At 31.5% G+C, this 288,358-nt stretch overlaps 1 protein-coding gene across 1 annotated transcript; it reads right to left on the reverse strand.

Moving 5' to 3' along the window:
* Positions 1-7,669: 7,669 nt before the first annotated feature.
* On the reverse strand, positions 7,670-168,634 carry LOC142317819 (uncharacterized). The gene is made up of 15 exons (XM_075354368.1): positions 168,484-168,634; positions 73,257-73,358; positions 68,309-68,437; positions 66,872-67,022; positions 54,807-54,988; positions 52,298-52,506; positions 51,138-51,285; positions 43,889-43,985; positions 34,025-34,241; positions 26,863-26,999; positions 25,466-25,604; positions 18,462-20,130; positions 11,698-11,845; positions 9,893-9,983; positions 7,670-7,756 (listed from the first exon to the last, which is right to left on the reverse strand). Exons 1-15 carry the CDS (start codon positions 168,632-168,634, stop codon positions 7,670-7,672), a joined length of 3,657 nt encoding a protein of 1,218 aa, XP_075210483.1.
* Positions 168,635-288,358: the final 119,724 nt, after the last annotated feature.

Below are 288,358 nucleotides of genomic sequence, written 5' to 3' on the forward strand. Positions count from 1 at the left end.
GAGGTTTGTTGATACAAGCTTGTTTTTGTTAAGGAATTGAATAAGAGATGAAATAAGGAGAATTGTTGGATAGATGAAGAGAATAGAACATGTTTATTAGAAGTGATAGGCTACTGAGTTTACTAAAAATTGTATTGAACCGAAAATGAATCAGATATTTACTTAAGGAGTAAAGTAAGAGTTGAAAAGAGAAGAACTGAAGACATTTAGTAGGTATGCATCAATTGTGTTGAACAGGAGTATGAAGAGAGATGAACCGCTAAACATGGATGAAGAAGAGAAAGAGAGCATGCACATTAGAGTTTACGGTACTGGTAGTAGTGGCAAGGAAAAGAATCATTGAAACAGACGAATGATTCTATCTTATGAATCCTTTGTGAGGATTGAATCAAAAGAATCGATTCCTGAAAAAGAACTGTTTATCCCACCACTAAACCACAGGTGAGATAAGTACCAGATGAATAAGAAGAAATGGTTAATAGAAAAACTAAACCTAATGAGAAAAATATCCCTATTACCATGATCAATAAGATACTTATTGTAATATCAATATGAATCTTGCTGCTATAACAGGATATAAATAGAAGTACAATATTATATTTGATATTTATTTGATACAATATTGATATTTTAATAGAATTAAATGTTTTAAAATAAGCAAAAATGTCATTAACAACTTTGTGATATGTTAAATCTAATTTAGATGATGAATATTCTAAATAAATGATTCATCACTCTAGGAATGTTTTTATAATAAACTGTGGGAGTAAAATTTGAATTAAAACACTTAAAAAAAATTATAAGTTAATAATTTTATTAAAACACGAGGCGAAAATGGTCAGCTAACAGCTGTTTTATTGACATTGTACCCAATGCATTTTTACCAAAATTTTTCACGATCACAAAAGAAGTAAAGGGAAGGAAGTATTGTGATTGTGAAAAATTTTGGTTTTCAGATTTCAACGGAAATATCCAATTTGACCATTCCTGAATCCACTTTGACTAGTTTCAGTGTCATGTCTGTACGCATGTGTGTATGTATCTCCCATAACTCAAAAACAATTAGCTGTAGGATGTTGAAATTTTGGATTTAGGACTGTTGCAAGTTAACATCAGTTAACTTGTGAATCTCCCCTTTTGATTGCGATCAACTGAACCAAAAGTGTTCAAAAAAGCCCAAAATCCCAAAAAATTTGGATTTCTTTAACTGCAGTAATAAGCCTACATTGAGAGCTTTTTAATGATATATTATAAGTGTACTTATTTTCATTGGTTCCAGAGTTATAGTCAAATAAAATTTTAATTACTGAAATATTTGGATTGTACAAGGGGAATTATAATAAAATAATTAATTTGAATTCGACTTCATTTACTATTTTTTTTTTTTTTAATTTAGATATATTGATTTCTTAATAATTGTTAACCTCTGATTGTAAAAAAAGTCTATATGTAATTTAATAGGCATACAAGGAAGTCAAGTGACATCCACATCAGATTTTTTCAATTTATTTTGACTTACCTACACTGTTACATGAATGGCTTTATAGGTTAATTGATCTGTTATAAAAATAGCATAAAATACAGTGAATCTACTCAGTATTGAAAGTTTAAATCTTACAAGAATTCCCTTGATTAATTATTATGCAAGCTATTTCCATAAATAAATTTACTTCAAAGAATGGATAACAAAAATTGGTTTAAATGGGTAAACAATTTTCAAAATGAATTATCACTCCATCTCACCAAAACTTAAAAATTGCTTTCGTTCATAAAAAAACAAAACAAAATGTATAATGTATAATGTATAATTATACATATAATTACACAAGTTAGGATCTTACTAAAGTAAAATGGTGAAAAATACATATAAAATAATCACGAAAAAAAAATTATAAAATGGAAAGTTTTTATATAACTTCAACATAAAATGATGTATTTAAAATGTATCATCCCTGTTTTATTCAGTAAATGCTTTTGTAAAATGTGGTTACCAAATGAGAAAAACAATACATTTTTGTCTGGACTAGGAAAAACTAGTAAATTAGGAAAAATATTTTATTTAATTTGTTAGTTTTACCATTAATTAATTTACACGTAATTTCACTGAATAGACTTTAATAAAATTAATTCCTCACTAAATTCAACTCATTTATGTATAAGTTTGTCCTATTTTCTCCTTTATAGACATAATTATACAATTATTTGATAAAATAAATATTCCAGATTTCATTCAACCATTTAATTGTAAAATTTACTGATATAATACATAAAGTTTGATTCCATGAAATAAAACGTGTTAACAGAATATTATTTTTGTTACTAAATAAGAGACATATGTAATTTCATAATATCTATTTCAATCACCACATAAAAGATTTGGTAACCACTGACTGGACTGTTTGCATAAGGCATATATTTTTTCATAAAATTATACCTAAGACTGCATTAACTTCTACACAAATTAGCATTATCACAGTCTCTAAAAGAATCATTGTAACTATTATCACAGATTATTATTTGCAATGACTATTGAAATTAAGCTCAGGTATTACTTATAACTACAAAATGCATGATTATTTCCTATGAGACTGTGAATCAGCAGAAAGGCAGGTTACATATTCATTACCTTTTTGTCTGAATAAGTAAAACTGACCTGGAAGAAAAAAACATCATTAATAAGATAATGGAAACATCTTATAGATAAAACATCTTATAGAATAATGTTAGAAAAAAAGTAAGAGGAAGGTATAAAAGTAAGTTAATTTAATTTCAGTTGAACCACAAACTGATTTATAAAATTCTTAACAAGAAACTATACATGATTCTTATAAACTATAAGATACATGATACTTATCATGTATAGTTTATACATGATAAGAATCATTATAAACTATACATGATTCTTAATCATGAAACTTACATGATTTCCTTTTATTCGCTTAATCTTCTTTAACATTTTTTACTTACTTTTAATATTAATTATTTGATTTTTAATAAATAATTTTTGAAACAGCAAGTGGAGGAAATCTCTACCATGTCACAAATATTAAATGCATGATGGTGTAGCACAAATAATTTTTTACACACTTATTAATTCAGCTAAGAGTCTGCTGATATAATACAAGTCATTTTGCAAAGTTGTATGTCTGGGATATTTGGATAAACCCCTTTCTGAAATGTTGGAAATATATGAATAAATATTTTTTTGAAAATCATAAATGTTTGATAATAAAAAATGTAAGTTACAACAAAAAAGCAACAGGGTAAAGCAAAGGCTAAAAGCCATCATCAGTCTATAATTTTATTCAGTATAAAATCTTTGTTAACGAGCAGATTTTATAAAATCACCACTACTCAGTAACCATGGTAACCAATGGTATTGCATACCATTGTTTCATAATATGTATCATTGAGTAGTTCAATATCAAACTCAGCAATCTCCACTTTTTTAAAATTTAACACCACAATAAAAATCTTTAACATTATTTCCCCACAGAGTAAGAACAAAAGTAATTCTTCCAAAAATTGCCTTCATGCATCAGAAACACATTTTTAAAATTGCAAGTCCATATATACTAATTAAATAATGCTATTTACATTTAAAATTTACAGATTGTTCAAAGTAAGGAGATTGTTTACTTTTTTCATGTGACTCTAGCACTGGAGAGAACATGTGAACTTAATATTACAGAATTTCATTTACCTTCATACAACTTTGTTTTTCTATTCCCCCGTTGTTTCTCACACAGAGAGACAACCAATATGGCAAAGTTTTCTGTAATGCAATGAATTCTTGTGCTTAAAATATGAGAAATGTTTTTTGAGGCAATGGTATCATTTCATTGTTGCTTCAACTCATGAAATATTTTGTTGTAAAAACTTTGTATATTTTTCATTTATAGACCTTATTTAGTTTAGGCCTTTCTTTGTGCAACTTTAGCTTTATTTGTATAAAATTGTTTAGGGACAATCATTTAAACATTCATTCTAAGTTTTAAATGTTGGAATGCCTTCACATTGTGATTATAAGTGGGATATTCTGGTAGAGCTTTGGCTAAGTACCTGAAAAAATATTAACAATTCAGTGCCTGAATTTGGAATGAAACAAGGCACATTTTCCCTAGAGGATGAATTATCAATATAATTTTATAGAATTTAGCAAAAATTAACTGAGTATTTTATGTGTTTTATCCTTTTTACCCATTAACTGATCAATTAGTTTCCACTGTTCCCTAGTATTACCAATGCTGTTAATAAAGAAGTTTGTAAAATATAATTATTTAGCCTTCCTTATGTCATAGATAAGTCTATGCCTGTACCTACTGTAATATCTTTTTAAATCTAAATTATATGGTTGATTTTTAACTTTTTTTTACAATAAATTTTTTCTTTTAATTCTATTTCAAATTATCCGATATTATTTTTAATTATCCGATAGCCAGGGCTAATTTTGATGACATTTTTAGTTTTTGTTTTAAACTATTTGCATTTTTCACAGCACACTTTTAAAAGTTCATAAAATAGCTCAAAAGCTCTGTCTCCTTTTTTTTGATTAAATACTTTATTCCAATCGGTATTTAAGATCTCATGTTTAAGCCTAACTAAATTAATAACACTATATTGATATAGAATGTTACATTCTGAGTTTACATTATATATAAGCTTTTCAATATCATTTCAGACAAGTAAATGGGAATGGTCTGTGATGCACCATGTGCGACATCAGCAAAAAAATTTAAAGACATTTCTTTGAATTGTTTACATTTAATGAAAAAATTATCTATACAAGATGGGTGTTTGTATCCAACCTCGTAGAAGTGTTGACCAGAGACTCTATACCATTTGAATAAAGCAAAAATTGATATCTATTAATCTCCTACAAGCATCGTTTTAGGGCTACTATTGTAGATATCTAAGAAGTTACATTATTCATTAATAAATACCTTCGCTATTGACCAATGATATCCATTTTCAATTCTCTTGCCATTGAAAACACTTTCATATGATCAGCTGAAAGATTTTCATTCATATATACTGGTTTATCGTTTGGCAATCCCAGGTTCTTCATTGAGAAATCCCTCTGACATACCTTTTATTTAGGAGGTTTATGGATCTTCTGGTGAAGCTAGTTAATCATAGGTGGTCTTTTGGAGTTAAGTTGTCTCGTTTCTTCCACTCTTTCGTGACATAATATTTATCCCTAGCTCAGCTGTCCCATTCGCAAAGAAAACACATGTACTTAGTATAGCCTAACTGCATGCCTAAAAAAATAGTTCTATACCTTTCAAATCACCACATATGTTCCAGCTATGTTTTTTATAATTTAATTTTTCAAGAACGTCTTTCATCACATTGTATGTGCAACATAAGCTCATCAGTATTTGTGCAATAAAACACATTATTTTCATCAATAAAGTACTGAGAAAGTTCTTTTTGTAGATTTCGAAAGCATGAAATTTTTGTATTTTTTTTAAGTAAATTCTAATCTTGCAGTCTTGATATTAACAGTTCAGCTTAATTTTTTGATAAATTTAAATCCCTAACCAAGTCATCTAATTCATCTTGTGATATAAGATGTGATTTATTGGAATATAATTCAAAATCAAAATCATTGTTGTCTTCTTCAGCACTGCCTGATTCTTCATTGTTGCTATCGAAACATACATTCATAGGTTGCTCATGAACTGGAATAATTTCACTGTGAGGCACAAGCCTGATTGTAGATTGCAATGAAGGATATTTTACAGTATGTTTAGATTTTTTAGAAATTCCAGACACACTTGTTAAACAAAAGAAACAACTGGTTACATGATCCTTTGGTTCACACTAAACCATAGGTACATATGTTATAATATGTGACTAGGATATGATTTAATTCTTTGTCAGTATTGTTTGTTTATAGCTTACAAATTATGTTAACAAAGTTAAACAATAAAAAATGAGCTAAAAAAATACAGTATAGGATCTTAAAATGCTAATTATATATTGAAAAATGAAAAAAACATCCTTTAATTAAAATTAAAAAATTTCTAAAATGGTGGGTGACAGAAATATTCTGAGTTCATATTTGTTTCAGCATCAAAAAACAGATTAAAATCATTATCACATGTTAGGAAACAAAAATTATGTTTATCAGTGATATCTTATGGTTATATTATTTAAATGACAAATATATGCATGTAATATTGAACACGGTTTAAATATTCTAACCACAATATAAATATTCTAACTACAGTTTAAGTATTCTAAGTCACAATTGCCCAGGCACAACCTCACTGTTTGAGCACTCAATCATAACTGATCATTAAATGATTTCCAAAGTCTAAATGATTTCAAATGATTTAGACATTTTAAAATCGTAAAAATTGTTTCAATTTATCTATGCTTGAATAAATAAAAATTTAGTTGATTTAAACAAATATTAAATAAAATCTCATAAATAAATTTTTTATGATTTTTTTAATATTGATTTTGCAGTGATTATGCATTTATTGGTAAATCAATTATATTCCTAAATCGTATATATTGAAAAAATGTGATGTATTACACAAATTTTGATAACAGTTTTGAATTCAGCACCCCAAATTTAGTTAAAATCACTATGTATGATTCCAGATAAAGAAAAATTTTTTTTTATTGATTAGTGTTATTTAACAAACTAGCAGCACTAACTCAATGTTATTTATTTTTCATTTCTGAAGTAAAGTCCCTCTCTGAGATAAAGTGCTGTACTGGCTTGAAGCTTGAAGAACCATTTGCATATAATACAAACATATTCACACAGAGAAATATAAATTTGTGTGCATTAACTGTTAGTAAGTCAGTCTTTTCAGTCAGGTATGTTTTTGGATGTAACTTTTGTGGTGGTTACAATGCAGCTAGGGATCCTCTATTGTTTCATTCTCAGTCATGTTATTTATAATCCATATTAAAACAAAACATGAATATTAATTACAGTTTATTTAATATACAAATTTTATAATACATATGATCTAATAGGTCAGTGTTCTCAGTCTCGTACACCTATCTTTTTTTATTATTCATAATGTATACTTTGCAATTTGTTCAATTAGTGAACAATAAGCAACCCCCATCTATGGCCCAATCACATAAGGATGAAATGCATGGTGAAAATGAGGTGTAATCTTATACACCTTATGGTCGGCTCAGGCTGACCATTCCTGAGATGTATGGTTAATTGAACCCCAACCACCAAAATACACCAGTATCTACTGTCTAGTATGCAAATCCTTAAAAAAGCAACTAATTTTGCTAGGATTTGAACCTCAGAACACTAGACCAGTCCAGTGTTTTACCTTCTATCTTAAAATTTATTTTTTCTTGAAAATTTCATTTTTATCAAATAGAGGCAACTAAAAGTATTATAAATGGAAAGATACTGAAATTTACTACATTGTAAATACTTGTAATTGGTTATTTATGTTTTTGGTGATTAATTCAACATTTTGCTCAAAGTTTGAGTATGTAAATATGGAAATTTTTATAATATAAGAAAAAAGAGTTCTACTATACTAATTAACTTTGATATGATTTTCATTTAGCTTTTTTCTTTTTATAAAAATATAGTAGCTCAATAATGTCTTAATTACCTAAATATAAACTGATCTTTGTTTTTATACTTTTAATAATAATAAAACTTATACAAACCTCAACGATCTGAAGCTCCACTAGAACAGCCTTGAGGTATAGTTTCTGACTTTTCTGGTACGGTGGTAATCCCTCCAAACTGTGGTTTCTGTTTACATATAATAATTATATTATTAGTTTATAAAATATCATACTGTAAATTCATATATCTAAGGAGAGAATGAAAAATTGAAAATTGTATAAATAGATTAATAAAAGTGCAGGTTAACTGGATTACTTTTTGTTATTAAGATTTCAAAATTGGAGATGAAGTAAGGTAAGGGCTAGGAAATGTGATTAATGTAGAACTAAGAATATATGAAAAATCTCATTTCTTGTAGAAATGTGATTTAATATAGATAGCTAATTTCACACACAGTTATTGTGCTGTTACTTAAATTTTTGCTAAATTGAAATCAAACGCTTCATGGAGAAATTCATTGCACTTCTCCAGCTAGTGATAAGGAAAGGAGTGTAGGAATAATTAAATGCGCATGATTATTATATATCTGGAAATCATATTTTGGTTGAGATAAAAAGTAGTATTTTAATTGATAATGTGGGAAACTTATTGATACCCTCAAAAATAATTGGTGTTGATTGGAAGGAAAAGAGGTTATATAGTTTTTAACAGACTTCTTTTATATATATATTCTATTATAAGGACATATATATATATTCATATATATTCTTTTATTTATATTCTATTGTAATTTGGGAGAAATAGCTAGAAAAGAAAGTAATTGACCCAGGAATATGCATTAGGCAGTAGTGTAAGGCATGGCTCATGGTAATATGGATCTTATGTAAATAAATAACTGTTCCATTTAATAGATATTATTTTTAATTTATTTTTTAAAAAAATAAAAGATCATGATTTACAGAATCAGTATTATTCTCTTGAATTGTTTTTAAATAATACCAATTAAAAAATTGAGTTTGAAGATGAAAGTGATACATAGCAGCTGTAAAAGGCTGCTATGAATACAGAATGGGACCATTGTTAAGAAAACATCTTTTCTTTATTTTTGGTAATTTCTGGGCTCAAGTTACATTCTTGTACTAATTCAATAATTCTATTATATTACTGTGTTTTATTCTGGTTATATATATAGGCAATTTATTCAGGAATGGGGGATAATAAGCTTACATTTTTTTAACAATTCTTGACATCCTCAGATAGGATTAAATAATTTTTATAAAATTTTGTACAATGATTTCTGAATATAGATCACTGATACCATTTAATTTTGATTACAGTTGGTCAAGGTGGTGAGGGACACAAACAACATGAATCCCTTAACTCTAAATTTTACTTAAAGAGTAAAATAATATTTTTGCATAATTCTTTACTTTCTACTTAAATACTTCAACGCTCAACTTAATTTATTTCTTAGGCAGTAGTCTGATGCGGACAAAGCACTCATTAGCCAGAGTTGTATAACTTTTCTGGATTTGCCGGAAAGTTATACAATTTTTTCCAGCTTTTTTTTTGCTTTAACATTACTGATTGACTACTTGTTGAAACTGTTTTTGTCTGAGAGGAATCCAAAGCCAGCTTATGTTTGTCTAGCTACTGCATTATGATATATATAAAGTTGACCTTTAGTCTTTTTCTGAATAATAGTATTAACATTATACATATCCCAAACATGAAAACAAAAAAGTAATAAGACTACAAATTCAAGACATTAATACTCTCCTATAATAAGGAATCTGAAATGAGGATCAATCTACTGGTACTGTGGTGACAAATGAATAATATTTATTCTACAGTTACCAGAATGAATTAGAATAATAAAATACTTTTTTGACAAAATAAATAAAAGTAATAATATAATACTTTGTATTATATTATTACCTTTATTATATGTATGCAAATAAAATTACAAGTTCAGAAGACTAAACAGATTTTGTAAATCAAAAACTATCGCTAAGTAGATAAAATCAAATTATGCAAAACACAAACAAAAATTTTTAAAGCATTCTATATAGAAGAATGAATAGATGAGTGGAAGGAGATACTGAAAACAAAAGAAATAAACAATATTATCTATGTTATCTGTTACAAACAATATTCACTGTAAATTTTTAATCATAAAACTTCTGCATGATATAATTTTAAAGGTAAATATTTCTGTTTAAAATAATGTTATGTTTTGAACTTTTATTTGGTGTTTTAAAAATGAAATGAAATTCGTTCAATGAATAAAAATTAATAACAAAGAATAATGGAATTAATTACCTTAATATCTCCTTCAAGAATGTATCTGTCAATCTTATGGTATTCTTTCCCTGACCTTGGTCTTAAAGTTGTAGTAGCTGGGCGCCCAAGTCTGTAAAGCAATTATATGCCAATAATCATTAAAAAGATTTTGTACATTTTGAAATAAGAGCATGTAAAATAAATCAAATAGTTATATCAAAGACAATTTTATCTTCTTATAAATATTTTATCATACTATAAAAACATAAACAAACAAATAATATAAATATTTTACTACATCCTAACTTAATTTCATTGACTGTGTAATCAAAATGAAAATTTATTGGATTTGACAAAGTTTCAGTAGTTTAAAATATGAGTCAACTATTCCTAGTTAAGTGATATTGGTAAAAAATATTGACACCTGAAAAATTGTCATGAGAAAATCCCTTTCATGATGAATGATAAATTCTCATGTTCAAGTCTTGTTACTTTAATAATCATAGCAGTCACCTATGGCAGCTTTACATTGAGAATTTTACACTATGAATAGTTTATGCTTATCCCTGTATAATATAATTTTTATGACAGCATAAAGGGCATACTGACAGTCTTTTTTGATTATCAAAGGCATGGTTCATCATGAGTATGCTTCTTAAGGGCAAACTGACAATAAAGAGTACTATATTATTGTTCTTTGTTGACTAAGTAATGCTTTTTGATGGAAGAAATTGTAGCTTGTGAAAAAAATGGCAATTGGAATATATGACAAAGCTCCATGCCATGTATTACAAATTATTCAGAGATTTTTGGTAAAACATGAGGTCAAACAACGTCAGCAGCTCCTTACTCACTAGACATGGCTTCCTGCAATTTTTGGCTTTTTCCTGAGCTTAAACCTCTTAAAGGAAAGGAATTTGAAGACAGAAAAGGATAAAATAAATGAGACAAGAGGTGCTAAAAAAAATGACTGAAAAATGCTTCTAACATGGAAACATTACTGGGATAAATGTGTTACATCAGAAGGGACCTACTTTGAAGGAGCAAGTCATTGAACTAAACAGATTAAGTATTTTTGTTTTTATGAACCAAGATCAGATACTTTTTGATCACACCTCTTATAGACCAAATCTTTAAAACAATAATTATATGCTTTGGTTATTTAAAATTTTTTTTACGATTCTGAATAATTCACAAAATGTAATGTAACATAAAGAAAATTAAGAGTTCACCCTAGTTAAAAAATAAGTTAATACTCTAATAGAATGAAATATTATAAAAATAAAATTCAGTGTAAAATAATGAAAGTAATAAATATAAATTCCTAATATGATTTTAAATTGTGTGAGGATTTGTTCAAATAAGCTATCACAACTAACTATATTAGCAAATTACTGAGATAATTCTATGCAACTTTACTGTGTTGATAAGCATATAAGGGGAAACTTGATAGTCAGCAGCAATGGGAGTCAATCTAAGTAAAGGCAACTACAACTCAGAATTGAAATGATATTAGGTAACAGGGATGACAATCTCAGTGCAAAGGGTTGCAAAAGTTACAGCATGTGCTGCTGGTCAGCGCAATCATACTAGCTTTTAAATTACATGTTAATAGGTTTTAATTCAGGTATAGGAACTGATGCTGGTTTTTTTACCAATGTTTTTAATATTTTTTACCAATCATTTCAACACTCACTTTCTTCATTTAAATATGAGTGTAAATAGGATGAATTTAGAAATAGACAACCATTTAACATTTTATTTTATATAAATAAAATTTTAGTAGGCTGAAAATTAAACTTAGAAAAGTTTTAAATTTAAAAGAAACTGAAAAATAAACTCACCTTAGGCTATCAGGTGTGTCTGATGAACTATACGATGAGAGTGAAAGCGTTTCAAAATAATCTGACATATCTGATGTCCCACTGCTTGTACTTCTTGAGTCAAGGTAAGTAGAAGCAATAACTCCATCTCCTGCAGGACTTAAACAACCTACAAAATAAAAACATTAATAACGGAGTCAACTAGTTGTAAATTTTAATTTTAATGATCTGAATGAAAACAAACTTTTTTGATTTCTGCAAAATTCCCAAATTTAAATTGAAAACTTCCCTAAAAAAACAAGAATGTGACAAAAGAGAATGAAATACTGGCATTACTTAATGAGTGGTGTGTAAAGGGTAAGTGGGGTAACAATTTACTTTGTTGTTTATAACTTTGTACGTACAGTAATTCTGTTATTTAAATCAATCCATAATTGTTTTACTGTGAGAAGTTAGATCATAAGACAAAGCATTCAACTTAACTTTTTCCTTAACTTTCAACATGAGAATAAATGTGGCGGACTGAAACCTCTTATCAGTTTATAAAATTCAGCGGCAGGTAAAACACAGCTGTTAAATTAATGCTTGAATTTTTTTATAAACTTTTTATTCAAAATTTACTTCATACTCTGTTTGAATGGTATATAGTTACTTTCTAAATTCTATCAATAGATATGCCACTTATTGGACTAAGTGCAAGTACTAGCAGCATACTAATATTAATCAGTGAAGTCATTTATTTCTAATTTTAAGTAAAATTTTTATTCTGATTTTTCCTGGTCACAAACTTTATCTTGAGAACAGGGCCATTCCTGGTGTGTGTACAAGCTGTATATGCATGGGGTGCTGAGTGAAGGGGGAACGAAAATAAAGGCCGAATAATGCCTTGCCCTGTTTGTTATATTAACAAAATGTAATCAAACTTCGACATTGTTTTCAAAGTTGGCCTCATTTAATATTGTGGAATTTATTTTAGTTTATAGAACAGAAAGCACACTATCAAATTCTGTGAATAAACAAACCATACTAACCTATACATATATACATGTCTGAGTCTTCTACAGACTCAGGCTGACCATTCACAAGCAAGATTAAACATTCAAATTTCCTGTTGATAACAATAACCGATCATTTAGTACATAATATACAGTTTTGCAAAATGTAGAGAAAATTCAAAGAAATTGGCTTGTTTGTTCAATTAAAATAATAGCAGTCTACTGTTTTTGCTGTAAAATATTTGACTTAAAAGAAATAAAACTTATAATCTAGCAGGTTATTTAGACTGAAAACACTTAGTCACAAATCTATCCAAACATGAAGTTTAATTGCATCACATGGTGAATTCAGAAGAATACTTTGAACTTAAAACTAGCTTGAAGCAAAATTTCACGATTGATGATATTGAACAAAAAGAAATGCTGGAGAGCAATAATAGAACGCATTATTACTACAATTCAATTTTTAATTTTTATCAGCACAGTGGTTGACATTTCATGGTGCAAAGTTAAGTTGTATGAAAGCAACAATTGTTTGCCAAATTTGATTCCATAATTTAAGAACACATCAAAAAATGTTAAAAAAATTCAATATTCTCATTTTCCTCATTATTTAGGAGTTCATTTCCAAAATGAAATCATATTCTCAGTTAGGAAATCACTTGAAATCAAACACTGTCAAAGATTTTTATGAGCTAAGTATTTTTCTGTTATTAAGGACTCTACTCCTGACATACATCATGTAGAGCAAATTACATTTATTATTCACTTTGTAAATTGTGATGTAGAAAGAATCTGCATTTGTGAGCATTTTCTTGAAATCTATCCAGCATATGATACTAGCGGCTAAGGTTTACTCTTCTACCTTCAAAACTTACTAGAAAAACATAATATCTAAGAGGATTTAAGAGACAAGGCTACAATAATGGATCCAATATGCGTGGAAAACAGCGGATTGCAACAAAAGTTATAAAAGATCAACCTCATGCATTCTATGTACATTGTGCAGTGCATATCATAAACTTTGTGATTATTGATGCTCCAAAAGTTAACTTTGAAACAATCTCTTTCTTCAGTTTAGTCCCAGAGCTTTATATTTTTTTCTGTCTACTGGGGGATGCGATATTTAAAATAGAAAACACTTAATCAGGCTGACACTGAAACCTGTAAGTGACACCTGATGGGAAGCAAAGATTAAGTACATTAAACCTTTAAAACTTCAATTAAAGGAACTTTCCTAAATTAAATAGTAAACTAACAAAGAAAATAGCACATGCAGCTAATTCATTGTTAAATAAAATAAGTCATTTTAAATTTTAATGAAATATTTTAATGAAAATTTACATGTCTAGCAAACCTCTTCAAAATTCACAATTAAATTTTAATAAATGCTTATCCAGCTTTGCAGAATTTAATAACATATTTTAAAATTAAAAGATAATTTCTTCCTAATTTTGAAAAAAATGTTGAATGATGAATTGAAAAAATTCATCATTATTGTTTAAACTTAAATTTGTCCTTATAAATAATTGAAAGTTGTATGTTTTAAGCGATATCAATGGAAATGAATTTTTTGAGGAAAAAATGTTTTTAAACCAATACAAAATTTAACATTAACCCCTTTAAAAATACTGGAATATTTAGTTAACAATAATCTACAATCGTCATTTCCAAATTTGTTGTACTGCAGTTATTTTTGACATTGCTTGCTACTGTTGTTAGTGGAGAATGGAGTTTTTCTAAATTAAAATTAATAAAAAATTTAATTGTGATCAGTGATGAGTCAGGAGAGACTATTATATTTGGCAATAATAAGCATTGAGGAAGATTTGTGAAATAAACTAGAATTATCATATACTGTTGATAGGTTTGTTGAAAAGAAAGCCAAAAGAATTTAAATTAAATTTTTTTCATTTGGAAACTGTACAAGATTTTTACTTGTGGCCCTTAAAAAAGTAATGTTATTTATTTTTTAAAAAACTGACTAAAAATCTAGTCCAATTAAAACAAGTCTCGCTCCCAACGCCCTTGTTTTTCTCTTTCCTTTTCTATCACAGGAAAAATGCATGCTCTGAACGTACTTTCAGGTGGATCAGTTTGACAGTTTTTTATTCTGCTCAGAATGGCCCGCAGATATGTAATCAAGCATTGACAGACCTTAAGTGATTTTCCTGCAAGTAATAGCCTTGGAAAATTCCTCAACTGAGTAATAAATGAGAATTTCTCAGAGGAGACTCAAGTTTGGAGTGATTATTGTAGAGTGATCACTTAAGTGTGATTATTTTAGAAAAGGGTGTCTGAGATGGTTCAGCTCAGAGGCAGCTAAGTACTCAGGAATGGTCCAGCTTGAGAACATTTTCCTACAGCTGGCTTTTCAAATAATATTTTAGAATTTTGTGCAGGGGACCAATATTTTTCAAATGTAGGAGACCTTTTTGAGTTTCAATATTATTAAAAAAACTTTTGTAGAAATTTGTAATTGTAAGAATATTTATTATATGGTTATCTTCTTCCTTAAATTTTTGTTCCTTTGGAAGGTATATTTCTGACTGGATAAAGATTCACACTGACTTTGTTTTTTTTTTATTGAGATAAGTTTTATCTATCCAGCCTATAAAAGAGATCCATTAAGTTTTGGTGACAATTTGAATTGGATGTTTAAGCAATTTAGAAGCATTAGAAGCATTACTGATTATTAGGGAGACTGGACAAAAAGTGTAAATCAACAAATCCTCTCTTTCTGTATGTCTGTCAAGAAACAATATGTTACATACCTACAATACATTTACTGTTTCTACATAATAGGGAAAGTGTAAATGCTGCATGGTCATTAGTTTGAAGTACGTGTGTTTCATTACTAGATATTTGTTTTATTTTTAAAATGTTTATAAGGGTAACAAAATGATGTAGAAGGTAGTTTTGGAAAGATATTTAATTTCACTAATATTTTTATTATATTCATTACAGATGTGTTTCTTGGATAATAAAATATATGTGAAAAATCTCCATGAATTTAGTGAGTTGGATTAATTACATTGATAAACACAATGTTTGTTTTTTAACATTTGATAGAAGAAACCAATCTGGTTTGTAATGTTGAAAAAGAATCTGAAGTCTTTTGATAACCCTATGTTTTTGAAAAATTTCAGAATTTAAATTTGGAAGATTGTTAATAACTGATGCTTGATTGTACATGTATGCTTTTTTATTTTTTATGATTACTTTATATTTATGTACTCAGTGTACATTTTTAACTTTATTACTCAGTGTTTAACCATGGAAAAATTACTTAAATTATAGCAAACATTTCATATCATGACATCATTCCTCTCTATTGAGGCATACATGTACAAGATTCATCATGTCTTTAAATTCAAAACAATATAAAGCCTGTTAGGTTTATTAGTGTACTGCTCTTAATAATATAATCTCTTCAGTCAGCCTGATAACTGTTTTAGTGAGAGAACAGTGAAGTCTGACAGTGCCTCATAAGTTGTAAATGATCAGTCAGTTTTTATTATGTTTGTGCTCAGTTCACCACTATATAATCACATAAGAAAAAATATTACACCTTTAATTAAAAAAGCATACAAAATGGTCTTTGTAAAATCAGTGATCAGGCTCCTTATGTAATAAATAGTAACTGTGCAGTCAACTTACAGTATGGGTAAAAGGCACATTAAAGGCCTTTCCACTTGGTGTCCCTATGGTTTGGTATGAACCAAAAGATCTCTAAATTGATTGTTATCACTGTTTAAATAATGTTTTTTGAATTTAAAAAAAGCTTAAACACACTGTATTCTATCCTTCATTGCCATCTGTACATAGACCTGTACCTCACAGTGAATCCATTTCAGTTCTCAAGGTTCCTGAAAACTGGTTTCATGAAAATAGTGATGAAAAAAAGTGGGCATTATAAAAGAAGATAAGGGATTCAAATTTTGAATTACAATTCAATAAGCTAAAATCTTATATCACAAGGCTAAATGAATCTGTAAGAAATTAGCACTTATCAAAAAATCAAGCTGAACTTTTTGCCTCAAATTTGCAAGGTTGAAATTTACTTAAAAAAAGTATAAAGTCTTGGGCTGTCAAAGCCAGCAGAAAGATTTTTTTCAATAATATGCTGAAGAAAATTACTTAGTTTGTGTCCAAATTTTGATGAGCTTATGTTACAATTAGGGTGAGTTTATGAACCTGAGGAGCGGTGCTTTTTCATTGATTCTTACAATTATAGCTTCAAAAGATTATCTGTTTCACAATAGTAGTAAATATCCTTCATATAAATCTATTATGGAATAAATATGAAAGAAACATATGTTATGAAAACTCAGACTTATTGAAAAAATAAATTAGAAAAAACATAATTAAAACATATGTGAAGATTTACAACTAATAGCTCTTTTGTTAGACTTGCAATTAGAGTATATAAAATATTGTCATTTTATTCATGTCCTGAGCTAAGGATGATTATTATGTAGTAAAACAGTGGAAGAAACATGAGAACTTCACTCCTGGTGAAAAACATTATTCATGATCCTTTAGTTAATCTGGAAGGAATATTTTTAGTGCCCCTTCATATTAACTGGGATTAATGAAAAATTTTATAAAAGCTATGAAGGACAGTCAAGGATTCTTGAACATAAGGCACAAGTTTCCAAAAGTAAGTGAAGTAAAGATTAAAGAAGGAATTTTTGTTGGCTCACAAATAAGGGAACTGATCAGAGATGAAATATTTAACTCTGTATTGACTGATGAACTCACTGCTTGGACAGTGTTTAAAAACACTTGTACAAATTTTCCTGCAATCACACCTGGATTTCTTCTCTCCAAACCTTGGGGCAGTAAGTGATGAACAAGGTGAACATTTCCATCAAGATATTTCAATGTTAGAAAACCATTACAATGACAAATTGAGTGTTAATAAGCTAGCTGGTTGCTGTTGGACTTTTATTTAAAATGTATCTGAGCCTACCTATAAAAGGAGCACATCTGCAAAGAGGTTTGGCAATGCAAATATATGACATCCAATAATATTAGTTATATTAACTTTTATTAATGTTTAATGTGCTATTTCTATTAAACTTAAGGGTGATATAAAGAGCATTGTTTTTTGCGTAGATCTGTAATCTACGCAAAAAAAAATGCAGAGAAAGTTACCACACTTAGAGAAGCATTAAAGTTTTATTTTGTATATTAGTGGTATTAGTCTGAATATCTAATAACATAATAATGTATTATAACAATACTTAATTAAGAACAAATTACTATGTAGTCTCTAACTCAGTAAGCAGAAGATACCATCAACATAATAGTGATTGAGGGTAATGGGTTTGTTTTAAGAAATGAGTGAGGTAAAGAACTGTTTTATGAGAGACCATTCTGTTACGTGCTCATGGAACAGTTTTGCAAACAGTACTGAATTAGGAAATACATAGATGTTTTGTTGGGGCTTACTTTCATTTGTGACTCTATTCGTGAGACCCATCATGTTTAAGTAATATTAAACATTTTATAAAATGTTAAAAAATATTCAAAAAATAATCCAAAAAATATTTAATATTTTTTGGATCTTTTAATAAACGGCGAAAACTTCACTGCTGAATTTGTTTTTTTGAATCATAATGCAAATTTCGCTTTCTTATTAAAAAATTTATGATAATTATAAATAATTATTGGTTATTGATTTTAAAGTGATGTAAGGTAATAACTAAATTTAAAAAGTAAAATATTCTCCATCACTGTACTAGTATTAATTTTTACAATGATATTTTTTTTAATAAAAATTACCTCTCAGTGCATCCCTTTTAGTTGAATAGACAGGTACTTCTGCTTCAGCAGATGAAGATTTTGCTGGAATTGGAATTTTTTGGAACTGGAAAGTAAGTTCTTGCAGAGGGTCAGAAGATTTTGATCTTCTCGGTAGAGAAGCATGAAGGCAGTTACCATGATTACTAAAATACAGACGCTGAGTTATTGCTGCATGATGTCTTCTAGCAGATTTTGAAGTTGTTAATGGAAGTTCAAATTCTGCAAAATCAGCACCTCGATGTTTTAAAGATGCTATTGAAACACCAGAGTCATTAGAACTTGATGAATCACGATTATGTCCTGACTTACATGGTATACTGGATGATCTTCTTATGTGTACTGGAGTTGAAGGCCCCTGCTGGTAACATTCTTGCATTAAAGTCCGTAAAGAATCACTTTTCATGCTATCACTATCATTACCCACTAATTCCTCCTTAACACTGGCTTCACTTTCCCTGACTTCACTTTCTACTACACCAGAATTACAAGCACTATTTTCATTATCATTACAACTATCTTCTACCCTTTTAAGACTAATTGTCTGACTAGACAATGAATCAATGGATGTATTTTTACTATTATCAGAGTGGTTAATTTGTGTTGAAGAAGAAGAAGAAACTGTTCTTTCAGTAATAGATTCTAAATTGTCTATATATCTTGTTGAGTCAGCAGAACTTGATCGTTTCCTAGTATAAGAATTACACGATCTAGTGTCATCTTTGGAATCTGTGGAGCAATTTATTAAGTGTCTTCTAAGATAAGGACTGGCTGCTGTTGATAATGGCTGATTAACACCTAACATAGCAGATCCTGGAACACGAATAAATTCAGAATCAGAGCGTTTTCGAGAGCGATTTAATGAAGAGACTACTAAGCTTGGCACACTAGCTGCTTTTTCTACGAGGAGTCCTACTTCTTGATTGAAATGATGTTTTATTAAATCTTGTTTTACAACAGTTTGTACTGTGCTGCCTACAGGTATAGGGGACATGGGTAAATAACCAGGAAAATTAATACCTCTACCAGATGCAGATGAACTGCAAAATGAATTTTGCTCTGAACATTTTTCAGAAGATCTCACTTTTGCAGGTTCCATCATAAGATAATCATCTTGGACAGCTGGTTTTTTATCAGTCTCATTGTCTGGCAAGTTACTGAGGTCATCTAATAGCTTACAAGGGTGACCACATTTATTACAGTACTTAATTCCACTTTTATCAACAGAAAATTGTTCATTGTGTTTATTATCCCCTGTAAGACTAGGGATACTACTGATTTGTTTGATTCCAGCTCTACTTACAAGGTCTCTGGCATTTTCATAATATTCTAAAGATTGAGCAAAATCCATATTTGCATAATTTATGGCAATAGAATTTTCAGAAATGCTTTGTACTGAAATATTTTGATCTTGATCTGATATTTCACTAGATTCAACATTAACATAATTTGAAGCTCCTTCAATAATTTCCTCTGTTCTTTTTTGTGCAATTTGAGATACATTAACAGGAGTATGATTGGGGTTTGAGTTTATCATTCCTAATCTTTCTTCCTTGTCACGAGCTTTCTTTAATTTGTCAACTGTAGCATAAATTGCTATCTCACCACTTGAATTCACGACTGGCATTTTTCCTTCACCATCCAGTTTTACCTGAAAAATTATAACATACACAATTTGTGTACAATAAATAAAATTATTCACTGTAATATTAACTTAATAGAAATTTTTTCGCTTTTAATGCTTGGAGATACATTAAAATTCTTATTTTAATTAGATTTTTGGAAGGTATATTTTAAAAAAATAAGATAAAATCATTGTATGGGTGCTACCATTTTTCACTACCATTTTTTAATGCAGTTATTAACACCTCTTTACAGCTTTTAAATACAATTCAATTCATATCTGTCACAAACTCTAACATGTTTATAATTATTGCTAAGTTTTGTTGGTGTATTATAACTGGTGTTTTAAAAAGGACACAGCCCTAAGATTAAGAAGGTAGAATTCATGCATAGGTAAATTTTATTTCTTCCTACATTTCAGTTGGCAACACTGTAGTCAAGGTTAGCAGATTGTAACAGTTGAAATGCCCTTCTTATGCACCAGCATAAATTCATCTTTATTATATTAACTGTGTCATTTTCCAGACATGAATGTGTGTTCATTATTGACACTTATTGCGTGTATAAATCTTACGAATGAGTGAAAGACAAGTTTTGGATAAAATTTCCCAATTCTCCAATTCCTAATAAGTTGACAATATCGCGTTAGATTAATAAATTTTGTGAGAGTGGGAGTGTACATGATCGGAAATACTCAGGTCGACCCTCACTGTTAACAATAGAATTTCTGGAGGATGTGAAAGAACGTTTGACTTTCACACAGAAAATCGCTCAGAAAGTTATCTTCACAGGCTGGACTTTCACTATATACAGCTTTCAGGGCTACTAAAAAATTATAACTGCATGCTTATCGCATCGGTGTTGTTCAAGAGCTGAGAAGTAGACCATGGAAAACGTTTACAGCATTGTTGTTGGTTTTGCTCTCTTGTTGACAACAGTATTGAAATTTTGGATCGTGTTTATTTCAGTGACGAGGCATGGTTCACTTGGATGGCTACATTAAGAGCTAGAACTGCTGAATATGAAGGACTGAAAATCTTCACGCGTTTCATGAATGACCATTACACACATGTAAAATTGGTGTTTGGTGTGCGATCTCCCAGCGTCATGTAATATGACCTTTATTTTTTGACAAATCTGTAGATGGTGTGGTTTATCGCAACTTAATCGAATAGTTTATTGCCTTGTTAGATTTACACAAATGAGAATGTTGATTCCAGCAGGATAATGCAACATATATACTGCTAATGAAACACTGGATATGTTATGAGAATTTTCTGGCCATCGTTTGATATCAAAAGGGTTGTGACCTCCAAGATCCCCAGATCTTATACCAGCACTTTTTCTCTTGAGGGTATTTAAAAAGTGTAGTTTTTAAAAACAATCCTCATACACTTGACGAATTGAAGGCTAACATTGAAAGTGAGATTTCAAACATTATTGAGCGAAACATTGCGAAAAGTGGCTGCAAATGTAATGTAATGCAGTTAATATTATTGTAATAAATTCATGTTGTCAAACAAAGGGGTTACATCCTTTTTAAAACTCCCATTATCTGTATCTCAGCTGGATCCTATTAATTTATGCAACCATAAGTAATTGATAAGTTTATAACTGTCATTTAATCATACTATTAAACATTATGAAATATTAGCATTAACTACTTGTATAGAATGTTTTGTTTGATGTGGTCCACAGTAAACAATGAATATTCAAAAAGTTTGAAAAACTAAATTCATTTTAGATATTGTGGATAAGTATTATTATGAAATATAGTACTATTAAACAATAAGAACGCTAACTTTTATGTTATGAATTGAACTACTATGAGTGTATTGTTACTAATAAAATGTTATTGCTTTAATTATCAAGTGGTCACCAAAGAAAAGGTTTACAACACATTTACCAAAAAATGGTTTACAACTGCTTTTCTTACACTTGTTTTTGTATAATTTTTTTTTGTTTATTTATTAAGAGGATCGAATATAATAAATGTTGATATGAAATGAAAACAAAATGTTTTTACACAAGAGAACTACTAGTCATTTCTGACTATACTTGAGAGGATAATAAATAATGCAATAAAAAGTATACATAACAGTAATGCTTGAACAAAAGCTGACAACACAGTTGTGGGACTTTCCTGTCGTGCGACTAAAGCCGCGTTTCAGGAAAGTCCTACAACTGTGGGTTGTTTCCTTTGCACAACACACACACACACACAAGTTAATTTTAATATTTATCATTTTATTTAAATATAATATTTTTTCGTTTATTTCATTCAATGGTTCTAACTAAAGCGTATGCGCATACCGTATTTAATTTGTGCAGGTGTGGTGTTACTAGCAGTGATGGTTGATGTTAACTAAACTAATGTAATTTTACAAATTACATAGAACAAATTTTTCTTGTGTAGTAGGCAGATTGGTAGCCGCAAGGCTTAACGTTCCAGGTACTGAGTAAACCCGGTGATCAAGTTTGACACCCAACCAGACCGACTTACTTTTTTACACTTTAAATATTATTTACTTATTTAATTCTACACTCACCTGTGTCGTCAAAACATAGCAGTATATTAGAGAATTTTTTTGGGTAGAGGTGCGATTTTGCAATTTTTTTTACACATAATATTATTTTTTAATTGCTAATAAATGTTTCTTAGAAAAATATTACCTTAATTAGGCAAAATCTCAAGACACTGAGGGTGACTTTGCTCTACAGCTGCACCCACTGACCTTTTTTAAGTTGAAAATTTAATGACATCAATGTCCCATATATAGAAGTAATTTGAAAAAGTTTGGTCAAAATTTGTCCTGTAGTTCTGGAAATATAAGTTGATTTAGAGACCAACACCAAACACACGTAAATATGAACATTAACATCTGGAAAATTTCCATCTGGTTTTTTGGGTTCCTTAGCTGTTAAAATGTCAGGATCTGGTGAAAACTGCATATGCCCAAATTGGACCAATTACAACACTTTTCCTTCGAGCTATAGCTCTGCTAGAGCGCTGTCTAGAAGGGAAAGTAAAAAGTGTTAAATTAATATAGAGTATGAGTATAAATTAATCTGGTTGACTCTCAAAATTGATGCAATAATTTTTATTTAAATTAGATAGCACCAAAATAAAAAAAATTCATTTGTTGAAATTTAGTCTTGAATAAGAGAAGGCATTTTATAAATTGTTAGAGTTTTCAGTTTCTGGGTAGGATTGAACAAAACAGTGCAATTTAAAAACTTTGTCTGGTGTGTAACTGATCAACAATTTGAATAAATTATATATATTTTTTTCTATTAGTGATATAGGTGAGATGATCTACCCTAAAGGTGACCTTCTTCCTTCCTTCCTTCAATGCATGCATCAACACATTTTCTTACATTGTATGCGACCTTTTTCAGTATAGCAGCATTGATACTTGATATACAGTTCTCAATATTTTGTTTAGGTTCATCAAGTGTATGTGGGTTGTTTGAGTACACATTATCTTTCAAAAAGCTGCACAAATTAAAAACAGAAGGACTTAGATCTGGTGAACAAGGAGGCCATAGACCATGAGAAATTAGCTGATCATCGAAGAAACTGAATACTACTGATCATCATGTGTGCATTTTCTCCATCTTGTTGTAGCCAGCAATCACATCATTAGCATGTAGCAAAGCTATATACTGCATGATTATTTCTTGATACCGTTCAGTTGTGATGGGCTCCGAAAAAAAGATAGGCCCAACAATTCTCTGACGAGATACTTCACATCACACCCTAATTTTTTGTGAGTGTAATGGCAGTTCATGAAGCACATGTGGGTTTTCTTAAGACCATATTCTGCAATTTTGACTGTTAACATATCTGCTAAGATGAAACCAAGTTCCAGTGCTGAAAAAAACCTTGTCTAGAACAGATATATAATTTTGAATGAAACTTCTAAACCACTAACAATACTGCATTCCTTATCTGGTTCATGGAGCTGATGACTTACGTTAATCTGGCATGGATGTCATTTTAAACTTGAACACTTCCATAAGATAGCCCAATCTGGCTGGAAAGTTTTTGAAGAGATTTTTTTGGAGAATGAAGGAGTGTTTCATTTATCATCTGCAGATTGTCGTCAATTAAATTACATGGAAGGCCAGTACGCTTATGGTCATGCACCCTACTTGTGTCCTGAAAACGACTTAACAAATAACATATAATGTATTTGTTTGGCACATTATCATCTGGAAAAGCATTCAAAAAATCTTGACACTTTGCGTATGATTTCAATTCACAGTAACTCACAATAATAATGACAGCTGTTCTTGCATAATAGTCACATTGCTGCTCAGTCTAAATAAAGTGCTTGGTGCCACACCCACTGTTGCCTGGAGGCGTGATCTTTCTTTCTTTCTTTCTTTTTCCTGTTTAGCCTCCAGCAATTAACTTTCAGATAATACTTCAGAGGATGAATAAGGATGATATGTATGAGTGTAAATAAAGTGTAGTCTTGTACAATCTCAATTCGACCATTCCTGAGATGTGTGGTTAATTGAAACCCAACCCCCAAAGAACATCGGTATCCACAATCTAGCATTCAAATCCATGTAAAAATAACTGATTTTACTACGACTTGAATGCTGGAACTCTCGAGTTCCAAATCAGCTAATTTGGGAGGACGCCAAACCACTAGACCAACCCGGTGGTTTATGAAACATGATCTCGCAGTACTGGTATACACTATTCAGTCATACAAAAAAATTACCATAATAAAAATATCTTACAAATTTAACTGTCATTCCTACAAAGCAGAAAAATTTTGGTTGTGCGACTTTATGATCATTCTGTATTAATTATAAAAAAATTAAAATTATGAACTTAACATTATATTTAAGTTAAAGTTTGTTACAGTTCAAAATTTAAGAGGTTTAATTCTCAATTCTAAACTGGCAAGTAAGTTTTTAAATTAAAATTTATAATTCATGAATTCAAATTACAAGAAATATTATTTATAGTGAATAGCATTGCTATGAAAAAATTACCATTATCATTAGGAATTTATGTTTTTAATAGTTTTGCCTCAAGTTAAATAATTTCATCTTCTGTTGTGTTGAATTTCAGGTGTTTCATTAATAAAAATAATTTCATATGTAATAAGACTTTTCTTTTAATAATACAACATTAATGATGATAAATGATTCCTATTTCTCTGTGAAGATTATAGAATAATTGAGAATAGAATGTGCAATTTTCTTTGAATTTAAAAGATAAACCAGATAGCCGAAGATAAACATAAGTCAAGTAGAAAATTAATTTAAGGGTTATTGAGAAAACATCACTGATTGGTTAAACAACAATTATAATATTTCTTTACTCAATAAAAAGCTTTTACCTTATGGAATGAAAGAGAAGTATTTTCAATGCCATTGCCACGTCTGCAATATGGTAAAATCATCCAGTTTTCAGCCCAACCAAACATTCTTTGACATGGACAAACCACTGGTCTCCACTCCTCAGATTCAACAGCATTTCTGAAATGAAGGTATTGTGAGTAATATAAACATACTACATTATTCTTTAATCTGAAGAATGTACTGATAAGTAAAAAATATGACCTATATCCTTTTCAATGAAAGATGAAGTCTGGCTTTAGAATCACACAGCTCAGCAGTATGACTTCATATAAGTTTGATGCAAACTTAATTTTAAAGCTAGTTTTTTTAATAAAAATGTTTATTTTTATATATAAAAAAAATATTTTGGAACTTCAGCTAATAATAAAAGTACCAAATTTTACGATATCTTATTTTTTGAATAGGCTGTTCTAAACACTGCACACATCTACAATTTCCAACATATTTTGGGTATATTAGTAAAGGTTCAGTTATTTTTTTTGCATAAGGGATTTAGGACTTAAAACAATTTAACAAACATCATTATTTATATTTCTGTGACAACTGGTAAAATAGTTTTAGCAATTATCATATTAATAAGATGCTCATAAAACCTGATGATCAAAAACATTTAATTTACGACCTAATAAAGTCTGAAACCTTCAGACAAAATTTTAAGTGGTTATAATCTCTAAACTCTGCGAAAATTTTATTCAGTGTTTTTCATAAATTTTAAGTAAAACATTTGTCAAACATTTCCAATTCTTACCTTTACTTTGTGATTCAGATAAAGATAATTTATAAATCTTCTTTCCTTCTAAGCTGCATAAACTTGACGCAGTGATGTTCACAATTTAACTTCTGAGTTACAAGGTTTCCAATAACAAATAAAAAAAAAAAAAATAATGTAACATTAGCAGAAAAAGAAAACCTGATCTGTTATATTATGTTTTTGGTTTAAATCTATGCAAATAATGATTATACTTGAAAGTCATTCAAATTTTTGAATTTATTGGAATCAAACAATGTAAGTTATTTCTACTATTATTATAAATTATTTAAGTTATGTTTATTTTTTAAATGAATAGTCATAAAATCACAAACAAATTAATGTGAGAAAACAAATTGTTTTGTTTTGTGATGAGATTATATAGATTGTTAAATCAAATACAGAAATTATGGAATTAGAAGATTGCAAATAGAAAATGGTTCCATGATTTTTTCTCAACTGTGATGATTCCAATCTGTCATATGCTGTTAAGGTACTGCTTTCAGTAATGAGCCTTAGACTGATAAGTTGGACAGTTCACGTGCTGAGTAGCAGTTATTGTTTTATTTATATTTTACCTGAAATTTTCAATTATCCTAGTTAAGATATTAATTTTGGAAGACTAACCTGGTGTGTATTGAAGGTGTATGTACTGGTACAGTAGCTGAAGGAAGAATGTCGTAGTTACTGTAACAGTCTGTTGTTCCAAGATTTTCTTTAATATTTTTAGGAGTATCATAGTACTCTTCAGATTCATATTCATCCTTTAACATAAAATTAATTAATAAGAAATTAGAAATATACAAAGCCAACTGTGTATAGAAAATGACAACGGTGAATATATGTGTAAAATTCATAAAAATGTAACAATATGATATACATCATACACCCAATCAGAACTAAGCTAACAATACTAATTAAATATAAAATGAAAAATTATGCATCGTTAATAATAAATTTACAACAACCATAAAGATCAGTTTATTATATTGGAGCATTTTCCTTTCATTGCTGGATCTTCTATGATCTCAGTTTATACAATACAAAACAGCTATGAAGCCTCAGGATGAAAAATTATTGATTTTTGTTGGTGTGCTGATTTATCATTTATAGATTTTCCTATAATAACAATTTTGCTGATGAGTAAGATAAAAATTAAGGGAAGAATAAACAAAAAAGTAAGATAGTTTTATGTTACAAGCAAACCCCATAAAAAAGGTAAATTAAGATCTACTCAAATGTTAGAAAAATATTCTTGAAAATTGGTATATTTCCATTTATTTTGGGCATACTTCATAAGATATTAATAAGTACTTATTCTATTTATTTCTATTTCCATACTATTTCATCTGATTTTTCATTGTCCTCATTATAAATAAATATCTGAGTACTAATTAAATCAGTTACATTTTATAGATCATAGCAGGAACGGATAGGTGTGAATATGCTGCAACAAAAGTAAAGGCTTCAGTATTTGTATGGAAGAATCTGGGAAAACCATGATTCTGAATAAGAACTAGATTAATGTAAATATTAATTACAACTGGCAATGCAGTACGTGGAATAGTAAAATACACAACAATTATAAAAAAAATAAAAAACTATTATAAAAAGTTAAAAAAAAATAAACAATTACAGAATCAGCGATCAATTACTGAATCAGGATTTCAGTGTATGCTTAATGAGAATGTATAACAATTAGAAACAAAGCTTGGTAGCTTTATTTAGTTCATTCTGCTAATGAACTTTGTTAGTTCAGTTGATAATGACTGATATTATCTATACTAGTACAAGGCTGACCCATTAATGGCTAACCAGTTGGGAGCTTGCAAAAACTCTGGGCATCAATATTAGTCAACTGGGCTCTGAAATTATACACCTGTTGCATTAATTGCTTAAAAAAAATGCTTGTACTAGTGGCTCAGCTCAGTTAATATTACTAACTTGTAAATGTAGTTTTTATGAAATGGAAGTTTAAAGTACATATTACTGATGATTTACGGAACTACAAATGCTTATACCACACAATTATATCAATTTACTTAAGTATAATGGTGTACCATCAATTGAAAGAGAATCAATTAGTTGTGTGAATATTATAAGTTTTTAATAAATGAAGGAGGGAAAAGGTCTTTACTAAATTTATAACAATAATCTTATAAAAAAATTGATGATTATGACCACTGAATACAATTAATTAGTTTTGCAGATAAAATCCATGTTCATAAAGAAATCTAATTGAACTCTATACTTATAGAAAACACAAGAACATTTTAAAGCATATCAATTTGGCATTTAAAACTTCTTTTTGTTAAATTTTTAGGAATTAACATGTATTTCATAAATTGAATAAAAAAAATTAAACAATACAGTAAAATTATTAGTCATAAGATTAAGAAATTTAAACAGACACCAAAAATATACTTTACTGGAAGTGTTTCTAAAACACAATAAAAAATTATTTCACAAATTATCCACCAATGATGAGATGAAGTATTAAGATTTGAAGTTTGAATTTTACAAATAAATCTTTTATTCTGATGGTACTTAATAATGAATTACATAAATCAATGGTAATGCTCGAATTTTTGCTGGATCTTGGAACCAATATTAAACATACTGATGAAACAGAAAAATTATTTCTTCATTATCAGTTTTTAATTTATAATTTTTTTTGTACTTTTTTATAATTATGTAGTGATTATATGATTAACTATAAAATGATCATCTAGATTTAAATTTGAGTAACCTTTTGTTAGTAGTCTTTGTATGGTTTTATATTTTTCCCCTTTTCATCAACACAATGTCTAGATTCTTTATTGGAAAACCAGAATCAATAAACGTATTAATTTTGAGAATCAGATGTAAGTATTGCTACCTGTTAGTCCTGCAGCACTTTAGTAGCATTGTGTAATGTATCTAGACTTATAGTAAATAATGAAAATTAAATAGTTTATTTAATGTTAATAATTTCTAATTATATGGTGTAAAATTCTTCCATAATATCTAAGCTGATTCTAGCTTCATTAAACAGATTCAAAGGAAGAGTTCGAATCTGACAAAATTATTTTTCCAGATTGCATAACTTTGTTTTAAGAATCAATTGTTGAAAACAGTTTTAAGTAAATGAGTTGTTATTTCACTCACAATAAAATATAATGCTATTAGACTGGCAATTAGAGAAGTAATAGCAATATAACATTTAATAAGGCCAGCATTTTGGTTTTTAAAATGTGAAATCACCAAAATAGGTAGTTTTTCATTAAAATGTATTTTAGGAGCAGAATAATTTGATAAATAAACTGAGGTTGCTTCACAATGTTGAGTATTGTTTTATACTTTTTGTCAAAGCAATAATATTTTATACGCTATAACATGTTTAGTAACAATGCTAATAACTTTTTATTAATGTAGATATAAAAAAATATATTATTATATTATTATAATATTGATTATTCTAAAGTCAATATTTGTAAGACCCATATTCCTCTACACCAATATATTGTATTTTTATAATCAAAGACCAACTTGAACAACACAAGTACAGAATTAATTGAATAATAGGTCTTTTAAAACTAGTAGTAGTAGTTTTCAGACAGTATATGAAAATGACACTCTTATAAAAGGGGCAACAGATGGCAGCACATTTTTAGATAAAAGTAGATATAATCATAATGTATATAAATTCAAATCCACTCAGTAATGTAACACTGGCTGGCCAGGTTACATAGTATAAATTTTCTATTTATTTTATTTTTATATTTAATTTTTTTTTTTTTTTGTCTTCAGTCATTTGACTGGTTTGATGCAACTCTCCAAGATTCCCTATCTAGTGCTAGTCGTTTCATTTCAGTATACCCTCTACATCCTACATCTCTAACAATTTGTTTTACATATTCCAAACGTGGCCTGTCTACACAATTTTTTCCTTCTACCTGTCCTTCCAATATTAAAGCGACTATTCCAGGATGCCTTAGAATGTGGACTATAAGTCTGTCTCTTCTTTTAACTATATTTTTCCAAATGCTTCTTTCTTCATCTATTTGCCGCAATACCTCTTCGTTTGTCACTTTATCCACCCATCTGATTTTTAACATTCTCCTATTGCACCACATTTCAAAAGCTTCTAATCTTTTCTTCTCAGATACTCCGATCGTTCAAGTTTCACTTCCATATAAAGCGACACTCCAAACACATACTTTCAAAAATTTTTTCCTGAAATTTAAATTAATTTTTGATGTAAACAAATTACATTTCTGACTGAAGGCTCATTTCGCTTGTGCTATTCGGCATTTTATATCGCTCCTGCTTCATCCATCTTTAGTAATTCTACTTCACAAATAACAAAATTCTTCTACCTCCATAATATTTTCTCCTCCTATTTTCACATTCAGTGGTCCATCTTTGTTATTTCTACTACATTTCATTACTTTTGTTTTGTTCTTGTTTATTTTCATGCAATAGTTCTTGCGTAGGACTTCATCTATGCCATTCATTGTTTCTTCTAAATCCTTTTTACTCTCGGCTAGAACTACTATATCATCAGCAAATCGTAGCATCTTTATCTTTTCACCTTGTACTGTTACTCCGAATCTAAATTGTTCTTTAACATCATTAACCGCTAGTTCCATGTAAAGATTAAAAAGTAACGGAGATAGGGAACGTCCTTGTCGGACTCCCTTTCTTATTACGGCTTCTTTCTTATGTTCTTCGATTATTACTGTTGCTGTTTGGTTCCTGTACATGTTAGCAATTGTTCTTCTATCTCTATATTTGAACCCTAATTTTTCTAAAATGCTGAACATTTTATTCCAGTCAACGTTATCGAATGCCTTTTCTAAGTCTATAAACACCAAGTATATTGGTTTGTTTTTCTTTAATCTTCCTTCTACTATTAATCTGAGGCCTAAAATTGCTTCTCTTGTCCCTATACTTTTCCTGAAACCAAATTGGTCTTCTCCTAACACTTCTTCCACTCTCCTCTCAATTCTTCTGTATAGAATTCTAGTTAAGATTTTTGATGCATGACTAATTAAACTAATTGTTCTATATTCTTCACATTTATCTGTCCCTGCTTTCTTTAATATCATGACTATAACACTTTTTTTGAAGTCTGACGGAACTTCCCCTTTTTCATAAATATTACACACCAGTTTGTATAATCTATCAATCGCTTCCTCACCTGCACTGCGCAGTAATTCTACAGGTATTCCGTCTATTCCAGGAGCCTTTCTGCCATTTAAATCTTTTAATGCTCTCTTAAATTCAGATCTCAGTATTGTTTCTCCCATTTCATCCTCCTCAACTTCCTCTTCTTCCTCTATAACACCATTTTCTATTCATTTCCTCCGTATAACTCTTCAATATATTCCACCCGTCTATCGACTTTACCTTTCATATTATATATTGGTGTACCATCTTTGTTTAACACATTATTAGATTTTAATTTATGTACCCCAAAATTTTCCTTAACTTTCCTGTATGCTCTGTCTATTTTACCAATGTTCATTTCTCTTTCCACTTCTGAACACTTTTCTTTAATCCACTCTTCTTTCGCTAGTTTGCACTTCCTGTTTATAGCATTTCTTAATTGTCGATAGTTCCTTTTACTTTCTTCATCACTAGCATTCTTATATTTTCTATGTTCATCCATCAGCTGCAATATATCGTCTGAAACCCAAGGTTTATTACCAGTTCTCTTTATTCCGCCTAAGTTCGCTTCTGCTGATTTAAGAATTTCCTTTTTAACATTCTCCCATTCTTCTTCTACATTTTCTACCTTATCTTTTTTACTCAGACCTCTTGCTATGTCCTCCTCAAAAATCTTTTTTACCTCCTCTTCCTCAAGCTTCTCTAAATTCCACAGATTCATCTGACACCTTTTCTTCAGGTTTTTAAACCCCAATCTACATTTCATTATCACCAAATTATGGTCGCTATCAATGTCTGCTCCAGGGTAAGTTTTGCAGTCAATGAGTTGATTTCTAAATCTTTGCTTAACCATGATATAATCTATCTGATACCTTGCAGTATCGCCTGGCTTTTTCCAAGTGTATATTCTTCTATTATGATTTTTAAATTGGGTGTTAGCAATTACTAAATTATACTTCGTGCAAAACTCTATAAGTAGGTCCCCTCTTTCATTCCTTTTGCCCAGCCCGTATTCACCCACTATATTTCCTTCCTTGCCTTTTCCAATGCTTGCATTCCAATCTCCAACTATTATTAAATTTTCATCTCCTTTTATGTTTAATTGCTTCATCAATCTCTTCGTATACACACTCTACCTCATAATCATCATGGGTGCTTGTAGGCATATAGACGTTAACAATCGTTGTCGGTTTAGGTTTTGATTTTATCCTTATTACAATGATTCTATCGCTATGCGTTTTGAAATACTCTACTCTCTTCCCTATCTTCTTGTTCATTATGAAACCTACTCCTGCCTGCCCATTATTTGAAGCTGAGTTAATTATTCTAAAATCACCTGACCAAAAGTCGCCTTCCTCTTCTCACCAAACCTCACTAATTCCTACTACATCCACATTTATCCTATCCATTTCCCTTTTTAAATTTTCTAGCCTACCAACCTTTTTTAAACTTCTAACATTCCACGCTCCGACTCGTAGAATGTTATTTTTTAATTTTCTGGTGACCCCTTCCTTAGTAGTCCCCACCCGGAGATCCGAACGGGGGACTAGTTTACCTCCGAAATATTTTACCAAGGAAGGCGCCTCCATCATTGCTATATGAAAATGCAGGGAGCCACATTTTCTTGGAAAAAAAGCAGCTGTAGTTTTCCATTGCTTTCAGCTGCTCAGTACTCAGAGGACTGGGTGATGTTGATATGGCTGTTTAAGTCATCCTGACTCACGCCCCTAACAACTACTGAAAGAGCTGCTGCCCTCGTTCAGGAATCATTCATTAGTCTGGCTCTCAACAGATACCTCTCCGATATGGTTGCACCTTCGGTCCAGCTACTCTGTATCACTGAGCACTCAAACCCCCTCACCAATGGCAAGGTCTCATGATTCATAGAAATTTAATTTTTATTTTAAATAATTTTTTAATTATTACGTCATATATATATATATATATATATATATATATATATATATATATATGTAGCTATTTTATTTAATTGACTTCATAGGTTTTTGTATATATGATTGTAATTTTAATTTTAATAAAAAAATTTTTATGTTTGATAGGTAATTTTAAATAAATATATCTTATATACAACTGATGATGTGGGATCTCGTGAAAGTGCTTTTGGAATAAAAAATAAGGTAAGTGTCATTTTATTTATTTTGTAATTCTATAGCTGGGTTGCTCAAGTTGGTTTTTGTTTATAAAAATATTGTAATGTTATATAATTGTAATAGGTATTATATTACTATATGATATATAAAATTTAAAATTAAAAAAACCATGAATAACTGATATTACTGTAGAAGAAGTAATAGTGTACCAATGAGTGTAGTGTAATTCAATGAAAAATAAAAATATAGTTAGCATTATAAGGTACATTTTTAATTTATTTATCAAATTCATAATTCTTATTCATTTGCTAGAGAATCCTGGTGTAAACATACACACTAAATAAATTGTATTAATGTCAGTCATGAATGTATTTTTTTCTTAAATTGAACTTTTTTCTTATAATACAGCATAGAACATTCTATCAAAACATTTAACTACTTTTTTCATAAATCCAAGATAAAACATAAAATAAAAAGTTTAAAAAGAATAAATAACTTACTCTCAAAGATGTAATATTTTTTGGCACATCATAATTGTCATAAGGATTAACATTTTGTAAAGGAGAAGCTCTATGTGAACAAGAACACGTGGGAGGTTGCTGAGGAGTAGGTAAAGGCATTGGAGGTTTCTTGGATTTTTTCTTTAAAGGAGATGAATTTTGATTGGGAATAAGTTGTAGAGGCTTTGGAGGTCTTGTTGGTGGGCAGAAATGGCACCTTTCAAATGCGTTTCCAAATGAAGACCTAAAAATTAACAAACAGAGATTTTTATTACCATGCAGTAACAGTGATATGTTAACATTATATAATTTAATGTATAAAAAAAAATTATTATTTTACTATACTGAACTTTATTACCAGAGATTGGGTGATACTATACCTCACATAAAAACAGTTAATAACTGAAAACCTAATATTTGAATTAAATTGTGATGTCTAAATATTAGACATTAGATTAAAGATACATTAACATTAGACTAAAGATACTTAGTACATGTTCATAATTACACTACTGACAGAGTGAAATCTAAATGAAGCCAAACAATATAATATGTATAAGAAAAATTGTAATTATTCAGGAAAATAATTATATTAATAAACACTTTTATTGTTCTTTTTTGGTCCACAAAACTTTTTTCTAAGTTTATTTTTCTTTATGTTTGGCATGAACAGACTGAGAATTAATAATTTGTAGAGAATTTAATTTTTACTTAATTGATACAAATAATTAAGTCAACAAAAATAAATAAGATGAAAAAAATTGTGCTTTTATTAAAAGTTAGAGATTAAATTTTAAATGAAGATTAAAATTACACAAAATCATAAATCTCATTTAAATAAATAAAAACTATTTTACTTTATTGACATAAGCTTTGTTTATATCTGTGATGAAAGTAATAAAATTTTAAACTTCTTTTGTAAAAACTAAATATATAAGTGTGGTAGTAAATCAGGTGAATTGGCTACACTAGATTCAATCTATACTATTGATGAGTGTCATTGATGCATTGTGAATCATGCTTTTCAAGATTTCCAGTACAACCCACATGAGACACAGATTTTACTTATTGACAAAATAAGTAAACTTTTTATTTTTGGTCAATTATAATTTCTCAAAGATTACACAATAAGGTGCTTCAGTGTCAAAATGATGTCTGGTAAAGTTCATCATTTAGAATTATAGAAGTGTATTTCTTTGAACAAGATGTTGGGCATGCAGTTACAGTAAATCTACAATACCATGTTAGCATACTAAAAAATCTTTTCCTTTAGTCTGAATTACCGCATTGTACTCATAATCAAAAAACATTATTTCTATTAGTTAGTGCTGTGAGCCACTCTTCAAGGGCTTCCTTGACAGTTGTAAGGAAATTGTTTACTAATCATGTCACCTAGAAGAGTGGGATATTCTGTGACTCACAAGATCATCAAATTTGTCTGCATGTAATTTTTCCCTTTGCAGGTTCTTGAAATCACATATTTTCCAAACATTGCTTACCTCTACTCAACCTCCAGGACCTAAAAGAACATAACTTATGGTCAGTATAGGATGGTGAAGGAGGTGACAAGGTTCACTCATATTTTAGAAGTATAAGACTCAGTAACCCTCCTCACCTTAGTATTCATCCTGATTCCTAATAATACTTCTATTACAACTTTTATTTCAATTCCTCAAGAGTTCACACATTCGCAAAGACTTTCCACACCTTAGCAAAGTTTTATACATTGTTAATACTTATGAAATTTTGTTACAGAATCTCATGTTAACAGTTGTGGGCTTATTTTCTACAATGGTTTGGATTTTGAGACAGGTACACTATTTACTATTGTAATTTATCTTGTTTTTATTTGCAACTGTTATTAGTAGGAAAAAATTAATTCTATCCAAAATATTTTAAATACAAATCCTCAGGTCAAGTTGAAATTGAAAGAGCTGAGCCAACAAAACTAAACCACAAAATAAACGATTACAGAAAGAATATTAAAACAAAACTAATTTTAGTAGAAACTTCAGTCAGAATATAATGCAGCCTGTTGGTTATACAAAGGCAGAATTAAAAACATGTTTTTTGAGTTTAGTTGAGAAACCAAATAGCTGTTTAAGGATTGTAATCAATGTTATAGAATTAAAAAATTCCAATTTCCAAGAAAAAACCCAAGTTAAACAAGATGCATTTAACAAATTAGTATTAAATTTACTATATTAGGGAAGATAGCAACTGGCATTTATTATTGTTAAGTGCCAGTTGGAAAGTTTTTTCAGGTTAAAGAAAAAAGAGTTTAGTTAAAATATGCCTAAAAATTGCTAAATTATGGGTGTAGCAACAAAATTAAATTATGAATGCAAGGAAAGATGCAGTGGAATTGTTATGTAACCTTGGTTCTTAACAATTGGCCATAATAATGTTGGATGGGTAATTTCAGTAAATATGTAGTAATCATTGCCTACTGAGACGACAGTGAATTGTAAATGTGAGTTATCATGCATACAGCACAAAAGAATGCATATTCATTCTAGGTCAGTGTTTCTCAACCTGGGGTCACAGTGATATGAAAGGGGGATTGTGAAATTAGCCTACAACTTTATATGTAAACATTTCATGAGAAAAAAATTTTACTTACATTTATCTTTACACATGTAAAGATAATAGATTAATGAGATAGTTGTGATTGTTTTTCACTTTAAGTTTCTCCTAATGTGGAACTATCCAAAAGCAAATTGTTTTTAAGTGATAAAAGACAATTCCTACATTTAGTTTTTGGTGCAACCATAGATGAAAAATCTTTTTTTCAGAGGTATGATGTGGTGAAAGGGATTAATATTTTCAATACTTCTGTGACTAAGATTCAATATTCACTTTGATAAGCAAGCCAAAACATATCTAAATCTTCAGATGTGAAATGTTGTTGTAATGTTTTTACTGGCAGACATTTCAATGAGCTGGTTGTGAATCTCAATCAGTAACTTAGCAGCTGCAACAACATTTTCACTAAATGGATTCAATACCAATCCCTTTCAAAAGAAGAGATTTTTCTGTTTGCCATTTCATTGCATAGTTTAGCAAACAGCCTATTCTGTAATTGTCAATATTTATTAAAATTAACCATTTTTACAGATTTCCAAAGAATTTGTTTAAGATTCTCCAGCATACTTTTTGTAGCAAGAGCCACAAGCTGCTTTCTTCACAAACACTTTTTGTAGCCACAAAAAGTGTCTGAAAGAATGCTTTCAGAATGCAGTGGATGCATTCCATTGGTATAACACAATTTTTTAATTTTTTCAGAAATCCACTGTTGTTTCCTGTTATCGCCTTTATATCATCACTACATACTGCAATATATTTTGTCCAATCTGTGTTACAGTTTTTAGTAGCTTCATTAAAAATACCAAAAACAGATTGTCTTGTTGCATCACCAGGCACTGGCTTGAAAAACAACATATTTTTTTTGACTGATCTCTGCTTATTTCATTCAAGCTTAACATAAGAACTGAGTAATGTTTGCCACATCTGTTGATTCATGAAACTGCTTAATAAAAATTTCACTTGAACTCTCTAGCTGAATTATCTGATCATGAAGATCAGCAGCCATGTCATTGATTTGCCTTCATATTGTGTCGTTAAAAAGTGGAATTTTTCATTCAATTTTTTTGCTTCTTTCGTGCCTAATGAAACACTGATCATATCAACTGCACCAGGCAATATAAGGTTTTCTGCGATTGTACAGGGTTTGGACATCTAGTTACTCTTAATGCTACAAGATAAGATTTACAATAGAAGCTTGTTGATTTCTCAAAGTATGTCATTTTCTTTTGAAAAATTCCAAGGGTTTGGACATCTAGTTACTCTTAATGCTACAAGATAAGATTTACAATAGAAGCTTGTTGATTTCTCAAAGTATGTCATTTTCTTTTGAAAAATTCCAAGGGTTTGCTGTTATGATTCGGATGTTTATTTTTCAAGTGTTGAATTAATTCTGATCGCTTCATGTTTTCATAGGAGAGTACTTAAAAGCAAACAATGTACTATGGCTTACCACCCAATGAGGTAAAACTGTAATTTAAATAACTCTCTTTGTACAATCTTATCTTTTTACCAATGAATTCATTGGAAGTAGATGGCTCACTTCATTTTTTCATAAATTTATACATTTTGCATAAGAATCTAATTGAAAAAAAAAACAATTACAACATTTGAACACACACTAGTAAACCAAAACCTCGATTATTATTTTCACTGAAACTATGCTTTTAAGTACTTAATAAAGATGCATGCTTCGCATTCAAAATTAAACTGATATTCTGCAATCCCTTACTCATCTTTTATACTGCTGACAGCATGATGTGTTAAAAAATATCATATGGATGTTCAAACATGATGCTCTCACGGTAAACATTATGCAAGCAGATCAAATTACAAGGAGTATGTACACATCAAGCAGGAACCTGTAAATTGCTCATGTTTAAACACTTCATTCATGCATGTTCATACTGTCGCTATCAATGCAGCTAAATAGTTTTAACTAGCTTTCATTGGGTTAGGGTTGGGAGGTCGCGAAATATTCATTATATTATTTTTTACTTTTTGGGGGTTGTGGAGCTAAAAAGGTTGAGAATCATTGTTTTGCTTTATTGTCATATATGGTCATTCAAGAATGATTTGCAACTGAATTTCCTGGCTCTCCACTATCTGATAAGAGAGCTGTTAAATGAATTTTGAGAATTCTACATCATTAAGAAAGAATAAATATAAGCCACCAAAACTCTATAAACAGCAGCATAAAAGAGTGTTTGAAATTCATAATACTAAATTGTCTACTGGTATCATTCTGAAAAATGGAGTTACATGTCTACTTCAAACCTGGAAATGTGCAATGTGACTTAATACATTCCAATTGTGCCTCTACCACATAACATTGGGCCAGGCATTGTTTTTGGCATTGTCAGCAAGCACTGACTTGTCAAAGTATCTTTCTTGTAAGTGGTTGGCTGATTTTGTTCAAGATGGAGTTGGTATTCCAGATAACGCTTTAGAATATCCAAGACCATAATGAGAAACTTTCCTACAACTGTTAAAGTAGGGTGCACTTTAAAAAAATTGTGGTCTACCTTTTTTTGACAGGGGTATTCCATTTTAATTCAACAAATGATCAGTGCATCACTATTTTTGATTTTAATGATATTTGGTGTAGGAAGACTGATTTTATGCGTCTGGAAAATGTTTCATTGAGAAATAGATATTATCATTACTCAACTTTAATGTGAATTTTTGTAGACCACTTTACAGTACAGAAGGTAAGAAGGACTGACTTCATTTATGATCAGATAAATGCCATGCCTGTTTACCTAAATTATTTATATTATTAAATAATAAATTATTTAAAACTCCCCTAGCTTTGAAACCATGAGCAAAAGATCCTTCAAAAGAAATCTTATTTTTGTAATGAATTAAATTTAGTGATCTGGTCTCTGGGAATTGCAGTAATCCTGAAGAAAATGATGGTAGCAATTAAATTATGACTTTTCATGGTTTTAGTTACCACAAGCAATAGTCTTTAAATTTTAAAGGAAAAAGAATAACATAAATTAATAAAGAACACAAGATTTGAAGTAACAAGTTTTAAAAATGTTTTATAATGGATTGAGCAAAGTTGTAACTCTCAAATGACTGCTTGCATTTCATTGTGTTAATGTAAAAAATCTGCTTAATACTACTTTAAAATGTAAAATCACTGATTAATATTCGAGGTACAGGAATTTATCAAAGAATAATTTTTTTTTCTGGGTACACAATGAGATACATTATCAGTGCCCAGACATAAAATTGCCAAAGTAAATTATCAAAAATTCTAATTTACTTAAAATTTAAAATAGTTGAAAATGCCTGTATAGAATGCTAGGTTTGAAATCAAACCAAAATAAAAACAATATTAAAAATCTAGCATGAAAAATAAGACAGAAACAAGAAAGTTTTAATCAAATGTTTGAATACCACATGCACGGCTTAAGAAATGGTAACACATTAGACAATATCTTTAGTTGGCAGTCACAGTGAACACCAATGAGTGCATCAGTCTGAGTAATCAGAATCCATGAGTGAGCCTTGTCAAACCAAAATAAAAACAATATTAAAAATCTAGCATGAAAAATAAGACAGAAACAAGAAAGTTTTAATCAAATGTTTGAATACCACATGCACGGCTTAAGAAATGGTAACACATTAGACAATATCTTTAGTTGGCAGTCACAGTGAACACCAATGAGTGCATCAGTCTGAGTAATCAGAATCCATGAGTGAGCCTTGTGTGCCCTATATGCAAATGGCAATTAATAATCTCATCACAACAGTTATTCCTTCTTGAGGTCCACATGCTATTCTTAACTGGATGAAGTTTATTGTTGATGGGAGTATTCCATTCACTTTGCCACTAATTATGAACCACCCTCTTCAGAAAACAGGCAAGATTGTTAGAAACAATATGATTAGTGAAAGGGGGTTGCAAATAGGCTTCTTTTGCTGAACGATCAGCATGCTCATTGACTAAAATTCCATTATGACTAAGAATCCAGCAGAAGCTCATGGTTGTGTTATGCTAAGGCATTTCAGAGATAACTGACTATATGTCACACACAGTAAGGTGTCTGGAATATACGTTACTAATCGCCTGTAAGGCACTCATGAAATTTGAGCAGTCAAGTAGGTGTCAAAGTGTTAGGCTAATTATATTTTTAAGACCTTAATAACAGCACACAGCTTTACAACAATAATGCTGATAATGCTGAGAAGGCCAAATATGTACTTTCTATTGCCAACCACAAAAGCAGAATAAAAAAAAAATAATGTTTTTAGAGCTGTCTGTGTAAAGTATAACATCAAAGAATGAAATAATTTTGAATTAAATATATTTTAAGAATATTTTTGAGATAAATCTTTGTAATATATCCAAAAATGTTCTTATGATTTTTTATGAGTGAAGAAAATTTATTATATAATAAACATGTACTGTTTATCTTACAAACTAACTGTCAGTAACTGAATGCATGATCTAACTTACACAAATAACACTGATAAATATAATTTTTGTTTCCTAACATGCAATACATGAATTTAATCTGTTTTTTGATGCTGAAAACAAATATGAACTCAGAATATTTCTATCACCCACCATTCTTGAAAATATTTAAATTTTTATTAAAGGATTTTTCATTTTTCAACATATTATTATTTAACTTTGTTAACATAATTTGTAAGCTGTAAATAAACAATATACAAAGAATTAAATCATGTCATAGTCACATGTTATGACATCAAATCTAATACTGATGAGTGAGCCTTCATGGTCAAGATTAATCATATCTGTGCAGATCAAACAAGAAGCTGAAAACACAGTTGTGTTGTTTGTATTAAGCACTGGATTTAGAAATGAATTAATTTTGTTGTCATATTGCTGTCTTAAGTTGTTAACAGTGCAGTGTTATAATGTCTCAAAATTGTGTAAATGATGTGGATGCCTTTTATTATGTATGTTGTGAGTTTACTGTAAAATCAAATAGAAAATACATTACACCATCAATTAAAAAAGCATATCATTTGTACTTTCAGTGTAACATTGGTGATCAGGATAAGACGTTGGCTCCTCATATAGTATGCACTAATTGTTCTGTGTATTTAAGAGATGGCTGAAAGGTACATGAAAGGTTTTGCTATTTTGTGTAACTATGGTTTGGTGTGAACCAAAGGATCATGTAACAAATTGTTAATTTTGTTTAAAAAGTGTGTCTGGAATTTCTAAAAAATCTAAACACACTGTAAAATAAACCTTCATTGCAATTTGCAGTCAGGCCTGTACCTCAAAGTGAAATTATTCCAGTTCCTGAGCCACCTGTGAATGTATGTTTCGAAAGCAGCGATGAAGAATCAGGCAGTCAGTACTGAAGAAGATAACAATGATTTTGATTTTGAATTATCTTCCAATAAGCCACATCTTATAACACAAGGTGAATTAAATGAGTTGGTTAAGGAATTAAATTTATCAAAAAAATCAGCTGAACTATTAGGATCAAGACAGCAAGGTTGGAATTTAGTTTTAAAAAAATACAAAAATTTCGGGCTTTCGAATTCGACAGAAAGAACTTTCTCCGTACTTTATTGAAGAGAATAATTTGGTTTATTGCACAAATATTGATGAGCTTATATTGCACTTGGACAAATTCATAAACCTGAGGACTGGCGCCTTTTCATAGATTCGGCCAAGTATAGTTTAAAAGTGGTTCTACTAAACAACTGTAACAAATATCCTTAGATACCAATCGCTTATGGTAATTATTTTAAAGAGACATATGATGGGATGAAAGACGTTCTTGAAAGAATAAATTATAAAAAATATAGCTAGAACATATGTGGTGATTTGAAAGTTAAAACTATTTTGTTAGGCATGTGGTTAGGCCAAGTACATGTTGTTTTCTTTGCAAATGGGACAGCCGAGCTAGGGATAAACATTATGTCACCAAAGAGTGGAAGAAACGAGAACTCCAAACGGGAAAAATATTATTTATGAGCCTTAGTTGAACCCTAAAATATATTTGTACCCCCTCTCCATATCAAGCTAGGACTAATGAAAAATTTTGTAAAAACAATGAAGAAGGATAATCCCGGATTTTTGTTCATCAGGCAGAAATTTCCGATTGTAAGTGAAGGAAAAATTAAAGAAGGAATATTTGTTGGTCTTCTAATAAGAGAGTTAGTCAAAGATGATGTATTTAAGTTAATGTTAAATAATATAGAAAGGGCAGCTTGGGCTTCATTTAAAGTCAAAACAAAAATCCGACAATTACCACGATATTTTTAATCAACTCCTTATTAAATACAGATCTATGGGATGTAATATGTCTTTGAAAATACATTGCCTCCACTCACATTTGGATTTTTCCCGGACAACCTGGGAGACGTAAGTGACGAACGCGGTGAACAGTTCTCGAAGATATTTCGGTGATAGAAAGCGCTATAAAGGGAAAGGAATACTAACATGATAGCCGATTATTGTTGGACATTAATTTGGGATGTGCCTGGGGCTACTTATAAAAGAAAAGCATCAGTGAAATCATTCTAACATAGGTATGGCCATGCAAAATTAAAAATTTTACAGATTTTAACTATATTTTCCCTTAATTTTTTTTTTTAAGCATAATTATGTAAATCTAAGGGTGATAGAATAGAAAAATTGTATTTACAGATCTGTAATGTACGTAAAAAAGAAATTCAAGAAATGGTATCACACTTAGAGAAATATTAAAAAACTTCCTTTTGTCTATAAGTGTAATTAATGGTTTCTTTGAACCTAGTATAATACTAACTGATGATTGTTGCTTGTCGAACCCATACTTTTAATATAATTAATTATCTTTCTGGAAAGTATCTTATATTTTTCTAAAGTTAAAACTGTTAATAGCATCCACCAAAGATTTGAATACTTTGTGGGTTGAGTCTATGTTAAAAAGGTAGTTTTATAAGAGTACTGCCACGTATATTGTACTACCAGTGTTATAAATAATACAGGTTTTTTAATAACATTAGGTTAGTTTTATTATGTCACACAAAGAGATTATGTTTTTCATATCTCAATACTGAAATACCTCATGCTTATTATAAAACATTATATTAGTATAAAAATTTAACACAAGTGAGGAGGGATCATGCATTAAATAAGTACTATTGTAGTAATTAATTTTTTTTGCTGCTAGAGCACAATTTAATTGACAGTGAATAGTTGTAACTGATACTAGTATCATGAATTACAAATTTGAAGAAGTAAATAATTTAATATTTCACACTGGCATACAAGAATATGATAAATTCCAGTATAGTGGATAAAATAAACATTTTAGCACTTACCGTGTCTCTTGAGGATTATATCGAGGAGTAGCATATTCAGCATTACAGTTTTGATTTGACCCATTGCAGGAATCTGCTTGGTTAAGTTGACAGGATACTGTTAAATTAAGAAAAAAAAATAATATAAGAGAAATTATAATTTTAATATGATTTTAACAAAAGAGATATTTACTAATTATCCATTATTTACTAATAATAAGTATAACAGTACATATATAGATTTCCACAGTTTAGAAGTTCTTACCACTTAATTTTTTTTTAAAATTTTGTTCTTACAACATCGAGTGTATGACTTAAAATGCATTTCAGTTTTAATTTTGTTCTCCAATAGTTATCTACTTATTGGAACCAAAATCCATAAACCAAATTATTTATTTTTATTGGTTTATTGTATGGGACAAATTTCTTTCATTGTATAAATATTTCTGTAATGAGGTCAACATTTATTTCTACTTTGTTATTCTACAAACTGTGTATTATAAAACAACTGTCCTTACAAATTAGTTTGGTTAAGTTTTCACATGTAAAAAGTTTATTAATCTACTGTTTCTTATTTCATCTGGTATAACATTATTCCATTCAGTAGCCCACATTAGGCCCCTGAAGACCATGAAATCAACTAAAAACGTTTCTATTGCATTTAGCCTTCGTGAGTTAAATTTGTTCAGCTTAGAAATATGTCTTACATATTAATATAAATTCATTTTAAAGTTAAATATATACATTGATTTAATATGTAATCTGTCTCCTCGCTTCCAGGTCCTTTTCTGGATAACTCCTACTACGTATCTTGGAATGGTGTTAAACTGATTTCGTTCTTCAGAATTTTAGCAATGATATTTTCCACGTTCATCTGACCTACCAGCCTTTCACACTCTTGCCGCTTATTGTCCCATCTTGGACATTCAAAAATTACATGATCCAGAGCATCCACCTCTCCACAGTATGGACAACCCTTGCTTTCAGTCCATCTCCTCATATAACGATGTGCTTGAATTGCCCTGTGGCCAGTCAGAAACTGGACAAGCCAATAACTCAACTAACCAAATCTCCTCCTGTATCACAGTGCAACACTTGGGATGAGGGTCATTTGGCTTTGCTGAAAGCATCCCACTGGGACTGCCATTCCTCTACCAACACCTCGCACGAGTTGTGCCGATCCACACCCTCGTACAACCGCCTTTTATGATCTGCTGTCATTTGCTTCAGTGGTACTAGCTCAGCCACAACCATCACCGCATCCACCGTCACCGAACTATACGCAGTGGCCACACGCAAAACTATGCGACGCTGCATATCATTCAGTAAGTGGCAATTCTGTCCTATCTGCAATGCCCTGTGTGAAGATGGTACAATAGAATCGATTCCAACACGTGGGCATACAGTCTATGCTTAAAAGTTTTCGGCCCTGTCACACTCCCCATTAGCTTACTTAACTGTTTTTCTGCTAGCAAACACACCTCTCTTGTGTGCTTTGTAAGTGATCTCCGGGTTTCCATCTATATTCCTAAGTATTTAATTGAAATTGCCCTGAGTTACCACTTGATGCTCTCTCACCTGAAGATCAATCTGGGAGAGTCTCTTTTCCAATGTTCCTGTTTTTTCTGGGCACAGTCTGTCCCTTCTCCACCATCCATTCTAGCACCTTCCCAATGGCAATTCTTACAATCTCGGTCACTTCATCCTCTGACCTTGCCGTAACCAACATCGCGAGGTCATCCGTAAAAGCAACCATAGTGACTCCCGGCAGGGAGATCCACACGAGTACCCCATGTATACATCGATGTTCCACACGATGGAACCCAGCATTGAACCCTGTGGAACACCACACATCACCTCAAAATGCATTCTCCTATCTCTTATAGTATAGGTCAAGGATTTATCCTCATGATAAACCTCCTCAACGATCGTTACACACTGCGGCTACACACTCGGATTTCAACCTGCTGCCGAAACGCTCTGTTACCACTTTATAGCACTTTCCCTAAGGGTCGCTATCGACTGCCGCCTCGAGTTTCTTCCACGCTCTTCTTTTCTTTTATTTTTGTATCTATTTCTGACCTCTACAAATTCCCTTTGGGCCTCAATCCTGTCCTCATCAACTCCTCTTACCCCTGATTTGTGATACCGACTGCGAGCCGCCCATGTAAGCTGACAGAGGATCGCCAGGTCAGCCAACCGCCAGTAAGTATGTTTCTTCTCAGGCGAGATACTATCATCCCAGATCTGCCGCACTCATCTCTAACCATCGCAATAAACTCCTCCGGCGTAACCTCATCGAGTGGTAGCTGTGAGATTGTCCTTGCAAATCTTACGCAACCAGCTACCGACATCACCTTTTTCTTGTGGGGTTTTCTATTCACTCTGCTGCTGAATTCAAAAATAATGATCCGATCATCTGACAGGCTTTCTTCATTCAGTATCTGCCACCCTTGATATGAACCCGCATGCTTCCCGTTCACGAATGCCAGTTCAAACACCGATCATGCTCGCCGTTGCTCGAATGCATCCCCTTCTCCATTTATATATTACATCCTGCAAGCAGCTACACGTTCCGCTAAGTAACCTCCGAACACTTCTTACTTACTTCCCCCCCACTGCGGCTACTTAGTGTTAGTCGCCGGCAATCAGGATGAAAAAAAAAAAAAAAAAAACATTAACATTAACATTCTCTACACTGCTGCACCACCTCTTTCAGTTGGTCCAGAAACCATACAAATTTCTCCGCTGTGGTATTTGGGGACTGGTCGTAGGACACCACTACCACATCCACCAAATCCTCCCATACATAACCGTTACCGGACCCATTTCTAACGACAGGGATCAATAGGGAAACCGATGGCTGCCACCTTCTCCCTGTCCACCAACCATTCAGGTCTATTAACTGATCTCTCATTCGGTTCCGATAATAATATAAGCGCCACATCGTTCTGGAGGGCCACCTCCCAACTTACATTGACCGAGTGTCTACTCCTGTTCGTGTTAAGTTGTATTATCTTCATTTTCTGGTCCCACGTCGACGGTTTTGTGACCCTTGGAATCACATATTGCGCACACCCTCGGGTATTCGCAATCAGCCCTCTGGTGTTCGTTTCTGCCGTAAATGAAGCATTGGTGGGGTCTATCCATACCCTTGCATCCCACCGACACATGGCCCTTTTCGCAGCACCTGTAGCAGCGGTCCTCATCCTTCCTGATGGTGGCACGGCATCGCACCCATCTAATACGTATCCTTTCCATTGTGATTTTCTTGGCTGCCCTACTAGATATGATCAGCTTGGCTGTTTGTGTTGATCCGAAGGCGGGCGCAGAGTCGTCACCCTAAACTCCTCCTTCCGACCCAGAACCACTGCCACATTGTCCGTAACAGTGCCTGCATCTGTAGTGGCGTCAATATCACTTACGTGGTGGGCAACCGTTCTACGGTCGGCCCTCGATCTAATGTTTACTTGCAAGTTTTCCGCTTTTGTTTGGAGGATGGTTCTAATCGTCTCTCTCGCCTTAACATTTTTTATCCTGATTTATAGTTCTTGTTGCCACGAAGCAATGACAAGACACCCGTGGCATCATCAGTAGAAACGCGTTCGTTCATAGACTTAAGAAATTATGCGTAGAATTTGCCTGATGCCCTAACCACCAGTGTCTTCGTTTCATTATTCTTCTGACTAACGGTAGTCGTCTTTCTTCCGGAAGCCGAACTGTCCCGTCTCATCTGAGTAATTCTTATTGGCTTATTCCTGCCCCTACCCAGATATGCTAATATTCGCCTTGCCGTGTTTCCTGTTTTATCCCCGAAGAGACTAAATACCGGGTCCTCCTACTCGCCAAGAATAATCCTAAATACCCTAAGGTAATCAGTCAAAACGACCCCTTCGCCCTCTTCGGGGTAAAACGCTGTATATGTCGCTCCTCCTACTCTTGACGATTCCTCCCCGCACAGAATGAATCCCTACATTCTTTCTCTTACTACCTGACCGCGTTTAGCTCTACCCTCTTTGATCAAAGAGGAGGCTAGAAACGAGAGTTTATCCAGTATGGCCTAACTAGTTCTGTCCGTTAAATCTATAAGGCTTACCATCTCATTCGACATCACTGGGGTACCTTTATTATCTCCGTCGAGGCCATAACTTCTGCAGGCCAACGTCGGGCCACTAAAAGTAGAAGTTCTTATCCAAAAACATAAAACAGAAATAAACACAACCAAGAAAAACTCGCCAAACTGTGTCAATCGTTCGAATCCAATAAAAACCGAAAAAACCTAATGAAAAACACCAAAAATCACAGAACTGAAAGAACATACATCTGAATAGTATGAGCTTACTAACTCGATTCCTGACAACACAGCTGTAGAGTTTTCCTGTCACGCGGCTTTTTTCTGATGCACGGCTTACACTAACATACACACGCAATTTAAAATATTTATCATTTTATTTAAATATAATATTTTCTACAACAGCTGTACGTCAGTGTTACACTAGAGCTCCTTATGGTGACTGGGTATACTATTGACGCGGTATACTACTTAGCCACTATTTTAAAGCATTTTTTGGGGTGGGGGTGCGATTTTGAATAAATTTCTTTTTGCAAATATTATTATTTTTTAATTAACAAATGTGGCTAGGAAAAATACGATCTTAATTAGGCGAAATCTCAAGATATTGAGGTGCCTCATCCCCTTGACCTTTTAAGTTGAAAATTTAATGGCATCAATGTCCCATATACAGATGGATTAATCTGACCAAGTTTGGTCAAAATCTGTCCAGTCCTTCTGGAGATATAAGGTGTGGGACACCGAACACACGTACGAACATCCGGAAAATGAACATGTGGTTTTTTGGTGTTTTGGGTTCCTTAGATGTCAAAACGTTGAGATCCAGTGTTAACCGCATATGCCCAAATTGGACCGATTACAATACTTTCCCTTCTACAGCTATAGCGTTAGACGGGAAAGTAAAATTAATATTTTATTTTTTCAGCTGATGAATATTAGAGAACTGTTTAAATAGGCCATTCTATTTTTTCAAATAGAATGGCCTATTTTTGACCCTATTTTTGACAAATGAAAAGAGCAGAAAATTTACATTTGAATATGTGGTCACACATATGACCTTGGATCTGCTTTTGAAGGTCATACGGCTAACCATCAGAGATAGTGTTATTCAATAGTGTAAAGTCAGCTATTTCGCATAGTTTGTGATATTAATGGACTGGAATATAAATATTCCAAGAATATTTTATGACGTTTAAAAACATATAACACTATCTTTGATGGATAGCCATATACCTTAAAAAAAGGTCCAAGGTAATATGTGTGACTATATATTCCAATGTAAAATCTTATATGCTCTTTTCACTGGTGGGTCAAAAATAGGTCATTACATTTAGAAATATTGTTTTAATCTTGAAATAAGGTCAAGATAATGTTCAAGATTAATGTTAAAGGTCACCATGAGGTGTTCCCCTCCAATCTGAGTAACATTTGTTTATGTAATTTTTTTTGTATTGTGCATAGTTTATGAGAAAATCGCCTGGTGCAATTAAAATGCAACATTTGAGAGTTTTACAACATTTTATTGGAAAGGGTTTGTGGGATTTAAATGTTTTTAACAAGTCTTTTTTGAAATGTTTTTAGTGTATAAGTTTTTAAGTGATTTTAAATGACAAGAACTCTTTATACCCTTGTCATTATGTGTTTCTTTTGGTCTATTTTTTTGCTGATCTTTTATTACAAGACTAGTCTACTGATTATGTCACTGGTGTTTTTAACAAGAAGGGAAAGAAATATTCTCTTTTTTCTTTTATTTTGATATGAAAAGGGGTTAATGATTGTGGCAATCGATTCCCCTAAACCTTCAAAAAAAAAAAAAATTAATCATGAAAGTACAAAAATATATTTTAAAATAATAAACCAATTTTATAAGTAGTAGGAAATTACAAATAAAAATTAAAAACAAATTCTATACTGCTTATTTCAACAATAATAAAAATCAACAATCTACAATTTTAGAGATAAAATATATTTTAGAAAGGTAAAAAAAATCATTTAAATAATCATTATTCTACTTACAATATAATTGAATTAATTTTACATTAAACTCTATGCCATATAATGATGACATTAATAATAATCCCAAACATTGTTGTATTTGATAAGTGATCACCATATCATTTTAACAATTCTTTAAAAAATGTTTTAAAGTTATTTATTTTTTCAACACTTAATTTACCTCCTTTCGTTATAGAACACACATGGAAAGATCTGTTGCAAACAATAGGTTCTAAAAATTGAAAATTGTAATAAATTCTTTGGTGACCTAGTTTAGCTTCAGTGCAAATCCTTAATGTTTTTATAATTTTCAAGTAATTAATTTGGATTCTTTATTAATTGCAAGGCCAGGACAACAACAAAATGATCTCTTCATTCATTCACTTTTAACTATTGATCAGTAATACTATATTAAGTAGCAATTACAAGGTAATTATAAATAAATCGTATACAGGCAGTCTAAGCCCTTTGTAGTGCTAAAATTTGAACTACTTCTACAACTACTGTCATAGACTTAGCTGATGTACTATTCTTAATTAAATAAACAAAAGCTTTGAACCAAAATTTGCTTCATTTACTACTTAATATAGTTATTTATATAATTTACATTTAGTGTATTTATTGCACAATTTGCAATTTTAAAATTTAAAAACATTTTCTTGAAAATACCATTTACCAGTTTAGAGAGAATACTTCTCTGGAAAACAAGATCTTAATCACAGGAAAGTACATAATGGCACAAATGTGCTGTCCCATAATCTTGTAATATATCAAAATGGGAACTTTCTGGTAAAAATTTTTAACATCAGTGTAAGTTAATTTATTGAGTAATGCGCAAAAAACTATTTACTGGGTGTCCAGTAGAGAATTCCGCAGTTTTAAATTAAATTTACTTTAATTACATTTAAAATTGCAAATTTACATGTTTTATTATATGAAATTACAAAGTTTAAAGGTTTTTATACCTCTTAATGTAAACAGTTACGCATAAAAAACTATTGGATGCTGCAAAATAAAAACTGTGTTCATTCTTGAATTCCCAGAATTCTTCTTCAGAACCCCTGATACTGCATCTAAATTTAAGTAAAATTCTGGAGAATATTAATGAATTTATATTATTCACAGAAATTCATTTAGAAATTAACTTTATATTAGATCCTAAATATTAAAAGAAATAGATAAATTAATTTTTCAAGTACATACAACTGGAACTGGGTTCCATGGTCCAAGCAGGGCTGAAGCCTGTTCCAGGTGTATTAGCTGCAGTTGATGATCGAGACATTGCTCCTAATTTGCTGATACAGCTCATACAACGTTCTAAAGTGTGTTCATTGGTCCATACTCTCCCATCCTGTAGAAAGTTTTTTGTATTCATTAAATTTTCAATCATATAAACACAAATTTTATAAAACGAGTGAATGTGTACAATTAAACATTCTTTTGTTTCAATGGTTAAAATAAAGAAAAAGGAAAAAAAAATATTTATCTACAAATAACTGATGCTTTTATTTTATTATGTGATCTACCTTTTCTGGTTTAAAAATATAAATCTGCTCTATTTATTTTTAGTTAAGATTCAAGAACGTAATTGTATTATCTGAGTGGTGAACTGTAACTATTAATTTCATTTAAACATATTACCATTTTCGGATCATTTCTTAAAAAGAAGTTTGTAAAAGTAAAATAGATTCATAATATACATATTCTGAATGTTTTATCATTCCTGCACTGTGATCTGAATTTACATCAATTTTTGCAAACCAAAAGATTTTGAAAAAAGTAGAATAAACAGAACTGGTAGCCAGTTCTCAGGTAATACTTAAGTCACTCTTTTCTTTCCAAACATAGTAGATAGATAGCAGCATGACAATGTTATTTTATTTTCAATCCACCATAACTTTAAGTCAGAAAAAAGTTGAAGCTATATTTTTAAAGTTTAAATTTTACATTAATCTATTCATAGTTTTTCTAAAACAGAAGTTTCAGATTGTTATAAATTTTTATAAACTTTAAAATTAAAAAAAAGTGCTTTACACTGCAAACATATTTTCTTGATTTTCCATTATTGCCACATAACATAGCTACAACTTATGTAATGCAAAGGTTATGTTTAAGTTGTTCTTAGGCTAAGTTGTATTAAGACAGAAAGTTTATCTACTTGTTATTTATTTATTTTCTTTAGAAACAATCAGTTGATGCTCAGTTACAATTTTATAATAATAGATAAATTTTGTAGCAAATAAAAAGTAGCAGGACTGATCAGGATTTGAAACTAGAACCTTCCCGATGAAAGGCAGAGATGATACTACTCTGCCATGGAGATTGACAATTAAAATACATTTAGAAGTATAAATATACATTACCTGATTATGTGAGTCAGTAGTATATTCTGCAACAGATGTAGTATCACCATAATCACATGTATCTGGTCTTGTTTCTGTAGATGGCCAGAGATTGTCATCATTGTTGTGACAGGATGGACAACCACAACAAAGTGCATTTTCTTGATTAGAATCTGTAGAACTTAATTCTGTAAACCTCATTTCACTTCTCATTTTCCTTGGGCTATCTGCTGTAAATTTCAACATACAACTTTATTTACAACTTGTAAGTTAACTAGAGGTTAGTTACAAAATGAGCCCTTGCCACTCACAAAATTTTTGTTGTCAAGGAACAGAAGAAACAATATTTTCTTGAAATGGAGTAAAACTTTTGAGTACTTCTAAGTAATTTTTGCATATATCTTTCTGGTGAAGGAATTTTTATATGATTCTGAAAAGTTGCAGTATCTGTACTGTATCTGCTACTAAAGCTACCATCTTAGTAGTGGAGAGCCCCAGATTAAGAAATTTTTCTAAAATGCAAATACCTTTCAGGAATTATCAAGGAAACAAATTTATTATATGTTTGATAAGGGTTCAAGAAGAAATTAGAAGTGTAAGAATATAAATAAGAAGTGTAATAAGAATATAAATATAAATAAGAAGAGTATTAAGAAAAAATAAGAAAGGTAGTGTAATATTAGCACTAAACACAACTGGAAGTTATACAATAATTGAAGAAAGGCAGGAGAGTCTAAATTTAGATGAAGCAGTAATCAATAGGATATGGAGGAAAACTGGGCACAATTATTAGTAAGGAAATTACAGGATAATTGATAGAAAAACAGATAATGAAAACACAGGAACAGAAATAAAGATAAATAAAGAAAAGAAATTTAACAGAAAGTGTAGCATAAAACTAGAAACAGAGTTATGTTAGTCATTACAGAATAAATATCCCAGAGCCTATCCCTAGATATCATGAAACCTTGTACTAAGTGAGGAAGCTTGCAAGTTTCTTAAGAAGCACGTAGCCGCACTATAGTTACTCCAATAACAATTAGGTGACATATCTCTGGGTGCTAATAAAGAATAGGTCATTAGAGACTATTATGACATTTTTCTTGTCAACAAATAGAATATTAATTAGAGCAATATTACCTCAAATTTTTAAAATGGAATTATAATAATATGAATGATGGTTATGGTATGCTATAAACAGTGTAAAGACATTTTTTTTTTTTTAATAACTTCAATCTCTAACTCAACTAAAATATTACAGATTTTCCAGCCTCCCTTAGCCTTTTTTATTAGGAGCTAAACAAGATTTACAAAAAAAAAAATTGTTCAATTGTAAAGTAATTAATATTAGGCACAATAAAATTTACGAGATGAATGGAAATCTAATTATTGGGAACTGAAATACTGGAATAGAAGAAGAGAAAGGAAGGAGAAAATAGAAAAATGTATGATTGGTTGGAGAAATAAAAAAGATTTAGGCTTTCAGAAATCAGTGAAAAATGAAAGTAGAAATACGAACATCCTTTTTAAAAACAATTAAGAAAATACATTTCAGCAAGGTCAGGATGTTGGTTGTCATTTATATTAATTAATGATATCAGAAGATTCTGAAGTCAGTCAGATGAAACAGAAATTGTTAATTATTTCCAATCACAGACATGATTGGAAGTCAGTGGCATGATATCACATAGACATGATCAGAGGTTTGAAATGATATTTGCGTTAAATGTTTCATGTAGAAAGTCTGAAACAACATTAGCTGTGTGCGATCTGGCTCCATCCTGTGTGAATTATTCATTTTCTAACTGAAACTGAGTTATGATATATTCTAGTTATGATTTAATATAGGATATTAGGAAATTAAAAAAAAATATATATATTGAAAGGAATGGAAATAACTTAAAACTTTGGACACTGACTGGTATTTTCAGTGGCTTGGTCAGAGATCACTGACACTAAACACGGGAATTGTCTAAATATCACCAAAATACATTATTAAGATTAAGTTTTTAAATGACTTTATTGAGTCTTTCATTGTGTTTATGTGATTCATTTTTGATTGGAACTACAGCAGAACTAATACATAGTAATAAACACAATATTTCTCTGTTTTTAAAAGTATTCTATAAATAAAATGATAATAAGGTGAAATAAACGAAATGGTTTAACCTTTCTTAATAAGGTAACAGTTTAATAACCAAACTACAATAAACAACTTTAGAAATGATAGTATTATTGGAGTTAAGTCCATATAATGATTTTATAACACTTAATGCACTATACAGCTTTTCACATAAAATAGTGTAAGCATCTTCGTTACATATACAGACAATGTAATATTTTCATGTAAAGCAAAATAAAACTGGCAACATCAAAGAACATAATATTATGTCAGAGGCCCTTTTTATCATTATTATTAGGGTTGTAACATTATATTAGCATCTGAAAACAGATTTCATATGATTAATGACTCCTAAAAAAATCAAAATTTTTTAGATAGGATAAATCCAAGTTTTTTTTTAAGATATACCTGATATGTTTCTGGAAGATGAGCGAATACCTCTTCGAGTGGTAAGTTTTCCTTCAGCGGCAAGAGTTAATGACTGACAAATTTCTTCACCCTGATCAGTCATTAAAACATAAACACCTTCTCCCCTACCACATCGAGATCCTCCCTCAAAACAAAAACGATTTTCTACTACTCCATATCTCCTGCAAAAACAGAACCAAAAGTTTGTATATATCTTATTATTTTTTAAAAACAAATTATTGCCTAAAAAAAACACATGCATTGCCTTACAATTTTTCTGAGAGGATAGTATAAATGGGTAATGATAGATTTTGGCTTTTAGTTCTACAATAGTAATTTTAAAATCTTTTTAGTAATGTTAATAGGTAAAATAAGTTGGACAGAAATAACTGAATAACTTTAAAACTAATTGTTTTTATTAAATATTTACTTTCATGGATTTATAGAAGTTTAAATTGCTAATGTTGTCAAAATATCAGTAACATTTTCCACTTGTATCCTAGAAGCTATTCTAATAGTCTCTAAGAAGCAAAACCTAGAAAAAGTGTGTCTAGCTCAGACAAATTTAAGGCTTTGTAACAGATTTTATTACCTTTTCCAATATCTAACTGGAAAAAATGATTTTATGATAAGTTCAATTCACTAAAAGTTTTTGTGTTATACTAAATCAGTATGTTAAAACTGGCAGAATCAATTGGAGAGTAAAGAGAAAAGAGTCCAGTCCTAGGTAAATTTTACCTTATATATTAATGATGTGAAAAAATTATTTAAGCTAAAAAAAAACTTACTTGTATATCAAAGATCTTCATCTGTACCAGCTCTTTTAACATAACTGATCTACTGACATCACACCAAAAGCTACTTTATGTCCATCTTAAATCTAGTGTCAAGGTAATATGTAACATTCATACAAAATACAATGTAAAAATCAGGACCCAGAAGGTGTTCATATATTTCTAATACAATTCAAACAAACCATCTATAAAATCCTCTAACCCTTTTCTTAGTAGAATAAGATTCTCAGTGATTACATCTACTTTACTTTGATTAATTAGCTGTTGGAGAGAATACACTAGGTTGATAATATTTGAATAATTTATGCCATCGATAAGACCATGCATCGCTTTATAAATGAAAATAACCTTCGGTACATTTCTCCCAGATTCTAACAAAGCAATGCTCAAGAGATTACATTCAGCTTCATGAGATGTTGGCTCTAGAGATGATGGCCTCTATGGCATAACTTTCAAAAGAATTTTCTTTGCCCAGCTTCAATCTTCAAACTAGTAATCTCTCTGTCATAATTCCAAATCACAGAACAGAACTTAAAGATTAATCTTTAAATGAGAGGGTGAGTACTTTGGCCACCCTACACGCAGTAGCGGGTTGCTCCATCGAAGCTGGTATCATCTGATGCCAACACCAGGAGATCCTCTGTGATTTACTGCGAAGGATCAGAAGAACTCATCTCTGAGGCCTTTGATACCTGGGAGTTCAACATCGAGGCCTTAGGAAGATGGAAAAAAGAAAGAAGAAGGATTGGTCTAAGGGTAAACCTAGGTGACAAAATTTAAGAAGAAATTAGCTTATTTGTACTTATAGCTTGGTAAATATTATGTGAATTTATTTTGATTGTTTTTGACAACATTTCTTTAGATATGGTAAAGTGTTTTAACATATTTTGAAGTGTTTTTTAGTGTGTTAGTTCTAAGTGGCAAGGACCTCTTTACACCCTTATCATTCTGTGTTTATTTGAGGTTTTAATATCACTAGACAAGTCTATTTTTGGATGATCTGTCATGAGAAAAATAGTCTTTACACTCTATCGGTAGTGATTTTATCAGAGAGAGAAAGCAATTTTTCTATTTATTGATGTGGAAAGGGGCTAATGACCACAGCAGTCAATGCCCCTAAATCTTAAAAAAAAAGATAAAAAAATTATAATAAACAGTACTGAAGTACACCTAAAAAAGTATTATGGTAGGAACACAATACATAAGTATACAGATAATATCTAATTATAACTCCCTCTATGAATCATGAGACCTTGCGGATGGTGAGGGGGGCTTGAGTGCTCAGTATTACAGAGTGCCAGGTGAAAAGATAAAGATGCTATGATTTGCTGGTGATATAGTAATTTTAGCTGAGAATAAAAAACATTCATTGTTTCAAGCCATTCATCGTTTCTTTAGAAAAAACAATGAATGGCTTGGAAGTAGTTCTAAGCAAGAATTACCGCATTAAAATAAACAAGAACAAAATGAAAGTAATGAAATATAGTAGAAATAAAGTAGATGGACCGCTGAATATAGAAATAGGTCAAGGAAAAGACTATGGAGGTAGAAGAATTTTGTTGTTTGGGAAGTACAATTACTAAAGACGAAGCAGGAGCTATATAAAATGCTGATTAGCACAGGTGAAATGAGCTTTCAGTCAGAATTATAACTTGCTTACATCAAAAATTAATTTAAACGACAGGAAAACATTTTTGAAAGTATATGTTTGGAGTGTAGCTTGTAAACTTGGACAATTGAAGTACCTGAGAAGAAACGATTAGAAGCTTTCAAAATGTGGTGCTATAGGAGAATGTTAAATATCAGATGGGTGGATAAAGTGACAAATAAAGAGTATTGCGGCAAATTGATGAAAAATCAGATGGGTGGATAAAGTGACAAATAAAGAGTATTGCGGCAAATTGATGAAGAAAGAAGCATTTGGAAAAATATAGTTAAAAGAAGATACAGACTTATAGGCCACACATTAAGGCATTCTGGAATAGTTGCTTTAACATTGGAGGAACATGTAGATGGGAAAAATTGTGTAGGCAGGATACGTTTGAAATATGTAAAACAAATTGATAGGGATGTAAGATGTAGGAGGTATAACAAAATGAAACGACTGCCACTAGATAGGGAATCTTGGAGAGCTGCATCAAACCAGTCAAATGATTGAAGACAAAAAAAAACTCAGTCATCAATAAACAAAAATGTCTTTCAATAATTTGTTTTGTTTCATTAAGGTAAAACAAATTGATAGGGATGTAAGATGTAGGAGGTATAACAAAATGAAACGACTGCCACTAGATAGGGAATCTTGGAGAGCTGCATCAAACCAGTCAAATGATTGAAGACAAAAAAAAACTCAGTCATCAATATACAAAAATGTCTTTCAATAATTTGTTTTGTTTCATTAATTGTACCAAAGTACTTGTATTCATTAAGTTGATAGAGAAAAATTGTACCTAAATATCCATAAAAAAGACAAAATATTTTTTTCAGCGATTATTTAACATATGGTAACTAACTCTTCTTTTAGTAAACAGAAAAAAATATTATACATAACTAAATGAACAACAAAATAAGAAACAAAGCCTATTCAATAATTGAATTAATCTTTCACTAATTAAGTGTAAATTTCTACTAGGTACACAGAGAAAATGAGATTACAAATAACTGAGCAATAAAATAACATAAAATGATCATTTCAATTTCTGTATGAGAATTTCCATTAAATAAGATCTGTGTAAACATTCTGACCTGAAGGCATCCCAACCCTATAGGGGAAGACCAGAATCGCCACCTTGTGGCGATTCTGGTTGCCACACTACCCCTCTGTTTCTAGCCCTGAAGGACTTTATTAGAGATCATGTTCAGACCCTCTAACTATTATCTATCACAGTCACCAGCCAGGCCTCAGTCGGGATTGCACCTATACAAATGCCTCTGTAGGCATTTACATCAGTAAAAACCAATAACTCAGCCAACGCCTTTGCTTTAGGCTTCCTTCAGACATCTTCACTTCTCCTATCCTACAGCATCACCCTCTGAACTAGCTAACTGAGTTAGCGAACTACAAACCCCTTTCCTAGCCCAATTACAATATAAACGTTTGTGACTGTAAATGCCTCAAACACCAGTTAAATAATGAGTCAAATGAAATGCCAAACTTGCACCACTCAAAAATTTGTTTTATGTATCAATGAAATTCAAATCTACATTCATCACCCACTACAAAATACAGAAATTAACTGATTAAAGTAAAATGCATTCTAATCTGGTCCACAAGGGAGTCGAGGACAGACCTCTTACTCCCACCCAGCTTCATCTCAGAGTCCTGCCTGACATGTACTTTGTCACACTCGAAGACTGCTCCTGGCAAGACAGTGTCACACCTCAAGGCCACATGGACTACCATGTCCTCGGTAGCATGGTCCCCCCCTCCTCCACTGACAGTGGCTCCACCACTCGACTTTAACAGTTATTGTTCTACCCAAACTATCCAAGGCTTGCTGCCAATATGCATACCTCCGACAAATCAATGTCCCAGTTAAAACCTTAGTCACCCGGGAACTTACTCTGTTTAAACACCTGCAGCTGACCTATGTAATAAACCAGGCCGCTATTTAACTGAAAGAAAACGAAGGAAACCAGCCACTATCTACCACCCTCCATGGACCTTCCAGTTAACTCATAGATCCAGAAAGGAGTTCACTCTCTCATGTTCTGTATGGTACGTTCAGGCTCATACCAAGGACAGACATAGAGGACATGGTCCACTGTTTTATCAACCCCACAATCGTAGCATAGGCCTGAATCTATTAAACGAAACCTAGCCAAACTTCTGAAGGCACTATGCCCAGAAAGGAATTATGTAATATATCGATTGGGGGAAATCCACCTAACTGCACACAAATCAGTCACAGTTGGGAATATACCGTGCATGTAAAGACCAGTAGGAGAGTCATCCCACCTGGCTGCCAAGATGCAGAACCTTGGTCCTCAATCTCCTGCATACATACTGGAGTAAGAAGATCATCCTTCTTGGAAATATAACATTCCTTACGACAAGAACATCTATATAACGTTCCTTATGCTCAGTGGCAAGAATATCTATTGGCTTAATGCCTGCAACAACACAGACTGTGACCTGAAGGCATCCCAACATTACAAGTTTTTATTTGATAAATGCATGTGACAAAAACTAGGCTAAGCTTGCACACTGGATCACTTTGGGGACAAAAACAATCAGTATTGTTTGTGTCCAGAAGAGTGATCTATATTTGCATTCTGTTTTTTTCCAGCAATTGTTTGATTTGCCGGATATTTAATCTATATTTAGCGTTTTGTTTGCCGGTGAAATCGTTTGATACGCGCTTGCCAACAACAATATCAGAGGTCGAGGCTTGCATCACATCTAGTCATGTGATTTTATAGTCTTCTGCAATTAAATTGTCGACGTCGAGCTTTGACCGATAACCGAAAGCGTTTGTGATGTCGGTGGACATTTTAAAAAACGATACGTCACTCAAACATTGGCCCTGAAGTCGGCCGTATGTTTGATTACTGTACAACAGATCGAAGCTATATTCAATTTCTCTTTCCGTATCTATTTTCCAAATACATACGGACGATTGAATATACGCCTCGTTCATATCGTTTATGTATGAATTGTTAGGCAGTACGCCAACATGCATGTTAGGCGGTAATAAACCGCCGTTGTATTCGTACAGGCCGTGGGACATAAATCCGGCCTGTTCTACGTACGATTCGTACGGAACGTCCATGTTGGCGGCGTGCGTTGGACGCACGCTATGCAGTTTGATACCGGTCTTAACGCTGGCGTCAAACTGCACTTCTGAAATACAAACATTTTTAATACCGTACCCCAGCTTAGTGTTATACAACTTGAGCGGGGGATACGATCGTAAAGGTTTTAAAACACAAACCTGCGGCCTATATTCATACAATAAAGGTTGGAAACGTAGGCGAACAGCGCGGTGACGTAGCCGATGTTCATCCAGGTGGCCGGTACGGCCGGCTTCTTGTCCTCGGCCGGGATGTGCGCCGTCCACAGCGTCCTGCCGGTTAGGAATTTGAACTGGTAGCCGCAGGACCACATAAGGCGGTGGTGGTTGAATTTCAGCCGGCCGGTTTTAAAATTGGAGACGGGGCGGTGTACGAAGTCAGTCGCCCCGGCCGCTTGGTTGTGCGCAGTCTTTCCCGTCTACTTTGGCTAGCTTGGCGGGAGGTTCGTCTGCAACCACTTCCATATCTGATGTCCGGCTTTCCGACATGCTTGGATATAGTACTTCAGTAACTGTTTCCACTCCGTATTTGACGGCAAGGCCTGCGGCGCCCACAGTGCTGTGCCAATTCCCATTCCTAAGGAAATCCCCAGCAAAATCGCCGATGGTGCGTCGATCAGCCGCACGTATATGACTATGTTCTGCGACCGATTCGTTGCGTAGGTCGTGCTCAAGCGTGATCTGATCATCTATGTCGACCGGAGGCCCGTATTCTATCGGGTTTCCGGGTCCCAGATAATTATGTCCGGGAAAGTTTATACGAAACTGAAGCGGCGTCGGCGGCGGTGCGGCTTTTATACGCTTTCACACGGCTACCGTCCCCACCGCTCCGGTCCTAGCGAACTGGTCACTTGTTCGGATCTTTAACCCGAAGGGGAAAAGATCCAGCCTCGCGCCGAACGACCGAACCACATGGCCGCTAATGTATCGGAAGTAACGAAGCGAACGGGCAAAGCTTTTTTGCCGAGGAGACTGACGGGTTATAATATCTCGGTGTATTTTTTTCTCATCGGTATTTTTATCAGTTCCATCCTTACAAACACCTCCTCCATTTTCAATTAAAAATTCCTTCCTGTCCACCATGAATCTGTTTTGTCTCATTTTAACAATATCCTTGAGTTTTGAAGCAGTTTTCAGATTCATTCAGGGCCTTCCACTTTTCTTCACATCATGATCATGTGGAACAAACATTTTACTACTGTTATGTTTTGCACAATTATATATAATTGCTGATTTCTTCATTCAGATACCAGATAAAATAAAAGGTCACATTTTGTTGGAAACTTTGCCCAGTTTTTGACATAATTAATATCAATTTCTTTTAAATCAATAGATAGGAGTTAAATAGATCCATTATTTTGTTCATTCTTTTTTTTTATCTTCAGGGATACTACAAAGATCACATTATTTTTTCCTCTGGATGACATCAATTGCTTTCTTTTGCTTTAACAAGTCTTTCACTTCATTATTTTCTTTGCACCAATCATCTATCTTTTTGCTTTGCTCTTCCAATAATGGCATGCTATTTAAGGTAATAATCTATGATATGATCATACGATCTATCTAGTCATATGATCTGCTACAAGTATGAATTATTTTCATTTTTTAGTTTACCTAATATTCATGACAAAATTTTTTAATTTACCAACATGATTTATAGCAATACAAGTTGTAATTTAACTATCTGAAATGTACATCACATATTTAGCAACTATTAGTCAAAATATTTGATAAAAGGTTGTCTTATAAAAATTAATTTATTGATTAATAATAATAAATTATGTAATCACGTAGTCACTTCATGTCTACACTTATTACTATATGCATTGAATGATTCACAAACTGGTTCTATCTGGTGCAGGTCACTGTACAGCACTACAACAAATTCTAACTCTGTCTTTTCAGTAAAATATAAATTTTTTTCTAATGAAAATATATTACTATAACAGACTTATCTGTTTGCTTTTCAAAGAAATATCAAATATAACAACCTTCATATTATTATTTACTGCCAAATAAATGGAGTTTACTGGAATAAAACAAATGTATCTGTCATTTACAAAGTCACTAACTCCACTTTCTTTGCAACAAAATACTTTATTCATAAATTTATTTTATTTCTAAAACTATATGCATTGAATGCATTGAATGCATATATATGCATTGAATGATTCACAAACTGGTTCTATCTGGTGCAGGTCACTGTACAGCACTACAACAAATTCTAACTCTGTCTTTTCAGTAAAATATAAATTTTTTTCTAATGAAAATATATTACTATAACAGACTTATCTGTTTGCTTTTCAAAGAAATATCAAATATAACAACCTTCATATTATTATTTACTGCCAAATAAATGGAGTTTACTGGAATAAAACAAATGTATCTGTCATTTACAAAGTCACTAACTCCACTTTCTTTGCAACAAAATACTTTATTCATAAATTTATTTTATTTCTAAAACTAGTGAAAAAAACATAATTAGATTCCCTCCTGCTCATTAGACCAGATGTAAGGAAAAATTATTAATAATGAATTACTTCATGTTACTGCATACAAACTGTGGAATTTTATATAACACACATTAAAAGTCACCACTGAATGCTTCTATTTTGGTAAAACATTTGCTAATAAAGGATATAAATTGGTATTTCTGTTAAGTATGAGGTGGAGTGAAAGAAGTTTGAATAAAGCAGAGGGACATAATTGAATTATTTATTTTAAGCAGTGTATTCAGAAGGTAGTATTGGATTAAAAAAAAAATCTATTTGATTTTATTTTACCGGCCACACTTTAAACATTTTTCTACAAACCTTTAACATTATTCAGGAACTTATCATGACAGGGTCCTAAATTCTTATTCTCTCATAAAACAAACTGCTAGCAAAAACAACCAATTTTTTACTATTCTTCTCAATGAAACGTTGGCTGGATAGGATTTTTTCCAGATGAAGATATGTGTGAAAAGTACTTGGTTTAGATTTGGGCTGTGTGATGGGTGATAATCTATTTGTTTCCAGCCAGATGATTTGATGAGTTGTTAGGTTTGAACAACAGTGGCAACTGAGCACTTTTGTGAAGCTTAACTGAGCACCTTTCATCTTTAAACTGACCAGTATATTATTTAACTTTCCTGTCAAGATAGTGCTATAGTTATTGAAGGGAAAGCATCGTAATTGGTCTAATTTGGGCATATGCAGTTTTCAATGGATCTTGACATTTTGATACCTACAGAACCCAAAAAACCAGATGGAAATTTTCCAGATGTTAATGTTTGTATGAACGTGTCTGTGTTCAGTGTTCTGCCTCTAAATCACCTTATATTTCCAGAACTATAGGACCAATTTTGGCCAAACTTGGTCAGAGTTTAACTTAAAAGGTCAGGGGGGGTGAAGCTGTAGAGCAAGGTCACCCTCAGTATCTCGAGATTTCACTTAATTAAAGCTAGAAAAATAAGGCACATTTGTTAACAATTAAAAAATAACAATATTTGTAAAAACTTTTTTTGTAAAATCACACCGCCACCCCAAAAAATGCTCTAAACTGCTATGTTGTGACGTCACAGGTCAGCAGTAGAATGAAATAAATGAATAATATTTAAAGTGTAATAAAGTAACTTGGTCTGGCTGGGTCTCGAACTCGATCGCCTGGTTCACTCAGTAGCTGGTGGGTTAAGCTTCATGGCTACACCAATCTTCCGATCGTAAATGTGAAATGTGTTCTATGCAGGTTGTAAAATTACATTAGTCTAGTTAGTCCCAACTGTCGCCGTTAATACCGCCACACCCATGCGAATTAAATATGGTATTGGCACGTGCTTTAGTTAGAATCGTTGAATTGAATAAACAAAAAAATATAATGTTTAAATAAAATGATAAATATTTTAAATTGTGTATGTAAGCTGTGCATCAGAAACAACCAACAGTTGTAGTCTTACAACTGTGTTGTCAGTCTTTTTCTATTTCTTCTTTTGTTAATTTCTTCATTAAGAGAATGAAGTTCAACTTTGAGTTCATTTCATAATTTAAAGAAACTGTAACAGCCACCCTCACTAACTTCAATATTTTAAATACGCAGTTTAATACATCGACATAATACAGTTTTTATAATGGCATCAGCAGTTTACTGAACCATTGAAGTGTGGGTTTAGGTTAATTGAAGCACTGAAGAAATTAGCTGCTATGTGTAAAGTGACTCCAGAACTTTTGAAGAGATGCTTATAAACAGTAAATCGTTTCAGAATATACCTGGTAAATTATTATTATTATATTCATGCATTATTTATTTTTAATTAATTATATTTTCTAATATTTATTCTTTTATTATATTGTACACAAAAAAGTATAATTTTTCTCTTCTATCTACTGTTTTATTTATAATTTAATTCTCACTTATTCTATAACTTTCATTATAATTTTACATTAACAGAATTAGAGGAGAAATTAAGATGGATGATATATTAAATGGACAGAAGGAAGTAAGGAAAGTTAGGTTCAAACTGAGATATCAGGAAGAGAGAGCAAGTGAATAAAGGTAGAAGATAGAAAATCAAAATACAGTCATGGAGGGTATTTATTAAATGTCAATCAATTTGGTGAAAATTATAAACTGAGACAATAAACTGTAAGACATCTATAATGAATACAGAACTAAATAATGTGTATTTTTGCAAAATAAGTTATGTTATTTTTACACAAGCAACTGGTTAAAGAATTATCAGACAAAATCTTTGAAATTCAAATTTTTTCCAAACCTTGTGTGTTGGTTTATTTATTAACATATACAAAACTCTGCCTGAGGAAAAGGTTTTACATTAACTTTAAGTTTTCTACTAACAAATATAGTCATTTTTGTTGATTGCAAATGATAATGGTCTACTAAAAAAAATTAGATTAAAATTTATCACTAATTATAGTGATGTTGTTTTATGAAATAAGATATGGATTCTACATATTTCTTATGGGAGATTAGTGGCTGAAAATTTTCTCTTTTATGTTAAAAAACAAAAGATTTGTATATGTAATGTTTCTGAAAATTAAATTCATAATCCATGTGGTGTCAGGTAAGTTTACCAGGTTTGATAGGAAGTGAGAACAACACATTATGCTACAACTGCACACTTTCCAAAAGGTGTTTTCTTGTAACTAAATAACACTAAAAAATAAGTATTTTATTAAAGTAATGACATACTGGAAAAAATGTAACCTTTTTATTTTTGAAACTGACTTTTGCTTTTCCACTTTTTATATTTATTCACTCATTTCAAAATTACTTGTAATTCAATCAATCTTGTTTCTAATTGTTTATTTCAAAATTTCTATAAAAAAGTATTTACATCTAAAGTTATATGTATTTTATAAACTGTAGCTGTTTCCCTTTTGCTATTTTTTGATTATATTTTATAGTTAATTAATTTTTACTTAGAATATATTTTTATTTTATGGTAATTACTTATGTCTATATTTTGTGAAGCAATACTGAACTGAAGAAAACAGATGGGGAAAACCCTTGTGTTTCTCAAAGGAAGCTGAAAAGTTCCTTCTGTTACTCTTGGAGTAGTATCTATACATTTCTCCATTCTTGATTTGATTTATTTGATGTAAAATGTTATGTATAAACGATATCTTTTTAGTTACTTTACAAAGTAATTCTCATTAATGAGAGTATTTTCCTACAAAATCCCTAGACTTTTTCATAGGAGCACTGGCTGTAGACTTCAGCATTTTTTCAACATTAAAATTTTCTAAAACCACATAATATGTTTGTAATATTACACTATACTTAATGAAGTATTTCTACAATACATATTCTGTAATTGTATTCCCATTTTGCATTGGACATTTCAGTTTTGTTCAACTCAACTTTTATGTTTTCATTTTTTCCTATCAGCTACCTGTGGTTAGAGTAACAGGATAAAATTAATTTATTTAATACCTTACAGAGAACTTTTAGATAGAAGTGCATAAGTGAATATATTCTGGATGTGTGTCATTACCAGTAGATGGAAAACTAGGTGACATCCCGACCCCATATCCCCTATGGGCTCAGACATCCTCCATGTGATGGTTTCAGTCGCCACACCACCCCTTTGTACCTAGCCCTTACAGGCTTTACCAGTGTCATCTTCAGTACCTCAGCAACGACATCTTTTAGTCAAGCCTCAGCCAGGATGCTAACAATACAAATGCCATATATGACTTCCCATCAGTGAATAACTACCTAACATAAACTCCAAACCAAATCACACCTAGCTAAGTCTCAAACAAGACTGAATGACTTTCTAAGAATACCTACCCAAAAGGTAAAAATGAATTTGATACAAAAACTGGGTGATATCAAGTATTCAGTTTTCAGCCGATATTATTTGAATTCAACAAATGGTTGGCGAGTATAAAGCAAAATAAAGAAATAAAAACCAAATTGTTTCTTAAGAACTGAAAAACTTATATCTAAAAAGATTAAATCATCGTTTTTTGAATACCTGAGTTGTGAAATCTCCCAGAAACCTATAAGACGAGAAGGCACACCAACAGTGAGACAAAAACGATATTCCTGGACATGCAATCGAGCTGGGCCAGTAGATATTTTTGCCCGAGGAGGTGCTGATGCAATCTGGATCAAAAACTGCTGATCTGTAAACAAGTGCTCACAATAAATATTTAAAGTAAAGATATTTCTATTATAGAATAAATTAGTTTAGTAGTTCTTATTAGATTAGTAGAATTAATAGATAGATAAGTCCAGTGTTTATTAGGTAAACAGTTAGTTCCAGATCAAATAACTAACTTCAAAGAAAAACAAGATCGGTAAGTATTGTACAGAAATCTATTGTGCAGGAATCTTTGTAATGATATTACTTTAATTATTAAATGTGAAACTTACTTCAGATTTATGGTCTTATAAATTATATTAATGTCTTATGGGTAGAGGTGCAGGCAAGGAAGTTTGATTAAAGAAAATCATGAGAAGAGTTGGTTTGCAATTTTAAATGTGAAAATTAAACTTTAGTGAAACAATTGTATATAATTTTAAAGATGAAGAATATAAGATCTGCATGAAACTAGTTTTGTATCTCTCACTTCCCCCACTACTATCTGAGTAAGAGTTTTGCAAATTATGTAGATTTCATCACACAGTCAATTTCAAACATAATCTTAAATTTATGATTAACATTAGTGTGTAATGATAATTTAATAATTTAAAATGTAAACCAAACAAACTGTATCTCATTTCATATCAACATACAGAATAATTTAAAAATACAGTAGTTAGAACTAACAGATCGTTTTTGATTATATGAGATGGGGTACAGGAGATTAAGCAATGATCCCAAATATTAAAAAAGTGCAAATATGACTCAAATAATGCTCAGCTCAATATAGTATTAACAGACACTTTTTTTTGCACTGACATATTTTCAACTTAAAAAGTGTCAATTCTAAAAATAATGCATTACAACAGACATATGATAATGAACTACTTTTTCGTATTGTATAAATTTTTGCATCTTCTGATTCTTCAATATATCAGTAATTTTGTTTTTATTTATCCACAGTAAAAGGATATTGAATAAAGTGGAGCTTTAGGTACTGGCCATTTAAAAGTTATATACTATTAGTGTAGGATTTCTCAGACACAGAAAATCTGAGAAATATTCCTGGACAATATTAATTTAACCTCAATGATTAAATTACAAAGTAATTATAAAATACTTAGATCATTTACTGGATCTGAACTGGGAGCTGATTGAGGTCTTTGTGGTACTGTAGAACAATAGTATAAAAGCTGATTGATCAGATTTTGTAACTGCTTATCACACAGCTTTTTTCATTTAACTTTACATGAAAATAATAACAGATTTAAAAAAAAATAAAAACATGAAATAAGTAAAAATGATTTAAATGAAATTTTTATTTACCTTCTCCGAGATTATTTGCAATCTTAACTTGCCATTGTATCAGCCGTTCTCTAGTATCAAATGCCAGTACTACTGTAACATCTTGACATATAATAGCAATTGTATTAGACTCTTTATCCAGTGTGAAACCTACAAAAAATATATATAGACATTAGTATTAAGAAAACCAGATAATAAAACTCAAAAATAAAACTTTTACTTACTGATGTAGCCTTTTCAAGCAGCAATTTTAATGATATAAATTTTTATTTTAAGACATTAAAATTTCAGCAACAATCTGAATGTCTTGATAGTGCACTTTAGATTACAGCAATTCAGCCAAATTAAAATATTAAATAATAACCAGCTTCCATTTAAAAATGCATTACTAATTACCAGCCTTTAAAGAAAACACTGCAAAAACTGTGTTACATGGATGGTTTTCATACTGTTGGAAATGAGGGTTTGCTAGGACTGCTTTAAGAACCGGGTGATTTGGTTGTCTTTTAAGAATGGCCAAATCGAGTAAGATGCTAGCAGGTGGGGTTCTGCCTATCCCAAAGTGATGGCTCACTGCAATCACAAATATACTTGCGACAGGGCTTGATCTAAACCCATCTGTGGCAAGACAAAGAATAAAGTGGTGTATAGCATCCAGCATCTTAAGGATGATATAACGTGCTGAAGAGTAGATGATACAACCATAATCCAAACACAACTGAACTAAGGAATAATAGAAATGTAATATACATGATGAATGTAATATACAGCTCTCCATTTGGTGTTGTTAAGGGCTCGTAGCATATCTAGAATTTTTAAACATCTTGTGTTTAACTACTTTATGTGTTTGAACCACGTAAGACAACTGTCGAAAAGTAAACCTAGAAATTTAATATCTGGAGAGATAGCAATTGGCTCTCCATTAAGAAGGATTTCTGGAGTGAAAGGTTCTCATAGACAAGAGAAGACTACACATTTTGTTTTCTCAGGTGAGAACATGAAGCCACTGTCCTTGGACCAAGTTTCAAGTGATGAGTTGCTGGTGGAACAGAAAAGCATTTTGGATGACTGCTTCTAGTGATACCAGATGATCAATGGAAGATCATTCTGGGCAGAAATCACATTGTTCTAGAGATATCAGAGTGTGTTTCTCTAAATACCAGGTAAGGCTTTGGTTCACCATTCTCTTCATCATCACTTTGCACAAAACACTCATCAGGGAGATAGGTCGGTAGTCTGAGGAGCATGCTTTTACGAGGTTTAAGTATTGGTATGACAATGGCTTCCAACCAGATGGGTGGGAAGACTTGCGTGGAGAACAAACCATTTTATATATACAATATCTGATGAAGTGCCAAATTGAGAAGGTTTGAGAGCATATTGAGAAAAATGTAATGAAGTCCGGAGGAGGTGTCATGTGAGTCTTTTAATGCACCATCTTAAGTAGAAATATAATCTATTTATGTATGGAATATTGCCAGTCTGTATGTGACTGGAAACTATTATATTTATTTAAGGAAAGATCTGGATGCCATTATGTTGTTTCAGGAAAATTCAGTTCAACTGATTTAATTACTCATTATGAGCAATATCATAATATGCTACTTGCCGCTACTTGTTAATATTGTTCAACAATATTTATTTTATCCAATGTGAGATGAGAAGAAAGGGTAAGTCCATTTGTACATTTTCTTACCATAATATTCACTCACTTATCAGTGGATTATATTCAGGAAAGCTACCATGGATTCTACTTCATGAAAAGTAGAATTCAATTGCGATGCAAAAACAATGTGACGGGAGAAGTTACAGGAACTGTTACTTCATAGGAAGGCATTAAATATTCAGATGCTTTTGTTCCTACACCAACTGGTTTTTAAGTCTAATAACATTTATTCTAAAGCCTGATAAATCGTAATAAATGCAAGAATTGGGCTTTTGTTAAATATCTAGTTTCATTGTCATACAAAAGAGACTGCTGAAAATATTAAACTGCTGATGAAAACATTCAGAAAATCTGAAAAATAATTTTTCAGGAATATTTATCTGGTATTTTACTTTATTGCTAAAGACAACACATTTACATGTGGAACACATTCACTTTCAAACACACTTAATAATGAATGACAAACGTTTTTAAGAGATTACTCAAAAATTTTAACCAATTCATATTATTCTCTAAACAATAAAAAAATAAATACTTCAACAATATCAGCAGAAGTGCTGGATGTAAAAATTAAAAGAAATTAGAATGAGGCTGTAATAAAAAACTCAAACAATAATTAATTGATCTCAACAGATCTCTCAATGCTATGACTATTTTTATAATAGCTATATGAATTGCCATTTATGGTAATTGAATTTAATTTAATTGGCAATAGTTTGTTTAGATTTCTTCTAATTGTGTGTGTATATATATATATACAAACATATATATATATATATATATATATATATATATATATATATATATATATATTTTGAGAACAGTTATTTTCAGTTGAAACTGAGAGTAATCTAAACTCAAGAACTTGAGCTGTTTTAAACAGCTCTGAAAACTTCAGAACAAATTCATAATCAAGAATGGCAGATATAGAACACTTCTGCAAAAATGGAGGCGAATGAATTTCAATATGTATGACTGTGTGTCTACAAAGTAACAGTTTCTAGTTGATCAATAACTTTAAAAATAACATATTAAAAATATAAAACATCGATTTAAATATTTATTAAAGCAGATCTCAGCAATTAATTAATTATTTCATTGGTATTCAACATTGATTTGAGACAACTTGTACAGGATACATTTTTTAGCATGTTTAAATAAATGATGTAGACATGAAAAATGCGTAGGCAACATAAATTTACAATTTAAAAACAATTCCTTAAAATCCATTATGAAAAATGGCTTAAATGTTTTCATATATATTTTCATTTTTCATATATATTTTATATCGCATATATTTATTTATATATATCTCTACTATTATATAAAGAGGAAGAAGGTTTTCGTTTGTTCGGAATAAAAAAACTACTCGATCAATAAAAATCAAATTTTTACCCATGTTTCTTGGCATTAATTAAGAAGGTTTTTTAAAAATATATTTCATGTCGAAAACAGTCAGAGGAGATTTGCCGATTCAAGCATAAACTTTAATGAATTGAATTTATGAAGTATGAACTGTGAGTCTCTGCCACTGTGTGAGTTGGATTTAAACTAAATGGTTCGAATCAATCAAGTTAATAATATTAAAAAAATAATAGAATTAAATTTATGTTAAATAAAATATTATTAAATGAAATTAAAATATTTTTATTAAAAATAATGGGCTTCCTGGGGAATTGCGTGTGAGGCTAGAGTAGTGATGTATGCGAACCCCTCGTGGGAGGCTAGACCGATCATTACCCTCCACTGGTAACAAACGGAATGCCCTTGGGGCGCTATTTTGAGAAGTGTAATGGGGGTGTTCTTATCATATCTCTGCAAAAAATCGTCGGAGTTTGTTAGTAGGTTGAAGGCTAACTTTCAGGTACACTCTCTATCTAACAGATCGCGGTTATTCGGAAATGTATATTTATGTATAACGTTTGTCTGTTTGTATCTTATTGCATCATGCAAGAACTGACCGACTGATTACTTTCAAATTTGCAGGATACATTCATGTTATTCCAGGGAAGGTTTTAAGCCATCGACTGAGGCCCTAGCTCCCTTGAAGGTTAAAATAATAAAAATATTCATTATTTCTTCGCCCCCAAGGAAGGTGAAGTCGTGAATTAAAGATATTCATTAAGGAAAAAATAGATTAATCTTTTATTTCATTATTATATTTCTGCCACCACTGCAAAAAAATAAGTTATGAATTTTTCGTTGTCAAAGGTGTGTGTATTTTAATTTACTATTATTACTACCTTTTGTAATTTAGTTTCTTTTTCAGGTTTCTATAAAGCCTAACTATTATAATTATTATTTATCAGTATTATTCTCACAACCGTGAGGATAACGTACAGTGCGAGGTCCAGGGGGTGGAGCTCTCTTGGTAGACAGGAATGGCGACCGAAGCAAGTTCCGTAGGTGTCCAGGGCCGATACCCCAGGCAAATCGGGAAGAAGAACGAAAGCAAGCTCAAAGCCATGGGGTAGGCCTTTTGGTACCGGAAGGCCCTGAGGAGCCTCGAGTTGGCTCCGGGATTAGTCTGGGTTGACCTGAGCTCCGAGGGTCCAGGTTCTGGTTAGACGGACCGGTTAGTAATAAATAAATCTCTTGGGTTTTTTGTTCATGCTAATCTTAAAATCTATTGAATCTATTGACATCAATGTAACTTTGAACGCTCAAAGCAGGTGCGGAGAAGGAGGTTGAGATATCGATTAGGTTAAAAAGAACCTGAATTATTACAAATTGTATTCGCTTACCTTCTTGACACACCCACAAGTTAGTCTGAAGTGTGCCGTATTGTTCGCTTCACTACTCTGTCGCTACCATTATGTCGTAGTACAGTTTCTTCAGCGGCCGAGTTGATCGAAAAGGTTAATAAACTCATTAAATATATTAATTTGCATGATGGTGTGCGGTTATGAGAGTGTGTGATACTAGCACGAAGAAATGACCAAGTAAATGCCATAAATAGTTGCATACTGCAAGAATTTCCAGGAAAACATTCTACTCCATTAATACGATTTTGAGCGAAGAGGATGCAGTTCATTATCCAACTGAATTTTGAATTATTTAGTAGCATCAGGATTACCAACTCATACATTAAAATTAAAAGTAGGTGTTTCAATATAGGCTTGATTTAAAGATATAGTCTGGTTTTTAAAAGTAACTGTATTTTTCTAAGACAGTTACACGACTGTCAATTTATACATCACAAAAGAAAAGAAACAAAAAATGGATATAACATGACCAAAAATTATATACTAAGATAACAGTTTATTAAAAATAAGAAATATATAAACTTTTCATAAAAATTACCTGATTCAACTGCTAAGAAATGTTGCAGTGATAAAGAAGCCTTTGTTTGCCCTTGCTTGTATCTATCTTTACTATCTCTGTATAGTTGGAGATGGAGGCAATCTGAAAAAGTTAAAAAATATAAGCATTTAATATTGAACAAATTGAAATAACAGTTTCACATCAGTTTTGGTAGTATTAAAATTAAAATGGCACTAGCAATATATTGATGAGTAATTATGTTATGTCTTTCTAGTTGAATAATTAAAGTGATAATTAGTGACATTGATTATTAAAATTGGATAAACATTTGCAAAGTTACAAATTTATATATATTTGAGACATCATAAATCATACGACTATCGTAACTTACATATGAGTACTATCAGAAAAATTTGCAATATTCATTTTTTCAAGTGTAAAAGAAATTGATTAGTACTTTGGGTCCTTAGAATACCAATTCTTTTAAACATTAGTTACAACATGTATTTTAACTTTAGCCTTCGGTAATTCTATGCAGTAACTATATTGTGTAACGACTTATTTTACATTATTAGGTATTATCTGTAAATGATATTCATTTAGTAAAATAAAAAAAAAAAATCATTATTTTTTCAGTAGCAGAAACATATTATCATTGTAATTATTGTTGAGACTCGGAGATATTAACAAGTTCTATTTTCATATGGAATAAGGTTTTGATGAACTAACCTCCATTACTAATTTAAAGTTTTTTCATATCAACGAATGCAGCTAAATACCATTTTATATTATCCTTGAAATGGTCCGATTCATTTCAGTAATTTTAGATATGGCATTTTTCATGAAGTATAATAATATCTGTATATATTGTGTAACTTCATCATGTACGTTCCGTTTGTATTGGATAACAAATAACAAAAGGTTCTGGTAACGACGTTTTTATTTTTACTATATTAACATATAAAAACCAGTTCAATATAATATTCTAACAAAACTGAAAAAGCAAACTATAATCTGTACAAACATACCCGATAAACAAAGGAAGTGCTTAGGTATTTGTATCTTAAGAAAATTATGTAAATTTACACTGCAATAAGATAAATTCTAAAATTCTCATTGTAACTGTGATGTCATCTTTCTTCACTTTGATTATTTCATAACATCTGATGATGTTACGAATCATAACATAATCGTTTTTAAAACGATGATGTTGAAACGATTTTGAAACGATGATGAATTAAAAACGAAAAGAATTCTTTTAGCGAATGAAATTCTGCCTGTTATACAAATATGTGTGAATTTTTTTCTGGCCTCGGGAATTCCTAGTACCTAAATTTGTTTTGTAATCAGTAATAATTCTTATTAGAGTTAAAATACGTCCAAAAATTTAAACGACTATCTGATGATTCACAAAAAGTGATAAGAGAAAAAGATTTTGCTCTTTGATTGTTCGAAAAATTCCTGATGGCGCCTATGAACTAGTAAGAAATTTGCAACTACCCTCATGTAACACGAAGAATCTACTATCGCCTGGAGAAATATCAGTGACTGACTTAAAATCTTAAAGCTTACAGCACCAAAAAATATTGCCGAAATTATCGATAAATCCATTTTAAGAAGATATTCTTTATTGAATTTCCAGTGTGACCGCTGAGCCCGCGAGTTTGTTAACCAATTCCAGAAAGCTGTTTGATTTCGATAAAACTAATTATCAAAATTTAATAAAACTATCAAAAAGTTTAGTATTAAATTCGTTTCAATAGCAAAGAACAGTTAAAAATTTAATCTGGCAGTACTTTTTACTTTCAATTATCTGTGTGATTTTATCACCATCGACTGATTCGTGTTTAAATTATTATTTTTTTAAATTCCAATAGAATGAACTTATGAACAAATCTCTACTTCAAAAACACACAAATACGAATAATAATAATTATTTTAAAGTTCGTTAGCAATTATTTTGAAATATTAGTTTTTTAATATTACATGTATCAACCCTGATCAGTATTTATTAAATTAAAAAATTGCATCTATTCATGGCCAGCCACTTGGTACATAACTGTTACCACGTTAGCATTAAAATGAGGTGATCTCCAGATCGATCTGCCAAGGGTTTGGCATTTTTTTTAATGTATCACTTCATAATACATCTTTTTCGTTAAAATACATGTATTCCAGTGCGCGGTGACCTGTGTTCCTTGAAATGGGGATCCAGGCGCTTGAGTGAAATCTCGCCGTCGGTGTGGAAAACCATGGTTGGATGTAACAACACAGCGCTTTGGCGAAACAGGAGGCCGGTTTACTATCCACTGCCGGTCAATCGGCTCATTTACGACTGAACCTTCCGCTTGCGGGATGGACGGGTGGACAGGCGACAGCTCGAGATACCTGACAGGACTAGTTTCTTGTGGGTGAATTGGGATCTATATCTCCCTAGTAGCCCTGGAGTCCAGATGGGCGTCCCAAATGTATGATTCCGTGATAGGTGGGGTACTAGGGAGACGAAATTTTTAAAAATCCTCTTATGGTTTCTACAACCGAAATCTTCGTCCGTCAACCCCGGGCAACCTTAAGGGCAAACGCCCTCGTTCTGAAGTATCTCTTCTCTCGACTTCACCGTCGAAGAAGAAGAAAGGTGTAGATTTACGATTTGCGCCGATAGTTCAGTCAAGAGAAACTCCTTGACTACAATATCTAGTAATTAAAAGAAACTTATTTTTCAAAAATAAGTCCCTTCGTCATAGCTAAAGAACTCGCGATGAAAGCTGGCGGACTAGTTAAGAACGCTAAAAAAATACAAGCTGGATTATTCATTGAAGCGCTGAAAGACGTAAAATCAGGGAAATTATTACAAATAAAACAATTGGCAAACGTTTATGTTATTGTCGAAGCTCACGGTACACTTAACTATTCCAAAGGAGTAGTAGCATGCCATGACTTACTTAATTGTAATGAAGAGGAGATTGTTAGCGAAATCGCGTCGCAAGGCGCCATCGCATGTAAGCGATTAAACATGAGGAGGAATGGAGAAATCTTGCCCTCTTCCTTTCATGTCCTCGCCTTTAATAAGCCGTCGTTGCCTGAAATAATTAGAGCCGGAATCAATCGGTTGGATGTGCTCGCTTACATTCTGCCACCGATGAGATGTTTCAAATACTAATGTTTTGGTCATATCTCCGATAGATGCAATTGCGAAAGGATTTGTGCATACGGCGAAAAAATCCACGAAGATTAACCTTACAAGGAAATCCCTTCATGTGTGAATTGTGGAGGACAACATTCAGCAACATCTACAAATCGTCCTACTTTCAAAAAAGAAATTTCGATACAAGATACTAAAGTTCTTAGAAAACTTCGTTATCATGAAGCAAGGAAAATAATTAACACTCAAACGCCCCGCCGAGAGAAAATCCTTTGCGCAGACAGCTGCGCCTAACACACATACATCTTCGTCGCGGCTAATTGAAAGCTTCATAAAACAACTGACACCAGCTCTAACTACAGTTTTAGATAAATATATAGGAAAGAAATTCTCTACATTCAAACCAGTGTCGCCGACTAGTAGACAACAGTCAAACGTCAACGCCAGATTAAACAAAGCATCGATGTCGCAAATACAGAGGATCACTGAGGTTAAGCGCAACGATAAACAGCAAACCAGTGCTGATAATAAAGGAACAACGAGTTTTTCAAAAATCAAATGTCCTTTGGAACCTCAAGATTTCCCTCAAGGGAATTAAATACAAAAAAAAAAAAACAGAGGGCGCAGAAGAGCGATATCTCTGTTCAAGAGGTTTTAGAGAAAATGGAAACAACACAAGGCGCGACAATGGGACCTCCACCGCCGTTAGTTCACGCATCCTCGACCGGATTACCGAAACCAGCAAATCACAGTCTAACACAGGGCGCAAACTCTGCCAAACCCTGATGACTGCTATAGTCTCAGATCAGGAGAGTGACTGCAACTCTGTGGACCCACAAACTGACCCAAGTTTTACTACGGTTGCAAAAAAAGAAGATAAGATGATCAGAAGATAAATCACGCCCATAAAAGAGATGGTAAATATAATACAATGGAATATCAACAATTGTGTCTCAAATTTGTCTGAGCTTCGACTACTTATAAATGAGCACAACCCTACAAGCATGTGTCTTCAAGAAACAAACTTTAAGCTGAAACATGATTTCCGTCTACGAGGATATAATGTAATACGTACAGATGTTGAACCTCACCGCCGAGCAAGTGGGAGTGTTGTCACTCTTTTACGTTCGTGACCAAAACGGTTAAATACTGAGTTACAAGCAGTCGCTATACGTCTACTATCTTCGGTTGATATGCCCGGTCATACTGAACACATTGATGAAGACATAAAAGTAGCAACGCGAGCAATTTTAAATTTACAGGAAAACATTCCTAAAAGAATCGTAAATTCGAAGAAACTCAAAGTACCGCGGTTGAGCGTCGAAATAAGTATAGCACTTAGCAGGAAAAAGAAGGCCTTAAATTTATTCAAGAAACGTCCTACCCCGAATAATTTAATCTTTTATAAAAAAACATCGTGTCTACGCCAGACGTGCAATATTATTTGCGAAAAAAGCATCCTAGGAGGCACATGTATCTTCTGTCGATAGCAGAACACCTGCTACTCAAGTATGGAAGAAGGCTATGGCTATAGCTGGCCAGTCTCAAGAGAACAAATATAACTAAACCTTGTAACGGAAAACGACGTTTTCTACAACGTACCGTTTTCATTTGTAGATTTCAATCATGTTCTAGAAAACTCCGGTGATACTTCACCCGGATATGATGATATTCCATATGAATTCGTCAAAAATCTTAAAGACTATGATAAAAAATGGGTGTTACACTTACTTAAAAGAATATGGGCCTCAGCCTCATATTCACAAATGCGGAAATAAGCAGTGATCGTACTTCTTTTGAAACAAAGAAAGGATCCTTGAGGTGTCAAGAGTTACAGACCGATATCTCTAACATCGTGTTTCGGCAAATTCTTGCTCATTTAGTATGGTTATTAGAAGGAAGCAACTTTTTTCATCGTATCAAACCGTCTATATAAAGCGTCATTCTACAAATGATAATATGATAATTCTTGAGAACGGTATGCAGAATGCTTTTATTTTATTTAGAAGCACTTCGTAGGCGTATTTTTCGACCTTGAAAAAAACATTTGACATGACCTGGAGGTATGGAATTTTAAAACAAATTCATGAATGGGGACTATGTGGAAATCTTCCCATGAGTAAAGCCAGCTATTTATCTTAGCGAACTATAAAAGTACGCGTTGACAACATTTGTTCGACAAGTAGGCAATTACAAAGTGAAATTCCACAGGGAAAACCCATTAGCGGTAATCTTCGATAAGGGCTTTTCATGGCGTCCTTATGTACATAAATTAGCAGCGAAATGCAAACGAATATTAAACATAGTAAAATGTTTGTTGAATATCAACTGGGGATCGGGGAAGTTCTTCTACGTCTGTATACCTCATTGATACAATCAAGAATCAACTATGGCTGCGAGTTTATTCCTCGGCTCGAAAGAGCTATTTAAAAGCCTTGGACAAAACGCCGGAATACAATACGCGACTGGAGCGTTTTGCATCAATCCCGTTGACAGCCTTGTATGTGAATCAGGATTGTATCGACAACGTTTCTGAAGAGACATCCTGTTACTGCTCTATGCGATCAATGTCACGTCACCACCGCACCATGTAAATGGATCAGCCTTTCCAAGAAGCTTACAACCGGCGTCAGATCTACCAGGCCGGCCGGAATCACAGCTCGAGAACTGATGGAAAAGTACGACATTGTGCTTTTCAGAGTTGTTGAATCAACGGTATGTGAATCATTACCGTGGCTACTCTAGCCGACCATTTGTCGGCTTGATTTAGCATTTTTTAAGCAACGTAATTCTCAGGAAATAATTCATAGTTTTTGAGAGCTTGTGAGCGAACACAACCAGGAGCTGATTTTATACACGGATGGCTCTAAGACGGCGCACGGGGTTGGCAGTGCCTTCCATTGTGCGGGCGTTAGTCATTTGCGGTCCTTGCCGGCTGTTGCATATGTTTATACTGCGGAGTTGAATGCCATTTGACAAGCCCTGAGGTATTGTGAGCACTATCATGTAACATCGTTTTTTATCTGCAGCGACTTAATGAGCAGTCTTCAGGCACTATAGGATGCGTGCTCAACGGATCCCTGATGAACGTGTTACTTGCGCTGCTCCGAGTGCTAAGCAACAAGGGGCAACAGGGCAAATTAATGTGGATCTCGAGACATTCCGGCATTGCTGGAAACGAGGCTGCGGATGAGGCAGTTCGTGCGTCTTCTGATGTGCTCGAGCCCGAGGAAATTCCCGTCAGACCTGGCGTTCGATGTTAAGTATTACGTGTCTGCTTGTGTCAGACATGAGTGGTACAGACTTTGGAAAAGGTTAACATCGAAATTCAACGCCGTGAAGCATTCTCCTTGCAAGTAGACCAACCCCTCTATGATCAAGAGGAGAGAACAAGTTGTTATAACAATGCTGCGAATAGGACAGACGAACCTAAAGTCGAGTTATATGTTAACTGGCAACAATTAACCGGCCTGTGAAGAATGTTAAAAACCATTGACGTGTAACACTTAGTGGAGGATTGCATTGTACATGGAGACCTGGGTCGTTAATTTAAAATTGAAGGAGGAATAAAGAAAATTTTGAGAAATGAAGAATGTGCTGTTAGAGACCTACTGTCTTTTCTTTTTTCAGCGGGTCTCTTCTACTGTATTTAAATTTAATTTTAGAAGGCATCTCTTCCACATATAAGTTTTTATGTCCAGAGAGGAAAAAGAGTTAGTTATTTATTTTGTTTTATGTCTGTTTTGTACTGAATGGGACCATTTACATCCCATTTAGTTTTGGAGCTTTTATTAAGGACTAAATATATTTGAAAACGTGCATCGGTAATTTTTAAATATTAATCATATATCCTAAAGTGTTTGTATGTGTATCATCATTGTGATTTTATACATTTTTTTTACGCTGTCCTTTAAAACTGATACGAGCCACACCCTTATCATTAGTGTGGTATCTTTTATTTATAGTCTTATTTTAAGAATTGACAAGGGCTAATGACAGATCCATTGCTTTTGAGGCTTCTTTCCGCCCCAACTGCCGGACCACTCTGGTTCCCTTGAGGAAGTACTCAGCAGTCATACCCAATGCTGGATTTTGGCTGTATATCGCCTTGAGGATTTCGAGCTCCTCTGCCCTCGTTACCCTTGGCAAATCGTACACTAATATTTGTGGCCAGCAACTGATCCTTCAGCACCCGTTCTTTTTCAGAACGTCGGCCTCCAGCAGCCGCTTCACCTACTGCTCATTTACGACCTCCAGAACCACTCCATGGTTCCTTATTTTTGTGACCCGTGAGATCTGGAACATTTCTCTTCACGCGTCCAGGACATTTTGCAGGGTCAGCTCCGTCACCGCAGACGAAGCTCGCGGACCAGGCGTTACTGGGACCCCCCTTAACAGTGGTCCGCTTAATTTTGTTAGCCGGCGCCTGGACTGGTAGCGGGGACTAACCCGCTTAGGGCCAGGTGCGGCTGTTACCGCAGCGAGGAGACAGGCTTTTTTACCTTCTCCTCCACCCGTTTCAAAGAAGTGTGGATCTTACCAAGTACCCTCCCCATTACCGGTTTGAAGCCCCTGACTCCTTCCACCACCTGGTCCCCCTTGCCGACAGCCGATGAACAACTGAATCCAAGGCACGGTTAGCGCCCTGGAGGCTCTCACATTTTAACGCCAGCTCAATAACCATTTAGCTACATTCAGATACGTACGAGTCGACAAGCTGCCGAAACTTGATTAAAATACGCGGCTCCTTCTTTGAGGAGATTTTGGATCATGCGGCCCGAATTTTCCTTGATCCACCCTAAACTGTTGAACACGGAGTTCACCTTTATAAGCTTCTCCCCGGAGACCTTCCGCTCAAAGTAGATCACCACATTGCTGTCATCAGCCACCCTCGACTTCGCCAGAGGACGCCCTTCCGACTTGGCTAGCCCCTCGCCGCCGTGCTCTTCTCGTGCAATTCCAACTATCATCGCCTTCCCAGCACAACTAGAAGCAGAGACTACCGCAGGTTTTGCGTGCAATGCCACCTGATTGCGAGTGAGTAGGGGTACTTCCACCGCGCAGGCCACGGGATCCTTAGCCGGAGCCCGCGGTCTCGGCGGCAACCTGCCGATCGACCTCCGCAGTGCGAAGGGGTCAACGGCCACCAAGTCCTTGGCGAAACCCAGCAAGTTGTCCAGACTATCCCCTCCGGACTGCCGCTCCATGCCACTAAAAGAGAAACTACACCAGCTGCAACGCCAGGCACTACGTTTACAGCTTGTAAGAACCTAGCACCTGACACAAAACCAGGTGAGCGTCCGTAAATACTGTCCTAGCAAGGCTGTCTGTTCTTACACAATCCCGCTCGAACGGTCAAAAGCTAAAATGCTCCTAATATATGACCACCGGCAGGGTCGGAGCGAAATCGCTTCCCGAACCTGCCACAGGACCTGAAATTTCCTTTGCCTCACAAACTACGAAATAGGGACATCGACACACAAAGGAAACGCCCTTATTTAGACGACGGTGGCTCTGCTGCAACACACTACGCCGCTGTTTTTTGTTACACTGCAGCAACGTAGGTTGACTAATTGCCACCGATGATTGTTCAACCCCGACGACGAGAACGTAGACCACTGCTCTTGCTGAAAAAGAAACCGGTAATGCAATGCCAGTCTGCAGTACGGGGTGCAGGTCGCACGTCATAGTCCGGGGCGAAGATCGTACATAATACTGTGTATGGCGACGCCTGAACTGGGGGAAGCTTTCGAGGACAGTCGTCACCATATAGAACGCTTGAGCCTGGGACAGTTAAACTTGCATCGTTCCCGGGGAGCCACCAATGAAGCCATGAGGATTCTTGAGGAGGCTCCTGGATCCTCTTGATCCAGGAGCCATACACGGTCGGGGATAGGGTGGTTGGCTTCCACGGAGTTGATGTTATTCATTCTCGTGGGGAACGGCCGTTCTCTGCGATCGTGGTCGCCTCGGTCTTGTTGGGTGTCTTCTGAATGCCTCAGTTTTCTGATGAGCAATTTACCGTCATGCGACTCACGAGGGGTACGCTCGATGTTGTACTGGTGTCGGGATACTTCCAGCTTGGATGGAGTATCGATGACTTGTTGGCGAAGTTGGGGAGGATTCTGGACGGTTTCCCGGGCATCAGAGTGCTGGTTGCTCTGAACGCTAAATCCAAGTCTTCCGCCTGGGGTTCACTACTCACTGACTCCAGAAGCGCTGATCTCGCACAGTCGTTGAAGCCAGGAACCTCTACTTGCTTAACGAGGCAGAACAACCGCCGACTGTCTCTTCCGAACCGGGGAAAAGTTACACCGACGTCACCTTGGTGACTGGCGATCTTCTTAGGTGTACAAATAGTTGGACTGTTTGGCCCGAGGCCAGTGTGAGTGATCATAAACTTATAACCTATGAGATCGCTTACAGTGGCAGTCCAAGAACTCCAGATTCGGGTCGCTATAACCTTAGGGACTTGGATCAGTACAGACCGCGGCGTGAGTGTACGGCTGTCTTACAGGGATTGGAATGGCGCATGGAGCTCAGGGAGGAGGTGGAATTGATGACTGAACAATTCGGCCGGGCGATCAACAATGGCTGCGATAGGGTCCTACGGTGGCCTCAGCCAATGGACGGACCCTTAAGTAGTGGCCAGCCCGCTGATCAGAGAGTGCCAGGAGATGTTATGACTGCTGCTTATGGGGAGCCGTCCGTTAAACGCAGGTGGAAACCTGGAAAAAAGTGGTGGTCCTCTGACCTTAGCCTGGTGCGCCCAAGAGCTAGGTAATAAGTACGTTCATGCCATCAAGCAAGCCAAACTCAAGTTTTGGCAAGACTGCATGCGCGAGTTGCAGCGCAGCCCCTGCCAGCTCGCGAAGTTATGTTACCAGCCAATGCCATTGCACATGCTGTCCAGTGTTCACACATGCAGGTATGGTGGTCGTGAACACACTTTAACATCTGTGTTGACTTACCAGGCGTTCCTGGATACTCTGTTTCCAGATGCTTCGGAGGGTGAAGCAGAAGTCAATGTTAGGGCGGGTGAGACACCATTCCCTGGCGTACGTGCTCTGGAACCCGTATATATTGACCGAGTGGTTTCTCTAATAGCACTCAGAAAGGCACCGGTGATTGACCAACTTGACCCGGATATTTTCTATCATCCGCTGCCTGTCATAAGATAGCCGCTTGGAAGGCTGTTCTTGGGGTGCCTAAGCTGGGGTTGCTTTCCGACGCGTTGGAATGTGGCTTTGGTGAGGGTGTTCTTAAAATCAGGAAAGGATCCGAGTGAGGTCAGCAGTTATCGATCCATCAGCCTCTTGCCGGTAATCGGCAAGTTGCTTGAAAGGCTGGTTGTGGAAGGGCCCTGGGAAAGCATCGATATGAACTCCCTTCTAAATCGAGGCTAGTATGGCTTCATGAATGGGGTTAGCACCGAGGATTGCATCTTAAATGCTCTTGCATAGGTTGAAGACGCCGACTGTAAATATGTTTTGATTTACGTTTCGATTTATGTTTCGATTTTTATTGACATAGAGGCAGAATTTCCTTCCTTGTGTTGGAGTTCTGTCCCCTGTGAGTTGGAATGCCGCAATGTTCCCGTAGCCCTGCAGGACGTAGTGCGTGACTATTTGTCTAAGTACGGCTCTGCTTAGAGATGTGCACCTGGCGGTGGAAAAGTCCGTCACCAGGGGAAGCCCGCAGGGTTCCTTTCTCGATCCCCTACTGTGGAACCTGGTATTTGACGGATTTCTGAGATTGACATTCCCGGAAGGGGTCACGGCCCAGGCTTTCACCGATGACTGTCTCCTGTTAGTTCGTGGTAATTCACGACCGCAGCTAGAAGACCGGGCGCAGGTAGCTTTGTCAACCGCGGACGGCTGGATGGACATGCAAAGTTTAAAGATTTCTGTGCCCAAGACGAAGTTTATGCTTCTCAAGGGTGCAGACAAATTATCGTAAAGTCGTAACCCCCACGTTAAGTATAAAGGCTGTGTGATCAGCCGAGTTAGAATTCATAAGTAACTAGGTGTTTTTTTTGATGAGAAGTTGCTGTTTAGTAACCACATTAGGGAAGTAGCGGTGGACGTCGTTTCTGTGATGTACAAGCTTAGGAGGGTTGCTCGGAAGGACTACGGGCAGTCGGGCCGTCATTTGTATATGATGTACCGAGATGTCTTCGAAAATATGGCCTCTTATGCTGCGTCCGTTTGAGCGCATAGGTTGGACAGAAATAGAGCACTTATTCAGAATTTAAGGAGTACCCAGCGCAGAGCATTAATAGTATGCACTAGTGTTTTTAAAACAACCTCCTACGAGGCTCCCACCGTATTGGGAAAGGTTCTCCCAATCGATGTAGTAGTGAAAGTTCGGGAGGCCATGTGGAAGTTGCAAAGAGGCAGGGAGGCCGAGGTATTTGTGATGCGGTTTCGAGCCAGGCCTGTACCGGAGCGGAACGGTGATCACAATCCACCGGTTCTAAATTTCGTTCAGTTGTACATCTTCCGCCAGAGGAGGAGGCTTTACAGCCTCGCAATGGATGCATGGCAGCAAGAATGGCACACCACGACTAAGGGAAGGTCCTTGTATAGATTTACATACCACTAGGGGGGATGATATTCCTCTCCTTCGTTTTTATGGGCAACGGGTGCCCAAGTGCTATTCAGCCACGCGAACTTGAACCAATATTTGTTTCGGTTCCGTCTGGCAGACGAACCGTCTGCGGGGAGGTCCAGTCGAAAGAACATACGATATTCGACTGTCCAGCTCTTGGAGGGGCCAGAACTCAGGCTACCCTGGAAATTTGGGGTCAAGGGGAAAATTGGCTACTCATAAGCGGCGAGTCAATGTGGCGTCTGCCGCTTTGTCGTACCGTGTGGCAGTTCCTTGATGCCGTTGCTTTGTTCAACCGGCATCAGTAGTTTATTTAAGGGAAAGACTCCTACCTCACTGCTGTGGGAAGCCTCCCGAGAGTTATGGCTGGCCATTAGCCATTTATTATCCTAGCGCTTTAATATTGGTGGACAGGTACTTGCTGGCATTCAGCGACCTAGGCGTGGCAGCGAATTGCTGGCTTGACGTAACAAATTTAATTTATTGAATGTCATATATATTTTAGTAGTTGACGGAGTGCGCCTACCCATTTTAGAATATATGACAAATGAGCGGTGGGACACGAAGCAAGTGGGTGTGGCACCATGCTTAGTTTGCTCACGCAATTAGGTTAGTTCTAGGAGCAAGTTAGGAGACTGGTCGCTAAACTGATTCGAGGCTCAATAGCCGTTTGTGTCACAGACATTCGGTCCTATGCTTTAGGGCGACAAAATGCTTTTAGACAAAATGGGAAAAGAAAACGGCAGCTATTAAACAAAAGAGTTCTTCTCCTTTAAGGAATGAGCTTCCGACTAGTTTCCAAGGCGAAGGAAAGTGAAAGTAAAACAAACAACAAGTCTGAAGTCAAAGTAGAAATTGACAAAATCCCTAGCAGGAAAGTGAAAAGATAGAGATTAAAACTTTAGAAAAAGAGGCTTTAGGAGAACAAAAATGGAGCCCCTAAAAGCACGGAGGCCCTTAAGTGAAAGAGCGAGGATTTCAGCCACCCCACACGGTTTAACGAGGAGTGCAACGAGTCTCGGCTCTGATGCACTATTAACCGTACCATCTGAGCCGGTAGCAAAGCATCCTCTGTGGGTTACCGCGGAGGATCAGATGATTCCATCTCCGAGGCCTCAGATACATTAGAATTTAATGTTCAGGCCTTTAGGAAATTAGAAAAGAGAAGCAGAAAAGGCATAAGGGTAAGCCTAGGCGGTAGAAGATAAGAATGTAAATAGTTTTACGATTTATTGACGAGTTAATAAAAGGATGTGTTTTGAATATCAGTATGACATTGTATCTGTTTTGATGGATTCAATATTTCATTTAATATTAATTAGAAAAGGATTGTGTTTTTTAAGATAAACCTTTGAAGACTTTTGAAAGGATGAGTTTTTAATATTTGTATCAGATTCCATTTGTTTTTATAGTTTTGAGAACATTTCGTTAGAAATGGATTGTGTGTTTTTAAGTGACAAGGACTCTTTACATCCTTCTCATGTTTGTGTTTCCTTTTTGAGGTTTTAATATCCTTCGACAAGTCTATTTTTGAAATATCTGTTATGACATGATTATTCTTCTGACTATGTCAGTAGAGTTTTTATCAGGAACAGAAAGAGAAATTTTTTTTGTTGTGAAAATAACCATAGCAGTCGATACTCCAAAAACTTAAAAAAATAATTCTTTATTTGTTATTTTGGTGAATTAAAAGTAAACCCTAAAACAATTAAATTGTGAACATGATTCAGATGAATATGATGATTTTGTATTAAACTGCGATCCAGGCCTCATAACTCAACTTGAAGAGCTACATATCGAATTTTTCTTTATCTCCACTGAAAATAATTGACGAATTAAATTATAAATTTTCATTCTACTATGTTTTTTTTACTTTACTCTATCCACTTAAGTTTTAATATCTTCTTGAAAATTGTATTATAATTTAGTTACGAATTTTTTTTTTTTTTTTATCTTAAACTTGTCACTTCTTTAGTAATCGATAAAAATTTCATCTTTTTATAAATATATATTATTTTAATGATAAGCAGTACACTTTGTTTAAATTTTTAAGTTAAACTTTTTTTAATTCACATTACAGAACGACTTTGATTACAGCCTTATTTTTGCAGTTCTGAGCAATTGATTTTTATAGTTTTTACAGGAATAGAAACTTCATGAGATTTAAAAATAAGATCAGATTTGGCATTTTTTATACGTACTATATCTTTCATCATAAGGAGAAGACTGAATTCGATAAGAAGTAATTAAAACTAAAACATGGTTTCATTGATTTTTTAAAATAAATTCCAAAATAAGTTTTTGCCTGTAATTCAAAACTGTTGAAGTAGAAATGATTAAAATTATCTGCTTTTCTTTTCTCTTCACTGGAGGATTAGCAAACGTATCTTATCAAAAAGTGCTCGATATTTATAATTTTGTTTATACTTCATGAAAATTATTCTTCTCTTATAATTTCTAAAAATTCCTAATTTATAAGAAATAATATATTGGTCCAATCTATTTTCGAACAATCAAACAAATTGTATTCAAAAGAAATATGATGTTTGAACAAAAACCTAAAATTAATTCAGGTTTCTGAATTCTAGATATTCTAAAGATTAATTTCAATGAGTTTTAATAAATAATTTTACGGGATTTAAAAGCTGTCTAATGTATCTGTTGCTTAGAAAGGATGAAGAGGTTTTATAAATTTACTCTTGACTGTTCCCAGATAAAAAACATCTGTTGTTGACACCACATGACTTCCTTGTACGCCTATTAAAATACATATACACATTTTTTGCTGCACTTTATTTAAACTTATTTGATTTGAAAGCGAGATTCATCCTCCAATTTTTTAATAAAGTGACAGTTACACAATTGCTAAAATATTAGTCTTTTTAACGTCAAATATTTAGACAATTATTAATTCAATAATCGTAACTGAAATATTAGAGTAGAGCATAAGAGTAATTAGAATTATTAGCCTCTGATTGTAAAACGTTTTGAATTAAAATGAAAAGTACACAAAATTTTATTTCACGAATAACTTTTATTTTTTTTATTTTTTGGTGTTATTGAAATATTACTTATTGTTAACATTTTTTTTTACAGTCAGAGGCTAATAAATTATTAATAAATCAATATATTTAAATTAAAAATCAAAGTTAAAAAAAATAAATGTATATGAAGTCGGATTCGAACGATGTGCCTTCCCCTTGTAAGATCCAATTATTTAATTTGGCTATAACTCTGAAACCAATGAAAATAAGTACCATTTATGTATCGTTGAAAAGTTCTCAACAAGGGCTTATTACTGTAGTTAAGAAAAAGTCCAAAATTCAAGTATTTCAAAATTGAAATCCTGCTTTATTTAGAGGTCGACTGTATTCACATTTTTGACCCACTCGATTTCAATGAAAAGGGTAGGTGCACAACTAGATGTTAGAACAGTCCTAATACAAAATTTCAACATATTACGGCTAATCGTTTTTGAGTTATGCGAGTTACATACGTATGTATGTACGTATGTACAGACGTCAGCCGAAACTAGTAAAATGTATTCAGGAATAATCAAAATGGATATTTCCCTTGAAATCTGAAAACCGAAATTTTTCGCGATTACAATACTTCCCTTACTTCGTACAAGAAAGTAAAAAAAATGACAGTGCTTGACTTCACTCAGGCGTCGGAGAACTCTCCAGTGACAGAAAAAAAATCTTAAGAACAAATTAATTTCTCTTAAGTAATAATTATTAAAATGCAAGAGTGGGAAGGGTGGAGCAGGAGGTCAGGGGTGCGAGTACCCTCAGTTTTTGGAAAACTAAACTTTCTTGGCTGCTTTTTTGAATTTTGAACTGTAATACATTAATTGACTAGCCAAGCTAACGAAGTTTATAAAATTATTCATAAATCAGAGAAAGTATACGTAAGGCACGCAATGGTTAAGCGTCACTTGCGTGATAAAAATCTTTTTTTTCATTAGATGGCTACTTATTTAAACCAAAATAGGGGTTGATCGTCGATTTATAACATTTATAAAAATATTTTTAAGAATGAAATATTGTTATATACGAAAAGTGAACCGTCAATATCAAGAGCGAATATGTTTCTTCGTAGAACATAAACAAACATTATTAAAAACTATACTTATGATAATCATGCACATTACTAAAAAAACAGTAAAATTTTAAAATTATAGTAGGATAGTAGCTGTTTTTAATGTAACGTTATGTTGTTAAACCTGCAAAAACTGCTTGTATAAAAGTACTTGTTTTTATTTTTGATTTATGATCTTGTCAGTTGCTGAGGAATATAAGTAAAAGAGGAAAGGAATCATGTGAATGCTACCAAACAGGGAAGGTTGGTTGTAGTAAAGTGTTTTCTAAGAACTTCGTTTATTGTATGAGCATTTAATGTACTGATCTCAGAATGAAGATATAACATTTTATTTTGCATAAATTAAATTATTATTTCTTACTTTGTAATGCTAATGACAATGTGGTTAAATTGTGAATAATATAATTATATTTATTGAATGATGAAATGACAAAAAACAAAAACACTTGTAGAGATTTAAAAATATCTTAGTTTTCCAAAATGAAAACAATTGACATTAACAAAATTTAGTTCAACGTCACGTAAACTGTCACGTTTTAGAATCATGATTCACTCAGAACTTATTCAACACACCGTGTTAAGTTGTAAAATTTGAATGCTTTGCTGTAAAGGACAAACTCACATATTCGTCCATTGCGACCTTCGAGTTCGCACAAAACCTCACTGTTTACACTTGTCTTTCCACTTTTTCACACTTCAAGAACTGAAGGACGCTAGAAAAAAGCAGAAGACTCAGAAAAAAGGATTTAATCGGATTAGAAGAACGGAGTCTTGCACTCCCCCCCCCCCTGAGACTTCCTTTCTCCAAAACGTTTTGAAGCTACCGGTTGTAATTAACTACAACCATCAATACGGTTAGTTAGATAGAGAAAGGAAACCAAGATATAAAATGATCATCACTACCACAACAGCGAAAATTCCAATCAGAATCGGTAAATCTCCTAAAACCCACTAACATGAGAGGTAGTCAATGGCCTTCAATCACCACATTCATCTCTCCCCACGATGAGAGTGTAATACATCCTCCACCAGTCGCACACCGTCTAGACTGAAAGTTACTAGCACCGAACGGTCTTCAGATAACTGATTGAAGGGGAATCGCAGTAGGAGAAGGACTACATATTGCAACACTACTAAGTATAAAGCCCTATAAATTATAAGATCTCAGATGTAGAAAAGACTGGGACGCTCCCACATCCGTTCAACTAAAAAAAAAATAAAATTGTACCCATTACTTAACACAACTACCCGCCATTTAATAAGAAAAATCTCAGCAGCAAAGTACTAACATCCAGGCGCTGCGAAGTATGTTGCACTTTTTGACACGCATGCGTTTTACAATTTTGTCGTCTGAAGATCAAATTAATAAATGAATGTTACAAATTATCTAGTATACTAAGGGATAGTCTACTCACTGACTTATTTCTAGAATGGCTGAATCTCTGTTCAGAAAATGGATTCATATTTTTCTTTCTACTTTTTAGTCTGTGCCCTCAGAAATTGGAAGAAAGTTTGTTTCCTTATTCATAATAAAATTCAAAATATTCTGCATACTCCAAAGTCAATATTAATATTTGATCGTTATATATTTGTTATTGTTCAGCAAAAATTTCGAACTATTAAAATGTCAGTGATTAAGTTTAAATTTATATTAAACTACTATTTATTTATTTATTTATTTTTTTTTATGAGTAATTTGCTGCATAAGCACCAAGCTTGTTCATGAGAATGAGAAATGAAAGATTTGTAGTGAATAAAAATCCATGCCTGACCGAGATTCAAATTCGAAACTTTCCGGTTGAAAAGTTGAGACGCTATTAGTCACGGAGTCAAAATTTATTTTTACACAATGTTACATTTATCGTAATTATTTGTGATATTACAGATATTTATATTAATGATTATTTCTAATAAAATTTTATAAATATGTTTTTTAAGTTTTATAACTTTTTCATTCAAATTATTATAACCAAAAAATATATTTATGTAACGTGTTTTACAAGTATTTTTACTTCGTACTCCCTTGGTAAGTCTCAAAGTATTTTGGTTTTCGGTATGTAGAAAATTACTTCAACCTTCCGGTAGTTTCTATTATTCAAATCGCCAAATTATTAGTTTTCACTCGTACGATTGAGAAAAAATATTTGAGATTATTTAATGTAAACCGATTCAGGTTTTCTGCAGTTAAAGATGTACAAAAAAATAAACTCTATTAAAACCGGAATACATAACACTCGTCTGAGTAATCGGGTAAAAATTAATAACAATTGTTATCAAAATAATTTATGTAGCACATGGACGACACTAAAAAAAAGTAAGATCATTTGCTTTAGCTTTCTTTCTCGAATATTATTATGAAATAAATGATACTAATGTTAATATAAGCTATTGTTTGATAAGGATTTTTGAAACTGGCTGTACATGTTGTATCGAAATGAAACCCGATTGAAGTTGTGCAAATGAGGAGCAGATAGATATTATGGTTGTTAGATGGTAGGTGTTAGGGTTTGCAAGTACCAGTAGTTTGTTTTGATATAAGGGTGAGAGAGTGAACAGGGTTGGAAATAACGAGAGGTGGTGAGGAAACCGACCCCCTTGTTATCAGTTTGTTCACGTCCCTAATACAATTTCCGGGACCCCGCATTATGCCACCTCCTAATTGCTGCCTAATTTGTCTCCGCAGTTCTGCTGTTAGCGAGGAATCCTCTTCGAGTTGCTGCCACGGCCAGTGCAGATGTGTCAGACAGGTTATTGATAAGTACCATCAGAAAAATTATTTTGAATGGCGCTTATTCAAATAATTCTCACTTCAATTTTTTGCAAGTCTATGTCATTGATATTAACAATCATATAAAATGAATTTTGCTATTATTATTTCATTTTTTGTTGTTACTGTTACTACTGTTTTTAATATCTTTAAAATGTTGAAGTTAAAATATTTAAACATTATCAAAGCACAGAATTAAAATTAAATTTTTATTCTACTTAATTTCATTACCAAATTACTTTTAAATTTAACAAATCGGAAAAATGAATAAGTCAGGAAATATCTTCTTAGTGACTAGAAATAATTGTAACTAATTATATTTAAGTATCATTGAATTAATTTTGTTTCTTTATTACAAATTACTCGTTGTTTTGTTATTATTTAACAATTAATTAGATAGTAATTATATTTTAATTGACATAAGTGCATTCATTTCATGAAGGGACTTAGCTGCTTATAGGTATCGAATTATGAAACCTGCACTACATATTTAGAGACTTCCGGAATATTATTCGAATCAATCTAATAATGATCAGGGATCATAATTATTACCTATGTGGTGCTTACAAATGTTTTATGAAACTCTTATTCTACTTCCCTGATCATAATAAATTAATAAAGAAAATGAAAATAAAGTCATGTGTATTTCAAAGCATTGTTAAGATTTTACAAGAAATACAAAAGATGAGAAACCTGTCTTTTTAAATATATATATATATATATATATATATATATATATATATATATATAAACTAGCCGGTCAGAGCCCAATTTTTAGGGGTCTCCACCCCTTGGCTAGATGGTCGTTAGCCTCATGGTTGTGAGAATATTAAGTATTTTACAAATATTTATTAATCAAAAAAGAATTAGTTAGCAATTTTTTATTCATTTTCAATTTTAATTTTACTTCATTATATTTTTGTCGATATGGTGACAGAAATATAATGAACTAGATGGATAAATTTTTGTTTCTTTAATGAATCTCTTTCACATTTCACTAACAAGAGAGCTAGGATTTCATCTATGGCTTAAAATCTTTCCTGGGATATCACGAATGTATCGTGAAAACTTTTTGCCAGGCGTAAAAAAATTATTAGAATGAAATTTATTAGAAAAATTACAAGAATTGAGATATAACCCTCAAAATGGGGGAAACCCTCAAAACAACCTTGAAAATAATAAAATGATAGATTAAAAAAATCGATCTCAAAAAATAACATTTGAAAAATACTTTCTTGTTTTCTTCTATCCAAAAACCATGGAAAGGTTTCTAAATATATCATTTCTCTCAGCTGAGTTGACCCCCACACATTTTTAAGCACGCAGAAGAAAGCCTTACAGAAATGTCTTCGGTCGGACATATCTAGAACATTTTACTTAAAGTCTAAATTCAAGTTATTCCTTTCGGCAGCGTCAGTTTTTCAGTTAAGGTGGTCGTGGCAAATTCAGGCTTCACCCATGAAGACAATTTTGAAGATTAAATTCAACAGACAAGTATTTAATCCTTTAAAATACCGCCAAAATATACCTTTTCTCATTTTTATAATGAAGGTTAAATATGCGCATTCTCGTAGTAGCTTTTAGGTATAATTTTTCTAATGATTAATTAAATAAATAAATAGTTTATTTAGATTGTAAATTGTTATGATTAATTCGATTATGTCCGGGAAGGATAGATTTGCTGTGCGTAGATAAAAAAGAAAATACTGCGCTATTTACCTGAAAGGATCAAGGGAACTGTGGATAAACGTTCATCAGGGGATCTTAGAAAAATAACAAAAATGCGGTGTAATTTCTGTTTTTTCCTGACGCGCCGTATCTTTCTGGTTACATTTTCCAATAGAAAATATATTACTAGTATACACATTTTAATAAAATGGTTTATATGCTAATAACTTAATTGTTTCGTAAATAAAGTATTCAAATAATGTCACTGACAGGTAAATTCTTGTTAGTTCTTTTTTAAATTTTCAAATTAACCTACCGCATTAACAAGTAAACAGTTACAGAATTAAAATTTTTACTTTGTCTAAAAATGAAAAAAAAAGAGATTGCATCATCTCATTTTTTTTAATTTTTGACCTGTATCTGCTAAAAAGTGAGACATGAAAGATAACAGCTCATTTAAAAAAAAAATAATTGTAGTAAAGTCTGAAATACTATTATTTTACTAACATGTTTTTTAAATTTTATCAAATTATTTACCAATACCTAGAACGCTTTTGTTATTTTGCAATGAAAAATTCATTATATTTTAGTAAAGAACGTTTAAATTATACGAAAAAAAAATATTTTCTTGCAGTTTAAATTCTGTGAAAATGAACTAACATGTAACAGTGTGTGAACTATTTCTACTGTTTGTATAGCGAATGTAAATCACAATGGAATGTATTCTGAGCACGCCTGCATCTGATTTCTCACCTCCCCGAACCAAAATGTTCCTGTGAGGCTGTACTTTGTTTCCACATGTAGGTGATGTCTATGAAATTTTGATAACGAAATCTCTACGGTATACGTTATTCTGGAAGGAGTATTTACATATCTAATTACTGTTTTAGATAATATGAGTGTAGGTTAATGTTCGTACATAAAAGGAAATATTAATATTCACAGATTAATTAAGTAACTTCTCTTTCCTGATATAATCTCGTAAATTTGCCATTTTTAAGAACCTGTAGCTATTTGTGAAATCCGATTAATATGCCTGGTTCTAGTGAACTCTGTTTCACTTTTTTAGTGGTATCTTAGCAATTTAAGCAAAATTTGGTTTATTTAAATTTGTTAACTCGCGAATGTGCATATTGTTTTACCTTTTCACCGTGGAAGATTATCATAAGTTTTACTATTTTCCCGCAAAGATGAACGTGATAAACCTCAACGTACATGTTCTGTATCTTTAGCCTTTGTTTACGTATCCCTTATATTAATTTAGATGTCATCTAATATGAAAGGAACAAAGGTGCTGTGCATATAAAAATTGTAAAAAATAACTTCCTGTTGTTTAAAACTTGTACCTAAGAAAGTAACGTATAAAAAACTGAATTTATTCTTACTTACTAAAATAATTTACAATCTTTAAAAACAATTCGATGGATTGTCTTTGCTTTTGCACGTTTTAAAATAAAAAGGGATCTACAGCGAATTTTAACTCTTTTTCTGTAAATCTATCATGAATTTTATGGTCTATTAAGAAACAACGTGATAATGGGTTTGAAAATAGTAAATCTCACTTTACATGGGAAAAATGAAGTTTGGACGAACTTTCAAGGATAAGAATAAATAAAAGGGAACAAAAATTCATATTTGTTCTTACAATCGATTCTGATTCGTGACAATATATCGATGTTTACGTCAACACCAAAGGATAGCACACCCAAAAAAATGTATTTAACTTTTGGCTATGTTGATAGTAAAGAAGTAATTGTAAGTTATTTATTAATTTCCCTTTTTTTTTAAATTTAATTTTTAATTCACTGTCTGCAGCAAACTGAGCTTCAGCACAAAGCGGTCTTGTTAAACTGTTAACTTTGTAAATATTCTGACAGAAATACTTGAATTTAAAGAATATGATTATAGGTAAATACAAGCATCCGATTACAAACTTATCTTTAAATGTTACAATACATTTAATCTTATTTAAGTATGATACAGAAAGTAACGAAATTTGGTTAAATTCTAACAGAATATGAAAAATTAGATTCTGGAATCATCTTCTTTTTATTTTACCGTAAAAAAACTGTTTTGTTTATTTAGGTAAAAGTTTACAAATTAGATGATAGAATTTACATTTTTAATATGTTTTATTTTAATAAATAAGTTATGTAAGAAACTTACGCGCCTAAGTTAGAAAATTACTTGATAAAACAAGGATGTTAGTATAAATTAATGAAATATTTGTATCCTCTCAAAAACTGTATTTAAAAATATCACCATCTTAGTTACATTACTTTAATAATTTTAAGAAGGTTTTACATTATTTTTATAAGAATAATTTTTTCATTTGTTTCTTAATAATTTATGAGATTTTTATGAAATATGGACTACATTAAAACTCAAACTATCTTGTTCTTTTCTTAGGAAAAAAACACTTTGAAAAAACTTCCTCGTTAACAGGTTATCAGTGTGGAAAGACTTCTTAAATAATTAATTTTCATTAAATATCTTAAATACCGGTGAAATTTGTTATATACCTGATTGTGATTGAAATTGTAGGTACGCTACATTTATTCCTTAACTATAACTATTGTCATAAAAATTATTGCTACAGAATAGAATTTTAAGCTTCAGAACTGATTATTGCTACTGATCTGATGTGGAGTTACTGAGTAAGTAATAAGGAGAGCAAAACATTCTTAAAAAAAAAAAAAAAAACAAAACAGAATGAGAACAGTCCGTAACGAATTTAAAAAAAACTTGTTATTATTATTTATATGTTTATTTTTTTATAAAAATAAGTAATTTATGAAGTGCTATATAAAATAATTCAGTTATACTACTTGAATTCTGGTTTTCAGGAGCACGCTTTCGATTTTGAACAGATTCTGACATGCCACCACCGTTTCTAGTCGATTTAAAACCATAATTTTTATAATGAGCTACGTTTCGTTAATAAAAATGAGTTTATACGAATTTATAACAAAAAATATTTATTCGCGCAAGTATTATTTGTTAATCGTGAAATAAATTAAAAAAAAATCTCTCTGAATATCAATGATTCTAGAAGAACTTTGAGTTCATTACAAATAAAATAAAATATTACTTTGTTTCCCTTAAAAGACTGGAAAAAACAAAGATGTTCTTAATCTTAGAATATACTTGAACAAGGTGTAGATTAAAAGAAACACCGTTTAAGTGACCATCAGTAAACGATATTCAGTGATCACTTTCCAGAATCAAACAGTCTAATAACTGTTAATAACTAGTAAGTAGCAGAACTAATAACTATTAATAAGTAGTTATAATAACTAGCACTAATATACAAACTATCTTCAGGTAAACTGACAATCGTACGAGAATAAGCGGCATTATGCGGAAGTATAAATTTTTATCAATCTTCGGGGTTGTAATTCACTTGGTAAAATGAGGTTACAGAAAAAAAAACTGGTCACGATCCCATAAATCTAACCGTACTACATGTCTCTAACGCTGGCAAGGCTTTGTGTAAAGCTTATGATGTTTATTTACTAAAACTAGATCGCAAAATTAAATAAGGGATTTTGATAGTTATACAAAAAAACAAATGAATAGTCTAGTTAAAAATCTATCAAATATTATTCTACTTTCTCAAAAAAAAAAAAAAGATTTGGTTTGACTGCTTTTTGCATTATACTACTACTTCAGAATTCCAAAATTACCAAGTGAACAATTTTGGCTACGATGAAGTGGGTAGTTCCAAAACCCAGCAGATGGATGTGCTGTACGCAAAAATACGGTCTCCTGTCTTAATGGATTTTATAAATATGAAAAAATTTCAAACGTAAATATAATGATTTACTTTCTTCTCCAGAGGAGGAGGAGGCGGAGTAGGAGGACGTAGAACTGATCAGTTGTGAGTGTATTGAGAATAAAAAAAGAGGCATCTACCCGAATGAATAATTCTCATTATTATTTATGTTTCGTAAAAACTACATTACCTTACAACATACAATAAATTCTATTAGTTTTAAAAAGAAATGAAGAATAATTAAAAGTGAAGTGAAGGTTAATTTATTACCTTTAATTAGATCAATGTATTTATTATTGGTAGGGTGGTTTGTTTCTTTTTAATACCCTCAAACACTATCAGAGAAAGTAACAATAAAAAAACCGAAATAAGCTTGATATTTTCTACATATTTTTAGTGCTTAATTCTAATGATTGTAAGTGATGAGAACTAATTTTTTTCTCAGTAAATTTATAGATTTTACAATCCGGCTTCCTAACTTCTGAGAAGGAAGTGAAACGAACATGCTAATCTTAAAAGTTAAAAAGTAAAAACGTAAATAAACAACGATACAAATAATACATTTTTGGCTTCCTAGGCTCTTATACAAACTGAAGATGAGCCTTCCTCAACCATTATTCAACCTTATTCTACAAGGCTATCTGGAAGGAAGTTTCTTCCAGCTAAAATATAACCAGGAGTTGTCTATGTTATTCGAAACTAAATTAGAAGTTACTCAGGCTCTGTTTTGGGGTCTGTTTTATATTCCATCTGTACTGCAGTCTTTCCAACTACAGACCAGATCACAATTGCTTCCTTTTCCGATGGCACGGATATTTTGACAGTCGATGTCAACCCAATTGTAGCATCAAGTAACCTACAATCTCTAATCAAAAAGTGGGTACATGAAAGTTAGCGGGGTACATGGAAAATAAGGGTATACCAAGCAAAATCGAACCGTGTAACAATCACAATAGGGATAGGAGACTGCCCAAGGGTGCACCTTGATGGTGTTTTAATCCCACAAACTGAGAATGTGAGGTACCTAGATCTATATCTGGATCGTCGTCTAAAATGGAAAATTCATGTAAGAGAGAAAAGAAAACAACATAAAGTTCAAGAAAACGTTCTGGTTATTGGGTAGTATAATTAATTATCTCTATCTAATAAACTACTGATATACTCAACCATTCTAAAAACGATTAGACCCATGGGATCTAACACTGTGGTACTGCGAACAACAGCGATGTTGAGATCTAAACGGTTTCAAAATAAACTAGCGAGGTGTATAGCAGAGGCGCCTTGTTTGTAGAAAACCGTGAAATACACTAATATTTGCGATAGGTTCGACAGGAAATGCAATGCTTTAATTCAAAGTACGAACTGCGATATAACCACGTAAATTATTTGGACGTGAACCTCCTAGACAACGGGGATAAAGTAAAAGATTAAAACTGCTACACGTTCTGGACCTTAGGACCGTAGTGGAATTTTTCCCCAAAAATGTTTAATTTTGAGAATGAAATAATTAAATGAAATAAATCATATGTAAAAATATTATTTTCTGATAACAGTATTTGATGAAAAATTTTCATCTTTTTTTATTTTAATTCAGCACGATTAAAATGAGTTGCAACTTATTTTCTTAGCACTAAAAATGTATTTTTTACTCTGATAAGTGACAATTACAAACCTTGGAGCTTTACCGTCGTGATCGTTAGGATCAGCTTCTACACAAAAAAAAAAAAAAACTTGAACGTTTATAATAAGGTCTACGCCCGGCACTTATTTCAGCAAAAACTTATGTCAGCAGAAACCAAAAGTGAGCAATGAAGTCGTTAAAGGGAACGAGAGTAGACAGTATTTTATTAAACCTACCTTAACTTTAGTTGGTAATAATTTTTATTAAAAATCAATAATCAAATATTTCACTAAATAAATATCTATTATAAAAAAAATTAGATTAAGCTTTTAAAATTTTATAAAGGTTCAGCACGCTTTAGTTAGTTCGATGAAACAATTCTAATCACTTAATACCTCCGTCACCAACTCTTACTAATATCGTTTCATAACATAACAGATTTAAGGATTAAATATAAAAGTAAACTTCTGACTAAATACGAGCATAATTTATATTAAATTAATAAAATTTTCTCAATTAAATATAAATAAAAATATTTATTTAATCGTAGTAAGTAGAATGTTTGGGCAACATAAAACACGGGGCAACTGTTTTAATTACATTTTATTAAATTTTAAACCTAGGATAATACATCACCGATTTGTAAAATGAAATGATTATTAAAGTAATAGTTTACAAGTTTAATCGCAATAAAAAGAAAAGAATGTGTGAGTGAAAAAAGAAAAGAATGTGAATGTGCGCGCATGTGCTGACGGTCGAACATACGTGCACACACACACACACACACACACACATATGTTACCAGTTATCACTGACAATGCTTCTGAATAGAGAAATTAGAAAATGAGAAAGTCCAATGTATTATTTTCTTTTACATTTACATTATATCAATTACCCTAATTTTTCTTATTTACTGAAAGGTCATACTAGCCTCTTGCTATAACATATTATTAAGTTATATATTTACTAACAATCAAAATGTAAAACAAATTGTTAGGGATGTAGGATGTAGAGGGTATACTGAAATGAAACGACTAGCACTAGATAGGGAATCTTGGAGAGCTGCATCAAACCAGTCAAATGACTGAAGACAAAAAAAACAAAAAAAAAAAAACAAAATGTAAATCTAAACCGATTTTTACCAACAATTCTACACCTGATGCCCTAAATTTAATATTGTTAAGTCCAATATTTTAATAAATTAAGTTCTGCACTACTACTAAGCAAGTAGAGGAGAATTTAATGTATTTGAGAGAATAATAAAGTAAAAGATTATTATATATTTAAAGGTTTTCTTTAAATATAAGAAAATCTGCCGGGAAAGATTCTTAGCTTCTTGTCATCTATATTATAAGATGAATAAAATATGTATGTAAGATCTATAAAGTATGTAGAATTACATTTACAGGCATGTATGAGGTTTCTTATAAATAGGTTACCTGTACGTTGTTGACCTGTATAAGTTCTTTGAAACGTACTAGCATGACCTACCCACTTCCAATATAGTTCAATAAAAGTTCAGGCAATCTTTAAAGGATACCTTAAAAACTCTAATGATGTTTTTTTTTGTTTGAGTTTTCTAGGGGGTAGAAATTTGATAATTTTATTATTTTAAATAATATTTTGTGATCTATTTTTTTGTAAAACTTTTTTAATTTCACGATAGAATCACAAGATTCGACAATTCTCTTTCTGCAAGTGTACCTAATTCACTCTCCTACACCAACATTGCTTTCTCCCATTTCAAGTATTTTAATCAAATCTTATTAATAGAGTAGAATTATAAAATCTTCAATATCAGCAAACCACGTATGTTCAACAAGAAGTTATTATGATATTATTATCATCTTTTTTCTTTTTAATTTAAGCTAACTATTCATTTAGTCGGTTTCAATAGTTTTATACTCTGCAGGCTTTTTTTATTCGTTCTACAGTTATCCTCCAGACTGCGATCTACTTCTTAAGTTTATAAGTTAAATAAAATAATTTTACATTTAACTGAGTATTTCTTTTTAACAAAGGACTATGGGGAAGAAAAACCACAAAGAAAATAGGTAAAGAACATCGATAAACATATTTATAAATGAACACTCCAAATCATAGGCAGTAGATCATGAAGGAAATGTATTATATAGTTCCTAGCTGATAACTATTTCTGTAAGGATTGAATGCAATAACGAAAACTGAGCAGAAGAGCAAGGAACAGTCAGAAATGAAGTCAAAACTAAGCTAAACTATCTTAATTGATAAACTTAGCACAAATTAATTAACTTACTGTGAATGCATTCAGTGGAAGTAATCTGCGGTTCCGAAGTGACCGAAGTTCCATTACCTGTGGTTAAAACAACATAGTCCGTATATTCACGTATTCCTTAAGAGACTAATTCCAGTACTCCTCTTCCTTGCGCGCGACCCCCGCCACCACACACACACAGAGAGAGAAAGAGAGAGAGAGACAGATACATATACACACAAACATGTACTTCAAAAATCTCTTTCTTATGACAGAACTAATTGCTAATTTTCTTTATGATAAATTAAAGTACTAAATATCAGAAAACAAAAAAATTAATTGTAATCACTATTAGCATATATTCTCATAAATTACACAGATCAACAAATATAATTCAACTTCAGCTGGTTGCAATGAATAACAAAATACGAGTATCTGGTCAAAAGTATACTTAGCATAGTTTTGTGGATCAGTTTGAAGCTTGATTCAAATGTGGTAAAAATCTGAAGAAGGCATTATTTTATTCCCCGATCATGTTTCTGTAATCTTTTTCAACTTCAATTCCTTGCTAAGTTCTTTATTTGAACCTTAAAGAACAGTACAATTTTTATTTACCTTTCGATCTAATTTGACTTTGCGTCCGTATGGAAAGCGTAAATACTTCTAAAATTTATTAAAAAAATAATAATTAATTTTTGCTCACATTCCACTCCTATTTTGGGTGATAGCAAAATTAGTTATAAGCCAATTTCAAGAAGTTATAGAAGTGATTATTGCTAAAAAAACGAAAAACTGTTTCTTATAACTGAATAAAAATTGTAGAGTAATTAAAAATAATTATTAATACTAAAGCAACCAAATGATGTTTAATGTTTAAGGCTATTTTATCTAACAGCCATTATTTTCGTTTTCTTTTTTAATTTCAATCTTTTGAATGTTTTTAAAAAAATGTTTTTTTTTGTTTAAAAAAAACAAACTGATACTAAATTTTTCATTTAATTTTGTCAAATAATTTCTTAATTTTTTTTGTCCTTGTTTCCTAAGATTATTTGTTTTTGTCTTTAGTTGGCTCTTTAGTTGGCATAATTAAACACTACTAGCTCATCTGTTGGAATAACAAACAAATAATCGGAGGACCCCAAATTCATCTTCCAGCAGAGGCTGCCACCTTTTTTCATCATTAACTCTTTATAATAGGTTGATGAGTTGTTGCTTATCTCTGGGTGATAGGTATTAAACGCAAATGATGTTAATTGACTATCATGAGATTATATTGCGCTATTCCTTTTCATAATATGTGGTTTTGTACTTATTCATATGAAAACATTCTTTTTTTTGTGGAGGATCAAACTTTAGGCTGGATTCAATTACGCTTGAACGATGTACGGTAGTAATTTATTACTGTTTACCGTGGATCATGTAAACTAAAAATATATACGTTATTAATAACAAAAGAAATAATATTAATAAGTGGTTTTCTCTCACCGACAAACATTTAACATTGCATTTGAATCCATCCTTCCTTATTTTGAAACATATTAAAAATAATTTTTTATAGTGGAAAAAACTGGTTTTAATGTTACAATGTTATGATGTCAGTGTTGATTAGTACGATGAAAAAATACAACTTACGATAGAAAAGAAGAAAGAAGGAGAAAGATAGACAGAAAGGAAGAGAGAGAAAAAGCGAGTGTGTGCTCGCAGTTGCGCAAGTGTATTTTTGCCTGTTAAATATTATGGTTTATAGATCAAACAGGTTTTGTCATTGTTAAAAAATGTGTGTTTACAGACTGTAAATATGTGTGATGATTCTGCCAGGCCGAGTTATTTTAAAATTGAACTGAAATTTAAAAACTAAATTCTATATCTTTCATTACTAGGTATCTGAAAACTAAATATAGCAAAAACGTTTTATAATTCATTAAAATTTGGCATGATTATTCCAAACAGCAAAATTAAATAATATACCTTAGTCTCTACATATTTTATTATTATTAGATACTGAAGTCGTAACCTACTTATACGAACGCCAGACCGTTATAAGCTTGAAGGAATCAAACCCAAGGTCAGCTTATCTTTTTTTAACCTCCGGGACCACCATTAGGCGTTGCTTCAGAGGATGAGATGAATGATAATTTTTGTAGCGAGTGAAAACGGCATGCCTGACCGGGATTTGAACCCGGGATCTCTGGAATGAAGGTCCGAGACGCTACCACTCGCGCCATGTAGGCCGGGAGGGCCACCTTATCTATAAAAGCCATTATGATATTAAGAATAAAACATAATGTCACCTGTTTTAGTAACACATGACGTAAATCTTATGCTTAAGATCACTGTGTTTTATATTTATGCACTTTCGAAATATTGAATGTTCTCCGAATAAATTTTAGAGCTTTTATAACTTTTGGTTTTTTTTTAAATATTATAATGAAAGTGTCAACATGTGAATCTGACTGACAAATCTGCTTAAAACGTACGTAAAACTGTAGATATGAAATATTTTGTTATTTTTTCGATGAGAAAAGGATTTGTTTCATCTTGTTTTTATGCTGATATTTTTTGGTGTAGTTTGCAATACTAAGAACTTCTTTAACGTTCCTCTAACTTAATAAAAAATACGTATATCTCTTTAGTGTTTCTGAACTGTCGAATATTTTTTTAGATGGAAGATTAAGTATGTAACGAAAAAATGTATTCCTTTTCTACTTTAAAATGTACCTAATTTATGAAATATTTGTAATTTAAATAAGCTGTAACTAGTAACATGCAACGATGTAGTTTAAATTAATAAGTTGGAAATTCTAGTAATTAAGTTTTGTGGTTTACTTAATGTAAATTTTGTTGTCATATTCTTGATAAAATAGATTTTGAAAGAAATATCATTTTACTAAAAAAAAACATGCCGTTTGTTTTAAAAAAAAAACTTAAAGGTAAACATTTTTCCTTTAGTCTGACAGTAAAATGGAAAACCGTTTTTTCCCCTCGCTGTGTTCTGATAAACCATTATTAAATTAGCGAAGAGCAATTCTTTAGAGTGCGTTTCTATGGCATTTTAAAAGACATGACAGTGTCGCTGGCTTGTAGATCTACATCAGGTAAGTCATCTATAACTCTTATCGGATATTTGATCAGTATTTGCCTCTAACCTTTACGTATAATGATGATGATAATAATAATAATAATAATAATAATAATAATAATAATAATAATAATAATAATAATAATAATAATAATAATAATAATAATAATAATAATAATAATAATAATAATAATAATAATAATAATAATAATAATAATAATAATAATAATAATAATAATAATAATAATAATAATAATAATAATAATAATAATAATAATAATAATAATAATAATAATAATAATAATAATAATAATAATAATAATAATAATAATAATAATAATAATAATAATAATAATAATAATAATAATAATAATAATAATAATAATAATAATAATAATAATAATAATAATAATAATAATAATAATAATAATAATAATAATAATAATAATAATAATAATAATAATAATAATAATAATAATAATAATAATAATAATAATAATAATAATAATAATAATAATAATAATAATAATAATAATAATAATAATAATAATAATAATAATAATAATAATAATAATAATAATAATAATAATAATAATAATAATAATAATAATAATAATAATAATAATAATAATAATAATAATAATAATAATAATAATAATAATAATAATAATAATAATAATAATAATAATAATAATAATAATAATAATAATAATAATAATAATAATAATAATAATAATAATAATAATAATAATAATAATAATAATAATAATAATAATAATAATAATAATAATAATAATAATAATAATAATAATAATAATGCCCTGAGGTAGATATTCCCCACGTCCGGAACACAACATCTACGTTCCACGTCCAGGGCGGTAACAGCTGTACTCAAGTACATTACATATAGCTGGCTAACGGGGTTCCGAGTGTTGTTTCTCGGATATACTTTCTTCGGTCGATTTACATCCATAGGCCGAATTACAGGACTGGACTTTACGGCCACCTGCAGATATGACATTTTTAACGATTACGGAAATGGATTTATACCGCCTTTAGAGCTGGCGATGTGGCGGCCACGGTCAAAGTTATTTGCAGGTGTAACGGAGACCTTTCGTCGTCCACATGCCCCCTGCGATGGCAAGCATGTAGTTAAGGTGCCCATGTTCGGAGCATGGGAGCCCTGAAAGCTTCGGTGTGTAGGGGCCTGGAGTCAGTGCAGAGACTGCGCATCCGCTCTCTGCCAGGACATATGCCGGTTCCACCGGAGTACCGGAACGGACCTCCAGGGTTGGTAGCCCTGGAGTGGGGGTGTACCCCGGCGGCTAGCCTTACTACAGAAGGGATTTTTTGTTCATGAATTTTCCTGAACAAACCAACGTGGCAGAGGGTGCACGTAAACACCCTCGTTTAGAACCAGCCGTTTCGCCTGAGGCAAAACGGAGGAAGAGTACGGAGAGTAAGAAGATTGAGATTGAGGCTAGAAAAAGCTTACAGAAGGCTTTTTTTAAAAGTAGTAATGTACCGAAACCTAAATATTTGGTCATTACAAAGGAGGATGGAAATTTCTCGAGGGTGAGTCCTTTTCTCATCGCTCGAGAGATAAACAAATGTGCTGGAGGCCCTGTAAAGGAAATACGGAAAACTTTTACGGGACTTCATGTAGAGACTGTTAATGATATACAGTCTCAGAAGATTTTAGGGCTGAAGAAAATTGGAGAGCTAGCGGTACGCGTTGATCCCCACGGCACGCTCAACACCTCAAGGGGTGTTGTGGTCTGTCGGGATCTTTTAAACTGTTCGGAGCAAGAGATTGTAGAGGAGCTGGCAGCACAAGGAGTAATAGAGTGCCGTCGGTTAAACATGAGAAGGAACGGTGAGGTCTTACCCTCGGCTTCTCATGTCCTTACTTTCAACCGGCCTACTTTGCCAGAAAAGATAAGAGCGGGGATTCACCGTTTGGATGTGCGGGCATTTGTCCCACAGCCGATGAGGTGCTTCAAGTGCCAACGCTTTGGCCACACCGCTCTTAGATGCGAAAGACCGCAAATATGCGTGTGCGGTGAAGAGGTGCATGAGGGAGAGCCATGTAAAGAGCCTCCTACATGCATAAACTGCAAAGGAGCGCATTCTTGTAGATCAAGGAATTGTCCTGTCTACAAAGATGAGGTAGCTGTGCAGGAAGTAAAAACCCTGCAAAAAGTCAGCTACTTCGATGCAAAAAAAATAGTTAACGCCCGTAAGCCTAGAGCAGCAACATCTTATGCTCAGGCTGCGGCTACTGTTCCTGCTCCTGCTCCGATTGCTGTAGATGAGGTACAAATTATAAATAAACTTGCTCCCACTTTGGCTAACATGATTGAGAGGATCATCGAAAACAAGATGAAACCTCTTGGCAATAAAGAACTTGTTAAGCCAAAGATAGTGATACAGCCTGCTGAAGATAAGTCGATAAAAGTGAAAGTTGCTCCTCCAGAAAAGAAAACGGACAATAAACCTGAATGTCAAGTCCGTCTCAGCGAGATCCTCGATGAAAAGAAAAAGGCGATACCTACAGAGTCTGTTATGGAGGCTCCCAAGCCTCCTGTAACTGAAGTGGCCTCTAAGCCTCAGAGGCCACAAAAAATCACACAGGGGGGGCGAGTGTCCCCCCTCCCACAGGCGGTGACCGGTGCGATCCCCGTGTTGGGGAGCGGGCAGGTTGTCGCCTCTCAATCGGCGCCTGAAACCGGCGCCGATCCATGCCCGTCGTCGTCGGCGGCTTCGGTGGTCTCCGATACGGAGACCGGAAGCCTTACAGGCGACGACCTTCTCCGCGAACACGATGCTGTTCGCAGGATGGAGAAGAAAAGGAAAAAGGGATGGCCGAAAGGAAAACCCAGGCAATAATTTAATTAAAAATTAAAAATTAGCGAGTCGATTGTACAATGGAACATCAATGGATGTTTTTCAAACATCCATGAGCTCCAACGCTTGGTACATGACGTAGACCCGATTTGTATATGTCTGCAAGAAACGCATTTCCGCCGAAATGAAAATTTTAAATTAAAAGGATTCCATATATTTCGGCGAGATCAACCGCCAAATGTAAGAGTTAGAGGTGGAGTAGCTATATTAACATCGACTAGAGCTACCACCGAAGCGGTTGTTCTAAACACCAACCTACAAGCGGTCGCCGTTAGAATGAAGCGACCGCTTAAGATCACTGTGTGCAGCATATACTTACCGAATTACGATTGGAATAAGGATGACATAGAAAGATTAATTTCCGAGCTTCCCCCACCTGTTTTACTGGTGGGTGATTTTAACGCTCATAATTCTCTCTGGGGATCGGATCGAGTAGATCCCCGTGGAAGAGAACTGGAAGGGTTCCTGATGAATTCTGATCTTATTATTTTAAATGACGGATCAGGAACCTTTTTCAATGCCAGAGATGGATCGACGTCCTGTATAGATCTTGCACTCATAAGCGGATCGATAGCACCGAGATACAGCTTCCATGTTATAGACGATCTGCATGGAAGCGATCATTTCCCGGTGCAAATTGTAACTGATGTTACTAGAACAATATATCCCATCCCTAAAAGATGGTTATTTGAAAAGGCAGACTGGACGAGCTTCACAGCTAGAACGATGCTCCCAGAAACAACCGGAGTTATCGGAGACGATGTCGACGCCATAACAAATGCAATAATCGAGTCGGCATCGAGATATATTCCCAAAACATCTGGGAAACTTACAAAGAAACCCGTTCCATGGTGGAACGATGAAATAAGTGAAGCTATAAAAAGAAAGAAAAGGGCGTATAATGCCTTTAAGAAGCGTCCTAGTATAGAAAATCTTGTTGCCTTTAAGAAATACAGGGCGTATGCAAAACGTCTTATGATAGATTCGAAAAAACGATCCTGGCAGCAATACGTGTCATCCATTGACAAAACTACTACTGCATCAGATGTTTGGAGGAAAGTGAAGGCGATTTGTGGGCGTAATGATTTTACTCCCATAACTAGCCTTCAAGATGAAGATGAAATAAAAGATACTCCATATGAAATTGCAGAGCTGTTATCCAATCATTTCGAAAAGGCCAGCAAAACGGCCAACTACGAGGAAGGTTTTCGAACCAAAAAAGAAGAACACGAAGGTCTACTAAATTTTGGAACTGAGTATAATTACTCGTATAATGTACCATTTAAAATGGAAGAATTCGCGAAGGCGTTGGAAAAATCAGGTAACACAGCTGCTGGTCCGGATGAAATCCACTATAATATGATCAGGCAGCTGAATACCACTGCAAAGTGTAGACTATTAGAACTTTATAATAAAATATGGCGGGATGGAACGTACCCGCAGCAGTGGAAAAAAGCTCATGTTGTTCCAGTACCAAAGAAAAATAAAAATTTAACAGACCCCAATAGCTACCGTCCTATTTCTTTGACGTGTGCTATGGGGAAAATATTGGAAAAAATGATTAATAATCGACTCGTCTGGGTTTTGGAAAAAGAAAACCTGATATCATCGTATCAAGCAGGTTTTCGACAATACCATTCTACCACTGATCAAATGATCAGCTTAGAGGACATTATATATAACAGCTTTATTACAAGGAAACATTGTGTCGGAGTCTTCTTTGATCTTCAGAAGGCTTTCGATATGACCTGGCGTCATGGTATAATGCTCCAGTTACATGAATGGGGCATTCGTGGCAATTTGCCTATACTGCTCAGCAACTACATGAATGACCGTACCTTCCAAGTACGCGTCAACAACGAATATTCATGTGAAAGAATCTTGGAAAATGGCATACCGCAAGGTTCGCCGTTGAGCGGTACCTTGTTTACCATTGCCATTAATAAATTGATATTAGCCATTCCAGTAGAAATCAGCAAAAGCGTCTATGTTGATGATCTGGCAATCGTATATGCCAGCAACAAGACTGCTATAGTGAGGTACAAATTGCAACGAGCGATCAATGCTCTAAACGAAGTTGCAAGGAATACAGGATTCCAATTCTCACCAGAAAAAACGTGCTGTGTACACTTTTGTAGGAAGAGAATTCCTCATCAAAGTCCTGCTCTGACAATTGATGATAATCCAATACAATATAAAGACAGCGTAAGGTATTTAGGACTAGTATTGGATAAATCCCTCACATGGGGATTACATATACAGGACTTGAGTGATAGATGCAAAAGAGCCCTAAACATTATAAAATGTTTATCGAACCTAAATTGGGGCTCAGGAAAAGAGACATTATTAAGACTGTATAAAGCATTGGTTCAATCTAAACTAGACTACGGATGTATCGTATATTCATCCGCTAGAAAGTCGCACTTAAGAAAGTTAGACGTAGTTCATAATAGCGGAATAAGATACGCAACAGGTGCTTTCCGCACGAGTCCGGCGGCTAGTCTGATGTCTGAAGCCGGAATAATGCCACTACATTATAGAAGAGAGATCCTCTTGTTAAGATATGCAGCAAATATATGGGCTTTCCCTGCCCATATAAATAATAAATTGTTTATGAATCATCCCATGGCTGCATTATACGAACGTCGTGCTACCTATTCCAGACCAGCCGGAATTAGGTACCACGAATTAAGAAGGAAATATGAAATTGCTATACCAGAGACACTAGCAATTTCTACTAGAGAAATACCGCCATGGCTCTTGCCAGCGGTAAATACAAGTTTGGATCTCTCTCAAGGAGAAATAAAAAAGAAACCAGCAGTGATCATCCAGCAGGAATTTTTAGCAACCGTCAGTAGTTACGAAGAACATATTAGAATTTATACTGACGGTTCTAAAACCGAACATGGTGTTGGATGCTCGATATATGTAAATGAAGAAGCCCACTCTTGGAGACTGCCAGATGTGGCCAGTGTCTACACGGCAGAACTCACTGCAATTCAGCAAGCTCTTCGCTACACTGAACACTATTGCGAAGAGAGAGTGCTAATATGTTCCGACTCATTAAGTGCACTTGTCGCAATTCGGAACAAGAACATTAAGGATGTCCTAATTGCAAACATCCTGTCCATTTTATACGTTCTAAAACAACGAGGACAGCGATGCGTATTTGTATGGACTCCGGGGCATGCTGGTATTACAGGTAATGAAATCGCAGACGAAGCTGCCAGAAAGGCAACAGTCTGCGATGATTTGGATGCATTTCCTGTAAGAGTGGCAGATATTAAAAACCGTCTAACAAATATAGTAAGAAACAAGTGGAACGCTGAATGGAGGAGTTTAAATACAAAATTAAACTCAGTTAAAACTTCTCCTTATAAATGGAAAAGCGACTTTAAATTGACTCGCCGTGAACAAGTAGCGGTGACCAGACTTAGAATCGGTCACACGCGATTAACAAATTTATATTTGTTAACCGGCGAAGTGAGACCAATGTGCGGTGTTTGCAATAAAACACTGACAACCAAGCATCTAATAGAAGAGTGTACCATATATGAGGACCTCAGAAAGAGGTTCTGTTTTACAAATAATATTAGTGCTGATCTGGATAATGGAAATGAAGAAAATATAGTTGCATTTTTACACGCCAGTGGACTTCTTAAAAGTCTGTAAAATGGAAGTTTAAAGCTGTGGAAAAAGATACTCTAAGTGGTAGTTATATATATTTATATACATATAGAAGAAAGAGGAAAGATATGGTATTGAGAAGATTAATTATAATTTTAAGTTCATGGTCTTTTGAGAACCTATCTCAAATTTTAATATTGGGGCCCTTTACACCCCGTAAGTGTTTGTGATTGTCCTTGTCTTTCATGTTTTAATGTTTACTGTGAAGTTTGTGTTTTTAAATAAAATGTAAGGGCCCTTTACACCCTTACATATGACGATCCTGATGGAGATAAAAATTTCTTTTAAAGAAAGTGACGAGGGCTAATGACCTTAGCAGTCGATGCCCGTAAAAATTCAGTTAAAAAAAAAAAAAAAAAAAAAAAAAATAATAATAATAATAATAATAATAATAATAATAATAATAATAATAATAATAATAATAATAATAATAATAATAATAATAATAATAATAATAATAATAATAATAATAATAATAAGAATAATAATAATAATAATAATAATAAGAATAATAATAATAATAATAATAATAATAATAATAATAATAATAATAATAATAATAATAATAATAATAATAATAATAATAATAATAATAATAATAATAATAATAATAATAATAATAATAATAATAATAATAATAATAATAATAATAATAATTAATAATAATAATAATAATAATAATAATAATAATAATAATAATAATAATAATAATAATAATAATAATAATAATAATAATAATAATAATAATAATAATAATAATAATAATAATAATAATAATAATAATAATAATAATAATAATAATAATAATGCCCTGAGGTAGATAATCCCCACGTCCGGAACACAACATCTATGTTCCACGTCCAGGGCGGCAACAGCTGTACCTTTGTACATCACATATAGCTGGCTAACGGGGTTCCGAGTAAATTCCTCGGTTATGCATTGTTGAGTTTGACCTGGTTCCAACTTCAGGTCACTAAACGGACTGGATTTTTGGCTACCTGCAGGAAATGGAGTACCATATGATTTTGGAAATGGATTCATACCATTCTTAGAGCTGGCGATGTGGCGGCCAGGGTCAATGTTATTGCAGGTGTAACGGAGACCCTTCCGTTGTCCACATGCCCCCTGCGATGGCAAGCATGTAGTTAAGGTGCCCATGTTCGGAGCATGGGAGCCCTGAAAGCTTCGGTGTGTAGGGGCCTGGAGTCAGTGCAGAGACTGCGCATCCGCTCTCTGCCAGGACATATGCCGGTTCCACCGGAGTACCGGATAGGACCTCCAAGGTTAGTAGCCCTGGAGTGGGGGTGTACCCCGGCGGCTAGCCTTGCTACAGAAGGGATCCACTGTTCATGAATTTTTCTGAACAAACTAACGTGGCAGAGGGTGCACGTAAACACCCTCGTTTAGAAACCGCCGATTCGCCACAAGCGAAGCGGAAAAAAAGCAAGGAGAGTGATAAGTTAAGAAAAGATGCTGATAAAATCAGTAAAGATTTAAGAAAAGCTTTGTTTGGAAATAATTTTCCCAAACCAAGATTTTTGATCATTACAAAAGAGAATGGTAACTTCCAAAAGGTAAGTCCATTCTTAATTGCTAGAGAGATTACAAATCGTGCTGGTGGTCCTGTCAAGGATATTCGTAAAACTTTTAATGGATTGCATGTCGAAACCATCAACGACATGCAAAGCCAGAAAGTTTTGGCGTTGAAGAAGATCGGTGAATTTGCGGTTTCGGTCCAACCGCATAGTACACTTAATTCATCTAGAGGAGTTGTTGTTTGCCGTGATCTTCTTAACTGTACTGAAGAAGAAATAGTGCAGGAAATGTCTAGTCAGGGAGTGACACATTGTCGCAGACTTTCTATGAGACGAAATGGTGAGATTCTTCCTTCGGCCTCTCATGTATTGACATTCAATAGGCCAAGTCTTCCTGAAAAGGTACGAGCTGGCATCCATCGGCTTGATGTACGGGCATTTATTCCGCAGCCGATGAGATGTTTTAGATGTCAACGTTTCGGACACACTGCCGCTAGATGTGAAGCGCAGGAAATTTGTATATGCGGAATGAAGATTCATGAGGGTGATCCATGTAAAGACCCTCCAGTCTGCATTAACTGTAAAGGGCACCATAACTGTCGATCCAGGAACTGCCCAGTATACAAATCAGAAACAGCCATTCAGGAGGTTAAAACGCTTCAAAAAGTCAGCTACCCTGAAGCGAAGAAGATTGTAAACCTGCGTACACCTAGACCATCGACGTCATATGCAGAAGCAGCTGCTGCTCCCCCCACACCTAAAATCAACGTGGAGCAGTTGCTTAATACGATGGCACCAAGTCTCGCGACAGTGATAGAAAGAATCATTGATTCCAAGATCGAGTCGACTCATCAGATACAACAAAGTAAACATGAGAAGGCTCATTCCCGGACTGACGTCGCCGACAGAAGACCCGTACCAGCTCAGTTTAAAAAACCGGCAAAATCTTCGATTATAACTCCAGCAATAGACGTAATGAAGAAAAATCTTGATTTATCCGACAAAGATCTAAAGATCATCCCGACGACGAGTCATATAGCTAAGGATACTGTGACAAGAGTACAGGAAAAATCTGCGTCAACCAAAATGGAGGTGCAAGTAACTATCCAAAAAGCACCGGACACAGACGATATTAAAACTGTACCTACAGAGGCCCCAAAAGCTCAGAGAACAACTGTGGCGAGAGCATCTGTATCAGCTGGTCCAAGCACAGCCTTAGACATAGAATCGAGTTCATCAGCCGCCGAAAGTGCATCGGTTGCAAGTTTAGACTCAATTGCAACGATGCTCACAGCACCATTGAAGCTTTCATCACCTGATGTAAGCCGGCGAACGTCATTGGCGTCAGAAAGAGAAGACGATGCCATGTCCGAAGCCTCAGACACTCTGTCGTCGGAAGTTGAGGCCGTTCGCAGAATGGAAAAGCGGTGTAAAAAGGGTTGGCCGAAAGGAAAGCCTAGAAAGTGATATAATTGGACCAGAAATTATAAGGAAAAGCAAAATTTTGATCATTTTGTGAAATTTTGAACCTTTTTTTTGTTTTTTTTTTTGAAGTGGGACGGGGCTAATGACCAAAGTAGTCGATGCCCCTAAAAACCTCAAAAAAAAAAAAAAAAAAAAAAAAAAAAAAAAAATAATAATAATAATAATAATAATAATAATAATAATAATAATAATAATAATAATAATAATAATAATAATAATAATAATAATAATAATAATAATAATAATAATAATAATAATGCCCTGAGGTAGATAATCCCCACGTCCGGAACACAACATCTATGTTCCACGTCCAGGGCGGCAACAGCTGTACCTTCGTACATCACATATAGCTGGCTAACGGGGTTCCGAGTAAATTCCTCGGTTATGCATTGTTAAGTTTGACCTGGTTCCATCTTCAGGTCACTAAACGGACTGGATTTTTGGCTACCTGCAGGAAATGGAGTAACATATGATTTTGGAAATGGATTCATACCATTCTTAGAGCTGGCGATGTGGCGGCCAGGGTCAATGTTATTGCAGGTGTAACGGAGACCCTTCCGTTGTCCACATGCCCCCTGCGATGGCAAGCATGTAGTTAAGGTGCCCATGTTCGGAGCATGGGAGCCCTGAAAGCTTCGGTGTGTAGGGGCCTGGAGTCAGTGCAGAGACTGCGCATCCGCTCTCTGCCAGGACATATGCCGGTTCCACCGGAGTACCGGATAGGACCTCCAAGGTTAGTAGCCCTGGAGTGGGGGTGTACCCCGGCGGCTAGCCTTGCTACAGAAGGGATCCACTGTTCATGAATTTTTCTGAACAAACTAACGTGGCAGAGGGTGCACGTAAACACCCTCGTTTAGAAACCGCCGATTCGCCACAAGCGAAGCGGAAAAAAAGTAAAGAGAGTGATAGAATTAGAAAAGATGCTGATAAAATCAGTAAAGATTTGAGAAAAGCTTTGTTTGGTAATAACGTTCCCAAACCAAGATTTTTGGTCATTACAAAAGAGAATGGTAACTTCCAAAAGGTAAGTCCATTCTTAATTGCTAGAGAGATTACAAATTGTGCTGGTGGTCCTGTCAAGGATATCCGTAAGACGTTTAACGGATTACATGTCGAAACTATAAACGACATGCAAAGTCAGAAAGTCCAGGCGTTGAAGAAGATCGGTGAATTTGCGGTTACTGTCCAACCGCATAGTACACTTAATTCATCTAGAGGAGTTGTTGTTTGCCGTGATCTTCTTAACTGTACTGAAGAAGAAATAGTGCAGGAAATGTCTAGCCAGGGAGTGACACATTGTCGCAGACTTTCTATGAGACGAAACGGTGAGATTCTTCCTTCGGCCTCTCATGTATTGACATTCAATAGGCCAAGTCTTCCTGAAAAGGTACGAGCTGGCATCCATCGGCTTGATGTACGGGCATTTATTCCGCAGCCGATGAGATGTTTTAGATGTCAACGTTTCGGACACACTGCCGCTAGATGTGAAGCGCAGGAAATTTGTATATGCGGATCGAAGATACATGAGGGTGATCCATGTAAAGACCCCCCAGTCTGCATTAATTGTAAAGGGCACCATAACTGTCGATCCAGGAACTGCCCAGTATACAAATCAGAAACAGCCATTCAGGAGGTTAAAACGCTTCAAAAAGTCAGCTACCCTGAAGCGAAGAAGATTGTAAACCAACGTACACCTAGACCATCGACTTCATACGCAGAAGCAGCTGCTGCTCCCCCCACACCTAAAATCAACGTGGAGCAGTTGCTTAATACGATGGCGCCAAGTCTCGCGACAATGATAGAAAGAATCATTGATTCCAAGATCGAGTCGACTCATCAGATACAACAAAGTAAACATGAGAAGGCTCATTCCCGGACTGACATCGCCGACAGAAGACCCGTACCAGCTCAGTTTAAAAAACCGGCAAAATCCTCGATTATAACTCCAGCAATAGACGTAATGAAGAAAAATCTTGATTTATCCGACAAAGATCTAAAGATCATCCCGACGACGAGTCATATAGCTAAGGATACTGTGACAAGAGTACAGGAAAAATCTGCGTCAACCAAAATGGAGGTGCAAGTAACTATCCAAAAAGCACCGGACACAGACGATATTAAAACTGTACCTACAGAGGCCCCAAAAGCTCAGAGAACAACTGTGGCGAGAGCATCTGTATCAGCCGGTCCAAGCACAGCCTTAGACATAGAATCGAGTTCATCAGCCGCCGAAAGTGCATCGGTTGCAAGTTTAGACTCAATTGCAACGATGCTCACAGCACCATTGAAGCTTTCATCACCTGATGTAAGCCGGCGAACGTCATTGGCGTCAGAAAGAGAAGACGATGCCATGTCCGAAGCCTCAGACACTCTGTCGTCGGAAGTTGAGGCCGTTCGCAGAATGGAAAAGCGGTGTAAAAAGGGTTGGCCGAAAGGAAAGCCTAGAAAGTGATATAATTGGACCAGAAATTATAAGGAAAATCAAATTTTTGATCATTTTGTGAAATTTTGAACCTTTTTTTTGTTTTTTTTTTGAAGTGGGACGGGGCTAATGACCAAAGTAGTCGATGCCCCTAAAAACCTCAAAAAAAAAAAAAAAAAAAAAAAAAAAAAATAATAATAATAATAATAATAATAATAATAATAATAATAATAATAATAATAATAATAATAATAATAATAATAATAATAATAATAATAATAATAATAATAATAATAATAATAATAATAATAATAATAATAATAATAATAATAATAATAATAATAATAATAATAATAATAATAATAATAATAATAATAATAATAATAATTATAATAATTATAATAATAATAATAATAATAATAATAATAATAATAATAATAATAATAATAATAATAATAATAATAATAATAATAATAATAATAATAATAATAATAATAATAATAATAATAATAATAATAATAATAATAATAATAATAATAATAATAATAATAATAATAATAATAATAATAATAATAATAATAATAATAATAATAATAATAATAATAATAATAATAATAATAATAATAATAATAATAATAATAATAATAATAATAATAATAATAATAATAATAATAATAATAATAATAATAATAATAATAATAATAATAATAATAATAATAATAATAATAATAATAATAATAATAATAATAATAATAATAATAATAATAATAATAATAATAATAATAATAATAATAATAATAATAATAATAATAATAATAATAATAATAATAATAATAATAATAATAAATGCCCTGAGGTAGATAATCCCCACGTCCGGAACACAACATCTATGTTCCACGTCCAGGGCGGCAACAGCTGTACCTTTGTACATCACATATAGCTGGCTAACGGGGTTCCGAGTAAATTCCTCGGTTATGCATTGTTAAGTTTGACCTGGTTCCAACTTCAGGTCACTAAACGGACTGGATTTTTGGCTACCTGCAGGAAATGGAGTAACATATGATTTTGGAAATGGATTCATACCATTCTTAGAGCTGGCGATGTGGCGGCCAGGGTCAATGTTATTGCAGGTGTAACGGAGACCCTTCCGTTGTCCACATGCCCCCTGCGATGGCAAGCATGTAGTTAAGGTGCCCATGTTCGGAGCATGGGAGCCCTGAAAGCTTCGGTGTGTAGGGGCCTGGAGTCAGTGCAGAGACTGCGCATCCGCTCTCTGCCAGGACATATGCCGGTTCCACCGGAGTACCGGATAGGACCTCCAAGGTTAGTAGCCCTGGAGTGGGGGTGTACCCCGGCGGCTAGCCTTACTACAGAAGGGATTACTTGTTCATGAATTTTCCTGAACAAACCAACGTGGCAGAGGGTGCACGTAAACACCCTCGTTTAGAAACCGCCGATTCGCCACAAGCGAAGCGGAAAAAAAGTAAGGAGAGTGATAAGATTAGAAAAGATGCTGATAAAATCAGTAAAGATTTGAGAAAAGCTTTGTTTGGTAATAATGTTCCCAAACCAAGATTTTTGGTCATTACAAAAGAGAATGGTAACTTCCAAAAGGTAAGTCCATTCTTAATTGCTAGAGAGATTACAAATTGTGCTGGTGGTCCTGTCAAGGATATCCGTAAGACGTTTAACGGATTACATGTCGAAACTATAAACGACATGCAAAGTCAGAAAGTCCAGGCGTTGAAGAAGATCGGTGAATTTGCGGTTACTGTCCAACCACATAGTACACTCAATTCATCTAGAGGAGTTGTTGTTTGCCGTGATCTTCTTAACTGTACTGAAGAAGAAATAGTGCAGGAAATGTCTAGTCAGGGAGTGACACATTGTCGCAGACTTTCTATGAGACGAAACGGTGAGATTCTTCCTTCGGCCTCTCATGTATTGACATTCAATAGGCCAAGTCTTCCTGAAAAGGTACGAGCTGGCATCCATCGGCTTGATGTACGGGCATTTATTCCGCAGCCGATGAGATGTTTCAGATGTCAACGTTTCGGACACACTGCAGCTAGATGTGAAGCGCAGGAAATTTGTATATGCGGATTGAAGATACATGAGGGTGATCCATGTAAAGACCCTCCAGTCTGCATTAATTGTAAAGGGCACCATAACTGTCGATCCAGGAACTGCCCAGTATACAAATCAGAAACAGCCATTCAGGAGGTTAAAACGCTTCAAAAAGTCAGCTACCCTGAAGCGAAGAAGATTGTTAACCTACGTACACCTAGACCATCGACTTCATACGCAGAAGCAGCTGCTGCTCCCCCCACACCTAAAATCAACGTGGAGCAGTTGCTTAATACGATGGCGCCAAGTCTCGCGACAATAATAGAAAGAATCATTGATTCCAAGATCGAGTCTACTCAACAGATACAACAAAGTAAACATGAGAAGGCTCATTCCCGGACTGACGTCGCCGACAGAAGACCCGTACCAGCTCAGTTTAAAAAACCGGCAAAATCTTCGATTATTACTCCAGCAATAGACGTAATGAAGAAAAATCTTGATTTATCCGACAAAGATCTAAAGATCATCCCGACGACGAGTCATATACCTAAGGATACTGTGACAAGAGTACAGGAAAAATCTGCGTCAACCAAAATGGAGGTGCAAGTAACTATCGGAAAAGCACCAGACACAGACGATATTAAAACTGTACCTACAGAGGCCCCAAAAGCTCAGAGAACAACTGTGGCGAGAGCATCTGTATCAGCCGGTCCAAGCACAGCCTTAGACATAGAATCGAGTTCATCAGCCGCCGAAAGTGCATCGGTTGCAAGTTTAGACTCAATTGCAACGATGCTCACAGCACCATTGAAGCTTTCATCACCTGATGTAAGCCGGCGAACGTCATTGGCGTCAGAAAGAGAAGACGATGCCATGTCCGAAGCCTCAGACACTCTGTCGTCGGAAGTTGAGGCCGTTCGCAGCATGGAAAAGCGGTGTAAAAAAGGTTGGCCGAAAGGAAAGCCTAGAAAGTGATATAATTGGACCAGAAATTATAAGGAAAAGTAAATTTTGATCGAATCTTTGAACATGAAAATGTTTAATTTTGAAACTTTTTTTTTGTTTTTTTTTTGAAGTGGGATGGGGCTAATGACCAAAGTAGTCGATGCCCCTAAAAACCTCAAAAAAAAAAAAAAAAAAATAATAATAATAATAATAATAATAATAATAATAATAATAATAATAATAATAATAATAATAATAATAATAATAATAATAATGCCCTGAGGTAGATAATCCCCACGTCCGGAACACAACATCTATGTTCCACGTCCAGGGCGGCAACAGCTGTACCTTCGTACATCACATATAGCTGGCTAACGGGGTTCCGAGTAAATTCCTCGGTTATGCATTGTTAAGTTTGACCTGGTTCCATCTTCAGGTCACTAAACGGACTGGATTTTTGGCTACCTGCAGGAAATGGAGTAACATATGATTTTGGAAATGGATTCATACCATTCTTAGAGCTGGCGATGTGGCGGCCAGGGTCAATGTTATTGCAGGTGTAACGGAGACCCTTCCGTTGTCCACATGCCCCCTGCGATGGCAAGCATGTAGTTAAGGTGCCCATGTTCGGAGCATGGGAGCCCTGAAAGCTTCGGTGTGTAGGGGCCTGGAGTCAGTGCAGAGACTGCGCATCCGCTCTCTGCCAGGACATATGCCGGTTCCACCGGAGTACCGGATAGGACCTCCAAGGTTAGTAGCCCTGGAGTGGGGGTGTACCCCGGCGGCTAGCCTTGCTACAGAAGGGATCCACTGTTCATGAATTTTTCTGAACAAACTAACGTGGCAGAGGGTGCACGTAAACACCCTCGTTTAGAAACCGCCGATTCGCCACAAGCGAAGCGGAAAAAAAGTAAAGAGAGTGATAGAATTAGAAAAGATGCTGATAAAATCAGTAAAGATTTGAGAAAAGCTTTGTTTGGTAATAACGTTCCCAAACCAAGATTTTTGGTCATTACAAAAGAGAATGGTAACTTCCAAAAGGTAAGTCCATTCTTAATTGCTAGAGAGATTACAAATTGTGCTGGTGGTCCTGTCAAGGATATCCGTAAGACGTTTAACGGATTACATGTCGAAACTATAAACGACATGCAAAGTCAGAAAGTCCAGGCGTTGAAGAAGATCGGTGAATTTGCGGTTACTGTCCAACCGCATAGTACACTTAATTCATCTAGAGGAGTTGTTGTTTGCCGTGATCTTCTTAACTGTACTGAAGAAGAAATAGTGCAGGAAATGTCTAGCCAGGGAGTGACACATTGTCGCAGACTTTCTATGAGACGAAACGGTGAGATTCTTCCTTCGGCCTCTCATGTATTGACATTCAATAGGCCAAGTCTTCCTGAAAAGGTACGAGCTGGCATCCATCGGCTTGATGTACGGGCATTTATTCCGCAGCCGATGAGATGTTTTAGATGTCAACGTTTCGGACACACTGCCGCTAGATGTGAAGCGCAGGAAATTTGTATATGCGGATCGAAGATACATGAGGGTGATCCATGTAAAGACCCCCCAGTCTGCATTAATTGTAAAGGGCACCATAACTGTCGATCCAGGAACTGCCCAGTATACAAATCAGAAACAGCCATTCAGGAGGTTAAAACGCTTCAAAAAGTCAGCTACCCTGAAGCGAAGAAGATTGTAAACCAACGTACACCTAGACCATCGACTTCATACGCAGAAGCAGCTGCTGCTCCCCCCACACCTAAAATCAACGTGGAGCAGTTGCTTAATACGATGGCGCCAAGTCTCGCGACAATGATAGAAAGAATCATTGATTCCAAGATCGAGTCGACTCATCAGATACAACAAAGTAAACATGAGAAGGCTCATTCCCGGACTGACGTCGCCGACAGAAGACCCGTACCAGCTCAGTTTAAAAAACCGGCAAAATCCTCGATTATAACTCCAGCAATAGACGTAATGAAGAAAAATCTTGATTTATCCGACAAAGATCTAAAGATCATCCCGACGACGAGTCATATAGCTAAGGATACTGTGACAAGAGTACAGGAAAAATCTGCGTCAACCAAAATGGAGGTGCAAGTAACTATCCAAAAAGCACCGGACACAGACGATATTAAAACTGTACCTACAGAGGCCCCAAAAGCTCAGAGAACAACTGTGGCGAGAGCATCTGTATCAGCCGGTCCAAGCACAGCCTTAGACATAGAATCGAGTTCATCAGCCGCCGAAAGTGCATCGGTTGCAAGTTTAGACTCAATTGCAACGATGCTCACAGCACCATTGAAGCTTTCATCACCTGATGTAAGCCGGCGAACGTCATTGGCGTCAGAAAGAGAAGACGATGCCATGTCCGAAGCCTCAGACACTCTGTCGTCGGAAGTTGAGGCCGTTCGCAGAATGGAAAAGCGGTGTAAAAAGGGTTGGCCGAAAGGAAAGCCTAGAAAGTGATATAATTGGACCAGAAATTATAAGGAAAAGCAAAATTTTGATCATTTTGTGAAATTTTGAACCTTTTTTTTTGTTTTTTTTTGAAGTGGGACGGGGCTAATGACCAAAGTAGTCGATGCCCCTAAAAACCTCAAAAAAAAAAAAAAAAAAAAAAAATAATAATAATAATAATAATAATAATAATAATAATAATAATAATAATAATAATAATAATAATAATAATAATAATAATAATAATAATAATAATAATAATAATAATAATAATAATAATAATAATAATAATGCCCTGAGGTAGATAATCCCCACGTCCGGAACACAACATCTATGTTCCACGTCCAGGGCGGCAACAGCTGTACCTTTGTACATCACATATAGCTGGCTAACGGGGTTCCGAGTAAATTCCTCGGTTATGCATTGTTAAGTTTGACCTGGTTCCAACTTCAGGTCACTAAACGGACTGGATTTTTGGCTACCTGCAGGAAATGGAGTAACATATGATTTTGGAAATGGATTCATACCATTCTTAGAGCTGGTGATGTGGCGGCCAGGGTCAATGTTATTGCAGGTGTAACAGAGACCCTTCCGTTGTCCACATGCCCCCTGCGATGGCAAGCATGTAGTTAAGGTGCCCATGTTCGGAGCATGGGAGCCCTGAAAGCTTCGGTGTGTAGGGGCCTGGAGTCAGTGCAGAGACTGCGCATCCGCTCTCTGCCAGGACATATGCCGGTTCCACCGGAGTACCGGATAGGACCTCCAAGGTTAGTAGCCTTGGAGTGGGGGTGTACCCCGGCGGCTAGCCTTGCTACAGAAGGGATCCACTGTTCATGAATTTTTCTGAACAAACTAACGTGGCAGAGGGTGCACGTAAACACCCTCGTTTAGAAACCGCCGATTCGCCACAAGCGAAGAGGAAAAAAAGCAAGGAGAGTGATAAGTTAAGAAAAGATGCTGATAAAATCAGTAAAGATTTAAGAAAAGCTTTGTTTGGAAATAATTTTCCCAAACCAAGATTTTTGATCATTACAAAAGAGAATGGTAACTTCCAAAAGGTAAGTCCATTCTTAATTGCTAGAGAGATTACAAATTGTGCTGGTGGTCCTGTCAAGGATATTCGTAAAACTTTTAATGGATTGCATGTCGAAACCATCAACGACATGCAAAGCCAGAAAGTTTTGGCGTTGAAGAAGATCGGTGAATTTGCGGTTTCGGTCCAACCGCATAGTACACTTAATTCATCTAGAGGAGTTGTTGTTTGCCGTGATCTTCTTAACTGTACTGAAGAAGAAATAGTGCAGGAAATGTCTAGTCAGGGAGTGACACATTGTCGGAGACTTTCTATGAGACGAAATGGTGAGATTCTTCCTTCGGCCTCTCATGTTTTGACATTCAATAGGCCAAGTCTTCCTGAAAAGGTACGAGCTGGCATCCATCGGCTTGATGTACGGGCATTTATTCCGCAGCCGATGAGATGTTTTAGATGTCAACGTTTCGGACACACTGCCGCTAGGTGTGAAGCGCAGGAAATTTGTATATGCGGAATGAAGACACATGAGGGTGATCCATGTAAAGACCCTCCAGTCTGCATTAATTGTAAAGGGCACCATAACTGTCGATCCAGGAACTGCCCAGTATACAAATCAGAAACAGCCATTCAGGAGGTTAAAACGCTTCAAAAAGTCAGCTACCCTGAAGCGAAGAAGATTGTAAACCTACGTACACCTAGACCATCGACTTCATACGCAGAAGCAGCTGCTGCTCCCCCCACACCTAAAATCAACGTGGAGCAGTTGCTTAATACGATGGCGCCAAGTCTCGCGACAATAATAGAAAGAATCATTGATTCCAAGATCGAGTCGACTCATCAGATACAACAAAGTAAACATGAGAAGGCTCAATCCCGGACTGACGTCGCCGACAGAAGACCCGCACCAGCGCAGTTTAAAAAACCGGCAAAATCCTCGATTATAACTCCAGCAATAGACATAATGAAGAAAAATCTTGATTTATCCGACAAAGATCTAAAGATCATCCCGACGACGAGTCATATAGCTAAGGATACTGTGACAAGAGTACAGGAAAAATCTGCGTCAACCAAAATGGAGGTGCAAGTAACTATCCAAAAAGCACCGGACACAGACGATATTAAAACTGTACCTACAGAGGCCCCAAAAGCTCAGAGAACAACTGTGGCGAGAGCATCTGTATCAGCCGGTCCAAGCACAGCCTTAGACATAGAATCGAGTTCATCAGCTGCCGAAAGTGCATCGGTTGCAAGTTTAGACTCAATTGCAACGATGCTCACAGCACCATTGAAGCTTTCATCACCTGATGTAAGCCGGCGAACGTCATTGGCGTCAGAAAGAGAAGACGATGCCATGTCCGAAGCCTCAGACACTCTGTCGTCGGAAGTTGAGGCCGTTCGCAGAATGGAAAAGCGGTGTAAAAAGGGTTGGCCGAAAGGAAAGCCTAGAAAGTGATATAATTGGACCAGAAATTATAAGGAAAAGCAAAATTTTGATCATTTTGTGAAATTTTGAACCTTTTTTTTTATTTTTTTTTGAAGTGGGACGGGGCTAATGACCAAAGTAGTCGATGCCCCTAAAAACCTCAAAAAAAAAAAAAAAAAAAAAAAAAAAAAAAAATAATAATAATAATAATAATAATAATAATAATAATAATAATAATAATTATAATAATAATAATAATAATAATAATAATAATAATAATAATAATAATAATAATAATAATAATAATAATAATAATAATAATAACCCAGGGGGGGTCCTGTCCCCCTACTGGGCGCGTCCTCAAGGTGGCGGATAGAGGAAGGCCTTGTAGATATACAGGGTAGGTGGTGTTCTTCAAAGGCCCACCCGCGGACCATAACAGGTACTTTAAATCCAACGCGTCTGTTCCAGATTGGGCGGCGTTTGGTCGGCGTCTGTTTCCCATGTTAGGGACGGCCGTTTCTAGAGGTGTCGGAGCCTTGCCCACAGGAGCTTATCCTGTTACCCATTTGTTTTGAAAATTAATGGAGTACAACGATGTGAATAAATGCCGGGGCGGTAGGGTGTTGCGGGCTGACACCCTTCGGAGCCGTCGTGATGTTCAGTCTGGGGTGAGGAGTGCTGGAGCGAGTGGCGGCGCCTCACCTAATGGTACCACAAGGCCTGGAACGTCTTCTGTGGCTTCTGTTGTGGCTGAAGTTCAGTCACCCAGTGCTGTAGAACCCCGGGGTAGGAAGCGGTTTAAATGGACAGATGAACATAATGCCTTCCTTTACCGTACCTACCTAACTATAACAAAAATGGAATCGGACATGAAACCGTATAGTGTTCCGCTGCACCAAGCGATGGTTGAGAAGTTCCCTGAGCTACGATGTAAGTCTGTCCAAAACATCCTGGATCAGCGCAGATCCCTCTTTAAGTCTAATAGGGTTCCTGCGGATGTGGTGGCGTTAATCCGAGCTGATGTTTCTAGGGAGTTGGGGTTGTTGTCTAGCCCATCTTCAGATGAAAGTACTGTAGAAGAAACGATAAGAACCGACAATCCCCTCTCCGATCAATTTGCTGAGAACGAGATGCTGTATGGTGGTATGGATCCGTCGGCCAGACAGCGTATACCAAGGCTGAGGGTTAATGGCGGAACGAGGAACATAGTGAGCCTTATTAATGAGATTCTTGAAGAAAAAGTAAGATTAGTACCCTCCATAACTGAGCTCCATGAGTTAGTGTACATCGGTGCGATTACGGCAGTCAAAGCGAATGGCCAGCGAATCGTCGCTTCTGCAATGCGTAAGAGTCCCCAGCGTCCACCTTGGGAGGAGAGACTGTGTAGGAAAGTCGATAAGCTGAGAAAAGAGATTGGTCGTTTGTCCAGTTTCTTAACATCTGCTAACCCCAGTGGAAGGATCCGATCGGCGGCGGAGTCGATAATCCGAACATATGAGAACCCGGAAAACACCACCGGCCATGAAGTTCTGGATTTGTTAAAGCAACGATTGATGGTACTGTCATGTCGGCTGCGGCGGTATCGGCAGAGTAACATGCGCCGGGAACAAGCTCACTTGTTCCGTACCAATCAAAAGGAGCTGTATAAGCGGTTGCAGGTTTCACCTCAGCAACAACCTCAGGCGAACGCGTCCCCTACTAGTGAGGAGGTCTTGGGTTATTGGGGCCCGCTTTGGTCGTGTTCCTCACAGCATAACAGTGGGGAAAGGTGGATTCGTGAGGAGCGAAAACGAGTTGATAGAGTCCAGACAATGGTAGATAATTTAATCACTCTAGAAGATGTACAGGAGGCAATTAGGAAAACCCATAATTGGAGGGCGCCTGGGATTGATGGAGTGCATAACTTTTGGTACAAGCGCTTTTCTTCTGTTCACAGGCGTCTTGCAGAATTTTACTCTGCCATCTTGCGAGATGCAAGTCTAATGCCGACCTTTTTCACCCAGGGGATGACCTATCTGATCCCGAAATCTTCTACTGCGAAGGCAGATCCGTCCAAGTACAGACCTATTACCTGTCTCCCCACAATATATAAGCTTTTTACTTCTGTTCTCACTGCCAAAATCAATAAGCATCTTGAGAGGCATCAGATCTTAGCTGAGGAGCAAAAAGGGTGTCGTCAGGGTAGTAGGGGCTGCAAAGAGCAGCTAGTGATTGATAGCGTTATCTCTGTAACGGCAAAGAAGAGTCGGGGCAGCTTATATACTGGTTATATAGACTACAGAAAGGCCTTTGACTCGGTTCCGCACTCCTGGTTGATAGAGGTCTTACGTCTCTACAAAGTCGATCCCGTTATCGTTGAGTGCCTAAGTGTCGTTATGGGTAAGTGGTGCACAAATCTTTTGTTGACTATTCCAGATAAGAACCCCGTTAAGGTCGGAGTAACACAGATCAACCGAGGCATTTTTCAGGGCGATTCCTTGAGCGCTCTATGGTTTTGCTTAGCGTTGAATCCTCTGTCTGCCATCTTACAGAAGTCCAAGAAGGGTTTTGCTCTTGGGCAGTACAGTTTTAGCCACCTCATGTATATGGATGATATTAAGCTTTTTTCTGACACTAAAAAAGGGATCCGGCAACTTGTCAAATTAGTCGAGAGGTTCAGTGTCGACATACGCATGAGTTTTGGTCTTGACAAGTGTAGGGTCAATGCTATGAAGAGAGGAAAATGGTCGCAGATTGAGGCGTGTGAAGAGCCGCAGATGGATGCTCCTGCACTCATGAATGCAATGCAGCGTGGTGAGACATATAAGTATCTTGGTTTCCTGCAGGATATTGGAATTAGCCATAGTCGAGCGAAAGAGGACCTTACATCTGGCTTCAAGAGTAGAGTAAGAGCCGTCATGAGTTCCCAGTTGAGTGGTTCTAATAAGGTAAAGGCCATTAACATATTTGCCGTTCCGTTGATTTCCTATAGCTTTGGCGTGATAAATTGGACGCGGACAGACCTTGAAGGGCTTAATAGAATGATTCGTGTATCGTTCACGCGACACCGCTCCCATCACCCGCTCAGCTCTGTCGAGCGGTTTCACCTGTCCAGGAATAGAGGAGGAAGAGGCGTTGTGGATTTGCGGGAGGTTCATGCAAAACAACTGCTGAATCTCCGGAAATACTTCCTAGAGAAGAGCCAATCCAGCTTGCTCCACGGGGTTATAGTAAAAAGTGACAGTAATCTAACCCCATTGCGCCTCGGGGATGAGAAATTTCAGCCCCTTGAGGATAACTTCTCCGAGATTAGTGTGATGGATAGGTGGCGTTCGAGGGAGTTGCATGGGAGGTACTATGCGGCGCTTATGGATGAAGCGGTTGATCGAGATGCGTCTGTGGCCTGGCTGAAGTATGCCGAGTTGTTTGCTGAGACGGAGGGCCTTGTATTTGCTATACAGGACAGGGTCATCAGCACACTCAGCTACAGAAAGCATGTCGTCAAGGATCCTGCTGTAACCATTGACCTGTGCCGTCTCTGTGGATCGACCAACGAGTCCATCGAACATGTCGTTAGCGGGTGTCAGTTTTTAGCTCCAAGGGAATATACAGTCCGACATAACAACGTGGCGAAGATACTTCATCAGAGACTGGCTTTGGACCTGGGTCTTCTCTCCGTTTCAGTCCCGTATTTTAAGTATGCTCCTCAGTCTGTATTAGAGGACGATCAGTATAAACTGTACTACGATCGTACTGTTCTGACGGACAGGACAGTGGAGCATAATAGGCCAGACATCGTTCTGACCAAGAAGCAGGAAAAAATCACCTTCCTGATTGATGTCACAATCCCATTGTCCACCAACATAGTGAAGAAGTACACGGAAAAACTAGTGAAGTATAGGGATCTTGCAGAACAAGTCAGGGAGATTTGGGACCAGGAGAGCGTAACAGTGGTCCCGGTGGTTTTGGGCGCGATGGGAGAGATTCCACGTTCTCTGCATGGTTCATTAAGATCCGTTGGAGCACCAGCAAATCTGTTCCGACCAATGCAGAAGGCTGTGTTGCTGGATACATGCCGCTTGGTCCGTCGGTACATCACAAGCTCGAGCGATAAGATACCGCCTGTTCTTGAGGGGCCACCTGATCGTCATCAGATGGAACTGCAGACGGGGGACAATGGCCGTTAACATCTGGCAGTTCATAAGTTGTTATGTCTGGTATTTTATCTTTCATTCTTACATTTTACCCATAGTTTTTTTTTTTTTTTTTTTTCAATAGTTCATTCTACCATATACAATGCACGTCAGAACAATAGTTATAGCTCCTGCGCCTTGCCTATGGGCCGGCCAGGATGCTTTTTACTGGGCTTGCCCGAGAGAATGATAATAATAATAATAATAATAATAATAATAATAATAATAATAATAATAATAATAATAATAAAAATAACAATAATAAAAATAACAATAATAAAAATAACAATAATAAAATTTAAATTTAATAATTGACTATAAAAATAACTGACTATATTGTGATGAGAGCCTGATCCTTACATAATTTATATACACGCTTCTTATTATGCAAATATTTAGTTTAGAGTATATGCCTGATATGGAAATTAATTCTAAGTTTAACCTTTATTTAATTATGTTCTCTACAAATAGCTGCAACCCTATTTATCTGTGTTCGAAACAAATTTTGCGAATCTACGGAGTCTGTTCAGAAATTTCTGATGTACATTTAGTTGTCGTATGGGTATACAGTACAGCTTAAAATACTGCTTGATTTCCTTATATTTAGGCTTAGTATTTGCAGATTTTTAATAATCCGTTTTAAGACGCTAGCTATGAAAACATGTTTTATATTGTGGGGAAAATAATCTATATTTCTGTCTACTGTAATGAGAAATAGGCCAAACAGGTAGATCTGTTGTCGTGACTACCGGTGTAAAATAGAATAATTATATGAAAAGATACCTAAAGAAAACTTAATACGTGAATCTAGCGAAAATGAATTGAAAAAGTACAATCATTGTAGATGTTGCGTTTAATACTTACGCTATCCGAACAAGAAATTCTTTAATATTGTTGCAAATAATTTAGGGGTTTCAGTAATGTTTACATGTTATGGTCGATAAATTATCAGTATTATAAAATCTCTATTAAATGTTTAGATTCTAGGTAAAACTTTTATTTAACTAATTTTACATACAAAATATATGATATTGAAATATTTTCATATAAAAAAAAATCAATTTATTTCCATTAGAAATTTTTTTTAATACTATTTATTTTTAGTGGAAAAAATACACTCGCACACTTTACCTTTTTAGTACCACTTTAAAATTTAAATCCTTTTTTTTTAATAATAAAAGTTAAATGGATGTTTAGGTTTTTTGTTTTAACATACTGTGATAGTAAAAATCTTAAAAAAATTTCGCGCTTTTATCTCTGGTATTACTGGAACACTCAATGAGAAAGCTAGTGATAAAAGATACTCAGAGGTAAAATAATCTCCAACTTCTTGGAGTTTTTCCAGGTCAATATAATTCTAAAAAATGGGTAGTACTTGATGATTCATCGTATTTATTATTTTACTAACTCCCTGCCGCAGCTTCGCCCGCGATATATGGTTACATATGTTTATTTTATATCTATTTTAATTAAATATTTTTATTCTACGTTTTTTAGCCAAGTAACCGTAGGCAGGTACAGCCAGTCACTTATATAGTAACTGTGGCAATGGCTTTGTTGGTTGAACCATAGCGCACCTCTTAAAAAACCTTCGCATCCCTTAAAAAGTCGGAATTCAGAAAATCCGAAAAACGTCTTCAAATATTTATCTGAAGAGTATTTGCAAGTCCAAATCTACTGAACATCTCGTTTAGTATAGTCGGAATTAGAAAAATTTTTGTTCAAGATTTTTTTTACCTTCCTTCACCCCCTTTCAAGGTTGAATTTCAGAAATTTAGAAATTGGTTTATTCACATGAAAATTACACTCACCAAAAATCAGGTTGATTTCTTTATTTGTTACCGAGAAATTAAAAAAAAAATAGTAAATTTGACTGTTACTCTATTTTACCCCTTTAAACTCGGAATTTCATAAAATCCTTTCCTAGTGAATAGTTACACTGTAAGAAGAACATGTATACAAATTTCATCAGTTTATCTTCAGTAGTTTTTGCTTGGCGTTGATTCACTCACGATTTGCCTGCAATTTTAATAAGATTATATTGAAAAATACCATGGAAGCGGCTCGCTGTAAGAAAAGAGCATGAGAATTTAGCGGCTCACCACCTGGTGGCCCGAATGATAAGTGTATAACGAATTTTTTTTTTATACTTTTTAATAAATAATTTTTCAGTTAAATAGTTTTCAGTTTTAGACAACATATCCAAAAAACCGTGATCTGTTAGATCGATAGTGTACCTGACGCATCCAAAAGTTAGCCTTCAACCTACTAACAAATACCCCATTTGAATTTTGAAAATCGGACGATTGTTTGCAGAGATATTATAACAGCACTTCTTTACAGCCTCCCACGAGGTGTTCGCATACCTCACCGCTAGACTTACACGCAGTCACTACGGGAAGCCCATTGTTATTAAACAGAAATCTTTTTAAAGATAAATTTTTTTAATTTATTTAATATTATTTAAGGTAAATTTAATTTTTATATTTTTGTAATATTATTCATTCGACTGATTCGAATCATTCAGTTCAAACTCAACTCATACAGTGATAAAGGCTCATAGTTCAAAGTTCATCAATTCAATTCATTAAAATTTGTGCTTCAACCGGCAAATCTCCAGTGTGCCGAGAAGTGATTGATCGAGTAGTTTTTTTCTTTATCCCGAACAAATAAAAATCCTCTTTCTCTTTATATAATAGTATGGATTAGCTGGGATAAATATTACTCTTCATAAAGTATAGAATTTAGCTTACAAAACCCTTTTCAATTGTCTTTACGATTTTGGATATTGTGTGCTGTTTTACTTTTCCCTATGAAATATTCTAATTTGATTTTTCCCGAAAGTCATTTTTAAAAAATATTTTGTTTCAAAATTTGATAATTTTAATATCGATTCAAAATCACATATCCATTAGTAGGTAATTTAATGTTAATAAATGTTAATTAATACATTACATAATTTGATGGTGATTATACGTAATTATGAAAATGTGAAATGCTCATATTTATGTTTTCATTTGTAAGGCCTATTAATTGATATGCACAGTAGCTGCTGAATAAATATTACTGCTGCTGCAGTATTAGAAACGATTTGACTTCATATGTTTCAAACGCGTCTATTATTGGTATTCAAATCAGTCAGACATAGAAACTGAAATTTCTCGGTAATATAAATTTAATTGCTCGTAGAGAGACATCGACGTACAATTTAATTATTTACAAAACGTTAGAAAACATGTAATTAGTTGCTTAATTCGTTTACTTCTTAACCTACTTACTAAAAGTTTTATTTTAAATAAGACTACAAATATTTTTTTAAATTATACATTTAGTAAAAGAAATTTTATTCCTAGTAACAAAATTTTGACTCGTTAACTCTTCATGAGGTACTTCAATTTTAACAATAAAACTTAAGCATGTAATCACGCACCCCGGTATACAGAGAATGAAATGTTTCTACTCTCGATCTATAACGAGATCTACTTATTTTATGAAAGATCTCACTTCCAAATGATTAGTATACTCATTTCAACTGTAATGTGTTTGAATAGAGGAACGTTTTCTATACAGGAACGTAGAAAAATTGTTATCAATGATACCTTTATTCTGCTATAAAGTTTTAATTTTATTTAACTTTTATGTTATTTGAACAGGTTTCAAATATAGTTCACTTTACACGCATGCACGCGCGCACCCACAATTTAAGATAAATACCTTTAAAAATGATATTTAATGAGTTATTAAACACACATATTAAAACATTTATTTTGGGATTATTATTAGATAAATTGATTTTAAAACTACATACTTTTAAAAATTTTATCTAAAAAATCCATTATAGAATATAATATTTTGTGATATATATAAAAATTATGTTAATGTTGGTGTTGGGATGGGAGTGAATGTATGAATATTTTTTGTTAGAAATAAACGTATATCATATAAAAAAATAAAAAATAGAAAAGTGTCATTGCACGATGAAGTTAACGAATAATAAAAATGTGATATAGTACATGGAAACAAATAGCGTATATCTTTTAATAACGTTTTAAGAATAAACGAGTGCTCATACCAAAAGGGAGCATGATTAGTTTGAAAATTCAGGCGGAGTCCTGGGGGTAAACACGAAACGAGGTTCAGAATTTGAATCAATCAGTGACCTCCCCTTATCGAGAATCGAGAATGGCTTAGGCGTAATTAATATGAAAAGCACGTAAAACCGCACTCTCCCTTCGGGTGAAGAGTTCGCCAACTTTCCAACCCATATATTTTTTTTACTCGGGGGAATTGCGGGCAATACACCATCCATTTCTAAATCTAATACAAATATCTGAATTTACTTTCTTTTATTTGGACAGAAAGTTCCTTTGTTGACAATTATTTACAACTATTCCATAGTTTTTTAAAATAGTTTTAAATTTAGATTAAATTTAAAGGTTTAAATTTATGTAGATTAAACAAGTTATAATTCAAAGTTATTTTTTCTCTTAAATAAGTAAACAAAAAGGAGACAAAAAAGCAATGTCTCAAATATTTCTAAGAACCATAAAGTATAAAAATTACCTTTTAGGATATTTTAAAGAAAAAAAAACAATATTTGTAGTAATAATAAATAAATATTTATTATGTAATTCAAAAATTACATTATACGAATTTAGCGATAATTAATGGCAACTATTACTATAAAAAATAAAATTAAAAGAATATTCAAAACTGTTGTTTGTTTATAATTTATTTAATCTGTGTGAACCAGAATTAATTGATAAGTCAAAAGAATTTCAATTATTTGAATTGCAATTCAAATTCAAAAGTTCATTTAATATAATTAAGAATACTTGATAAAATTTTGTACTAAAAAAAAAAAAAACTTTTCAATGAAAAAAGACCACGTTTCTATGTAAACTGATTTGAAAATAATGTAACGATATTTTATTTTAGGAGCTACAGACAAGAGAAAGAATGAATTGCAACTTTTGAGCAAGTGATAGTAACTTAGTTTACAGGTAAATAACACAATTAAACCTTCCACTAACATGAAGCGCTAGAGTTTTATAAACTGTTAATTGTAGGTAGTTGCCCATTAACAGATTTAACGGGAATATTTTAATAAAAAATATAAACAGTAGACAGTGAAATAAAGTAAAATTAAAAACTAAAACAAACTTACAGCAAGGGAACAGTGAAATCTTTTTTTATTAGTATTTGGATTGTAGAATTGACAAAAATTTAAATAGTTAAAGCTTTATTTTAGCCAATGCATAATACGATATAAAAACAGTAACTACTGCAAGATTTTACATTTTTGCACGAAAATAAATAAATGAAAAATAAAGACGTATATTATACGATCGCCATTTAGTTCTTCAAAAGAACTTTTCAAAATATTAGTAATATCTTTTCTAAAAATGTATTATAAAGTTAACATTTTTGCAAATTCATTTTTTTAGTGTTAAATTCATATTTAGAATGTCTGTATGAGAATAACTTGAAAAAAAGATGTTTAAAAGATCATATTTTTTATTATCACATGCTAATTAAAGCTGTAATTTATTAGCAAAACTTAACGCAGTTTTAGAAATTTATGACTAACATGAACATTTAATTATTAGCAAAGAGATAAATTACTAACGTTCTGTGATTACATATCTTTAAATAGAGGCTAGAAAAGAGCCATTCCGGATTTATTTGCCAAAGCAGCTGAATTTTTCTTCACGGGTACATTGTTTAGAATATCAGATAATAAGAGGTGATATGTTGACATAAACCAATGTTTATGTCTTAATTAAGTTTAAATGCAAATATTAGTATTTAGCTGTTAAATAATTTATTTTTGTATTTAATTTATTAAATCATTATTTAGTAATTTAAAGGAGAAATTTTTTTCTCCACATCTCACCCCTTTTGGTTTGAATACCTCTTTTTCAGAAGGTGAAAAAAAATTGAAAATTTTATAATTTTTTATCGTTTCAGCAAATATTATTAAAAAAAATACGGGTAATTCGTAAAATAAATAGAAATAAAAAATATGTTCTCGAGTTAACATTAACGATTTGTACTGATAGCTGCAACCATTATAACTAAAAAAGTTCTATGTGAGCAATGAAAAGGAATTTATCCTATTAATACATTTTTTTTTTTAATAAATGTGAAAAAAATTATCAGTATTAACGTTTGAAAATATTTTTGCAATTACTCAAAAACAAAAGAAATAAAACATAATCTTTTGCTAGAAAAAAAGGTATTATTAAAAGAAAAACTACATACAGAAACAAACTTAATAAATTTCTAAAAATTAAGATGCAGAAGAAAGAGTTGTAATGATTAAAAGTTAGTAATTATCTTGGATAAAATGACGAGTTCAGCCCTACATCGTTTGGCTGTTAAAAAAAAGAGTCGGAAAAATGAGTTAATCCTTTAAAAAACTATATTAATATTGCCATTTTTAAGAACCTTCATAAAACCTTTTTTTTACGGATATATTTTAAAAGGGTTTAGTTCTCTTTAAAAAAATTTTCGCTCGCCACTTTTTATAATCGTACAAATTTTTTATAATGCTTGTATTTTACAATTGTGAAATACTACGAAGAGAACTAAAGAGTCGCGAAAACTAAAGAACGAAAAGAATCTCAAGAATATAATTTTTATAGAATATAATAAAAAGGTATAAATATATTTTAACATAAAACTCATGATTTGGTGTTTCTTCCATGATTTACATGTTTACTCATTTTTGACTCAATTTTTAACAAGACAAAAAATGTGCTGTAGATTTTTTTGTTGCACAAAAAAGTGAATGACCTAATTTCAAATTATTTGAATAATTGTATTCTTATTACTAATTAAATTTGTTATTAATTAATTATTTCTTATTATTAATTAATTAATTGAGTAATTGTACTCTTATTACTAAGAATTTTTCACTTAAAACAAAATATTGTACTTCACTTGTGTTTTATTAAAACATCAATCAAGATAGTTAAATTAATTTCTACATATTCATTTAGGGTATTTTTGTGCATTTTGTTCTACACAATATTCCATCATGAATTTCATAACTTTAAATAAAAATTCGGGTACTTAACTGAAAACAAGGTTACGATGATCGGGGATCAAATAAAATAAATATCTCTATTTAGAGTGGTATATATAAAACACTTTAATTTCCTATGAAAATCTACGAAAAGAAATTGACTCTGATGTAGAAAAAAATGAAATTTGTTACGAAATAATCTTTTGTAAAATTAGTAACACTCAAAATTAATAAATGAACCGTCTTAAACCTAATTTCAGGGTACTTTAATGAATCTCAGTTCATAAAATAAAGTTCAATTAAATTAAATTAAAATAAATTCCATTTTTAAATCGACGTAATTAAATTTAATAATAAGTTATAAATACTAGTAAAAGTATACAATAATAATTTATGTTTGTAAATTGAGTGACTACGAAAACGCCCGTAAACTGTACTCTGGAATGTTAGAAAATATACGTTAATTATATTTCGTAGTTATATATCTACGAATATAATATTTTATGTACTTTTGTATATACAAAAGTACATAAAATATTTTGTTAACGATTACTTTATTTTGATTAAAATACGCCTAAGAGAGTTGATTATCATCTAGTCTTTCTAATCAATATTAACCGATAATTTTTACCGTTATGCTATTTAATTTATAACTACCATGTAATGGAAACTTGTTTTTATGAAAGAATTTATTTCAACTTATCAACTCCAGCTGATTTCTTAAAAAAATAACACCAACATTTCAAGGCATAATTACTAAAATCAACGCAACCGCTTTTAATCGGTTCAGCCTGGTCTTACATTTGAAATAATGTAAGAAATAAGATTGGCCTACAGGTTAAAGAACTTGAACCGATGATTTGGAACTTTAAACATTTTTAACAAATTCGATCATGACGGATGTTACTAACATGTCAGCGAGTATGTTGCAGTTCACAACTTTATGCCGGCGCGTACAGCAATCGTGTGAACAAGTGCCTTAGTACATAACGTTATTCGACTCAACGATCTAATTCGTATTTCAATCGGTAAGAGATTGAATAAATCTGTATTTGTTTACAATTCATGTCGACAGAGGTCTTCAAAGTTTTATTTAGTAAGATTCTTACAGTTATATATATTTGTTTTTTAATGTCATCTAAATATTATTTTAAGTCACTTAACGTTTTATTATTAATAATTTTTAATATTATGATGACTAATTTGTATTTAATTTTGCGTAAAGCCTTTTTCTCTGGGGTCCAAAATCCGAGTATACTAACACTGTATACATTTTTCATCGACTTGATACCACCAGAACATGGCAGCTCACAACTTTCTACTAACGGATTGCCTTTCATTCTAAAATTCATTGGTAACTCATTTAAATTACATTGGTAAAGTAGTATTTTAGAATTTCCAGGGTTTGTATCCCAGTGAAGCTTGGCATTTTTTATCAGAAAAATTAATTTCACACCCAATACAGAAAAAAGTAAAAGTAGCTATAAAAGTGCTTCAGCCAGTTATGAGTATAAGAATTAACTAGTTATTCTGTAAACAGTGACTTCCTTCATGTATTACTGCATGCATTTAATAAATTCAGTTCTACTACGAAATTGAATTAAAAAAGTAAAAATTGAAATAAACTGCAAAACTGAATTTCCGGTCATTACTGATTCCAGGTCTAGAAACATATCAGCAGACCATTGCTAAAAATCATATATTTACAACATAATTTGGGTAATCATTGCTTTCAAGATCTTTGAGCTTCATTGACTGATGAGAGTCAAAGGGATGAAAATATTTTTGCAATTACTCAAAAACAAAAGAAATAAAACATAATCTTTTGCTAGAAAAAAAGGTATTATTAAAGAAAAACTACATACAGAAACAAACTACATGACCGCATAAAAACATAAAAAACATGATCTCTATAAAACATAACAACATAAGTATGTGGTTATGTTTTTTTATGTACTTTCTGTAAATACTTACTATTTTTTTTAGTATTTTGATGTAGTTATCGAAGAGAGAATGACTAAAAAAAATTCATCGATAAAGAACGAGGAAGATTGTTGTAAAAATGACGATGCTGTACAGCAATACAGAAACAGTCTGGGAGAAAAACTTTAAACTTAAAGATTAACTATATCGTAAAGGATTATGTATATAGACACCCTGAAAGACATACTGGAAATGGAAGGTGGTGTCAAGTTTAAGTCGCTTTATGAGTGCTGATATCTTAAAGATAGAACGTTTTCCTCTATTGTTTAATATTCCTTTGTCTAAGAAAAATAGTAGCGACCATTTTGAAACGGAAAATTTTGTGAAAAATCGGTAACTTATTTCATTGTGGCATTTATCAAGGAAGTTAAACATTTTGTAAAAATCAGAAAACACATTCGGGCGTAATTGGGTTACAAACACAAGAAACAGACGAAATTCTGTGGTTGCATTAAGGTAGGAATCAATTCGCTTGGTCATTTTTTAAATGCTTACGTCATATTCCAAGATATTAAAGGATTGTAAAAAAATATTTCTTTTTAAATAATTTCGAACAACTCTTTAGACTGCGATCATAATTTAACTTAGACATTTCTATCGGTCATTTATTCTTTTCCTTTAATTTAAATCGTCTTGGATAATGAGTAACAGATATAGTCTCAATCAAGAAGTAACTGATCTCAATCACGAAGGATTATTTTTGAAAGTTAAAGAAAAATAAACACGAGCACTACTGTCTTCGTTTGCAATAGTTAATGTTAAATCAGAATTGATAATGAGCGTAAATTAAGAGTAATCATCTTTAACTACTGCGTTTTTAAAACAAATATCATTATAGAAAACCGTAATCGTGGTAGGTAGTACAAATAATTTATATGTAAAAAAGAAAAAAAAAATTAATTTTAATGTAAATATTTAATTGAAACCTATAATACTCTGATCACTAGAAAAATGTAACGATTCAGAAATGAAATTAATAACGAGCAGATTCATTATCGAGTCTTTTTACGAAAGGAATTTTCTTTAATTATACCTTGACAATAAGTTGGAGATTTTCTCGTTAATAGTAATGTCAAAAGGAATCGTTAAAATAAAAGGAGATCATTAGAGTAAAGTGATAAAACAAAGAAATAAGAGTCAGATAGAATGAAACAGAAACTATATACATAAAAATATGGCATAATGAGTTCAATCTCCTGATTATAAAATTTAATGGATTAGGAATTATTTAAGGAAATACTTTAGTGTATTGCCTTGGATAATCTGCATGTAAATCTACTTTTGTTGTTACTTGTAGACTTTTATTAAAAAGAGCAGCAGAAAAAACTGAAAAACATTAATACAAAATGACGAAATTAGCTGAAATATTTTCTAAATAATTTACATTGTATTAAATAATATATGAAGTTCTATTATTTATGTTGTAATTTAAAACAATTTAGCAGTTATTCGACCTTTATTCTTTTGTTTTTGTTCTGCGCAAAGAATAAAACTTTGCGTTTGATTACTACATTAAATTTTAATTTTTAATTGTGCATTTACTATTTCAGCAACTGATAAAAAATATAACAGAATTGCATATTTCGAAATAAAATTTAGTTATAAAATAAAATAAAAATTTGTACCAATGAAATTGCCAGAAAAATTTTAATTTTACGATTATTTTGAAATTTTGCCTCAAAATGAAGACGGTTAATACAAACAAAACAATAGTATTTATGTTGACTTTTCTATATTCATAGATTTTTATCCTTACAAAAGATTAATATAAGCACCTACAGTAATTAGCTTATCTCTTCTTCTGTACAAAATATGCATATACATTTTTTAAATTGCCTTATATGTAGTAGCAAACTAAAAGCAAATAATAATATTTTGTAATATAACTTATTTTAAATTATTAATATTATAAAATTTTTCAAGAATTACAATTTTTAAACCATCACTAATTTTTTTAAAATTTTCTATATTTAATAGAATCTTAGGTATAATATATTACTTAAAATAAATTTCTGAGATTATGCATAAAGTAAAGTAATGTACGAGTAGTTAAAATATTTCACACCTCGCAGGTTACTTTTTCTGAGTGAAGATTAACCGTTTGTAAATTAATCAGTTGCATAATATTTCTCAGTCGAGTATTAATACGATTCCCAAAGATCAAATAGTTTAATGATATTGATGCTGCCGAAATAACGATAGAGGATATATTTCCAGTAGACTGATTCTGGTCAAAATGAAATTGAAATTTATTATATGGCGAAAATCGTTAAATAAGCTGGTCGCTGCGATCTTTAAGGTGATACGCAACCCGTACTTCGATTGGGTATACAATTTTTTCTACCTATATATTCAAGATTTAGAAGTTCACTTGGTATAAACGCGATTTCATAGTCGTAACTGTAAATAAATATTTATAATTCAAACATGTCGAGCTAAACGTTTTTTGCATTTCTTTATTTAAAAAACTGCAAAATATATAGCAAAAATTATACATTTAAAAGTAGTAACGTTACGAAGTTATTACGAAATAACGCAATATCTTTAAGTATATGAATAAAATATTCCCATAAAAAATGTATAAAAAAATATAACCTTGCAATCGCAGCCGCCGCCAAATAAATAAATAACTAGGTTAATGAATATTAATGTGTTGTATTGTCAAACCGATCTACTGAAGCGAATAACATTTATATTTAAATGTTGTTTTAATTAAGTTACGAGTAACGAAGCAGTAAGGAACATTAGAGGAGCATACCTTAGTGTCGACACTTGACGCTAACGCAACGTCACAGGGTGTCGGTAGCTGTTATGAATATTGAATATACGCCTAAGATGCTCGAGTTACCGACCTCTTCAGAGTTACACTTTACCTAGTGACTGACGAACATGATGACTACATTAGATAAGACGTGACCCTGTTCAAGTTCTACTTCGCTTCGCGGCGGCGAGCGCGAAATGCATTATTTAAGAGGTTAGGCTTCACCTGAGGAAATGGGATATTAAATGAGGTATTTACAGTGAGTTTGTCCCATTACGTGAGATTTAACTAATACAACCCCTTAGTATACGACTAGATATTAATAGTCTTCTAATATCCTCTATTGCATTATATGCAGACATAACGTGATCACTGTCGCTTGTTATATACCGTATCAGTTTGATCCTTTATGTACCACGTATCCCATAAAATTCTATATCGGATGAAAAAAAAATGGGAAATACAATAAAACAATATAAACTCAATGGTTCAATACAAAATAAATATAAATATTTTATATAAATAAATATATACGCATATATATGTATATGAAAATAATAATAGACTACCAAATACGCTTTTTATTTTTGAAATAAATATTCCAAAAACTAATTTATTTTAACCACTTAAGGAGAAGGCCTGATAGTTATCATATCATAAACAATAAAAATAAAAAAAATAAATTAGTAGAATTATAAAAAATGTGGAAGTAAAATATAATTACTAATATAATAAGAAAAACGGAATGGGTTTCAAACACAAAAAGCTGTCAGTGTAATTCAAATACTTCATAATAAAAAGAATAAAAGTACATCTTAATTTAAATACCTTGGAGAAGTAATCACTCTTAATGTTCTAGAAATGGAAAGCATGAAAGCAAGAGTATAAAAAAGTAGAAAAAAGCTTACCAAGTAGCAAAACAATTTTATAATAAATAATCAGTATCGAGAAATGCTAAACTTAGACACGGTAAATCAGTAATTTTACCTGCAGTTTTATGTAAATCTGAATGCTTCAATCTTTTCCCCCAACAAAGGATTGGAAAAGTGGAAAGAAAGATATTAACAAAAATTCACGGTCCGATTCTAGAAGAAGGAATCTAAACTTAGAAAAGAAGAAGAGCTTTACAAAAACTGGGAGAAAATCGATCATCTTTTGAGAAAAACAAGATAAAAGGTTTACAGACATTTGTGTAGAAGGAAAAAAATACGAAACAAAACAAATATTTAATTTCTTTGGAAACAGGAAAAGTAAAACCAAACGGTTTCAAGAAGTCCAGAGGAATTTAAACCGCTTAAGATATCATAAGAACATATAGTGGACAGATTTCTTTTCAGAACGTTGATTTCAGAAGATATGATTTCAGAGGAAAAACATATCTTCAAAAGCCTAGTCCGGACAGTAGAAAGAAGAAAGAATGATTAAATATTGAAAGGATAGGCGATTGAATGCTGTCGGAAACTGAAATTACCATTATCGTTGTTAGGTGGTTCAAACGAAAAAAAATAATACAGCTAATGTTAATAGACATAACAACTAACGGAACAAAACTATTTAAGGTCTAGCTAATGTAAATATATCAACTGATGTAAATTAAATAGTCGACTTCTTAAATGAAACAATGGGACGCCGATTACCCAGTCTAACTATACGGACTGCTTACATCTGGACAAGGCAATTTAAGAAAGATTGATATACTGTTTAAAATATATAAATTACTATTCAATAAAAAGCTTTGCTTCAACAGGAAATGCGTTTTTATCGATCTTTGTTTTGCTGGGTATTTTAACTGACGTTTTCGCAATTTGTACAGCACAGAATGTATGTAAATTTAGGCCTGTATTAAACTAATTATAAAATTAACATCTGAAATAATTGATAGAAGCACATTAGTTGGTAAAGCATGCACTATGATGTAATGGTTAATGATTAGCGTCCAGAGCCGTCAGCGAAAAAGCTCATAAATGCTTGTCTATCGCTATGGACTGATTGGAGTGAAAAATGAATGCGATTCTACGCAGTTTGTTTAATACGATTACGCGATCTTGCACCTCATAAACTGTAAATCTTGACTTCTTTCAGATAATTTTTGTAAATTTTAATAGTTTTGTTGACAGATTTTTTACTCATTGGATTGAATAATTACATTGTATGTTTGTTCTTAGTATCTTTAATTTTACTGAAACACATTTAGTTTTTTATATTTTCGTCTTTTTATTTAGTGTGATAGCCTACCTATTAGATATTACAACGATATGTCTAGAATTTATGATAGAATTTTTTTTTAATTTTACAATTATCCGGATTTCTGATTATCTGGAATTGGTCTTGTAAAGGTCAATCAGGATAATCGGCTTTCCGCTGTAGTTGAAACACAGTGGAACGCTTTATTTCTAAAGCTTTTGAGTAATGAACACAGTATATAAATAAATTATTAACAGATTCATTGATCAGCTTGAAGATAAAAAAAAAACAGAATTGAAATTGTGTGATTGCATTTTTGAATATTTAGAATTGTTCCAGATCTTTCCAAAAATATAATATTACTATTTCATTAATGTTTTTTTTTAAATGGCCTGAATATTAGCACCTTCAGAAAAAAAATATTCTTATTCGCTTTTAGAATCACGTAAATTCTAACAATAAAATGAGTATTAAATTTAAACATAAAAAAATGTATAAACAAGATAAGTGTTATTATTTGTTTAATTATTACTAAAATAAATCTGATGTGTACACCACATAACTTCCTTTTACGCCTACTAAATTATATACACACATTTTTTGCTGCACTTCATTTAAGCTTACTTCATTTGAAAGTGAGATACGATCCTCCAACTCTTTAATAAAGTGGAGAGTTACACAATTACTAACATATTAGTTTTTATTAACTTCGAATATTTATACAATTACATTGATAAATATAATTTTTGTTTCCTAACATGCAATACATGATTTTAATCTGTTTTTTGATGCTGAAAACGAATATGAACACAAAATATTTCTATCACCCACCATGTTTGAAAAATTTTTAGATTTTAATTAAAGGATTTTTTCATTTTTCAACGTATAATTAGCATTTTAAGTTCCTACATTATATTTTGTTAGCTCATTTTTTATTGTTTAACTTTATTAACATAATTTGTAAGCTATAAATAAACAATAGTAGACAAAGAATTAAATCATATCATAGTCACATATTATGACATATGTACCTATGGTATGGCGTGAACCAAAGGATCATGTAACCCTTTGTTACTTTTGTCTAACAAATGTGTCTGGAATTTCTGTAAAATATCTTTCATTGCAGTCTGCAATCAGGCCTTTATCTCATAGTAAAATTATTCCAGTTTCTGAGTCACCTGTGAATGTATGTTTCGAAAGCAGCGATGAAGAATCAGGCAGTACTGAAGAAGACAATGATTTTGATTTTGAATTATCTTCTAATAAATTACATTTTATATCACAAGGTGAATTAAATGACTTGGTTAGAGATTTAAATTTATAAAAAAATCACCTAACCTTGATCCTAACAACTGAACTGTTAGGATCAAGACTGCAAGGTTGGCGTTTACTTGAAAAAAAATACAAAAATTTTAGTCTTTCAAAGCCGACAAAAAGAACTTTCTCAGTACACAACGGTACAAATATCCTTCGATACCAATCGGTTATGTTAATTTGAAAAAGATATACGATGTGATGAAAGACATTCTTGAAAAATAAATTATAAAAAATATAGCTGGAACATATGTTGTAATTTGAAAGTTTTAGCTACTTTGTTAGGCATGCAGTTAGGCTATACTGAGTAGATGTGTTTTCTTTTTGAATAGGACAGCCGAACTAGGGATAAATATTATGTTATCAAAAATTGGAAGAAAAGAGACAACTTAACTCCAAATGCGAAAAATATTATTCATGAGCCCTTAGTTGAACCCAAAAAAATATTTTTACCCCCTCTCGATATCAAGCTAAGACTAATGAAAAATTTTGTAAAATCAATGAAGGATAGATAGTCCCGGATTTTTGTACATCAGGCAGAAACTTCCGAATGTAAGTGAAGGAAAAATTAAAGAAGGAATATTTGTTGGTGTTCAAATAAGAGAGTTGGTCAAAGATGATTTATTTAACTCAGTGTTAAATAATGTAGAAAGTGTAGTTTGGTCTTCATTTAAAGATGTTTGCAAAACGTGTTTTGGCAAACAAAAATCCTATTATTTTCACGATACTGTTAATCAACTTCTTACTTCATACAGAGCTATGGAATGTAATTTGTCTTTGAAAATACATTTCCTCCACTCACATCTGGATATTTTCCTGGATAACCTCGGAGACGTAAGTGACAAAGACGGTGAACGTTTCCACCAAGACATTTCGGTGATGGAAAGCCGCTATAAAGGGAAATGGAATACTAACATGCTAGCCGATTACTGTTGGACGTTAATATGGGATGTGCCTGAGACTATTTATAAAAGAAAAGCACCAGTGAAATCATTCTAACACAGGTACGGCCATGCAAAATTAAAAATTTTACAGATTTTATCTATATTTTCTCTTAATTTTTTTTGAAGCGTTATTTATTTATAACTAAGGGCGATAGAAAAATTGTATTTCCAGATCTGTAATGTACGCAAAAAAGCAATTAGAGAAATGGTATCACACTTAGAGAAACATTAAAAACGTTTTTTGTCTCTCAGTGATTATTAATTCAACAATCTTACCTGAAATATTAGGAAAGAGTAAAAGTAACTTTTAATACTCTTTAAATAAATGAAAGTCTTATATCTATCTAATACTATGTTTTTTAAATTATTATGATATAACCATCAACAAAATGAAAACATAAACGAATAATCAGATGTTTCACCAAATCTGATGTGACCACCACACGACTTACTTGTACGCCTATTAAATTACATATACACTTTTTTTTTAAATGGAAAGTACATAAAATTTTACTTCATTTATAACTTCTGATATTTTTGCATATATTTTTTTTATTGTTATTATTGAATATTATTTATTGAAATTTATTTTAACAATCAAAGGTTAATAATTAGTAATTGATTAATAGTTTATTAATAAATCAATGTATTTAAACAAATAAAAAAAAGTTAAAAGAAATATATGTACATGAAGTCGGATTTGAACCGATGTGACTTCCCCCTATATGATCCAAATATTACTTGCATTAATTAAAATTTCATTTGGCTATAACTCTGGAACCAATGAAAATAATTATCAATTATGATATATCATATAAGCTCCCAATGAGTGCTTATTACTGCTGTTAAGAAAAAGTCCAGTCCATTTTTTTTTTTGATTTATGTACATACATACATAAGTACGTACAGAAGTCACGCCGAAACTAGTCAAAATGGATTCAGGGATGGTCAAAATGAATATTTCCGTTGAAATTTGAAAACCGAAATTTTTCGCGAGCACAGTACTTCTTTACTTTGTACAAGGAAGTAAAAATGCGATACGAAAATTCTAAAACTGTACTCTCATTTCCCATAAAGTAAATGCCTGAAACCTGTTGCATATTCTATAGTACGCTACGTATAAAGTGGCGTATTAGCCATTTTATACTTGCCACCAGTTTGTATTTGTGTGTTATAGAGTCGTCAAAGTTTTTTTAATGTCGTGAAATTAGGGTCTATATAGAAGGTTAAATACAAAACCCACACTTTTACAGTATAATGAATTTAATATACACGCATTAAATATTAGAATTAACATTACAATTATAAAACAAGTCGCGAAAAAACAATTGAGAATATAAACCAAAATTCAATTCATGAAATTTAACAAAAATTTAATTTTAATTTTAAAAAACAAACAACCAAATTCAAATTATTCATTAACTGTATAAAAAAGATAAGATTTCACTCTTTAAGTGATCAGAGACTAAAAACGGTCAATGAGCGCAAAGTTAGAGCCAATAAAGGTAAAACTTAAATAAACACTGTGAGGAAAAATAATTAGTTATTTAATGAGAAATTTTTTTAGAAAGAAATATTTACGGAAGTGTTTTATTTTTTGTCTTCAGTCATTTGATTAGTTTGATGCAGCTCTCCAAGATTCCCTATCTAGTGCTAGTCGTTTCATTTCAGTATACCCTCTACATTCTACATCCCCAACAATTTGTTTTACATATTCCAAACATGGCCTGCCTACTCAATTTTTCCCTTCTACCTGTCCTTCCAATATTAAAGCGACTATTCCAGGATGCCTTAGTATGTGGCCTATAAGTCTGTCTCTTCTTTTAACTATATTTTTCCAAATGCTTCTTTCTTCATCTATTTGCCGCAATACCTCTTCATTTGTCACTTTATCCACCCATCTGATTTTTAACATTCTCCTATAGCACCACATTTCAAAAGCTTCTAATCTTTTTTTCTCAGATACTCCGATCGTCCAAGTTTCACTTCCATATAAAGCGACACTCCAAACATACACTTTCAAAAACCTTGACATTTAAATGACATTTAAAAGACATTTCAAAATCCTGACATTTAGATTAATTTTTGATGTAAACAAATTATATTTATTATTGAAGGTTCGTTTAGCTTGTGCTATTCGGCATTTTATATCGCTCCTGCTTCGTAAAGTGTTTTATATGGGTGTAAATTACAGATATGTTAAAAATAACCGTTCAAAATAGGATGTTCCTTTGGCTGTTTTTGTCTACATTCGGAGGAAAAATAATAGTCATTTGATGAAATCAGACTTTTAACTGGAGAGAAATTCGGGAATAAAATAACAACTCGCCAAATATTTTTGTTATAAAATTAGTTATTTGTAATTAGCTACTTGTAAAAACTTTGGTGGTCCAAACACGGTAGAGATATATTAATTGGATTAATATATCCAATTAATACATATTAAGTATCTTAAGTATTTTAATACATATTAAATACTCGTATATGTATACACTCGCATTAAGAAATCATTTGTTTTCATCTGCTTAAATCACAGTTTTATTATTTGGACTCCTGGATGTATTCAGTTAGAAGGATCAATGTTTACAGGTACAGCAATTAAAAACAATGTGTTTATTTTATTAGCTAAGTACTGTTTGCATAATTTACTAGATCAGATCACAGATCAATAAATCTATAATCTTATTCTACGGAAGGCGACGTATATTTTTAAGTATCAGTTTCGAAGTAAGAATAGAATAGATACTTTTGTTGTCGAAGGAAGTTTGTGTGAACGGACAGTAGAATGTTTGACAAATAATGAAAACAAACAATAGCAAGGGCTAATAAAGAGTAGATTACGATTTTTTTTCTAAATTTAAATATTAGTGAATAAATTAATAACCAGAATTAAATATATCAAGAATGCTAATGGTATTCCAGTATTGACATAGTTATTTAAACCACTACTTTCCAACCAAGTCATATAATTCATAAAGAAGTTCTAATGCCGGGAATACGAAAACCGAGAAGCTTACGAGTATAATATGATACAATGTACTTGTATCCGATATAGAAATTCCAACAATAAGCTTAAGCAGACTATTGTTGATCATATTGTAATCAGTCAAAATATTTACGATGAAAATTACTTTTCAAATAAATAAAAGAGTAGCATGGACCAATGAACCACTAGTAAAGTATTATTATTTGTCTTCAGTCATTTGACTGGTTTGATGCAGCACTCCAAGATTCCCTGTCTAGTACCAATCGTTTCATTTCGGTATACCCCCTACATCCTATATTCCTAAAAATTTGTTTTACGTATTCCAAACGTTGCCTGCCTGCACAATTTTCCCCATCTACCTGTCCCTCCAATGTCAAAGCAACTATCCAAGGATGACTTAAGATGAGGCCAATAAACCTGTCTTTTCTTTTAGCTGTATTTTTCCAAATGATTCTTTCTTCATCAATGTGCCGCAACACCTCTTCATTTGCCATTTTATCCACCATCTGATTTTTCATATTCTCCTGCAACACCACATTTCTAACCTTTTCTTCTCATGTAATTCGATCGTCAAAGTTTCACTTCTATATAAAGCTACGCTCCAAACATATATTTTCAAAAATGTTTTTCTGATATTTAAATTAATTTTTGATGTAAGCAAATTATATTTCTGACAGAAAGCTCGTTTCGCCTGTGCTATTCGGCATTTTATATTGCTCCTGCTTCGTTCATCTTTAGTTATTCTACTTCCCAAATAAAATTCGTCTATATCCATAGTATTTTCTCGTCCTATTTTTATATTCAGTGTCCTATCTACTTTATTTCTATTACATATCATTACTTTTGTCTTGTTCTTGTTTCTTTTCGTGTGGTAGCTCTTGCGTAGGACTTCATCTATGCCGTTCATTATTTCTTCTAAATCTATTTTACTCTCAGCTACAATTATTATATCATCAGCAAATCGTAGCATCTTTATCTTTTCACCTTGCACTGTTAGTCCGGGTCTAAACTGTTATTTAACATCATTAACTGTTATTTCTATGTAAAGAATTAAAAATAACGGGAATAGGGAATATCCTTATCTGACTACCGTTTTATATTACTGCTTATTTCTTATGCTCTTCGATTATTGCTATTGGAGTTTGGTTCATGTAAATGTTCGCAATTGTTCTTCTATTTCTATAACTGAACCCTAAATTTTTTAAAATGCTGAACATTTTATTCCAGTCTACATCATCAAATGCCTTTTTTCTAAGTCTATAAATCCAATGTATGCTGGTTTGTTTTTCTTTAATATTCCTTCTATTATTAATCAGAGCGCTAAAATTGCTTTCTTGTCCCTACACCTTTCCTGAAACCTAATTGGTCTTCTCCTAATATTTCTTCCACTCTTCTCACAATTCTGCAGTGAAGAATTTTAGTTATAGTTTTTGATGCTTGGGTAGTTAAGCTAACTGTTCTGTATTCTTCACATTTATCTTCTCCTTCTTTCTTTGGTATCATAACAATAACAGTCTTTTTGAAGTCTTGCTGAACTTCCCCTTTTTCGTAAATATTACTCACCAGTTAGTGTAATATATATATTGCTTCCTCACTTGCACTACGCAGTAATTCTGTAGGTATCCCGCCTATCCCAGCAGCCTTTCTTCCATTCAAATCCTTTTATGCTCTATTAAATTCAGATCTCATTATTATATCTTCCTTTTCATCCTTTCGACTTCCTCTTCTTCCTCTTTAATACCAATTTCTAATTCATTTCCTCCGTATAACTCTTCAATATATTCCACTCACCTATCAACCTCTTCTTTCGTATTATAAATTGGTGTACTATCATTATTTAACACATTATTAGATTATAACTATTATACCACAAAATTCTCCTTAATTTTGCTATGCTCAATCTATTTTACTAATGATCATTTCTCTTTCCACTTCTGAAAATTTTTCCTTAATTCACTCTTCTTTTGCTAATTTGCACTTCTTGTTTATAGTACTTCTTAATTGTCCATAGTTCATTTTACCTTCTTCATCACTAGCATTCTTATACTTTCTTTGCTCATCCATCAGCTGCAATTTATCCTCTGATATCCAAGGTTTTCTACCAGTTCTCTTTATTCCGTCTAAGTTCACATCTGCTGATTTAAGAATTTCCCTTCTTCTATGCTTTCTACCTTATCTTTTTTCAGACCTCTTGCGATGTCCTCCTCAAAAATATTCTATACCTCATCTTCCTCAAGCTCGACTGTCGAAAAAAAAAGCACTTCTGACTGCACTTTTGACTGTCGAAAATCGACTGTCAAAAAAGCATGTAAAAAGCAATATAGCAATAAAGTAATAAAGAAAATTAAGCTAGTGGTAGTACAAAAATATAGTAGTAGTAGTAGTAGTGGGAATTTATTATAACCACTAATAATGTTTTTGTTAATTTATTGTTATATTTTAGTGGTTCTATACACAAAGCACTTATAAGAAGCCACTCGAGTTTTCTGCTGTCATCTGGATCCGCTCTCGTGCTTATACCTCTAATATGAATGAGAATATTAAAAAATCCGATTCTCTTCTGGCTTCGGTAAAATTTTCCTCAACTTTATACTCTAATATTATATATTAGAGTAATATATATTATTAAAATATATCGTAGTAATTCTGAATATTTAAATTTTTTTAAATTTTATTTTATTTTTTTTGTTTTTATATATTAGAATATATTATATATATTAATAATATATATAATATCATATATGTTATAGAATATTATATTCTGATAACTTTAGAATATCTCGTCAAAACTAATGAACACACAACGACAGTCGCGTGTAGATTCAGTTCAGACATAAATTTCTGGAGGTGTTAGGAGAAAGAATTATAAAGCGGCTGCATGGTATTTGTAACTAGTGAATAGCTAAATATATATATATATATATATCCGTCTAAAAAAAATAAACTAAATAAATTAAAAGAAATCTGAGAAATACTCGGGTTTAAAAAAAATCAAAAAATCCATTTAACTCATTAAATTCGGAATGTCAAAAATCTAGAAAATGGGTTTTTAATATTTACATAGACATTACCCACATCAAAATTCAAGTTGATATCTACATTTGTTACCGAGAAATTAAAAAAAAGTAAGTTTCACTGTTACTCTACTTTAACAATTTAAACTTGGAATTTCAAAAAACCCTTTCTTAGTGTGAACTTATATCGTAAGAAGAACGTATATACAAATTTTCATCAATTTATTTTCAGTAGTTTTTGCTGGATGAATGACTCACAACATGTTATTTATATATATATATTTATGAGTGTTTTTATTATCTTGTCTTTGCGTACACGTAACATACCGTGGTTTTTAGCCGTTCTGTTGTGTCACCTGTTCTTATGTTCCATAGTGATTTCCCAAGCTACCTGGCATTTTATTTCTATCGCTGTAAGGGGTACACTAAAAGGGGTGGTAGAGGTGAACCATTAAATTATTATTATATTTATTGTTTTCATATATCATAACATAATAATTATTTCGACTAAAATAGGATTTAATGTACGATATCTAAGGTAAGCCTTTAGATAACTTTACAATAGATAAATAAATTTTCTTAAAACTATTTTATTAAAAGTTATACAGATTTGCAAAAACTCAATTAATTTGATACCCGAGATAACAGAAAATGAAAAAGAAATAATCTAAATTGGCAATAGTTCGGACAAAAATAAGATTAAACTTATTTTTTAATTTATCCTGTACTTTGATGATAAAGATTATTTTTAATCTGATTACCGGTTCACTAAAAACTTCTACAGGATGAAACAATACAAAGTAACCAAAATTTAAAGTAAACCTTTTTAGGAAGAGGGGGTAAATCTTCTGCCCGAGAGATAAATATCTAAAACTGATCCCATCCTAATATTGGGATGTAATAATAATTTAGGAAAATAAAAAAATAAAAATTAAAGGTTTAAACTGCTACACAAATTTTTAAACTTCAATTTTACTGGGGCGGGTGAGTTTTTGAAAATTGTTTATCATGTCACTTTTAATCGAATTCCCTTAATTTTTTTTTTTTAAATACATGCACTAGCAAAATTTTCATTTAGAAATATATTACCCGGTCTTATCGGATTTGTACGTAATCAGATGAATCAGTGTAATAAAAATATTTCATATTTGTAGTTTTAGAAGGTTGCTGAGATATAAAGTAAGAATATCGATAAATTCTGAAACTAAGATTTTGGTAATATTAATTCTGGGTGATCTCAAAATGTCGATTATTACAAAAATCTGTTGAGTGATGATTCACTGATAGTCATAATTTTACTTCGTGTTTTACTATGATTGCCAGGAAATTTAAATTATTAAAACGACAATAAGAAAAATGTAAAATTTCACATCAAATAATCTGAAGATAATAAACGTATTTGTTCGTAATATAAGACGTAATTAGTACAAAGAATGCCGATTTATAAAATAAAATTTAATTTATTCTATGCAAAGGAATGAAGTAGATTGTGTTTAAGTGAATAATCTTCTCTGCTAAACCGAGTAAGCTGCTTCGAGTAAGTCCAAAGTAAACGGTAACCGCATTAGCGATGAAATTGAATCTCTTGGTACTTACTTGATAAGTGGTACGGTTTGCCGACCCCATAGGACAAACGGGGAAACAGGATTATAAGAACAGGTAAAGGGGAAGTTACAGTTTTCAAAGGGAACTGGCACACCGGGTAATAAACCTTTCTGGCCGAGAACGATGTAAAGAGAAAGTTGGTCGCAGAAAGATTTTACTGAGCTTATTGTCGTCGTTATTTGTTGTTTATTATATAGTAAGGAAAGTTATCTCGAGGGTGTACGAGAAATGAAAGAGGTAGGAATGGAGAGAGACGAATAAAAAGAGGAATGCTCTTAACGCGGTGCAAGTGGGAGTGGAAACAAAAGAAAGGGTGTGATTAGATGAGAAATACACCTTAATATAACCTTCTTTCAGTGTGGTGGGATTTAGTTCCAAAGACGATCACACAAAGTGTTCAGCCTTAAATTGTCTTTAAAAAAACCTTAATTTGCTGATAGTCATCAATAAAAGATATACTTACCAGATTTACGAGATCGGATTAAACCTATTTGACACCTATAAATAACACACAAACGCAAAAATAAGCAGTTTTTAGTAAGTTTTTAAATTACTCTAATACGTTATTCATGTGTAGTTTTATTTTCTAAAATAAAGTTTTAATTGAACTTTCTGAACTGTTTTACACTTTCCATTAAATGATTGATACAGCATAATGCATGTATATGTATTCGGCGTAAATACTACTAAACCTTTTTAACATATGCTTGTTTCTCTGAAAAACAAATTTCACTTGATTAAAGTAAAATTTTCCGATAAATCGCTATTTAATCATCTATTGCATCAGTAAAGATCATATCTGAATAGTGGTATATAAATAAAAATGAAATAATAAAATATGAAGATTGTTAAAATAAAATCATTCCATTTTGTAACTTTTTAATATGCGTGTGTTAAGTGAGCATATTTTACGAATTTTCTTATTGTTTGTACTTATTTTATTTAATTTTCGTCAGCAATTTTTTGTTCACGCTAGTATCTTGTTTGACGTAGTTAAAAGAAGACAGAAAAACAAGAACAAATATGTTACGAAATAAAAGAAAACTCTTTGCTGAAGACAGCGATGTCGAACTAAAACAATAGAAAACGAGACATGTTTACTATTCCGTCGATCTCCGTAGGAGAAGTGGCAGTCTCTATCTTTCATACAGTAGGCCCTTGGTTCAAATTCGAGTCAGGCTTTATATCTTTTCACTGGCTATAAAGATTCATCTCTCATCAAAGGTTGTTACTTAAAAAAAATAGGATACGTTAGTTAATTAAAAAAATAATGTATATATATATATTTATACACATAAATTATCGCTGTACTTTGCAATTACGTGAAATGTATTTCATTTAACAGCAGTACCCCTAAATTCTGATGTGGGAGAAGTTAGGTAAAAAATGGAATAAAATTCTATTTTTAATAAAAATTCCAGCGATTGGATTGTTGTTTTTTGGTAAAATTAAGATCCTTTATAAAATGATTGTTAATACGACCTTGCCCTTTTACAGAAGGCAAGATAGAGAGCTAAATTTTGCGATTTAGCGTTGAAGAGATCTCCATCTTGAAGAGACTCCAGTTCCATGGAACATTCGTTTACCTGTCGCGTACGTTAATTATCAAACTAAAATTTTGAATTAATATATATTATATATTTATTATTACATATCTGTATATTAAGTGTTGTAATTCTACGGGAATATTTAGGGGAAATAAAAAGTGATTGATAAAAATTATATATTCTTGAAAGGTGATGTAAGGTTTTTTCATGAAAATTTACTGATGTGTAAATCTGAATAAAAACCGTCTAAAAAAATCTTGAATAGAATTAATCGTAGACATTGTATCATCGTATTGCAGACCCATTCAACCCATTCGTATTGCAGAACTCATTCAGTAGCTTCAGACACTGCATAATTTATAATAAATTCATTTTTATAACTATCAAACTTGTTTGTTAAAGCTTCAATTTTCTACAACGAAACTGCTTTCATCCCATAAAAGATTATAGTCAAAACTGCTGATCCTTCCTAACAGGACAGCGCATGTTAGTAATTATACTAGTTTAAAAATGTAGCAGTTTCTTTGAGGAGTTTTTAGAAAATCTTTTATAATTAATTTTTAAAAAAAATTACGTATCACAACTCCACTTCTAAACAAATAGTTCACTGTTATTGAACCCTATGCATTACCTACCGGGTTGGTCTAGTGGTGAACGCGTCTTCCCAAATCAGCTGATTTGGAAGTCGAGAGTTCCAGCGTTCAAGTCCTAGTAAAGCCACTTATTTTTACACGGATTTGAATACTAGATCGTGGATACCGGTGTTCTTTGGTGGTTAGGTTTTCAATTAATCACACATCTCAGGAATGGTCGAACTGAGAATGTACAAGACTTCACTTCATTTACACTCATACATATTATCTATCATCCTCATTCATCCTCTGAAGAATTATCTAAACGGTAGTTACCGGAGGCTAAACAGGAAAAAGAAAGAACCCTATGCATTACATTAGTACTGATAATACAAAATAATAAATTTAAATAAAATAAGTTTTTCTATTAAACAGTTTAATAAGGATACGTTATATTATATGTATGTTACCGTTATATGACAGTATACTTGTTGGGATTCAAGGATATTACCGGCATTTCATGTGAACCGATTCAATTTGTACGAAGTTGAGCTACCACATCTCCTTCGATTATGATTAGAATTTAATTCGATTAATTATTTATCTATCGTTGCATAGTATTGGTGAATAAGAATTTGGTAAAATTAAAGATCAAATTAATTTTAGTTAAAATTTACTGAGGACAGGTGTCTAAGATTACCACATAAAATTTCCGTGATAAATAAAATTTAAATATTACGTAATTCAATTTTTAATAATTACCTTTAAAATTAATAGTTTAAAGTTATTAAATATCAAAAGATTCGTTTTTCATATAAAGGAATCTTTCTTACAAAGGACTTTTATGGAGATTTAGAAGAAAAAATTCCATTATTTTAAAAGCGGATTGTATAATAATTTTATAGTGTTATCACATTTTGTCATGGTGTTTAACGTCAACAATATTTATAATTCTTCAACAATCATACTACCACACGCAATAGTAAACTTAGTATTCGGTTCAATTCAACCGGCATTCTAAGACGGAATAAACAATCATTTAAAAAAAAAATCGTTAGTAAATAATTTTTACAAAATTATACTGGGTAGAAGGGATTCATTACTGTTAAGAATATTTAAAAATAGTCACGTAGTTTAATCAGAGAATTGGTTGATGATTTTGTCGTCAGTAACAAATAGTAACTAATTTTTTAACTAGGTAAAAACGATGTGTTTTGGTTTATTGAATATTTTACTCTTTTTTGATATTAATGGTTCTTGACGAGAAATTACATTAAAAATAGAAAAGTACGAAATTAGAAAGATTAGCATTAGATCTTTTCTAAATATCTAACTCAAATTCTAGCAGTGGGTTTGGAATTAAGCGAATTGACCGTAGCATCTTATGGATTCCCTCAGGGCATCATCCGGATCCATTATTTACTGTACTTGTAAATGACATGTTTAAGTTTAGTTAATAAATTAGCTCATCTTTTACCCGAGGAATCGCGGGAATCCTTGTTTGAGAACGATCCTTGGCTGCTAACGGTCGCTGTGCTATATGATTTCTCATATATACTCTTTCCCCTCCTCATTTTTTTTTAATAAAATTAAAAAACCCAGAACTCATATGAAATCTTACTTTCCAAATAATTTGTTAAAGTATGATTTTTACGAAAATGATTTGCTATTAGCACTACGGTACGAAGAGTTTACTTACATTATTCTTTATAATCATTTCATTGAAAATTTACTATGTAATACAATAAAGGGCGTCCCAAGATTTATTATTCGTGATATAAAATGCAAAAGCAGTTTGTTAATAAATTCATTCGATGTGCATTATTATAATTAAATGCAATAAATGAGTGCGAACTGTAATAAATAAATATTTACATAAAAGTACATTCAATATCATGAATAGAAAACAGATTTATAGATCATTATTAACAATATAAAATGTTATTTGAATTTAACAAAAAGGTTTATAATAAACATTTATTCTTGATTCAATAGGAAAATGAAATTATTTTCCTTTTTTTAGTGGATTTTTAAATTTATTTGTATCGGAAAATTTTTCCAAACAATTTATACTTAATTCAATAATTTCCAAATGGTGAAATTTCGGTACTTCTTTGTATTTTTTTCATTAGTTAAATAAAATCGGGTTAAAAAAAGATTATTGTTTATTACAAAATCGTATAAAGTTTAGAATAAACATTATCAACGATATATATATTTTGTTTAATTTACGAAGTATAAATGGGGAATAGAAAATTTCCGTGCTGTAAAATACAATGGAATCATTTATTATAATAAATTTTGAAGTTATAATATAACCTGCCAATAGGAATGACGCAAAGATTGAAGTGAGAACATTGTATGAGGTTTCTGTGAATGAGTTTTGAGAATAAATAAAATACTTGAGGAGAAAAGTAGAAGAAGCTAGCTTTGCAAGGAGTGATGAAAAGCTGCAGGGAGCTTTCCGCCAAGCTCCCCTCCGGAAGGGTGGTCAGGGTGGTTTGAGGTTATTCTATACCCTCAAGATGTTATATTGGAAGCCACAAGCATGCAAAATGTTTTAAATAAAGCTTTCTAAGTTCGAATAACTCCATGTAATATATTAATATATCGGATTATATAAAATTAACAACCCATTTATTTAAAAAATGTGAAAAAGCGGGATATTTAATAATACTTGGCAAACGTATATTAAAACCGCACACAACACGCGCGCGCGTTCAAACACTCACCCCCCCCCCCCCCCCACACGAATACACACAGAGTGAGAGGGGGAGTGATAGTCATATTGGAAATACAAATTCTGTTCATATTAATAAATTAAAAGGGAAGTAATCCTTGTTTGCTGATTTACCACTTTCAATGAATATGTTCGTAATTACATATTAAGGAAAACAATGCATTGTATCAGAGTAACTTCTGTACGACTAAAATTGGTTCAAGTGATATTTTTTTTATTATTTCTGTTGGAAGTATTACACTACTCTGTTGAGCATAATAATCCAAGACTTAGTTAAAGATCTCAAACAAATTCAGTTAGGATAAAAATATTACACATAATACGGAAAAAAATAGGCTATATTTTTACGGATTACCATTCCCTTCCTCAACTGTGAAATGCATCCAGAACAGAAATGAACGCTACAGCATTTCTGCCTTTATGTATGGTACTTTTCATAATCAATAAAATTCCATCTAAATTCTCTTAATTTTCTTTTATATTAATATACAAATAATGACTATGTTCATAATGAACATTGTCATAAAAGTCTTTCCTAGACAAGGAAGATTTACAAACGTAATCAAAACAAATAATTATAATGCACATATAAAATTAAATACCCTACATATGTCTATACATGAGAGTTCATATGTATTTATCATAGAAATCATACACAATGCTATCTCACTTTTCAAAAACCTTTAGTTCATGCGATTTTCTCATTCTATGTCTTCACTTCAAATAAAACTTCCAAATATTCCTGTTGTAAAGTCAAATTCAATTGCCATACAGTTCTTTAAGTACCAGTAAAAGAGGATTGCCTTTATGTATTAGTACGTATTCAAAAAACCTACAATTTAATAATTATAACAATAATATCACAAATATTTATCGATTACATTTCTTATCAAATTGTTTTAACAATTCAAATTATTAAATAATTTCTGTTGCTAAGAAAGTTTCTTTTTCGACCTAAGTGGTTGTGAGTCCTGGCCAAATGAGTTTGAATCCTGGCCAAATTCGGTATTTTCATACAAGAAAAAATTCGTCTCATCATAAAAAAAGAGTGACTATAACCGGCCGTTATCTATTGCTGTAAATACGAATAAATTATATTTCATAATAAGTAAAAATTAAGATGATGAAAAATAAATCTCCAGTAAATTATATGTAAACTTTACGTATTATACGATCTTTCGTGTATAACGTTTTCAGTTTAATTAAACTTTAATCTTTTGACCAACTAATACAAACATAACCACTTACTTTCTAGAGGGATATTAAATAATGTATGTTCGAATCAATAAATGAATCGTAGAATCCCCATACTGAATCGGATTGCAACAGCCCCTCCCAATATGCATTTATGTTCACCTACCTTTCATTCACATGCTCTTGTATAGAAATCATATCCTAGTAACTTATTTCAGCCGTTGGTTGGGCTCAATAAAAAAATATTATCAGTTGGCGCTGTTAATCTACATTTACAGGAAGTCCAAAGATACAAAAAAATAATAATTTCCACAGTGGAGTTTATTGTGGAACGTTGAAATTAAAACAATATAATAGTAACAAAAAAATAAAACAATTTTTGGATTTCTTTTTTTGGGGGGTAAACGAATAAGACGAAATTTAAACACAGCAAATATAGAGTAGGTTCATTGAAATTAAGTAAACTGACACTGAACAGATATCTCTTAATGACATTTTACACAGTAGATTTACTGTTATTACGAGGCAAAAAATAACCTAATAAAATAACTATAAAGAAGTTTTAGATTAAGAAAGGAAAAATTATTTACATTATAATACAACAGAATACACAGAAATCAATTTACGAAGAAGCAAAATTACGGTAGTTCTTACAAAAAAGAGAATCATAAACTGTGGTTTCTTCCAAAATATGTAATTTTTTGGGAGGTTTTCAAAGTGCTCGACTCAGTCAAATCAAACAGCGTCAGTTTATTCAATATTTAATAGTTAAAAAAAACAACCGTAGATGTAAAATCCCATATGGGGATAAAATGTGTACTTAGCCAAAAGATGATACGTTTCGCGGAATTTAAATTTCAAATTAAAAAACGTGTCTTTAAACATGGGTTAAGCTGGATAAGAATGTTCATTTAACAAAATCTGAAGAATTAAAAATTTGTAAATTATTTTATTGTGTTTAGACGAAAACATAGAAAATCAGTTCCTTCTTGTAAATTTATAAATTTATTATTAAAGTTTTTCAGTATAAAATGGAAAATCAGTTAATGAAATTACAATGAAAGCGATAACAAACTGAAGACTGGCGATTTAAAAAACTAACCAAACCAGGTCTTTAAACTATCACAGCTTTACCAATGACTGACACAATTTGAGAATATCAAATAATCAAGACTACTACTAATAAGTTAAATGTCTATCTAATTTTTTCTAATTGCAAATATTAAGAGGCAGAAGAAAAAGCTAACTAATTATCATAACTACTACCTATTAGGTTTAAATGAAATAAACTTTGGTCGGATTCGTCAGATACAGTATTGAATCACATTGATGCACATAATTTATATAACGTGTTTTAAATCATTTAAATAACGTTTTAATTCATATTCTTTTATGTTGAAAAAATACTTTTAAATTATTCTCGTTAGTTTATATACAATTTATTTTAATTTCTCTTATTCACATTAATACAATAAAGTTTTACTTATCAAAAATATAATAAGATAAATTCAAAATAATTTTTAAATAATTTATGAGCCATTCTGAACACATCTCTTTTTTAAAATATATATGATTTGCTGTGAACTGAAAAAAGGGTAATGAATTGTTTTCGTTCGGTATAGCTGTTAATATAAACTGTATAATTAAAAAACAAGTTATTAAATCATTAAAGAAAAAACTCTCATAATTTCTCTCTAACAATCTTATTAGTCACACAAGGCTTGAATCGCAAACAAGTACTTAGATTATGATTTGTATTTAACTAAAAAAATAATTAATCACGTTAAATTAAATAATTTTCATTTTACAGTTTACTGAACACGTGTCGCTCCTGTTAGATTTGCTGAGTCCTTCATTTTGAAATGTATTTGAATAAACAAACCCTCTTCAACATGTCTTATATTTATTAAATTTGTATTTAATTCAAAATTTAACTAACGAAATAATAACAGTGTGTTAATATTATATGTTGTATTAAAATCACGAAATCTGTATTCGTGCCCACAACCTAATTCATAAATGTAAAGAATCGATTATTTATAGAATAAATTGGAAAGCCGTGTTTTCTATTAATTTGTTTTATCCGTTTTAGTTAGTATTAAACCTTAATAGCCGTCTTTACTTCAGTTCGGTAATATAGTAATTCACTGTAATAGTATATCAATGTAATGGTTATTTATACCTACACAAGCTATGTGTTTTTCTTTAGGTGCGGTAAAATTAGCGGTCATAAGTATGTAATAATTTACATAATTTAAAAGACAGATCCGAAAACGGAACAGAGATTATCAGTAATAATAATTAGCTCTCTAGCCGAATTTCTGGTAAAGTAGGAGTTAGTGAAATTCCTGTTATCTTCTTCACTGAGGGAATCGATTGCTGCATTTCTTGATGCCATTCCATCAGTTTGCAGGTAGTATTCGGATTTTCACTGTTCAATGTAAAGGCTGACTGCAGTGAACGTTGTCACTGTCAGAGAGAGCAAGTCTGACTATGCCTATAGTATCGTACGTGCTTTAGAAGCATTAAAACAAAATAATTAAAAGCGGAAGTTTAATAAAATGCAAGCTAATATACACCTTTGTACGTAAAATAGTAAGTAGTTAAATTAGTTTTATATAAAGTAATACGTAATACATCGACTTAGTCGAAGAAATAGTCGGCTGTATGAGTACTTATAAATATGGCTGTATGAGTACGTATAAGCTGCATAAAATATACTCCAGATCTCACGCTTGAACTTCAATATTACTTCGAATTTCGTTTAACAAGCATTAAATTTATTTTTATTTTGTGTAATTATAATATTTGTACTTTAAATGGCCACTTTTTTTCATTGAAAATAATCTTTTAAACCGTTAAGAAAAATATGGAAATTGAAATAGATCTAATAATAAAACAAAATGAGACTCAAACACAAAAAATTATTGTCTGCTTTTGATCCATTAATACAAGTGTATGAATCGCTGACACATGAATCCTTATTATTTTGACCGATGTAAATTTGACGAGTAATTTAGTTAATTTAACTCCACATGTCCACGTCCGGTAAGAATGAAATTCTAGAATACCGAATTAGATAGTCCAGGGTGATTGAACTAGCAAATTTCAGGAATGTGAATGTACGTTTTAAGATGTTATTTCCAGTTTGAAAAATTGAGTTCTGTTACTGAATGTACGGACAATGTACTTATTATACAACTTGTTAATTACGCTAAAAATGTCATAATGTACTTTGGAGAATTCTAGACCTATTGAATTAATCGTTATAGGGAGTCAAAAGTATAACGATTAAACTAACAATTATAATACCGTATGATCACAAAGTTGAACTTTTCTGCTCAAAAAAAATTAGAATGTGCTAACTAGAGCTTTCTTCTCATAAATATTAGATGAATACTCTATGCGGTTATTTAAGTAACTCACAAACGTTTATCAAAATAAATACGAAGTTTGTTTTAGTGTATTGTAAATAAATGATACAATAACAATAGATTGATTTAATATTACGGCGTACAAAAAGAAATCAATTTACGTAATGTCCGTAATTGGTTTATTAAAACTGAAATATATATAAATATATAAATGTAATTGCGTCTGCTTGCAGAAATGAAATCATTCTTGAATGTATTCGAGTGTTCACTTCCGATGGGAATCACCGCAGTTCACTCGGTTCAACAAATTCGTTGTTATTAAACGGCAATTATTTGAAACTCATTTAAACAATTATCTGCAGGTTATTGAATAAATATTAAAAAAAAATTAATTAATGGTTTCTTGTTTAATGCGCTTAAAGCGTAATTTAAGAGAAAAAAAAATTAATTTACTGAACAATTTTGATCAGAAATTGAAATAGTTTTTGTGGATTCAAAGAAAAATTTACAGATTAGCTAATACTTTCTGTTACTGTAAAAAAAATGTAAGCTATTTTAAATAATTGATTTCGCTAAATGAAAAATGGAAATTTCTTCTTAAAGTTCAGAGGACTGGCTACAGAATTAAAGAAAACATCAGATGATGTTTGACTGAAAGCTTAACTTTCATTCAAGGAGTTATGAAAAAGTGATACGTGAGATTTTATACGGAGTAAGATACAGACTAACAAATGACCAACATGGATGCCGGCTTTTTAAAATAATAATAACAATTTTATTGATTAACAATAGAACGAAAACGTCCTTGCACTGAAAGGAAAAAATATTTCACATTACAATTCTTCTCTTTCCATGTGGGACCTATAAACTATGACATTTTAGAATTCTTCTTTTGGATAATCAATTCAGAATGATAACCTTAAAAACGGTCGTATATCGATAATGGTGGATAATAACTGCTTTCAGTCGAACTTACTTAACTGTGGATATCATATTTCTTTTTGTAATTTAATTTAGACCTTATACAAACACACATAACTACATATAAAATTTCGATAGGGCCATGTACATACTCCGTAAAATGATAGAAATTAAACCTGTATTCTCAAATTATTTGATGAATTTTAGTCGTTTGACACAAATCATTGTAATTTCTTTCAGTAGGTTTAATAAAAAATCAGTAGTGTAACTGATATAATTGTTAAATGCAAAGAAGTAAAGAGAAAAAAGACTCGCTAGCATTAACATGCAAGATAAGCAAACATCCGTAATACAAATACATATAGCAGACCTTTATATTTAGTAAAGGAAGCATCATAGGCGCATCTCATTTGAGTAGGAAAGATGAATATTTACTCGACTGCAGAAGAATGTGTATTAGAAACATGTGTTTTTTATAACTAAAAACCGAGTGAAATCAAAACTTTATAAAAAAATCTTTTAGTATTTGTTATTGTTATACATATATTTGTTTCTTTCGGTTAATTTAGTTGGTAAAAATAATTTAAGTTACAATGTAATATGATCGTTATAAACTGTTAAGAATAACTATCATACGATTTATATGAACAGTAAAAAAAAAAACGTTATGAGTATATGAATTCTCATTTATTGTTAAACTGAAAGAAACTTATTTATAAATTGCAAAACGAACTAAGTCAACACTAGATCGATTGTCGAACTGTAATTGGACATAGATGGTGTTGCGAGATATATATTTCAAAATGAACGGTATAAAAATATCTTTATTAAATTTTAATTTTTTATTTACCCAAAAGAGGGAAAGGGATGTATTTAAAAAAGAAAAACAGTTATTGAACTCTGTTATCCGGTGGAATTGTAATGCAGTTGATTACGGTGGCAGAATCCAATTATCTTAGTATTGAATTGATTTCAAAAAGTAAAATAAATGCAACAAAGTGGAAAAAACTGAAACTTTTCTGACCACAAGGCAATACCTAGAAAAGGTAGTGACAGATGAAAACATTTTCTTACATAATTTTCATGTTATGCAACTTACAGAACTCAAGGTTATATTATTATTTTTAATACGAATATAAATATTACTTTCATTTATTTAAATTTTGAAACAATATTATACACGAGTAAAATATTGTTTTACTTTTGTCTTAGCTGTCTGACTTAAAAAACCTACGGAAAGTTGAAGTGAGGTTTTAAAAAAAAATTCTAAGAATTAAAGACTACTACAGTTTTATTCAATAAGTAATTTCTGTCTAAACCACACTTTACATTGTTATTTGTTCTGCCGTCATTGAAACAGGCCGATTGAGTATTTCTAGGACAATTTTGTTTTTTAAATAAATAATTTTAATTAAACAATGGGTCAAACATAATTTGGGTCTTTTCTGTGATTCCCCCCAAGTTTTTTTTTTATCCAATTCACTCATATTTGCATAAAATTTAACTATCAATGTCAATTTCGTTGGAGAAATGCATTTTTAATTCTAGAAATTAAATTTCGATCAGAAAACCAGAATCTTATTCGTTTCTGCCCCCCCCCACAAGAAGTTTGCAAGTTTTAACCTGGAAATAACTCAAAATAGTAGATGATGATGATGATGATGATGATGATAATGATAATGATGATAATAATGATAATAATAATAATAATAATAATAATAATAATAATAATAATAATAATAATAATAATAATAATAATAATAATAAACATTGTATATTATTATTGATAATAATAATAACAACCAAGTTGGAGAAATAACCCAATAATCCGATATAACCATTTATATTACAATTTTTAATACCATTTATTAATTTATAAATATAGTTTAACCAAACTTAACCTACGCCCGCTTCGCTCGCTAACCATGACTAATTAACCGTAATGTTTTGATTATTTAATCAATAGTTACTGAAAGACCCAACAAAAAATATAAACATTCTTTATTAATCTCAATACAAATGAAATAAGAAAACAAAATTTTAGCAACAAGTGAAAAACCTACGCAAATAATTCATTTTCAAAATCAACTCAATCACTCAATGGATAGAACGAAACAATGTCTTTTAAAATTTGGTCGAAATAGTCCTCATCCCGATATCTATGATGCCACTTGAATTCACACAAATATGAATCAATCAAAGTACGGTGAGTACCATTCACGTTTGTTGCGTCTCTTCGCGTTTCTATGGTATAACATCGTATGACTTCCATTTATCCAACATTATTGTAGTGCCTTTTTCAATGCATGCGGTAATTATATTTAATAGCGTTTATTTTTTCCGATTTGGCACTGCACACAAAACGAACTCATTATCTTCGCGACAAATTCCTCCGAAAACCCACGGTGAGGATACAACCTTCCGCGATTATATTAGCTTATCGAAAAACACGATTCATTGATTTCCACCGTTTTTCCTTCACCACCAATTTTGCGAGGATTTTTCAATAAGGAATCGGCAGAAACTTCACGCAGATTCCAGTCTGTAATGGCGTCACAGCTCATTTAAAATTCTCGTTCAGCAAAACGGGTGGTAGCGTATTCCTGACACCAAGCATAAACGAATAAAATAATCCTCTCGAACGAGAATTTGATACCTTCCAACCAAGTTCCCTTTCTGATCGGTTTTTCTTCACGGCACATTCGTTTTTTACATACCCAACGATCATTTTTTTCATGAATTTTCATGGAAATTTCATGTTTCATTTTACATATTCTGCTCTTATGAGTGATTCCTCTATCTTGAAGAAACCGGATCGCTTTTTCTTTCGTCTCAATAACAGAAAAGAATGTCACTTGAGACGACATGGTGTGGACTAATCTTTAATACTGATATAAGTAATGGATGTTGTTTGAATAGTAACTATACAGTAATCCGTATTTATAAACAATGTCGGGGTCTTTTTTGTGATTCCCCCAAATATAAAAGATAGTTTCACCATTACAAAATGAAATGGATATCATATTTTAAGAATTTTTCCAACGATTTATAATGAAAAATATTTAAAAAAATGAGAGGGGGGCAGGAATAACAGAAAAGTAGTCGTAATTTTTTCCTGTTTTATTGTAAAATTCGATTATTAGGGTTCCATGGTACGTCACTGCAGAATACGTTCCAAATTTTCTACGTACCTAATATTTACAAGACAGTTAAAATAAATGATTTTAAAGTATTCATCAGGGGAGTCGATTTTGTAATTCGGTGAAATGCACATGTGTTCACGGGAGCTCCCTCTCTCAGGGTCGTATTTCGTTTTTTTGTTCTAGTTTCTGTTGTTGTTGTTATTAGTGTTGTATTTTTCGGGTTTTGTGTTCGGTTTGGTGAGATTTAATTACTTTAGTTTTGTTTTGTTACATTCTATTGCATTTAGTTTCATTTTCCATATTTTTTGTGGATGGTGTTTTACACACGTTTTGTGATTTTTTTTTCTAATTAACTATTTTGGGTTAATTAATTAACGTATTTTTTTTTCTATTTTTTTGGAGTTTAATTAATGTTATTTGTCATTTTCGGTCCTAGCCTAGGGTTGCTAGAGCTTCTTGATTTAAGTAGCCAAGTACCCTACACATCAATTGTTTATTTATTTTTTGTTTTTGTTGGCGTTTTTGGGATTTTGGCTAAGTCGGAAGATAATGAGGACAGTGGAGGGTACGATAGGGATTTCCCGGCGTTTTTAGTCAGATCCTATGTTGGAAAAGGTCAAGGACAGTCGGCAAGACACCCTCCTGGGAATCGTAGGTTACGTCACTGTCCGCCTGTGGTTACGGGAAAGAAGAAGCTGTGGGTTGGGAGCGAACCCTCACATTCCTATAGGGAAGGCATTTCCGGTGGGAAATCCCAGGTATTACAACGAGTCCCAGATTAAGGGAGGAGACGAAACAGGGAATGATGATCGCCGTGCAAGAGAGGCGCTTCGGGCTGGATTGGTTCCTACGCCAGGTCTGCTTATGTGGGTCTTCTGGTAAGTTTGGTTAGATCTTGCGATGAACAGCTGAATATACCGTCTGGGGGAGGGAGAGTAAGCATAAGGTATTCCTGCATCGCGAGTCAACAACTTTGGCAGTGAAGTGTAGGAAGAGGCCGCATAGGTCCTCCAACGACCACGGTCGGTGTCAAATGTTAGGGGAATTGATCTTCTCCGCAGCGTAAAGGGGTCGGTATTGCAGACGAGTCTGGGATCCTCTCAGCACGTAAGGGCCCGGGGGAAGACCTCCACCTGCAGGTGCGGGCTGCTGGCAAACTGCGGAGCGACTTTGCAGGGTGATCTCTGCTAAGGTGGAAGGTGTCACTACGCCTTTAGCCGGGAGGTGTGGCTGGGTCTCCACATCGTGATAAGGATGTGGACGCACTCAAGACTAAGGAGGATTTCGTGAAGGAATTTTGCTGGATTACGGGGGAGGCGATGACCGTTGATATCTTGTCCATGCGGCTGGTCTTCGGGGCGACACAGGTGGTCACTGGGGCAGTGCCACCCATTCCGACAGATAAGTTACTAACTAATGGACGTATTCGCATAGGATGGTTGGCCTGCAGGGTAACGAGGCGCTTTCAAGAGAACCGCTGTTTCTGCTGTCCGGGCCATAGGGATTAGTTCTTTAGTGGCCCGAATCAGAATGGCCACTGCTTTAACTGCGGAGAAGCTGACCGTGCACGGAGGGATTGAAAGCGGGAAGCTAAATGTCCCTCCTGCAGCATGCATGGGCATGCGCCTGAGCGTCGAGGATGTAAAGCCTCATCTGGAACATGAAGGTGTGGTGCCGGTGTGAGACAGCCTCATCTGGCAGGGGTGGGAAGCTCTTGTGTTTCATCATTGATGATCGAGCGGGGACTCCTCTGCTGTGGCACCAGGGGGGAAGTTAAGACCGAAGTCCAGGTGAGGGATGTCGTCGGGTGTTACTCGCTTGAGGCGAGGTACTGGGCGACCAGATTCCTGGCGGGGGATCCTTCTCGGATTCCCTGTTAAAGGCACGGCATTGGATGACCATAGTCTCAGTGAGGGGATCCCTTTTGGGGACCCCTTATTAGAGGGGAGATACAGAAGACCGAGATCCGGTTGTCTGGGTGGGGGCCTTGGAAACGGCATATCCGGGCCCTCGGTTACTACCTTTTTTTTTAAATTCCCCAAGACGACCAGCTCACGCTAAAAAGCTTAACACAGTTGCCTCAGGGTGTCATGGAAGCGCAGTCTGCTCGCTCTAGCTCCGTCCAAATTCGGACATCTCATCGGGGTTTCCCGTGCCTCCTGGAAAAAATACTAATCACCTCTTCTGGTGATCAGAATGTTTCTCCGCAGGAGAGCTACCCTTCCCCTCCCTGTTTTACCTGATCCAGACTCGCATTTCGCTTGCCCTTCACAGTTACGTGTCCCCCCCCTCATGTACACCTCGAGGGTCACCCATGCCATCATCAGGGAGCTTCGACCCACCCACTCTTGCGCGTGAGTAGGCCGGAACACCCTAGGCATAGAGGCCCCCTACACGCATCAAAATGGGCTCTTACATGTCCTCGATCCCCCACGCATTCGCATGACCCCTCATTACTTGTTGCGCCATGTCCCCGTCGGCGTCAGCGGTAGAGCACCGCACACAATATCCCTCTACTCCATGTCCATCGGTATATCCGGCATAGCATATTCCAACAATAACATGAACATAGACACATAATACACTCATAAATTCATAACCTAACAAAGTACATTAACTATAAAAATAAACAAATTTCGACGGCTCTGATGACCTCGAGGACCGTGTGCACGTCAAGGGGGTTCCTCTTACTTCTTCGCTGTCAGTACGAGATGAACCATTCTCTTTACCTCCCTCCATGCATTCTCACTCTGGAGCATGTGTCTGACAACGTTATCTAGTGGTACGACTACCGAATTTAACGTCTCTCGTTCTCTCACCTGACACAGTCGAACCAGGTGTGTTCAGCCGTGTCAGCTGTCGCACAGTACCTGCAACCCGCCGTTCTCCTCCACTTGAAGCGATGCAGATAGCTACCAAAGTCCCGATGGCCCGAAAGTAGTTGAGTGAGGCAGTATCCAACTTCACCATACTTACGCCCCACCCAAGCACTCACATCCGGAATCAGACGCATAGTTCACCGTCCTACCTGGCTCGCCTCCAACCGTTGCTGCCAGATGGCCATAATCTGCGCTGTTGCATTCTCTTTGCTTACACCTTCAAACCGCAAGCATCGTTCCTCCACCAATAAGTTTATTGGTGGCGTTCACGCAATGACGCAGACTGCATCGTAGGAGACCGTCCTGTAGGCACATGTCACCCGTAGAAGCAGCCTATGAGTGGCCTCCAGCTTCCTCCTCTACTTCTGAACCGCCACTGCCCTTTTCCATGCAGGGGCCGCATACAATAGGACTGATGTCACGGTTGCAGCTATGACTCGTCGGCTTTTCTCTCATTGAAGTTGTCCGGAGACTCCTTTCGTCCTCAGCGTCTGCCCGATGACTTCCCATGACAGGCTGTTGCAGGCGTTCCGGACATCCAACAGTATCAGGGCTGGGATCGTTCTTGTCTGCCGCGTACCATTTGCTGCTGTGTCGACAGAGTACATCACCACACGAATTGCGTGGGCCGCTGACACGTCCTTCCGAAATCCAAATTGATGAGGGGAGAGGCCCCCTTGCTCCTGTACCTCTGCCGAGAGCCGTCTTTCCACGACACGTTCATACATCTTGCCCAGTGTACTGAGTAAGCACACTGGACGGAAGGATCCTGGCTAGTCTGGATTCCTCCTCGGCTAGGGTAGAAGTACCAAGCGTGCCTTCTTCCAGCATTATGGGAAACTACCCCACGTGAAGACCTGGTTAAAACAGTCCAGCGCCGTCCACGGGAATGCCCCCACCACCATCTTGGCCACCTCCCCTGGAATTCTACCCGGTCCCGGACTTTTCTTATCCAATTTCTTATCTCATTGGATGGAAAGCCACAGTGCATAATTTGCTTTCAAGTCCTCTCCGATGAAAGCATGAAGCAATCAAAATTAATTCGACATTTGGAAACTAAACATCCGAATCATCAAAGCAAACGGCTGGAATTTTTCGAAAGAAAATATATACTTTAAGAACCTTCTATTTTTAAATCAAGCCATACTGATAAAAGTATACTTGAAGTATTCACTAGTAGCAGTAACAGTAGTTAAGATGTCCAAATTCCATACAATCGCAGTAAACTCATATTTCCTGCTGCAATTGATGTGGTTAGTGTTTTAATAAGCATGGAAGAAGCAAAGAGAATGAACAAATTCTGCTGTTCACGATCAAATAATTGAGCAAGTGAGTTTAAGTGTATATTTTAGTATTCAATTTGATGAATCAGTAGATGTAACAAACATTTCTCAGTTCTTATATTTTGTGAAGTATGAATGCGATAGGGACAGATCGATCAAAGAAAATATGTTGTTTTGCAAATCAATATCTAGTCATGCCGTAGGAATGTCATTTTGATGTTTTTTATGAAGCTATTAAAAACTGTAACATAGATTGACAAAATTATTTTATTATGTGTTGTATTAAGTATTTCAGTATGTAGTGATGATGCAAAGGCGTTAATAGGAAAGAACAGTGGATTTCTGAAAAAAATAAAGATCGTCTTATGCCAAGTCGTCTTACCACAAAAAATATGTCGAATAATCACAAACAAATTTTTTTTAAACCTGTAAAAATGGGTAATTTTATTAAAAGTCGACCATATAAAAGTCGACCATATTAAAAGTCGACTAATAGCCCACAGAATGGGCTATTAGCAAAACTACACAATGAAAGGGACGAAAAAAGAATCTTTCCTTCTTCCATACAGAAGTCACATGGTTATCGCGGGGGAAATTGTTAACTCGGATATTGGAATTACGGGATAAATTAATAATATCTTTCCAGATAAATAAAGGCCATTCTCAATTTTATTACAGAATAATGTGTATATGTTGCTCTTGGGACATTCGCATTTCGACTTGATTGTGAATCTAAAGGAACGTGATAAAAACATTTTATTAATTAGAGACAAAGTTCATGGTTTCATTAAAAAGCTTGTTATCTGGGTTATTTGCCTTCAAAGCAAACATTTTGATATGTTTCCACTCACTTCGACAATATTAAGAAATAAATTGGATGAAGACAGTTTGGATAACATGAAGATGCATTTGGAGGAACTAAAAATTCAGTTGGCAGCGTATTTCTTCGAAGAAAAAAATGATTTCCCAAAGAGATGGTTATTGAATCCATTTTGTAAAAATGTTGTTGCACTGCTAAATTACCGCTTGAGATAAGATTTGGATATGTCTTGGCTTGCTTATCAGAGTGAATATTGAATGTTAGTCACAGAAGCATTGAAAATATTAATCCCTTTCACCACATCATACCTCTGTGAAAAGGACTTTTCATCTGTGGTTGCGCCAAAAATTAAATATAGGAATTGTCTTTTATCACTTAAAAACAATTTGCTTTTGGGTATTTCTAAAAATAGATAGATCACGTTTGGAGAAATTTTAAATGAAAAACAATCGCAACCATCTCATTACTTTAATTTCTGTACATGTGTACTTATAAATGTAAGTAAAATGTTTATAATAAATGACTTTTTTTCTCATAAAATGATTTCATTATCGTCATTATGGTTTATGTGTAAAGTTGTAGGGTAATTTCGTGACCCCGGTTGAGAAAGACTGCACTATTCTAACCAGACGGGTTATCAAAACAGTATTACATTAATATAATAATTGAGTAATATTCTATATATTAATTAAATTATAACGTCAATATAGCTGGGCTGGTTATAATTCATTCAAAATGTATTCTTCTGTTACAATTTAAACCTGAATATAAACATAAAATGAACAAGGGTAAGGTTAACAGGTTAAATGTATACAGTCAGCATCGGAGATTTTTGTTAATTACGGAATCTTTACCACCCATCTATCTGCGTATACGCACGACGAGGAAAGTTCGGTAGGCATAGTTAAGGTACGCGGTAAGAAGGAGAAACATTACATCGGTAATGGTTGTTTAACGAAACTAAACATCGCTGACTGTGAAGCAAACTGGCACGGCAATACAATTTCACGACATTAGCTTAAGAATACAGACAATGTAAATACGTTTGAGATTTAAATATTCTGCTTTCTAATATGTTAATTCATTATAAAACGTTCATTTCCTCTCGTTTTAACTTCAATCTTCGCTCTTATTTGATTCTCAGTTCATTCTTTCTTTTCTTCAGCTCGTTCCTTTATTTAGTATAATTTATTCCACAAAGTTAAATTATAATGAGTGACTGTAAAATATGGCTTTCATTTCACCGCATTATAGCTCTTTCCTTGCTGAGTGAATATTAATTGTAAAATGAAATGAGCGCTAGTATTTTAACGGAATTTAGTGTAATGGAAGCAGGTAAAACAAACCATATTAACAAAATAAATAAAGGAACTGTAAATTTAGATGTAAGGAGTTTATACAAATACTATACTTTTCATATTTTATTTATGGAATAATTTTAACCATATAGATACAGAGAACCTAAAATAATCTGGTTAAAATACAAAGAATATGTTACAATTAAAAAAAAATTATTTTCATTCAAAATAAATTAGCTATTCGTAGCTAGCTACTTATTTAAATTAGCCTATTTATAGCCTATAATTTTACTAAAAAAAAACTTACATAAATGTAACCTCAAATCTTGATACACAATTAAAAAAAAAAAATAATAATAAATACGCTGCAATATGAATAAAGTTTTAAGAATATGAACAACAATATTCACAGTTTAAAATACCCGTCTTCAGAAATCCGTGTATATAAATATATATTACTACTTAATATCTGTTACGTTTACAACACGTGCTAATCACTTAATCGCATTAAACGACTGACTGAATTACACAGTACACGCATGTGTGTGCAAACTGATCCATTTGGGCCTGCGCAAATCTTCATGGTGTGTTACATCGGCGCGCGCATCCGTAAGTTGATTAACATACACGCTGATCAGTTTCTCCTAACGCGCCAAAAGAAGTATAACTTCAAAAATATTTAAAAAAATTATAAGTTATTAGTGAAATAAAAATTTATGTATTTTTAAAAATGTGTGTATGTAATTTAATAGCCATTATTATATATGTGTATATGTTATAGAGTTGATGAAACATCTGATTGTTTAATATTAATTGAAAATTATAATTTAGAATCGTATTATTTTTGGATTTTCTTCTTTAATTTCTGTTTAATTGTATTTAACTATTCTGGAATATCTATTTAATTTTATCTACATTAAAGTTAACAACAGAGTGACTGAAAAATAGAACCTCACAAGAACAACATATACACTGAGGCATACATGCCCGATCTTTAATAAATTGCAAAAAATTCTTAGCTTTTAGTTGATTACTCTGATATTGTCGGACAATATTTTCCGGAAGTCGGAGTTGATCATCATTTCGTTTATTTGTTTTTTGTTGCCAATCATGTAATCGCTCTTTAGTTTGATATAATTCTTCTGATCTTAATTTACGTACACGTTCTGTAATTTTCAAATTTTCTCTCTTTTATGTTCATCATCCTCTTTCCTATCCAATCTTTTTATCCTTTCCTTGATATTAACGTTTTCTTCCTCTTTATATTTAACATCTTCTCTTAATCTTTTCTTTCTTTGTTTTTAACATTTTCTTCCTCACATATTCATCTTCTTGTCGTTTTTTTGAGATATATTTCTTCACGTTATATTTCTTTGTCCTGTATGATTGTTTCTTTTTCATTTTTGATTATTCATCAAATAATCCAATAATAAAAACTGAATATTTTACACCGTAAGGTCGAAATTAACATTTGTAACCAGTATACAGAAGTTCACTAAACGGAGTAGTTTAATTATTATTAACTTTTATTTATACGACACACCAGAAATCTGAAACATTTGTTAATCAGCAACTAACGAAGAAACGAATAATACCGATTTAATAACGAAGAAACGAGTAATAAAGGGATTTTTACTCTATCTTAATATTTCATGTAAGATTGTTGAATAATTATTGTATAAATATTTGATGTTAATAAAAACTAATATAATCAGCAATTGTGTAATTGTCCACTTTATTAAAGAATTGGAGGATTGTATCTCAATTTCAAATGAAATAAGATTAAATGAAGTGCAGCAAAAAATGTGTATATGTAATTTAATAGGCGTACAAAGAAGTCATGTGGTGTCCACATCAGATTTTTATTTTGAATGAAGCGCTACCACCGAGCGGAAAAATTTAACTAATAACTGTATAATAAATTGTATTTTTTTTTTTAACCTCCAGGACCACCACTAGGTATTGCTTCAGAGGATGAGGTAAATGATTTGTAGCGTGTGTGAAAATACTATGCCTGACCAGGATTCCAATCCTGAACCTCCAGATGAAAGGTCGAAATGCTAACACTCACGTCACGGAGGTCGGAATAAAAAATTGTATTGAGTACTATAAACAGTATGTTGTTTATATTAACATTTATTATACTTATTGCTTTTTTACATTTTGTTAAAAAAAAACTATTATAGAACTAAGTTTTTTGAAATTTTATAAAAATAAATAAGTGTAGAAGCAACATGCTTCTTGATACGAACCATGTATATATATAATATGTAAATGTATTAATACTTTTACTTCTTATATTTCTGTCACCATGGCAACAGAAATATAATTGAATAAAATTACTAATAATATTTTTCTTTCCCATGTGGGTATAACAGAGCTACAGCTTTAGAAGAGAAAGTATTGTAATCGGTCCAATTTGGACGTATGCGGTTTTTGTTAGATCTTGACGTTTTGACACCTAAGGAATCCAAAAAACCGGATGGAAATTTTCCGGATGTTCGTATGCACGTGTGTGTTCGGTGTCGCACTTCTTATATCTCCAGCACTACTTGACCGATTTTGACTAAACTTGGTCAGATTATTTCTAAATATATGACATTGATGTCATTAAATTTTCAACTTAAAAGGTTAAGGGAGTGAGGCTGTAGAGTAAGGTCACCCTGCGTATCTCGAGATTTCGCTTAATTAAGGTTTTATTTTTCTTACGCACATTTGTTAACAATTAAAAAAAAATTTTCAAACATTATTTTTAATTATTAGTAAACCGCGATTACAAACAACCTTACGATGTGAATGCACGTACCCACAGAAGCCACCACCTCTCTGAAACTGAGAGGAATAGCGGTGGTTTACTTTAACTTAATTATATAACATTTAAAACAATCATTAATATTTTATTGTTAATATGTTAATACTAATTCTGATTTTGATTTGAGAAAGGAACATATTGGACTGACTAACTACTAAATTCTAATTCTTATATAACTCCTCGAAATAAAATAAAAAAATTCTGGATAATAAAAAAATCAAATGAAAATAGATTAGTAGTTGCTACATAAACATTGTTAATAAATTTTCATTTGTCTGATAGGAGTTATAAATGCCATACGTGTAGAACTGCTTTTGTCTTTGGAATGAATTTTAAATTGATTTTACATAGGGTACCTCCCCTCATAGCCTGCTATTATGACAAAAGCATAACATAAACAAGTTAGTCTCGTGAAGACGGGAGGGGATTTTTCACGCTTTATAAGTCTGATCTTTTTTTGAACTGTAGGTGTATAGGCTTGCGTTAACTCGCATATCTGTTGCAGGTAGCTCAATTATGTTTTCATATACACCGATATAGATTCGCGTCGATGGTTGGGTTTTTAATGTAGATCGTAGATTGATCATTTTAAGCGTCCACTTTGGTAGAGAGGGAGGGACAGAAAAAAGGTATGCTCTGCATATCTTTGTACTACAAGATAGGATCGCGCCTCGTCCGTCTTTTACACGTAAATTAACATATTTCACTAATAAAGCCTTAAGATTACACTAAAGTACTTGAGGGACGCGAGACGGGAGAGTATCGTACATACTTTACACAAAGAAATACAGTAACATTTACACAAGTAGGAACTCACACGTAGGGGCTATCCTGTCAAATGAATGTAAATACCAAGTGTATTTTAGCAGGAAGGAATGAACATATCTCTCACAATAATATTAATTTGTTTTCTTTCAAGAAAAAAAAACTAGTAAACACAAATATATTTTTAAAAAAAATATAAAATTTCACTAATATATTAACCCGATAACTAATATTTTACACCGATAACTTTTAAAATAAATTATTTTGATTACTATTATTCAAAATAAATATGTATAAATTTAAAAAAAATCTACAGTAAACTTGAGATAACATTTCTTATTTATTAATGATATTGCTAATGCTTATTACTTATGAAATAGCTGAACAAAAAGAATTAGCTTCATTTATTAAAATATTTTTATTTATTACTAAAAAAATTTATACATGAAAAACACACTTTGATGTAGAAGTATAATGTTATAGAAAGGATAGTAAAATGTGTATCACAACAAGCGCCTGCCTTTCACAGCCGAGATTGTACTTTCGTTTGGCATACTGTACAAATAGATTTGTACATTAAATTTGTAAATAGATTGTAAAAAAATAATAAATTGAACAATGAATATTCTTTTTTTAACGACTAGTTTAGTTTTTAATCAGCTTAAAACGTAATTATGAGTAAATTTGAAAAAAAATTAACTTAAAAAATACATTACTACAAAAAAAAACTAGTTAACAGATTTACTGAAAAAAATTGTTATTGCTATAGTTAGTCAGGCTGATAAACTATAATAATAAGTGACATTAAAAAATTTGTATTTTTGTAAAACAGTAACAGGAATAAATGACAAACATAACGAATAATGATGGTAATAGCCATTCAGTATAAAAACTGTCGAGTATGAAGAATGCATTGTTAATTTAAATAGAATGAAATGAAACGAGTTTTTTATGTTCTTTAACGGAAAATCAAGTAACTTCATTATTTCCAAACTTTGGACTAGCCTTCACTATTGATTAGTAGAGTACTAAAAAGGTTAGGAGAGTCATTCTATTTTGTTTTGTTATTTAATTTCTTCTTTTATAATTTTTACACGTAAGACAATATGAAGTGAGTCGTTTGTAATGAATGACGACTGTTCTCAAGACTAGGTTGGAACAAATGGATTATTTTTGTAATTGACGTATCGCTTATCCCAAAAATGTTTTCCCTTTTTTAAAAATTTTATGTTTGACTTAGATTTTAATCTCGCTACATGCAATATAGTTTAAGAAAAATTTTATTCTGTTTATTATAAGTTCTATTACTTTTTTCCAGCAAACAAAAATTTTACTAATGAAAAGTATTTTTTGCAATCCAGGTTATGTTTATGTTACGCTGACGTAATCACTAGTTTCATCCTTTCCTTTCAGGATTTGTTCTCTAGATTTTGTCATTTCCTTGCTGGTTGCATCTTACAATTACGAAACCATTGATCCATGTTTTTCTAGGCCTATCTAAACAGTTATTATTACTATGTTTCTTCCAGTATCAGAACTATGTAGCTGACATTTTTGCAGGATTTTACAGAGGCTACTTTACTTGTCTGATACCAAATTAATGAATATATATCTTCATTAAAAAAAAATTAAAAATTATTTTTCATTAAAAGAATTAACATTTTCATAGAACTTTAACAAAAAAATGTTAAATCTGTAAATATTTCTCCAAACTTAGTAAAGTTGGAAGAACATTGGTATAAAATTATATAGATTCAGTGGTAAAACTTTCAGGGAAATCGGTCTGAACGTTCAAGAGAAAAAGGAACGTAAATATTACCAAATTACCATTACAAGCATAGGATGGTCACGCTTACCTTAAATAAACAAAAATTATTATATTTAAATAAAGTGATAAATATTTTAAAGTGTGTGTTAAGTCGTGCATCAGAAAAAAACCGCATCACGAGAAAGTCCTACAACTGTGTTGTCAGCTTTTTTTATTTAATGAATTAATGTAAAATACTTAATATTCTCACTAACATGAGGATACGAATGCATCAAGGGTCTACGGGCAACGCCCGTTGGTTAGACGGTCGGGCAAGCGAAGCGAGTCCTAACGGGCTAGTACATCAATAAAGTTAAGCAAATAATGCAAAGAACAATAAAGGATGAATATGTGGTTTGTGAATATGAATTCAATTTTTTAATATTTTTGCACGACTGCTTACTGAAATCAGAATTAATTATTTTGATCGCCAGTTTCTACAGTTTCAAAATTAATTAGATCATACTAGCTGTCAAATTGTTTAAAGGGAATTTCCAGAATAAATTACTGCATTGTTTGCATGTAGTCGTTTTTACAGATTTTGGATGCGTTAGTCAATAATAAACCTGAGATCGAGTGGTTTTGAAAATACTGAAAAAAAATTTCTAATACTTTGTAAGGATGAAATAACATGTGGAGAACGGTATAATAAAAAAGGAACCGACCAATAGAAATGAAGGGTGGAAAATGGGGTTTCACGTATTCCGTGTGAGGTAAATAAAACCCTCTCAGGCAGCTTGATGTAAATATTTCTGTTGGATTTTTACAGGGTTGAAAAAGACTGGATTGTCTCTATCGTTTCGACTAAGTTTTCATAAAAAAAGAGCATGCAATATATATGTAGATCACAAGACGTTCATCCCTCCTTGTCGTCCGTTGTCTTCCTCAAAACTCTTCTTTTCCGCCTCTTGCCTATCGGTTCCACATCGAACTGTAAAGCCTGTGTTTGAATTTAGCGAACCGTCATCAAACGAGTTCAATATCAATAACATAAACTTTGTACACGTAGATTTTTAAAAAAATATTTTATACATGAGAATCGATCAAATTTATATCGAAAAAGAGAAAAAGATAAACAACAAAACAGTCTTTACAAAGTAAACAAAAAGAGCGACTGCAAATTACTGATTAAATCCGTTCGTAGGACATTTAGAAAGTTTTCCTTCAAAATAATTCTATAATAAAGTACGTTTAAAATATCCAATATAAAACAATCGGATTAATTGCAATCCAAATAGAAGTTTAGTGTTTAAAGTTCTGAAAAGTTATCATTAAAACTAATAAGTATAATAAGATATAACAATATTTTTTTTACCTTCAGCGTGGTATGTAGAAGTGATTGTTAACATGACATTTAAAATTCTTACAACTACCAGCCTTTCTGAGCTCCGATTTGAAAATCATATTTCATGAAGTCAGCAGTTTTATAGTATTTGAAAGTGTTGGACTGACTTTAAAGTAATCAATTTCCGTTAGATCTCATCTTAGATGCAAGGGTAAATTAAGGAAAAAATTCTTATTGTACCACTTTTGATTACACATTGTAACAAAAAAAATTCAGTCATCAATTAAAATCAAGAAAGAAGATATTAAATAATTTTTGTTAAAATAAATCATAACTCTGTGTGTGTGTGTGTGTGTGTGCGCGTGCGCGCGCGCGCGTGTGTGTGGGTGGATGTGGGTGTGCTTACAATTTGAATGTTTAAACTTAAATATACAGTTTAAAAAAGATTCCTCTTTTCGTTCATAAAAATTCCATTGGAATTAATTATTATGAGTATTGTGATGAGAGGAGTAGAATCATTTGGTAACATAAAAACAAGCTATTACAATTTTTCTTGAAAAATCAATTTCTAAATGATAAATTTACAATTTAAATTAGGTTTGTCATAAATCTTATAATAGGAGTTGTGTTTGATTTTTCTATTTCCGGAACAATTTGTCCACAAACAGCGCCCAACCTATTCTACACTTTCAGTGACAGTAAGAGTGATTCATTCCACCAAAATCATAAAAATGTTGAATCGAATTTTAAGCTGAAAATTGAAAACATAGTAGATAACATCCCTCCCGTAGGAAAAGACACGCGCCTTCTGATGATCCCGGTCGCTGCACCACCCCTTCTGTTCGTAGCCCTGATGGGCTTTACCGGAGGTTGTCTTTTAGACCCTTTAAACCTGACAACAGAGCATAGTCATCAGTTTGGCATCTGTCAGGATGCTACCGTTACAAATGCCTCGGTAGAAATTTCCATCAGTGTATTTGCACGACTCGCCTTCGTATAGCCTCTTCCAATCAAGTCCACCTACTGTAAGTTACAACCCTCAACTATCAAATTAACCGATTCGCGGAAACGCAACCCCACGCCTCCTCTAAACCAAAGGTTTCACTCAAAAACACTTCCCATATCTAACTTAAATTAGATTATGCAATCAGACCATTATTTGACTGAGTCTTTTAAAAACTAGAATATTATTAACATGTGTTGATGGCAACTTCCCAACTCCGTAGGAAAAGACACCCGCCTTGTGACGCTTCCAGTCGCCACACCCGCCCACCGTTCCTAGCCCTGATGGGCTTTAACGAGAGTCGTCTTTTACCGTCTAACTTTTTACAACTCATAGTAATAAGCCAGGCCTCGTTGGGATGCCACAGATGTAAATGCCTCGGTAGACATTTACATTGGTGAATTTTGCATTTGCCTTCGCTGTAGGCCTCATCCGGATGTCTTAAACGTCCTACATCGTTGCCTTCTGAACTAGCTAACCGAGTTTGCGGAAGCACAAACCCCGGGCCTATTTCTACATTTTACAGAGACGATTTGTTTGTAAATGTCTCATAATAATCGAGGCAATAGAATAAATAACATGCCACCAAAAATGTTGTTCGCAACAATGAAATTTATTCCTGGTTCCCTTAGTGAACTCAGTCTTTCAATTCATACCCCTGACTTGGTGTTGATGGCAACAATAACAATTTTGCCCTAAAATTCAATTTATTCAAAGTCCTCTTGATATATTTAAAAATCAAGGACGGATTCACAAATTTAATAAGCCTCTAATGAAAACAAATTCTGTCTGTTTCTGATCTAGTCCGCGGATCGGAGTTGCGCATTCGGTGGTTTGGAGGAAACGTAAACAAAAATGACCGTTATATTACTTGGCCTCTTAAATGCTGAGATCTACTTGCACTTTTTTCAAAACTATTACCGCAGCTACTTGAAGATGTTCTCCTAGCTCTGAGGCGTAAAATAAACTTCCAGCACGATGGCTCGCCTTCACACTTCTCTTGTGCCGTTTTAACTCCCTTAAATCATCGTTTTCGTGAATCATCTTGGATCGGTCGTGGATATTTACGTTTCTGGCCACTAAGATTGCCTGACCTAATTAAAATCTTTAGATTTTTGGCTCTAGGGGTGGATGAGAAATAATTTATACAAAACAAAAATGCATTCTCGTGAGAAATTAATTGTCCGCATTATGGATGCGGCTGAGCAATGTAAGGACAGCCCTAAAGAACTGAAAGGAGCGACAAAAACAGTTCAGAAGGGTGCCAAGAAATGTGCTGAAAATGACAGGCTCATTTTTGAACATTTATAATAAACTGGCATGTATACAATACCAGTTACACTTTAGTGTACTGTTTCTAAACAAAACTTGACTTTTTCTAAATTTCTTTGTTTTATTCAACTTATCACCATTTTGTTCAGAATTAAATTTTTTACAAATTTTAGTTTAACGTTTTACGTGTTTATTATCCATTTAATTAAATTATTGTACGTCAAACCTTAAAAACAGAGTTTTTTACCAAATTTATTGCTTTTCACCCCAATTTCTAAAAAAACTCCTGCACCCACGGTTCTGGGATCTATTATGTTCAATTTTCAGGGCACCGTAAGAAATAATTAATTCTGCCCCTTAATGAACAACTTAAAAATTTCAGTACGACCTCATTTCACCGGAGTAGTTGAAATCCGAGCGAAACCTTTCACTAATTGTAACTAGCAAAAGAAGTCTTTTAGGACATATGTTTTAAATTAATTTTTTCCATTATTTTCACGAGTAAAATAGGTTATGAAAATTCCGGAAGAACTTCGTGATACAATCTGTATACTACAGTCATATGCCAGTTAGCTATACCCTTTCGTTATACGAAAAAACTTTCTGAGCCTCTGATAAAACGTTTTGTTTTTAACAAAATTAGATGTTTTTGAAGGGTTATCTTTGAACGAATGAAAAAACACTTTGAATTATTGATGTAGTAGATTTATAATAGCCTACTACACAACTCGTTTTATTCAAGCGTTTGAAGGATTAAAAAATAATCTCGCCTACAACATATGTCAAAGCAGGCCCATGTGATTTTTCTTTTAATTGGGAGTGTAAGAGTGAAAGTCTTACTAGAACAGACGAGGTAGTGAGGGTCATTAGTAAGGTCCCCTTCGTTAACAACTCTTGGTGCGTGCGCAATTCTAAAAAGAAAGAAGGGACGCGAGTCCTTTCTTTTTCATTCTCTTGACTCTTAACGCAGCAGGAATTTTATGAGAATACGAAAAAACAACCCTACATCATGGCTACATTTTTACCAAGAACATCTCTACCCAAAATAATACAAAAATATTGAGATGTATCTCATCACTTTTATCATACACACGCCTGCGCTGAAACAATCATGAAAAGAGATATTCCTTTCAGAAATATGAGATCGTAAACTCACTTTAAAATAGAATTTCTTTAATACAATCCTGTATTACTCTTTATTCGTATGTTAATTAAAAACTAATTAAAAATTTCATCAATAAAAAAAAAAAAACAAAATGAACCAGAAATCCCCTTTTAACTCAAATTTACGCTGTAAAAAAAGAGTAAAGAGAAATTTTGGTAATATTCTCTTTCAACTGCCTAATAACTACTGTAAATCAGATGAATTTATTTTAAAATATGTATTCTTCTTAACAAGCTGAACAAAAAAAAAGTGTATGTAGTGCATATAAAACAGAACTACTACTCGGATAAATGATATTTGAAAATTAAAGCAATTGAATAAATAATGTGATCTTAGCAAATCAAAGCATTATTAAAATGTTGGATACCGATCGTTCAAAAAAAAAAAATAACACTAACGCAACATCGACTTACCTAATTAGCAATCTATTCATTAATAAACACGTGCGAATGCTCTCCCGGACCCATTATACAAAGCAACACAAACAAACAAACAAACAAACAAACAAACAAACAAACAAACAAACAAACAAACAAACAAACAAACAAACAAACAAACAAACAAACAAACAAACAAACAAACAAACAAACAAACAAACAAACAAACAAACAAACAAACAAACAAACAAACAAACAAACAAACAAACAAACAAACAAACAAACAAACAAACAAACAAACAAACAAACAAACAAACAAACAAACAAACAAACAAACAAACAAACAAACAAACAAACAAACAAACAAACAAACAAACAAACAAACAAACAAACAAACAAACAAACAAACAAACAAACAAACAAACAAACAAACAAACAAACAAACAAACAAACAAACAAACAAACAAACAAACAAACAAACAAACAAACAAACAAACAAACGCGCGCGCGCGTTTGTTTGTTCACACACACAGAGAGAGAGAGAGAGAGTGAGAGAGTGATATGGGGGAGATTATAATACACTGCTAGTATTTGTAAACTAACAGGCTTTAATTTTTTTCATTATTATTCTTACAAGCAAGAGTTTAATGAACATAGAAGGGTCCAGGGCAGAGCCACTTGGCTAGACGGGAATCTTACCAGCTATCATTCTTTTTTCAATTAGTGCTACATTTCGAAATATTTGTGTTCATTTCTTTTTAAGGTACTTTGTATCTGAATAATTACTCATTTTTTTGTAATTCAAAGAATTAAATAAGCTTGTCGTTGAGGAATTAATTTTTGTATGCATGTCCAAATTCTGATTATGTGTTTCGGAGCAAAGCCGGGAAATGAAATGCTAGTTTAATATAAATTAATAATTTATTAAATATAATTATTTGATTGTGTCACCTCAGTTTACTCCTTTACTGAAATTTTGTATAGATGGAATGTTTAATACACTATTTATCATTTAATGAGAATTTTGACAATAAATTATTTAACTAAAACGATCTTAATTTCTCAACTGTAATCAAAAAAATAAAACTTATTTCAACTTTGCTTATTTTTTTGATTACAGTTAAGAAATTCAGATCGTTTTAGTTAAATAATTTAAGCAATTTACTTATACTTATAAGTTATCTCGCGCAAATCACAACCGGTTCTGAAGGCGAGGATGTATGTCAAAGAAGAAACTTACAATAAAAACATATGCCCACAAATCGTATTTATTACATTATTAGACTAATTTATAAGCAAATTTTACTTCAGCCTGAGTTTATATTTTAAAAACAGAATTTTAAAAACCAAATAAAAAAATAATAAATCTCATTGAGTAAAATATTATGTAGTTATTTCTGCTGCAAAACAACCTGTTACATTAACGTGTCATTACCGCAATGGGAATGGCATTCATAAAATTACATACGCTTCGCTAGAACATTCAGTTCGGCGTAATGATTTTCTCTCTCACCGTGTATCATCAATACGCACTGATTTCAACGATTATAAAAGATTTAGATTTTAATCAGTATCATCATCCGGCATAATTAAAATGTTACACAATATTGACAATAATTTTCAGATACTGGAACTGAAAAAAGTATAAACCGATTAAAACTACTGGGCTAGACAAAATCAATGCACACCAAATTGGGATGTTTTGATGGAACTTGAGTTTTGTTGAAAATTCTGATGTAAGAATTTGTAGATGAAACCTACGTTAGTGTAAGTATATACTAGATCTTATTAATAAATAACTATTATTTGCTTTAATAAATATGTTATTTATAAAACATTTAAATATCTCTGGCCTAAAATTATTAATTAAAATATCAAACTAAATTGAAAAATTACACGAATTTAGATCTAAGCAACATACTATTGAAACTTACTTACGGTTTGGAAATTTCATTAATTATAAGTATGTAAGGAGTATGTATAATCCAAAAATAGTTATGAGTAAATTTAAAAATTCCAGACGTTAATGATACTGCATAAGAAATCATGCTTAATAACGTGTAGTTGTTTCATTATACGTTCAAATAATTATGAAAGCTTTGAAAAATAAGCAAAAAGAATAAAAGCCAATTAAAACAGACTCTTGTGGTAGCAACGATCATAAATGAAGCCGGTTTAAATTTATATTCATGAAAAACCATGTATAGATTCAAAAAGTCACTTATAATCTCAATGCGCTTCGGCTTCTATAATAAAACACCACTAAAATTTAGTTACAGATGAATTTTGTATATTTAATCATTAAATTTTCTATACGAAAGCAAAAAAAAAAATGTTTACAAAAACCGTTATTCTTGCCGATTCGTTTTTTTAGTTGTTAGAGAAAGGAGAAACAGAGTGATTGCACTAGAACGCTCTCCAGCGAGATATCCAGGGTCTTCAAATAAATATCACCTTAGAGTTAATAGTATTAATAAGACTTGCAAAACTGAAGAGTAGACTACTAATAGTATTGCAATTCAAAATCGTAATATATTGCAGTCAAAAAAGCAGGAGAAACGATAAGCTGAGGAACTGATTTTGCTTTCCTCAGTAATTTTTAATTGTACATTTCATAAAATGAATACTCCCGGCAAAATTCTGATTTTGATTTAAGTAAAGAAATTTACTGCTTCACTCAATTATTTAAACTGCTTCAATTTTTAATGAAGGTATGAATTTTTCCGTTTAAACGGATTTGATATGTAGTTATTTTCAAAACTTTTATTAATTTATGTGACGTATATTACTTTCTAGCTGATTTTAAAACGATGGTTGAAATTTTAGTCGTTGTCAACGCATGTATGATACATTTAATCTCTACAGAGACTTAATCAAAGCCGTCAAGGGTGATCACTCATGCAATTTGGAAATGCTGAGCTGACAAACGAGTGGTTCAGTCAAAGGGTGGTGCGAGGAGAGAAGGCTTGTCTGGGCTGAAATATTTGCTGGATGTTCAAATGCGATTCATTTCATTAAACATACATACGATAACTGGTCGCTTAATTATCTCCAATCAAGCTCTCTATAAATCAACCGACTCGGGTTTACACAACATTATATCTTAATATACACCCTCAACACATAGACTATATCCGCTAATTCTCGGTATTTAACGGTCTACCTTTCCCACAATCCATTGCAACAAACAACCGATTATAATTAAGACAAACTACTCATACGTAAAGCCACAAAATAAATTGAAAAAAAAAACTTTTTTTCAATTATACGGCATAAGATAATAAATTATTTCCTTCTACATTACTATAAAAATATCCCTTGAGTAAAAATAATAAATAAAGCTCATAAACATTTCAAGTACATAGAAATACTTACAAAATAAACGTAGTCATTATATTGCAATTTAAATTAATTATTTATATAATTAAACACATATATTTTTACCGAATAAAAATAACCGTTACCCATATTTAACACTACGAACAATTCTGAGTACCCCTACTTTTATGTTTAATTCTTTACTTTTTCGAGTTCATATACATTGTTCGTATATCATATGAAGTGATCGGATAACGCGATATATATTCAATGCCACACAGATTAGTTGAAAAAGTAGGAGTAAGTTTTCTGGCTTTTAAAAGAAAGTATAGAATAATAATATATAATCTAAGACTCGAATTCCCAGCACCCTATTCATTTATTACTTAACACTGTTTAATTGCAAGACAGCATTATTACAAAACTGAAATTTTATTTAAGCACCTCATTAAATTATGTAAATAACATTGTTGTGGCATCGTCGTTAGAATTAAGCCATAATATTTGTATAATCATTTTTGTTAGTTCTGTTACATTGTGGCGTAATACGGATAGGAAATAAAAATATGTGGCCACAACCAGGCAAATGTAACGATGAGGAATTAAAGGTCTTGTTAGTATAGGATATTGTTATGTAATTTATTATTAGAATTAAGCTGTATTACGTTTATACCATTGTATTAGGTTAAGACTAATCATATTATAGCCACGAATCAAGACGAGTAGGAAAACATAGCTACGGTGCGGCCAATTTTCTGCACATAACGATGGGAAAAGTGATCAAGGGTGGAGGCACCCGGATAAACAGGAATGCAGATAAGTGGAACGGAACAGCATTATTCTCCTGCTGGTTGAACGCAGAATTGAAAATTACCTTAATCCATTGTATCATAAGAAGTGTCACCAAACTATGTTAAGAAATCACTCAACGTTGTATTTTATTTATGTTCATGTCTATGTTTATTAACGTGTATTAGATTAAGTCAATTACCTATTATATTATTGGGTATGGAAACAAGTAGGCAATATTAAGGAAAAGGCCCATACGTTGGACGAAGATGCGGTCACATGAAGGGGTAACTATGGCCCCGGGCAAAGATACCTGGGTGTACCACAGCAGGAAAGTACAGGCAGACTCGCAGTTGTCATCAAAATACATAACATTTTACGGAAAGAATCTGTGTACTGGTAATTTCATTGCTGCTAAACCTCATTCTCATCTGCATTGTGTTGTTTTGGGGAACATAGTATTTACATATTCAGTTAACAGCTAAAACAGTTCATTTTTATATATTATTTTTGTTTTACAAACTGTTTGCCGTTACTTATACTGAATAAGTTTATTAATCGTTTTAGAAAAAGAGTATAATTATTTACTAGCTATATCTTAAGAGAAGATTCGTAAAAGATGGAACGACTTTGCGACTGTATTTTAAGTGTGTATTTGTATTTTCATGTACAGAACTAAACATAAAAGTATAAGTTGCAGTTCTTAAGAAAAAAGATGGGTTTAATAAACAGAAAGCCACAAAGTGGGAATGATGGTGAACTTAAGAAGTATTTTAAGAAAAGTTTTTTGCGATCATTACAAAACTTCTATTGATATCTGCAACAAAATCTGGATAGTAATTTACATAAATTAATTAAATAAAGAGCAATTAAAACCTTGAAGTTTCGAATATATTAAATTTATGAAAAAAATTGACTTATGAAAGAGATTAATGTCATTAGATAATGAAAAGTGTGTTCTCTATTTTCAGTGGTTTTGAAAATTCATTTGTACATAAAATTCCGATTGTTTCTTTCCCAATGATTGGCTGATTATTTGATATTGCGGAAGTACCCAGTAGTCTTGTGCAGTTTAGCTGATTCAATAAACAAGCAAACATTTTCATTATGCTTTTAAGGTGAATTAACTAGATATATCGTTATTCATTTTAATTAACTTAATTATATTGACTCAAGAAAAAAATCATCGTTTCAACATGTAAATAAAAAATGTTTTGCACTTCCATTTTAGCATATTTTATAGCAAAGATCCAACATAAAATGTCTGTTAGGAGTACTACTTTTTAAATGATTGACATTACTGCAGGTAGATTTCCTTCAGTATTAATTAAATAGAATTAAACCGCTAATAAAATCACGTAAATGTTTAATATGGACACGACAAAAAAACTTAATTGAGATATAAAGACTTCAGAAAAGAAAAAAAAACTCGCTTATGGTTCTCGATTTGTCGTAAATTGCTCTACGACCAGATTAAAGTTACTTCGTTACATTAAAACAACTTTACCTGCAAATTAATTAAAAAAACAAAAGAGTTTGGAGAACCATTTAAAAAATTCATTATAGTAATTTCCAGCCGTATATGAATGTTTTTGCACTTTTAGTCCCAAAGGATACATTCACAATTCTACATCATCTACGCTCAGCCAACCATACTAAGAGAGTTCTCATAAGTGATTTAGCAGGTCTACGTTGACTATACTAAATGATTACTATTTTATTTTATCTAATTCTTTATACGTAATAAATAAATTACTATTTCCTTATATTGTGGATAATTATATTGGCAATTTTTGAGTTTTCAAACGTTAATTCCGAGACCAATTTTCGTCAATATTTTAATGAAAATAACTTATTCTATATAATTGATACAAAAAAGATGTATCTATCTTATATATTATCTCTATTATATATATATATATATATATGCACGCATAAATAATTATGTATATTATTATTATTATAATATATAACTGTATAATAATAATATATTATATAATATTATAACTACATAATACATCTACTTCTATTATATGAAACATCTGCGACAGTATTGGTTGTGTATGTTACTGTTCTCGCCTATTACTGTCAGTTGTAAACTTTCATGGTTCAGTGCAGTATATTTTCGTGTTTTACAGTTGTGTTTTTCGAAAATGCTTTTCACTTTTTCTAAATGTTTTTCTAGGTACACCGGTTCCTAATCGACATAATGTAAGAGCGCTAATTGTGAAATTTAGGGAGATGGAATCAGAACGGGCTATGAGCTAAGTGGTAGACAATCAGCATTCGATAAAGAAAGTCGCAAAATATATCAGCTGCTTTGCAACGTAATACAAAGTCTTTGCGAAAGTTGACCAGACCAAAAAATATCGGTGTTCGTAAGAACCTTATTCTCATCTCATAAAAAGTGAAAGCGGTTCAAAGTTTATCAGCCACAGACTGTAGAAAGTGAATATTCATTACTGCGAATGGTTTCCAACAGTTTCTAGCGGAGAATTCTTTGGACTAAATTTTCTGTACCCATGAGGCACGGTTCCATTTATCACGGTATGTGTACGCACAAAACTCGTTTGTGGTTCTGCCAACAACCCACATGAAACTCCTTTACATGATAAGAAGATTGGGATGTGAATTGCAATATCTCGGAGAAGAATGGTCCGCCCAATATTCTTGGCAGAAACAATAAATTTAACTCGTTATTATGAAATCATACAGCCAGGTATTTCATGATGATATTGCAAGTTGTTTTCGGAAATCGAACCATATCTAAGGGCTTGTGTTCACGTCGTTCTCCGGAAATAGCCGGCTGGATTTTCACTGGGGTTATGCAAAACTTAATGTTTATCGAGGAAACCCCTCAGCCCCAAACTGAAATTCGTGATTTCACCATGAACATTTTGTACGGACAACTTGTGAGAGTTTTCAAAAACAAGAAGAATCGCATGCAGATACGAGTATGTTTGGATGGTGGACACCGGTGTTCTTTAGTGGACGGAGTTCAGTAAATTATACGCCTCAAGAACGTCGGCTTGAATTTGTACAAGACTTCTCCTTATTTATGTGTGATTCATATCATACTCATCTGATTGGATCTTCATATCATCCTCATCTCATTGGAAGTAAAGTAATAAAAAATTCCTTGAGCGTTTTTTGAGGTAATTCATATAGAATAATTTTATTGATGATTTAATGTTTATTCTTCCTGTGATAATCAAAAAATTGATTCTTGTGTTTTAAATAACGGGTTCGAAACTCAGTCAGGAAAGGGATTTTTCATATGCTAAATATTTACATTTCATATTCCCATGCACAAGTTTCGAAAGCTTATACGGTGGGTTAATCATAAAAAAAGAAAAAAATCAATATTCAGTCAGTACTGATTAAATATCTTCCTGTATCCTCAAAAAAAAGAAGTAAAATTTCGTACCCCTTTTTTTTATTATTTTTCCACTGGTTCAATTGAAACATCTTACAAAAACAAAGTACTTCCTTAAGATTTCAAATTTAATCCCTAATTTTATTTAAAAAGAATACTCGCACAGATTTTGTAACAACCTAAATTATTTATCGGTTTCTAAATCTGTTGACAAAAGTTGTAAGAAATAAAATCATAAAATTCTATTTTAAAAAATACATTTTTCTGCCAAACCCTTCAACATACTTTAAGGAAAATCTCCGACCGTTTTAATTATTTACCACTATTTACATAATCTTTAGAAAACTAAAGTAAATTCTATAAACAAAAAAATCCAAATTTCTATCTCAGTATTTTTACTCGTCAGTGAAGAATTCGACTTAATTTCCCTCTTCTTACAGGTTAAAAAAGTAATACTTTGGTAATATCGGACTCCGTATAAAGGTTTAAGTTATACCGTTACCAATCTTAAATAGACGGTAAACATTTTTATTCTTTCAGTAAGAACAACCGCATAAAATAAGCTCTCATACCGACAGCGTGGAGTGCCTCACAAAACGTTTCGATCCATTATATTTCTATTATATCATTATCCCTGATGAATCCACTATTAATAATTGTTCAGTGAGATTAGAAAATTCTACGTTAGCAGTTTAAAAAAATACAACAATCTAATCTTAAAACTTCTTTTTAAATGTATTTCAGACAGATAAACTACAGAACGGGTGGTAATATTGTCATCTTTGATAAGAGTAATATTTTTATTACATCTAGTGAGAAGTCTCTTTTTCTATTTTGTTAGACAAATTCTTAGTAGAAGGTATAAATTTGATTTCATCTCAACAAAATAAATTTGTGCGTTGTAATAAAAGAATAAATATTTTATCTTTACAATCAAAAACAAACAATACCGATATATAATAAAATGTAGAAACTACACTCATAATTAAAATGTTGCCAAAGAGAAGGTAAGCCCACAGTTTTCCAGCCTACTCATCGCAGTACTGAAGAAAAAACGATTAAATTCAAAATCCTTCCCGGGTAAAATAACCTGAATCGTGATTTTATCTAGTCAAAGATTTCATAGTTACAAAGACACCAGAATTAATGTAAATAACTTTGGTCCAGTTTTGTCTAAAACTTTAAAACGAATAGTCAATATTAAAATAAAACAAACCGAAGATTTAAAATTAATCATTTAATTTCATGTACTAGCGCGGTTCGAAAAGTTCGCGGTCTAAGAAACAAAATACAATATTTCTTTACAATTTTTTAAAAAATTTTTCTACTTAGACACCTTTTAAATAATACCCTTAGTCAATCGCTTTTCCAGCTTATTTATTCCTTCAGTAAAATACGATTTCTCAAGCTCTGCAAAATATGCGTCTGGCTCAGCACTGACTTGACCATGTGAGGAAAATCTTTGCCCACCAAGCTATTTCTTTAAATTTGGGAATAGGAAATAATCATTTGGAGCTAAAGCTGATGAATATAGTGCATGTGGAAGCAATTCGAAGTGCCGTCCGTGAATATTAGCAGCAACAACAGAAGACGCGTGCGCGGGTGCATTATCATGGTGATAAAGCATTTTTTTCTTGTCCAAATGTGGACGTTTGCTTTTATTGGCCTCCTTCAATTTTTCCAGCAATTATACACAATTTTAAGAACAGCTTACCAAAATTTCATTTGACTTCCCCAAGCGCTTTCAGCTATTCTGCCATCTTCAGGAGGAATTAATAATTAGAATATATAAAAAATGTAAAATTCACATATTTGCATTGTTTGTTCATATTTATGCAGCATTGCTCCCCATCGATGCTGCGTGATTGTTAGACAATTCTATTTTGTTAGTGGTTGTTTTTTTCTTTTTTCAGATAGTCTATGAGCGCCACACCATGAACATCCCAAAATACAGCGGCCATGACTTTTCCCGCTGATCGAACACTTTTTGCTTTCTTTGGAGCACTTCCACTGGTTTCACCCACTGTTTGGACTGAAATGTTGGTTTGAAACGACTTTTCAGTCGTTGAAAAGACGTTTCAATCGAAAAAGACTGAAACAACTGTTTTCGACGGATAGAACGACGCAAAAATTCAGTTGAATTACAGTTGAACATGTCAAAACACTGCTGAAAAATGTTCATTTGACTGCGTGTCTGGTCAACCGTTATCAAACGCGGCACCCATCGCGCTGATAACTTTCTCATACCCAGATGGTCGTGTAAGTTGTAGTGAGGACTTTCTACTGATATTTTTGCAATCTCTGCAAGCTCGCTTTTCTTCAATCGTTGACCTTTTAATACCGTATTGTGGATTTTTTCGATGTTTTCATCGCTAGTGTTGGTTGCAAGGTGTTCTGAACACTCATCATCAAAGATGAAGGTTTAACCGCGTTTGAAGAGATGTCGAAGAGAACTCACTCTGTTTAAGAACTCGGTTACTATAATATTCAAAGGTTTGAGAAAATTTAAATATAATATTTCGTTTTTCTTTTATTCATTACTTTCATTGTTTAAGTCGAATAAAATAATGAGTATTTTAAATAAAATATGACATTACAAATAGCCTTTAAAATACGAATTTTTATGGTAATTTTTAATTATACGTAACGATTATATGAAGTACAACGATTATCGATGTACTTACAAATATCGATAAATTTTATATCCAATTTTTAATTTAATTTCTTCTACATAAAACTGTATTAACAATATTAAGATTTAAAAATTAATTAATTTGTAATAATAATTAATTATTATTTAACAAATAATAAATTTTGCTTGATCGATCAGAAACAAGTACTGACTAAATGAAAATATAATAAGGAGGTTACTTGCGGACATTGAAAAATAACTGAAACTTTTGAGGGAATTATACAATTTATTGACGAATGAGGTGCGGACAGAGATTCCTATAAGGAAACAATAGACGTAAATGATAAAATTATTGGAAAACATAATGAAAAACATACAGAGGTAAATTATAGGTGGAAGAGAAGGAAAGACATCCTGTTATGATTTCTATAAACTATTTTTTCTCTCCTTAAAAATTTCTGCTAAGATATCGTCTGATTGAAGGGCAAACTGAACATACTGTATAGTATAAAACAGTTAGTTGGCAATGTCGTTTATTAATATTAGGAAATTAGCACAGAATGGAATGGAGTGACTTCTTTAGTATAGTAAAGAATTGAAAAATAAAACATGTTGATTTCGAGATATTTATTCAGAATAAGAGATCTTATTTGAAGAACCTTCGGATTCATTTAATTGTAATTTTCTACAAACCTAGGTAAATTTTAGTTTTATGAATAAAAAATAATTTTAGTTTATATATAATTTTACAAATTATTGGATTAGTACGTAACTTTTAAAATAATAACAATTTTTATTCATTCTAATAATAGATGTACAACCTGCGTAAAGTAAAATATAGCCTAATTAAAGACTAGGTCTAAAAGCAGTTAAAATTTAAATTTCTGATATCAGTCGACAGCCATCAAAGTATCATATATTCATGAAATGAATAGAATCCTATATTACAAACCTTATATACATATAAGCATAAAAAATAGAAAGGCTGAGTAAAAAATAATCATACAAATCCTTGTGAATGTATTCATTTTATAGTTTAACCTGAAGAATCTCCTGCACTAGTCTGTATTTATTCTACTTTACTTTACTTTTTGTTTTCTTTTTTTAATTGTAGAATAATAATTATTTTAAAAATATTAGTTTTCATTATGAAAGATGAAACCTAAAAAAAAATACTGGTGAAAGAATTTTTTTCATTAATGTATAAGTACTATTAGCGATACTGTAAACTCTATCTTTAAACATGCTTTAAATAAAAAAAATGAATGTATATTTTTTTATTTTGTATGATTAAACAAACCATGAAGCAAATAAATTTCCTAGATATGAGGTTGAATTATCATTTTCGGTGCTCTCAAAGGAGCATGAAGCATTAAGGGACGTCATTCGCAGACCTAACGGCAGTAGATGAGGTACGGTACCTGGCTCTACCACATCCGTACAAAGACTTTTTTCACTAAAATTTCAGCATAGGGAGAGGAGAAAAATGATCAGCGCGTCGAGATCCCAGAATAAATCGTTCTTCCTTACGAATCCTTTGTCTCTTTATTTTTTATTTTGTAAATGACCTGCAGAGTTCATATAGAAGAAAACATGCTCACCGGGTAAACTACAAAATAGTAACGATCATTCAGTAAAAATGTTTCTTATAGCAGTTGTAATCTGTATTTTCTTACAAAACGTTTGGATGTGTAAAACTCTAACAAAATCGGTGTAAAAATTATACATTTATTTTAAAACAGATACTATGAAAAAGATGAGTACTTGAGATATAATTCTCATGAAAAGTTGTTCATCTGCCTACATTAATCACACTTGCAATTTTTAATTTTTCTTTATTAACGTCATATTATCAGAACTCTCTCTCTATTGTAATAAATACATAGTGAAACTACAATTATTAAAGGTAAAAGTTAAATTATATTTTGTTTTATTACAGGATAAAATACTGTCCGCTTTAAGCAGTGTACTTTCGACGACACCATAAAAGAGAGATTAAATTGTCAGTTTAGAAAACTGACTGATGTAATTAATTTAGAATCTCTAATTATTTGGTGTGGTAAATGACGGTTAGGCGATCTGATATGATACTCGTAAATTCGCTAACGAAATGAATACATTTTCTAGGACAAAAAGCATTCCGAAAAACACAAAGGAAAGTCCATTTTTTCAGATCATTCTATTAATGTGATTTTCTCGTTGGCTTCTTATATAAGTAAAATTCATGCTGATAATTTTGCCAATAAGCACACCAAACTAATGGAAATGCAACTGCAATTAACCAACTAATGATGAATTTACTCCGTTCTTTACAGGAACTGGCTGTTAATTAGATATTTTTAATCTAAAAGAATGAGTTTTATATATTGTATTTTAGACGCTCTACATGTCACATTGTAAATAACAGGAACTGATAGTATAGAATAACAAATTAAACAATGCAATATGAAATTAAATTAAAAATTATAAAATAAGGAATGTTCCTTTTTTGGTTTTACAACAACCCATTCAGTATATTGTTTCGATTCAGTTAGAAGATTTGCTCCCTGCAATATAATTACTTTTAGAGATACAGTTTGCTAATTATATTGCAAATTATACTTCTATACAAATGTCATAGAATTACACATACTATGAGTATGTTATTTAAAGTTTTGTTTTTAACTTATGCCGTTCGTGATCAAATGGGTTACATTTCCATTTGAAATCAATTTGAGAATTCGGAAATGAGATTAATAAATTTCACAAAAATAATAATTCTTTCACCATTAGGAAGAAAGTCCATTATTACTTTTATGAATAATGACGTTAAAAGATAAAAAGAAAGCTAACTCTCATTCATTCTAATTACGTTTAAGATTAAGCTATTCTAATACATTTTTCATTTTTAAACGTTTGAGACTAGACATATTAAGTCCTATTGTTATTTTTTAAGATATATTTAAAAATTATTTATTTAAAAAAAATTATACTTGATAAAAATCCACACGTTTAGAAAATTATTAAAAAAAAAACAAACAAAAAAACGGTTGATCTATGATTAAATACGATTTTGTAAACCAATAATTAAAATATCATGAAGAAATAATAATATTAATTTTCTGATATGACTCAGCGCAGGAGAAAGATTTCAAGGCAATATAAATTTCCCTAAAAGGAGTATCATGTTCCCAAATATAAATAAATATAAAACAGGAAGACGAAGTAACTTTATCTTGTTTGTCTGGCAATCAGCCAGATGAGGACGTAGCCGCTGAACAAGTAGTAATGGTTTTTACAAATTACGACATCTATTAAGTAAAATGTAACGGCTAACGGAGATAATGTACGATCTATCGATTATGGTAAATCCTATAAAATATATTGGTTCCATAATATACACGGGTTCTCATGGGTAACATAAATATAGCAGTATGTATTTTATAATAAAAAATATTAATGCGAACAATAATTAAAGGTAATAAAGGCAATTTTTTTCTTGTAAAAATATCAAAAAAGAATAGTTTCGTACGACTTTGTAATAAACATACTTGGAAATAAGCATGTTTCAATATGCGTATCTAATCACATTCATGTCAGGCCTGGCTTTGTTAAATAATAATCTATAAGGTTTCTAGCTTTTGTATTCGATGAATACTACAAAGAAGAATAATAAATATTAAATTAAATTAAATTTACTCAACGCGTTAGTTCTATCATGTTGTGGAATAGCAAAATAATACCAATTTCTTCGTGTGACACTACTCGCCTTCGTAGCAGTTATTGCTATGAGAGAGTGAGGAAAAGTTAATTCTGTACTAAATAAAATTTTGTTAATCATCTTATCCATCTTATTCTCTGGAGAAATGTACGAACCTACAATCTTAAATTTCTGGCGTTGGACACTTACACAATTTTTTAACTTAAAAAAAATGATGAAATATTATGACCAACAGAAAACAAGCATTATACACTTATGTGTATAATGTGAAGTTTTATTTTGTACATTATAAGAAGCACTAAATAATTTCCTACAGCATCGTCCACCAGTCAACGACCCTATGAAATTTGTTTTTTAAATATAACTAACTCATCATTGGAACAAAATAATCTTTATGAAATAAACGTTATCTCATGATCTTATTTTTTGTAGTTATTTCTTTCCATTTATCTTCTGAAATGCGAAATAAAATTTCCTTTTTTTATTTCAGTTTAACTTGCATCAGTTAGATATTCGTTTTCTTTAGATACTATTTATAACAAAAAACTCGAGAATAGTTAGTTCATTCGAAATATATTTTTTTTAGTAACTCCAGGCATTCTGAACGGTTTAGAAAGTTATATTAATTTAACTGTGTTTTTAGTAAAATTTCTCTTAGGAATTTTAAGAGGATGAAGTGAATGCAATTAATGATAAATGTTAACAATTTTCAAATCTGTGAAAAATTTAGTCGTGAGTTTTCTAATTTTAAAATTAAAATGTTTACTGAAAAAACGAAAAAGTTACCTCATTTGCTGAAAAAAAAAAATATATCTCTTTCAACAACAGTTCATAAGATTTTTTTTTCTTTTCTGTATATTAGAGTATAGTCGTAAGCATTGTAAATTTATTGTTTAGTTATTACCGGTAATAAATCGGTTTACCATTAAAATGGAGTAATGGAAAATGAAGTGAGCCTACGTTGGTAAATAATTTCAAAACAAAAAATTCAAACCACCTTCTTGGTAATTAATTTATTTTATGCTTGAATGTTCGATGTCTTTCATGTGCTACGGCACATGAAAGCACATAAATTTTACTATTTTTACTACTTAAAAAAATTTTACTAATTTACTAAATTTTACTATGTTTATCCTAATTGAAGGTACTTCTTCATTAATCTTATAAACTATTTTACGTCAAAATGATAACCTCCATCTAGGTGTTTTCATGGTATTTCCTCTTTACTTCTTTCGTTATTTTGTTCAATAATTCTGTACTTATATAAATATATACATATATATATATATATATATTATATATAGAAATACTTATAACTTGTAAATATTTTTTTTATTTTGTAGTAAATGAATATTAACAGATATAAAAAATCGACATTTGAGGACGATATGTCTTGATCAGTTTAATGAATTGAGCAGCAGTCTAAAGGAAGGTTTTGAGATTATCTAAAACATTGCGCAATATATTTATTAAAAAAAATTGTTTTATTTATGAAATTTGTATCTGTATAAAAACTGAATATAACAGTCGAATAGATATTAGTGCGGTAACTTAATCCTCTTAGTCCGTAATATGGTATTTCCTAAAACACAAAAAAATTTAATTTAGCAGTCTACGTACTATCCTTCCTAAAATACCTTTTTGATTTTAGAAACGCAGACATATCGGAGTAAAACCGTGGCCTTTAATCTGTTAGGGTGCACGTTCTGAACTTTAGCTTGGTAATAAAGTAAAGCATTATTTTTAAAATTCACCATAATCTCAATAGTGGAAACAGCCAAAACATTAAATATTTTGGCTGAAAAACTGTCAGGTTTTTAGATAACATGACAAAAAACTAGTGCGTTTAAATAATGGGTACAAATGATCCAGATTTTTTTTATGTGAGCAACAGATACATAAGACATATGTTTTATTTTTTAAGTAAAGTAAATAGTTTGAGACATTATAATTAGAATCCGATTGTTTTCAACTGCAGTCGTCTACTTTTAATATAGTTGCAACCTGTGTCCCAGAACTCGTGAAGGAGTAGACTGTTCCCGTATTTAAGAAAATAATGAAAAGCAAAGTAGAAGAAGCTCATAGGGGAGAAAAAGATAATAAAGGAAGTCATTAAATGATGGAAATGAAGGTTAAAACAGGAAGTATAGTAACTTGATATATTCTCGTTTCCGTCTTTTATTGTAAAACAAATAAAACTCTTAAAGGCTTATTTTTTCACTCTCCTATTTCTCTCTGAAGATGCTTGTTTTTAAACCGATTTCTTTTTATAAACTTTTTAATACCCTTGCGTTTAATACATTCTTCTGTGTAAGACCTAACTTAATCCGGATGTCCGAGGTAGTAAACAGAACGTATTTCTTAATTACTAAATACTCTTATTCTCAATCTTCCTTATTTTTAATAGAGGGTTGAAACTTTTGCTGTTAATAACAGGAATAATGTGATAGAGTACTTTACCTTTCATGCCGCTTGACTGCTATACTAAAACTTACTTCTCTTTCAAATGTTCAGATTCTGAACAATTTTTTCAGCTGTATAAGTAATATTACTGGCTCTTTCTCAGTTAAGCTTAACAAAAAAAAAAAAAAAAAAATTGGACTGAATTTACTGCCACTAAACAATGATGAACAATAGTCCTCAACTAGTATTTTACAGAAATGGTGGTCGAACTGGTTTACGTAGAAAAGATTTTCTTTGGAAAAGAACAATTTCGTATAAATTATTATTTTAAAATTTCTTTGTGTCATTGTCATTCGACTGGACTGACTGTCTTATTACGAAGTATGTGTTCACCTCTTCAAGTACTTTCAACACTTCCTCCATTACCAAAATAAACTCAAGATGCCATAAAAATTATACGTAGTTTCTTAAAATTCATTTTAATACTTTGAAAAGCCGCCTTTATTCTTGCGTTTTGTGATTTCGGTGATAATCAATAATAATCATAATTAGGTGATAATAATGATTTGAACTCCAGTGAAATACTCTAAGCAAACATTTGTTAAATAATTTCTTTCTAATTTTCATCCGTAGTAAAAGATCATATATCTTTTTTAATCACGGGTTTTTACCATTTTACTAAATTAGACGTAAGGTCACTTTTTCTGCCTTAGCTATTACTTATTTTCTATATTCTCGTACTTGTACATAATTTGCATACACAGAACCAAAAAAATTTTAATTTATTTATTTATTTTTGATACCATCTTGTTTTGGAGTAATCTCTAGATCTGTTTACACTGCTCGTTCAGTAGTTGTCTTCACAATAAATTGTTGAAACCTATCCATATAATTTCTTTAAGACAGTATATTATTTTATTTCAGTTTTTTTTGACATTAATAAAAATTTAATCAAAAATAAATTATGACTTGAATTCATTTTTGCATTTTAGAGTCCGTTATCTGATTTCGGAATCTCATCGAAATTATGTTATAATAAATACTACATGGTTTTCTAATATAATTCTCAACAAAGGTATTTGCTTTTATTCATTAAAATTGTTGAATAAATTAAAAAAAAACCTAATTCCTGTTTGGTTTCACTAACCGAGCTTAACGGAACGGAACGCAAGAATGGAGGGAGTTTCAATATTTCTCCCTACAGATCGCAGAGTCCCTTGCTGCTGTATCTTTCTATTATCGGGCGGATTTCATCGGTTATTTAGTGGCGGTTATAAATTTTAACTTTTATTTATGGACGGATTTGGTAATTTGCGTTGCGTTCCGTATGGACCAGCGTGAAATTTATTTACTGGTTCTGACCTTGAGAGACTATGCTTTTGAGCCTAGTAATCCCGGTGTGATTCCACTTCAGTCCATCCGTTGAAGTCCTTTCGGTACCAGCACCTATGGGCTAGCAGGAGTGCCCCTAACGGAGCCCTAGTTATTTGAAGGGAGAAATGCGCCCCGTTCTCCGGAGGGAGTCGCATTTGCTGACTTAATGAAATTGTGGTCTGCTCGTAGGACGGTGTGGGATGTTGTCTAACTTTATATAGTTTTAACAAAATTTAATTGCGAAAATCGTCACTTTCGCGGCCGGAATTTTCGCGCGGTTTCCATTTATATGTTACGCGATATAGAGGCTCCTAAGCCTGGTTTGTCATTTTTTGACTCTCATACCGCCTCTTCACGGTGGTTCGTCTAATACGGTATGAGGCCGTTTTCTTATACGCTGTGGAGTACGGTCCTCTCGGCAGATGTCCCGGAGATGGCTGTGTTCGGACACGGCCGCTCTCCCGAACAGTCTGCGTGCCTGCGCCACCCCCACCTCGGATACGGTGTGTAGTCCCACATCGTAGCGAAGAGTGACATTATTGACGAATAACCGAGCTTACACTCCTCATCAGTTTTCCTTTCCTTTCCTTACTCACTTACAAAATTCCAATTTCTAATTAAAGGAAATAATATTAATAAAATGTTTGTCGTGTTTACACACCTAATTAAACATTCATCTTTTTTTTCATTTTCTGCTGAAGACGTTGACATAAGTAATATTGTTTGCTTGAGGTTTTAATTAATACTATCTGAAAATACCTTTCTCGATATAGTGTTATTCATAGTTTTTCCTACTTATTATTATTATGATTATCATATTAACTCTTCTTAACTATCAAGTAATTTAATGACCAGAAATAAGCTCATTAATCCTTCTTACCTCACAAATAAATTCTTATTACATCTATCTCTATCAATACTTCACATTCGATTCGAATGTGAAGATTTCAATAAATACCAGGTTTTTATTGCATGATTCGGTCACGTTTACTCTTGAATGGTATCCACCAGGAAGATCCAACTAAGGGATCGTTTTCTCTATGAAATATTTTACCAAGAAGATACCATCAAATTTCACTATTCTTCAAAATAATACTATATCTAAACGAGTATAACATTTCCTGACAAATTACGATGAAATTTCTAATCATATCATGGTTATAAAAGAATAGACGATTTATGTTTAAGGCTTTGAGTTTTTTTGGTTGTGTAAAATGTTAATTAGTTGAACTTAAAATCTACTGACAGCTCTTCTGTCCCCTTTCATGGGAACTATTCGTCTGTGTCTAACAAGTACAACTATCTGTTTATACATTGCAAAAGTACAAGTATTTAAGCTCCTTCAATGAAAAGAAGGTATGATGATTTTATTTTCCTATTAATAATAAAACAAATAAATGATGGTTTCTGAGGGGAAATAATACAGGTCATAGCTGAAATTTAGACTTTTAGATAAATTTTGATCAACTTGAAGACAAAAAGAACAATTTCGTTTAATTTAGATTATTCTGAATGTGTAATAATTTTTAGCAACGTTTGTTCATCATACTATGTTATAGTGCACACATATTATTACGTGTTAGCTGTTACGTGTTACCTTATCAGTCATAATACATTTAGATGAAAATTAATAAAAAATAAAAATAAAAAAAAAAAATAAAATAACACCAAATAAAAGCAGCATAAATACTGATTAAAAATATATATTTATATTTCGGTGAGCTGCACTCAAGTAAAAAAAATGTGTTCTTGAGAATAAAACACAAATTCATCTGATGAATTCCCTTTTAATTATCTTTTTATAACAATTTTATCTTTCGAGGATCACGACAACAGTTATTAATAACGTCTAATTCTATTTCAGTTTAATTGAGATTATTTCTGAAAAGGGAAAAGATTGAAATTTATATTAATAAAGGAATAATTAACGAAGAACTAGACAGACGGGGAATAAATACAGAAAGAAATACGTTATTTTTAATATATAAAGATGGAATTCCAACAGTATGAACACGGCCAATTGAATTACAAACTTTCTTCTGGAGTGGAATTAATGGAACTCAAAAGTTAAGTATATTTAGTTACGGTGGTATCCTAATCAGTGTTGAAGGAACGAAGGCATTCCGTGATAAAATTAGCATTCCTAGGAGCTACGATACTGGGATGCTTATTTCCACCTCTGGATGAATAAAAGGTGCTAATTATCTCAAAACAACAATGGCTACCTCATCTCCGAAATGCATGTTAAGAATTATCCAGAGGGGAACTGAGAAAACTCGGAAAGTCTACAAGCCACATCGAAGTATTTTTTCTCTGTAGTATGGTTAAAAACAAAACTTCTCTTCCAAACATGTACATCAAACATAACATAGTAAAATGTAATTTATTTTTAGAAAAAAATTAATGATGATTTAAAAAAAATTATCTTTCAACTGTAATGATTTCATTGTTATATTCTACCTAAAAACCCTTTTACTTTTTAAATGTTTTAGATTGGCTTTGTAAATATTATTTTTCTGTTTTATAAAGGTTATAAATATTATCATCAAAATTTTAATGAAATACAACCATCTGTAAAAATATTTAGTTTTCTAGGTGTCTTGTAAAGTTTTTATGAAAGTACTCAATTATAAGTGTATTAAATTTGCATATTCAATAACCTCTATATAAATATACTAGAATTATTAAATATAAGCTATGTCTCACAGATTTACATAGTTAAGCTATTTAAACTTCATTAAACTCAATACTGGTATCAATTTATTATATTATGTGTATGCACATATCATTTTAATTATTAATGATATCACAGTTGTCGTAGCATAAATGTAAAATTAAATCGTACATTCTACACCTTTTTACAACTTAATCAACCATTAATCTAAAAATTTACGAACGAGCCAGCGTTTATGTAGCTATTGTTTGCAAATAAAAAATAAATAAATATATCTATTACCATATAATTTACACGGAATCACTTCTTTGTATGAGTGATCGCTTAGAAATTCATTTTATAACAATGATAAGAAAAAGCTAGCCAGAGATTTTAGTCCCATGTCGTTTGACATAGTCGGTTATGGATTTACAATAAATTGGCAATCAATTTATGTTTAAAAGATTATCTTACAAACACATGTTTTTTGTGTATTTATATAAAAACGTTAGAATGAATATGTGCAATTAATTTTAGAAACTGAATTGTGTATGGAAAACTATTTTAAATGAATTAACAGCATGTATTACCTCTCAAAGATGTGAAGCCTAATACATTTACACATTCATTTTAAATGGGTAATATTCAAATTTGCATTTATATATACGATGGAGCCCTGTGTTTGTACTGCACTTAAGTTGCATATATATATATATCCATTACGTAACAACCTATTATCGAACAATCTACACCATTCATCAATATTGTCATTGAACACGTCGTAATGTCGACAAATATTCGATTTGACACAAACTCAAGTAACAGATTTAAATTTTACTGAACACAGAACACTTATAATTTTTGAACTGAAGACATACCGAGGTATAAATAAACAAATAAATTTACGTGTTGTAGAACCGTATTTAATTATTTAGAGGATAAATATATTATAATAAATTAGTTATATCTGTGACTCAGTACGAATGAATTTCGTTTCAAGGAATAAACTTCTGGAACTGGAAGATAATTATTACTCAAAAAATAATTCAGCTTTATAATATTCGAAAAAAAAATTATAGATGAGCTATCATCATCTTTTCAATAATTTATACTATGTATAAAACTACTTTAGGTTTTAACAACTAAGAGATGGACTACCACTGAATATCAGCTTTGTTAATATTCAATCAACCTTTTTCTCTTATACAGAATTTTAACTAAAAAAAAAAATTAATACTAGATTATCATAAAATTACATCAATTTTATTCACTGTAGACAGTGTTTTATCTGAAATAATACCTTTATAAACTTTTGAAAAAATTGATTTAAATTTTATTATGGAAAAACTGCTGCACCTGAAAATAAATCTACAAAAGTAATATTAAACTGAACAAACGTGACAACGAAATTAAAGAAAAAGATTTTCTCTCCTAAAAATTGCGAAACTTTAAGTTTTAACCTTATGTAGATGACCTTATTATATTTAGGTAAAAAAATAAGTATAAAAATGTAAAAACAATTTTTCATCAAGAAAGGTTTAGTGACCCATCTTAAAATTTCAAAAAAGTCTTAGACATATTTATTTATTTATTTATTTCTTTTTTGTTTCACAACTACTACATTCAAAATCGGCTCCTTAAATAGAATCAAAAGTAACTCCTTGATAATAAGGACAAGTTATAGGTCAATCAGTTTCTCCTCGATCCAGTCCTCAGAAGAGAAAGAATCCGTTTGTTTATTACAGGGTAGGCCTTCTATTCTTCCTCTACACCATCATACTTACGGTAAGTAAAGCGGGCGAGTGGTCCGACGTCGAGTCATAGCTGATTTCTACCAAAGTGTATGTAGAAGATATAACTAAAGTGGTAAAAAATTAAGTAAATCTGTGATCTTCATTAGGTCCGTTAGCCAGTATGTTGGCTGAAACTCCCAGACCACGCCCACGCGTAAATTTGAACACAGCTCTTCGAAATGCTTTCTCTGTTGGTTGTCTACCACGATCCTCACAATGGATCTTTTGCGTCCCAGTCCTCTTCAGCGATAAATCGGGAACCTTGTGTCAAAAAGTATTCGGAGAATAACGTTTTAGTTATAGTGGAGGTCAGAACACGGCAGGGTCTTATAGGTCTTAAAGGTCTCAAATCGTCTGTTACTTCAACCGCGGTTACCTGAATTTTTTAGTGCAAAAACCTGGAAGTTGATGATGACGTAGAGAATTCCTAATCAGTACCCCAATTATGCCATGAGCTCTCCAATTTGGGTGATTTGTCATATACGCAGAGAAACCTTGAAGTCTAAGGTAATTCCGGTCTGTAAAATTCATTTCTCCTACCAGTATCACGTCCAGGTAATTAGTAATCGCCATAATTTCTAGTTCTTCCACCTAGAAAGTAGGCCGTTAATATTCCATATAACGATCAGGAGAAAATTTTTCATTAACAGATGTTTGAAAGTGCCTGATAAGAAAGTTTATCAGACTTCCAATCTGCTGAACTAGGAAATCTATATTTGAAGAAAGCCTGTCTAAGCTGTCTACATTATTCTCACCATTACGGCCAGGCGCCGCAGCATATGTACAGAGGATAGATTCAGGCTTCGCGCCGACGTTCTCAGGTGCTCCGTGTCGTAACGTGGAGAAATTGTTATCTTTAAATTTGCGGCTGGTTGCCTTACGGCTAGCGGATTCGACTATTTTAAGTAACTTGTGAGTTCCGATTCACTTTTTGCCTTTCTTTTCTCTAATATCTCTTTGTACCCTCTGCAAATTTGATAGTTTGCTACAGTTTGCAGGAGTACTCCTCTCGTTTTTGGGAAAATCGGACGTTCGGTGGCCTTTCCACACTTCCCATAGCAATAGGCATCGTGCAACTGTTTTTAGTGTGATCGTACTGTTGGCATCTAATGCACGTGGCCTGTTAGTTTCCGCGCTGTTTCGAATGACACGCTGCAATTCGTTCTGTATTTTATTTCAAATGTAGTTCTATTGTTTTCCTGCTGTTCTAGGTTCACAAAAAATGTTGATTACTGTTTGGTTATTCTAAGGCGTGTCCATCACACATTCTATGTGTGACGGATCGTAACCCGAATGTAATTAAAATACTTTAAATATAATTAAATATACCTTCCAAATAGTGGCTAGTTATCTCTTACCAAAATACATAATTATTCACAATAATCAACCACAAAATAACAATACAAAATTATATTTTACAAATCACACAAAATAAACACGACTTATTCTCTTAGTAATAACTGTTCGACATATTTATGCAAAAAAAAAATGTATTTTTTATTATAATTATGAATAAATATATGTAAATAGAAAAAATAATTAACAATATATTAATGTTAATAATATATTATTATATTGTAATGTTAACAATGATATTGTAATATAAATAAGGGCATTAAAAGTAACAAAAAAAAAAATGGCGACAGCTGAAATGTGCATTATTACTATTATTTATGTGCACTAAATAATATATGCATTACTTTAAATAAATATATTTTGTTACCCCTTAAGCGTAATAATACTCTCTATCTCTCTCTCTCTCTCTCTATATATATATATATATATATATATATATATATATATATATATATATATCATTTCTTTTAATCTGAAATTTTATTAATTTTTAAATATTCTCTTCCACTTATTCACTGACAGTGAATAATTTACATTTAAATGTAAGGTTAATAAAATTCCGGAAGAGCTTTACCCAGTTAAAACTTAAAATGAAATGTTTAAAAGAATAAGTGTTTGAAATTTTAAACAAATCAAATTAAAATGGAAAATAAGTATTTTCATATATTTATATTTTTTGGCATAATTCATGTATTTTTAAAGTACAACAATTTACATACCTTAGTAAAGATTATTTTTCATCCTTGAAAGAATAACACAGTCTTACCTGAAAAAATAAATTATAATATGGATAAATATTCAGTTTCAAGAGATACATTGGCTAATATAGAAGAATAATAAAATTTAAATGTTATATACAAGAACAAATAACTATAAAACTAATTCGCCAAAACCACAACAGAAAAAAAATTGGTTTGGTATACCAAACTTTTTACTGATACTAATCTTAACGATCAATTATTACACTCCTCTATGGCATACCTTGTATTACAAGAAATTAAAGAGTTGGAAAATCATATTCTAATTAACAGCAAGCAGTAATAGTCAATAACAATTTTATTCATAATCGTTAATTTTAGTAGTTAAATATAGTAAAATTCCAATAATTCTATTTATTATTTTACAAAAAATTCTGAAAGAATTGATTTTAATTTTTTCACCTAACCTAAACAAATCAAACCCACATAATTTCAGAGTACACAATTCATTAAAATAATCAGATTATACACATAAAATTCAAACAACTATAAAAAAGGAGTTGAAAAGAGCGAGTGAGTGATTTTGAGAGTATTTCTATAAAACCTACCACAAAAAATTATAATTTCTGTGAATCATTTTAAATAAGACTATCAGTTATAGTCGGTAATAGAGTTCTGATTAAGGAAAGTCACGCTTCTTTTAAAAAAATAATATTTTTACAAATAAATAAATTCAAAAACACACATTTACAATGAAAAGTTAATTGTCATTAAAATCATGTAAATTTACTTTTTTATTATTTTTTAATAATGTAAATTTATTTTTTTTTAAAGTTTTTTTAAAGTAAATTTTTTTTTTTTTAATAATGTTATTTTTAACCGCATCAACAATTATAGTCATTAGCGACTTACATGTAACTATATGATCGTAAATGATAAATAATAAATAATAAACACCAAGGACAAGAAACAATAAACACAAACTAAATTTTACAAACTAAGCAAAACCGCTAAATTAACATTCTTCATCCCATTGTCAGAGAGAAATCGCAACAGCCTTTTTACGCATTCCTTCCGGTTTATTAAACACTTCACATCTGAACCCAAGTCTAATTTTTGCCGAATAGATACGAAGAATGGACAATCTACGAGCAAGTGGTGCACGGACCATTTTACATTGCACGCCTCGCAGTTCTGCTGAAGGGAGTAAAATAGATGGGCGTGGGTAAGCCTAGTGTGTCCAATTCTCAGCCGAGTTAAGATGACTTGATCTTTTCTGTTGCTTGGGATAAAAGCTTTCTCGAACACGTTCTCCCGGATGCTATGTAAAGCCGTGGGAGGACTTAGCAGCCACAACTTATTCCAATGAGAACGTAGTTTTAACACGGACTGTTTTCATGAAGTCGTTCTCACAAGTTAATGTTACTCGCAGGCCATTTATTGACGCTTTCTTGGCAGCCTCATCAGCCCGTCCCTTCCTGAGGATGCCACAATGGCCAGGGACCCATACCAATAGCACAGTTTTATTTATTATTGAGAGGGATCATAAATTATTTCGACGATGTATTCAGGTCGTCTGCAGCTCAAGCGATCAAGTACAGTCATAGAGTCGGTATTTACCAGTAAACTGTCATTACTACGGGTCGCGTTAACTTTCAAGGCGGAATAAATTGCGTAGGCCTCGCAAAAAAATGCAGAGGAATAGACACTAAGCTTATGTATTATCTCAGTGTCAGGGAATTTAATTGAACAGTCACATCCGTCGGCCGAGACAGGGCCGTCTGTGTAGATGCGAGTACACCCATTGTTCTTCATGGCCATCTCGCTAAATTGGTCTCCAGCAGACTAGTAACGTAGATCCCGTTTACGACATCCAGATGCTAAGTATTCGATCTTTAGAAATGTGCGCAACCAAGGAGCGCCGCATCCTATTTCCTATTCGAGGATCCTCGGAACAGATCGATCTAGTTCCTGGCGAAAGCAAAGCAGTCTGAGGTTGAAATACTGCGGTAACGAATTCTTTCCCTCGAGTAGTTGAGTGCGAGCGTGCCTGCTCGTTTGCTGTGAGCAGTTAGAAAGACGGAAATTGCTGATCGCGCAATTGATAACCTGGTATTTAATTTACTTCTCTGTTTAAACTTCTGGTTCACTGCTTGTAAAACGAGTAATCCCAACTGTAATTTCAGAATAAGTTATCAAGTTATACTCCACTAAATTAGAGAAAATAAGAAAAAACGGAATCTCAGTAAAGTACCAAGATTAATTTCATTGTTACGAAATTATATGTATATTGTAATACCTATTTATTTTTGCATCAAATATATGATCTGGTGCTGCTCCAAAAAAAAAATTTAACAATAGCAATACTTAATAAATTAAAGTTTATGTCATTTTCAAGTATTTTTTTCCAGATGTGCTACCTTAATCAAACATTAAAAATGTAATTTAATTGCACAGAAAAATTCACTAAAAAATTAGGCACCATTAATGTTTTCTTGAAATTTTTCTAAATTACTTAACCATCTAAAAGATAGTTAATAAGATAAATCAAATATTTACTTATTTTATTTATATATATAATAAGGAATTAATGATGTAAAAAATATTAAAAAAAATGATAAATTATATATTATTATTTATTAGCCATCAGACAGAGAAACTTTTTTTTAAGAGATTAAAAATTATTCCATGTAGTATGCAGCAGAACCACAAAACTAACAAAAATAACAACAAATAATTCACTCGATACCTGCACACACGTCAAAAACACACGGACAAAACAATAATATTAACAAAAAATTATTAAAAGTTACACAGGAACAAAACTAAATTCAACTTTTAAATTATTTAGGGAAGATTTAAATGAGGTCTTCTTCCATATATTTGTAGAATTCTAAGCAATTATAAATTTACGATTCACATACTTCGTTTCTTCACTCGTTCATCTTAATACGTCTCTCTGAAAAATTGGTTTACTACAGCGAATCCATTTGAAAATTGCATAGAAAATTAACTTCATTAAAGTAAAAAATGAAAGCTTTTAATTTAGGATAAATTATAGGAATAAATTTTTGGATTATTACTTAATGGCATATGTTAATTAAACTGTTGATGGTTTATGAGTTTTAAGTATAAAAACACATATTAAAACTTCAACACGTTCACTATATGGAATATATGTTTATTTACACACCAATATTTACGTGGAAGCATACTTGCGAAAGTGTGCAAGTACGGATTAGGAGAATTTGTAAATTGTTTTTGGTCCCCCAATTTTATAATACGTGAAATATATTTTATAACCTCTAGCACGTTATTTCAATGTAATCCGTAGGCAAAATGTGAAAAAAATAAATTTTAATTTGAGATAAACTGAAGAACGTCAAACTTGGAAGGTAAGCATATTTGACAATTTTTAGGTGTTCTTTATGTATTTAAAGATAATTAGATAAGATATAAAACGATTTTTCCTGTTATATTTAAAATTAAGAACGTAAAAAACGAACGTTTGTTTATATCGTAAAAAACTATGTAAACAAATACCTTTTTTCTTGAGTTAAACATAATAAGCTCTTACTACCACTTATCGTAGTGTTCTTTGTTTTATTAACCACTAAAAAAACAATTTCATTATAAACGTGTGAGTTCCTTATAACCGCCCCAAAGAAAAAAAAACAATATTTCTAGAGACCCAAAAACAATTTTTTGAAAAAACCAATTTGTTTCAGGATTTGCTGTCTTGAATACCAACAAAAAAAGAATGATATAAAAAAAATGGTGAATAATACAAACCACTGACAAACACTTACAGTGTGAAGGTGTCCCTCAAAAAACAATTGTTTGCCCCGAATCAGAAAAAAATTTATGTACAAAGAAACTTGATACTCTTAAACTTCTCTAAAACACAATTCTATGGTTCAAACAAAAAGAAAAAAATATTTAATAAATTAAGTCTTTGAAAAACTTGAAAAAAAATCACTCGCCACGGGGCTGTTTTTTTTATTTTCATCTGTCGAAGACTGTCTTTTCTTGTGTCTTATACGTTATTAAGCTGTTTTTCTGCCAATGCTGAATGTTGCCAATACGTTTTTAAATAATTGCTTCCTTGGAATTTTTTTATTTTGTTAAAGTAATTTTTTTTTTTTGCATATAACTGGAGATCATGAATTTTTTTAAATACTGACATACAGCAATTATTTAATGTAACACCTATCAAGAGTAACATTATTTTTCTATTTATTATTTTGTAATTAAAACAGCCCCCATGGTGAGCGAATTTTTGTAATTTTTTCAAGTTATTCCATGACTGAATATATTAATTTTTTTTTTTCATTTGAAGCACAGAATTGTGTTTTACAGAAGTTTGAGAGTATCAAATAGTATTCAGTTTCATTTTACATCAATGTTTTAGTGATTCGGGGCAAACAATTATTTTTTGAGGGAAATCTTCACACCAAGTATTTGTCGGTGGTTCGCATTATCACAATTTTTTTATATCTTTATGTTTATGTTGACATTCATGATAACAAAATCAGAAACAAATTTGGGCCTCTAAAAAATGTTTTTTCTTTGGAGGCGGTTTTTTGGGTGTGACCAGGAGGTTAACTACCACTTTTGCGATGAAGTTGTTTTTTTGTGGATATGATTTCAGTTATTTTTGTATATCTTGTTAAGGTGTGTAGATAATTCCATATCACCCTTTTTGAAAAGAAATATGAGAATACGTATTTATTTTTTTACTACACTACACTACTGCAATTACTTTCAACTCGTAAATACAGATAGCATTTATCGAAAATGTGCTAAAACACGTGTGACCACACTGTACTTTATTCGGAAATGTTACTTTGTAAAGTTTTATCTTAAATAAGTAAATTCAAGTGGATATAAGTAGAGGATAAAGACAAAAAATATAAATCTTTTAATCTTTATTTTGCTTATGTCTGTATTACTGCGATCTCTATTTTGCTTAATCTGCCCAGTTTTATTGTAGCTAATCGAAACAAAAACTATTTTGATGTAACTAACATTTATTATTTCAATTTAACTGGAAATCGCCTTACCATAAACCATCTGACCGTAAATAACCTGTAATTTTACTGTGTTTACCCTTTATCATAAAAATACACAAAAAATATAATTTACCTTTTTCGTTACTTTTGTTAATAATAAATAATTATTCATTTAATAATTATAATCAATTATCATCATTATATTATATTCATATTCTACTATATTTATATATTTAATTTATTAAACAGCATTTTCGTAATAAACTTTTGATACATATCCTAATACTTGGCCATCTGACGAAATACAGACGTTTATCGTTTTCTTGTGCTTTCTTTCAGTCATGTGTTTGAGTTTTCGGCGGATTTACTAGACTCTGAAACGGGGAATCCTGATTTACCGTGCGCGTCCTAACCTTAGTGTCCCATTAGACTCTCTTCAATACAGGTTAAAAATCTACAAAATGAATATTACGGTAAAACCACGCAGATCTGCGAACATTTGACAAATGAGAACTGAGTGTTTATATTTTATAAGAATCTTTTCAATTATCAAAGTAATGAATTTGATAAGAAATTGATCCTTCTTTAAAATCATTTACAACATATTTATTTTTAATTTGAGGTTTCTGAAAAATTAGTATTAGATTCTTATTTGAATATCCGGTAAGTTGATAAATACATTTAAATTGTCATTTATCATGTAAAAATAATCAAAATATAAAATTATGGTTTGAATAATTACTTGAACTAAGAAAAGCTATAAATATTATACACATGCTTTGTATCTTGAGTTAAAAATATCATGAACAAAAGCGATTTTCTTCTGCTTTTAAAATATAAACGAAGAAAAATCACGAGATTTTAAAAGAAGTAAAATAAAAAAAAAATGTTCGGTTGTTGCCTGATTAAATAACAGCATCCACTTGAAACCTTCATTATCATTAACTTGACTCACGATTACTGAAATAGTTTTTATTAATTTGGATTTTTTAAGAGAGCTTTCTATGAAATTCGTTTTCTTGATATGTATATATATATATATATATAATTTTATCAGAAGTATCGATAAAGCTGGAAAAAGATTGTTGATGTTTAAAATAAAAATAAGACTAATTCTTTAAAAATTAAGTCTATTAGTAAGCCTGTTTAGAAGTGATTTGTATGTGGATCCATGATGTAGCTGATATTTAAATCATTAGTTACTGAATATATTTTCTGCTATGAATATAACATCGGCCTTAGATTATACAAGTTGTAAAAAAATTTAAAGCCTAGGAGGTCAACACGAACAACTCCAGCGTACAGATGCAAAAATAATTGCTTGTTTTGTGTTGTTTAGTAATTAGTAACAGTAAAATTCATCTATTACATTGCTGGATTTATATAACAACATAGTCAGAATCACTGTCGGCTAATAAGTAAATAACCCCATAAAAAGTGCTTCTTATAAATTTTTAAGAAAAAAATCTGAATAAAAAATGTTAACGTTGTGATAATGTCTAATAACCTACGTTTATCTAGAGGCATTCTAGTCAGCAATATGTAAATAAGGATACGAACATGAAAAATTCATAGATGTAAGACGAACGATATCAATATTACTTTAAATTTATCTTACTAATTGAAATTCAATAATAATCGGAAACAAATCAAGATGCGCCTCATGTAATACAGAAATGCGCCTTTAAAGATTCTAGTCAACGCAGACATTGACTGTCTGTAGATGGAAGGTTTGGTTTTTTCACGGTGGCATAATTGACCCGACAGTAGAATAAAATCATTTACATTACTTTGAAATCGATTAATTTTATTCTCATTGATGAATTCACCAATTTTTTTTTATTCTGTTAATGAAGTAATGAGTAGCTAAATAATTCTCATTACAGGTATAATTCCTGTTTACTAATGTAATCTAGATCAAAGATAAATTTATTTTTATTGAATTATTTTTCTCACACAAATATAAAGTCGTTAATCAACGAAGCATAAAGTTAATAATATATTTAGAAGTGTTTTAATACAATGAGACTGATGGATGGAATTTTACGTCAGTGAGGGTCTTAGTTTTAAATTCTGTAGATCCATCGAACCTATATATAAACGCTTATAAGAAGCTACTAGTAATCGAGGTTACTTGCAATCGTATATTACAATATTACCATTCAATGTTTTGTACACTTTGCCGTTCTACCGACTGTAATTAATGAATCCAAAGCTAAGGCAAATCTCTCTTTGCTATTAATCTTCAGTTTACCCTCTTCATTCCTTTAGTTCTGAGCGTTACATTCTTGTCCTTCACGTGTACAATACTATTTCAAGATCGTCTGGACTAAAATAATGATTTGTCAATAATACCTAACTCTAAAGTCCATTTCATTAAATAAATACAATTAATATTTAAGAAAATTCATCTCACTAAAATTTCATAAATAACTTTGATTTCCTTCCTGTCAACTCGAAACAAAGTTCAATTTTAATAATCACCGTAACGAAATTATTTCGATCTCTATGTAGTTATAATATTGTTTTTAGACAGCTTTATCGGATTCATATTAAGTATCTATGTATTTGTTACTAGGTAAAAATGGCATTCTCTTACTACTTAAGCATAACTTTACTTTTACTGCTAATTTTCTTCCACAGACAGAAGTATTTAATCTAACAAAATATTTTACGACAGATGGAACAAAATAATTTGTTCCTTTACGCATGAAATACAAATCTTTCACGCGGCTGTAATATACACATAATGCATCAGAGGTAAAGAGGCCTTAGTCAAAGTTGCTTTTTCTGAGAGTAAAAATGTTCGTTGAGGTCAATCCTTGGGATGCAGATAGTAAATATGTTTCTCGAAAGAGTCACCTTAATACTACCTGGATTTTGGTTGGATCGGTAGACTGAAAATGGAGCTTATATTTGGTTCAGTAAAGGCAACGGGTAGATACTTTATTCTTCATTTTCCTTATTATATTTGTTCTAAGTTTATTGTTCTTAGAGATGACTAGACTACTTTCAATGGAACACTTGTTTTTCTTATTACGTTTTTTTGCAAGGATTCGGTTATATAACTAACAGAGATACTTCCTGTTAACTTACCAGGTTATGTTTTTAGCTAACTTATTCATACAAAAATTAACGAGATATATTCGAGAACAGTAAGTACTTCATTGTTAAGTAGTTCTTAGCCTTCTTGTTTGGTAGCAAAATTTTCACAATCTTTTGAATTTTCTCTGTTCTTGTTTTAAACTCATTCAAGCTTCTCTCAGACTACTTATCCTTTATCGGATATAAATAATGTTGTGACCAGTTTGTGTTCAACAAAAATCCTTTCTTTGACTTTTGCATCGCTAATCTTAGAAAGCTTCTCCTCCAATGAAAGAAATCACAAAAACGTCACATCTAGCTGAATTTTTGGGCCATAACGGAAGGCCAGGTTTTTTAGGTTTACAAGAGAGAAATTTACAATGCTTTTCTTCCCAGGTGTGAGATCGTATCTTTTGACTAATGATTTTCGGTTAAACAGTTTTTGCAGTCTCTCCTGTTCACATAAAAGGAGCAGAACTCTTTGAAACCAAGCTGGACCCCTAATAAATAAGAAATCATATTCGGAGCTCCACATACGCGACATGAATCCTTTTTATAATGTATTATCAGTAGATATTTCATGTTGTCATTTGATTTTTCATATGAGTGGGAAGAACTATTGACGGTTCTTATTTCCATTGTCAAAGAAACTGAGTTTAAAATTATTTTGCAAGAATTTATAATTAATTCCCGTTCATAAGAACTGAGGTGTATCTACTTGTCTTCATAAATCCGCTTAATGCGTTATATTACACCAAAACCACATAAACATTTTCTCAGACAGAAATTACATTTTTACTTGAGTTATCTATTCGATAAAAAGAAAATTCCTACAATGTTTATTGGAATGAGTTTAAATGAAAACGAAATTTAACGGATGCTACTTAAGCTAACTACAGAAAGTACTTTTCTCTTCTTAATGACATCATTAATGAATTAAAATCATTAAACCGTTTATAAATTAATAGTTCGGTCCGTTTATGATATTATCACAGTATGATGATACCTTAATACTATATAAAATACCATAAATTCCATAATTAAACTTATCGATACTGTTCCCTTATTTCTTAATAACGCATTAAACTATTATAGAATAATGGAAGTATTTTCCATTTTCTATGATTTTTATATGAAAAATTTTATGTCGTTCATAATAATAATTGCAAAAGGGAATTGAAATCTCAATCTGTATTCGCGTAGAAACTTTAAAACGACATAAAAAAAAGACTTGAGATCTAAACCTAGCACTGAAAATAAAACAACAAAGGATCGTTTATCTTTTTTAAAGTTAAAAGGGCAGTCTTTTTATTTTGTTTTTGTATAAAGAATTATTGTAGGAAGATTTACAATTTGAAGTTGTTAAATTTATATGGAGCAGTTTCAGTTTCCACCCGGCTAAATTTATTTGTTTGTGTCGTAGGTTAAGGACGCTCGTTTATGAGGGTGTTAACGCTCTACGAGAAGAAAATAGCGGAGAGATGCATTTATCCACATTATATAAATAATTTATGACACGTTCAACTCTTCCTGTGATATAAACAATAAGTAAACTTCCATTATACTGTGTTATCTTACAAATTTTAAATTTTATGTTCAGACACCAGTTTTAATAAAATTCAATTAATATAACAGACTAAGTAACTGCGGTTATTTCAAGTTTCGAGTTAGTAAATGAAATTTATACGGTAACAACGAAAAGTAAACAAGTTTTTAAAAATGAACTTAAAGGTTTTCAGAGCTGATTCTGATAACAAAGGTAAAATAAATATGAAGAGTTTAACAAAAATTGAATACATTTACGCTTTTATTCAGGAATATAAAAACAGTTTGGAAAGAAAAATGGGGAATCATAAAAATAAGTTACCCATTAATAATATTTAAAGTTTAAAATCTAAAATATTTAGGTTATGAAATTAAAAAATATTTATATATATTATGTTTAATAATTAATAATAATGTTTATAACAACATTCTTACAAATAACTCTTTTTTTCGAACATGGTAATAAAATATTAAAAAAAAAAAAAACACTGTTATATTACAAAAAATAATCAAACTCGACGAAGCAGAAGAAAGTTACTCTAGGGAGCAAGTGAGTTTTTTGTAACGTTATAAATGTTTAAAAAATGTTAAAAAAGTAAGATTTTTAACAGTAAATTTGTTGTATACTAATCGACATATCTTTTAAATTATATTTCAAAACGTAACCTAGACTTTCCAGTTAATTTTAATGACCCCCAATACCTTTTATACTTGATAAGGTCAAAATTTTTAAAGAAAGAATTGGTATATATTTAAAACAGGTGTATATTTTCCCTCCTTTTATCTTATCAAAAAAAAAACACGCACACATAAACGCGCGCACGCGCACACACACACACACACATATATATATATATATATATATATATATATATAAAAACTTGAATAGATAAGAAATTACACATAGAAAGTAGGTAAATTGACTAAAATTTAAAAAAAGGAAAAACTGTTTTGAGAAACTATTTTCTACTTGAGAAAACTATTTTTTACTTTTAATTTTGTTGCCTATAATCCTCAAATAAAAAATGTGGCTTGAATTTAGCCGTTGAATAAAAATTTCACTTGAAAAATTTAGAAGTAATGAAATTATGTATCACCAGCAGTTTTCAGTGAGATACTAAACAGAACGGTCTAAATGGAAAGAATGTGAAAATTCCCTGATATTTATGAAAAATTAAAATACTACAAATCACGGGAAGAAAGTTATTAAATTTTTAAAAATAAGTGAGAAACATATACTTTCATTTTAAACTCTACTCGATAAGTAAATTACTTTTATTATAATTTCAATAAGCGTGTTAAATTTTTAATGAATTGTATAGATTAAATTTACACATTGTATAATTTTTTTGTAAGGGTAAAACATAACTGATCCCCTTAATATTATTTGTACATACAGTTCCAGTTTTTAATTATAAATCTTTATTCTAATTAAATTAAATTTACTTTATTCTAAATTATAATTTAAAATTAACGAACAAAAGATAATTAAGAAAAACGTGAGTTTCCCATTGAAAATAGCGAGAAATTTCATTACAATATTAAATATTTTATTTGTTAAAAAATAATGTTTTTACATGAAATTATACTAAGTCTTTTTATAGTTTCTAAAATATGACAGTAAATATATCCAGTATATATATTTGGATATTCATTTCATGAAGGCCAACCTCTTTCTACATTTTACGACATAGTATTTACATCTTTTCCCGTGTGTCCTCTTTCTACCCCAGTATTGAGTCGATTACTTCTCCGCGAATTTCAACATAAAGTTAAGATACTGATTTCCCTCGCGATATAGATACTTTTCCTTCTTACACGATTTTAGGTTTAAAATAAATATCGCATCAGTAAATAAAAACCATTTCTAAATATTAGCTTTTTCTATTCAAATCCTATTAAATATGAATTACATTTTATATTTGAAAGCATCTCTAAATTGTAGTTCAAAGATTTCTCATATTTGATTTGTAAATTTTATGAAATAAAACTTATCTATCCAAGTTAAATGTACGGTAATGAATACATATTATTGATACCGAATGAAAAGTTTATTTGCATGTATTTGCATAATACATGGTCTAGTATTTATATTTCATTTAATTTAGGTTTAATTCTCTACCACATATACTTTAACTGAAAACACTGTAAAATGTATATACATATATATATATATATATATATATATATTTATACGTTTTATTGAATATATAACATATCGTATGTAAATTTTTTCCCGTTTGTTATCATACTTGCATCTATGCTTTCAAATGTAATATTAATATTTACGAATTTAGAGTATAAATATACTGTATATATGCGTACAATATATATATTACTGAATGGAATAGTTATGAAGGACTGATGGTACCACCAAAAAAATATTTATTTAATGAACAGTCATTTAATGCATATTTTTTGATAATGATACAGCAAGGAAGGTTTGCTTACTAAGCGAATTGATTATCTGCGAAATGTACAAGAATATTATTTAAGTTCTTATTTAAATATATTTAAGTCGCAATTCAATTATTTTTTAGTACATTTAACAAATTTTACCGGCAGATTAATTATCAATCGAGAGGCTTTAAGCAGTCATTTTTATGCGTTTAAAAAACTGAAAGTTAAATGCAAGCTAAATTTTAACGGTTCCGTTTAATCATAACATAAGTATTACGACTTCATAATTTTCGTATAATAAATAAAAAATATTAATATCACATTTGAAAGCATAGATACAAGTATTATAACATTTAAACAATTCTTAATTTGTAGATAAATAATATATTAATTTTCAGACTCTTAGTTTCCTCCCAAATAGACATTAGAATCCACAATAAGAGACCAAAAATTCGTATTCGTGTTAAAGGAAAATAAACAAATTATAGTATTATAATTAATAATCTCTAAATATTACATGAATAAGGTGAAATTTTGAACATATTTTAAAAGTATTGTCTACAAAAGTAAACAATGCAAAAAATGTATAAAGGTCATATAGCTACATAAACTATAAGTATAAACTTAGATTAAAAATAGGTAAAATGTACAAAACTCAAAAAACCCTTTGTAGAAAGATCAAGAAATGAAAAGTAAGGAAAAGATTTTCTCTACAGTAGGGAGGGGTTCCTATGAGTTACAAAACTTCAGGTCATTGATTTTGTACTTTTCCAGGGTCCGATATGTTGATTTATAGTTAGAAATATACTCTCTAATGAATTCGCCTAAATTTTGTTTATTATTTTATTATTACTTTTAAAATCATTATTTAGAATTTTATGGCAAAATGTTTTTAATTTGTTTTTCGTATTATTACGTAGTTACGGGATAATTCATATTAAATTATTAATTATTATAATAAACCTAAAGTTTTTTTATAATATATTTGAATTTTAAGGGACAATAATATATTTTTAAATTTAAAGTTAGTTTTCTATGGTCCAATAACTTAATTTGTCACATTTGAAAAAAAAAAAATCATTATGGTTTGTTAATACGTAGCTCAGTATCAGTATCTACGAGGCGATCTGAGTTTTACAGGTTAAAGTATCCATGAATGAAAGTTATTATATGCCTCTTTCTTACATACTGTATAGAATAAAGCAACTAATATATAATAAAAATAAAAAAAATAACGATAATAGAAAAAGTTAATGATACGAATAAATTATAGAAAACCGAATGATATTGTAAAAGGAGCAGTAAAGCGGACCGGGGTAACGAGTTTCTTCTAATAAGGTTGAAAGTATGAAAGAATTATAATGAAAGGCCTCCAGAGGGAAATAAAAGTGATCCTTTTCTCAGGATGACAGGTCAGTTTAACAATCTGTTCCTGGTAGTACAGACAATGGCACCTCCAACAACTATTGATCTACGAGAAGAGTTACCGGACCGGAATAGGAATTTAAGGGAAAACGTAAAGGCGCGGACGATGAAGTTATTACGCTTCGATAGTTGTGGAATGAGGTGGGTACTGGTTCTGCATGCTAGGGGATATAAATATTGCCAGGACCAGCGGGAAAGTTTGTTGTTAGCGAGTAATTCTACGAGGTAGTGTTTCACGCGATTGTGTAACGGCGTTGTCAGTAAGCGTTTGGTAACAACGAGTGAACAGACCGTCACAAGCATTCCAGTGGTTGAATGCAGTAAGTCGTTATCGGTGAGTTATTAGTAGACAGTAGTGAAAGTGACAGCATTAAATTCATTCATAGGGTGTAGGGTAGTTCTTTTGTAAGTAGTAGAAGTATACTATTTACAGAGGATTGAAATATAAGAACTTTTGATTTTAGTTGCAGTGGTCTTGTTACGTTTTTTGGTATATTAGACTGTATTCTGATCTTTATAATTTAACCATCTTTAAACAAATCTTGTCCTCATTTGAATGACTATTTTTTTATGTTATATATTCACTATTATTATTATTGTTCTTGTTGTTAAGGTGGATTAGTACTGGGAAGCAGTAAGATGAAACTTCAAAGTATAAAATTTTATTTAATTTTTTGTAAAATAATCACACACTTGTAAAACAGGTTTATTTTAAAGTATGGGAGCAGCTAATGACATTTCACTTTATTTATAGCTTGTTTTGTATATTTTTTTAAATATTAGGAATAAAGACCTAAAATAGTCCTAAAACAAATAAAATATTTCGTTTTATTTGTTTAATTTCACTATGTTAGAAAAGATTATAGTATATCAAAATCGTTTCTGGATCTTAATAATTTGAATAATTTTCTACAAAGTTGTGAAAAAATATATTTTCACAGAAAACCTTATTTAAGATATGATATGGTACATTTTCATTCAAGTTAAGAATGAAATATTAAGTTTATATACAGGAATTTTAAGATTATTCTGCTTTCAGTAAATTAAAACAAACAAAAATTAACAAAAAAATATATTCCGTAATAACTTAGTGTAATAAGTACTATAAAAAGAGCGTATCATTTATCAGAAGAAATAAGTAACTGGTTCTAAATAATTCTGCTGATTTCAAATGAACCTACAAAATAATGAAAAATTTAGCGGGAAGGGTGAGTAGGAGCATTGTGAAAATATTATTACGTGCGAGTCAGATGGCCGTAGAGTAAAAATAATAAATAACAGTAAAACAGAGTAGAGAAAAAAAACAAACATTTAATAAAGAGAGAATACTTTAAGCAGTAAAAAACCGAATAATTCCATTATAAAATATTGAGCTTTAGACATAGAAAAATCTTTCAATAACTCTTTTCATTAAAGCATTTTAAAAGAGCGTTTTTGCGGGTTGAAATAATGGCAAAGTCGGAAAGACCATTTAGAATCCAAGGAGATGGATAAACAAAAATAAAAGATGAAAACAAGTTGACTGGTGGATAAGATGAAATAATGAAAGGGATTAATAAAAATATAGGTTTTTGTAGAGATTGATGAAAAAGCAAAAATCGTGAACCGTCACCAAAGGCACTAGAAAATAATTAATTATTGAAAATTTGTGCCACCAGAGATATTAAAGGGCATTCAAAAAAAAAATCATACAGTACTTTATAATTATTTTTTAAAAATGTTAAAGATATTTCATGTAAAATCTGTTACAAACTTTGTTTTACTAAATTTTCTAAATTTGTTGTTAAAAATCTTGATTTTTCTTTCAAATACACTTTTCTTTTAAAATTATAGACGGTACGTAAATCTTTTCTTCAAAGAGAATAATTATACAGTACCCTACCATATGAATATAAAGTATAAAATAATTTGTAGCAGAGTTTGATTGTTTACAGGGATTTGATGATGGGTAACCTACATAACTGATAATGTTAGAGAAATTTAAGGAACGGCAAGCAATTTAAACCCTCTTTATTAGAAGAAATATCCAATACTTCAGTTCAGAAAAATAAATGCAAAACGGTAATTTCTCTTAACAATAAATTGATAAGAGATATCTTTCAAATTATTTTAAAAACAAATTCCAAAGTCCGGTATTTTTTAAGATTATTACTCTGCTTTAGTTTACACTGATATGTAAATTTTAATTAAATAAAACCTGCTTTGAACTCTTTTTGTGAGAGTTTAAATCATTAAATGTTCGTCATAAACAGAACGAAATTCATTAATGAACAGTAATTTTTCTCTTGAATAAAATAACGTATGAATTCTACTGTTACATTAGTCTGCTTACTTTTAAGTTGGGCAATTTTTTATAGAGAATTAATATAGCAAAATTTAGAATGCTTGATGTCATTTATAACTTCAAAAAATAAGTACGATAAAACTAAAACAAATTATAAGCTGAAGTTGGTGGAAGACCTACATATAATTTTCAGATTCTCCTCTCATCAGTATTAACTACTTTAAAGAATTATTTTATCCCTGTAATTTCATCAAAAGCTTATGAGTGATCTTGTAACCACAATTTGAATATTCAAAAATAATTCTACTTTTAAACTGAACTCACATATTTTTAATAGAAACCAAACTCGTTCGACAAAAGTTTTTATCAACTTTTCAATTGTACTTTTCACGAAGCACAAAATTAACATATTTTCAAATGTTTGGTATGTTTTTGTCAAAATAAGCAAATAATTAGTCTTGCGACCGTAATTACGTTAACTGTCGACTCGTACGTTAACTTACGACAGTAATTGTACTTTTTAAACTGTTAACTTCATTGTGAACTAAACTTTCACTAGGAAGTACAGCCTTGTTCAAGAATCGGTCCTCGACATTAATCATCAGAACCTAGATGTACTAGTGAGAACCGGTCCATTACTACAGGTACTGTCTTATCAACTTCATTGAAAACAAAACTTGAATTTGGTATTCACGATAGTAGTAGTTGTCTTCAATAATGTGTGTTTCATAAGCCATACTGCTCCTGACAAAATCTATGTCTTAATGATTAAATTGTAACTTCCACAATTTAACTTAGAAAGTAAGAATTCCGTCAAAAGAAAACTTTGACAGCAAAAGGTTGTTTATGAAAATGATGAATTTCTTTCTTGCTTCACTTTAATTTAGATCCTAAACTTTTTTGTCTATGTCTGAATACAATTCGTCTAGACAATAAAATAAATATGTAGTTGATAAGTTTTACAGTGGAAAAAGTTAATAAATAGATATCACATTTATATGATGATAGTTTTTCTCATACATTACTACTAATTAGGACTATGTATCTGTATGATTAATTTATTCGTCATAGTAATAGAATCTTTTAGTTAAAGTTTTCGCTACTTTTTACTTTATAGTTTAGTTTTTCTTTGCTTTCCTTTATGTGGTTAGTTTTCCTTTTAGTGGTTACTTTTATAGCTCTAAATAAAACTACATACGCTTTGGGCATCCAAATTTCCATTAAGATAATTTTAGGTTAAATGTATTAAGGATGTCTGTTTATGAAATCATATGATCTTTGGAGAACTACCTCGTTATAATTTTGAAATAAAAAAATAATAATACACGGTGGTTATTATCAAATATGGTGGATATTATTGGAATGGATTAATCTTATTTTTTATGGAAGGAAATAGCTTCTTGGTTGATTAGGTTGTAGCTGGGAATGGAAGTTAGGAATATACATAAAATATCTGTGCCGGTTAAGAAGATAACAGATTATCTCAAGAGTATCGCATAATTTTATTCAGCCAATGTTAACAGAGCTGTAATAAAAAAAAGCGAATAATTTAATTGAAAAATTCGTCATTATTAGCAAGAGTAAATGAGTTAATCTGACTTTTTTTTCTCTTAAATTACTCCCGACGAGGCGTGACACATCGAAAATGAATGGTAGACGGCATTCCAGCGCATTCTTAAAAATGAAGAAATGGGTTAATATGCTTTTAGCATCATATACAGCTATAGTTGTATAACTTTAATTTAGAATAGTAATAATTTATTTAAACAATTACAAAATTGTTGACATAATCTAACTGAGTGATATAATATGTTATGGTTTTGTTTTAACTTTTTGTTATTTCTGGTTAATATTAAAGAATGGTACATTATTCTGTATTGTTTTTAATGTAAAAATTACAGTTATTAGTATTATATAATATTAGAAGAAAATATTTTAGAAGGTTTTGCAATTTTCAAATCTGAATCGATATTTTAAACTATAAACTCATTGATGATCGTATTAAGCGACCTGTATGTAACATTGAGCTAATGAAAAATGAATTAATTTAATGAATGATGCCGTTAATTAAGCGTGAGTAATAAAATGTAGAATAAATATGAAATATTAGGATCTAGAAAACTTTATGTTGGAGTTATCTTTTAAAAAATCAGATACTCGTTGAAAAACTTTTATGCATGTATACTCATACACACAAATTTTCTAAAGAATACTGAGTTAAATGAAATTGCAAGCAATATTTTATTTTTCAAATACGATGAGATTTTTGTAAAACATTGTTAGGGGAACGAAATTTGTGTTTCGTAATAAATATTTCGTTTATTTCTTTCATTTTGACAATTATAAATAACAAAAAACTTACAAATGCCCACACATCTATTCAAGCACAGTACCGTTTGTAATAAAATAAATATATATTGTTTATAAGGGATGAGACATAGAGCTCTGTTTGTGGCGAGTTGCCTGCTTTTGTATCACTCGGCTGGTGAAGGGCTGTTGGAGCACTGTAGCGGAGAAATTTATACGAGCTGAAAGTGGAAAAATGAAAATCACAGCCGCAGTTGAGGGCTAGGCTGTGTTAACGGCGCCATATTTTCATATCTGTACCGAGGCAGGCGTGTGAATCTAGCCTACCCCATGCGATCTCCTGCCCAAGGACTATAAAACACAATTCTGTCCTTCATAAACTCTTCGCTTATCCTTCATTATTATCGAATTTTCAACTACAGCCTTAGAGTACAGTATCAAAAGCATTACACAGTAGGTTACCGTTTTATATCTGTGAATAAACAAACAAACACAAACACACATATATGTTTATATATATATTTATTTATTTGACGGGATTCTGGTACTTTAAAATACAGAGTCAAAAGATTAATTTTATTTTTATTAGATAGAGTCTTTTATTATGTTTTAATGACAATTTAACTGAGGATCTGTCAGGTACTCATAACTTGTTTTGTAATTATTTTAATGAGTACTAACCACAAGTACTACGCTTTAAACTAGTGTTTCTTTTCTCGACTTTTATACCGACTAAGATTATGTAAAATATTTACTTATTTAAAGTTACGAATTTTTTATGGCTTCAAGCACGGCAACCTCTATTCAATTTCACTAAATAACTAAATCAGTTCCAACAAAACGTGCAGTACACTCATCTGTGATATTTAACTCTGTAATTCTTTACTATATAATATATGCTACATCTTGCTGGAATAGAAATTTCATCATCAAACCAATCAAAAGGCAACTAAGTAATAATTTTTTACTACTGCCATCATTATGAAAACAAATAGTAGATTTAAGTAAATTAATAATAAAGATGAGACAGACAATGACGCGTAATGACCATACACTCACTGCATTTAAATTAATGTAAAGCTCGTAAAATAAGAAGTAGATAGACGACCATCCTTTAAAATATATGAAATCAGTAAAATTTAGAATAAAATTTCCATAGAAAAAAACTTATTGGCCCACCTAAAATTATAATAAAATTTTAATAATGATGCAAATTGTTAAAAAATAATTATTAAAACGGTATAATTAATCAAACAATTTTATATTTTATATGAATCTCATCTTAGATGTATTACTTGTGAAATTTGTTTTAAATGAAAGCCGATTAACAGCTTTCAATAAAGCAGTTAGAGTAGCTACTTTATTTTGATAATATTAAATTATTATTTAGCTTTATAATACAGAATTTCCCTACATTAGAATAAAGATAGGTTGGGTGTATATGTTTCACCCTATTCTTTAAATTCTAACAGCTTGCAACTCCATACTGGTGCGTAACCAAGCTGCGTAGATTAGCAGCACTCATTATGACTACCCTATTGTTGAAACTCGTTCTGTGATATGAAATGCTATTGTTTTACAACATACCGACCTTTGTTACCCTATATATCTTATTGTGAAGTGTAAGTAACCATTTCAAAAAGTAATAATAGAGTGCAGAAGGTGCTGGTATAATTGACTTCTTGGAGTGGCAAAGCACCAAACTTGAATCAGAATTTCATAATAAGCCGAAAATTTAATGCTAAAAAATTAATAGTAAATTACAGTTATTTTTCTCGTAAATAAATTTTTACGTTAAATTTAGCAACTTTTACACGAAGAATGGAGTGAGAGGAAAATTTTAACTGGTACTGCAGGAAATAAATAAAATATTTTATACAGAAAAGCAGTAATTGAAAATATAACCATAACTAAATACAAAAGGATTTTAAGAAACGTTTTTCATGTACATTTGTAATTATGTAAAGATATAAAACGATTAACATATCTATTACTCATTAAAGTTCAGAAAGCTTATTTGACACGTAAGATAAAGTGGATTGTTGAACGGGTAGGATGGAACAAAAAAATACAATACCACTTTCAAAAAGTACACCAATATAAGCTTCAATCTTTTAGATATCGGGTTTTGTAGAATTATATCAAAACAAACGCACACTAACGCGCTTACGAGCGAGAGTGTATACATGGGGAAGACATTAGTTTCCCTTCATTGCCATTAATGATAATTTTATTATGCATTTATTTCTTATATCATATTTTTTTTAATTTTTTTATTTGCTTATCCTTTTTTTGCATTTTATTTATTTTTTATGTTTTAACACTTTTATTTCACCACAAACGAAAACTAAAAAAGAAGGATAATGGTAAAACTTTTATTTTAGCGGCGATATCATATCTAAGTCAACTGTATCGTTACTGATGGCTAAATTCGTCGGTGCTACCGCCATTGTTTTAGCTATAATTGCAATTCGGAAATTTTGTCTTTCTTACACTAATTCTAATATATTTTTTACAGCTTATTATATATTCACAGTGCAGCTTTCAGTACTCACCGATAGTTCAGAAAGACTTTTTTTAGGCATTTCATTTATTATACTTTACTAAGGTATATATTTTCTTTCGCAGTCTGATTTTTTATTTTGACCCAAATCAACTCAATCGAGTTTAATTGAATTGAGGGTTGTAAGGTTACAATCTTAATATATTTAAATATTTTGTCAAGCCAAGTACTCTTCATAGCGTCTTATTTAATACCACTAATTAGAAAATTAAATTTTTTACATATCTGTTAAGCTTGGAATATTTCTGCTTAATGGCCTTTCTAACAGTTCTTTTTTTCTGAAATTTGTATTTCTCGTATCGATCAACAGTTACAAGAGCCGTCAGAAAACGCAGGAAGAAGGTGTTTATACCAGAAGGAATAGAAATATCAGTAATTTAAAATAATGAAAAAAATAAAGATTGTGAAAAGAAATTTAGTGTTATGAGAACGGCTTACTCAGGAAACAATAACAAGAAGACGTAATAGAATGGTTAGTAATTTAAGAATTGAGCAAGATGCTCTTATATAGAATAAAACAAAAGCAGTTTTCAGAGAGAGTAATCGTGAAGCCCCTTCGCATCTTTTGTACTGGATATTCACGGCATGGCAAATTTTTACAGTATGAAGGCTCAGAAACACCAGGTATATAATAATAAGTTTTCACATAATTGCATGGGTGTGACAGGGTCACAAATTATATTGATAATATATTTCTCTCAAGGGGTTACAAAATATCTTTGTATCGGCCAAAGAAACAAAAAACTGAAAAAAAAACAAGTGAAGGGCTGTATTTACCAATAAAAATTAACTCCTGTTGTAGTTTGTTTTTATGATTATGTATTAGAGGCACTTTGCAAAGAACGCAAAATTCTGATGGTTTTTCTAATTTCATTTATCTTAGAAATATAGTTTTTACCTCGGCATGTTTACAAGCAAACAGATTGTTTTTCATTGCTGGTTTACCGATGCTTTAGTTCTTAATTTCATTATTTAGTGTGTCTAATGTGATTAAATGCTCTATGAAACGGAGGAAATTCTTTGTTTATGCCGATACAAAAATGTATTAATAAAACTGTTACATAATGAATTTTTTACTGAAATTATATATTGTTATAATTATTTTACAATAATCTGACATCCATTGAGTAACTGTACAGAGTGTTCAACTAATAACAGGTTCCATCATTTAGTTTAGTCTATAAATAATAGTTTATTGACTGACAAAAACTTACATAATTTACAGAACGTGTTGAAAATTATGTCCATCAACTGCTTTGTAGTAATCAATAAGTTTGATCATATTCCTGGCTAATCTCTTGTTAGCCAAATCCTGTCCATTTCCTGGATGGCATTGATAATGTTTGTCTTCGATTGTTGCAGAATGTGTGGATTTTCCTTTAAGTAATCCCACAGAAAGAAATGGATTAGTCGGATCAAGGGATCTTGGTGGCCACAAACATTTAGATATGATTCTTCCACCGAAAAAATACAGTAGCATATCCATAGTAGAGCGACTTGAATGGCAAGTAGCACTGTCGAGTTGCAACCAGCAGTCATGGCAGATTCTCTTGCTGTAAAGCTATGAACTGTTGGATAATCTCTTGTAACTTTCTTCCCCGTCCGCCATTCTGTCATTTTTATATAAAAATGTATATCTCACGTTCGGATAGAGGAATCACATTAATATCTGGTTTATTGAAAAAATTTATTTATTAAAAAAAGAAAATGTCATTTTTTTCAATATAAAAGGCTTAATATTTTAGCAAATAACATACATTTTGATAAAACTTATATTTGTGGAGAGATAACGGATTTAAAAATAAACATGGCTGCCATTTTGTAATTTGCGAAGGTATTTAAGTCCTGATTTTTTCTAATTTTAAAACTTTATTACCAAGACGCTTACCAGATATTAATGTGATTCCTCTATCCGAACGTGAGATATACATTTTTATATAAAAATAAAAAAATGGCGGACAGAAGGAGAACGAAGGAGAAATTGCCATTTTTTCTAAGGATATTTTTTGTTTAGTTTTACAATAGAATCTGAAAAAGTATAGCCAGCCCACCAATTTAGAAACACTATATACATATACGAGGGCTGTATCTTAAGTTTTTACAAAACATATGAAAGAAAAAAAAATTTGGTACAAATCGTTTTATTGTTTTTTAAAATATTTTCCTTGAAGATTTATACATTTTTGCATGCGTTCAAACCAGTTCTCAAAAAGTTTTTTCATTCTGAAGTTGGTACCTCAAAAACATAGTATTGGAAGGATTCAACAGTTATTTGAAATGATAAAAATCGCTGTCCACGCAATTTTTCTTTGACATTCGGCAACAAAAATTTGTCTTTAGGCGATAAATCAGATGAATATGGGCAATGAGATATTAATTCACGGCAACTTGGAATATATGCAAGTTTTTTCGTCAAATAAATAAATTGTTTGACGTGCTGTGTGAGAGAGCTGGCATTGTTATGATGAAGAATGATGTGATGTTTCCGTTGTTTTCCTGATTTCATTGATTACTTCTGGCAAAAATATTGTTGTATACCATTTAGCATTAATTGTTATTCGATTCTCTAAAGCAATGGTTGCTACATGTTTAGTATAACTGAAGAAATAAGCAATCATTTTCTTGGAAGTGCTTCGTGAACGAAAAAATTTGTTGGATTCGATTCATCTTGGAACACCCAAAGAGTTGATTGTTGCTTGGTTTCCGGCTCCTTCGAATATATCCAAGTTTCGTCTCCTGTTACGATGCTGTAAGCGGATTTTGCACTTCCTCGGTCAAATGTTTTGAGCATTTCCTTACACCAATTGACACGAGCCTGTTTTTGAACCCAAGTTGTTGTCCTACACCCAAGTTGTTGCGATAAAACAAGCATATTATGTTTGTGGCTGCAAGCCAAAAAAATTTGTATTAATTTAATTAATATTAATTTTTATTAATATTAAAAAACTTTGTTTATTAATTCAAACTCAGGGTAGGGAAAATGAGGAGGAATTTTAATTAAAAATTTTGAATGAATAATTTTAGAAAACAATAAGCTATTTTCTGAATAATATTCAGTATATTTTAAAGTAAATTATTTTCATTAAAGGCTTTAAGTTTTAATGAATTTAGGAGTATTTTTATGATAATTACCATAGTTCATTCTAGAAAATATACTTCGCCGATATGTATAGCGAGCTAATAATTATATCTTTAGAAAGTCAAGTAATTGTATTATATTTTACTTTGCATTAAAATGGAGAGTAATGCATAACTTTTATTAATTTATAATTAAATATCTTTACATTTACTTTCTTCACATACTAACTAAATAATACGATTGAAAAGTTTCTAATATAAGTTACATAAGATAGTTTGATTAATTAACACTATTTATTTTAGAAAATGGAATTTTGAACACAAGGATATTGTGTGATACAAGAATAAGATACTGGTGGTCTAAAGTACCAAAAATTATATCGGAGCCCACCTTCCCACCTAGACGTAACAAATATGATAAAATAGTTTAAATTAGAGATTTTTTTTTAAAGAGTGAAATCGACTAACTGATCAAATTTGAAGCTTTGTAGATTAAAAACTAAGTTTATGAATATGAATTGATTAATTAAACAAAAACAGTACACTTAACTGAAGCGATAATACATTTAAAAAATGAAATTGAAGTTTAATATTTGTAAAAATTAGCTTTAAGTTATTAATAATTATTTGTAGAATGGAAATTTTAAGTAGACAGGTAAGCGCTGAGAAAATGATTTTCTCAGAAAATCGATTGAAATATGACTTGCAAATAATTCTCACATAGAAATTTAGAAAGAAAAAGACCGTATGAATTAATGCGTAAATAATCTAATGTGGAAACCACATGACTTCCTTTTACACCTATTAAATTGCATATACACATCTTTTTTTAAAATTGAAAAGCACATAAAATTTTATTTTGTTAATTACTTATGATATGTTTTGTCTTTATTGTTATTATTGAATTATTATTTATTGTAAATTTTTTTTCATAATCAGAGGTTAATAATTATTAATAAATCAATATATTTAAATTAAAAAAAAAGTTAAAAAAAGGAGATGAAATCTGATTCGAACCGATGTGCTTTCCCCTTGTAAGATCCAAATATGTCATTAATTAAAATTATATTTGGCTATAACTCTGGAACCGATGAAAATAAGTACCTTTATGAAATATCATTGAAACACTCTCAATGAGGGCTTATTACTGCAGTTAAGAAAAAGTCCAAAATCCAGATTTTTGGATTTATTTTATATTTTGTTTTTGAGTTATGCGAGATATATATACGTAGATACAGAAGTCATGCCGAAACTAGTCAAAATGGATTCAGGGATGGTTAAAATAGATATTTCCGTTGAAATCTGAAAACCCAAATTTTTCGTGATCGCAATACTTTCTTTATTTAGTACAAGGAAGTAAAAAATAAAGCCAGTAACATATTTCTGACCCACCGGTTGGTCTAGTGGAGAACTCGTCATCAAAGATCAGCTGATTTCAAAGTCGAAAGTTCTAAGGTTCAAATCTTAAGGCAGTTAATTTTATACAGATTTGAATACTAGATAGTGGATGCTGGTGTTTTTTAACGGTTGGGTTTCAATTAACCACACATCTCAGGAATGGCCAACCTGAGACTGGACAAGACTATACTTCATTTAGATTCATATATATCATCCTCTGAATAATACCTTACTGGGGTTCCGGAGGCTAAACAAAAAGAAAGAGAGCATAAAATATGGTTACTGAAGAAAGAGTAGTTACATTAAAAATTATTGCCGGGAGAGATGTTAAGGTATTATTTAAAGATATTCTAAAAAAAATTGAAGAAATATATGAAGAAACTGTATCAGCCCAACAGGAAGCCAAGAGATCTAATAAAACATCTGGTTGAAATGGAAGAAGGTAAATGGGAACGGAAATACAGAATGGATGTCATGAAAACAATGGAAGATGGCCATTGAATTGTAGGAATATGAACTGATTAAATGTATTAATTAAACGAAATCGAAGTTTTGTCATGTGATTCACAACAGTAAAACGTAACAAGAAATCTTTCTCAAAACAACAATGATTTCAATCCCTTAAAAAAGTGTGGTCCAGTGAAATGTCAATATTATTGACCATTAATTCAATTTTGTGCCCAGCAGAAATTATTTTACGAATTCTAAACAAAAATATTTCATAAACATAAAGCAAATAGTTACAGGAGAAGAACAACGGTTTACAAAGTGAAGAATCTTAAGGTACTGGATTGGGCTAATAATAACTGGTGAAAAGTTTATAGAAAACGTTAAAAGAATAAGTGTATATTTTATTCATACATAAGAAATTTATCCTTAGCAAATGGGATTAGTTGATTTAAGCAATAAGAAGTCAAAGAATATGTTGGAAGGGGTGATGATTAAAAAGAATGGGACGTGAATTGGAAAATAGCTAAGAAAATAGCGGTCTCGATCAGAAACAGAACTAAGCCAAAGGTGCTGTCTATCGTGTGCACCTTTTTTTCAATATTTATGTTGAAGTTAAGATCAAATCTTTTCTGAAAGTGTAGAAGAGATCTGAGTTGGAAGGGAAAATAACTTATATAAGGTTCGTAGATGACGTGGTAAGTTTCTAGTTTAAGCACAGGATATTCAACAGGTGATTTCAAAATTAGAAGACAATGAAAAAATACCATGAAAGAGAATGCTAAGAAAACAATCAATGAGGTTAAAGTAGATAAGTCTATTAATTTTTTCAGCGAAGAGGGAAAAATAAAAACGTAAAATAGTTTTACGGTTGTAGGTTAATAAAAGAATACACAAATGAAAATGAAATAATAATTAGAAAAGCTTTATCTAAGGATTATTGAATGGAAAAAAAGAGTAACTACATAGAATTAGTGAATTACATATGCGAGTTAGACTTGAGGAAGTTTTACGTTTACAGTACATTTTTTTAAAAACGAGAAACACTGAAAATTTGATAAAGGAAAGCTACAAACGTTATTTAAAAACTGGAAATGAAGAAGATTGGAATAATTTAAATGGAGAGATTAAGTGAGAAATGAAATAATTCGGAGAGCAAACAAAAGTAATAGAAGCTTATTCAGGATTATTACAGATGGAATGCATAGAGGTTGGGTGGGATATGTCAAAGTGGAAAAGGGTTAATTAAAACAATGGCAGAACAATCAGTAGGTAGTGCAAAGAATAGAGAAAGGAAAAGAAAAAATATATAAACGATCTAATAGGAAGTTATCAGGAACACGAAGTGAAATCTGTAGAGCGAATTATACTGGACAGACTGCTACTTACAAAAAAGCTAGTACCTCACAAGAAGAGTCGAAATGAAGTTATTGCTCTATCAAAATATATTAATTAAGAGAGACAAAAGTTTGATTTTCGATTCGACGAAACTTTGGATTCGGAAACAATTTTAATACATAATTGATATAAATGATTCCCATCAAAAAGTGTAAGAAGCATTTAATAACTGAAAACATATAGTGCAGATTTGTTCAGAATGCTATTTATCTCTAGATTTTATTAAAATTAATAAAAATATATAAATTTAATAAACCTATTTGTTAAAATAAGTAAATTCGTAATATTGTCAAAATGGCGCAGAACCTAGCCACTCCGATCAAAAACTTTACCTGGAAGAGAGAATACTGCAAAAATTACGTCCCTGTGATTTTTAACTATTACATTCTATCAAAACATTCTCTTATTGTTTAGGAACAATCTAAATTTTGCGTCTTCACAGAAAATCCCAGAATTATTTTAATAATTCTGGACGTGCTCACTTGAAAGATTATCTGCAGACTTTTCCTACACTATTTACTTTTAAGCACTTTAAAGTTAAAGCTACAACTTTACTTTTTCTGGTTTAAATAAGTTTGTACAGGGGAAAAAGTTAATTTTTTGTTTAAATACGTTTATGTGATAAAATACGTAAGGGTTCAGATGTGTAAAGTGAATCTGAAGTACCATGTAGGAAAATAGGTGGACTGCGAGCGCAAAGAGATAAAATCGCATGAATAGAAGTGCTTTGGACTGTGACATTGGATACTATTATTAAATTACCGATAATTAATTACTTAATAAATTTTATTTCATTTTATGGTTGTGAGATTTCAGCTCAGTCATTAAAGGCTACAGTGAGCAATTTGTGAGTGTGGCGGCAGCCTATGTGTTTTTAAAGGAATACTTTAATGGATCAACTTGAATCCTCGAGGTCGCTACAGCCGTATTATCAAAATTTTAGAGACATTTAACTGAAGAAATAGGAAATGATTGTTGGCATTATTCATTCCTTTTTTCATATTTTATTAGCTACATTACACTAATTGGTAGCAAATCCGTTGTTATTTAAATAATTGGTAGCTCGACTTCTTCATTTAGTCCCCTTTGAACTAGTCTAAACATACATAAAATCTAAAATTTACTGTTCGCACTTCATTATTTAATGAATGTAATTTATTTAGAGTGTGCATCTTGTTTTTCTTTTTAGATAAACACAATTATCGAAGTACATTTAGTGAAGAGCTAGACACTTTTCAATTCAGAGTTATTATTCTTTTAAGCAGGAATAGCGACGTTCATCAACATACTCAGACTGTTTACATTAAGCAGCTGAAGAGGGTTTAACATTTAAATAGGATTGCTATACCGTACAGTGGTAACGGCTGCTCTCTAAATGAAAATGAATAAGCAGCGTTAAAACAGGCCTACCTACTAATACTAATCACGTTAACAGCTTTTATACTTTTAACCTTAAATAAAATAGAATGTATAAAATCGGACGTAAATTTACTTCTATAAAAGAATATTGCATACTTTAAAAAATAAATCAATGAAGCTTATTACTTTGTATTTTGATAAAGAAAGGAAGAAAAATGAGGTATAAAAGAATCATTAAGGACTTTTCAATAATCAAAAAAATAATAATCTTTGTCAGGCATTATTTCTTGAAAAATCCGATGAATGGGCATTCCCGCACTACAGTTAGGTAAATATTATTCAATTTTGGAAGTCAGTCGTCTATCATGCTTTCAAAATTTTTCTTCTTTGTTAATTATTAATCTTTTCTTTTATAAAATAAATAGAGAAAGATTTAAATTTTTCATCTTCACTAATACTTGCTCATTTCTTTTCCTACGCATTTGTATTTTAGCTTTACAAAATGGGCTTCAACTCAAGTGGAAATTAACTGATTATTATTAATACTAAGTCTAATTTCAGACTCACATGAAACGTACTGTTCTTGTTTCGTAAAACTCCGCTTCACTTCCTACTCGGTCATGTTATATCTACTGCATTCTAACATATCTCTCAACAAAAGAGGATTTTATATTAGTTTGAGGATGCGATAAATTTATTTTTATTTTCTTTTTAAATTCCTAAAACTATCTAATTTTTTTATCAAATATGTTTTGCATACATTCCTTTGAAGAATTTGATGTAGCTACTGCCTTGATTCATTTTGTAAATAATTGGTGCAACGAAAGAGTAAAATTCATTTATAGAGTTATTGAATCTCGTTTTTATCCAAGTCTGTTATTTAAATTTGTTTTCTATTAATATTTATGTAAATGAAAATAAGATTTTAATATATTACTATATAAATATATTATAGTATTTTTATACAAACCTAACTCAATTTTATATGAGAAAATATATTAAATTTAGCCCACACTGTACCAGTTTAAATTTAATATATATACTGTACATATTGTTTTAATAAATACAAATGTACAAAATACAAACTAAAATAAAACATTTTTAGTTTGAAAATCCGGTGAAGAACTAGATAAAGCAATCTAAGTTTTATAGCGCCACCTACAGAAAATGTAATCATTTTAATCTTTACAGCTTTGCTACTGCCCTCCAGTGTGTATTATTAATTAAATCGTCATGCAGAAAAAAGCTTTGAAAGAAATAACGGTTAGAAAGACTACTTTAATTAACGTGGTTTAAATGAATATACTGCGAAACGCGGAGTGTATTTCGTTATGTATAAAATACTTATCTGATAAATGCGAGTAACTAATTAGCGGAATGAATAAGATATAAGGGATCATGAGGGAGAAGAAGGGTGGAAAATTACAGCAGAGATATGAGTAGATTGAAGAGAAGAATGGACACATGTACACAAAATTTATAAACTGACAGAACGAGAGAAAGAAAGGGAGTAGGAAAAAGATAGTGATGAAAAGGGACAGTCCGATCGTTAGAATTAAGGGAGACACGAAGGGTGGTCCTTTACAAGTAGTAACAAAACGCGGTCAGTCTCCCTAGATTTCGTAAGGGTTAAAAGCGATCCCGGTGCTGTAAATGGAAAGCAGAACACCATGAACTTCACACTTGATAATCCTGTGCTATATTCCTGTTCGACATGACAAAAGAGAAGAAATATGATACTATGGGACACGGAAGACAAGACTCTAAATCACGCGCGCATTGTTATTTCAAAGCATTCGCTGTCTCGGCCTTTCTCTTCCTATATCGTTTTCATTTTCTAGAAAATAAGCACAAATACATTATACATTAGTGCAAAAGCGTACGCAAGTATTCGTATTGGTTGTACGCTTACAGAAAATACGTACAAGAAAAATTACATAGTCTACATGCACACGTACAAAGATACTCATTTATAACTGTAAAACATATTTGTTCCGAGCATGGAAATTTCTTTATTTATAACTATTAAAAGAAAATACATTCTTATTCTGCGGGTACTTATTTATATAAATATTTATTACAACAATACAAAATTTTATAAGATTATTAATTTTTAATAATTCTTAAAATGTAACGGAATATTTCTTCAATATTCTTTATTAGTAATGAAACATTTAAGCACAAGTACACACATATGCAAAAAATCCAGATACTATTTTGCATACATTTTTTTCGGTCAAATTAATAAAAAGTGCCCTTAGAAGAAATACATTCGAATGAAAATAAAAAAAAGTTAAAAAAAATTGTATTTTTAAACATATTCGTTATAATAATTTTTCTTTAATACATTAAAATTTTCAGCAAATTTGTCATCAAATTTTTAGATGACAGACGTTCCTATAATCTGTGACACACATTTACGACAAAAATTCAATCATGGTTTAATCCCTTTACTACAACTGAAGAGATATCTTTTTTTATGAATCTGTAAAATAATTTATGCTTTTAATTTAATTTTGTTTTGTCTTCAGTCATTTAACTGATTTGATGCAGCTCTCCAAGATTCCCTATCTAGTGCTAGTCGTTTCATTTCAGTATACCCTCTACATCCTACATCCCTAACAATTTGCTTTACATATTCCAAACGTGGCTTGCCTACACAATTTTTTCCTTCTACCTATCCTTCCAATATTAAAGCGACTATTCCAGGATGCCTTAGTATGTGGCCTATAAGTCTGTCTCTTCTTTTAACTATATTTTTTCAAATGCTTCTTTCTTCATCTATTTGCCGCAATACCTCTTCATTTGTCACTTTATCCACACATCTGATTTTTAACATTCTCCTATAGCACCACATTTCAAAAGCTTCTAATCTTTTCTTCTCAGATACTCCGATTGTCCAAGTTTCACTTCCATATAAAGCGACACTCCAAACATACACTTTCAAAAATCTTTTCCTGACATTTAAATTAATTTTTGATGTAAACAAATTATATTTCTTACTGAAGGCTCGTTTGTGCTATTGGCATTTTATATCGCTCCTGCTTTTTCCATCTTTAGTAATTCTACTTCCCAAATAACAAAATTCTTCTACCTCCATAATCTTTTCTCCTCCTATTTTCACATTCAGTGGTCCATCTTTGTTATTTCTACTACATTTCCTTACTTTTGTTTTGTTCTTGTTTATTTTCATACGATAGTTCTTGCGCAGGACTTCATCTATGCCGTTCATTGTTTCTTCTAAATCCTTTTTACTCTCGGCTAGAATTACTATATCATCAGCAAATCGTAGCATCTTTATATTTTCATCTTGTACTGTTACTCCGAATTTAAATTGTTCTTTAACATCATTAACTGCTAGTTTCATGTAAAGATTAAAAAGTAACGGAGATAGGGAACATCCTTGTCGAACTCCCTTTCTTATTACGGCTTCTTTCTTATGTTCTTCAATTGTTACTGTTGCTGTTTGCTTCCAGTGCATGTTAGCAATTGTTCTTCTATCTCTGTATTTGAACCCTAATTTTTTTAAAATGCTGAACATTTTATTCCAGTCTACGTTATCGAATGCCTTTTCTAGGTCTATAAACGCCAAGTATGTTGGTTTGTTTTTCTTTAATCTTCCTTCTACGATTAATCTGAGGCCTAAAATTGCTTCCCTTGTCCCTATACTTTTCCTGAAAACAAATTGGTCTTCTCCTAACACTTATTCCACTCTCCTCTCAATTCTTCTGTATAGAATTCTAGTTAAGATTTTTGATGCATGACTAGTTAAACTAATTGTTCTGTATTCTTCACATTTATCTGCCCCTGCTTTCTTTGGTATCATGACTATAACACTTTTTTGAAGTCTGACGGAAATTCCCCTTTTTCTAAAAATATTACACACCAGTTTGTATAATCTATCAATCGCTTCCTCACCTGCACTGCGCAGTAATTGTACAGGTATTCCGTCTATTCCAGGAGCCTTTCTGCCATTTAAATCTTTTAATGCTCTCTTAAATTCAGATCTCAGTATTGTTTCCCCCATTTCATCCTCCTCAACTTCCTCTTCTTCCTCTATAACACCATTTTCTAATTCATTTCCTCCGTATAACTGTTATATATTCCACCCATCTATCGACTTTACCTTTCGTATTATATATTGGTGTACCATCTTTGTTTAACACATTATTACATTTTAATTTATGTACCCCAAAAGTTTCCTTAACTTTCCTGTATGCTCCGTCCATTTTACCAATGTTCATTTCTCTTTCCACTTCTGAACACTTTTCTTTAATCCACTGTTCTTTCGCCAGTTTGCACTTCCTGTTTATAGCATTTCTTAATTGCCGATAGTTAATTTAAATACTTAATTTAAATAGTGAATAAAATTTTAAGAACAAATATTTTTTACAAACCAACGCTGTAAATAACACTAGAAGTAAACTTATTACAGATCTTGCTACAAACAAAATCGGAGCAGAGGTTAGTTCTGAAAAGATATTTAGAGAAAATATGATGAGAGGACGACATTGGCACAGAGTAAGCAGTAAACAGGACAGTAAATATGTTGCCGTTAAATTTTGTTCTTTATGCTGTAATGTTATAATAATGTACAAAATCTTGTCAGTAAATGATAAGAAAAAGGAGAAGAAAGAGTAAATTTTTGTGTTTGGCTCATTGTCTTTTACTTAGTTTCTTTACACAGCAATATAAAATTTAAAAAAATAAAACTAATTTCGGTTGATGAAATAATAATAATAATAGTAATAATTATTATTAGATGTTTTATGGAATACTGAAACATAAATTAAGCTGCTCGCATCTGCATTGACTTGAGATTTATTTTGTATTTCAAAAAAATAAAACCGTGAAAAGACTAGATGGTATCAAAATAAATAGTAATATTAAAAATCTTCTTCGCTCCTTTTTTGAAAAGAAAAAGAAAAAATTACTTACAACCTAATATTTAATTTTTTTAAAGATTCAGCAGTGTATCTAGCTGTAAGAAAAATTGAACTTTACAAATAACGAAAATTAATTGAAGTTGAATGTAACACAGAAAAAACACGAAATTGAACTGAAAAAGGACTCGATTATTTAACAACATTCACAATAACCGTAAAAACTCCAACTAAGTTTACGATTTAGACATTAAACAAATACTCAAACTAACACTTAAATCCACTATTTTATGCGACAATGAATGCTCGGTTCAATCAGTAAAGAAAATGCTGCTGGGTATTTAAAAAGCTTTAGCGTTTGGTTGATTTACTGTCAAAGAGAAGGATTAATTCAGGCGAAATAAAACAAATAAGTAAGGGATTGAATATGGTTTTTATAAGGTCTATAAAAAGACCTTTATAGGACTTTAATCGGATGACTGAATTACGGTTTTGGGAGTCTTTGATAAAGCCCTTGTTACTTTTTTAATCCTTCAATCCCTCTAACACTTCCTTTTACAAGTGACTCAAAGTAAAATACAAATATTCACACTGTTTTTAAGAAAAAAATAAATTAAATAAAAACACACCGTACGTAGAAAATATAAAATGATACAATGAAACCCACGCAAAACGTGAATAAAATTAATAAAAATAATCAACCTATTCTTACAACTTATCTACAAAAAAAACATATCCTCAGAAGACATTATTTCAAAACAACATTTTTCGGATATATATATATATATATATATACGTCATAGATATATGTATACATAATCCTAGTATTAACTGTACTATTTAAAGCTACTGCTATAAGCCTAAATATACTGAAAAGCACAGGCTTACATGAAGGCCTGAGTTTGTCTGTGTTCATCCTTGAGTAGCGGACACGTTTTTTTGCATTATTTAATTCTAAAAATTAATAAAATTCGGGGTGTATGAAATATCATGCAAGGAAGAAGTCACTTTATTAGTCCAAAACAAATACGTCGAATATTTATTATTTTTTGAAATGTTGATCAGACCCTGATTTTCTTTTTTTTAATGGAGTTATATGGGTGTCGAGTTCTAAGGGCACTAGTCCTCATCATATTCTTTAGGAAGAATATTAAATCACCAATAGAATCGTAAGATGTAAAGAAGTATAGGGCCCTTACATTTTAATAAAAATTTAATAAAAGACATAGATATTTAAATTTAGATATTGAAATTAAACCAACACATAACACATAAAGGTTGTAAAGTCCCTGACATTTACATAAAACGCAGATATTAAAAACGAAACATTAAACACTTTTCAAATAAAATACACAAAAAAAAGAATTGGACAATAAGTTGTAGATTGCAAGAATTGCAATTTCCTGAACATAAGGTGAACATAAGTTCCTGAACATAAGGATGTTCAGGAACAAAAGGCCCTCATTCACGGAATTCTCAGTCAAAATAACACATACTGATTTAAGTTGAAGGCTTACATTATATTACATCACATTAAAATGCCTTGTAAATACTTCTTATTAATCTCCTTAATCATAAAATCACGCTTTGAGTAGGAAGCTTAAATTATTACAGATCAAAATTTTAAATTAAACATTTTTTATCGGTTACGTTTAGTAACTATAGATAAATTTCCGTCGTAATACTATCGATAATAAGAGGAAACAACATAGCTTTTCTAAGATGTTTAAATCTCGAAATGAGGAAATAGAAGCAGCACAATGTTGCATATATTTATTTGTGAGAACTCGGAAATTGCGGATAGCATTACATTATTAAGTTTGCAATTTTTAGAAGAAAATTTATTCTTGTGAAAAAAGCATTTAACAATGAAATGGAAAAAATAGAACAGCGTCTTATACTTTTAGCGACTTTACTTTCTACAACCTTTATGCACTTTACTATACTTGTATATCAATTTTAAAATTCTTAGGTAGTGCGCTTTCAACACATCTTTCAAACAGACTAACAGTCAGAAGTAGCAATGTATCGCTAAGAGAATTCTACTAAACCACCAAAACAAAATTGCATATGAAGAAAAAATTTAAAGTAAAAAGTATAAGGTTTAAAACCTTTCGATTATAGCTCATTAAATACTGCATTCATCAATATTTTCCGAGCACAAAAACAATTATTTTGCAAGGAATTACACCGGTTGCAAACCTCTCTTAGATCGGCATGTTATAAACTGAAGATTGAAGAGGAGCGTAACTTTCAGTATTATAACAACTTTCAGCTCACGAAATACAGACGTAGAGACACTTATCAGTTCCCACTGTAGATCATTATCTCTTCAACGTATATCTTTTCTTTTAACTTCTGAAACTTTCTCTTTCTAAAAGTACGTTGTATGTAGTTAACAATGACAATCATCTACAATTGGTTCTTTATTTATAAAGATTTTCATACGTAAAAACATTATTATACACTCTCATTTGTAGTTTATTAAACGAATGAAAAAGTTTTATTTAAAAATGTTTATTTATAAATATACAGCTATATATATAGGTGTATCACGAAGTTTTCCCTGGAGTTCTGTGGACATAACCTATTTTACTCCTGAAAATAATAGGAGTTCATACAAACATATTTCCTAAAATGCTGTTTGTGAGTTAAGGCTAGTAAAAGATTTCGCTCGGATTTCAGCCGCCCAAGTGAAATGAGGTGGTACTGAAATTTTAAGGATTTAATTAGTACACAGAATTGAGATTTCTTGACCTAAAAAATTTAATAAAATAGGTCTCAGAACCGTCTGTGCAGTCGTTTTTGAGAAATCTGGGATGGTAATCAATAAATTCGGATAAAACCCCTGCTTTTTATGTTTGACGTACAATAACTTTGTTAAATAGTTAATAAACACGTAACACTTTCAAACAAAACTTGTAGATAATTTAATCGTGAACAAAATTATCTAAGTTACTATTAACTTACAAAGTAAGTAAAACGTGAAGTAAATTTAATATTTTAAATTCTTGATCACGTTCAATATTAGGTATGCTTATTGCGTAAACAAAGAAAACGTAGAAAAAATCGAATTCTATTTGGAAACAGTACACTAGACCAAAGTGCATACATACCAGTTTATGACGTCGCCGTATTCAACTCATTTCTGGGTAAGAACTGCTTCTGTTGCTCTTTTTAATTTTTCAGTTCTGTCCTTACGTTGCTCAGCCGCATACATAATGCTGAAAATTAATCCCTGTATTTTTGTTTTGTATGCAATTATTTTCGTCCATCCTCCGATACAAAATTCTAATGCGTTAGATGAGGCGATCTTGGTGGCCAGGAATGTGGACTCCACGACAGAATCATATCTCAGGGAATGATGATTTAAGTGACTAGAAACCGGAAAAGAGAAGTGGAGAGACGCGCCTTCGTACTGGAAGTATACTTTGCTCAGCGCTAGAGGAACATCTTCAAGTAGCTGAAGCAATTCTTCTTGAAAAAAGCGCAAGTAGATCGCAGTATTTAAGCGGCCAGGTAATATGAACGATCGAAATAGACTGTGGAAAAGGCCGCACCATACGTTGACGCTAAATCGGTGTTGAAAATTGCCTTCTACTATTTCATGAGGATTTACTTCTGCCCATGTATGCTTATCGCGTAAGTTTATGACGCCATCTCGAGTGAAATTGTTTTGTCGGTAAACAAAACATATTATAGAGTTTTCGATTTGTATTTCACAAGTTGTAGAACTCCAAGCGAAGCGGACCGTTTCGTGGGTGTAATTGTTGAACTGGTTGTTTATGATAAGGATAAAATTTCTTTTGTTTAAGCGTCCTCCAAACTATCAAATGCGAAATTGCGATCCGCTTAGAAAGACGTATTGTTCTGACGCCTAGACTGCGCTGAACTAATAATTTCATCAATAACAGCGTTGTGTTGGACAGATCGTTCGTAGCTGGTACGAATACTAGGTAGTGAACCTGTTTCCCGAAGATTGCGAAAAATCACGATTATCTTTTGGGATCAGGAATCCTGCGATTTGGAAAACGAATTTCATATTTTACTGCACCAGCTAAAGCACTACCATTACATACATCCACAATGAGTACCATATCAGCGAATTCCTCTGTTGTAAATAAGTACTGCATTACTTTAGTCAAAACGATCACGTTGAAACCAAAATTCACAGAAAATCTTTGCTAACGAACAACCACAGTTTATAGTACCCCATATTCTTAATGTACCTTACAGAATGATTTAAATACTAATACAGTATTGCGCATTGTTGATCAACTGCTGTTATTATATTGCCAACTTTGAAATGATAATTTTCCAAATAATTTATTGTATTTCTGACATTAATAAAAAAAATTATTGTTTAAATAATTCTTATTTATTTCTATTTTACATTTTTTTAACAGTAAATTTTGTTTTTATGAATTTTTTTTCAATTCACCAAAAAAGAGTTTAGTTTTTGTTTACATTAAATAAGTACTTTCTGACAAATGTAGTAATGCACTATTTCTAAATAAAATTCAAAATTTTCTATTATCTTACACCTTTAAGATATTCAGCTTATATTACACTGTTTTCTTCACAATTAAATTTTCTACAAGTTTTATATATAATTTTTACGTGTTTATTACCCATTTAACAAAGTTATTGTACTTAAATATAAAGAAACAGGAGTTTTTTTTAACCCAATTAATTGGTTTCACTTCAGATTTCTAAAAAGCTACTGCAGATACCGTTCTGGAACTTATTTTACTCGATCTTTCAGGTCAATAACCGTAAGAAATCACATTTTGTCTTAATTAACGTATTAAAAATTTCAATACGACCTCATTTTCCGAGGTAGATGAAATCCGAGCGAAATCTTTCACTACCCTTAACTCGCAAATGAAGCATTTTAGGACATATCTTTATATATATATATTTCTTGTGTGCGTGTGTATGAAAGTGAACTCCTTCTAAACGGCTGGACTGATTTTGATGAAATTTTGTGTGTGTGTTCAAGGGGATTCGAGAATGATTGAGATTCACAATTTGGTCCACTTGAAAACTGTTTTTTTAATTAATTTTTTATTTATAAGTAGTTGTTGATTTTGGAATGTTTTAAATTTGATCTGGCAGACTGCACTACCATTGCAGTATCGAATATTCAATAATATTCTATTTTAATTTTAGTTTGTCCCGACTGTTGGTGCTGCGATCAAATTGAGAAAAATATTTCGTAATTTTGTGTTATTATTGTGTTACAAAAATCGCGAGAAAACAGTTTTTTATTAAATAAGAGGCTAATAAAACAGATGGAAATGTAAACAAAGGAAAACCAATCAGATCAATGGAAGATGGCCGCTGTCAGACACAACGGCCAATCACAAAGAGCCCGTATGGCCATTGCCAATGTAAACAAAATCACAACTGATTAAGTAACAAGTAGGCAGCACTGCGATCGCGTTAAGAATTGCGCACGTATTGAGAAATATTATTTATTGAAATAACGTTTTAAAGTGTAATTAAAAAATATACATTGTGCAAATTTGTATGGTACAGTATTGAAGTGAAAATGTTTTTTTAATTTATTTACGTGTTGTTGATCTTGGGATGGTTAAGGTTCACAATTGGGTCCGGTAGGCAGCGTGTGGGTGCAGTAGGCAGATCTGCGATCGCGTTTTAGAAGTTTTTTTTTTTTTTAATTTTTGGTTTATCAGTCAAACCCGATAGTTGGTGCTGCGATCGGATTCTAGGAATTTTTTTTATTTTGTTGCTTTTTCGCATATCAGTTACTTGCGTCGTAGCTTAGTGTTGTTCTTACATTAAAATTCGTATTTAGAGAATAGTTTGAATTAAATCCGATAGGTAGTGCTGTTCTGACAATTGGATTTATTTACATTCTGAATTTTATAACGTTAAAGGTGAAATGTTATAAGGTTCCGTAATGTTTTGTAAGTTTCTTATTGTTCAGTATTAATTGTAATGATTTTGGAGCCACAACACTTTTCGTTAAAAGAATATTTTCCACCGAATACTGTGATTAGAGAGTGGTGTGAATTAAATCCGATAGGTAGTGCTGTTGTTTTGCCATTTGGATTTATTTACATTCTGACTTTTATAAAGTGAAGGTTAAATTTTGTTAAATTGCTAATGTTCAGTTTTTTAAGGTTTTATGAAACTTTCAATTGTTGTCATTTAATCTGTATGTATACTCAGATCTAGCAATAGCGAAGCATTGCCGAGTCTGCTAGAATTGCGCGCTTATTGAGAATATTATATTATATTATTATGTATTGAAATAACGTTTTAAAGTTTAATTAAAAAATGTACATTGTGCAAATTTGTAAGGTGCAGTATTGAAGTAAGTATTTTACATGATTTTTCATGAAATTTAATGATGTATACACGTGCATTCAATAACAATAAACTTAACCTACAAATTTAAATTGTCAGTTCTCATTTGATTCTATGCAACTTATGAAGTATTGAACAGCTCTTTGAAAATAAAAATTTAAGTTTGTAAAATAAATTATAATTATAACATTTATAAAATTAAAATATAAGTTACTTATAATATAGTTTAAAGTATATTTAAAAACTTGAATTTATAATTTTTTAGCTGATTAATTTTATAAAAAGTTTTCTAAAATTATTTTTAATTTATAATTATCTAAAATTTGGTAAAATAGATGTTAAAATAAAAAATGATAATAATTTCTACTAAAATTTTAACTACGTTGCTTTTTTACAGTGCTTTAATCTTTTTATTTATTAATTAATTATGCTGTTACATGGTTATGAAACATCAAAATTATTAAATAAAATAAAAAATATATAGGAGGTACTTTTTTAGAATGATGAAAATTAGTAGTATTGTGGATGAAAATGTATTAATTACACTAATTTTAATTTTACGACGTTTCGATATTTTAATTCAATTTTCATCGGGCATCTCAATATTTAGTGAAAATAAATATTAACCATACTACACATAATTAATCAATAAACCCATTACAATAATACAACAATCACAAACTGATAATATCATACTAATAGTCATTTTAATGAAATTTAGCACACATTCCTGCTAATTTTAACTTAATTAAGTTACTTATATTTATGTGTGCGCATTATTACAGAAAAAGCCGCGTCAGGACAACTTCAGTCGGATCCGCTAATATTTATATAAATGTTTTCCATTATTTTCACCAGTAGAATAGGTTATGAAAGTCCTGGAAGAACTTCGTGGTATACTCTGTATTTATAAAATTTAGTATACAAGCACCGATTGAATGAAGTAAGGGTAGAACAAAAGAAAAAAATATGAAACATTTGTAAAAAAACTTCAAGTTAAAGTTATGACCAGGAGACTAGAAGATATATGTGCTTTCCTTTGATTATGTTTTAATAGTTTTAATATAAGTATAACCTTGTAATAACATTATTGTTTACTAATTACTGCTAATGCATTGTTACATTTTTACATTTAGAGCGAATATATTAATTAACTAGAACTATTTATGTATGCATTTATATTTATTTTATTGAGGATAAGTTGTCTGGAAATTGTTATTCCAAAACTATTTCTTCAATTCCTAAAGTAATACGGATAGCTTAAAAGGATCATAATTTGTTCTTTTAAACATTTTAGTCAGTCGGTTTGTTGATTATATTATGTTTGAAAATTTTATATTTTCCTTAAAAAAAATTACAAACAAAGAAAAATTCCTTTAAAATCACAAACGCTTTGTAAAAAGAATAAATTTAAAAAAAAAGAAAAATGAAAAAGACATAGAAAGCGTTAATAAATAAATCAAATTTGCTGTATATTTAAAAAAGAATGAAATTTTTCACATTGATGAATATACCATATATTATCGGTAACTTTTTGGAATACGCTACTTATTGTGTAAATCAATTCATGCTAGCAGGCATCTAACAAAATTTTGACTTTCCGATAAAAACAAACGAATGATAGATCGCATAAATTTAATTTCATTATTCTCTGTAAAATAATTTTCAATTACCAGCTAAAAAATAACAAATTATAAAAACAGCATATACACACACACACACACACACACATATATATATATATATAACTTTAAATGCTCTTCATTAAACTCACTCAAAAACCATAATAATCATTAAAAAATAGATATATATTAAATTATAATTACTACCTATTAGAAAATTATAAATAAGTATTTTAGATCAAGCTATATTTTATATCATCTATTCTTCTACCTAGAAGACTATACGTGACTTGAATCACATATGATTTACCTAGTTTACCATACCGATATGAAAAGGTTTTTTGTTATTAACATTTTTATGTACGCAAATCAAAAATAAGTTACATGAAAACCATCTGAAAAAAGTGTATATGAGGCTTTGCTTAAATAAATAGGCCATGGTAAAATAAAAAAATAATCTTGAAACTCCAACAGCTGAAATTCTTATTACATCTAATTCATCACTACTTCGATCAACTAGACAGTGATAATAGTTGATGAGTTTCATAATTCCTACTCAAAACTCCTTAACTTTAAACGTAAAAGAATCACAGTCAGAAAAAATATTTTTATATTTCTTTTTGCATTAGATCAGTAAGGCAAAAAATGCAACTTATATTCAGAAAACGTATAATTCTTCTTCTTCTTATCTTTTTTTTACATTTAATGTAAAAATAATTTTTTTCATTTAATTCATCACAGTCACAAATGGTCATTAAAAATCTTATAGTTTATATGTACGATGCCCTAGGTCTTTGGTGATGAACTTGGCTAAAGTACGTTCATATCTATTATATGGTAAACGGATATTAACGAATAATTTACATTTTTAACAAGGAGATATATGAGTGATTAGGAAACTGGTCAGTTCCCATAGCCTCACTTACTTGCAGGAACCTGGACTGTTTATGGTTCAGTTGGATACTTCCACACTTTTTCGGAGGTAGGCAAGAGTATGCCTCCAGAACATCTGACGCGTAATTAGATGTCCTTTCTTAAGGAAAAAGGTTTGTGTCAACATATTGATTAATACAAATCGTTTATCATTTTGTTCCTCGTAGACCGTTTCCCAGGTATTGAGAGTGGGATAGGTAACCTCTGTTGGGAGGAGTTGTACAAGCCTCTAGAGAACAAAAAGTCATAAATACCGAGTCCCAGCTCCTGGACTGGGGGAACAGGAACGACATAGTCGGACCTGATAACCCTACTCCGGGAGCTAGAGGCAAGCAATAAATTAAGATCCAATCCACCGGGTCGGTCTAGTGGTAAAGGCATCTTCGCAAATCAGCGGATGCGTTTACCACTGAAATTGGAAGTCAAGAGTTCCAGCGTTCTAAGGTTCCAAGTAATTTGTCTCGTAAAGGCAATTACTTTTATAGGGATTTGAATACTAGATCGTAGATATCGGTGTTCTTTGGTGTTTGGGTTTCAATTAACCACACAACTCAGAACGGTTTACCTGGGACTGTACAAGACTACACTTCACTTACACTCATACATATCATCCTCATTCATCATCTGAAGTAATACCTGACGGTGATTCCCGGAGGCTAAAAAAAAACAAAAAAAAGCTTCTATAAGAATTTTGTAACATTCCTTTAGATAAGATTGTTTGTTCTATTTTTTCGATTTTCACTAAGTAATTGTTCTTTTTTCAAATTATCCCATTACCTGATTATTGATCTCTTCTTAAATATTAGCAGTTTTGGGAAGGTAGTGTAGTAAACAGTAGCGAGTGTACGTCTGATCTGTACTTGTACCTGTACAATACGACTGGTACGAGTGGCATCAATGGGTGGTTGGTGAAAATGTCTTAAATATCTGTCTGAGGAATCTGTTCCACATTCAGTAGCTACACAGAAATGCACCTAGATTCAAAATTTCCTAACTGGAACTGAGAAGCTATCGGTTAAATCCAGGACATAAGCAGAAGTTAGAAAGCAAAGATAATAATTGGAAAAGAAACATACGTGAACAAAACTTACACGATCTAAATAAATACACCAGGAGGTTTGGAGAAAGAAAAATTACTAAATGGTTTCAATGGTCTTCTTTTAGTTGAGAGCTTATCGTTGATTACTTCAAGTAATTTTACAAGTGTATTATATGATTTCTGATATTCATACAATTTTTTTCTTTGTCCATATCGATGTTTTAGATAAAAATAAGAAGAGTTTTTATATTTCACAAAACTGAAACTGAAACAGAGTGAGAGAAGTAAGAAATCTAAGTGAAGTGAAATAACTTCAATATTTATAACAATTAAAACTTCAATACTAAGCATATCTAATGCGTAAATGATTAGTCTATTTCAATTTACAGAACAAGTAGTATACTAATTATCAAGCGTATAAAAACCGACAGAAAATAGATTTTACGGGAAATATATTTCCGAAACTTCAATTAAATCGATCATCGATTAAATCCAAAGGAGGAAGTGACTGATCCGCTAATGGACACAGAGAAATGAATAGAATTAGGCTGTTAATAGGGTAAACTTTTGTGCAACTTGCGTACATACAGATCGTAATGAAAACACAAATACTAATTCTGTTACAAGCATACGCCCATTCTTCTGAGTTACAACATACGTAATTACATCTATCACATTGTAAATAATAATACAAACTACATTTAATTTATTAATATATTACATCCGGGAAGATGAGAATTCACACGATAATGAATCTTTACATTAAAATAATTGTAACAATAGGAAATAAATAAATAATAGTGAGAAATTTACTAACTATTATTTCAGCGTACGTAAATGTTTAATAGATATTCAGTAAAGGTTTTAATTCAGTCACGAATATTCTAAGACCAGTGGCCTAGCTGTGTTATTTTACTTCAAGGAAAAGTAATCTGGATTTCAGTAATTTTCAGAAATTAAATGTGTTTCTATTTTTAATATTTTATAAGTAAAAACAATCTAAATTAATTAAAATATAAACTTTATTCATTAATATATAATTATTCATTAATCTTATTCATTATTATATAATTAATACATAGTTGTAAAATTAAAAACACAACGGAATTAAAATTTACCGAAAAATTATTTATCCAACCATAAATATTACATTTTCAGTTATTTCGTTGATTTATTGACATTTTATAACTTGCTATTCCATGAACAGCAATTTTATTAAAACTAAGCATTAACCACCAGTAGATTACGTAACAAGGGGTAGTGACTGGCAGTGCAGTTTATTACATCGCAATACAACTGGTAATGGAAAGTAAACTTCGTTAAATGATTCAGCTGAACGAGAATGAATCAATTCCGACAAAATAAGAAAGGGTCGAACAAAGATAGTAGTGTTTAAATCCATTTGTTTCATTCTGTCCGCTCATACCGCTAAAAAAGAAATTGTAAATGTTTGTCGTCAAAGAGTACACGACCCATATAAATTCATAACCTTCAAAATGAATTATAATGTGAAAAACTAAATTAAAAAGTTATAGTTGAATACAATATTTCCATTTGGATTCTCTTTATTTAGTTTAACAACCCCATTTTCAATGAAGATTTAATGTAATTCTTGATCTTTTGTACTCTTCTTAAGTTCTGTAATTACGTAAAGAGAATAAAATCAGCCGCATAAAGTTAATTTTATTGTAAGTAGAAAACGTTTCAAATAAACAAAATACGTTTTAACATATCAGGGCACTAGTGAGGTAATTAATCTCAGTCATCTACAGTTTTTACATCGTCAGTTATACAAAGAGAACTGAGGATAGAATTCTTGTCAATCTTTCTTTTAGGCATCAGTGGCCAACCCGCGGCACGCGTGCCACTTGTGGCACGCTGGGTCACAGTGAGTGACACGCGGAGCATACAGAAATAAAAACCTTTTTGGAATGTCAACTTTGGACAAAAATAAAGTCTCCCGCATTTTGAAAATATAACCGAAAGAATAATTAGCCTAATACTCTATGTCTGCTCTACAATAATTACTTTGTTTTCGATAGGATACAGAAGTATTTAGACTACATTTAATATAAACATTCTTTAGTTGCGACTGACTGTAAAGTTAACACTTACGAGTCGCCGGTATCTATAATTTTTATTTTTTTTTGTGTTGTAAAATTTGTGTTGGTTTACAGTGGCGCCAGGCATATCTAGCAGACGGCGCCAGTAATATGGGTGTCCAGTAGCTTTGATCACTCACCATTGTCTTGGGTAACCTGAACATTAGTCGTATAAAGTCGATCTCGGATCAGATTTACGTGAATTTTACTATTATTTTCGTGCGTGTGGTTTAAATTTCTCTCGAATTACGTCTTTAAGCCATCTACTTTAAAACAAAAATAAAAAAAAATTTGCTCTTCGTGAATTCAATAATGCAAGGGAGGAACTCTTTTTGTATTCTAATCGAAAATACATCGAAACCAGTTTGTTTGATTTGTGGCGCTATTGTAGCAGCGCCCAAGAAATTTAACTTGGAGCTACATTTCAAGCAAAATTCTAGCAAAATCATAGAAATTTTAATGAAAGATATCCTCTCTGTTCATTTTTGAGGACGGAATTCGTTAACAAAAAAAAAATCCTTAATAAGACAACAAATGGCTTTTCAAAAAAAGAAACGTTAATGGTCAAAGCATCTCGTTGAACGTTATACGAAAGTTGTGTCTGTTTTAGCCTCATGTATGTATTTTTCTTTAGCTGTTGATGGGAGCACTGATAATAATGACACTGCTCAATTAATTATTTTTGCGCGTTGTATCAATGAAAACGTTTTGATGTTATTGAAGAACTTTTAGACTTGCGACAATTAATAACAACGAGAGGCGAAGACATCTTAGGAGAAATAGAATCTGTTGTTGAGAACAATATCTTACAATAGGATAAATTAGATACCATACGCATGGATGGAAATCCAGGACTGATTGGTAAAAATAAAGGTTATTTATTATTACTCGAAGATTATTAAAAAAAAAAAAAAAAAACAATTTTAAGTATCACTGCATACTCCATAGGGAGGGTTTTTGCGATAAAGATATGAATTTATATAACATTCTTGATCCGGTAATTCTGTGTATAAACAGGATTCGATCACGTGCGCTTAATCGCCGAGAATTTCGTTATTTATTTCCCAAAGAGGAGGAAGAAGACAGTGAATTAATCCTGTATTGTAATGTACGCTGGCTTTCAACAGGCAAGGCACTTAACAGATTTTGAAATCTTCGTGAGAGCGTCTTACATTTTTTGGAAGAAAAAGGTAAACTGCAAAATGACTGTGCTTCTTAAAATTGAAGACTGAATGTGACATCTGGCGTTTCTTACAGATACTCGTATTATGGAACATTTGAACATTTACATTTAATTGTAATAAGGTAAAGATTGCTTGTTCCAGCATAACACCATAAGAATGATGTTATTTAGTTCTATCTATATATTCTGTTACAGTTAAACTTTCTCTTTTTTTAAAAGATTTTAATAGAAAAAAAACTGATACATTTCAAACGAATGATAGAGTTAACGATCAAATCTTCCTAATTATGATAGGTATGAAAACTAAATTTCTAAATTAAAAAATCCCTTTCGGCACACTAGAAGACGGAGGTAGATTTCACCGGTGCTATGTAGGGGATAAAAAAGATTTCCACCTTAAAGTTAAGAAAAACTCCAGATTTACTCAAAACGACAATTGTTGCATGCGAAAAAAATTTCACATGTTTAGCATACCGCACGCCCCATCGTCTTACATTTCCAGGAACATTTTGGTCATCCCTTGCCGTAAGAGTTGGTCATAATAAAAATTGTTTCAGAAAAACGTTTTAGGTAATGTTTAGAGGACTAACGACCACTTAAACCGATTCGATACCGTGCCTATTAAGAGCGGTATAATTTTTTTTGTCTTCTAAACTCTATTTTTTCCACCTCCTGTGCCAAGATTTGGAGATATCAAAAAACGTCACTTACATAAGTTTTAGGCCCTTATCCAAAGAATAGTAGGAACTTTCAACGAATTACATAATTTACTTAATAAGAAAGGTATAGGGATATTCTTTTTTGTTTTAAAAAGCCCCTCTCCATTTCCACCTCCATGGTTCGATTTTGGCCGTTAAACTCGACCAAGATTTAGGGAAGAGTTATTTTTAAGGAACAATTTGAAAGTGATTGGCGCAAAATTACGGCAGTTACCATGGCTACAAGAAAGTGAAATATATATGTATAAACTTTTGATCTGACGGAGGTTTTGGGGTCTGGGGATGTGAAATGTGAAAATATGTCGAAATTTTCCTGAAGTCGAATCTTGGTACCTATTACAATAGGTAGCTTTCTTGTGAAATCTACCTAAAATCTCATTTGAAACAAGGTTTAATGATTTCCAAAAAGACGATAAAAATATTGAACTTTTTACAAATCATTTTTCCAATGCTATTGAAAACTTGTGCCATTACTCTTTTGAAATTTAAAAAGAAATAACTGATCTTCAGCACCATAATGTTCTTAAAAATAAATTTAAGGAAGCAATTTTAATCTCCGGTAGTGAAAATTATATTGAGTTCTGGAAATTTCTCTCAACTACTGATTTACCAAATTTGTAAGAGTTTGCTCTGAAATTTTGTTGTAGGTTTGTGTCCACCTATGTTTGTGAACAGTTATTTACAATTATGAATATGATAAAAAATAAATTCCGACCGAAGTTAACTGAGTCTCATTTAAAAAACTTGTGCCACCACCCTTCTGAAATTCAAACAGAAATAAATTTGATATTATTTATATATTTATCTATATAGATAAAAAATATATATATAGATTGTTAGAGATATATTTATATATGTATAGATTAGATATTATTTATATAGATAGATAGATATCTATTTATTTATATATTTTTTTTTTTCCATGTTTTTATTTACATTTTGTGATACAGTAGCAATGTTAATATTCAACTGTCAATAATTCGTTGTAAAATTAAATATTTTGACTCGTTGTTAAATCAACATACCTCAAATATTCTAATTTTAAAAATTTCATTTAATCATGCAATTTTAATCCAGTGTCTGTATTTAGTTCAGTAGAAACATGAGACATGAACATTTGCTACGGAACATGGACATAGATACAATTTATTCAATCAATTCAATATGATTGTAATTGAATTATCATTTTTAATTAATAATAAAATATTTATGATTAAATCAAATTTATTATGAAAGTACTATTATGAATTTACAAATTAAAACAACACCGGATTAAAGGTTGACAGGATTACAACGGGTGAAAAGTGGAAATTTGAGTTTCATCTATTTTCATTATGTACGTTTCTTACAAATTAATTCATCTATACAGTGTTTTATGAAATTTTTAACGTCAAATAAATTCTTTTGTGAGAAGTAATGTACAAATACGGCCATTGGCGGGTGTTCTTAGATATCTGTTTACTCCAATATTTTTCTAAATCTGTACCCTTTTAAAAATATTAATGTATTTAGTAACTTCAATTTATAAATATTCAAATTATAATACATATTATTTGTGAATTCTTATTACAGTTGAAGTCCAAGTAGTTAAAGTAAATATTTTTTTCTAAATTTCCAGTAACAAATTTCCTGGAATAGATATGCGTAGACATTTTAAAATGAAATGAATTAATTATTTTAAGTTCGTATTATAAATATTAGAGAGAAAAGGAATGTGTGGTAACCGTATTGGGTGTATTGTGTGATGTGTGCTTTTGAGCGTAATTCCATGCTCACAAAGCTTATCATTAACTTACAGCATTTATTAAATAAATAGAGTAAATTTGTTTGAGACATAGCGGTGGCTAATCCGCAATACGTTAGCTGCGTTTACACAAAATGATATTTCATAAATTTCATGGTAAATATGAATTCTTTGTTGCTCTACATAGATATTCGAATCAGTATTTCTGCGTCAAAAGGAACGAGACACCCTCACTCGCTACATCATTCGGAAGAAATTCCATTATCCCTGCTTTTAACATGTTTCCAGATAGCCCTATGCTGCCCCAGGGGAAAGGATAGAGGAATCCTGGAATAAACACAGGTTTAGGGAAATGCACAGCTGCCAGAAACGCGGCTGGCTCAAACGTTCCTTTGAAAGGCTGTCAAATTGATACCACTCAACCGAACACACACACACTCAGTAAAATAAGCATAAGTAAGATGCTCTATGTATACAAAAATGATTCACAAATTGAATTTTTATGAACTGAATTCACATTAAAATATACAATACCAATGTTTTGAAACATTTTTAAAACGATTTAAACACAGTTTTACGAAATGTACTTATAAAATATCGATGTTCTCAGAATTATTAAAACTTCAGTCTTTTAAAGTCATACAAAAGTATCAATTAAGTTGTAATAAATATCAATTACTGGTATCATCACATATTGCTTTTATGGTACAAAACGCAAAAATAAATATTTATAAAATTAAATAAACTCTTAAGTAGTAGCTTAATTGACGATAGTTGCTTTAAAATGACAGTCAAATGTTTCCGAATAAAATTACTAAGCATAGAACCACAGAATCTGAGATCTTACTAGGCTGTGTAACATTCCCAAAGTTTTAGATAAAATTAAAATTCTATAGGATTTTTTTTAATCATTCGATTTCAACTACCTGCTGTAATCTTTTCACGACCATAAGGTGTTAAATAATTTTTTTTCAAAAAATCATACTAATTATTCGAAAAAATGTTCTTAGAAAATTAAGTAAATGAAAAATTTAATGAACCAGATAATCAATTCAAAAAAGTAAATTTTATCAAATTATACATCTATAACCGATTTGAAATCTTAACTAGTATCTGTGGTCTAGAGATAATCTGGTGTGTAATTTTTTTCAGATTTAGTCAATTCAACATACTATGTATTAAAGGTTTCTTTTAATCGGATTTGAAAACTAGATCGTGGAGGCCGGTGTTCTTTGGTGGTTGGGTTTCAATTAACGACACGTCTCAGGAGTAGTCGAACTGAGTGTTTGTACAAGACTAAAAATTTACCGGTACAGCTATATTACACTGATAAGTCGCTAATGACTTTAATTGTTGATGCGACTATAAATAAAAGTATTAAAAAAAAAAACAAAAAAAAACATGGTGTGTAAAAGTAAGAGAAAGAAAAATAAATTCTGTAATTTATGAAACATATCTGCTAGATATTTTGTACGTTTAGTAAAATTTTCCACAAGCAGGTGAGAGGTAATCAGTGCTTTAAAAATATTACCAATTTTCATTTTTGTAACTAATTTATTAAAAAAAGAAATAAACTTACTCAAATTTATTAGATTATCATTTCGAGGTAAATCATATAACTTAATAATAATAATATTCACTTAATCATATTCGCTTCTTGGTAAATATCGCTTCTTTATTAGATAAATCACTTCTGAAGTTTCCAATACAACTAAAATAAATTTACGTTATGTTACAAACTAAATACTTTATTACTTATAGAAGAATAATCAAATATAGTGGTAAAGTGCAGCTGTTTTTTGAAAGGTAAAAAAAAATTAACTTTAATTCCACTGCGTTATTGTGATTTCTTGATCGTCTGCTGCAGAAAGCTGCTTTATTAAGTTAAATTAGGTTAGAGAAGTTGATACCAAGAAGAAAAAGTATTTGATTAAAAAATTTGCTGCTGATAATATTAAAAGCAAGAGAAGTGTGATTAATAAAATAAAAAGGAAATTACAGGATGTTTTCAAATTTAAAAAAAAAAAATTAAAACTCTGATGACAGTACTGATGACGGAACGGATTTCTTTAAATTATTTTTATTGACTTTAAGATAATCTAATTTGTTAAGCACAGTCATCCGAGATAAAAGTAAGACTACTCAGAGTTACTTTTTGTAAGATAATGGTATTACATTAGCAGGCCCTGTGATGAATGCAGCAAATATATCACTTATATGACTGAATACCAGTGATATTTCAGGAAGCTTGACACGCTGATGTAATACAGTACGAGTATGACTAGATCAGTGAAGAAAATGAAAAGAGACCGTTTTATACCTCACTTTACCAACAAAGCCTGGCCCGAGATGCTTGGTATCCTTGAAATGTTTATGCCGTTTTTGGTAGTGACTATCTTCAGTTAATTGACATGCCACTTACACGCTGCCACTTTTTGATTTGATTTACAACGGCTATTTAAATAGGATACAACCGTGTAACAAATCGCAGGATAGCTGGTTTGCCTTTTATTTAAACCGCAACGGATCGTTTACAAAGATTAATTATTTCTGAAGAAAAAATATACTACTTCGTGGAAATAAACTGAGAATGTAGATCACTCATTTCTTAATACACCGAAATAATTTTTGTGTAGTCGTTCTCCTGTACTTATTAACTAGTGATCTAGAAGTCTACGGCGCATTTTTGACACAAAATGAACCACAAATTCTAACAGAAATAATAATTTGATGTAACTTGCTAAGATGAAGCAGTGTTCTTTAATTACGTCTTTGCTGCTAATAAATTATAAATAAATATTAAAGAAATTTTAAAACAAGCTATCATCAGTGATATTTTATTATTTCGTAAATATTAAATTCAAAACATACCCGTACATTATAAAATACCAGGACTATTCTCTAAAACTGGCACGAAAGAGCGAGGGAGAAATATTCAAAATCCTTTTGTCACGGTTATACAGTGATTATATAATATAACACAATATATATATTATATAATGTATTATATGTATTTATAATATATATATATTATGATATACACTGTATAATAAATATAATATTTAGTTAAATTTACTTGAAATCATTAAAGTATGAAAATAGTTTCTTAAAAAAAATATTGAGACATCCGTAATGAGTAATAATAATTAACTTCAATCTTAAAACAATGTTAACATTTGTAAATTCTGTCTCGGTTAATAAAACAAGACAAGCACGATTGTTCTACGTTTTTTGAAACTTAGAATCAGACACAGACGGTCATGTGTTGGCCCATTTAAACATTACTCAGTTGATTGGGTTTTAACACACGAGTTTTGTTTAAACGAGCGTTATGAACAATAGAACACGCGCCCGACGCCGAGGGGAATATAGAGATGTAATAAAAAAAAAAAAAAGAGGGGAATTGATTGAAAAGCATTGCAGCCCCCCAATGCATTGTTGAAGTAACACAATGTGCAACCATTTCCATCCCCTTCTATTTCGCTGGATATTTCCCAATATGTCAACTTTGTCTCTTGCATTTCAAATAAATGCGAATGTCTGAAATAAATACAACTACTAAAAAGATTCAAAATACTTGATTCGAGATTTTATGTATCAAAAACTTCTGTCACTAAGAAATAAACTATAACTTCGGTGCAAAAGTTCAAACTTCAATTATCTGAACTTAAAATCATTACCGTGTATTTCATCTTAATGAAACTTACTATTTTCTCGATATTTAATGGTATTTGTTTCTAGTACTGATTATATATCTTTTCTAACTTTAACATTGCTCGTCTCTGCATTTAAACATTTATTTAACAAAAAGTAAAAGATAAAGACAGATTAAATAAATATTTTGCTTATTGTAGTTTATTTACTGAAATTCATGAAAAAAGGAATCGCGTAAATCTTCTGAAGCAATAATAAAATCAGATTTTAAAAACAGCCTCCGGAATGAAAAAAAAATACATGTTGGCATAAGTCAATTTTTTTATCAATCGTATTAAGAACTATAATTAAAGAACTAGTATTAAAGTGACTAGTATTAAGGTTAAGGTTACCTTAACCTGCATAACTGATCAAAATGTAAAGACGTTATTCTACAGAAATAAAAAAATAAATTTTAGAAAATATGATAAAAACTAAATAAGGAATTACTTTTTTAACAATTTCTTTCTTAATACAGTGTTACTTAAATGATGATATTTGTGTAAAAATCGCACTGAACTTAATATTAACAAAAAATACAAAACCTAAAATTTATTGAATTAATTTTAAAATTTTCAAAATTCTTTTGACAACAATATTCAATAGACTATTTCGACAACCCTCAAACGTACGTGAATTTCGACTTGATGACAGTAATAAAATAAGCATCAATAGAAACAAATAAATACGTTTAATTTGTTATTTTTAAAAGATGCTGCCTTTTTTTTTTAATTTTTTTGGAAAGAAAAACTTTTTTTTCTTACATTTTTTACATAGGATTGTAGAAATGTTATTTACTTATTTAATTTTTTTTTTTAGTAACTTATCCTGTTATTGTTCTGTTACCGAAAAGATGATGATATGAAGAGAATAAGTTGATTTTGTGTTACAGCAGTTTAGGTTTATGAACAAAGACTGATTTTGTAAATTTTTAATTAAAATCTAAAAAGTAAACATTGGTGAACCGGAAAAATACTTCATGTAATAAAATAATTTGGCTGAAGTGGCCTGTACACTGAAATTCAGAAAAAGGAAGCTTGTCATTTGTGCAATATATGGAATTTTATTATTTTCTTGTAAAATTAGTCTAACAGAAAATATAGATATGAAAATTTTGTTTATCCGAATCATTATTTATTTATGAATCTGTTATTTTATAAAGAATCACTGTCTCAATAAAATACTCCCTAATACAAAAAATAGTGAGTGATATAAAGCTGAAAATCCTATAATTATGTAATTATCTTCAACTTCATCACTGACTAACTGCTTACCAGATTTCTGTGAGTTCTGGAGTTCTTTAGCCACTCTAAGTTACTAACAAATAACATTGTAAGATTTAAAAATTAATATTCAGTTAATTCACTCGTATAAAAAAAAAGTAAGATAAATAGTATGTAGACTGCAAAAAAATATCCAAATCTTTACCAATGTAAATTTTATTTACATATTTGTTTGTCCTGATGTTTAAGTTATTTGGAATTTTTTCATTTCTATTCGTTAATTAATTTGTCACACTAAGTACTGTATTTTTCTAAGAAAATAAAACATATAATATAACAAACACAATGTTAAATATAACAACAAAAATTAAACAACAAATGACACCAAGCAAATACCATGGTGTCATTTTTTAACAAATTGTTGTTAAATATAACAAAAATTTGACAAAAATTGTTGGTTTTTATAAAACCTTTTTGATCTTCAAATATCAGTAGAAACATAGTCCAGTTACAGGAAATGATATAAAACGAGAGTAATCACAAGGAGTGATCTCTCAAAGAGACCCTTTGCGAGTGTCAAGTGGGCTTGTTTGCAATTCAAAGTTGCATCCTTCTATCTATACAAAAAAATATCACACCACAAGTATAAGCCTACTGCGTATTACCAACTTTGCACTTATTATTTACATATTCAATATTTTTGGGCCGACTCTAATAAACTTTCAGTAACCTTTACAAGCAAATGAAGTTAAGAAAAATATAGTGTTTTTGGTTTTACAATAAATAAGCCTAATTTGTATAATAAAATAATATAAAACTTTTAGTTGGGTCAGATTTTGTTGTAAGACAACCAATTAAACCAGTGCAAGTTGTACAACAATTCCAGCAGCAGAGTAATTCTTTGGTTGTGTAAACTGTATACATTAAATAAAACCGAATAACTAATTGTTAATAATCATTTCCTTTATTTACTTTTAATTTGCATTAAATTATTTTAACATTATATTAAATTATGACATTTAGGTTAATTACACATCTCGTAGGATATTTAACATTCTTGTTAGCACAGATATACATTTTCAAGTTTGTTCATATTATAAATAAAAGTAAAATTCATACCATTAATAATTCTAACAATGATTAAGACCAGCTGGTTCATTAACAAATAAGAAGAAAGAAGAAGATGACAGGAGATGTTTACATTAAGCAAGAGGACAAAACAAACAAATGAATCTGAACATACTGTCATCAAAAAAGAAGTTCTTTTTTTATAATAACATGAGAATATCAATATAATTAAGTTATAATATAAGGTACATAAATTTTACAGTAATCCAAATATAAGTTATATCATTGTATGATTCAGTAATAAAAGATAAACCAAGTATTTATTTTACATTTTTTTAATCACGATAACATATAATAGTGATCACAAATCAATGACAATGTATAAAAATAGTAATACAATAAGAAAATAATCATAATGCTCATAATATTGTTAACTTAGTAATAATATACGTAAATATATATATTGTTGTAAACTTATATATTCTTGTATCCTAGTTGCTATAAGTAGCAACTAGGATTTCTTTAAATATGTTGTTTGTGACGTATATATTGTGAGAAGATGTGTCCAATGACTTGAATTACCATGGTGTCATTTGCTAGAAAGTGTAAACACTGATGACTTTTTGCACATTTAGTGTTGACTGCATATGTGCCTACATGTAGTATAATAATTAGTCTATGGAATAGAGTGTCAGAAGCTTATGAGGAAATAAGATATATAAATATATTGATATAAATACAGAATATTACATTATAATAACAACATAAAACATTTATGACTATAATATAAATCACAATTGAAAGATTTTTTTATTTTTATTTTTAATAAAATACAATAAATGAATTACAGTAATAAAGTATAATATCAATCAATAAAATTATTATTTTAGAAATCTTCTCAATTTGTAACACGTGAAAAGTTTTTTTTTTTAAATAAAGAATATCCAATTAATTGTCAGCTATTGGCAGCAATATACAACTTATGCACAGGTCTTTGAAGCTGACCATTAGCAGTCTTTATATAAATGATTCGAACTAATTGATCAGGACCTGGTTAAACTTTAGTGATAATTCTGAATTTCCATTGCATTGGTGAACAGTTCTCCTTAGAGATTAATACTAAGTCTCCAATAGACAGATTACACAAAGGGAAATGCCATTTATTTCTCTGTTGGAGATAATGAAGATAGTCCTTAGACCATTGTTTTCAGATGGATTGGAAGAATTTCTGGAGTAAATGCTAACGACCTAGGCAGCTAATTTCAATTTCTTCACAATCGGGTTCAGATAAAGACATAAGTGGATGACCAATAAGGAAATTTTCAGGCAATAGTGGTTCTGGGTCCCTATGATCTGTAGAAACAGTAAAAATGGGACGAGAATTAAGACAGGATTCAACCTGTGTTAAAACTGTATGCAATTCTTCAAAGTTCAAGATTGTTTGTCCTACTACACGGCATAGATGATATTTTATGCTTTTAATTGCGCTCTTCCATAAGCCACCAAAAGAAGGTGGAATAAATGACCTTGATTTGTTTTGTATGGATGAAAAGAATTGAATTTTGATTTTAAATTTTATGAATTTAAGTAAGTCATACCAAATATTTTTGGCAGAATGCAAGTTGGAACCATTATCTGAAAATATTTGGGTAGGAATACCTCTTCGTGAAATAAATCTCTTGAGTATTGCAATAAATGATTGTGTAGTCAAATCCGAGACTAATTCTAAATGAATTGCCTTGGTACTGAGGCGTATAAAAAGTGCGATATAAAATTATTTTAAGGCTTTTGACTGCTACTCACCATGATGAATTGTAAGTGGACTTCTATATTCTATTGCACAGAGAGAGAATGGATGAGTAGGTATATATCATAGAAAATAATTCTAACATTTATTAATGATTGATGAAATGCTTGTTTTAGCATTTAATCCAGTATTTGTATTTCTGTCGTAATAAATAATGCGTCAATTGTATACCAGAATGTAAAATACATAAATTCTCACTGGTTATAATTAATTTAGTTATATTTGCCTTTCCCTTTGCCTTTGAGTGTAGGATAATAGGATGTTTAGCTTGATAATACAATAGAGTGTTGTAATCTACCTCCCACTCGTAATAGTCCTAAGTCATCCAGAAATGGATCAAGTGAAATGATTTTACTTTGATTAGAAATAATTTTATTGTTTTTAAGTTTGTTTATTTCATCACTAAAATGTAAATGTTGAGACTCTTATGAAAAAGGTAAGGGTCTGATTTAATTCTCTTGTAGTTACATGAACAGTGATTCGTTCGGACCAATGTAATTTACGATTGTGCATAAATCTGAAACAAAAACTAAATGTAAAATTAGCTTATGTAAAGATGAAAACTTTTGTTTATAGTCAACTAAAACAGAATGTACTAATGATGTTGATATATTTTTACATTTTTCATTTTTACATATGGTGGCGTCTGCATGTATTTGGGTTGAATTAACCTCAGCGCCATTGTTGAATTTAATTGGATGATCTTAATTGATTAATTTAAGTGCAACTGATTGTATAACTTATACCATTGAGATACATCATTGTGGGTAATCTCTCAACCCAATTAATTTTCAGTTGTCATAAAAATTGCATAAAATATTTATGGCAGAAAACAATAGGACCAGTAAGACCTAATGGGTCAAACACTCCTGCAATAATAGAGAGAATAATTCGTTTAGTATAAATTTTATCATGGTCAGAGCCTGAAGTAAAATCATCAACATATAAATCATTTCTAATAGCATTGCATGCTAATGGAAAATCTCTTTAGTTTTCATTTGATATTTGAATTAAGCATCTAGTGGCTAAGTATGAAGCAGAAGTGGTTCCATACATTATAGTTCTAAGTGCAAAATGTTGTAGTTGTTGATCTGGAGATTCGCGCCACAAAGTGCTTTGTAAATTAGTGTCATACGGTTTAACTAGTATTTGACGATAAATAGTAGAATAAATCAGGATTTATTCTCAAATAAATCCTGTTGGACAACAGGCCTAACTAATGTCTTACATTTTAGTAGTTAGACTTGTTGGCTTAAATATTGGGTGATTAATTAGTTAATAAATCGTCAGAATTAAGTAATGACACATTACCTAATCTTAAGTACTCTTGCGTAAAGGCGGAATATTCACTATTAAGATAGAATTGTTGCATAATCTTCATTTAAGATATAAGAACCTATTCTTAGCATTAATGAAGGAATCATCTAGCCGGAGTTTATCGGATTTATGAGGTAATGGGAAAATAAATCTGCCTTGATTGTTCCTAGTGCTATTAAGTTGGAAATGTGTTTGACATTTAGAAGTTTCACTAACTGAAACATCAGAATCAGTTTCATGAATTTTCAAAAAAAAAAATCAAATATAGTTGAATGCTCTAAGTTTGTTGCTTGTATAAAGGGTTGTAACAATATTCTTACATTTAAATTTAGTAGGAAGACACCCGCTAAAAATATACCCAACTTAGTCTTCTGAATAGTAGGATATCTTGAATCTCGATTAAATTTACGAGGTAAAATAAGATATAAATAAAACTGGGCTGTCTTTACAATATCAGTATTATTTGATATATTAAAATTTAGCACCTGCAAAAATTAAATTTTGAGATAGATTAAGATGAGTAGTTTCAAATGTATGTAATGGAACGTTATTAGTAATGTCTGACAAAACAGCACAATGCGCCTTGAATGAAAAGTTTTTGTATCGAGAATGCAAAGTACTAGACTATAATCAAATTTGGCTAATATATTATTTATATCTGTAATAGGCACATCTTCTTTATTGAGTTGAGTCCCAATTTTCTTTGAAACTTATATGTGCAAAAGTTTAATTGACTGCCTGAGTCTAACGAGATTTTACACAAATAAGAATGACCAAAAACGTCATCTACATTACATATAGCATTAGACAAAATTACATTTTTGTTTAATCGTAAACAAAAGTTGTTATTACTAAATTTATCATTACTTAATTTAGAATCATTAATTTTATCAGTATGAACGAGTGTATTGTGTCTTTGATTGTTACTATGACCTTTGTGAAAACATAAGACAGTAATTATTATGTTCTAAAATGTCTCTTCATTCATCATATGATTTTAAAAATTCTTTGAATTTTTTGTAATTTATGATTGAGCTTACAAGGTAAACAATGTTTAAAGCTAGATCTAGAATAACTAGCAATTTTATTAACGTTTAAAGTAAGATGTTTGCAATGAGATTTAAATGCATTGTTGTAATGTCATTTAACATTTCCGATGCTGACTTGTGAGTTTGAAGTACTAACACTAAGATTTTCTAGGATGTTGCAAGAAATTGTAGGGACGCTGTTCGTAAGTTTGGACAGCCCTTATTTTGATAAAATTTCTTCCATAATCTGGCAGTATTGTAATCTAGCCTTGTTAGAAATTGAATTACAATGAATTACACTATGTTAACTGGAAGTTGCATTGCTTCAAATGAGATGACAAATAAATGTCATTAATGAATTTAGATAGAAGATCTAATGAGTCTCCTTTTAAAAATTTATTTTTAAAGTGCGATCTGCATTAAAATATGCAATCATAAATTTGCTATCAAATCGATTAATCAATAAATCTAACATGATTTTATAATTTCCATTGGTTAATGGAAGATTTTTAATAATGGCTAAGGCTTCGTCTCTTAGCGACGAATGTTAATATAATTTGAATATTTGTTAAATCTTTTTAAAGTGTGGATTAAATCATTAAATATATTAAAAAAGTGAAACCATTCGAGAATGTTAGCTTTAAGCAATGGTAAATTGATAGGTTGCAATTGTAATTGTTTAATAGCTGTGTCTAAAGAATGTTTTTGATTACTTACTCTATGCTGACTATTAATAAATGTTGTAACTTACATTTTATGTTGCATAAATTTTCCTCGACCTGTTCTCGATCTAAAACAAACAATCATCAACGTCCATTCCTAATTGTATGTGAATGGAATCACACTTGCAGTGGAAATCAAGCAGATTTCTTAATTTTACTTGCAAAGCGTAGCTGTCACCTTGTGACGCGTAAAATTTATCCGCGAATGTTACAGTTCTTGTAATGGAAGCCGTAATTGATTTTCTTTGTTTTAATAATTGTTCTTTATCCATAATGATTACAATAATTAATACGGCCAAAAAAATTAAAGTAAAACTAAATTACACAAATAATATTATATAGATAATTGTGCTAACGTAAATTACGAACCCAGATTCAATGTAGTGAAGAAAATTCAAAAATAATATTTTCGTTCATTCATAAGTTAATTATCATTATTGAAGATTGAATTTGCCAAGCTGCAGTGTATTTATATATATCATAATATTAGAACTTCAATAAATAAGCTTAATTTATGTAATAAAATGATATAAAACTTTTAGTTGGGTCCGATTTTGATGTAAGAAAAATAATTAACCGGTGCTATAATCCAGAGTGTTTAAAGGTGTTTTTTACTTTTTCCTAAACTGACTAAAGATTACAATTGAAATCGCTGATGATCTCAATTTTGAATATGGTTCTGGTAGTTAAATAGATGATGATTTTGAATGATTACCTGTTTAAATAACCCCCGTGCATTTTAATTCATGTATTAAGAAGTTTGTACGTACAACACGATAGTCAGAAAACTGACCTATATGAAATGTAAAGATATACAATAAAACTATTCCCTAAAATAAAACACGTATTTAATAAATCCTTTGGAAAAAATAATTATTTCGTCAGCTTTGCCATCCGAATAAAAAAAAAACTCTAAACTTTTGACAAATAATATTAAATATAAACTCTTAAATATTAATTTAGATTAAATTTTAATATTTTAAGTAAAAAAATAATATATATATATATAAATTATTTTTAGAAAATTAACAGAGTATTTAAAATGTTTTATGACACCGATTGTTCATATATAAAATGCATAACCAGTTTTATTAAATTTAAAAGAAAAAGCGAAAAAGAGGGATTACATTAAATTATTTTCGCATATAAAATTTAGTATACTTACAATTTGTAGAGCAATAAGTATGTTCGAGTCGAATAAATGTTTCACATTTTGATGGAGAAGACATCCAGTGGTATCCATCTTGAGATTTTGTATCATATGCATACGTTGTAGGTGTGCAACTGTTAAAATAAATCCTTATCGCGTAGTTATTTCAGCCTTACAGATGTTTCACTTTTGTCCAAAAGATTTATAAATCTGAATTTTCATGTTTTTCTAATTTTTTTTCACATATAATGCTGAATTTAGGTATAATTTTCTAACTAACTTCTTCTAATAAAATATTAACCCCTTTTTGTAGTAACTGTTACTAAAATTAAGGATTTTAGAGTATCTATTATTCTAAATGGAATTACTGTGTACGAGTGAAACTGGAAAGTACATACGACGGTAGATAGGAATATTTTAAAGTAACTTTTGAAAAATACATCTGATGGAAGAAGAAACGACAGTAGTCAGAGAAACCGAAGTTAAATTGAAAATGATCGATTAAATAAACCGTTATAGGAAGTGATGGTAATAACATACCTTAACATAAAAAAAAATAATAACAAAATAAAAACAAATTAAATGATGCTACTAATATTTCACTAACTAAAGAAGTTTGTTTTAATTTTGTAACTAGTGGTATAAAAAGACAAAAAGTGAACCGAATTAAAGCTTTTCTGTTTTATTACGCACTAAATTAAAAAAAAATCTTTCATTAAAGAAGCAGTAAAACTTTTTACACGGATTAAACCATACGTGTGAAAAATCGTTGTTAGTCCCTTACTATGGTATTTGCAATCTCCGGGTTCCATAACTTGAGAGTTTTATAATTTACACGCATAAAAATGTGTAACGTATTTAAGTATTGTAAAGTATTTACTTTGTATCGTTAACTTATTAAGCGTTAGGAAATAATTTCATAATGGAGATTCAATCATTTCATGTTTTAAATTTAAAGGTTGAAAATGAATGAAATTAATGGAAAAATAAATTTAATAAAAGTCTAAAATAAAAATACTAAGAACCGCTACATAAACTCGTGTAGCTATAGAACCAACACAACTTTATAATAGTTAGATGTAAAGGATATAAAATTTAATAACAGATCTTGACGAGACAATACAATTCAAAACCTGTAAATATTTAGCTGATGTTGCGGGTAAAATATAAACGATTATAGCGTTGGTGTACGTATTCGATTCTTTTTAAACGCCTACAGTGATTTTTAAACATCCTATTTATTTGTAAACATAACCGAAAAGAATAAAAAAGTTATAAATAAAAGAGATAGGAAGGAGAGAATAAAACGATATGTTATAAAGTCATGATGTCAGAGCGTTTTCATTTGAGGCTGTTTCAGATAGGATACAATAAGGGGAGGTGGAATAAAACAAACAATGCGCGTAGCGTCTCAAATAGCAATCAGAGGCGGGAAATAGAATAGATAGCGTGTATCCTTACCACTTGGTACGCTTTTTTAAACCTCCAGCTTCAACTAGACTGTCATAAGCCCACCTCAGATGTTTTAACAAAATATTTTCTTTTACTTTCACATGGAATTCTTTATTGTTATTTTACATCACTGACTCGTACTGTGTTATACTGATATTAACACAGTGTACCGTCAGTGACCCCAATGAGGATGGATAACACTCATTTTTTAACCAAAATTAAATACATTTACGCGTGAGTAGAAAAAATATTTACAGAATTATACAGCATTTAATTGTAAATATTTTTTATGCAATTTTTACTTTGTTTTGCTGAGGCGGTGGTGTTGAGTATTATCGGAGATCATTATGTCATTTTCGGGACGGACTTGTAACTCATGTAAAGCCACATACATACAACCATTGCGGTTACGGTACTAAAGAAATGAAAGAAGTTGTGTAATTCACAAATCACTTGTTTTCCAACAGAATTAAACAATAAATTTATTTAATATATGATTTTCATAAAAAATCTACCGGGGCGTATTCATATACAAGTGCAATCATATACTGCCTAATAATAAAGATATAAACGGATTAATAAATTAATGTACTTATAAGAAATTCAAGTTTCCAAACATCAGAAAAATACAAGTAACATATTTTCTTTGTCTTTTATGTCCATCTTTACACTTATTCTGAACTAAGTGGGGAAGGGGTTAGGGATGACTTTTACACCGTGATCCCTTTCTGATATCTACTTAGTAGAGTATGGATCATCACACGTAAATGAGTTCTTGAAATTATTTATCGTTTATTTTCGAAATAAGATTATAGCTAAATAAAAAGAGTATTTTATGTCAGGTAAGGTATAGTTCTTGGCAAACCTAATTAATGGTTAGATCTTCCTGCACTTAAGTAGAATTAATTTTGAAAGTGTTTAACATCAGAATTTTCTTTTTGACCTCAGCCTGAAGAAAAGAAGGGTTGCATCGATTTTTTGGCTTTGCAATTCAGATTTTTTTTTTAAATACGACATACGGTTTTTAAATATTAATTAATTATTTGGAGTAAATTTGAGAATAAGATCAAAATATACAGTAAAATAATTTGGGTCCGATTTGACCCAAATGAGTTTTTTCATTTCAAGAGGGAAATTTGTTCACAACCTATGTTGTCCTTGATAAGATCAAATAAAGGTAATTCCAAGGTCGACTTAATTTTTTTACATAGGAACCTGTATTTTTATTGCAAAATCGATTTCTTTGCAAAAAAAATTAAAATTTCAATCAGACCTTTTTTCTAAAATTGATAGTTTTTTTTTAGTTATTTATCTGCAAAAATCCTGTAGGCCTATTTAAAAATGATGCTTTTAGTTTCGTTATGTCTGGCCCAGCTGTCATCTTTTACATCCAGCTGATGTTAAATTTTAAATTAAATAAAATAAAATTTTAAATAAAAATCAATCAAAGGAGTAACCTAAATAATATCCATTTACGTTTTAATGCTTTTTTTAAAATCAAATAGTTCATACCAGTATGTTACGTAGTCTACATGTGTTGCACTCTTTGGTCAGTAGGTTATGTCGGCTCTATGAAAATATTTGGTTTAATGAATTGCTGATAGTTTAAAAATTTTTTTAATGCTCTTTATTTAAAATAATTACAAAAACTTACTCTACATAAATTACAGCAACAAATGTTCGAAGTGGTGTCCTTCTTAGGCTTTTTCGGTACGTTTTAAAAACTACCCATAAATATTTAATTAGTTTTTCACCTGATATCTATACAGATGTTTGTTGTACGCTCTTTTATGTTTTCAGGGGTATTTAGCACTTCTAGATAAATCTTTTCTTTAAGGTAAACCCATAAGAAAAATTCTACTGGAGTAATGTCTGGGGAACGAGCAAGCAAATGAACTGGACCAGCTCGAGCAATCCAGCGATCATTGTATTAGCGGTCCAAAATTATTCTGGTGATAATTGAATAATGTGCAGGAGAGCCATCATGATGAAACCACAGCTTACCTGAGGGGTAGTACATCAAGCAGTAAAGGTAACTGAAAATCTGCGTATTTCTCTCCGTTCAAATTTCCAACGAAAAAGTGCGGTCCGATTAATGTACAGACTATGATTCTGCACCCAACATTAACAGTCCATGGACGTTGATGTTCTACTTCCCTTAGCCACCGTGGACTTTTCACTCTCCAAAAATGCACATTGTCTGTTTACTGCTCCATGATAAGTAAAACCTGATTCGTCGGAAAACAGAACATTAAGAAAAAAGTTTTGATCTACCTGTACTTTTTCCAGCGCCCATCGACAAAATACTACTCTTAATTAAGTGAAATATGGTGCGGATGGAATTTCAGTAGTTTTCATATTCTCAGAACACTGGTTTTTGATATCCCGGAGTCACGCGAAATTCTTCTTTAACTATCATGACGATCTACAATGACCGCCGCAGTCACCGTTATTTAATTGTTTTCTGCTGTCACAGTATATTGACGATTCCTATTTTTGGCCCGCGCACTTCAGCATCACTAAACTGTTTTACAATTCTGTACACAGAAGAACGACTTGGAGTATTTCTACCGGGGAATGGTAGAACATACAAAGCTACTGTCTGATCATCATTTCGGTGACATTCCCCGTAAATCAAAATTACCTCAGTTTTTTCTCTAATTGTAAATCTTTCAATACATTCCTATAAATAAAAACTAAATAATTTAATGTTTATTAATAGTTGGCGAGTAACAAAGTAATAAAAAATTTAATTGGAAGACACTTATAAAACGTACACTTAGGCAAATGTCATTTGCAACTTGAAGGCTAGTGCATTATTACTAGGCTAGTGCATTATAGTATTATTTTCACTTTTAGACTATTTTAAAACGTTCGCTAGTGTTTACATGTTTAAATTCTTTTTCTTCTTCTTAATTATTGTTAGCGTTGATTGTTTTTTATTTAAAATATATTTTTATTTTTTTTTAAATTAAAAATTTTATATCGGCTAAAGTTCGGTGATACAGTCCGTATCCTGCAATGCGATTATGTATTAACAGGCAAAATATGTATATTTTTCTTACTTTAGTTTAATTAATTAATTTTGGTTTACGAATTAATTAGTTTTGGTTCATGAATTGAATTTAACGAATGCCAAAAACCGTTTTATAAAGTATAGGTATTAAGTTAAATGTCTTTTAAAAGCCATATAAAGACGTAAGATTTTAAATTAAGATAAAGTAAGAAAATCTTATTAAGAAAATAAGTTATTGAAGATAAGAGTTTAAATTTTTAAATGCCTTTAAACATTTTAAAGGTAAAATAAAGAGATATAATAAATTTATGTGCCATTCTACATTAATATTCGTTGAAAAATAAAATTTTTATTTCACTGTGAAAATATTTTAGTTATAAAGATAGATTAAATATACAGAATATTCTAACTAATAGACTAATATTAATATAGGACTACATAATTAATATTAAAATGAAGGATTTTTAAATAAGTAAATTAGTTGTTTAATTTTAATGAAAAAAATCATTAAAATAATTCATAATTTTTAAGCAGCACAGTGTCAAGTTGTTACAACAGCTATTATACGAGCGACTGCGAGTGTCATAGAGTCGTAGTGTTTACTATCCACACGGTCTGAAGAGGATTTTGTAAACAGAGAATACTCTAAACACTTGACATGTTTCGACCGTTTCGTTCTCATCTTTATACTGGTAAATACTTTTATCACGACAATTTAAAATTGCAAAATAAAAACAATTAATCGAAAGTATTTTAGTTTATTTTTTTAAATAAAAATAATATTTTGAACGTAAAAATATATCCACACTAGAGCCATATATATAAATAAAAAAAACAACTAGATGATTTCAAACGCAAGAGCCCCTCTGTCTAGAAAAGAAAAGGAAACGAAAATTTTAGTAAAACAAAACTAAATAATAAGTCATGTTGAAAATATTTCAATAAAACTCTTTGTATTCTCGCAGTAATCCATTCGTGAAATACCAAATTCGTTTAGAGATAAATATATATTTTTAAAAGTTTTTTCCTATTTAGGTTACATTACATTTACCACAAATTTAAAGAGATATTGTTATACTAAAAATAATGAAAACCTGTATTTACTTATGTCTGCTTAGAGATAAATTATAGAAGATAGGAATTAATTAAGATCATCTCACCTTTTGGCAATCCTATAGGATATGAACCATTCGCTAAAGTAGTATTATTATTCCAAAAGGAACTTATGGCTGTACTACTCGGACAGGATATATCTGGGTATCAGATACTTTTTGAAAATTTAAACGTACTCTGTTCCAGAATGTGTTACAAAAAGTTTTGAAACGGACGCGAAAGCTTCTGCCTGATATATTTTCATCCAACGAAAAAAAAATTAAAAACAGCAGGCTAATAAAACTAAAAATTAAAACAAAAGTAGATAAAATTAATGTTGTGAAGCATTTAAAAACTAAAGATTATCTACTCGTAAATACTAAAATAAAATACTGGGTGATTCAAAACGGAATTCGCAATTTTAGAGCATATAAAAATCTATTTTGATAACTTATAGATTTGGTTGAGGTCTCATTTAATAGCAAACACATCAAATTTTGACTCAAGTATTTCATTAGTATCGAATTTGGCCACCAGCGCTGTCACCAGTGTTATTAAAAATGGACACATTTACTGGTGCGGGACGTGCTCGCTGTGTGTTTTAGTTTCACGATTTGCAGTCAGCTACTGAAGTTAAACTTAATTTTTGTAGGTAGTACGGTAGGGAGCCTCCTACCAAACATGTAATTTACTCTTAGCACCAAACCTTTGTTGAGAACAGGTTGACCTCTTAAACACATAAAATCCCCAGGACGCCCACGCGTCCCTGAAGCTGCTGTAAAATTCAGAGAATGATTAACCGAGACTGACATACCATAAACGACTGTTTGACGCGTATTGCGTAAACTATTTCACGTGAAGCCATATAAATTTTTGTTTTTTTGACTCTGAGTATTCATGTGATCAGAATCATTGGTGGTCAGTTGTTCTTATAATAACTGATGGATTGATAATTTCTTCTATTATATATAAAATTTTAATTGACAGGATTGCAACAAATACTAGGGTAATTGCAGGTATTGTGATTCAGATTGTTTTTGTTATTTGTCTTTCTGCTAATACGTTATTTGATATTTTATTTTTTAATATTAGTGTTATGATGACTGCTACTATGACGATTGAAGAGGATTATTGTTGTATGTTCATGAAATATTAATACTTGTTTCATATTTGGTCTGACTGACTCTGTTTATTCTATTAAGATTTATTCATGATGCTATTACTAAGGAAATTTTTCAATTTATTAATGAATTTTAAGTTTATGGAAACTTTCTGCAGATTTTTGTTTTTGGTTCAACACATTACAAATGACGTCAGAGTTACTCGGCTGCAGTTTTGTGTGGAAATGAAAAAAAAAAAAAAATTGCAGACAACGATACATGTTTAGACAATATAATTTTTAGTGATGAGTCAACGGTTCACATCAGTGGCAAGGTAAACATCCATAACTGCCAAATATGGCCTAGAAAAATCCCTCAGAAAACTTTGCAGCTCATTTGTGATAGCCCTAAGGTCGATGTTTTTTGTGTCATAAGCAAAGACTGTACCCGTTCTTCTTCCAGGCAACTGAAAATACGAATAAGTATTCGAAATATAAGAAATTCGAATATTAAGTGAAGTAAATGTCACTTGGAATTCTGTTATTTATTACTATGTAGTACGTTAAATAACTTTTTTTAAATATCCAGCCAATTTATTTATCTCACAAATAAAAACAAAAGGGAAAAAATTAGATTTAACAATAGAATTACATAATGTATGGAAAGAATACCATTAGATAATACCTCACCGTAAAGATTAAATTCTAGTAATACAGCTCTTCTGACAACCCAGTTAATCGGTAGATAGGTTTAGCTACTCACATTCTAATTAGGAACGACTAGTAAGCTTTGCTGATAAAATTAAAATTTAATTATAAACAATAATTACGTACAACAAATCAATTACCAAATCGGTTTAGCACAATAACAATAAAAAATATATATATTTACTCAGCAACGAGCATTTATTGATTAATGGCAATTTAATTAATTCTGTACTAGAAGAATGACGCCCACGAAAAATATAAATATGATATTTTCAAACGCTAGGTTCTTTAGTATATTGGTAGCTACACAATGTAACATTAATTTGGAGAAATGGCTGCAAATTTTGACAAATTACGTAAAACATATGTTATAGTTGTAGCTGTTTTAGTTACGAACGCAGTATTATTTTACGTGATATCATGTCAGTTATTATTTTTTCAGATATTTTAATTTTTAGGTATTAAGTATTCTATTAGAACGTTGAAAAATAACGTAGAATTATATGTTTAAGTACATAAAAATTAAAGAACATAAAAATTCATTTGTCATTTTAAGTATTCAAATGATATAGATGGTAGCTCTACCAGTAGAAATGTTAGGGTTTAACTCTCATTAACTATCTCTTTTGTATAACAACGCATGAAATATTCTGTTCGGAATACGATAACTAAACTCTAAATGTAACACGTATATTACTATTTTATCCACCATTATATTTAAAATGAGGGAATGAAAATGTTCTAAAACTTTTAATATTCATTCGAGGTAATTCTTCACTTTTTTAGAATGCGAATTGCATTCCCTTTGATGTTAAGCTAAACGCGTTCATGCGAAACGCTCGTGTAAGTCTGCTTTTATGTGCAAATGAATCGAATAAGGGTAGCCGTTTAGCTTGTTATTCGAATTAGGAAGCAGAAGAAGAACAAGGTCACCAGTATGTTAACAGTTTAATTCGATGTGAATATTCCGCCTAATAGTTATTTCATCCAGTATACTTTATGTTCTCGTTACAATTTAATTTCCTTCGTACTTGCCGCGGCAGGGGTGTAAGGCGGTGACACATATTTCTGGCCCGACTCCAACTGGAAGACACTGGCGGAAAGTTTCTCGAGTAATCGCCCGAGCATCGGCTTAGCTCCTCCTGCAGCAGATATAAATTCGTGAAAACGACGCCAACCTTTTACACAAGTTTAAAAACAGATCGGATCGTCTGGCCATTAATAGTTATTGTTTTTTTGGTGTTACTGAGCTATATCGAACAAATAAATCTTTTATTAAATAACAAGTGGGAAGAAGAAGAAGAAGAAGAAAATTTAATAAATTCGTCGTCTGAAACTTAAAAAAATGATTAGCTCAAGCAAAGATGTTGCTTGAAAGTAATTCGTAAATTGATTTCTTACGTAATTGATTAACATAATTAGTGCAATACGCCTGTATTACACTAATTACGTTAATCAGAAAAAAGAAACTAATATATATAGTCAAGTAGTTACAATCAGTTATTCCAACAAAAAATTCATGCAATAATTTTTCAACAAAAATGCACCTGGATTTACATCAGCGATATTTTAAACAACATTGTATCACACTATATAAATTCTTAATATTATATACATAATCCGTTTCAACAACTTTTTTGTCGATTAAGGTTAAACCAGTATCCTATAAATAAACTTAGTAAAATGATTTGATGAAATAAAATTCGTTTAAAACTTCGAAATGACCACTATCAACAGTTTATTTTTTTCAAATATTAAAATAAAAATTAAGTTCAATCAAAATAAAATTAAATATGTTAATGATGATAATGTGAATCTTAGTTACGTATTAATAATAAAGTGAAATTAATCAGTTGCAGAACATATTTTAAAATAAATCTGCTGCTTTAAACAAGTACGTATTACGTAAACTTATAATTCTTTATAGACCTGATTTTACACAGAAATGATAAAAAGTTGAGCCCAAATTTGGAGCAACATTGGCTTTGCAAATGCATACAAATAGTTGTAAAGCTAGAGATTGCACTTGTAATTGGATCAGTGAAGCTGACTACATGAAGTATTCGGAATAACTGTAGATCCTGGACTTACATGGACGGTTCATATACAAAAATTATGGATTTAACTTGTATATGCGTGTCGAACACTCTTTTCGTCCGCAATAGTTTCCCTGATTTGTAATGAAATCTCTGTATTACGCTTCAATCGAAAGCAGACTGCAGTATACGGGGGAAGTGGTTACCACAGTGTGTCGCATCACTTGATTGTGGGACAAAAATATATTATCAGGAAAATCTCTAAGAAACGTCATCTAGCGTTTTTGTTACCGATTTTTCGACAGTGGGACTTACTACTCTTAAGATACCTATATTTTTACAAGGTCTTAGAGATTTTCTTTATCAAAAATGGACAAAAACAACAAAATTACTGTTGGCGAAAACAGAAACTACGATCTCTTGGGAACTTCATACCACCAAGAACAAGCAAAGAGATATTTCGTAGGTTCTACCCTTACACAACTTCTCAACTTTACATGGTAACTTTGCATGGTAACGCCCATCCAAGTTATTTCTCGGGAGTACCTAGTTTCTCTTCAACTTTAAAAGAAACTATAACAACAAATTGCGTCAGAACTAGAGATATTAGAAACTTAAATAATGTTACTAATATTAATTTTTAAGTACACCTAACAACTGAGTTAATATAATTTTTTTTTGCATGAAAATATAATGGAAATATGAAATTATGTAAAAATAATAGGGAGAAGGAATAATGAATAAAATAAATAAATAAATAAAATAAAATTTTTCAGCAGTGTACTGAGTATCCAAAGAATGAATAAAAAAAGATAATATTTATCGTGAAAATAGAAAGTTTTTATATCCGTGATAAAATTACTTTTTAGACTATATTATCTTTCGAGAATAATTTTTTTTTAAAGAATAATATCGTAAAAAATTTTATTAGTCATTATTTATATCGTGCAATATTTTTAAATGCTATTACGTATTAGATATAGAACACGTTTGTAAATTAACATTTATTTTTGTAAATCCTTCAAAAAATATGTCAAATATAAAGTATTTAATGTTTTTGTTTGAAAGAAATACAAAAAAAGTTATTGAAGTTGGTGACGAAAGCGTGTGTAAAATTGTTTAAGTCTAAAATAGCTTTAAAAAAGGAAACTTTACCTGTTCACGAGTGAAAAAAGAACAAAAAGTTATTCCCCAACGTGTACAACCTTAACGGAAAACTGAGTTGGCTTTACAAAGCTTATGAAACTCTTCGATGAAGTTTACAAGTACTGTCAAAACGACAGTAAAATCTAGTACTAAGAGATAAATCTGAATTTGAGATAGAAATTAATATTGTATTTCTTTAGTTAATCAATAAAGAGACTAGAACTTTCTACAGAAAGTTTTATGCAAAATTATCGTATATTATTTCAGTATTTCCATAATTAGCTGTAATTTTCAAAAATAAAATCTTAATTTTAATTACCAATAACTTGAAACTTCTATTAAAATAGTAAAAAATTAGTGAAGTTGCCCCTATTGCTTTTGTTATAGATTATACTGGTCTAAAAGTTTAGCTGACTTCCGTTTGACTTTTCTAAGTTTATAGATAATTATATTAGTTAGCCACTTTCAATTTAGTATTAAGTAATTTAGAATTATTTCTTTTAATTTACAACGTCAGTTCAATAATTTAGTCGACATGTTACATCCTAAATAATAAGGTTTTACCAGTAAAACTCTTTAATTTAAGAATAATTTAGTCGTAATTAGCTGAGGAATAACATTAAATAAATTAGTCATGGTTAAGATTAAAAGTGAATAAAAAGACTTCCAACCACTAACTAAAAGAATTTCGGCTAGGAACATAGAAGGATGCGAAATTTCCGAAACATCAAAGAAGAAAAAGTTAAAAACTATAGGCAAGACAATAATTATTTTATTACCAGAAGGTACATATGACAAATGGATAATTATTTATCTGACAGCTAATTGAGATTATAATGTATAAAAACCTGAACGATGTATTTTATATGAAAATTTATTTATAAATATTTGCAGTTTTTTTTTGTTATTCTAACATAATGTTACCAAATATAGCAAAAGTACTGATAAGAAAAAGAGAACTAGAATACACAATATCCTGGTTTTTACCTTTTGTATTCTAGTTGTTTCATTAAAAATTGCTCGTAAAGTAATAAATATGAAGCAGAAATAATAAGAAAACATTTAACTGAAAAGTTAACCAGGTTTATATAAAGTTAAGACTCGAAGAAGCGTCTTACAAAATGTTTTATTCAGAGAGTTCTTCTTAGAATTAACATTTTAGTTTTAAAGTTTTCATACTAACGATGTTCTTTAGTATGAAACATACTAAAAATGAGGCACAAGAAAGGTAGAAGATATTTGAAATCTAGTATGAAGGAAATGAGGGAAATTAACTGACGTATGAGAACTGATGAACTAATAAAAGAGAGTGATTATTCACTCTCTTTTAAAGCTTTACAAGAGGGTGATTATTCACCCTCTTCAGATAAAGCTTCTACTTTTATAAGTAGAAGCTTTATCAGAAGAGGTCAGAGTAGGAAACTCAAAATTCGCACGGAGAAGAGGAGATTGGAATCGATTCAGCAAAGAAACGAGAATGGAAGAAGGCAAAAGTTTTAGAATATAATAAAATAATCAGCTGCCGAAAATTAGACACTTCGGCTGAAAATACAACATCGTAGAACATGGAAATGGTCTTGAACGAACAAGGGACCTGTGATAATGAAAACAATGACGACGCAAAATGTTTTCTTTAAATATGTGTTTTTAATAAATAGAAACATTGATAATAACATTTGAACTAAAGTAAGATACCGACCTCCGATATTGTTTGAATACCTGTACTGCCGGTAATTTGGTCATTAGGGTTTAGTTTACTGAACTGTTTAGATTAGTAAATTTCAAATTTCAAATCTCAGTAAAGATATGAAACTTATTTACCTTTAACTGTAAATAAGACTTAACTTACCTTTTGTGACTAATTATGAAAAACAGAGAAATTTATTCACATCTGAAGAAAATTATTTTTATTAACTTTTTTTTAGATAGCTACTGGACTTTTGTTGTAAATTTTATTATTTTCTTTTTATTTTATTAATTTAACTTTTTAACTTAAAAAAAAAAAAAAATATTTGTTCATAATATGTTTTATTTCCTGAAGGTAAAAATGAGATAAAAGTAAAAAAATATAAAATACGTTTTAATTTCTCTTTTTTTTGAGAATATTTATTATGAAACGACGTTTGCCTCGGGTAGTGTATCATAAAATAGAGGGAAGCATGTGGTATATGGGTTATAAATTGTTCACCACTTCTTAAAATAAACAAAGAACGACAGTTGGTTGTTGGTACTGAGGGAGCATACAAACATGCTCGCGAAGTGACAAGAGGACTGACGGATGAGAAGAGCAAAGTAGAATTTTTCTATCACAAAAATAATGATATTCTTGAAAAGTTATTTCTTATAAACTACGTATTTGAAGCAATATAAAAAATGTTAATAGTGAAATGTTGTTAGAAATATTATATTTACTTCTTACAATTTGTACAGAAAAATCATACCTCAGAAAATTTTAAATATAAACTGGTACCTCTAGGAATATTTAATTACATATTTCAAAAGATTTATCAAAACGTAGGAGAGCAAAACTAATGTACAATATTCACTCATTCTCATCACAGATTTTTACAAATTCTTGATTACATTAATATTAATAGTAACTAGAATACGTAGCAGATTTGTTTGAAATAAGGAGGCTACCAGTAAGTTTTAATGTAATGTTAAAATACTATAATATTGTTAATACTGCGAAAGAAAACATAATTTTCCATGAAGTGGTCGAATTTTTTTTACATATGCTAAATAATATGAACTATTATAGCAACAGTAAAAGTAACCCTAGACCGGTCAGCTGGAATTATTTTATTTTTTAAAATAGTTTATGGTAAACTTTAAACCATAAGCATACGTTTCTACTTATCACTTAATTACGTATATAAATGTTATATAAATATAGTAGACTGCAATATGCATCACTATAAAACTTGTATGAACCATTTGATGAAATTAACCTGAGTTAATTGTTATTTTCGCATAACTACTCACAGTTTAAAATATTGAAATAGTGATGTAAATATGCCAGAATTACAGAAGATTACGGCATAATTTTTCGCCTTTTTCCTAGTAATACATTAAAATTTCATAATTTCGTTGGAAGATTACATTAAAAGTAAACGATTAGCCCTGCTGTTTGAGTTAAAAAAAAATATTATGTACTTTGATAGTTCCATAATTTTAACTAATTGTAGGGGGAAAAGGAATCTGAAGGAAAAAAAAAATTATTAAAACTCCTGGTAAGCTCAGCCACTGTTAGAGAATAATAAAGTCGTTTAACAATCTCTAAAGCTGAAAATCAGATTGGCAAGTAAAATTTTCTACGTTATCTGAAGTGACTGTACTCATTCTAATACGGTCAAAATTGTCAACAGTTTTAATGGAAATTCGTATTTCTCCACAACTCTTTATTCATTCCATCTTTATTTGACATTATAAATTTGTATACCTTAAACATGCTATTGAGTTAAAAAAAAAGTATTTAGAACTGAAATAAATTGTTTTGGGCATTTGTATGTGGGTCTGTTTGTGTCCATTCCCCTTAGCTTAGCACCGGAATGTACGATCACTGGCGGAAAATCCCGATTCGTTAGTACCAATTTGTTGAGTTAAATTTCTAATTTAACTTTCATGATATCAATTTTCATTATTCAAAAAAAAAATATTTTTACACAAGGGATAATAAGTTTTGGACACCTAATAATTCCATTCCGAGAGGGCCTGCCTACAGCTAGTATTTAAACTAATCTTCCAAATTATTATTAAAGTACTCTTACAAATGAATTTAAACTGTTTCTTAAATATACTACTTACTGGTTTAATATAATCAATATCTTTAACGAAGTTGTATATCCTTGAATTTGCACTACCGGGAAAACAGACGAAAAAGGAGAAATATTTACGCATAATGTTATTTGCAAGATAATTGAAACTGTTAATAGCAACAGAAAATAACGTGATTTAATAATGTATGAAAGTCATTTCTCAAGTGGGTCGCAATATGTAGCTCTTTATATACGAAATATACACAATATACGCTCTTTTTATATGTGGTTAAAAATTTAAAGCAAAGTGAGTAATGAGTTAGAATCATAAAAAAATGCTGATCTGAATTACACCTTAATGACATTTAGATACTGACCCGGCATTGATATTTTTCATACTTTGATTTCTAATTACCTGAAGCGGAAACAAAGTGAATAGAACCAAAGTTATCAATGGTATTATTATGCTCAGCATGTAAGTTTATTACAAACTAATATAACACGGTCTTTATTCAGTAGTATTAAGACCACTGCTCTTAACTACAAGTAGTACAACGTATAAAATAAAAACTAAAAAAAAACCAAAACTCTACCACAGAATGTTTTAGATTTCAGTGTATTTTACTAGTAGAAATGAAATATAAGAGAAAATGTAAAGCGATTAACAAATAATTTTATTTTAAGAAAGCTAATAAACAATGATAACAATGGATAGTTAGGCAGAAAGCGAGAACTTTTCGTATAATAAAGTTTAATAGAGATTTCAACCATTTTTCGCTGTACATGGATATTTTCCTTTTATTTTGTAAAGCAGAAAAATTTTAAATCATTTTTTTTTTTAATGTTACTAGTTACGACTTTACAGCTTTCTTCCTAAGCGCTTGCATCAGATTCTGACTTTTGAAGTATTGTACAAATTGGTTACTGAAGTTTGCTATCGCTTTTTTAAATTGAAATTTTTAATTTAACTTATATTCACAGATTCCTAATGAAGCATCAGTGCGTTTATAAGGCATAAAATGAGTAGCTAGAATTTATTTTTAGTTTTTTAATTGCCTTTTTTTAAACATCCTTCGTTCTTCTTATTCAGCCGTCGTAAAATCATTACTAAACGAGGCTTTATGAGTAATAAATTGAAAAAATTGTTTTAACTCGCCTTAGTAATTCCATATTATACATTGGAAAGATAAAAAATAAATTAAATAGAGGTTTTCTTATTAAAAGAGAAAAACAAGCACGTTTAATACAAAATGTCTAACTTAATATTAAAAAAAAAATCATTAAAAAATAAATTTATTAAAAAATGAAAAGAAGTCTAAAATATTTTAAATATAGGTTATATTTTGATTCCAGGTTATTTTTATCTTACGTACGAGACAAAATAAAATGGTTTAAATGGTACTATATTCTGGAAAAATTAGCAGATATTCCTATTTGTCTTTTTTTTTGTACGGTCTGGTTGTGACGTGGTTTATACGATGCACATTAGTAACGTTTTTATCCCTAATGAGGGGAGAAGTGGGGTGGCGAATAAGGGGTTAGTAAAGTGGGATGAAGGACGAGAGAGGGGATGAGTAGAAGCCCTAGAGAGCGCGTGATGAATGTGGTGACGCGGTGTCGCCTACCCGTTCCAGGACCGAGTCAGTCCAGCTCCCTTTTCTAAATACGAAACGAAAATTCAAACCAACTACTGGTGCATTTTAGTATGTTAGTTTTACCCTGCACAACACCTTTTTGTTTTGTGGTTTCTCCATTCAATAATTTACTTACCAAAATAATAAAAACCAAGCTCTGATAATTATTTGGTATCGTAAATTAGTACATTTCTTAACTAAAATTTATTAATAGTTATTAATGAGTAAAATTATGCTAAAATAATACAGAATCATTCTGTATTATTTTAGCACAACAACAAAGTTCATATTATGTGGTTGTTGTAGAGGTATACATAATTCATCTACACGGGTAATTCTGCCCCTAAATAATGAGATTGTTTTATATGTGTTGCGTAGTTTCGTTGTATCAGCTAAGACTACTTTCTTCGGTCGGCCAATTATTCAAATAAAACTCATAAAAATTAATTACTTGTCAGTTGTTAATAACGCCAAATTATGAAATAAAAAATTCCCATAAAAATAAAAAATATATATAATTTATTAAAATAATTTTTTTTTTCAATTTCAGTAGTTTATTTTATTTTTATAATTACTTTGCAGTTCCAAATGAATTTTATTATTTAAAATAATATTTTTCTGCCACGCTTTGGTCTTGTTTTAATATGTCAAATTTTTTATTTATAAGAAAGCTGTATTCAGTTTGCATTACTTGAATAAATTTTTTAAGAATTATTTATCTACAAATCTTTTTAGAAAGTTTTATCTACTTTACGGGAAATTTAACAAAGTAAATTTACGGTAAACTTTAAAACGTGTGTTTGGATTTTAAATTTTATTAGGAAGTACTGGAAATAGAATTTGGACGCTCATTTTTCTTCTAATCTAAAACATATCGAATGAGCGATTCTGTCGACAATTTTTCAAGAATTTCAATACACTCTCATTTTAGCGTTGGAGCAGAAATAAAATATATTCATATTTATAAGGACCAATTTAAATTAACTAACTCACGAAATTAATAGTATTAATTCCCTTAAAGGAATGAATGATTGTAGAAGTACCTATTCGTTTCCCCGTCTTCGATAAAAATAGACAAATTTATCTTTAAAAAAATGTTTTTGTAGGCGTAAACTGTATTTTTATATTTGCGCTTGGTTCGTAAAGAAAATTTGGTTTGACCTATGGAATCTGGTATACAAGATATTGGACTATGTAGATATGGGATTTTATATTCTTGCGTTAAACTGTTCTTAAAAATTATTTTTTTGTCATAATAATGATTTTGTACGGAATATGTATACTATTACATTTTATAATAAAAATTTTCGATATTTTATAAGATGTAAAGTATCTAAAAATTAAAAAAAAATCAACAGATTTTTCTATAATTTTGTGCAAACATTTTTTCTTTAATACTCTTATTAAAAAAAATCTTTATTATGAAAACAAATGCTCTCCAGTTTTTTAAATATATTTTCCGTCAAAAATGATTTCTTACCCTCTTTGTCCTCAAATAAGGATTTCATACACTACTGTATTCATTTAATTTTTTTATTTCTTCTTTAAAAACGTCATTTTAAATCTTTTTTTTTTAATATATTCGAAATGGTCATTTTGCAGTTATTGGGATTTATTAACTTAACAAGATAACGGCGTTTCGAACTGAGACTATACAAAACTACACTTCATTTACACTCATACATATCATCCTCTGAAGTATTATCTGAATGGCAATTACCGGAGGCTAAACAGGAAAAAGAAAGAAAGCATAACTGAGTTTATAATTGTTTACTTGCATAAATTTTGAATTATAATTTATTATCTCTTTGTTATGGTTTAATCAGTAAAATCAGTTAATGTTATTATTATTTTTGCACTTAATATTTATTATTTAATTTATTCACATCCTTAAAAACACAAAATAACTTAGTTTGTTTACTTTCATTCAATCTTAGAAGATTTTGTTTGCGTTAAATCTAAGTTTTATATTAATTTATATATTAATTTACGCTTATGAATTAATTAATAGACTAAGCTCACTTTTTACAATTGTTGCTTCATTTTTGATTTACTTATTTTTTTTTATTCCTAACCGTTGTTTATTAGAAAAAATAAGGCACTTCAAAATACGAATTGCCTTGGATATATTATAATTCTACATCTTTAGCACAAAAATCTTAGAAATACCATTATAATAGTACGCGATTTTATAAATGCCAGTCTTCCTTCTGTAATGCGTAATTTAAATGTCTGACGGAATATTTCTATTATTAACTATCTATGATAGTTATGTTAAACTTTGGAAGTTCCTCTGATAGACAAGTGTTCTTTCAATTCCACTGAATTAAATATTTTTGATGTAAAGTGCATATTACGTAAAAGAGTAATCTTATTTTTGAATATATACACATAATCATGCACATGTGTTATTGTGTGTATTTACACATTGGATGTTTCGTTATTTTAGTTGTTTAAAAATTAAGGCTCTATAATTTCTAATGAAAGAAATGAATTCTGAAGTAAATACTAATCAGACACCAAGAAAATTTATAGAAAAAATATAAACCCTTCATTCTATATACACTGAAAACAAAACTGATTTACGATTTGTTTTTAGTCAAAGTAAAAATTAGAAACATCTTGACATTCAACAAGATCTAACGTTAACGGTCTATAAGCTGTGTTTTAACTAGATTAATGATTTGTGACATTATTACACACTGTAAGCTGTTGCGTAAAGAAATGTTTAAGCTTAGAGAAGAGGAATTTTACAATCTCAATTTACTGGAAATTAAGTAATGTAATGAACAGGAGAAATAAAAAAGAAAGGAAAATAGAAAGAAGCATAATAAAAAAGGGAGTCCGACAAGTATGTTCCCTATCCCTGTTACTTTTTAATCTTTTACATAGTACTAGTAGTTAATTATGTTAAAGAACAATTTAGATCCGGAGTAACAGTACAAGGTGAAAAGATAAAGATGCTACGACATTCTGCTGATATAGTAATTCTAGCTGAGAGTAAAAAAGATTTAGAAGAAACAATGAACGGCATGGATAAAGTCCTACGCAAGAACTACCGCATGAAAATAAATAAGAACAAAAAGAAAGTAATGAAATGTAGTAGAAATAATGTAGATGAACCACTGAATATAAAAATAGGAAGAGAAAAGATTACAGAGGTAGAAGTATTTTGTTATTTGGGAAGTAGAATTACTAAAGATAGATGAAGCAGGAGCTATATAAAATGTCAAATAGCATAGGCGAAACAAGCCTTCAGTCGGAAATATAATTTTTATACATAAAAAATTAATTTAAAAGTAAGGAAACTATTTTGAAAGTATATGTTTAGAGCGTAGCTTTATATGAAAGTGAAACTTGGACGATCGGAATACTTGAGAAGAAAAGATTAGAAGCTTTTGAAATGTGGTGCTATAGGAGAATGTTAAAAATCAGATGGGTGGATAAAATGAAATATGAAGAGGAGTTTAGGAAAGTTGATGAATAAAGAAGCATTTGGAAAAAATATAGTTAAAAGAAGAGACAGACTTATAGGCCACATATTAAGTCGCTTTAATATTGGAGGAACAGGTAGATGGGAAAAATTATAGAGGCAGGCAACGTTTTGAATATGTGAAACAAATTTTTAGGGATTTAGGATGTAGGGGATATACCAAAATGAAAAAGCTGGCTCTAGATAGGGAATGTTGGAAAGCTGCATCAAACCAGTCAAATGACTGAAAACAAAAAAAAAATCAATACATTGATGAGGTTTTTTGCAAGAGGTTTGATAATAATCGGTGCCAATGATGAGGCTGGTAGGGAAAAGTGTAGGATATCACAATAAATTTACGAAGTTACACTTTATCAAGTTGATTTATAATAGATTTTTTGTCAAACACTGAAGATTGTGGCAAATTAAAAGTGTTCTTTATTACAAAATTTACAGTCAGTCATTAGAAAAAATGGCTGATTTTATGAACGGTTTGATTTATCTTTATATATATATTTCTTGTGTGCGTGTGTAAGAAAGTGAACTCCTAAACGGCTGGACTGATTTTGATGAAATTTTGTGTTTGTGTGGGGATTCGAGAATGATTTGGATTCACAATTTGGTCCACTGGAAAATGTTTTTTTAATTAATTTTTTATTTATAAGCAGTTGTTGATTTTGGAATGTTTTACATTGGATCCGGCAGACTGCAGTATCCACCATCGCAGTATCGAATATTCAATAATATTCTATTTTAATTTTAGTTTGTCCCGACAGTTGGTGCTGCGATCAAATTGAGAAAAATATTTCGTAATTTTGTGTTATTATTGTGTTACAAAAAATCGCGAGAAAACAGTTTTTTAATAAATAAGAGGCTAATAAATCAGATGGAAATGTAAACAAAGGAAAACCAATCAGATCAATGCAAGATGGCCGCTGTCAAACACAACGACCAATCACAAAGAGCCCGTATGGCCGTTGCCAATGTAAACAAAATCACAACTAAGTAACAAGTAGGCAGCACTGCGATCGCGTTAAGAATTGCGCACGTATTGAGAAATATTATTTATTGAAATAACGTTTTAAAGTGTAATTAAAAAATATACATTGTGCAAATTTGAAAGGTACAGTATTGAAGTGAAAATGATTTTTAATTTATTTATGTGTTGTTGATCTTGGGATGGTTAAGGTTCACAATTGGGTCCGGCAGGCAGAGCTCCGATCGCGTTTTAGAAGTTTTTTTTTTTTTTTAATTTTTGGTTTATCAGTCAAAGCCGGTAGTTAGTTGGTGCTGCGATCGGATTCTAGGAATTTTTTTTATTTTGTTGCTTTTTCGCATTAAGTTACTTGCGACGTAGCTTAGTGTTGTTCTTACATTAAAATTCGTATTTAGAGAATAGTTTGAATTAAATCCGATAGGTAGTGCTGTTCTGACAATTGGATTTATTTACATTCTGAATTTTATAAAGTTAAATGTGAAATTTTATAAGGTTCCGTAATGTTTTGTAAGTTTCTTAATGTTCAGTATTAATTGTAATGATTTTGCAGCCACAAC

Source organism: Lycorma delicatula, chromosome 1, assembly GCF_047948215.1.
Source record: "Lycorma delicatula isolate Av1 chromosome 1, ASM4794821v1, whole genome shotgun sequence".
NCBI lineage: Eukaryota > Metazoa > Arthropoda > Insecta > Hemiptera > Fulgoridae > Lycorma > Lycorma delicatula.

Bases quoted from the DNA above. Each gene is read 5' to 3' on its own strand.
- LOC142317819 (XM_075354368.1), bottom strand. From the start codon at position 168,634: ATGGTGAAGTTGGATACTGCCTCACTCAACTACTTTCGGGCCATCGGG. The intron at 11,846-18,461 runs GTAATTTTTATT...TTTATTTTGTAG, and splicing joins TAAAAGGGATGCACTGAGAG to GTTGTTTAAGTCCTGCAGGA. The intron at 9,984-11,697 runs GTGAGTTTATTT...ATTGCTTTACAG, and splicing joins GACACACCTGATAGCCTAAG to ACTTGGGCGCCCAGCTACTA.